Here is a 261,402-nt window from a genome sequence, read left to right on the forward strand (position 1 = left end):
AATTTTTATTGAGATTTTGATGGAAATTCAGTGCTCTACAGAATGTTACCATAAGTTTGAGCATCACTCATGTGCCCTGCAACCCTCTAGAGGTAATTGCCAGAGATTAAAAGATTTAACAGCTGTGCTGTAGTAGTAAGGGTTGTAAAATCAAATAAGAATTTTTAAAAACCCAAACACAAACCTAAAACAAACAAACACAGCAACAACAACAAAACAAAGCACAACAAAATTAAAAATAAAATTAAAAACCAACCCAAAACACAATCTCTTTTCTCTTTTTAAAAATCAATGTTCGGCAACAGGCCTGTTACACTGCCTCCAAATAAATATTTGATGAGTGACTGAATGTTAACTACTAGGCAGTGGTATCGGCTTCAGTATTGCAAAAATCTTCAATCACAATTTCCCTTCTCTCTGAACGTTCATCCAGCACTCAGTGCTTTTGCTCTTGTTGGTAGGGCTCCTCTTCCTTCTCTGTGGTGATAACTTTCTTGGGGACAGGTGATAATGTGTACTAACAACATTGCTACAAATTTTGGCTTTTAAAATCCCCCGAGAGGAACATTTACCCTTCCCACCTTCTAAATGTTCCCGTTACTGTTGCTGGCTTTGAGAAAAACATGCCTCTTCTGATCTTGCACCCACATTTCCTCCTCAGAGCTGCTGTCAGGGAGCAGCAAGAGGCTGCAGACCTCTTCTGCCCAGTGCTGGTGCTGACAGCTCGTGTGGGTGATACAGAGGGGGAGGTAAATACGTGGAAATGGAAGAGGAGGCCATCATCAATATTACACCTGCAGGGTGCCTAACTTCCAGAAACATTGCAAAGGAATTGATGAAAATTAAGTGAAGGCTCCATCCACTTCACACTTCATTTTCATTAACTTGGACTTTACTGCATTTTATACCAAAAGCATCCATTGATAGACTATATTCCTAGATCAACCTCATTCCTTTCAGGGTTTTTCTTAATGTGGTGGAATCTTGTTTGCATTCTACATGATGAGACAGGGTCCTGCTTAGGAAATGTGTTCAGCTTTTACTGTGTATGGAACAATTTTTTAAAAAGTCCACCTTGGAACCATAGTATTTCTAATAATTAAGATATTGAAAGTCAAGAGGAAAACACAAAACAGAACCCTTCTCCATTTAACAAGCTGGATTGCATGTGTTTTCTCCCTGGTTTCTTGGTTGAACTTTCCCAAAATTTCAAAATTATATTTTCCAATATCATGACAGGAGTATTTCTGTATTTCATCTTGAGTTTTCTTTCTAATCTGGTGGCATTGCAACACACTGCTGTGTGAATTGGACTTTGTTTGACCACCTTGCCTTGGGTTAGGCCTAAGATATCCTCAGTATGTCATTTTGAAAAAGGCAAAGAGATAAGCAGAGTAATTTTAAGCCTTTTAATATTTACAGGTACATTCCCAACAGTTTGGCCATCCTGTCTTTTTTTTCATGAGAGTGTGATGGCTGAAACCTCTGGAATGTGTCTGTAAGTGATCAATGCCTCAAAATGCTGGGGCTTATCTGTAAGCCTTGCTTGAAGGTGCACACTTAGTATTTGGAAGCGCCCAAAAACATCTTGGTGTCTCATTCCCTCGAAACTACATTTTAGACTGGCTGGTCCTGGATATGTATAGCCTATGTATTGCTTTCTGCCTAGGGCAGCGCTGCTGTAAGATATTCTTAATATCTGTTTATGTGTAAGGGCAATCTACATGTCCTGTTTTATAATACATTATTATTATTATTATTGTTGTTGTTGTTGTTGTTGTTATTTTCCCCCACGGTTCAGGCATATTTTTTTTATATTTCCACCCGAGTAGTCCCTACTTTCTCTCGTAGACCTTCTGTATTCTATCTGTGTTTCATAGGGATCCCTTTTCCCCTGCTAACAAATCAACCTGAACTTTGAAATTTACTGTCTCGCTTGCTATTGTGCTTAATAAATGTTCTGTGGCTTTAACTTACTCTGGTATGAGTAAGTGAAGAATCCCATCTCCTTCCTCCAAGGGATCAGCTGTGTTGAATAACAGGGCTCTCTTTTCTCCCCTTCCTTTCCCATCATGTCATTATTTGTTATTACAAGAATCAACTTTTTGCTTTTTCAGTATTGAGGAGCCACAAAAAGAAAGAAATCAGACAGGGATTATCAATGAAGCTAAAACACTTTATCCTCTCAATAATCTAGTTTTAAGAGCTGCTTTTAATTTTAAAAATTATACCTCCCCTGCAAGAGATGGAGTATCCATGTTTTCTTCTGACTGCTCTAGAGCATCAGTTGCTGAGCAGCTCAAACTTTTGTTTCACCACTACCTTTAGTCAGTACAGTGCCAGTAGCATGCATACATAAATGGAGTACTGGAAGTGCTTTCACTTGGCTGATGAGGGCTATGCGCATCCAAACTGGTGTAAGTGCTGATGTGGATGGTGGATTATATCCATATGCATATCCTTGGAAAAAACAATGCAGCCTAACTGGTCCTAAATCACTGGTGTGTTTCAGAATAAGTGGCCGTAATCAGGAGCTTGCCAGCATCATGCTTGCGTGATGGGGTGTTCCCCATGAGCACCAGGGACCCTGTCACTACCCTGTGCAGATTTCCTAGCTTGTCAATGTAGTTTAAACTTCAGTGTGGGCTGTGAAAGTTGCTCTCACACCATATTGAGGGGTTTTTTCCTAAGTCTCTCTTTTCCCCAGAGTTTAGTCCAGACACAGCTGACATAAACTCCTCTAGACTTGAAGGACCCTTCAAGAACCCATTTGATACCAAGGCAGATGTCAATGACTTTTCAAATGCATCACCTGACGGTTGCCTTTAGAAACTAAAAACTTTGTGTTCCTATAGCATCTCTAGAATAATTCACATAGGAACAATGTGGGTCATCTTCTCTAATATTTTCCAGAACAGAATGGATAAGACACAGCAGCTTGTATTTTCTCTGACCAGCAAAAGTAAAGTCCCGTCTAGTATGTTGATCCTGCTGAAATCTTTGATGGAGGGCAGAAAAAGAGGAGTTAGCACCTGTTAAATTCAGTTCATTAAGTTTCCTGAGCACTTTTTCCTCTTCCATGACATTTTATCTGAGTTGTATCTATTAAGCAAAGTGTAAAATGTAGCAAATTCAAGGTAAAATGGAAGGAGTAACATAGGAATACGAAATGGAAAGAGCCATTACAACGGTGATAGTAATCAAGAGAACAAAGTGTGCTGACTGTCAGTTTAAGGCTTTGCTTGGCTTTTCTGGCAGCTGTATCTTCTGGGGTTAAATAGAGCAGATTTGTAGAGTAAATGTGCTCACTAAAGGTGTAGTTCCTATCGAAGCTTCTGAGTAGTATAAGGTTAGAGAAAGTCCACGTTATGGTGGATACTGTTAATAAATACTGACTCATCATAAAGGAAATTTAAGTAGTAACGAGATGCATTTGAAAATACAATTATGTGATTCTCTCCACTGTTATCCAGCAAGGAGAAACTCCAGCAAGCCTCCCTGAAGGTGCTGTCCCTTATCACCACAGAATGCATCTGTAAATTGACCATGGTATTAAAGATACATTTGATCTTCCCCTCCCTGAACAGTCTTGGGAAAGAGAATGAATTAATAACTAAAGTAAGCTCTAGAGGATAGGCCATTTTTTCCTTCATATTCAAGATGTGGAGCTCATTTGCCAGAAATAATAGTAAAGACAACTTCAAGAAATGAGGCTGTGAGTGAGCTGTAAGAATCACTCAGTCTTGCTTGCTTCAGCTTCCTGATGCAGCAGCAAGATTCCTGTTTTTCTGGGCACTGACCTGGGCTGAAGCCCACCAACCTGTCTGTGCAGAGGACAGGACAGGTTCTTGAGTGGCACTCAGATGTGAATTCTCCTGTTGCCAAAGCAACTTCAGGCCCTGCTGGCCAAGGGAGCCAGAGATTTACACTGTTAATCAACTACACCGTATCCATGTAGGCAGAGCCAACGGGAGTCTGGCCAATGAGCTAGATGTGAAATAATTAAAATTTACTGAGTGGTTTAGATTTAGTCAGTTTGAATGCTTTTCTTGTCTGATTTTTGAAGGCAAGTTGTTTATCCAAGTGAAGTGCTTTAAGATACAGCAAGGAGCATTGACATCAGCAGAGATCAATGAAGGATGAAGAGGTCTATTTAATCTAGGAAATGAGTGACTTGGGTCTTTGATCCTGTTGCATTCTCGTATTCCCAGAAGGTTAAATTTAGTCCTGCATACACCAATTCTGTTTGACTAAGTTTACTTAGGTTTTAAATATTTGTGGGTTTCTTTTGTTTAGGTTCTCTTGTATAACAAGAAAAAAACCCCAACAGTTACCACATAATTAGGCTGTTGCTGTGTAAGCATGTGTAGCTCCTTTCAGACTTGAGAGCAGAATATGCAAATTCAAACCCAAATGCATTTCTTTAAACTTTCATACTGCATAAAAGAAAAGAAAACACCCTCTGACCCATTGTATACAAACCAGCCTCTGAAATGGCATGGGCAAAATGGCTCAAATTTGAATTAGCAAGAAATAAGTCTTGTTTGGCTCATGTTGCCTTTACTTCCATTTTCCAGATGTAAAGAAAACCTCGTGCAGCCTAATGCAAAGGTGTACATTGGTTCAAGATATAAAAATGTAAGGTGAGCCTTAGAGAACATGAGGATAAGGCTGAAGTTTCTACCATGCTGAAAGACAATATCAGGAAAAATTTTCATAATCCCTTGTCTGGGAATGTTAGTTGCTTTGGTGTAAAATAAACAAAAGTCAAAGCAAGAGGGTTTTTTATTATTTACATTTCTCTTAACTGCAGCAAGCCATAGCAGGTGCTAGCATGAGATGAGCTTTGGCACTTCTTGACACAGACTCGCTCCACTATGTGTCATCAACCACGAGTTTTAAAAGTGCCTGAATTGAAACATCCACTACGGCACGGAAAATAAAATCGAAAAAACAGGGAGAGGAAGGAAGTCCCATCAGGGAGGCAAAAAACCAGCCCTTGCTTCCTTGCACATCCCTGTGCCCCAAGCCGCCGCCACACTCGCTCTCCTCCGTGCGCGACGCGGGCCGAGCTCAGCCGGGCCGGAGCAGGGCGGCCCCGCACGCCTGCCATGGCTCCGGGGCCTCGCCCCAAGCCCGCACCGTCCTTGCGGCTTTTATTTTCGTAATTTTAAATTTATTTTTTCAACACCCCTGCCTCGGGCTGAACGGAGGGCGCTCCGGGGGGCGGTCCCCGCTTGCGGGAGCAGCGCTCGGCGCCGGGACAGCCCCGCAGCTGCTCCGCGGCCGCCGGGCAGGTGCCGCGGCGGCCCTCGGACCGCACCGGCGGGGAGAAACCACTTCTGAGGGAAAAAAAAAAGTTTAAAAAAATAAGAAAGTTCAATAACCAGAAAGCTAAATAACTGAAAAATAAGACAGCAGCGGAGGGGCCAGCGCCCGTGCGCGGGAGCCCGGAGCGGTGCCGGCGGGGCGGAGCGGCCCCGCTGATCCCCGGCCGGGCCGGTGCCGGGGGCGGGGAGCCGGGCGCCCCGCCGGCCCCCATTGGCGGGCGCGGCGGCGGCGGGGCCGGGCCGTGCGGGCCGGGTCCCAGGCGGAGGGGGCCGGGCCTGCCCCGCGGCCGGCGGCTGCCCAAGGTTTAAAGTGAGAACTTTCTGCGGGCGGCGCCGAGCTGCACAGCCCCGCTGCCGCGTCGCTCCTGTCCCGCCGCAGCAGCCGCCGCTACCACCGCCTCCCCGGGCGGGCCGTACAATCCTCGGCAGTGTTCTGAGACTGTACGCCCGCCTCGGGGGCGACCCGGCCGAACCGGATCCCGCTCCCCGCCCGCCGGCGCCCGCGGAGCCCCGCGTCCCGCGGGCAGGTGCTGAGCGCGCCCCGGCCCGGGAGGCGGCGCAGGAGCCGGCAGCAGCCGCCGCCGCGATGACAGCTGACAAGGAGAAGAAAAGGTGAGGGGCCGCGGGCGAGGCGCCGGGCTGCTCGGGCCGCTGCGTCCTCCTCCTGCGGCTGCCCCCTTGGGCCGCGGGACTCCCCGCCCCGGGGGCACTGCCGGCCGGACGGCGCGGCCTCGCCTCCCCCGCCACGGCTCCCGTGCGAGGGCTCGACCCGGAGCCTTTGCGGGGACCGGCTGCGGCGTGAGTGAGTGCGAGTGAGTTAGTTCGCCCAGCCCGGGCGGGGAGAGGGGCCGGGGAGCAGCGCCGCGCCCCTTCGGGGTAACCCGCGCTCCGTCGGGGCCGCCGCCGAGCCGGGGAGCGCCTGCCTGGGGAGCTGCCCCCGCCGGCGGCACCGCGGCCGGCAGCGCGCCCGGCCCCGGCCCGGTGGAGGCGGCCCCGGCCGTGCCGGCGGCGGGCAGGTGCACCTGGCAGGCAGGGCCAGCGGCCGGTGTGCGGCCGCTGCCATGTACGCCGTGGCAGGGCTTGCTATCAGCGAGGACAGGGGTAGTGGAAAACTATTTTTCAGTTGAGGACAGGGCTTTTGAAGGTAGCAGCACTCTTAGCAAAACGTGTTTTATAACTAAAGTCGCGTGGATGAAATTGTCGGGCTGTGTAAATATTTCGACACCTCCTCGATCCTGTCCGAAACGCTGGCCGCAGTGCATCTCCCGCGGTTCACGGGGCTCCTCAGCTGTCAGCGGGTTTTCCCGGCGGGCCGAGAGCTCCAGGAGTGCCCAGCGCCTCGTTTGCTGCTGCCCTTTGCGAGGGATGTAAAGGCAGGCATTCCCACACTGCCAGAGCGACCCTTCCAGAGGGAATCAAAGTAACGCACTGGTCATTTTGTAGTTCATCACAGAGTGGTTTTTTGTTGGTTCTTGAGAACAAACGTCAAAATAAAACTCAGCCGTCCATAACACAGGAGTTACAGGTGGAGATAAAGAGAAGAATTATCTACTTGTTGCTCCAAAGCTGTAAACAATTCCTATGGATGAGAGGGCACGGACATGGGGAAAACTAAAACTAAGTGAATAAAGGTCTATGAAGTCTTGTGAAAGGATATGTATTCAGTCTGTTTTATACAGCAGGCAGGATCCATCGGTTATCAGCAGAGGTTACTGTTCTGGCCATAGATTCTCTTTATAAGCGATGTGGTTTATAGACTAAGAGTTTTGTGTTGTTGTTTGTCGTGTGTACTATCCAGTTACCATGCAGTAAACTCTAAACCCTGGGTTTTTGTTTGTGTAATAGCTCCTTTTTTTATTGAGTCACCCTATGACGATGTAGTAGGGGAGGTATAGCTGTTAAATCATACCTTTTCCCTGTAGTTCTGTTCTCCTCAGTTTATCAGAAACTAACGTATTAAGGTTACACAGTTGCTTCAAGTGTATTTTGTTCTAGGTAGAGTGCAGAGTACAAAACATACATATGTTTTGTGTCTTATGTTGAAAAAGTAAAAAATTATACTACAGTACAATGTAGTTAAAAATGTGTTCGTTTATGAGGCAAGAGGATGAAATAGTGTATATACTGGAAATACACTGCATTCATTGTATCACCTCTTTTTAACGGGGCACTCGTAATCTCTTCAGTTTTAACCTCTTGCTTTCAAGCAGAGTGAGGGATTGAGCGCTGTCTAATCTTGCAGGACAGCACACTGAAGTGGTTTGGGGAAATACTCTTCAGATACTACACAGGCTTCACAAGACTGAAGTCTGAACCCTGATCCTGACTCCCTCACTGCTTTTAAATATTGTGACATTCAGTGACAATTTTTCTGTTTCTCTCAGAAGCAGGCTAATTGTTATCTGGTTCATGGGATTGTTGCGTAAATTAATGTTTGTGGAAGAACTGGGAGAGTGTCATATGAGGGATTTCAGATAGCTGGCTTGTGCCTCTCTGTCAGTGTGCTGTGGATATCCCTACTGGGGATGTACCCTATGTAGCCTGTTGAAACAAGATAGTTTTGCTCTCTTAATTTTCCAGTACTATTATAGAGTAGGTTTATTGCCTTGAGTTCGACAGTTAGTGTATTGTTTGCTTGATCTCTATCCAGATATGCAACTAGGATCTCCAACCTTACTTACTAATAGCATTTATAAATCACTTTCACAGAGAAAAGGTGGGGCAGTATTACCAGATTTCCAGGCAGCTCTGAAACTGTTGAGGAACAAATCTCTTACTGTTAAACAAATGTTCTAAGGAAGATAATCTTTGATTCTCTTAATGGTCCGTTTAAGTTGAAGAACATCCTCAGGTCCTCATTTGAAGCTCTGTTTGCCAGCAGTAAAGAGCAGTTGCTTTATTTGGAACAAATGTTATGGCACTTTCACTAGGATGATTTAAAGTTAATCCAAGATTCTGAGCTGAAATTAACATGATTATTCTTTTAACGTATTAAAAAAAAACCTACACGGTATTAGATGCTCTCTTAGAATGCCGGTAATTAGAAACTGGGAGAAGGAGGAATAAAAGGGCATAATACATTTTAGCATAGAATGAAAGCTAAGGGGAAAGTATCTGATCTGTACAGCTGTGCAGTACAACAACAAGTAGTAGGTAAGTCCCAATGTAATTCGAGCAGTCTGATACAATATCTTGATGTGGTTTTTAATGATTTGCAAGACAGTTACTTTGTTAGGAGTGGATGTTGTGTTAAATGAGCGGTTCTGGATGGACAACAGTGTCTGTTTGAGAAAAGTTTGAAGGCAGGCTCAGGACAAGTCAAGTACCACTGAGAAGGATGCATCATTTGGCTTCTCCTTTTCAGTTGTGTGGTTACTTGGGGAATTCTGTGTTTGTTTTCCAGTTGTATGAAAAATAAACCAATTTTGCAGCTCAGGGTGTTTCTGTGCTAGTGGTCCCCATGTAATTACACAATATGTTTTGTGACCATAACCATGTAATGTTACATAAATCCGTTTAACTTCTCCTGGCCCAGATAGTAAAGAAATGGGATTGCCCCCAGTTATTGTCTAGGTAATAGACTGCTTTCATTTACCCTTTTACTTTGGGCTTTATTTGATGTTGAGCCCCTCTAATGAGGTGCTTTGTGCCTCAAATTTTGCTGACCTTTTTCCTTCAGGAGAGTAGTTTTGCCAAGCTGAGGTCACTCTTGGCTGTTCCTCCTCAGGATGAGGAAACTGTCCTGATGGCACGGCTCTCCAGAGCTCAGGTAGCTGCTCGCTCGTAATGGATATAATTTGGATGTCAGGAAATGTGAGCATTTGGATGTGCCAAGGCGTTAAACTACAGATTTCAAGAAACATATAGTCTCAGTTTTGTTCTCCCCAGTACATTTTCTGTGTGTCACTATTGCCAGGTATACTCCCTATTGCCTGTTATTCTGTGATGCTGGTGACAGATCATCTTGTCCAGTCTCTTGCCAACCTGGGTTTGTCCTTATACTCTTTTAAACCTCACTTTATGTACTTTAGCTGATGGAGGTTTGAACACTTTCCTTTGCAGACTATTTCATAGATTACTCAGCTCCATAAAATTTTTTTTCAAGTTTAATTATTGCTCAACATCTCCCCATGCATAGCCCACATATTTTAGTTACTTCTGCTTGCTTCTGTGTTCACATCTGCCCTTGCAGTTTTTCTTATTTTGAGTTATGAAAAGAAATGTGATCTCCTGAATTCCTGGTGAGCAATATGTTGAAATTGGCTGTTTAGCACATGTTTATGGTGTGTTAACATTAAGCAATTCGTATTTATGTTTCAGCACTACAAATTCAGACACTTCATAGCTTGCAGGTCATCGTGAATGATCCTGGCCACTCATAGCCCTCCTACTTTGGTATTGCCCCTTCTGTTTCTGTACTCACTGCCCCCCTCTGATTTCTAGAGATGTCTGGCTTTTCTACCAGAGGGTGGCCCAAGGGGACAGGAATGAGGAGGGACAGGCTCATGCCTGCCCCCGGCTCTGCCTTTGCCTGCAGTGACATGGAGCAGAGGTTGGGCTGAGCTCTGGCTTGGTAACCTGGCCTGCTCGGAACTCCTGACTTCTGCTGCCCACCTCCTGTGGTTTCATCTCCACAGAGCCAAAGTATTTCAGCTTGATGAAGACTGAATGGCTTTTGCTGTGGGAATGGTGTGCAATGTGAGTGCCTCCCAGTGTGCACCATCCTCCCAAAGGGATCAGAGCATCTGGGAATTCGTGTTTCACAGGGATGTTCCAAGGGCTGCTCTGCTTGTGTTTAGTGCTTAGCCCTAGAGCAATTTAAAAATCTGTCAGCCCTTCATAAACACAATCTTTGTGTCATGCCCTTATCTCTGCATCTCTGTCACATTTATCTTGTGTGGGTCATTAAGAATGTCTTGCATATTAGAGATACTTTGCTAATAACTAGTTTTGCATTTATGCTGCAAATTCAAGAGATTCATCATGAGTATCAAAAATGGATCTCTCTATATCTTTCTGTAATACTTTTAACTATGATGGATTAAGTATTTTTGTTTTCAGGTTCCAAGCAGAAGCTGCTGTTAGGTGTGGTGAGAGCAGAACTCTTCAAGCATTAAACTTTTTGCTATTCTTAGGATAAACATTAGAGTAAGGAAATGAGCAATACAAAGGCAGATTGTATTTAAAAATAATTTAAATACTTGGAATGGTTTTATTCTGCTAAAGCTATTTGTGAAATGCTATTGTGTTAATTACTCCAATATTCTTAGTGACATGTATATCTTAATAGTTATAAATAGTTCTACTCCTAGTAGCTGGCACAAGGTTGACAGAGCCCTTCTCTTAAATGAAGAGAAAGTGTAAGTATGAATATTAATGTATCTGGCAGATTTTTTCTCATTTATCATTCTTGTGCTTAATTTGCTTAAAAGGCAATATAATAAAGTAGTTATTTGGTGAGGATAAAACCTTGACTGCTTATATATTAAAAAAATAACTTCTTACATTTACAGAGCTGCTTTTTATGGAGACACTTTCTGAAGTGTGTAAAATGGGAAACTTATTATGCATTTGGAAAGTAGCTTAATAAAGTACAGTAGTCCAATTAGCTGATAAATAAGTAGTGTTCCAAAGTAACTCACTTAATTATGTTCTTCTTGAGATCAAATCTAATTATGATTTTGGTTTTTTTCCTCTGTGACTTTATTTAGGTCTAGAAAATTTTGCTGAAACAAAATCTGCCATAATAAATTTTGATTAAATGGGCATATTTGGGCCTGAAAACAGTTAGACTTGTAATTTAATTTACTTGACTGTTATTACAAAGCATTTGGATTTGGATAGCATCTCTATTATGCTTCTCTGTCCATTGCTTTATGTGGCACAGCAAATATTCAGTATTTATTTTATAGAAACTCATCAAATGTTTTGCCAGACAAGCAGCAAAGTTGCTTTAGTTTAATTTTTATGTCTGATCTTCAGTCAAAGAGGTGCCCTGGTCTTGACCCTTTCCCTGTGTGCTGATATGTGGAATCAGCAGTTTTCTTTGATTTAGGGGAATGTTTAGGGTGTTGCCTCCAAGAAGTTTGAAAAATTCAGAAACTTTACACATACTTTGTGTTAGCCTATGGGTGGACGATTAATACTGGCTTATTGCAGCTTTATAAACAAATTGTGTGCATTTGGGCAGGAGGAAAAAACACTTTTTTATTTTGTTTGTGCTCTCAAGTAGGACAAAACCAGGATAACACAGCTCCTCAGTGGTTTTTATCCTAATGTAAATATGTTGAACCACCCCTCAAGTTACAAATGCTGCTTCGTTCTGCTGTGTATGTATTTATGCACTGATTTGCTTTCAAACAAACATTAGGTAGCAGTAGTTATTAAATAGTGTTTTAATCTCAAGTATTTGTGGGAAATCTGTAGAACCAAAGTGACTGTTTGGTCAAAGAGATTTCAGCAGCATACTGTGTTTCCAACAAGAAGCATCTCTCAAACTGCATCTTGCCTGTGCCTGGCTATTCCTCCAGTCCCTACTTCTTGAGCATGTCCCTAAATCCCAGCCCTGACCTGCATGAATGAAGCCTGCAGGCCAGAATTTGGACAGACTGTAAAGTAGGACTTTGATGGAGAGAACAACCGGACTTTTATGGGATTTGGCTGGGATTGTTTGCTTGTTTTTTTCATATATATGAGTGAACAGTGATGAGTGCAGGGTCCTACACTGCTCTCTGTTGCCTGCCTCATTCTTTAAATCCTCTCCCCCAAACAAACAAAACAAAAAGAAAAAACAGAGGAGGAAAAAAAAGTAACTCCTGTTTGTTTTCACCTCCTTCTCCACAGCCCTGGCAGAACAGAAGGCTAAGGCACAGAAACATCCCTTTATATTTGAATATGAAATATTGTGTGCATTGAACTACAAGTAACAATACTTTTGCAATAACATTTTGGAGCTAGAAGAGTGTGAGCAGTCTCATTTTGTTTCAGGAAATTGTGTTATCTGAGGAAAAGCTAAAATTAGAAGTGATACGGGGAGGATCGTGCATGGTGACTTTTTTTGGGGGGGTGGTGTGGTTTGGTTTTGGTTTTGTTTTTTTTTTAAACAGAGCAGCTCTCCTAATGGATGAATCATGTGGGTGTAACTTATGGCACTTGATAGCAGGCAGTCTGTCTGAAGGTATAGGTGTAATAGGATTACTGGAATAATTTAAAAATTATTTGGAACTACTGAAATGTGAACTTAATCTATTGTAAATATTCATTACTCATTATCTAATATATCAAAATATATGTGGTTAGAGTTAGGCAAATGAAGGTAAGATATAAAGTGCAAATTTTGAACAATGGTACCAAGTGCTGGAAAAACTGCAGATACAGTTGGTGAATATTTTCTGTAAAAACAAATATTTTCTTGGAAAATAATTTTCCAGAGCACAAGGGAAACAAGAGCTAGTGTTCTAGTTTGAGCTAGACTAAAATGAAGGGGTTGGGTTGAGAAATTGTCAAGACACATGATGGAGACTGCTGAAACATTTTAGATTTGGGTTCATTTTTATAAGGTTTCCTGTGTTGCACTGTGTTCTTAATTGAACACCAGAGTTCTAAATTCATTTGAATGAGACTTAAGTAATTATTAGTCGCTTGTTAATTTAACTATTTTTCTTTTTTCTTTGTCTTTCTTTTCTGGTGTTAGACTTAATTGGGTTTTTTCCCAGATCTTTACTGTACTGAAGTTATGTACACATACATGTGTCTAGTTTGGTGGCTTGACCTCAATCAGATCCCTGTCTTCCTTTCAGGAGAAATCTTCAAATTTATCTGCTAAACCAAAATATTAGGTATTCCTCTTACACTATTTACAAGGCCCTCATCACTTAAAGTCTTGAATTCAAAACAGTCCCAGTCTTTCAAAAACTGCAATTGCTTAGACAAGTTACCAGGTCTGATGAAAATACTTAGTCCTCTTTGGCTTAGGTTAGGCAGGAAGTGTGACTTGGCAATGACAAAGGTCTTCTCTAGCTTTGGTTATGTGAACAGCTTTTTAAAGACTGTAGGATAATTGAAAACATAGCAATGAAGGCTCGCCATAACCCTTCACTGGCTCCTAACACAACAGACAAGAAAGTCAAAATATGGGAGAGATGAAAACATGTTTACAGAATTTCTAACTTGTTCTCAAGGGACTGATAATTTCAGAGCCATGTTCTCAAAAACCTGCCTGCATATGCTGAGAGATAGACATGTTTGCCTTTCCCAGGAAAGCTATTGCTTTAAGTAGCAGATATAATAATATCTTGAAATATAGTCATCCCAGGTGATATCAACCTTTGGCCTAGTACACGTGTTTTCTTTACATAGTCAGCTTCTGAATCCCTTATATATATATGGTATTTAGTACACAGAAGGTGGTTTGCTGAATGGTTTCAGTTTAAGAACCCAGTTCAGTGGCCTGAATAAGTTGCATGAAATCTTAAAAATGTGCCCTATTCCTCTCTTCTTAAAGGGGAAAACTGATGATCATTTGTTGTGTCAGAGGCCTTATGAACTTTTTTTTTAATCTGCATGGGAAAATATCCATTAAGGGCTCATAATTTTGGTGCAAGTTGTCTGATCAAGTTCAAAAATTACTGTATAATATTTTTCGCTTTAGATATATTCATGCTCTAGTAAGATAAATATTTGCCTAGGTAATAAGCTGAAGCAAGTATGAAGTGGGATGGTTATTAGGCAGCTTTTATAAAGGTGGTGGAAGCATACTTTAAAGAACATTCCTTGTATTTTGTTTCACCCTTAGCATATCTAAGGTATTTACTGCCATAAAAAGGTGCTTAAACTGCTTAAACTCGTGGTATCACAGCTGTAGTCATTTGCACTTGCATTTGTATGATAAACTACAAAGCAATCCTATTCAGCCATTGTGTTTGGGACATTCTCTGGCTGCTGTTGGTCTTCAGGCTCTGTCTGTTCATTCACAATTGTATCACCCTCTCTGCCAGTAAATTCTAGGTATTATTGGGTACTTATTGTCAAAATACTTCAAAGATCTTTCAGACGTTAAGAAACCACCCCCTCTGTATTTCTACGCTTGTAAATGGGGAATGTTGCTAGGAATGTGCCCAGCTTTTAGCTGTCTGTGCAATTTGTATCCAAAAGTCGTTGCAAATAGCAAAGTATCTTCTGAGATGATAAGCATTGTTGCTCCTGGTTAGATTTTTGTGTGGCATTATGATGAAATAAACTCATTAGCTGATGGCAATGACAGTGTCTTCAGACTCTCAGGTATTTATGGCGAGTATTGACTTAAAGCTGATAGGAAGTTTGCTTAGAATAAAAATGCCTTTTGAGTGATCTGTGGAATGTCAGCGTCATACATGGATGTGTGAGAAGAAATTCAGCATTACATGGTTTTATCATGCCTTGACTCCTTAGACAGTATTTCTCTGGAATACAAATCCAGTGACCAGTTAGAGCTATACTCCACGCCAGGTTATTTTTTTTTTTAAGGTCTCAGTTGCTTCCCCTGTGTTTCATAACCTGTGAAAGAAGATTGCAAGTTGGTGAAAGTGCTTTTGGTATTTTCCTGTAGTTTTTGCCAGATGATTCTTCTGGCTTTTGTCTAATTCAGTGAAGGTGGAGAGCCTTTGGGAAGGGGTAAGCATTTTGGAATAGCCTCTGCATATTGCCTTCACCATATGGTCTTTGGAAGAACAGCGAGGCTTTGCCTACTGCTGGCTTTTCCCGTTCCTCCTCTGTCTCAAAGGAAAACCATGACAAATGTGGCTCTTGGTTTACTTCTTCCAGTTATCCCCATATTGATCTGGGAGACAGTTCCTGCTGTCCTGTAAGGTTGCCTTGCACACTGTAGAGTGCAGAGAGTTGGAGTTGGGCAGTTCTTGCACAAAGAATGGCTGAGTTTTGCTTGCAGAGCAGGAAACCAATGCCTCAAGACAGAGAATTATGCTTGGTCTTAACAAAACAGTGTTATTTACGCTTTTTAGGGAAGGTAGACATTTGGGGGTGTTGACCCCCTTCATTGCTTAATGCAGCACTTTTATGTGCGTGGTTTGGTGGAAGATGCCACATTTCACTGAGGGAACATAGCTTGGTTCAGCTGCGGGTGGGCTGTTTTTGTGCTGCAGCTGTAAGATTATCAGTTTGTGTTAATAAATCTGGTTCTTGGTTTTCTCCCCTGTGAATGATTTGAAGGATGTGTTTATTGCCATTACTAACCAGAGGGACATTTTTATAGGAACATCCTTTCTGTGCTCAAGTGTCTCAGTGCTTCTACTGGCTTTTTTACGTAACAGCAAAGCCGTATTTATGTTCCTAGTGATTCACAAAAGGCGACTATCCCGTTCTCTTAGGCATGTGCTGGCTTGAAAATAAAATAGAAGCCAGTGCAGATATCTTCAGGGAAACTTTATGCTGGTGTTTCGAAACAGCCATTATTTCCCATTTAGGAAAAACCAACCCCCCAACCCTACTTTTGTTTGTCAGCTGCATGACTGGCCCGGACAAAGCCTCTCTGGCATGGAGACCAGGGCCAAAGTGCAGTGAAGCTGAATAAAATCATGGTTTAGATTCTGTTTCTTGAGCTTGTTTGCCACTCTCAGTAGAGCTGGCTGTGAAAGTCGAGTCTGGTTGTTGACCTGGCTGCTGAACAACAGCTTTAGCAAGTGGGTCTGGCGTCTGCAGTTGCTTCTTCTGTCTCCTTTTCCCTCCACACCCTCTCTAAAAGCCCCTTGCTCAGCCCAGCTCTTTGTTTTCTGCTGGGTACTCAGGGCATTGCATTGATAATGGACACACCACACTGGACAGTGTGGTGTGGCTGCTCACTGTAGTTATCCTAGCTCCCCAGTCTGGAAAACTGGGATGGTAGTACATCCTTCCTTCCACCCTTTGTGTGTTTTATTTATTTAAATTGTAAACTTTTTAAAATGGAGTCTTTCTATTTCTATGCCTAATACAATGCTGTAGATACACTGGCAAGAAGCTTGTAGAATAAACCTAACTTGGAAATGCTTTAATAGGAGGTTGTCAGGTGGAAGCAGTTTGGTTATCTCTCACTCCTATATTACCTGGTTAATTGCTTTCTTTACTGCACCACTCCATATTATCCCTCAATATGTAGGTTACACCCACGTGCTGACGGGTGACCTACGCCTTCGCTTGCTTCACCTTTGAATTTGTCCTCCTGTCATATAAGATCCATGTGCAATTTAGACGCCCCAAGCAATTGAGAAGGTGGGGGTGTTGGTGGTGGCAGCAGGAGATTGCAACACCCTGAAAGCATCTCAGGGATGATAAACCCCTTATTCTTTCAGATTTCATCACGGAGCAGGCAGGTGAGCAACCCATGGGGCAATAAGAGTGAAAAGGAGGGTTTGACCGTCACAGCAAAACCGGTCTTTTCTGCAGATGGGGAGTTCAGCAGGGTTCCAGCAATCATTTGCTCTCCGTTTCTTTGAACTGTGAGCTGTAAGAAAGTAGAAGAGTGCTGACATACAGGGTTATTGGGACATGGGTTTAGAGGTCAGCGTACACAATCTCACTCACAGAGACTGAAACCTGTGGATCTTCATTCAGTTAAGGCTTCTCTTGCATACGGGTGCCAGGGTGGGCCTGAAGACAGAGCCCCTGCAGTGTTTAGTGTAAAGAAGAGAGAATGAGAAAAGTCTAATGTTTTAGACAGACTTGGCAGCTTTGCACACTGTATGCAGGCCCTGAAGAAGATAGTGCAAGAGACCGTGTTACCTGTGTAACACTTGTTTCCCTTTGCCTACCAGATCCTAGGACATCTCCCTGCCCCTCAAACCTGAATGTCACTGTAGACATGGTGTAACTAAATTCCAGCTTCTCAAACGGCAGATATGAAGCAATGAGCCAACCAGAGTGACCAGCTCTATTGCTTTCTGACGCTTTTAAAAATAAGTATTTTAAAGGAAGCAGATGACAGCAAATGGTGCTTATTCAAATAGGAACTTTTCAGAGCTCTTCTAACCTGGGGAATAAAATGAGCAGGGAGCAAAGGTGGCATTGCAGGTCACAGTAGGGATTTTGGGTGCAGTGATGGCTAATGTGGAGCAGAAGCCCACCTAAAGGCAGAGCTGAAAGAGGAAGAGCGCCTGCCACTTGACCTGTTAAACCCTTTTAACAAGAAACACTGCCAACCTGAAGTCATTGCAGAGCATTCCTTCAGAGGGAGTCATGTGATGAATACACTGCAACTATAAAATGATTTCATGTTGTGTTGCATTTTGAGTAGGTTACAGCCAGGGAAAGAGCCTACTGAGTCATTTGTTGAGCTGCGTGCTCCTGTTGGTTTGGTTTCCTAAGTTTCTCTTTGTACCTTAATTAACAGTTGGAGTGCTCTGGCTTTTGTACCAAAAAACCTCCATGTCCATAATGTCTATAACCTTTATCAAAATGGAGTTCAATTCCTGCCTCAGACCTCTGGGTACTTTTTTGTGAAAATGTCTTTGAGGAAAATAAAATGTCAGTTGTGTGTGATATAAACCTTCATCCCTCTTGAAAGAGGGTTTCATGATCATTTCACTTCAGGCCTTAGCTGGTGAATTAAGCAAATGAAATACCTTTGCAAGGTATGCGGAAAGTAAAACAAGCATCTGTTCTTATACTGTTACTTGTATAGGAAATCAGTTCTGATTTAAACTTGTAAGAAGGGATATTTGGTGGGCAAATGTATTTCATTGTGCTCTGTTTGCCCACATACCAGGAGATGTTTTAGTGAAGCTGTGGAATATGAAATCAATGTACTGAAGGAAAATAAAGAGAAGGCTTCAACCTGGAGATATGCTTGCTCCTGAGAGTCAAGACAATCTCCCTTTCCACCTCAGAGGAAGTAAATACCTTCTTGTGCTTGTGGTTGGAGGTATATTATAGTTTGCTGTTGCTGAATATGGATTGCATGTAGGAAGTCTGGAGAAGGATTATGGCTCAGTGAAGTACTTGGATATCAAAAGAAACTTTAATAGATGATGAGACAGTGATTAGATGAATTATTCCCTTCTAGCTTGTTTCCTTAAGGGATCAAGGTTTACACGGTTATAGTCTGTATACCTCTATTTCTGATGGAGCTGCAGAGATCTCAAGGATCTGGAAGCAGGTGTTGTAATGGCTACAGGGAAAAGTTGCAGACACAAGTCCATTTCCCTGTAGAGATGAAAGACTTTCTATGGCTGAAGAAGTCCAAGTGCCAGCCAGCTACATGCTTGCAGCTTGCTGTGCCGCAGGTTCCAGGATCCACCAGGAGTCTGCAGAATCTGGAGGAGTGTGTTTTTGCTAGAGCCCTTGTTGGCACAACAGCTTGTTGCTTTTGCAGCGTGGTTTGCTAGTTAACCCTTGTGGTGTTTTAAAAACTTACTGTGAGCTATTTGCCTTCCTATTTGGCAGAAATAGATACAGATAAAAGGCTGCTCCTTACTCTGGGCGTTTCCAAGTCTTTCAGTGTGCTTAGACCTTACTGGTTTTGGATGAAGAAACTGCTGTGCTACTGTGATTAATTCTAACACTCAATACTGTGGGCTATGTAGACTGGCCACATTAAAACCACCGATTTATACTTCACTCAGGCCTTGAGAAGTGCGGCTAGACTTGTTTCTGCTGGATGGGAATCTCTGACTTCAGCTGGAGAAACAACTGCCCTTCTCAACAGCTTTAACTCTGGATCCGGCTGTGGAGAGATCTGTTTTGGTTGGAGAGGCCCAACTGTGTGTGCGTTGGTGTTGATTGTCGGGGTTGTGATTAATTTTGGGCATTGTTATACTGGCAGTGACAATGAAGGCATTGTCACCACTAACATTTTCACTTTCCTGTGTTGTTGCAGTGCTTGTTTAATTATTTTTGCAAGAGCAGTAGGCTATGGGAACCTTTTCATGTGCAAACCGCATTGAAGGCGGGAATCTCCTGTTAAGAGTTGCATTATTTTTGTTGTTCCCATAAGCAAAGGTAATGATGAAAACTTTTAAAATTGGTTCATTGGCTTTGGCAGTCGGTATCTACTGAAGATCTTTTATGCTTCTCAGAATCACTTCCCTCAGTTGAGGCAGTACTCCTGTTTGGTTCTTGTTTGTATTATGTGTTTGCTGGAAGGAGAGTGCTATTGTGTGCTTTTGAGGGTGATTACAAACATAAAATAGATTCTCTTGAGAACGCTTTGTCTACTCTCATCACAATTGGTAATTGTTTCGTGTTGTGTAAGACTCTGCATGCTGTGCTTCTTATTTGGCACTATGTGTGTCAAACTATGTTAACTATGTGAACCTGAAACTGGACTTCCACCTCCAGCATTTTATCACTGATGTTTTAAAGGTGAATCCTGGAACAAAGCATAAAACCTCTCTGAACTCATGTATTGCTAGACGATGAATGTTTACCGAATTAAGGCCAATTTTTTCAGTCATTTGGGAAATCAAGTTTGCTACATTTTAATGGATGTCTTCTCCAACTAGGACCTGCGTGAGGTAGCTTTCAAAAACGAAAAAAACAACTAAGCCCCACTCTCAAAACAATTACTTTTGACATTGAAGCAGACTAAAATAGTATAGTTATGTGCAAGATGGGTGTCATCCTTTTGCACCAAGTGTATTTTCATAGGTCATTCCAAAATGCCAAGGGAAAAGGAATCCATAATCCTCATATATCATATTAGCAGAGAGCCTTGAGGTAGAGATGGGCAAGATGTGTGGAAAAAATGAGGCTTCTGCCAAACGTTTTCTTTGTAGGTCACTTATTGTAGTTGAAATTACAGGGAGTGTAAGAGCAAGTGATCTATTAGCAAAGCCATGAAAATAAACCATTTGCCACTTCTTACAAGGGTTGGACCAAAATATGCCTCGAATTTTAAAAATAAGTGAAAACTTGGCCAAAAGTAAGACCCGGTTTTTATCTGCATTTCATCAGGTACATGGCGTCCTGGAACGCAGCCCACTGGCAAAAGCATGGGGAGTGTTATCCTTTGCAGCGCTGGGAATGTTCTCTGCTGAATTTGGTGCCAATGACCGAGCTTTGCTTGTTAGCTGAAGTTCACACAGACTCCTTGCCAGGCCTGCCCAGAATGCTGTCTCCTCTGACTTCCTGTGGTCTTGCATAATATTTCCTTGCTTCTTGTATAACTGCGGCTCATTCTGGTCACTGCCCAGTTTATACAGTCGACTTTTTAAAAGGCCAGTCCTGCAAACGTGCGGCTGAGCCATGTTGGCGGCGGGAGGCGTCCCGGTGGTGACACCAATGGAAGCACATGGAAGCACCCTTCCACGGGGAAACCTCCGGCAGCGGGGGCGTGGGTCAGTGCCGACATGGCTGAAGGCAATAAAGGTGCCTGCTGCAGCCTCGTGACGAGATAAGCGTGAGGCACAACTTCAGATTGAGTGCACCTCTGAAATACGTGCTGCTGTGGCTCTGATTTCTGTAACAAGCACAGGCCTTTATTGAGGGTGGGGGAGGCAGCGCGCAATGAAAGCACATTTTCAGAGCGCTCTGAAATTGGTGGTATTGCTAATAGTCCCTCAGTTAAATGTCCTTACATTTGCCTTGAAAACGTGCTCCGGGTATCCAGAGTGTTAAAGACAACGATAGGAATTTCAGGAAGGAGTTTCAGAAAACAGTATGTTCATGCTGGTGGTTTTTAATGCTTCCACACAAGTTGTTTCTACAATTGTCTGTGGTTAAAATATGCATTAGTTTTGCATTGAAGCAAGTGTATTTAATAATGTTTACCATTTACTAGCCTAGATTATTTATGTGTGTTTTGAAAGTGTATTTCATAGCAGCTTCTGCCATGTCACTGCGTTTATGATTATTTTCAAGTATTTGTGTTTGCACAGGTAGCTATATGTAGTACACTGTGTGTACTTACAGAGCTTTGTCAGTAACTCATTTTCAGAAAGATGTTTGTCTAACTTGACACTTTCTACACAGTTTAAATGCAGTTTTCACACTGTTACTCATATTCTTTGGCAGACCTGTTCCTGGCATGGCTTTGGAAAGCTGAAGAGTAGAGATGACAAAATAGTCACTTTAGTATGTTTGTAAACTTACTCAGTAGACTGTACTGATTTTTTTCTGTTCTAGTTCCCAGGTCATGTATGATCTTCCAGTTAAATATCATCTGCTTTGAAGGAACAGAAGAATCGTTTTAAGGGAAAGCATTCAAATTGACTTAGTCATCACAGTTATGTGAGATTGTGTTTCAGTTGTCTCCTACTATCATCTTTTCCACGAATCCAGGTTATCCAGTTGTCGTAGAAAATGTCATGCTGCCTACACGACTTCTTGCAACACTGTCTTTTCGTCTGATTAATTTATTATGGAAAATTAACTTTTACTGGTTAATGTGTGTTATGAAAGAGCTTTTGTGGTCACTTCAAGGCTGTAGTCTGGTTTGTTACCTTGTATTCTTAGGATCAACATTTTAATGGCTACAGTCCTGCGAATGCCATACTTGGAGAATTGTCAGAGTAATAGAGTGGTGATACTACTGACATCTAGGAAACCATTTTATAATATTGGGAATATGAGCACTTCTTGGGTGTGTGTATAACATATACTGCATTTTTGACAAATGGATGCAAAGCCAGAAATCCTGGCTTGCATCCTGTTGGCTTGACCAAACAGCTCTAGCAGCATGGTTGCCAAATAAACCAGGTTAACCTCAACATGTTTTCATCAATGATGGAGAAAAGCAACAAGCTTGCTCCACAGTGTTGGAGTTTGGAGTCCTGGATAAGCCATCCAAATATGAATTGTATGGTAGAAGTAGACTGATGATGGAGCTGGCCCTGATATTAGGGAAGACACATGACAACTGCAAAAGGTGTTGGCCTGAGCACTGTTCAGCCAGCTGGAGAACACATTTCACTGTCAATAAAGATGGATTTTCTCTCCAAATGGAAGCAGTTAGAGAGATATTTTAGGACCTTACAGTCCATTTCTTTTAATAAGAAATATGTTCCTCTGATGTACATCATTTTAAGTGATTTCCAAAAAATTGTTTTGCCTTATAAAGTCAGAGCTAGAAATCTACTCTGCATATAGAATAACAAAATTTAGAAACTCTTGTTCAAAAAACATGGGGTGATCCTTAGTCCTTCTGGCAGTGTTAAAAAGGCACACATGCTCTCTGAATCCAAATGTAGCCAAGTGTTGGAGAGATCCACAGTCACATGGGCATATTCGCTTTTCCTTTTTCTTTGATGAGTTAGAAATGTGCACATGGGCACTGCAGGAGGTTTGAGGGTTTAATCCTCAGCTGCGCAGGCAGACAGAGACCTGCTGCAGTCAGTGGGAGTTTTGTCTCAGTAAACAGCTCGGGATTGTTCACTTGTGTACATGTCTAAATGTGGGTCTCAGTCAGGTAAACACGCGCGTAGCTGCGTGCATTAGTCTGCTCTCGGAGCCGGGAACACCCTGTGTCCCTCGCGTCACCAGGGACATGGCCACACCTGGAGCTTCGTGCAGCCTTGTGTTAAGGACACCCATGGCCCCTCCAACGTGTGTCCTGCTGCAGGAGAGGAGTGATAGGTATCTCTGGGGGTACAGCAGCCTCCGTCACTCGGCTTTTGGCACACGGAGATACTGCTCTCCTTTGGAGGATGTGTTAGGGCAGATACACGCTTCCAAGATGCCTGTGCTCACAGATAAAGCACAAGGGAGCAGCCGAGTGTTTTCAGCCTGCATGCCTGCTCCTCCCTGAAGCTGAAGAGCTTGCTTGGTGTTTCTCAGGCTGAACTTTTACAGAAGCATGAATAAACTTTCATCTAGGGAAGGGTCTGTGTAAAGGCAAACTGGGAGCAGCAGAAATGCAGCTATGCTCACAGTGCCAAAGAGGGTTAGAGTGCTTCGCGTGAGCTGTGTGCTGCAGCTGGCAAAGTGACAGCACCTGGCAGTGTGCAGGGCAAATGAGAGACTTCTCATACAGCTACTGCTGTGGAGAGAGAGGTGCCGATATTTATTTTAGCTTATTCTTATAATTTAGAGGTTTTTTTAACGGCACTTGCCCAGAGGTTGTAGTCTGACAGCGGGGAAAGTGAACCTTGTGACATTACAGCAGAACACACCGTGTCTCATGCAGTGTGACTTGTATGCTGTTATTGGGGACCTGTGCACACGAGGGAATGCTGTAGGTGTGTAACAACAATTTTAATGCATATTATAAAATCCAGTCTCATTAAGTACTGAGGACCTCAGGAGTTTTGGAAGAGCTTCTCCTACTGCCTGATGTAGTAATTCAGTATACTTAGAGGATAGGTCTAATAACAACAATTAGTAAATTTGTGTGTTTAAGTATGCTTAAAAAGCTTAAATGAATGTGGTTTGAAAAAGTGAAATGAAGGAACAGTAAAATTAACATTAAAATCTAGCATATGCTATGGTGAGGAAGTATAGTCTTAGCCATACTCACAAAATATAGAGATCTGAAAAGGTTCCTGGTTGACAGATCTGTCAGAACAAGCAGAAGTGATAGTAAATGTTAACTGTTGCTTGTGCTGTATTGGGTTTTTTGTTTTTCAAAACATTAGGGATGTGGTGCTGTGCAATAAGAATTATTACCTTTTCAAAATGTTAACACCAGAGTCCCAGAAAGAACTATAACATCTTACACAGTGTTCACACTTCAGTTTTTCTAAATAGAAAAAAAAAACCCAGATTTTTTTTTGTTTGCTTTAGCAAGCAAGTATGGGAAAATTTTTGAAAGATGAGCTTATTGCAAGGGGAGCTTTAAGAAAGGACAAGAGGCACTTTCCTTTTGCTGTTACTAGAGCCCCTGTAGGCTTGGTGAGGTTGTGTTTTTGGGTGGAGGTGGCAGCACCGATGCTGCCTGGGCGCTGGGGAGGAGCCGAGGGCTCTGCCCTTCCTGCGGAGGGAGCTCTGCTCAGCAGCATGGCTCTCTCCTGAGGGAACTGCTCCAGGCTGCTGCCCAAAGGGAGGGCTGCAGGACAGCACCAGGAGCTGTGAAGGCTGTGAGCAGTTCTTGTCTCTGGAGTGTCGTGCTGCCTTACCACAGCAGGGGTTCAAAGGGTTCTGCTGAGGCTTGGGTGTGTGCTGGACTTCAGTCATCAAAAGCACCCAGAGCCACTGCTGGAGGATTGACTGAACAGATTTTCTTGGGGTCTGTGCTCAGGGGAAGGCTGAGGGGCACGGAGGCTGGGAGAACATTTTGGGGAAGTGTCTCTGCTTTCTGTGTCCTTCTTGAAGTGGGCTGATGGGAAGATGCTGGGCTACATCAGCCTTTCACCTTACCCACCAGGGATATTGCTGTGTATTCCTCTGTAGGAAAGGGTACACCAAGAGGACAGAAAGGGTTGATGAAGGGGAAAACCAGATTTACTTTCATTCTATCCAAATCAACAACAAAACTCCCTCCCACTGATTTCGGTAGCCATACATGCTTTTTGACAAGCCATGTTGTATATCTAATATGTTAATATGTGTATGAACCAACTTTTAGTCTTATGTTTAATAGATAAGAGCTCTTACAAAATTTTGGTTTGCCTTCTTCCCCCCAGGAAAACAAACATTTGGTACTAGAAGCCATAATTATTGCATACCAATTATTCAGGCTTTTCACCAAATTACATGTGCTTGTTTCCACAGCAAAACACATTTTTACATACCCTTAGTACAACACTAGCCTTGGCCTAACTCTGGGGGATTACAGAGATAAGATACCAACCATGGTTAACATCATCATCTGATAAACTGGAGCATCAGTAGGGTGCAGAACTATAGCCTTGAAGGCAGAGAAAATGGTATTTAGGGCTCTTTGAAAGTCTTGGTTTAGGGATTGCATAGGAATGATAAACAGATTTTTGCAAGGTTTTATGGGGACACCATTGTTAACTTTTGCAAGTTATTGAACTGCTTTCTTGTTGCTTGAGAACTGGTACTCATTTGTTTGTCACTATTCAGTCATTGGAGTGAAGCACTTGGTAACAAATTGCAGCATGGGGAAGTACTAAGGCTGTCTATTTCAAGCAACATTTGAATACTGAAAACATAGGTAAAATGAAAGGCGAAGGTTAATGATTTAATAACAAGGTCCCCAGGACCGTGCCTTATGTCTAGAAGGCAGTAATTTGCATTTGTTTCCTGTAGGGTGACTTTACTGAGGAGCTGAAGGCACTTAGCATATGCAGATGCTGAAACTCTTCCATGCATCTATTACTATTTAAAAGGTACAAAGTCTGTGGTGGAGACTTTAGAGATGTCAAAGGAGAAGGAGTGAGGCACTGACAGACAGGAGGGTGCTGGTGTAGACAGGCAGTGACAAAGAGAGGAGATGGCTATGTGCCCTCCAAAAAGCTGGGGGACACCTGGATGGTTAATGAAGGCAACTAGGCTCTGTTTAGGGGAGGGATGTTTATGTGCTTGATAGAATTGCATATACAGCAAATCGCCTTAAATACATTTTGTGGTTACCACTACTTGTATACAAAGCAAAACCATAATTACAAAGCTGTTCTTGTTTTTGAAACATCATGTGCCAAACAAGTTGCAGATATTTGTAGGGCATGGTAATGTCAAAGATCACCTGAGTGTGAAAAAGATAGGTTTATGGGTAGCAGCTGTACACACAAACCAGCTGAAGCTAAATTCTCTTTTGTGTCACATTGTGAAAACTCAACTTTCCCCAAGTATTTGACGCTGGCTTCTGCAGAACCTGCAGCAGATGTGGCGGGCGGTGGGTGGCTGTAGACAGGGCATCTGGTGGAGCAAGAGACTGGCAGCCTCAGGCTCTTCAACACTTCTCTGATGCTGGTCAGGCTGTGCAGTACGTGCAACAGCATCATTAATGTCCCTTTGTTCTTCTCCAGTGCTGTATGAACAGCTTGGGGCAGAAAAAAAATCTCCTTGTGTTGAGCTTGATGATGATGACAATATCTTGTGAAACTCAGTAGTTTGCCTTTTTGATCATGCTGATAGCTTCTTCTGGAACCACCTCCATTATATTGACTCTTTTACTTTTTTAAAGCATTTCAAAAAGTTCAAGGAAAAGTATTTAGTTGGGCGTTTGTTTTTTTGTTTTGTTTTTTGTTTTTTTTTTAATTTTAATTTTATTTTATTGGTTGATTGGAGGCAGTATTAGAAGAGTGAGTCCTGAGCGCAGTTGGAATGGCAGGTTCCTAGACAGTTCAGCACACACATCCAGCAGCCTTCCCTCTCCTACTGATTTCCCTGATGTTGTTTGAAGATAAATTATAGGCATGAAATAGTGTACAGGTCAGATGCCTAGCACGAGAGCCAAAGGCTTCAGCTCTGGCCGAGTGGCCAAGCTCCCGCCAGGCGTCCCCCAGGTTGGCTGCAGGGTACTGAACTCGCTGCTCCAGTCCAGCTGGTAGAGCTCACAATCTCAAATTACTCAAAACTGTTCGCTGTGTCTCTGCTCAAACAAAAAAATGTGAGCACCCCCAAATCCTTTTGTAAAGCTTAATAATAGTTCACAAATAATCCTAATACATTAGGGAAAAAATACACTATTTATAGCAAAATATGTCTAATGTCTGCAGTAAGGGATTGGTTTTGTCATGCTTTCTCAGCATGTTTTAAAGAGTGTAAGAGCACCAACTGGTGCAGACATGAGTACTAGGACTAGCTGAAAACATGGCCATTTTGTGCTTTTGCCTGCCCTGTGTGTGCCCTGTTCAGTACTAATGGGACTGTATGGGATGTCACTGGCCACACCACTTTTGCTGTTATATATAAACTGAATTTAGGGAACTTTTAGTGTTTGTTGTGCGCAGTGAACCTCTGGGAAAGCTTCAACCTTTGACCTCTGTAGTGGGTTATGACAGGGAAGATTCGTAAGAGCTTGATTTAGACTCATCTCTGGAAGGCTGGTTAAAAATACTCAACTACCATGTTCTTCCTCCTCCCCCAACTCAGTAAAGGTCCTCTTAAAATACATACACTGACACTTCATTTTTGTCATTTCTTTGGGAGCCCTGTAGGGAAGGCTGCTTGTAAGGAAATGATTAAATTATATTCATGTTTGTGCTTCAAAATTGCCTTGGTGGTAGTCCAAGAAGTATTTTCTTGCTCTTCCAAATTTCCATGTGCTTTAATATTAATCTATTTTCATCAATGTGACCTGCCCCAGCAGTAATATTTGTTTGTAATTGGGCATGTAATGTTTGCTGAAGAGACAGAAAAACTAAACTAAGTTTATCTGAGACTTTAAAAAAATCTTATTCTGAGAAAAAGGAGGGATTTATTAGAAAATATAAAGACATTTGACAGTATTGGGGTAATATGTCACAAACCTGAATAGTCAATAAAGAAACTATGGTAGCAGAACTCATTCATTTTGCTTCTACAAAATAGAATATTCTTTCTTTGAAATACTTTGTTACCAGCTTTTAATTTTGTATTAAATGTTAATAAACGTTTATGCTTGTGTTATGGCAGCAATTTCAGACTGAACAACTGGTAATGGCATTATTTATTCCCTTTGAGAAAGAGCCCTTTTATGTGGGTTGTATATCACAAATTAGAACTAACCCAAATATCTAATATTAAAGAATATATATATATGTATTTAATGGTAACACAAGTAGTCTTCAGACCAAGTCAGACTATCTGGCTGTCAGTTCAGACTTTGAAATTCTGGTTTTCTAATATGGCTTTTTGTTAAGTCCAAGTGAAAGGCTATTTCATAAAAGAACAGAAATGACTGTATTATTTTATTGGAATGGTTATTACTAATGACTAATTACTTGCACTTTTAGAGCAGTCAATAATATTTTGTTGTTTTTCTTGCAAAGTTCTTTGTAATCAAAGCCATTAAACTATGGTTTAAATGGGGAGCCCGCTGTTTGCCCAGAGCAGCTGGCTCCCTACATTAGCGTCTATAAATAAATTTATTATTTTAGATGAAAGTTATAAAGCAATCTGTTTACTTCTACTGAAGTAAGTAGAATGGCTGAAAACATTGGTAAAAAAAGGATGAAGAAGAGCATTGGAAAAAAATAAAATCCTCCAAGGGTTCCTTATGCTTATTTATTATTTTAATCAAGCACAACTTCTCTGTGGCTTTGTGGTCTTAAGAAAACTGGAAGGAGGGAAAGTGCTATTTCACTCTTCAATTGACTGAAATGCAGTGTTTTCATTGTTTAAAATATTGAATCTCCCTGACTGTCCTGAGATGTTTTTGGAAGCACATAGAACTGAATGGAGAAAAAATATGAAATATGAAAAAAATACAGAAACTTGCATTAACTATGTGGAGAGAATAAAAGCATTAGCATGAAATCTGTTCTCCTCTAGAAGCACGTATTGGTTAGAAACAGAGACCTCAGTGCTACATATGCGGAAAATGTGGTCGAAGAGCTTTAATTTACCTTCATCTGTCAATGTTAATGGACAGAGCAAGTGCTGGAGCTGTTGTAAAACAAATCTGTTTTCCTTTTGTCTGCTGTGCCAGATAATGAAATAAAAGCTAAATTATCACTGATAAAAGTAATTTGCAGAAAAGCATTGATAAAAATATAACAACAGAGCTTGCCATTAGCAGTTTAACTGGATAATGTTTACTTGTAACCTACTTCTGTCCTCTGGTTTTTATTGTTTTCTCCCCCTTCCCCAGCGAGGAAGGGCCTTTTCAGCAGAGGCTTCGGGCAATAAAATTATGGGTATACTGAATCCTGGCATTGGTTTCTGAGGGATAGCTCCTATTTTTTCCTCTTCTTTTTCTGTACTAGAGTATTGCCAAGTCAAAGTTTGTGCACAGTTTGAAGTGCAATTATCAGTACAATTTTATCCATCCCACCTTGAGGAATGTGTCTGCTAATGACAAAAACTGAGAAAATTATTTCTGTCATTGCAGCACTGGTAGCTCCCACCGTGAGTTACACAAAGCAGTTACTCTGAAGGTCTTCATTCTTGATGTTCAGGTGTGAGACACATACTTTCTGTCTCTCTGTATGTCTGTGTCTTTTTTTTTTTTTTTAATTTAATATTTTAAGATGGAGAAGTTTGAAGTTGTGTCCCAGTTGCTCACAAAAAAATCAGGAATGGGAAGGCAAATACTTCTGAGCCCCTTTCTGAGTTTGTGTGTGCATGGTGATTCTGATGTGTACATATATGAATGTGCACACACATCTACAAACATTTAAATTTTACCATTTTCTTGTAAACCAAACTTACCTCTCATCTTGTTTTAAATGCTTGGACTTCTTATTACATTGGCAATGGGTAGCCAGTGTCCAGGGTAAAACATTAGCCACAGGGTATGTGAAGGATATTTAGTGTCTTGCAAAAGCTGGACATGCTCACTGGTACACTTGTAGTTTGTAAAAGTATTTATTTAAAGACATTGAGTTCTGAGTGACCAAATAGGGAACCACTGCTAAACTCTAGCTGGAGTACTTAAAGTATTTTATAGTTGCAGCCTGGACACTGCTGTACAGCGCTTGCCAGTTTGCAAATGTCAAGGACAGTTACCCTCTCACATGCCTAAATTACTTGCTCCTAACCATCCTTCAAAATACCTGCCCTTTCTCCAGCTCCTTCTCTTTCTCCAGCTATTGCTGCCAATTTCTGTTCCACTGTGACTGCAAAGACTGTAATCCTTGGGAAAGCTAGGTCTTGTTGGCCCACACAATCTGTAAAGTATATTAACTCCCCCTCCTTACCCTAAAAACTAAGACAATGGCACCTGAAAAGGTGGGGAAAGTCTTTTCCTGTGTGTAGCTGTGCAGATTATTAGCTAGAGCACATAGTCTTGCTGGTCTTGGTCAGATAATTCCTTACAGGCCCAGGCTAATACAATGTGCAAATGTACTGTTGTTTTAACATTTTATTATGCATTAATGTCTTGATATTTTCATGTGTAATGTAGGAGAAAATATCACACGTATGAACTTTCTAAAGTATTTTTATCTGACAAAAACCTTTGTGTTAATCTTGTAGGCGATGTGGGTCTGTATTGTACTGTTGTGCCTTAGCATTTATTGTGGCTGAGGCTGTTTTTAGAAATCTGTAATGTTATAATACTTTGAGCACTGCTTCTGTATTATGCTCATTCTGTGAGTAATCTTTTATTCCCCCTGCAGCTTCAAAGTATTTAGAAAAAAGGGTAGGGTGCAATTAAAAATGTGTTTATGGCAGAACAAGTAACTGAATTCTTTTTTGTCAATACTGGTCAAATACATGAAAGTTGTCTTCAAAGGTGAACTTAGTGGCATAATATTTAGATAGGAATACAATGGAGTAATAACAATGCCATACTGTAAAAAACCCTAAGTTCTAGTTGACTGATACAAATGCAAATTTAGGGCAATAACCTGAAGGTATGGTGGCAGAGGTCTGTTTGCAGTGTCGAGCAACAGGCAGGCAGGATGTGATGCACAAGGTGATTCTGTTCATGGCATGTTAAACACAACTTCATGAAGTTAAACTGTGAATAGCATCAAAGCTGTATTACCATGGCTGGATAACAAAGCAGTGCAATGTGTTGGCACTCTGCTTACACCTGAGAGAGAACAAAATGGAGCAGCAAAACTGAGGAAGTGTGAATGCCAATGTAGATACAGGGGAAACTCTGCTGTTTGTCAAATTTACTTATTTGTGATCTTATAGGTATGATTGGATGTTGAACAAAGCAGTTTCACTGCAGAAAATGGTCCTGAGTTCCCTGATGACAGAGTGAAATCGAGAGGTAGCTCCCAAAACTACTGACACCAGTAGCATGAAAGGAAATAGGAAAACAACACCTCTGGTGAAAACTCAGTGTAAAATACAGATGGAGATACAGAATTAAATCCTCAGGACAGCTAGTCTTAGGCTAAGCTCTAGTCTGAGCTTCCAATTCACCTTCAGGGAGGAGGACGCAAGGGCTCCACTCCTGCTGGTCTGTGATGTGAGTGCCAGAAGCACACTAGAAAATGAGCCCATTTAGGTTGTTTAGGTGGGCAGTTGGACCAGGGATAAAGCATGTAAGATCAGAGATATTTGGGCAGACAGCCATGAAAAGAAGTTTACTCAGGCCAAATTGGAAAAGGCTTTTCAATAAATGAAATGGACTCTGCTTCACAGGACAGGTGTTCTCACTTAGCTGTCTGAGGAGGGCGGGCAGTGGCCTTGCAAGAACAAGGGGTAGCATGGGGCTCACTGAGCAGGTAGCCACGAGACCTTGCCATACAGCAAGCTTGTGAGCAGAAACATGGGAAAAAACACTTGAGCATACAGAAAATAGGTCCTGACATAAGGCTTGTTTTAGTTTTTTGGGTTGTAGGGCTGGTTTGGTGGTTTTTTGAGGGCTGAGTTGTATCTGCACAGTTGCAGTCATGTATGTTTGTTTGAAGGTACTGCTTAATAGAAGGTACATTTTCATCTTCCCTTTAAAGTTTTTATGCAATATCTTTTCCTCTTCTTCACTGGATCCCTGTGGGAATAAGAAGTGTATCTTTCTTGATGAAGCTACTGTGCAGGCTGAGCCCTTTTGTTCTTAAAAAGTGTTATTCATGGAGTGAAACAGAATTAATCTTTGTCCTCCTGACAGTTCTCAAAGCCTGGTTAAGATGATCAGTGCTTGCATAACTAGGACTTAACAAAGTCCAGATGTTCCTGTATTTCAGGCACACCTGCACCTTTTCCCCTCTGTGAAGCAAGACACTTAAGGTGAAAAGTTCTTGACTCCTCTCTTTATCTAATTCTAGGTCTGCACTTGGAAATGTTTTCCATATTCTTGAAGTCTTTCTGCACTCATGGGATTATTTTTTTGGTTGTGTGCTTTCCCTTTCCTCTCCCTAAATCTGCTGACGGCACTCCCAAATCTTTATCCCATTTTCTGAATTGTGTTATCTGCTTCCTCCAGAGATGGCTTGATAAAAATCTGGTTTCCACTTCTCTCCATGTTTCAGGCTTCTGTGCAGAAGAGAACATAATTTAATGAACCTCTGTTTGTGGTCTTTCTTTGCTTTTTTATATGGTTTTCATTTCAAATGCTCCTCAATATTTTATTTCTTTTTCTCTACTGAAATAGATTTGTATTGAGGCATTGGAAATGCTATATCACAAACCAGTTACAGATTCATTCTCTCATGGCCTCTGGAATTATGTGAAACTCCCATTGTTTTCTATTATAGATTTATAGCAAAAGTTACTTTTTTTCCTTGCAGAGCCCTTGTTTTGTTTAAACTTTTTCCAAAACTGTTGTTTCTACCTACTTTCTCTTTTAAATTTTTATCCCTCTTTCTTGGTAGCCAAGTAACTGATGTGGATACCTAGATGTTCCTTCCCATGCTGAACAGTCACTGCCTCTTAATAGCTGATCTGGTGTAAGGAGTGTGACATGTCCCAGGAGAGTCTGAGAGAAAAGTATTTCCTCTTTATTGACATTAAAACAACACAAGAAAACATAAAACTTACTTTGAAGAGTTGTGTTCCAATCTCCCATTGGTGCAAGTCAGGATAACTCCATTTAAGTTAGTATGATGAGGCAAGAATTGATCCCAGGACAAGTGTAATGTGATTCCTTGAGAAACACTTGGGAGGAGAGACCTTGCCTTTGTAGTATCACAGGCTAGTCCTTCATCCTGAAATCTGCTGTATCCCCCGTGTCCTCTTCCTTTGTACCACAAGTATCATTGTTTGGATGGAGTTTCAGGTGTTTTTTGCTGTCACTCTTCTCTTCGGGTCCCCTGTTAGTGCACGGGGAGGAGTGTCAGTATTGGATCCCTGCTCTGAGTGGGAGTCAGATGGGTCAGACATGGGACATCTCATGTCAAGTATGTTTTTCCCAGTGGTTTTGTTGCTGTTTTGTTTTTAATGCTAAAATGAGGAAGTGAGGAGTTTAATACTTCAAGATGATAATTTAAATAGATGCAGCTCCCAAAAACGTGGGAAAGACACGTTTTGAGATTGGCTTTGCAAAGCTGTTTTAGCCAGCTGTACCTCAGAGGGTATGCTCTATGGCATTCCATCCTTCCCATGTAAACACTGGGGAGGCTTTGCAGCTGCTACCTGTAGCCATTCTTGGAGTTTTACTGTCCAGAGCAATGGGTCTGTAGAAATGTTTGTGCCTGGCCCAGCGAGCGCTATCAGTGTGTGACAGCGAGTCCAAGTGACAGCAGTGACTCTGGAAGCGCCTGAGGAGTGACTTGCTGTGTACTCTGGAAGCACCTGAGCAGTGACTTGCTGTGTAGAGCTGCTGCCTGTGGAAGGCAGAAGGGGAAACAGCGTTACCAGAGGCAAACACTGCATTTTCTGGGAACTGGGGTGGCGACTGTTTGCGTGTGTGTGGGTTTTTTTCTCCTGAAATCCCACAGCTTATCTTGCTTCTTTCTCTGTCTCTCCTCTCCCCTCTGGCCAAAATTGACTTTGTAATTCTTTGCTCTTTCCTGCTTGGCCCAATGTTTTCTCATGTTAAACGTTGGGTTTGAATTTGTACCTAGTTTCTGCACAGAACATAGGAGTGATGCAAGACCTGTTGGTTAGGAGGTTTTTCACAGTATGAACAGAGACTGAAAGTGAAGAGGTATTGGGTTGCTACACCAGTGTGCCCAAAATAACTTAAGGCCTTTAAAAATAGGCAGTAAGAAATAAATTATAACGGAGGAAAAAGAAAATCTGTACAAATATTTTGACAGTGAAGGTGACTGACCAGTAGAGCAAGTTTCTAAATGCTGCAGTGGGTTGGCTTTGATTCTCCATCCTTGAAAGCTGCTTAAGTTGGTCAGACTGTTTTTTAAAGAAATGCTCAGATTCAAATTGTATTAATTCAAGTGAATCGTGGCACCTCTGATCTACAGGTTAGACAAGTTGTTGGCATTCTTCATTTCTGGGCTGATGAGGTTTGACGCTGTCACTCATCCTTCTCCCAGAGCTGTTAGCAAGCTAGAGCTTCAGGGAAACAAATCTTCATTCAGGGTTTTAATAAAACCTGCTGTAATCACAATGAACAAAATCCCTGTGTCTGCAGAGGCACAGACCTACGCCCTACCTCACTATGAGTTGAATTGAAAGTATAGCAAATAGAGGAGAGCCTCTTTCTTCTTACATCCACTTCTTACATGGTGGATTGGTTTTGTTCACTGTGTTTTTAGAAAGGTTTTGCCAGGCTTTGTTGGTTAAAGCTGAACAACCTGTTCTCAGCTGTGGTAAACATTTATTGGTAGATAACGAAACTTTATTTAGTATCAGTCATGAAAATCACCTGTTTGATTCTTAGTGATCTGAGAGATTGGTTTCCTCTTAAGTGGAGAAACTGTGGTTAAAATATTCATCCACATGTGTTTGTCCTGGTAATGGCTGTTGTCTTACAGTCCTTGAAGATTTTCCCAACGTTTTCTTGAAAATCAACAGAAATTGAAGTCCATTATCTGTATGAGCAAATGATAATAAGAACAAGGGAGAAAAGTTTATATAGATAATTTTTATACAGTCATGAATAAAATTACTTTTAAAATTTTTAAAATGTGTAATAAAATCAGTAGTATGTTCATGAAGTGTATTTCTCCGAGGCTTGTTGCTTTATAAATGTACCATTGACTAAAAACTTTGTTAAATCAAATCATATTTGTACAACTTAGATTGTCTCCATTAGATGTTACTATACCTTGCTCTTTAATTATGACTTGTTTTCCATATGCCTCAGTCTTAAATGTATTTCACAGTAGCATAAAGCTGTTCCAGTAAAAGAGTTGAATATTTATTCATATTCTGTATTCTGTACTAAAGGACCTTTTTTTTTCCCTGTCCATGAAGGGGTAAATGCATTTTTACAACTACCTTTGGCCACAGCAGCATGTTCTGTACAAAGGTAGCTAACTGCACTGGCAGACACACACAGTTCAAAAGAATACATTAGCACAAGAAGCGCCGTTCCCTTTTGGATTCAGCTTCCATCAACATGCCTACGTGGTGCTCTCTCTGCGCCTGCCTCAGCCCTCCCCTGCCCTTCTGCTCCTGGTGGTGCAGTTGTTTCTCAGCCTACCTCTGCTTTGGCCTCTGTACCATCCCAGTTGTGTTTTCTAACAACAAAACCATGATTTTTGGCAGTGAGTGCAGCTTCTTTTCTTTTTTTTAAATAATTTTTCTCCTTCTTTTTTTTTCCATTTTCTGAGAAAGCAGTTAGGTTATGGGAAATTAAGCAGTTCAGTTGATTAGGTCACATAATTTAGGGAAAGGATGAGAAGAATATAAAATTTCATTTTCCAAATACCACTGTAAGGAGGCACAAAGTATGTTTACAAAACAGTGTTGGTAGTTACTGGGTTGAGAGCACCCTCGCTCCTGACTTGGGAGATGCCATCTGTTTTGTGTAACTCCTGTGGCCACTTCTCTGTGTACTGATTCAGTTGCATGCATTTCAGCCTGTGCATCTTGGACATTGTCATCAGAAATTTGGTTGCTGTATAGTTAGAATCAAAACAGTGAATATTGAGGTACCACACCCTGACAGATGCACAGCTCTGATAGACCTTCAGGACCTGCCTAGTTGTGGGGTGTTGTTAAGCTTACAATTGTATATGTCATCATATGAAACAAAAAAGTCTTGTTTCTTTTCTGGAAGACTTGGGTTCTTCCTCCCTATGTTTTTCATAAACAGAATTTCTTACAGCTGACTCCTGCCTCCTGCCCTCATGGGGTGATGGGACCATGGTGGAGATGAGAATCAGGCCCAGTATATCCATATGTGCCTTGTTTGCTTAAACTTAAGGAGTGCAAAAACTCCAAGAGGAATAATGCCAAAATATTGATATGTTAATTCATAGTTCTGAAGTAAAACCCAGAAAATTTGAATTGACTTTTGTATATTTACATAATTTCTTCCTAGCTTTGCTACTTCTCTTGTTCATATTTTTTTCCTTTTCCCAGAGTAACCATTTTTTAATTGTAGCTACATAGAGGTTTAGGAGTTAGTAGACAGTAGGAGCAGGGAAGCAATAAAGCAAGAAACACCAGAAGAGAAAGATTGCATCCAGTTATTTAACTTGTGTTACAATACAGACTGCCTTTATATCAGTTCCCTTTGAAAGTTAGTGTTTAGTGAGTAATTCAGGGTGATGTGTCAGAGGAGCTAGCAGCCAATTCCCAACAGAACCAAGCCTTAATTTTTAAAATACTTTAAATACTGCAGTTGAGTGTTGAGGGGCCACAACTGTTTCCTCCTCAGGTACTGGAGTTTCGATGTCTCTCCGGCTTCTGCCACAAGCATGGGTGCGGAGGGGCAGGTCAGCAGTGGAGAGGCTCCTCAGGATTTTGCCAGGAGCTGAAAGTGTGTGTTTGGGGTTACTGATTGCCCCCAGGTTACATCACTCCAGGCTCTGATTTTAGCTGTAAATTTACAGAAATTGCCTAACTTGGCTGAAGTGCCTGCTGCTTTTCTGGCCAGATAGCTGATGTGGTCTTACCCTTTGGTATCTATCCTTTTACCTTGTAGTAAGCAAAGAAGAAAATTTACCTCAGCTCAAGCTACTAAATTTCGATTTTTATTGACTTAAACTAGTGGCAGACTTTTGAATACTAATGAGAACTCAAAATCACAACACACAAAGTTATCACTGCTCCAGTTTATCCTGATGACTTAGTTAGTAGGAGAGAGACAATGAAAGAGCTACTGTATAAAATAACAGCCTTACAAAGACAAAGCAGGGGCTGAGAATGAGCTGTGTCCCAGGATGTTTGTGCAGACAAAACCCACACCCCAGAGGGCAAAAACTGTATCCTGGCCCTCAAAATCTGCACTTGATCATTGTTGCAGGAAGCAGAGGAAGCTGTGTTACAAGGAATGATCAAAATTTAGAGCGTCTGTATTGTTACTTTCAGGAATTATTATTCCCTGCTTGCCAAAGAAATGGCTGTTTGATCTGTCTTTCTGGATATCCATCATCTTACCATGGATGGCCAAGAGATAGAGAAGGAGAAATCATTAACTTCCATCATTGCTGAGTGCATGTTAACATGGTTAAAATCCAAAAAGTAAAGAAGGGTCAGCATTATTTAATACAGATTTTATTGAAAGATCTGTTTTCTTAACTTTAATATTAGAAGATTTGACACTTCAGGAGGACAAAGCATGACTTATTAACAGACAATGCTGCAAAATAATTTTAGTGAGTGTTTTGAATGTTCTCTAAAGGAGACAAAACATTTTCATTGGGAGCTGGCGTGTGCCCCTGCTGCAGTCTTTAGAGCATCCATCACAGAGACCTCATGCTTGCAACCAGGTGACACAAAGTGGGGGAATTCTGTTGTGGGTGCTCTGCTGCCTTTCTATACAGAACTTAGGATGCTGTGGTGAGCATCATCAGAGAGCAGCCCAAAGCTTCAGGAGAAGGAGCTATTTCTGTGCTCCCAAGGCTGGGTCTTCACCTGCTCAATCTTTGCTCTGTTGGAAACCTCCCTGACTGTGATGGAGACAAGCCTCTGTGAGACTGGCTTCCAGTTTGCAGCTGTCTGCTGGTTTCAGAGAGCCATTTAATTATGGATTGTTTCTTGCTTCTTTCTCTCTGGCTGCTGTTTTACCTGAAATACTTTATTAGTTCTAGCTGAAATTGGTAGGAAAAAAATCACAGCTGAAATGTAGTGGACTGTTTAGCAATTTTTTCAATTGTGTCAATATAGTTACTTTTCAATCCCTATAAATGCTTGTTATCATGTCTTTACTAGGCAATACACTTTTAAATTTCAATTTTACTGTAAAAATTAGGATGTCTATTTGAGTTAGCTTACATAGAGAGCCTGGAGATGCATAAGAGAAGAAAGGTGGTGTGGAGAAGTTTTGCTGGATGGCCTCTTACATGGCTCTTTTTGGCGAAGATTTCTACATAGTTATGGCTTGCTGATTTCTTTTCAGGGGTTGGAGAACCTACAACATATTGAAGGGTGGGCTGTTTATTTTCCCTGTGTTGTTTTTATGTACTGAAATATTGTAGTGAAAATAGCTGGGTGGGGTGTAATGAATGTTTTCAAAGACCTTCCTTTGAAAGAGGCTTTTTTTCAGCCTTTGGTGGTCACCACCCATTTTCCTCTGCTATGCAGGCCTCTCTCATTGTTTCTACCCACAAAGGCCCCTTGTGTGAACCTGTCAGCAAATGTGCCAGCACAACAAGCTAAAATGTCATGAGATAGTGGTCCAAGCCTGCTGAAGCCCCAGGGTTTGCCCCCACAAATGTTGGTGGGTATTGCCCAAGGGAGAAGACAGAGTTAGATCATAAAACTTGGGATTTGTCAACACTGCTCTGTGTGACTCTCTGAACTGTTTACAGTTGAGTGGGTTTGGTTGGGGCTGAAGCGTAGGTATGCACACCACTGATAGCAAAGTCATGCCATGGCAATGTTTGTCCCTTAGGCTTGAAATCCAGCTTAATTGCAAAATTGTCCCTGTTTACCTGCAGTTGTGCCATCTCGTTAAATAATGCCCGTTGTGGTTTGCTATGGGCTGGGGATGTGGCCAGTGCCCCATTGAAAAATGAGGCTGGTTTTGGATTTAACTATGGGGCCCACCTCCCTCACCCCCTACCCCCAGCCTGCAAATTGCACTTCATTCACCTTTAGCTTTAACCCGCTGGTGAAGAGATAAAGCGCATCCTTTCATATGTGTTTTTTAGAGTAGGTAAATAGTTGGGTTATCTGAAAACAGATCTTAGCAATACCTGCTGAGCCTTTGAGCAACAATGTGTATGGACCTCTAGATTAGCTGTCAAAATTGACTGATTACTACAAGTAATGCCCCAAGATAAGGATCTGTAATCTCTCAAACACAAATCATTGATAGCCATCTGGGGTTGTGCATTGTCATAACCTGCCTTATCCCCACCACTGCAGTGCCATTCCCGGAGAGAAAAGCAGAGTGATGCATTTATCACCCAAAAAAAAAAAAATTGGCTGATTTAAAAGGAAGTTCAATTTTGGCCAGTGTTGAAACAGTCATTTCTGTTGTTGTTTAGAGTGGTTGGTGCTGGGCCTTCTTTAGTCTTGGCTGGTGTCAGAGTTGATTGCCACAGGGAAGGAATCCATGATCTTGATGGAGCAGAACAGTGCAAAACCAGTCTTGGGAGAGAAGACCTGAGCTGAGCTGAATGACTGGCCCACTGAGATTTGACCATATGCTGTTCTCCTTGTTTCTCTCCAAATGTCTCTAGTATTTTTGAGAAGATGGTGGGTACGTTTCACTGATCTGTTTTAGATGTGGGCTGCAGCAGCTTTACAAAGGTGACCCAGAGCTTCTGTGAGCAGCATTGGTGCTTTCTGAGCATGCAGTGACTTGGAGCAGGATACTGCACTTCTGGAAAACTAAGCTGGAGTAAAGTCATCTAGCCCGAATATAGGCAAAAAGGCAGTGCCACTACCTGCTCTAATAGCTGATCAGCAGCCTGGCATCTCTCGGCACACTGTGGGCCTCAGGTGGTTCCATGGGGCTGTGCCTTGCCCTGGCCACAAAGCGTTTGGCACATCCTCTGAGGTACCAGGCCTGTGCTGGCGTGGCAGCTGCGGGACAGGCTGGCACTCTCAGCATCGTAAAATAATCCAGGAAGAGATTAATGGCTGCCGAAATCCTAATACTTATCTTTCTGGTCAAGGTACTCATAAAACCAGAGAAAAAAAGGAAGAACATAAATCCTTAGACATTGTTTTGCTTACTATGATTAAATTTATCAGACTCTGTTGACATATTTGAACCTAACTGCTTTTAAAAATGACAGTGCTCCTGCAGCCTCAGTGAGGTTGCAGCAACAAGGTTTGCAACATTGAACTTCCAAAGTGCTACATAGTTGCTGTGATAACTTTAGTATATTTACAGTGATACCTTAAATTGCACTTGCAAAGTGTTTTTCTTTTAGCGGCTGTATTAAATGCAGTTAGTAGTATAAGAAAGATGCCAGTGCTATTAACATTTTAAAACTGTATAGGTATAATGCTTTTTCTCTTAGTACCGCTTTTTTTTTTCCACAAATCAGTGCCAAGAATGTTAATGAAAATAAATAAAACACAAACCCCATACATTTTAATTATTATTACTAAAGGTACAATCAGAACTTCAGACACTAGAGAAGTTATAGTCTTATGTGTGCTTTTAATGTACAAATAAATTTATCCCCTGTAAAGAAAACCTATTCCTGGCTGTGTTACTGCCAGCTGTGAGGGTCTTGGAGTGATATGGACTTAGTGAATCATAAATATGTTGAAAGGCACCAAAACTTTGGTATTCATTTAGGCCTCATCTCTTGATACTGTAATTGTAGTAGCCAAATCCTCTGTTATAGTGCCAAACATCCTAATGAGAATGGAAATGAGTTCCTCCCTCTTAATGCAGACTCTTCCCTCCTCTCTGCCTGAGACATTCAGACTTCTCATTTTCCTATCATCTCACCTTTGGTTTTAAACTCTGGTGAAGGAATTACGTCTATTGCTGTGGCAGTGGGTGCCAAGCTTTGCTGAACTAGCGGGGATTTGTTATTTAATGAGTATGTACAGAAACACAAGAAATTCCTCAAGCAAGCCAAGGAACTCATGGTGAGTTACTGTAAGTTAGGGCAGCTTTAAAGGAAGGGTGGAAGATACTTCATTTCCTTTTTTTTGTAATAGCCCTTTCTGTTAGTAGCCTTTTTTGTTACCTTCGAACTTTCATTTCCTTTATTAACAAATTCCCCTTTTGGCGTCCTTTGAGTTTATTTTGTCTGTGTACTGGGTACTGTATCCCAGTGGGCAGCAATGCTGCTTTAGCACTTACCCTCCATGAGCACTCCATGTATTTCAAACTGGTTTTGGGGTTTTTTTTCATCCACCTGAAAATAACTCTGTGTCCTTTCCCTTCTTTTTCCTCTTCTGGTGTGCTGAACCTGAGCATGTGGTGTCTTGTCAGGCTTTAGAAAGTTGTTTTCACTGGAAAGAGGTATTAGGAGAGATCTGCATGGCACTGTGTATGGGTTTCCTTCACAGTTTTCATAGTTTGGCCTGAGTTCATGGGGAGTGGGTAAATTGCTGCTTCTAGCACTTTTTATTTACTGAGGGTCACTTTTATTACTTTAACTGAGGGAGCTTTCAAAAGCACAGCATGCCCTCCAGAATAAACTGCTTGTCAGGTAGAATGGTTACAAATACTTTTTAAAGGAATTTTAAGGAATTTTAAGGCTAAGTAAGCATGACTGCTGGCTGCTTGGTGTCTGCAAGCACATCTCTGGGGCAGTCAAGTGGTGTGCTTCTGAGATAGCCATGGAGTGCCTCACAGTCAGCTAAACTCCTTTTTTATTATTCTGGTTCAAATCAACTAGGGATTTGCCAAGCAGAAAATATAAACTCAGCAAAAAATGTATTTGCTAGTTTGAAATAAATTTTTTTTGTTATCTAAGGTAGTACTGCCTGTTAAAATACTTTTATTGAGTTTTTACAGGTTTTAGTTTGAATTTTTTTATGCTAAGCATCTGATTTTTCATTTATCTGTACTGTAAAGTATTTTCTTATCTTTGCACATACAGAATGTATTTTTCTTGTTCTGCAAGTTAGCATTTGATGCTTTAACTCTAAACCATTCAAAATGAGCATTTGCTAGAGAAATCACATGTGACAAGTTAATTAACTGTGGATTCTTGACCTTTAAAGTGCTGAAGCTAGAAACATTTAATAACCAGTCATTGGATATAAAGTAATATGCTTGTTGTTTTACTGTTGCTTGCATACATGGCAGTTTGACGCAAAGTCCAAGGGTCACCGAAATCACGAAGCAAACTCAAGCGGGTCTGTCTGAACTGCACAATTCAAAGTGCTGTCCGGATGTGTCACACAGAATGTAGGTACGAGTGAAGGCTGCTGGCTTACTTGAGAGATATTTTTCTGCAAGGTGTGCATTTCAGTTTGTCTGAAAGCTTCTGTGATCTGGAGCCTGCACAGAGGGAGCATAATTCAGTGCAGTTGCTGCACTGCTGAATCTTAAACAAGTGTGTGTGTGTGTCTGTGTCTGTGTCTGTGTGTCTGTGTGTGTGTGTGTGTATACAACCTGAGTCTCGACCCACATGGACTTGTGAAGAGCAGCGAAACCCTGAGCAGAAGATTGCTGTCCTGGCAAGTCTCCTTGCCACCAAGGCCACCAATGTCCTTGAGAGAAGGGAGGACCCCTGACGCTGACTGCCGGGCACCCTCATCAGCTGCGTGGGTACCGAGGGCTTTGAGGGGGTTGGAACAGCCTGGGGGAAGGACCAGGCAGATGGAGGGGTGGAGGTGGTGGGCAGGGATTACTGGTGGAGATGAAGTACTGCTGGGATTTAAACTGCAGAGAGTGAATACAGTCCCAGGCAGTGGAAGCAGGACTGAAACCTCAGCTCAGTCCCTGGCTGCTGAGCTGAGGAGGATTGTGTAGGCACCTAACCAAACTTTGGATCAGTGAGTGACACCCTGTGCCGAAGCTCCCAGGTGGGGGATGATCTGTGTGCCTCACTGTTTGTGGGGCTGATCCTTCCTGTCTCTGGGTCACAGGTACCTTCTGAGGATATGCTGCAGCAGGACAGTGGCAGCAGTGCAGCCTCTGGCTGAGGCTGGCTCCCTCAACAGTTTTCCTGGCTGCTGGAGCCTGGAGCTGTCACAGCAGTGGGCACTGGGAAGGCAACTCCTAAGCTGACATGGTAGTTTTGCAAGATTGTTTAAAGCAGATGGGTTATGTGGGGCTTCAGGTTTTGCCAATAAGTTGCTGTCCCTGAAGTTTCCAGTCCTGCAGTAAGAGAGGCTTCAGAAAGCCAGATTATGATCTTCACCCCGGGTGTGCAAGACCTTTGTCTGCAGGCATTCCTGTTGATTTTGGTGAAGCAGTGTTGCAAGGGCCTGCAATGAGCAAAAGAGATAGGAATCTGGCTCCTGGGATCCATGCAAGGCATTTCTACATCACCTGGGGTGTTTTAACCCAGTGACATCAAGAGATCTGTTCCTGGGCATGGGTGTACCCTTGGGACTAGTTTGGTGTTTGGATTCTAGGAAGAAGCATGGAGAACTGCTTATGAAAATTTGGAAGCTTCACCTTGGGAGCACAAACAGTTGCCAGTTGTTTGTCATCTTTTCTCACGTGCATTGGCCCATAAATTCTATTTTCAGAGTGCAAACTAAACCCACCAGGAAGGAGTGGGAAATCATGTAAACAGCTGTCCTGAGGATACAGTGCTGTACTTGTGTTCTGTGTCACAGAACTGCCTGTGCCTCCGGAACTCTTCCATTCCCAGTGGCTTGCACGCCCATAAGCAGTGCAGCACTGGCACATCATCCAGCAGCCCTGGGAGAGTCCTTGCTGGGAAGCAGCACCTCCCTGTTCCTTCTCAAGTCTCCTGACCACCCTTTATGTAGCCAAGTCCTGAATGGAGTCACCAGACCCATTCCTCAGCTTGGCTTCCCTATTTCCAAAAGAAATTTGAGCTTCTCCGTTCCTTTCTTGGTTTATTGGGACCAGTTATGCTGTGATTGCAGCTGAGAGTGCAGCTCAGTGGAATCTTATCCTGCCTGATTCTGGGACTCCTGAAGGAGCAAGTGTCCAGGAGCTCTCTGGAGGCTTACCTTGGAATACCCTGGGCTTTGGACCAGTGTAGGGTGGCTTGATTGGTGGTGGCTTTCTCAGCTCTTCCCTCTGCACTTTTAGAAATCTGTCAGAGTGAGCGAGGTTTCTGCTTGTGTTGCTTTCTCCAAGCGGTGACGCACGCGTGTGCTCTTTTTCTGCCACACAAGTGGGTGGTTTATGTGCTAGGAGGGAATGATTCATAAATTAGCTAGAGCCCAGGCCTTTTCTCTATGGCCTGGATGATGTGTAAAGGGGATTCAGCATCAGCCTTTCTTTCCGCCTGGCCTTCAGTCGTGCAGGTCGCAGTCACTTTACCGCTCTCCAGCTATGGGTGGTCCAGCCTCTCCCAGGCTGAAATGCTAATCATGTGGGGGTAACTGCAGAGAGAATTATTAATGGTCTGCAGTCTGCAAACAAAAATAATGAAAATACTGCTTTTTGCAGAATTCTGTAACTCAACTGCAGTTTTGGGAGTCTTTTGCAACCAGGACAAGTAAGTGCAGAATGACCATCTTTGACATGGACATCCCTGGGAGGCACAGCAAGCAAGCTTAGATGGAGGTCTTGAGTGGGGAAGTGGCATGAGGGTGTTTTGGGTCTTGGTGAGTTTATGCTGCCCTGGCTACAATAGCAACATGACTCAAGGGTGTACTGTGTGAGGGGAGATGGGAAGGAAAATTGAGGTGCCACAAGGGGAAAATGCTTAATAGGCAAGTTATTTGTTTATTTAAAATTATAGTGGAACATGCTTAATAGGCAAGTTATTTATTTAAAATTATAATGGATGAGCAGAAAAGTCTTTTGAAAGCAACCAGGCAGGCTGATTCCTCCCCCTGTTTTCTGATGTGAGAAAGCTCTTGTGTGGTGTGTAATGAACGGAGATGTCTCTCTGCAGAGGACCTTAGCAGGACAGTCAGAAGCAGTGTTGAGGGAAAGCATCTGTAACAGAGAGAGAGAAAATCTTTCTCTGCTTATAGTGTTAAGTATTAGAAACTGTGAGAAACCCATGGTTATTGAAACCAGCTTGTCTCATTAGCCACACTTCAAAATTATATTTACAGAGGTTAGACAACTAAATATTTTTATTTGTGGCTGCAGTGGTGTCATGAGAGACCCTGTCTTATACAACCTGTTTTTAGTGTATAAATTGTGACCTGACTTTGGCCTTCTTTCCCAAAGTTTCATAATTAAATGAGGAGGGACTGGATCTTGTTTTGCCCAAGTTGGTTGTAATATGAAAATTGTGGCCTCTAGATTTAGAACAGAGCTCAGACATTTATGGTTGAAGTTATATTTTTTCCAGCGGCAATTGGAAATGCTCACAAACACTGCTACATAGTTTTTGTTCTGTTTGGTTTTGTTTTGCTTCTACTCTTTTATTTTCTTGGTATAATTAGAAACTGAGATTTGTTCCCAGTCTAGCGACTGTATAAGCACAGAGCAGGCACATTTTGCTTTAGCAAGCAAGATGTATTTCTGAAAGTACCATCAGTATATGTATTATACCTGACTCTCCTGCAGCCAGCACCTGCCCCAGGAGAACATGGGGCATTTTTTGTTGTATCTTCTCTGATAGTTGTATGAAGGGACTTCTTTTTCACATGGATGTAGCATGACTCTTTCTTGGCAAGGAGAAAAGTATTAAGTTAGTGTCACCCTGTGAATTTCCATTAGATTCAAACTTAGATGGGTTGGTGTTTGCTTCAGCAATACCCTGGAAGTAATTATTGAAGCTGGATCCTGCCATTATGTACTGAGATGTGTGTAGGTCTCCTCCAGCACATGCCTCCTGTAACAGAGACCATGTTGCAGAACATTCACCTTGGGCAAAATAATTGTGAAGGAGGTTTGCTGCGGGCTGATCGTGGATCTTGAGAAGATACTGTAAGAATTTGAGCCCCCTTGCCCTGTTAGCACACCCACTAGTGAGCCCCTGTCTGATCCCACACGTGTGCCCAGCTTCGTGTGTTTTGCAGCACAAGGGCTTTGCTGATGTGTTGTGAGCTCCCTCCTGCTTTGAATGATGATGTTGAGTGTCCAGCCTCATTGAGCCCCAGCAAACACCTTATTGTGACTTTACTCTTGGCATTTAATGCACGTCCTGGCTGGTTTTCCTTCTTACTAATTTATGAAGCCTCCTGTGGTTTCAGTGCTAGAAGCTTTTGCAGATTTTCTAGGTCTTCAAGAAGCAGTTATCTTCTTTAGAATACTCTGCTATGGATTAATACTCCTTTTCTATTTTAGGCAGTTTAGCATGAGACCAATCATGATTGAAACAGTTTCTAGAATTAAATACTGTGATTAATACTTGTTTTCCTCATAATCTTCATGCAACAGAATATATTTATTTAAAATCCTGGTTTTGATAGAGTGGGGTTTTTTGGTTGGTCCATTTTTAGTTTACAGGCTCATTATTTTATATTGATATTGGAAAAAACAAGTTATAAGCCGCTTCATTTTTGGGAGCCTCGCTAGTGGAGAGAGGTGCTGCTGGTGATTCTAGAAATGAATATGCAGCCAAAACAGCAAGAACAGTGGAACTGTTCTACTTATCACCCTGTTCTGTGCCCAGTCAAGTGGCACTGGTGGACTGTTGCAAGAGTCAGCTTGAAAAGAAATGTATTTTGTGTTGGTGTGACTGTGATCCTCAACTGCAAAACCTCAACTCATGCAATGTAGGAAGCTGTAGTATCACCAGAGCTACCTGGGGTTGAAATAGCTCATGATTTTAAATGGATTCAGATGCTTCATGTTCTGAAATTTAATGACATTGTACTTCATTAGAGAACCTTAGAGTCATTAGAGCTCACTCTTAAAATGCCCTAGCCCAGAACCATTATAAATTTATTCCTTGCGCTTCTCACATGTTCAGTTTAGCTTTATGTCCCTTGGTGGCTTAAATTTGCATACTTACTTCATAAAATGTCTTCCCCTTTGTTATTTCCTGCCCCTGTGTTTTACATGGAGCTCTATTGGTTGTGTTATTTTACTCAAGAGGGAATCTATTTTCATAGACAGTGGAGAGATGGTGATTTAATTAGAACAGCTTCTCCAAAGAAGGGCTATCTTGCAAGCAACAGTATTTTCCATTTTGTGCCCTTCATGGTCCAAGAAAGACAGTTTTCTGGACAAGTTTTGGATTAAGAGCTGAGACAATTCTATAGACTAACGCAAGTTGATACTCTACTACTACTTTTATTTTAATGTGGAGTGCAGCTATTGAAAAACTCCACAACATCGTTGTATCTATGTCACAGCCATATTCACTGTAATTATTCTAGCTTTAAAAATGGATTGCCACCCTGTCCCAAAGTAAGTAAATTTAGATTGAACAAACAAAAAAATTATTTTTAATGTTTCCTGAATCTAGGAGTAATAACTTGCTATTTCGTTTTGAATGTTTGCCTAAGGCAGATCTCAATTCTTTGGTACTGTGTGGGGATTCAGGGCATTCAAAGGCTGACTCATGTACAGTCTGAGCCCTTTCCAGCTGTGGCAGTCCTCTCCTAATTCCCATTCAAAGGGCACAAATAGATATTAAAGCTTGGCCAATTGATTTCAAACACTTGACAGAATAGATTCATCGCTGAGAAGATATACTCTTTTAAATGCCTCACAAGTTGTGAATTGCATTTCAATAAATGCTTTTTCCTTTCTCTTTTTCCCCTATCAGGAGCAGTTCCGAACGGAGGAAGGAGAAGTCAAGAGATGCAGCAAGATGCAGAAGAAGCAAAGAGACCGAGGTTTTCTATGAGCTGGCACATGAGCTGCCCCTGCCCCACAACATCAGTTCCCACCTGGACAAGGCATCCATAATGCGCCTGGCAATCAGTTTCCTACGGACTCATAAGCTTTTGTCTTCAGGTAAGATCTGGCTAAAAGAACTTAGGTGTCTGGGCTGGCTGATGGCAGCTTGGTGAGATTATGCATGCTCTTTTCTGACTACAGGCTTACCAAAATTACAGTTAGTGCAGGTTTTTTGCCTCTCTAAGTAAAACCTCTGAGAACTCTTGAATGTGGTTTCTTAATCTCAGTTATGAGCTTTTGAGCTTTTAAGAGTTTAATCAGAATTCAAACATATGCCTTAAGCTTCCTTGCTGAAACAAATAATTTCCAGTTTGGCGTGACAAGCATGTTTGTGCCTGCACATTCAAACAGCAGCTGGGATGCTCTGAAGGTCCAGTACTGTGTTTGAAAGGAGTAATTGTGCTATCCACTGGCAAAGAGTAGTAGGTAGGTTGCTTAAAACAAGCTATACTAAGATAGCTAAAACAACTGCTAAATACTTGATGTGAGTGGATTCTGCGCAGTCAGTTTTGCTCATGTTGGACTAGTAGGAAACATGAACAAGCATAATTTTTATAGCCTGTTAAAACTGATAAAATTAGGAATATTCTATTTTGCCCCCTATACTTCAGTAAACACTTCGATGGAAATATGTGGCTTGAGTAGCCTGTAAGATCAATAAAAGCAACTGATGTTTCCAGAACTTTCACACAATGACCTATGAGTGTTCAGAATACGTTAAGAAAACAATGCTTGCATTGTTTGTGAATGGTAACCCCAGAATTTTGTCTTTTCCTTCATTAATGGCAAGACTCCCAATAAGGTCATGATTGCACTTCCTCTACTCAGAAAAGTTGAGTCATACAACAGCAATTACTTTAATAAATGTTATTAGGAAGCATCCCATTTTGTGGTCGAATTTGCTGTTGGTTTGTTGTTGGTTAGTCTGAAAGATAGGGCAAATTCAATTCTGCTTCTTTGGGCTCTGTAATTTCTTTAGCACTTTTGGCTTTTGCTGAAGCCTACTGGATAAAATGTAGGTATTTTTATCTTCGCTTATAGAATGTGGTTTTATCATGTACTCCTGTGAGAATAAAAATTTATGTGCTGAACAGTGTTAGGAAATCATCTCTGATTTTGTCATGTAACTAATACTTGAAGAAGTTGCGTAAATAGGTAAATGTTCTTAAACAAAGCCGATTTGTTAGTAACTTTCTCATAAAAACACAGCCTCAGCTTTTCAAATATTTATGTGGCATGAACTGGAGACTGACACACCATAAGAAAAGTAAACTTCTGAGAGGCCGTAACCGATAATATAAGTAATGTGCGTGCCTGTAAAAATTGACATGAAATAGTCAGATGCAGTCATCATTGGAAGAATACATTTGCTAAACTGCTAAGATTAAAGTGAACTTTTCAAATGAATTTACATTTCTCAGTAAGAAAAAAAAAATCTACTCACTAATACATTTATTTTGATGATTCTATAGCGTTAAGGCTTAGACTCATTATTTGGTAGTGATGACAATTCAGTATATGTGTATAATATTCATACATACACACAAAGATATTATATTTCTGAGACATATTTCTGTGACAGTGATTCATGTAGAAAATTTACATTTTCTTGAAGTTCCACCAGTACCCAGCGGCAGAAAAGAATCTGGAAATAAAATGTTACAGTAGCGACAGGCTGTGCTTTAATTATTCATACTTTCTCTATATTTGCTTATTTAGTTATTTGCTTAGCCTTAAATCTGATGAACTCACTTCCTCTGTCCAAATATTAACTTGGAGTAAATCCTCTCATTAAAATTTGTGTTGTTAGTCAAATGCAGATTTGTCCATGGCTGCATCTTTAGGCACCAGAGGGCTAGGTAAGGCTTTCAAAATCTTAGATGCTTCTATTCTGAGGAGTTAAACTTAAGGGACTTTAAAAGGATGGATTTTCTGGAAATTTTGGGTATTCTTTTCTGATAATGAAAATACATTATAATTAAAGAACTCAAGTCAGAAAACCTTGTCTGCTGCTCATCTCCTGTTCTGAGTATAGCTAACATATAAATTAAATTTCCTATCTTTGTAGACCTCTGAATAATGTCAGGACATTGGCTTTCACTAGAAGGCCATCCAGTTTAATTCAGAGTGGCTGGTTTTTGGTGCAGCTGGAGGCTCACAGATTAAGAGCTTTGCTGCCTATCCTGTTTTGATGAGTGTGAAGCAAGATGGAAAATGGGCTTGGGTGATGTTTGTGCTCGTTCTGTTCTTGCTTCTGCTTTGGACCCTTTCTGAGCCCCAAGCAAAGCAGCAGCGAATGTTTCATGTGCATGTTTAGCAGCCTGGAATTTGACCACAAACCTGCATTTGAGAGTCTGATTTGACTGACAGGGAGCATGAGGAACACTGTGTCATCTCTTGATGGATGAACTGGGAAATGGGGAGGTGGAAGTGCATAGAAGCAAATGCCCACCCCAGCCTGCAAACCCCTCTTTGCTTTGTGTTGTCTTTATTGAAATGGTTTGGGTTATTTGGGCTGGACACCTACTGTAAACTGGAGTTAAGTGAGTGTATTTGTTCTGTCAGTCATTTGGACATTGAAATAACATTTGCTGCGGCTTGAAAAAAAGCTTCAAAATAGGATAGAGATAAAACTACTGTTTGATTACCATTTGTCTTGTTTCTAATTTAATCTATCAAAACCTACTAGCACACCATATTTCATTTTGTGTTACTGTTTGTGGGCACGATTCTCAAACACATCTCTCTGTTTTAAGGCAATTTTGCCTGAAGCAGAGAGAACAAGGCCTTTCCCAGGACTGTACCCTCATCCCTCTGCAAACTGATGCTCCAGGTGGGATTTTGGAGATGGCCATAGGCAGCTTGCCAGTCTCACTCCGCTGGCATTGGGTGTCTCATGCCCTTTCCTATTATTCCCTGAGTTGGAATAGGGCTTTTCACTTGTGTAACTCAGGCTGGTTTATTAGCTGTGTCTGCATAATGATCATTTATCTGTTGGGAAGCCAAGACCTAGGGAAATCTATGCCCACATTCTTTCAGCAGGTGAATGGCAGAGTCCCTGAATCTGAGCCCTCATTGAGAGCTCTCCCACTACGTGCCTCGAAAAATCCCAACTTCTGGATTGCAGAGTGCACGTCTCCTGCAGGCCTTGTAGGGCCCTTGTATCCTATCATAATAGGAAATAGCTGGTTGTATATCTCAGAGTTCAAAAGGGTAAAAAATACCAGGTTTGGCTTTATAAAAGTTGCTGCTTTACTTAGTAACACGTTTCCCTTTGATTTTCACAGTAGGCAATTCTGTGTGGGAATGTTGGAGAGGAAGCCTTTAACATTTAGAAATGCAGGCTGTTCGTCTGACGGCCTGATTGAGATTAGTATCACAGGAAGCAAACTGAAACAATGGCTTTATAATACTGTTTCCATGTTGTGCACAGAACAGTACAGGGTATAATTGGAATGCTTAGCAGAAATATTTAATTATTATCATCTTAAATATTTTTCAAGATGTCTCCTAATTCTGCTGGCATAATACATTTTTACCATCGTCACATTCAAATGTTTGGGATAAATTTAGAACTGATCTTTGTTCATCTCAAGTAAAGGTTTTGATCCCATAAAGTTGCTGCTGAAAATAGGCATTCTGATGCCTATCAGTAGTGGAGCTTTTGGATTTGGGATCTTATGTCCTTCAGTGTGGTCAGGAAAACTGTTAGCAGTACTTTTCCCATATTATTTTCTAGTATAGATAGTAAGAAAGGCTAATGCTTTTTGGGGAGCTAATAGATGGCAAAAGAGAATAAATGGCTTTTGTTGAAGAACGGCTGCCTTGGTTAACAGCTAACATTGTGATTGCTAAGGCTGCCTCAGATATTCTCTTTTTGTCTGAATATGAGGAGGAGAGTCCATTTTAGGAAGACTGTATGCACACTGCCAATAATTTTTAAGTGTTTATTTGAACCATGCCGATGCTAAAGGTGTTACAGGAACCAAAACTCTTTAGTGCAGTGAATTTCTCTGTGCCAGGAAGACAGACTTTTTAATTAGGCTAATCAGGCAAACACAATTTTATTAGCTTGCCTTAATCCCATCCCAATCGTGTGATCACCCCAGTGTCTTTTCTGTGCAGAAATCCACAAAGGAAACTGGCTGGGAGTTGTTCTTGTCCAGGCAGACAGCAGCAGAAATGGGGAGGGAACAGGGATACAGACAGGAAGTTGTTTGGGAGAAGGGAGGCCACAAGGAAGCCAGTGTGAAGGTTTCAAGGGAGGGAGACAACAGAGCCGGAAAGCCAGCAGGGAGCAGAAGGGGAAAAAATAGCTTTTCTCTAGGCTTTTAAGGGAGAGGACAGACTGTAGGGAGAACTGATGTGGGCATTGTTTTTGAATGTCTGGACAAGCTGCATCTAATGTCAGACCATTGTGGCATAAAACAGTGCTTTAAAAATAGCATGTCTACTCAATTGCTTTTATTACATTGGGAAAATAGTTTTATGCCAACTATGCTGCTAGGAATGAGAGTGGGTCGGGTGCTGAGTGCTTCAGCTGCTTGAAGTGATGTCCCCTTTCAGGGAAGGTCCACCCAAAGATCCCATGGGACTCAAAGCCTGGTCTGATGGGGTGCTGTATTCCCAACATTCAGCACCGATGGCTGCAGGACTCCAAGCAAGTTCCTGGGAGCAGCATCTGAATTATCTGGCTAGATACAAACTCAGCAATCAAAACAACACTAACATAAGTGTTTTCTTTATCCAAGATTGCTTGTGCACTTGGAGATAAGAGCCCTTCAGGAAGCTTCAAGTTTAAGGGTAGCTTTTTCTTGATGTATCTAAATTGAAAGCTTTTATTGAACACATTGAAAATATCCCCTTGAACAGGATGTACTGCCCTGTCAAGACAGAAAAAAAGTGGGGGGGAAATCTCTTTCCTTTGATGGAAAACAAGAAACTAGGAAGAGACAAGTCAGTCTCAAAGCTGCTCTCTCTGATGCAGGATGAAGCTGCTGTTAGATCTTCCCTAAATTTTGCCTGCTGGTGTCAGGCAGGTTTTGCAGCCCTCCTCTGGAGTGGCCGCTGCAGCCTGGTACCAGTTATGCACCATATGTAAGCAACTTACTGGTACTTATAGGAACCAGGATGAGACAAAGCCAGGAAAATTCTGTGCAGGTGATGATGTGACCTCCAGTAGAAACACATTTTATCATTGTCTACCTCTGAACTGACCAGAAAGACCCCTTTGAGTCAGATCAAAGGTGTTGAGAGGAATTATAGGCTGTTTGCTAGGAGGTTGTTTATACCTGCACAGTTATTTCTTTTAAGGAGAAGCCTGATTTTTGAGCCTTCAGACTCGTTCCAAGAGGTTGGACTAAAGGAAATGAGCAAGCATCTACGGAAAAAGTGTTCTTAAACTTGGGAACAGTGCACATCCTGGCAGTGAGAATTAATCAAAGCTTGTTTACAAAAGTTATTTTTAGCATAAAAGGTTATCATAAACACTGCAATAAGCATTTGCCATTACAGTTCAAAGTTTCTTGTCAATGAATAAATTCTATTTGGCAGTTAGAAAATTTGTCAAAATAAATACCCAAATTTAATATAGACTGAGACGTGGACTGAAAAATACTGTATTAACATTCAAGAAGTACTGTCTTGGGGCAAAGTGAGCAGTGGATGACCCATCAAATGTTGGGACATGGGACACCGTTGCTCTGTTCGTAGTTCCCCTGTAGCTTTGACAGTCATCCCAGGAAGGCCACAGCAGCAGTTTTACAAGGCTTTTTGACATGTTTCAACACCTCCCAGTCTCCCTAGACAGGGATTCCCCTCCTGTATAGGCTTTCCAGAGTTACATGAACACAACCTTGGCTGGGCTCCATGAAGTAGCTATAATATGAACAACAATATTACAGCACTTCATTCTGCTGAATGTGCTGTTAATTTAAACTGGCATATTTGCAGCCCGGTCTCCCTGCTATACTGTCTTGGTGTCTGAACTGAGGTACTCCCCATAGTTGAGGGGAGGTAGAAAATGTTGTAGGGAAAAAACCAGAAACACATCCTTATTTCAAAATTTAGCTTGCAACTATTTTGAAATGCAATGCTAACAAAAAAAACCAATCAAACAAAAAAAACCCCACCTCCTAAAAATCATTATAAACTGAGTCCCACTGTTACCCTTCCCACAGACCTGCAAAAACATGGCAAGTCTACATGAGGTGCTGCTCTCTGGATAAAGTGACCTCAGACCTACTGGAAACCCAAGGCTGAAGTACTGCTCTCATTTTCTGCTCTCACCTCCTCATGCTAACTTCCCACTTCCCTTTGGTCCCAGCTTTCTCAAATATTTTCCAGCTGAAGTTGAATTTTCTTACACTAATGCTCCAGTTCAGCACCAAGGTAAATTAATGAAGACAATTTGAAGCAAAGTGAAAAACAGTAGGGATTTCAGGGAGGAGCTTGCAGTAGCCATGCCATTATTTGTTTTACATCTGCCAAATAGATTCTTTCTGAAACAAATCAGCTTTTTGCTGACTGAACTGCAATAACTGAACTGCTTCTGATGTATCACTCTCCTAAAGTGTGTGTATCCTCTGTGTATTAGTAGCTAGTGTTTTCCACAGCAGAAAGGGAAGGTGCTCTAATGCTGACACTGCAGCCATAGGAGGGACTTCTATTTATTATTTATATTACTATAATTATACCAAGTTACCTGATACAGGGCATACCAGGGCATCACAGTGCAGCCCAGCCTATTTCTTTGCTGCAGACTTGGGATCCTCAGGTAGCTGATCTGCTTCAGTGGGTGACCACAGATGACACCTTCTGGGGCTGTGTTTGCAAAGGACCTGGAAACAGTCTGAGACATGAGCATTGGTGTGTTCCCCAGTGCTGGAGCTGCACTGGGTAGGCTGCTGTGGGGACAGGCAAAGGATAGATGGGCAACAGCAGCAGAGTGGCTCTGGAGGTACTTGGCCCCCACCTTTCTGTGCCTGATAGCGCCTGCAGGTTCCTCACCTTTGAAACGTGAGCATGCCCTATTAAGTACTACCAGAAACCTATATCTGCCAGCTCCCCTTTCCTGCTGCAACCACACTGCTGAGGAGAAAGGAGAGGGGGTGCAGTGGGGTTTATTGAGTTACCAGGGAGGCCGGAGCGTGTCTGCAAAACACCTTGGTCCTGCTTTTGGGTCAGGTTAGATGGGGTGCACAGCAGCACAAACAATCTTCCCTCCCTCCTCTCTGTCCACATCACAGATGCCTCCAGCTGGACAAAGATAATTTCGATGAAAACAGTGTACTCTGATCCCACAAACCCCTGTAACCACATGCTTTAAAGCTGACTATATCTTTAAGTGCTGTGCTCAGCTTGGACCTCAAGGGTTTGAACCTGCAGCCCTGATGTGAGTGATCCATGTCCTCTGTGTGCGTTTGTATAAGTAATATAATTTATATACAGAGAAAAGCAAACTTAATCATCTGATAATACAAGTAAAGTGTTTGTCTTTCACTGTTGGAGGCATTTAAGAATACAAATGCTTTGAATAGCCTTCCTGCCTTTGAATGGTCATGTTTTGTTAATGCAAACTTAATGAGCTGGGAAAAAAAAATGGAAAGGAGGGTCTGGGGTTAGAGCTGAAAAGTCATTTTTTCTCTGAACCCACACTTGGCTGATTGTCTTGGGCTATAGCCATGATCCCTGCTGAATAAACCATTTGTTTGCTTCCGGAAAAGTAAAAAAAGACCCTTGACATTCTTTACGCAGCAGAAACAAGCTTGGGAGCAGATGGTCACTTACCTCTTTTTTTTTTCTTTTTCCTTTCCTAAATGTCATTTTGGTCAAAGTGCGTACTATTCAGATATATTATTGTATATTTTCTGTATTTTAAATGCTAGTCCTGATGCAATTTCCTGAAGTCATTTGCTTTGTACTGAGAAGGAACTGGCCCCTGCATGTGTAGCCTGAATTGCAGTGCAAAGACCTGAAATGAAAATCCCCAGCCTGTGCTGGCCATCCCCAGAGATTGTCCTCTCTTCCCTGCTGCCAGTCAAAGGGTGATAAACCAAGTGCTCTCCATAGCTCTGGGGCTGAGTCCATTTCTTCTCTTGTGCGCACAATGCATGGTGGGCTGCTGCCAGGTGTGGAAACCCAGGGCACCAGGAGTATTTCTCTGTCTGCTCTGGGGTGCCCTGACCCCCAAGGGAGCACTGACTTTGACCCTCATTCATGGAGAAAGTTTCCTAGACTTCAACATAGACTAGAATCCACAAAAGTGTGAAATAGATTATAGAGAGTAGTGTAGGTGTATCACTTGGTGAGAAATGTAGGTTTTGGAATTTTCAGTATGTTGTGGATGGAAGCAAGATGGAGGGCATAGGGTGTCATCCTGGGCTTCTTCCTCGTGCTTCTTCTTCCTTCTTCTTCATGGGTTTGGGTGGCATTTTGTAATTGGGCAGAAAAGTCCACGTTGAGGGGTTTTGGGGAACAGTTATTGGGTTAAAAGGGAAAATAATCTAGATGTCAGTTCTTAATTGGATAGTTTAGTCTTAAAAGACCTTGTAACAGGAGATTGTTAGCCATTTTGTGCCTTCTAATGAAAAGCTGCCCAACTCACAGTAATGATTGTTTTACTGATAAGAAATAATAAACACTTGTGTCCGAACATGAACTACTGTCTCAAGTGCATTCAGACCCAGAGAAACCCACAACTGGTACCCCCACAGCCAGGGAGGGATGTTGAGGAACAGGAGGATGCAGCAGCAGCAGTAGCCAGCGTCGTTTTTGTCACCACTTACCTGTTCCAAACAGTGCTTGCTGGGCTCTGCATTACAACTGCTCATCCCTCTTGGTTCGCTTGCAGTCCATCCTCAGGCACTACCAGCTGCAGTTCCAGGAGCTGTACAGATCAAACTTATCCTTTAATCATCACTCATTAGTGCTTCAAAGTAAAAACTGCATTTGTTTGGCTCAGCCTCTTCCCTATTCAAAAAAGCAACAAACTCAAACCATGTAACGTTTTACAAAGCAACGCCCTAGTCCTGCTTCTAGACTTCTTGCAAAATGAGTACTTCAACAAGAAACATGAAGGAATATGATCAATGTGCTGTTTCATTGAGGAAAAGAACAAAAATTACTGACTTTTCTCAAGTGCTAACGTTATGTGTACTACAGAACAAACTGTAAGCTGAAATTGCAACATTGAACCATCAAAGGAGAGCAACTTCTCCAAGGAATTAATTTGTGTCCCACTATTCTTGCAAGTAAGGCTGATGCAATTATGGTTGGTGCCTCTGGATGGCAAAATTGGTGGTGGGCTCAGCCTGGAGCACTCTTGTGCCTCCAGGAAGGAGCACAGAGAGCAGAATCACTTCAGCTTTTCTCTGATCATCCTTGCTGCCATGGGTTCTAGGGCACCTTTGATCTAGAGGGGACTTACTCATGGCCCTAATTCTTGGAGTTGGTTATTCCTTATTCTGAGACAATAAGGTGGGGTTTTTTTCTTCTTTTACTTGCTTTTTCCCTTCAAAATCAGAACCTTACGATGCCATTTGCAATGTCTGATCACAAATGTGCAGGCTAACTGACAAAACTGTAAAGATAAGCTTACCACAGCATGTCTGAGGTACACAGACCAGATACAATATCTGTAAGTGGTTTTGTAAAACATGATTCCAGAAGTTTCACATAAAACATATCAAGAAATTAATGGGCCAGCTCCTGCTCAGAAATTTTTCGATACTAGCTTGTCTGCATGTCATTCCCTGACAGCTTCTTATTCATGGCACTGAGACATGCTTAAAAGCATAGAAGGGAAAATGGGCATTTGTGACTGGCATCAGGAGGAGCAGTTCTGCCACGTGCTGCTTCCCATGGCGCTGGATGGACCGTGTGGAGCACACACGACAAGGGCATCACGGTGCCATTGATTGTCACTACACTGCAGCCAGAAAGTACCAGGAAGATGAATAACCAAAAGAAAAATAGCTGTAACAAATATTCTAGCACAGCCTTAGGTTTCAGCTGAACAGTGCCATGTCTTTCCCAGAATTTAGTAAGGTGCACGGGGTTCATGAATCTGCACAGGCAAACATCTAGGACGTAAGCAGAGTCTGAGGCTCTCCTTGCAGGACAGGGGAAGTATGGGTGGGTGATGAAGCTTGTCAGACTTTGGTGGAGTGAGGCATAGGAAGTCCTGAGGTCTGCAGATGAAAAAGCAGGTATCAGTGAGATGGATCTGTGGTTTTCCAAGGAATACTGAGATTTATGGGATGGCAAAGAGCTATTTATGGGATGACAAAGAGATTCACCCAGAATGACTTCAAGGGAACAGTTTTCTACTTTTTGTATCCAAAGTAGTGTTAACAGATGTGTCTGTACTGAGTGAAGAGGTATATTTAGGCATGCTTTATAGGAGCTGTATTCCAACTTTTTAGAAAGCCTGACCTGATGGAAGAGTCCTGTTAGGTGTTTGTTAGGGATGCACAGATTTATGTACCTTCTGTAGGGCTTGCCCTCTACCTTGTACCTGTTAGGGGGTACAAATGTTGCAAGTGGCAACAAAGAAGATGCACTTCAGCCATCTGCATCTGCAGGTGTTAGTGACTGAAAACACATCTTGCAGAAACATGCTAAAGGTGAAGAGAGGGTCTTACATTTGCCAAAACATTTAGAAAAGTATCTCCTGCCTTTCTAGTGATAAGGGCATCCTTTTCATACGCTGTTCTGAAGGCCCCATCAGAAGAGATTTGTTGAAAGGAAATTTTAACAGCAGAAAAACATTTTGTTGCCTTGTAACCTGATGTACTTGCATTGAAAAACACTGGCTGGGGTGCTGAAGGCTTTAAATGCTTTTTTTTTTCTTTTTTTTTCTCAGTATGTGCTGACAATGAGAATGAACTAGAGGCAGACCAGCAGATGGACAACTTGTACCTGAAAGCTTTGGAGGGATTTATTGCCGTGGTGACACAGGATGGAGATATGATCTTTTTGTCTGAGAATGTCAACAAATATATGGGTCTTACCCAGGTAACTTGTTCCCTTACACTTTCCTCTCTTTCTAATACAGTTCATAGAAAGAACTCTTATGTCTAAATGCAGCAAACCTAGCTGTGTACTGCTGCAAGAAAGACTGGAAATAAAATGTCTTATTTCTCAGGCAGGTACCCTGCACAGCAGACTACACGGGTTGCACGTTCCCTCTCCCTTCAATCTAGTTGTAGTGTCTTTGGTGACTGCAAAGTTGCCTTCCTACATCTTACTAGGGAGATGAGAAGGCATTTATTTTACTTGTGCCTTAGACTATGGGACAAAGGGGATAGAGCTGCTCTTTTGGGTCCCCCCTTTTCTGCTTTGTGGATTGGGAGTTTTGTCCTGTGTTGAAAATAACAAGAGGTATTGACTGTTAACTGCATTCTGCAAATTCATAGATAAGAGAATCATTCTGGGGAGAAAATGAGGAGTTATGCAGAGGATAAACAAAGGGAGGGTCATGGGATTTGTGTCTGTGAGCATCCTGTCGATGCACTTAGTTCTAGTGACCAATTTCATTTCAACTGTATTTAAAAACAGATAAATACTTTCAGTTGCTTTGATTTGCTATTTAGCTCTTACTTGCACACAGGTGGAACTCACTGGACACAGCATTTTTGACTTCACTCATCCATGTGACCATGAGGAAATTCGAGAGAATCTGAGTCTGAAAAATGGTAATAATGAAAATACAAAAGTCCTTGTTTGTTTTTGAAATAAGCAAATGAAGTAAATGGCTAGCAAAAGAGATCTGTTCATCATGGTAAAAGGAATTTTCATTCCTATAGTAATCATTAACTGCTGTTCAGAGCTTTACAGATTCATTGTGTTTTGCCAAATACTGCTTAAATATGATAGTACCAAGAAACTGTTTAGTATTTTCCTTTCATCAAGTTTAGACAGGTATCATGTTTTCAGTTGTAATGCTGTGGAAAAATTCACATGCAGCAAGCTAAAACATAGGTTTAAAATGCACAAAGTTCTATTTCAGTTCCACTTAAAGTTTTAGGTCTGAGCTCTACAAATTGCTCTGCAATGGTCCAAGCATGTTTGATGGTCTCTGCAGATAAATGATCTGAGAATAAGTCTGTTATTTCTGTTGAATCCTTCATGCTTATAAGTAGAAGAAATCAAGAAGGAAAATGAGAAAATTAATTTGCCTTTTCCTTATACAGGGCCAGGCTTTGGAAAGAAAAGCAAAGAGATGTCAACTGAGCGTGACTTCTTCATGAGGATGAAATGCACTGTTACCAACAGAGGCAGAACTGTTAACCTCAAGTCTGCCACATGGAAGGTACAATGTTTGAGACAAATGAAGTGGACTTGATTTTATTAGACATTTTGATGTGGAGAGAAAATACATCCTAAATTTGTTTCGTGTTATTTCAGGTTTTGCACTGCACTGGACAAGTTAAAGTGTATAACACTTGCCCTCCTCACACTCTGTGTGGGTATAAGGAGCCTCTTCTCACCTGCCTTATAATAATGTGTGAGCCTATTCAGCACCCTTCAAACATCGATATCCCCCTGGACAGCAAGACCTTCCTGAGTCGCCACAGCATGGACATGAAATTCACCTACTGTGATGACAGGTATGCTCCACTGGCTTTTCCTTTCCAGAGGTGTTTTTATCTTCTTGAACAAAACAAGCAGTTCTTCCAAATGTCTTGTGGGGATCTGGTAGGCAAGGACCAAAAGAAAATTCAGCCTGTTACCAAAACAGCTATTTAGTGGCTCACTTAATCCACCTCAAAAATTTCAGTTTGGGTGAAACTGTATTCCTGCTGTATTTTCTCATCCTGCCAAGTGAGGAATTCAGTTTTACTGGCAGAAGATGAGGCAACTTGGAGCCACAAATGTCAGCTTCTTGGGGTTTAACAAACTGAAGGGTATGCAGGAGTCCTGTTCCGGTGTTTTAGAGCGCATGTCCCAGGGCACGCCGTATGGACCTTAGTCAAGGACTGTTTCACGGTTGGTTTGGCTCAGGATGCTGCTATAAGTTAGCTGGCAAGTGCTTTGTGCTCTACAATAACCAAAAACTGCCAAGGCATCCAGAGTACCTGCTGCTCTGAAATGGAGTTGCAGCCTCTTGCTTAATTAAAAGCAAACAGCCTTTATTGGTTATCTCCCTGCGCCTTTTAGTGACGAAATGAAGGGGAGGGGAGGACCTTGGATCAGGCAAGAGGCTTGTCCTCTGTTCCCCAAACTTCACTCTTGAGGGGAAAAAAATGGAGACTAGATCCCTCTAGTCTCCACCTGCCTGATTTGTCCTGGGAGCTCCATGGCACTTCATGCCATCTCCCTGCCTGTGTACTGTGATGACCATCTTCTGTGCATGCGAGTGAGCCAGATATCCCTTCCCATGAAGTGTCTTCCTGTCCCCCATCTGCCCAGAAAGTCCTGTCTTTACTGCTGTGGATTTGGGTTTTGTTTGGGGGTTTTTTTAGGTTTATGAGGTAATTCCTGAATTTAAGATAAACTTTTCTGCCTAAAGAAATTGGTCTCCTGAAATTCAGAGATGCTAGGAACCTCTGAGGACTGGAGGGTTATCAGTGAGATTGTACACATGCTTGCAACTTACACAGAAACTCACAGGACCAACATCTTCGTTGATTTCTTCAACCTTCAAAGGTTTTTTTAAACTTTGCTAAGTAAGATTATTTTTTTAAACAATGTGATGAAGCAGCCATATAAACTTGCAGCGTTAGCAGCTGGGGATGAAAGCAAGATTGCAAGAGTGAAACTTGTGACTGACCTTCTGAACTCTCTGAGAACTGCGCAGCAAGTAACTAGAAACAGTCTCTGATGTAATCACAATGAGACTTTTTCCTTTGTTAATATTTTCAGCATCAAAATATTGAGATATCAATAGGATTTTGCTGTTGGAGGGAGTGACTCAATATGATAGTGACTCATTAAAAGCAATGTGCTCAGAATTTCTGGGGCCATTCAGTGGCAGGCTGCAGGAGCGTAGCAGAGGATTTTACTTTATTGCAGCATTCACATGTCTCTGCAAGACTTAATGCATAAGCCATTATAAATGAGAATTAGAGGGACTGATGCTATCCAATTAAAGATACACACGCTTATTTTAAAAATAATGATATATTAGGCCTTGTCCTAAATAGTGTGCATTTCATTTACAGGGTAGGTGTTTCACATGGCAGTGAAATACAACAGCTTCCTCTGGAGGATTGAACTTGTAGGGATTTAAAATATTTTTTCTCCAAAACCAGACCATAAAGTAGCACATCTTTTACTATGTAGTTTTGGTTGGATGTTTCATTTTGGTAAAGCTGCAAAAAGATAGGCAGGGCAGAGAAGGAGGAGACTTCCCAAACCTTTCAGGTTCTTCACAGCAGATCCCCCAGGCCCCGCTTCCCTCCCGGAGGGATGCGGATTTCTCTCCAGCAGGCAGCACATCTCTAGACACATAAAAATGCAAAACACTCAGCTGTTCTTATCAAATTCAGTGCTGCTACACAGATTGCATTGAAGGAGCAGCTTATGCCAAGAATGTAAATCCAGGCTGGGGAGTGGAGGAGGAAAGGCAGCGTGCCAGTCAGGTGCCTGAACTCTTTCCTACATACTCTGTCCTTCCTGCAGCGACACAGCAGGGCTGACACAGCTTATTGCTCCATAGGGACAGTGTGCTTCCAGTTTAGGGCTGCTGTCATGGAGGGCAGTGTGCCTCCTCTACCAGGCTTCTGCAGTGCTTCTGGTATCCTCCTTGCAGTTCATCTGGTGTGGACAGGTCTGCTTCCAGGGAGCATTAAGTTTTTATTTTCAAAGCACTCAGTCAAAGAAACTCTCAGATTTCTGAGTATAATCTCCTTAGGAAAGTTCATTGTCTGTCTGTCACAAAGCAACATACAAAATATAGGCTGGCTACCCTACAGCATTTTGTGACAAAAACTAGTTGCCTTTTCCTTAGGAGGGTATAGGTTAAATGTAATATGAAGCAGGCAAGACTGGCCATCATTTAAAACATGTGAGACAGTAGCCCATATAATTTGCCTTCCAAAAATAAATTATGTATGTGGGCCTATGACTTGCCAGTGGTTAGGTGGCATATGTTTGTATTCTTAAAACAGTTTTTGCAAGGTGATGAGCCTGTAGAGAAAGGTTTGTGGATATGAATAATAAATAAGTGTTGTTCTCTTAAATGCTTGCTTCAGCCATTCCTGGACAGTGATTTAAAACTGTTCCCTTGCTCCATTTATCTTGGCTAAGTGCCTTAGAGGAAGGATTATTTTAGCTGTAATACAGAAATGCTGATCAGTGGTACAATTTAATAATCCAAGTGAGGGTTTAGTTCGGCTGCACAATGTTTTTGTGTCAGGAAGGATTGCCAGTGAGGGTGTTTTAGTCAGAAGAAAAGGCATGTCTTTGTACAAAGCCAATTTTGTTACCTTGGTGGCACTGGCACTTACTTTGAAGGCACGGCTTGCTGTGGGACATCGTATGTCCCTGATTACTAGAAACCTAATTATTATATAACCTTTTCTTCTTTTTCTTGACTGGGACATTTTAATGGTAGAGTTGAAGAAAAGGAGCGACGGAGGATATGTGGTGATTCAGAATAGGATGGTGCAGGAAGATAATGCCATAGCATTGCCATCCTATATCAGTATTCATGTGGGATCCAGGCTGTGCCCAACCAAGAGGAAACAGTTTTACTGTGTTTCCAGTTATGTCCCAGTAAATAAGAAATATGCAGGCGTGGGACTTGGATGAGTATTTAAGTTAATTTGCCATTTGACCTATACTAGGGGAATATTTTTAAGTCAAATGGTAATGCAGGGAAGCATTTGAATGGACCTCCTGTCCTTTCATTCCTGCTCAGGGGAAAATGCAGTATGGAGACGAGTGAAGTGGTGATACATGAATCCAAAGATCCACATTTGACACAACTGACTTCTGGTATATGCCATATTTAAGTGTAAAATGTGACTTACTTCTTTTGTTAATAACAAAACCTTGATTGAGGTAGACAAAATGAGTGGGTGTGACAGTCCTGGTGAAGATTTTCATGTACACATGTAGGTTTTTTTGCCTCACAGGGCAGATACACCTGGCCAGGCCATCCATCCTGCTCAGTAGTGGCCAGGGGTCCCAGAATTTTGCATTTTGGGGTTTTTTTTCCATTGGCTAGGGTTAGAGTAGAAGCAGCCATGAATATTTTTGAGAGGAAATGTGGTTAGTTGGCAAGACTGCCCCACTGCCTGCTCTAGCAGGCTGACAGAGTGCTTTACCCCAGCACAGTGTCTGTGTTGGGCTTTATTATTTTTTCTCTCTTTTTTTAAACTCATTCTGCTTTAAGTATAACTTTGCTTTGTTTGTTCCTCTCAAGACCAATTTAACTTCAATAACTTGGTAACAGTTTGAATACAGAAAGACTTTGTTAAGAGATCCACACCCTCACACACACACTCTGCACAGGGCCCAATGAATATACACCCAGCTATTTTTTATAAGCAGTAAACATTAGAGCAGTCTTTCACGGAGCCTGACTTCTCAGGCCTGATGGTTCTTACCATACTATTTTAACTCAAGAAATGGTATACAATAAAAAGCTCTGTGCTCCTATAAAGGGACAGAAAAGCACAATTTTAGGAAAAACAAAAATACTTGAACTAGCTTATCTTGTAAGAAATGCACCCTTGAAGCAGTGGGTTTTGATTGCTTTGCCATGTTTCAAAGAGATAAAATTGGGCAAAGTTGTACAAACCTAGAAATAGAAGTCAGATCACTAATTGTGTACCCTAAGCTCAAAATTTGCCCTTAATCCATGTCCCAAAAATTCAATATTACGATACTTCTATATATTGTATATTTAAGGGAAACTGAAATAGTGCTCAAAACACACTTGAGTAGTGGCAGCTGGGACAGATGTCCTACTGCAGATGGCTATTGCCCACCTCTTCACTGTGTTTTCTGAGATCTTGACCTCTGTACATCCTGATGATAAGTTTAGCTCAGAAAACTGAAGTGCCAGTCTGGCAAAAATTAAGATTCCCCAAAAGGTATTTGTGTTCTCAGAAACAAGCTGGTAACAGGAAAATAAACAGCCTCACAGCCCACCTGTCATCTTCAACAAAAAATTATTATTATCTTACTAATAAGCATTCTACAGATGCAATGGAAACACAAAGCCTTCCATGACAGGAATGCCATCCAAAACCACCATACAGTTTGTTTTCTAATTTTGTCATTCCACAGCTTGCACAAAGAGCAATTTTCTGTCCAGTGTCTAAACAAAAGTAGAAGTCTTGTGCCTGAACTCTGTTGTGTAAATGATCCTTTGGTATTATGGGACGTAGACATTTTCCCTATTTTCTTAGCTGTGTACTCCTCCTTCCCATAGCTCTGTGGGATGCCTTTTCCTTTGCATTTAGTCCTCTGTGTGTTCACTTGGCATTTTGTGTTGCTAAGAGGCTCCTGTGGAGAGTACACAAAGTTTAGAGGGTGCACCTCCCTGGCAAACCTCAAAGTAATGCTCAGGTGAGGTTTACAAGGATCTGCGCCAAAGCACTCACTGCCTCCTGGCCCAGGGGCTGCTCAGGCTCTTGGCTTTGCCCAGTCTTGGGAGAGCCACAGGATGGGTGTGATGGATAAAGGGATAGCTGCCCACTTCAACCCTGGTTCATAATGTGGCATGAAATACACTCACCTGATTTCCAGCCCTGCACAGCCTGCAGCTTACAAGATTTTTTTAAGCTTTTCAGGGTCAGCAGCAATGTGGGAGCAATAAAGGAGGGTGTGAACTGCCAATTTATGCACCCAGAACTACTAGAGATAACAACTATTGGAGAGAGAGTGGTTTTTTGTAAAATAGTGGTATTTAAAATGTATTTAGGAAACACTGCCAGCCAGTTTTATGGGGGTTTTGTGAGTGGGAAAATGGAACATTCTACAATTTCTTTTTTTTTTTTAAATCATGTCAATTGGAGGAGTCTTCAGAGAGAAGTGGAATGAATCTGGATAATGTTAACAGATGAACAGAGCAGTCAATGAGAGTATAGGGGCTGTTTAGCCACTTATTATTATTTTTTAAAGTAATTATTTTAAAGCAATTACTCTTCATTAGTATTTCACTGTTACCTGGTGTGGGTTTAGAACTTATGTGGGGTTGTGGGTAATTTTTTGATATCTTATTTTTATCTTTTCATGTAATATGAAGTTGCTTGTAGTAAAAAGATACTACCATCACTTGCTAACTTCCATCCAAGATTACATTAGATCTAATTAGATTTGACATTGTCACAGCAGGATTGCATCATAAGTAATTCTGTGCCATGGAATGACAAGAAGAGTAATTTTATAGTGAGGGTGCTCATTATGGACAGCAAGGAGCAGTTTGAGAAGGGGAATTACAAGACTGGAATGCATGAATTTTGCATAGAGTTTACCATTCCCATATGAGAAGAGTCCCTCAGCCTGCTGTAATGTGTATTTTTTGTTTGCTATATCAGTTCCACTGCTGACTTCCATGAAGGCTGTAATGTGGGTTTGGATTTGCACTGGTGCTGCTGGGTACATGGTGCTTCTGTTTTTCCCCCATTATCTTCATTTTGTTTTCCTTCTCCCTGCTCAACCCCCACTTGGCTCTCAGCTCCCAGTGACTGGATTAAGAGTAAATACTCAACTTCTTGAATTTTAAAATCCTTCCACTTGCAGTGAGCTCCAAACTAACTGGGATGGCTTTATGGTATTGAGCCATTATACAGCCAAAGGCCAGAGTTTCTGATATTAAAGACCCTGTATTTACACTGGTCCTGCTGGCAAAAGCCTCTGGTCACTTACACCAGTGTGTCCCAGCTGGTTGTGTAAAGGCAAGCAGCAACTGTATTTTGTGAGCCTTAATTTTATTAGGGCTCTTTCAGTATTTGCTGTTTTCTCATGATGATTCAGCTTTGATGGCCAATTCACTGTGAGAAGTACTTTTCAATAAGAAAGAAAAAACAATTGTGGTTTCAGAAAAAAGGTTAGATTTGAGTGGGATGCAATTTAAAAGAAGCTTGTCAGTGAAGAGAGTAACAAAAAGTCTTTGAAACCTGGATGCAAACCTTTCCCCTTTGTTGGTCTAATTTTAAATGTAAATAAAACTGGAAACACAAACAGAAGAGTAAGTTTTTGAGGGGAACCTAATACAAGCTACAGCTTTTGCTCATCTGAAGTATTATAAGCCCAGGTTCATTCCGTGGAAATCAGGACAGAGAATAGTTTTCAGAGTGACAAAACCAAGGTGTCCTGGGGCTATGAGCTGTAGAGTTCTGTGGAGGTGGAGGCAGGGAAAAGCTGACTCAATACCTTGGCATTCAAGCCATACACAAAATAGTCCCATCTTATGTGCCTTCCTTGCTGGAGGGGGATCCAGGAGATGAATGCCATGCTCTTGCTCTGTTTGTTTTACAGTATTTACATGTCTGTCTTGTAAAGACATGCTTGTGTCTAGAGGACTGGGCCAAAGCTGTCCTTCCAGGGAGTACACAAATCTGAGGATGTCTCTTAAAAGTAGCAACAGCACAAATCAAATGTGGTTGCACATAAAGACATTCTGAGAGAGTGGCATAAAACCTGGGCTCTGCCACTAACAGCTGTGAGGTGCTGCAAGATGTGACCATTCCTTGCAAACCTCCCAGATTTTAAAGATTTATGAAAGTGTTACAATTAGTTTGTGTGCTGCTGTTCTCTGTATTACAGGTTATTATAAGAATCTCGGAGGTAGGAAGATGCAGCCAAGAGTGTCACTGTCTTGTAAACCAGAAGATAATCTTTGCTTTTGAAACAATTTTTCTGTACTTCTTTTTTTAACTTACCATGTTTCCTGTAAAGCTGTGTGTAATGGTATTTCCAATTCAAATAAAGCATTTTTCTTCCACCCCCTCATTAGAGAAAATCATCTGCACAATTTGATGACCTATTTTCATTGATTCAGGAACCTGTGAAAAATCCAGCCTTGCCTCAAAAAGACTCTGGAAAAAAGGTCTAGTTTTTGAGATCATAGCTTTCTTTGCGTAAAATCCTACTTAGTTTGTGGTTACTTAGTCACCCAAGTAACCTAATCCATATGCCAGAGTTTTCAAATGATTGAGAAAAGACTAAGTAGATGAGCATTTTTTTTTTCCTTTTAACTGCCCATAATTTCTCACCTGGCATTTTCATTTATTAAAAGCAGTTCCCAAACCTTTTTGTGTATTTTTTTAAATGTACACATACTTTTAAACCTGGTGGCACCAACCACTACCCCCTCACATGTCTTTGATTTTCAATGGTGGTTGTTGGGTGTTTCTGCATGTAGTGGGCAGCTTGAAAACTTTGTCAGTAACAAAAGCTGATACCTTCTATTACAGATAGCATGCAATAGGCATAGGAGAGTTTGCAGTGCACACACTGACATCCTTAGGAGTTTTTGTTTGAGTAGTAGGACAAGGCAGTTTATCCTGAACATGGGGATATTTCAGAATGTGATCAGAAGTCCTCTATAGCTCCTCAAGTGTTTGGAAGCTTAGAATTTCTCGTTTTGCTTTTTTAATTCCGTTGGTTTGAAGACTTGAGCTGATACTGCCCTGCACATGTGAGCGTAAGACTACAGTGACCTGAATTTTAAATACTTGCTTTTTTTTCTTGAACAAGAATAACAGAGTTGATTGGATATCATCCAGAGGAGCTGTTGGGTCGTTCAGCATATGAGTTCTACCATGCCTTGGACTCGGAGAGTATGACCAAGAGCCATCAGAACTGTAAGTCACTTTCTTATTTTTCTTTGTCGTTTGCACGTCAAGCATAAATTGTGGGTCCCTCAATACATAGTTGAAAATACAAGTGCAGCCTGTGTGCAGATACTCTCCAAGAGCAGTATTTACACCAGGTAACTGTGCTTGTCTAGCTGAAATCTGCTGCTGGTCCTTCCAGAGAGTCTGGGTTTTGCTATAATTAAAACTAAACTTGGGTGTTAGAGGGAAGAATCACTGTCTCTCTAAGGTACAGTGCAAGGTTCAGCTGAAAATTTGAAAAGCTGAGTTAGGCAGTTCTAGCCTGATGAGAAGAACATTTCCTGGTAGCCAAGAAAACTGGTATTGTTCAAAAAGAAAAGGTATTGGTTGGGGTCACCTAAATGTGGCCTTCCAGTACCTGAAGGGAGCCTACAGGAAGACTGGAGAGGGACTGTTTTACAAGAGCATGTAGTGACAGGACAAGGTGGAATGGCTTCAAACCAACAGAGGGTAGATTTACATGAGATATTAGGAATAAAGTCTTTAGTATCAAGGTGGTGAGGCACTGGAACAGGTTGCCCAGAGAGGCTATGGCTGCCCCATCCCTGGAAGAGCTCCATGCCAGGTTGGACAGGGCTCAGAGCAACCTGCTCTAGTGGAGGGTGTCCCTGCCTATGGCAGGGGCTGGAACTAGGTGATCACTAAGGTTCGTTAAAGATCCCAAGCCATTCTATGATTGTCTTTCTCATGTGCTGTTGGACTCAGCAGACAGAGCTAAAGGGAAATAGGAAGAGCGTATTGCAGTGTTTTTTTGAATGTCTCTCTTTTGCTACCAAACAACAGCTATCTTCTCCATCCAGAGCAGATGTGCAAGGAGATTTCTTAAAGAGATATTAATTATACAAATAATACCTACTGCCAGGAACAGCTGCTTCTTGTTATGCCTATGGGAACTGCCAGTTTTAGCTATTCTTCAAGTAAAGTATCTGAATTATTCTGGCAGCAGAGATCAGATCCAAGATCCCTCTCTTCAGCAGGCCACACAATTTCCATCTCTTTCACATCAGGTGTCTTAAGATAATTGGATTTAAATCTTCAGTCTCTGTCCTTAAGAGTTAGTGCTTTGGCTGGAGACAAGGTAGTGCATTAATGTACAAATGACATTTCCCACCCTTGGCTGTTATGGCCCCCAAACCAGTTTATTGGAGAGCTCTAAGCAGCACATCACTAAAACCTCTGCAGATGCTCTTTTAATAGAAACAAAGCAAAGCAGCTAGACTGGAACCTACAAGATCGAATAACAAATTCCACACACCTTGGAGTTGCTGTGATGAAGGCCTCTGTCCTCAGGAAACAGCCCATGACTTAGGTCACATCTATAGGGAATTGGCCACCAAGTAGATTTACAGAAAGTATTTCTGTACTTCCCAGAAAAAATTTGCAGCAAAGAATAGTTGTCTGACCTTAAGGGGTTAGCTCCAATGGCAAAGATTCAGGACAGTTTTAAGCTGAAATGTTTCTTGAAAAACTGTTTGGCAGTGATGAAAGTTGTGTGCTGTAAACCAGTGTTGATATGAATCATCCTGTTTCCAAAGCTGCTTAAAAGAAAAAAATAGATCAGCCCATACTCAGTGAGAGGTATATCTGGGCATGTAATTTTAAAAATTGTTTCTTAGGTAATATGTTAGTGTTTTTACAAATAAAAATATTAATAAGTGATATTTATAGATAGGATGTTAATATATACTGTGCTGGGCTATTGAAAGTCATCCTGTGAAATCGGGGGTGTGCTACACTGGTGCTTTTGAATCATTGAGCTGGATTTCTAAGAATGGGACACTACTGGGAAGGAATAAAATGGGAGCTGGCAATCCATTTGGTAACGGGAAAGAGAGGGTGAGCAAACCCATCTAGTCAATGAAATGGGAGCACTGAGTTACTTGTCCATGTAGAGATTTCTGGAGAGTTTCTAGTACGCGCTGTGACCAGGCATTAACAGATGTTGCTTCTCATTCCAGCAATTCAGTTACCCTCACATAGTGCAGTGTGTGTGTCCAGATGCCATTTGTGCCCACTGAAAATGGCCATGTCCTACAAACCTGCTGCAGAGTACGAGGTCTGATCAAGAAACAGAATGAGGGCAAGAGGAAGTCTTAGAGGGGTGGTGTTACACCAGCAGAAATCCTCAAGGCACTGCACAGGTTATAAGTGTTCAGGATCAAACTGTTCTATAGGATTTATGATAACACAGGATCAGCATGGATTATCTTTTTACTGTTGGAAGCACAGGACCAAAGCCTATTGCTGTGATAAATGTGATTTCCCGCAACAGAACCATGAGTTTAAATCACCAGCAAATTTGACCCCTTTAGTTTTTTTAAGATAAACAGTTCCTACATCTTCTGGGACCATCAAGTCAGAGAACAACCCCAAAGCAAAAGTGACAGCAAGGTGTGACTTGACAAAACACACATAAACCCTTCAAATAGGAAATGCCTGGGTTCCATTATGTGTGCCATTGAGATGCTGTGTAATGCAGGGTAACCAAGAGCAGGTACAGAGCTTATGCAGACCTTGTTCTTCCAAGCATGTGGCTATATAGAACTTACTCATTTTCCCTGGCCACATCCCTTTGTACCTGGAAATAGCCACCTCAAAATTCATGCTCAGCAGACTTGCATGTATTAAACGATAATTTTTATTAGAAGTATGCTATGTATAGAGTATATCTCCTTGCAATTATGCAGTCATCAATTCTGACAGTGCCCATCAGTTAGCAGAAGTTCAGCAAGCCTTCCAAGGGAATCATGGTTTTGTGTTCTATTAAATTTGTCCTTGCCTTCCCCCACTCTCTCCGCACAAAAATAAGGAATATAATTGGAGACTATTTCATTGACATCTAACTAGTTCTGTACAGATACAGGTAATGTATACTTTTTAAAAAGTGACAAAAATAAAGAGAGAAGTGATAAGTTCATTCTGAAGGCAGAACCTTAAATGTAGCATTGATAACAAAGTCAGCAGTTACAAGTGTATTAGTAATTTATGAGATTACCCCCTGGAGGGATTCTGCTGTACTTTATTATATCAGAACATGACATGCTTTGAATAATAATAATAAAAAAGATTAAAGCAGTAAAAAGCTTCTTTGTAATGTAACAGGCGCCTACACTGTGACTCTTATTGATGAGCTGATGATTAGGAAACAGTGTAATTATGTTTCACAAGCAGAGCAGAACAGTCCAGTCACTAAAACACTTTGAAATGAAAGCCTTTTGATTTTGTTCCACCAGAAGTATTTAATCAATAAAAGTAATGTTCTACTTTGTCTAAATAAATTAAATGAAGGATGATTAAATACTCCTAGGAAGAAAACAAACAAACTTCAGAAATAGAAGGATAAACACAGCAACAAATATCTGCAAAACAGTTGTTGTATTTCACAGGCCTGGAGTTGTAGATTTGTATGGTGGCGATGTAGGAGAGGCTGACAATAGCTAGCTTCTTTTAATGGCCACACTCACAAGGAATTTTTCTGTAAAAAGACCACGGTATCAATTTTCCAGTCCTCCTGAGTCAAATTGCATTATTTCTCGGGCAATAGTTTGATGGCATATTTCTCTTGGATGTAAAAGATGTTTAAAAGGAAAGGTTGCCAATGTATGGTCAAAGGGTTTCGTTTGGCCAGTTCCCACTTCTGCTGCTATTCAGTGTGACTATGTCTGCTTACAAGTACAAGCTCTTGTTAGTGCAAGTACTGCTTGTCTACTCTAGCCCGGATTTTTTTGCCATTGATTGACGTTATTTTTCCTACAGTGACAGCTTTGAATTACAACAGACAGGACATCATAAAACCTTACATCTCAGAAGTCCAAAGCTCCACACTGAAAACTCGTTCTCTGCAAATATTGCAAAATATTGGGGGATAGCAGAGTGACAGATTTCACCCTTCAAACATTTAGAAGCTTTAAACCCAAGTTGTACCATTGTCAGTTTATAGTTTGAGAAACACAGGATAGTTCAAAAAAACAGCGTTAAATGAACATTACTTGATTTGGATCTTGGTTTCTTCTAGGCTGCTAATTCCAAGTTTTTGCTTGGAACATCACAGTTCAACCAGAGGGAGAAATACAGTAGTTCAGTTTTTTTTTTTTTTCTCTAGACAAAGCAGTTCTATTTACCATTCTTACTTATTCTTATTCTTTTGATACCTTTTTAAGAGTGATAGTGCTACCATAAGAGCTTAATGTAAAAAAAAAATCTTAGCAAATATAGCTTTTAAATCACGTGATTTTTTGTATTTATTGATTACCTAAATAAGGAAACTATAGTTTCCTCAACAAATTCACTTTTCTACAGATCAATTACCAAGACACTGCTACAATGAGGACTCAAGAAACATGCAGTCAGCAGGCATTATTTTGGGAGTTGAGATATTATATTAAATTTTTTTAATTCCATATTCTGATCTGAAGATTCAGACCATCTCAAAACTCAAATGCCAGAATTCAAATTTTCAATCTTGGGTAGAACCCTCAAATTAACAACCCCTTTCATGTTTCAAATGGATGAATTTTCCCAAAGTTAAGCACATGCCTTGTCCACAAATGCTTCAATGCACATCTGCGTAATGAAAGCTCAGAAGTGGGTGTATTTAAAACAAGTGTTATACGTTGTGTATTCCTGTCCTGATGCATTATTTATATCTCTGCCACCTTTTCTCAGTGTGTACAAAAGGTCAAGTAGTGACGGGCCAGTACCGTATGCTGGCCAAGCACGGGGGATACGTATGGCTGGAGACCCAGGGAACGGTGATTTACAATACCCGAAACCTGCAGCCCCAGTGCATCGTCTGCGTCAACTATGTGCTCAGGTGGGTTCAGGGCACACACGTGTGCATTCACGTGCTGCAGAAACACAATATTTGGAGGAACTTTTCAAGGGTCTATTTATTCAACGTTGTTGTTCCAAAATCAGTTTAGTCATGTTTGTTCAGTCTTGTTTACTGATGTTAGACATCGATGAAAAATGTGGCGTGCCTGTTCCCATATGCGCTGTTGAAATACATCACAGCCTTTCTGCTTTGCAGAGCAGCTGCTGTGCTCATACAGCAGAGTGTATGGTCTGCACTGAAGATTTTATTGTGCAACACAGCTGCTAATGTGTTTTGTTTTTCTAATGCTGTGACCAAGAGATAAAACTAAGTAGTAACTCTGTCGTATGTTGCTAGGAGAAGCTGGTTACAGCCTTAAAAATCAGGACCAATCAGAAGTTTTGCCTTCATTTGGCAAACTCAAGTGTTTTGGTTCCTAGTTGGGGCCAAAATAGGAAATACTTATTTGAGTGATAGTCTGGGTCATTACAGCCTCAACTACATCCCTTTGAAAAGCAGAGCAACAAAGCCCTGAGTATTCCCACAGAAGTCCTGACCACACTCTCTGCGTCATCCGAAATGGTGGTGCTCAGCAACGCTGGAACTGTGCCTTGCCTGTCAAGAGCCTGGCACGCAACCGAGGCCAAAGTGCTCCTACAGCCCCAGCTTGTGCTGCCTACTTTATCCACATCTTTCATCTTTATGGTACAAAATGCCTAAAACCTGTTCTCTCCTTAGTGAAATTGAGAAGAACGATGTTGTGTTCTCCATGGACCAAACAGAATCACTCTTCAAGCCTCACCTGCTGACAATGAACAATGCCTATGACAGCAGCATCCCTGTGACAGAGAAGAGTGACTTCTTGTTTACTAAGCTAAAGGAAGAACCAGAGGAACTTGCTCAGCTGGCACCAACACCTGGTGATGCCATTATTTCCCTGGATTTTGGTTAGTATTTCTATAAATTATTTTTGTGCAACAAAGAACCACATGTGAGCCTACATTTAGAAACTTAATAGACGAAGTCTGTGTGTTGTGTGTACAAATTGTGAGTAATGGCTAAAAGAGCCCACATGCTCACACCAGTGGAAAATTTCTGTGAATGGGAGCAGGATCAGGCTTTCTTGCTGACTAAATAATGTGCATTAAGTCTATGCCAACTTATTGTCATGGCAACTAGGAGCAGTGTTTACTTTTAATGAATAGCTGCAGTTATATCATAACACTGCGCCAGCTAGAAGTATTCATTAATATTGTTCAAACCCCATCCAGGAACACAGAAGTTTGAGGAAGCCACTGCCTTCACCAATGCTGTTTTGACACCAAACAAAGCATGGCCAGTGGAAGTGAAAAGCCACCCTGCTCAAGGTGAAACACTGACAATACCATCCTTTACAATGCCTCAGATTGCACCTGGCAGCAGTACTCCAAGTGCAAGCAGCAACAGTAGCTGTTCCACGGTAAGAGGAGCTTAAAAAAACATTAAAAGCTTGTTGTGTTTTGTATCCAAATCCCATCAATATATATAGACAACATTTTTGGGTGGCAGTCCTGTCTCACTTCTTATTAGCAAGGCCCAGAGTATCTCTCTTCTTCCTATACTGCATCATGCCTTAAGAATTAATAGGAAAGCTATGAAATGGGAACAATATCCTGGCTTCACACTGCAGTCCTCATTTTCGCCCAGCTGTCCCTCTAGTAATTACTGTAACATATTAAAAAACTAGTAGGAGAACATGCTACCACCTTTCATGGAGCTAGCCTTATATAAAAAGCCAATATATAATTGTGTGGCCACTGGGATCATTGCCCCAGAGCCATCCTCCTTCTGTTAAGTAGAAGCTGTAGCTTTTAGGAAGCTTAGCCAAGTCAGGCTTTTGAGAGCAGCTCCTTGGAGTTTCCCACTGAAGAAATGAATCTGCTTCCGTGGCACTGCCCCAGGAGCTGGAGCCACTCTTAGCAGAGGGCAGCCAGTCTTAAGAAAAGCACAGAGGTATTGCTAAGCATCTTCTTTCTTGACAAAAGTATTTAATGGTGTACATTTCTTGTTCGTGGTCTAAGCTGCCAAAAAACATTTAAAATAGGATGACAACTAGGTTCCTGTAATGGGTGCCTATGTTTTGCACTGATGATCTTGTGTAAGAAAAGCTTCTGATAGAAGTGGACAGTTTTGGATTCTGAGCAAACTAAATACACCATCTGGCCATTCACTTTTCATAGGAAAGATCTGTCACTGAATAACAGCATGGTATAAATGACATGATGCTAAGCCAGTACTGTGGTTGTCTTCCTGCTTAGAACAAATTGTTATTTCCATGCAGCCCAGCAGCCCAGGAGATTATTTTTGCTCTGTGGATGAAGATCTTAAGATCGAGGTGATTGAAAAACTTTTTGCCATGGACACAGAATCAAAAAGTCAGTGCACCTCCCAGGTAATGAACTCTCTGTTCTAAAAGCCACCAAGATCAGTCTCCTGCTAGTAGTAGACAGTACAGCTGCATGTTGTGTGTGCAGATATTGGGATACAGCATTTAAACTGCATTTGCACATGCACACCAAATCTTTGATGCACATTAACAAAACAGTGCACTTCCAAAAGCTGCCTTGTCAATCTCTGTCCCTAACTCTCTGAAGCACAAGGTTTGGCATGTCATTGTGGTGGCACTGCTAATCACCAGAGATTGCAAAATGTGGAGGCTTCCGTAGATAGGATAAGGAATATAAGCAGCAGCAATTTGTTTTTAAATGCAGCCAAGTGACTAATGAGTAAACATCCTTTCTAGAACAAAATATAAATAAACTAATTCTTGCAAAATGCCTAAAGGAGAGAGGGGTCCCCTCATAGCACACATCGCCTTTAACTACAAAAATGAAAACTCATTTTAGATATATGCTTCCTCTTTTGCCTCTTGGAGATTTTCAGAGAGACCTGAAAATTACGTACACATAAAGTAACACACAGTCTCCATCTCCTGCATTCTAATAATGATGTAAGTGTAGAAATTTCCCCTATAAATAAATAAACCCACTATTACAACATTACAGCAAGTGAGCTAGTGAATAAAAGGTGTGGGCCTGATTCAGCTTGCTTAACTTTAAATACTTCATTGAAATGCTTTGTGAAGAGCTTATACTTAGAGTCGAAAGAAAGGAACAGGCACTGCTGATTGGTAGCACAGACCTCACACTCATCTCTATTAATCCTACAGAAAGTTTGGGATGCTGTTGCCCAAATTAGGTACTTCAATTTGCTAACACAATTTGCAGGCTTAGGTAGGCTGTAATCCATGTTCTGAAGAAAGTTTGTCTAAGTCTGGACATAGAAATGAAAGCAAGAGAAAGAGCGGACAGATAGGAGAGAAGCATGGAGCAGGATGAAACTCACTGCAAGACTTCACATGTGCAAACTTCATATTGTCAAATTCAGCACCTGCTTGCTCAGGTGTGTCCCACCACATCAGCTGCTTTTGGTGGGAAAAACAAGTATTATAAAAGTGCTGCAGAGGTGTTATGAGCTGACTGGAGAGCCAACATTGATTATCCTCTCTGTTCAGCTCTGGTCAAATGCCAAGAGAAGTGAATGTGGGTGTGACTAGTCCTCCTAGGGAAAAAGGAACACAGATTTAAGTGTGATAGTATCCTTCTGGCTAAATTTTTTCAACCCCTGCATTTTTAGACACCTTTTTTAGTGTAGTTGGATTATGAGAAAGCTGTGTTTTCTATTTTAACATGAAAAAGCCTGAGGTTGAACTACATGCCACATGTTGTAGAGTCTTGGCAGACAAGTTATTCAAAGCTTAGTGAAACAGCATCTACTTCAGATCACAGTGATGCTGGAGGCTGCTTTAACAAATATTGCTCATCTGGGAGGTTTTTTCCTTCAGTTTGTTGTCTTAATTTTGCTGCTGATGATAATAAAATGAACATGTATGCTAGCATAGAAATAAGACATCTTTGAAGAGGAGTTGGCCAGTTTCATTAGGTAAATTTGGCATACAGTGATTTTTCAGCTTTGCATCTGTTAGTATTCCATATCACACTAACTGCCACAACTATTACTAATTTATAGTTTCTTTATGAACTTCATCTTTGCACAGACTGACTTTAATGAACTGGACCTTGAAACCTTGGCTCCTTACATTCCTATGGATGGAGAAGATTTCCAGCTCAGCCCCATCTGCCAAGAAGAAAGTCCTCTCTGTGAAAGTGCACAAAATACCCAGCAGCATCTAAGTAGCATGAGTACCATCTTCCAACCCCTCGCTCCTACTTCACAGAATCAGTTCCTCCCAGAGAAATATTGCCCACAGCTATCAAATGAAAAAATTAACTCTGGTCATGGGTCCCTGTCGTCGGTGTTCTTCAACAATATGAATAGGTCAGCACTGCCACCATACCATGACCAAACCAGCACTCCCCTGTCTTCAATGGGAGGAAGATCAAACACCCAGTGGCCACCTGATCCCCCATTAGAATATGTTCCTGCAAAATGGAGGCTCATGGATAAATACTCAGGATCCCTATCAAGATCCCCCTCGGGCCCACCAATAACTTCTCAGAGAGTGCCCATATACAAAAAAAGGTATGTTTTTCTGTGGTATAACTATGTATATTTACCAAATATATATTATGGGAAATGAGAAGGGTCATAATCTTGAAAATGAATTTTTTCTCAATTCAGCTGAAACAATTTGTTGTGATAGGCATCAGACTGCAGCTCTGGGGAAACTAATGTGGTGTTGTCCCAGTAGCAGTGAGTGTGGAGGAAGCAGAAGTGGGCTAATTTTTCATTGCCTGTAAGGATAGGCAAATGAATTTCCTGCTGGTCCAGTTAAAATTACACCAGTAATTTTGCAAAGCATGCTTGACTTTATTTAAGAGCAGCACCAAAAAGACTTAACTGGTCCAGCATAGCAGGGACAGACACACACATACTTTCTTACCTTGTATATATTTTCTGCACAACAGAAAAGGGGGAAGAGAGAAGAATGAAAGTACATTGTTGCTGGCATATGTAAATACTACAGCCAAGACTTAAATTGCAGGCTCTATTTCTACAACCATTTTTTGTGCTTTCTTACACGTGTGAACAGTATGTGATGAGATGTAGATCAGAGGGTGCAGTCCTAGAAGTTGCCTCATAGCTAGAAGTTTCTCTGTAGCTCTTGATTTTTCAATGTTGCTCACATTGGCATGTTCAGGAAGTACGTGAAGTAGCAATGGTCATTTTTAAACATGAAGCTGTGCAGTTTGCTTTTTGGGATTTCTTGTTGGCAGAAATACCAGTGTCTAATATGCATCTGTAAAGAAAGGGTTTGTCTCTAGTCAACAACTTGTGTGTTCATAGTATGTAAAGCAAGGGAACATGCATGGCTCTCAAATCCAACTCTTAAGAATTACATTACTTTCTTTTCCACAGCATTTTTTTGTCTGCCTGGAGATCCCTACAGGCTGTTTATGCTAAACTTTCATAAGTCTTTGATCCCAAACGTCAAAAGTTTCTAAAGATGGTAGGATGACTAATAACAGGAAATAAAATCATTTGATGTTTGAGATCTGTCCACTGGCAAGTCTCAGACACTTTAAATGTCTTTAAATGAAAAAAGAATCTGTATGAATGAACCAGATTATTTCGATGTGCACTCACAAAGCTCTCCTCTCCACAGGCCCCTGGATGCTTTTGGACAACGAGGCATAGATATAAACCCAGCAAGACTTGCTCTGTCTAACAGTTTGAAACTGAAGCGACAACTGGATTATGAAGAACAAGCCTTGCAACAACTGAGTGGGGTAATCATAAGAAATGCATCCCCTTCACAACTTTGGACTCACCATGGTCATCAGTCTAATTGTTTGTTTTGCTTCCCTTCTCATTCTAGGGAGATCCATCTGTCATTAACCCATCTCACTTAATGTGGAAGAGAATGAAATTTCTCAAGGGGGAAGACTGTTCCTTGGTTACAGAAAAGAAGTCTCTCAGCACAAGTGTTCTTACTGGTAAGACAAAAGAAAGTGGTTTTGCAATATTACATATTGAAACACCATTTTAAGACAGGCTGAATAGGGAAAAAAGCTTTTTCAAAAGGAAATGTAAATAAGCTCTGTAAATATTACACTAAGCTAAAATTAAAGACCAAGTTGTATCGCTAAGAGCTGAACAATTTAAAGGTACATTTGATAAATACCATTTAGTTGGTTTCACGGATGTTCACACACTTGCTTGGGAGGGAACAGAAAACAGCTTGATGGAGCTGTGTTTACCTCCTGCTGATCCAAGGTGTGAATATCTCACACCTCATCTGAGATGTGAATATCTCACATCTCAGAGATAGAACAGATACTGTTTCTCTACAACACTGTGTTTCCTTACACAAGCATATCTTGACTGCAATACTACTACTAGAGCTGGGGCTATTTCTAGATTTCCTTTGTGATAAGATGCAGATTTGCCTATGCTGTAACACCATCACACTGATGTTCACTTTGCTTTGGATCAGTATTACCTACTATAATTATTGCACTGGCTTCATTTAGCTTTTTTTTCCCCTACTATTTAAATGACAGATGAATTTTTCTGTAACTCGAGAGGTCTGAGCCAACCAATGAATCAACTGCAGCAACAGCAGCAGCAGCATCAACCCACCTGTGACAGTCCGGGTGAGAATTTGAAAGCAGGAGCGTTTCCCCCTCTGTTTTACAGTTCCCATTGTCAGGACTACAGTGTCCAGCCAGCTCATAAAGCATCAGGTAAGAGCTGTCAAACATAGAGATTGGAAAATGTTGGTATTTTGTTCCAATACTGATTCCATGAAAAAAAAACCACCAAAAAATATGGAAGAGAAGGATGATAAAAATCAAAATACAGCACAAAAAATCAGTTTTGTGGTTTAGTGTGAAACTGTAATGTTTACATTTGTAATACATGAGAACAATATTTTTACCCTCCATTTCAGTTAAAGTTAACACCTTTTCACCTTGGAGGACCCATCATCCTCCATCCATACTCTTGTCTTGTGATAGAATTGATTATTACATCGTACTAAACAACTTTGCTACAGTGTTAATATGGAAGTTTGTAGGTTAGACTCTTAACATGTGCCTTCTAAATGTTAAAATAAGTAATTAAAGGGGACGTGTGTCTGTTCCTTTTAATACATGGGAGGAGTGACGTCAATTTAGAAACCATGTCTTTTACTACAGCTTTTCTCATCTGCAGCAATAGTTTTTCTCAGAACAATCTCAGTTTGAGGGTGGAGGTGAAAAATTGCACTTGTTTGTGTGACACCCTTGCAGCAGTTCAAGGAGGGGCAGAGCACAGGTTTGCTCTGACACCTGGAACTGCCGGTGGTTTGAGGCATATTGACATAAAAACAGAATGAAACTGCTGTAAACAGAAGAGGTGGGAGGAAATGAAGTGGCCTTTCTAGTCTCAGCACCTTCACTGCTGTGTTCCAGGTCTGACCAGTCGCCTGCTGGGGCCCTCCTTTGAGCCCTACCTGCTGCCTGAGCTGACGAGATATGACTGTGAGGTGAACGTGCCTGTGCTGGGCAGCTCCACGCTGCTGCAGGGCAGCGAGCTGCTGCGGGCGCTGGACCAGGCCACCTGAGCGAGCCTGCCGTCGCCCACGGCCCGCACTGCTCTAAACAGCTTCTGGTTTGAAATATATTTTTGCAGGTAGACAATTTCTAATACCAGTACACTTTTACAGGATTTTACTTAGATATTGAACCTGTCCACATTACCAAATAGTGGCCTTTTGAAGTTACTCACTTTATTATTCATATTAAAGAAATACATCTACTGTATTTTCTCTATTGCAATTAAAGTGGTGTTTAGAGAGTTTGATTACCCTCCCCTTATCTCGTTACCTGTAATTTATAGTCTGAATTTTTTTTTTAATTTCATGCTAATAAAAAGCTGTGGTATAAATGCCTCATCATGTGATACTTTGGCTGCAGTACTGCAAAGGTATGTTTTTATTGCCAAAGATGAATGAAACAAATTTGATCTCCAACCACAGTTTTTTGTTGATCTGCCAAATTAAAATCCTTCAAGTCTTTCTGTTTTCCAGCATTTATTTTATTGTAACTTTAATAACTTTTGGAAAAGCATACTAAGGAAAAATCCCAGCCTTCTGCCTCCCATGCCTTTCCTTCATTTTTATACACTTTGTTGAAAGAAATGTGAATGGTGAAATGCAATGTTTGTGGATATCTGTAAAAGTTGCACGTTTTAAGTTTTTTTCCTCAGAAGCAAGCCACATTCTCAGCTGCCTTAACCTGGCTTAGCTCTACAGCCAAGGGAGTCCTACAGATTTGCCCCAGTGGAGGATTTAGGCCTGTGTTTTCATTTGTGTTGAGGTTTCTTGTTTTGTTCTTTGTTGTTGCCTTTATTTTTTACACAAAACAGATTTTTTTTTTAATTATTATCTCTCTCTGGGTCAGTTGTTAATCATCTCTTGGTACTTTTGCTATATCTATGACACAACTACTTTAAGAGCTGTTTCTGCTAGGAACTTGTAGTATTTGTTATGCTGTTGCTGATATTTCAGGAATCAGAGCAGTGGCCAGAACTAACACTTCATTTTATATGCCAGCTAGCAATATAATTGCAATACTGAATAAAAAAAAATCTCAAAATAGTATTTTCCAGAGTATTAGGCTGGCTCAGTTGTAATTAGACAAAAAGAATTAGGGATTGCATAGTGAGATGAATATCCAGCACGGAGGTCCCTCATTTTTACTTGCCTTACATTTATTAGTAGCTAGAAAGTCATTAAAAGGCACATTTCCAAGCTCCTTTTCAACTATCATTAATTGTCACGCACATATTTGAAAAATAGGGCTTTGAATGCTTTCAAAGGGTTTTGAAAGTTTAAATTACAGAATCTCTTAAACAGCAAAAAATAATACAATAAAAGGCGGGTGAGCAGTTCTGACTTAAAAATGCATAAAAACTTAGATCTGTGTTGGGATCTATCTTGTTTCCTCCACTGGTATAAATCACTGTAGATTCACTGAAGAAAATGAAACAGTGGCAAAGTACAAAAGGTAAAAATCTGGCCCAGAAACTTAGAACAAAAATATATTTTTGAGACTTCTGAGTCTGCTGAAGCCTGGTGTATAAAATTGCTTTATTTCATGCACTGACACTTGCATAGAGAGAGCCTTGGGTTCTTAGAGCACTTCAGAGTTCACTGTGCTAAGCAAGTCTTAACCACACATACTTAGAAAAGCTGAAGACCTTTTGTTATGGGTACATGATGTAAAAAAATATACTTCCTATTTTAGGCAATCTTTCAAGAGTTTATTACCAAAAAAAATCTACTCATAAAGTGAAGTTATTACTGTGTGAAAAAATTTATTGTAAGCATCAACATCTGATGAAAATTGGCCATCCACATTTGACAAATTTGCAGTGGCACAGACTTAAGGCTTCAAGGATTAAAGACACTTGAATACTGCTCCTCTGTTCCTTATTTGTGTAGTTTCAGCATTAAAAATGTTATACCCTAACAGTTTACTAAAACACTCTGAAAAAATATTCTATGTCTTAATATTAATCATACTTTTAATCATAATTATTTCATGATCTATATTGCTGAATTCTTATTGACAATATTATAGCTGTATGGGAACTTTAACTTGATAAGGAAATGTATTTTGACACTGATACCTTATTAAAGTATACTGATCCTAAATTCTTTGTGACTCATTTGCTATGAATTTGTTATTTGTTGTATCATTGTAAAATAAAAGTATTTATTAAATTATTTATAGAAAATAAAGGTTTGCATTGATCTTTGAAGACTGAAAGAACAATCAAATGTTACCCATGTTTGAGAGCTGGGAAGGAGCCTGCCAAAGGTCCATACTATCAACTGCTTTGTAGGGCTTATCTGGCTTCCCTCAAATGAAGAATTAATTGCAGACCTGCAGACCACTGCCCTTCTGGAACTTGTCCTGTGGCTCAGACTGCTGCTTCTATTTCAAAACTGAGGAGCTGAGGGTGCCTTTTGTAATGCTACCCTTACAAAAAAAAAAAAAGAGAGGGAAAATTAAGTCCACCAAATCAGTTTAGAGGCTGAATTGCCACAGTTCCAACCTGAGTTTTGGTGAAGAAACAGAAGCCATCATATTCCAGCAGTCTTGGCAAGCCCCTGACTAATGGGCTTTCCCCATCAAATCCTTCCAAGCCTCTGCTTCACCCTGACAGTAGTCATTAATCCCAGTGCTGCTGTTAAACAGGTCAATCCTTTTCCATACAGAAAATGCCAGTTGCGCCTGTGCAATTACACCAATCACACAGTAGGAGGACAGACACATTAAAAAATTAATTTCCAAACATGCACCTAAACTTCAGTGCTGTGTGGGAGCTGTTAATGCTTGGCCCGTCTGATAACTGCCTTTGAAACATGCAGTGCCCACACAGACACCAGTGGGCTGCTCAAGCAGCAGCAATTCTTGTGAAGAGCATGCAAAAGTGGGCTATCATTACCGCCTTTCTTAGACTGGACACTCAGTAGGAGTAGAAACCAAACCCTTACTTCTAAATCTGTTGTAATTAACATTAACTGTACAAAACTCTCCCTTTTAAACTATCCACTTTGTCTAAGTGTCCCCAGGACTAACTCAGCATAGCAGATCCTAATCCAACTGAGTATTGAAAAAAGTAATTGGAAAATTAATTTAAAAAACCAAAAACCATTCTCTGAAATAGAGATTAACCTGTTAAGATCAACTTCTATCTTTTCTTGAAGAGTGCAATAGCTAACTGTTAATATAAATTAGTGCAGTCAGACATTATTTTTTGGGGTGTCCAAACAGCTGATTGCTCACACACTCATACTTAAGAGGGTCCTGCATTCACCATTCCCACATTCAAATTGCTGAAGGAACATATTTGTAGTACCTTGAGCTGCCTATTTTCTTTCCCCCTCTAAACACTTCCCCCAGCTAAACACTTCTCATGTAGTGAGTTTTAGTGGGTTTTCCTTACATATATGAACATTCTGGGTAGCTAAACTCTGACAGTACAATTTACATACCCCAAAGACCCAAACCCTGGTCAGAAACACGATGCAACCTGTGAATTAATAGCTGAGTTTTCTTCTGCTAAACAGGGATTTATGGCAGCTTTTTAATTTTCTTTGCTCCCTAGCAGGCCAGCAGAAGTGCTTAAAATTCAGTGTACATCATCTTTCACTGCCTAAAGCACTGTTTCTTGGCATCAGACTTTGTATCTCTAACAGCACAGCACTGATCCCAATTATGTTGTTCAACACTCATTACATTCTACTGAAAAATTGGCCTATTTTGCCAAGCTCTCATGACTTGGGCTGGTCTCAGCCTCTGGCTGATTATCAAGTCTATCATCTTTTTAAAATGATCAAGCAACCATTTTTGCTAGAACACAGAATTCACTCAGGTAAGATTCATGATGTTTATCAAGGAAATACTTATAACAAATACAATATAGGAAATTCTCAACATGTGATTACTAATAAAAATACAAGAAAGCCCAGAAAACTTGGATAACAAAGTCCAATTGTCTTTTCACTGGAGACACAGGCTCCTAAGCCATACTGAGATCTGCAGACACTTCGTGATTCATCACACTCACTTGGAGCAGCAGGCAGAGCACACAGAAAACTAACACACAGATGCTCTAGTTCTAGGTGGTAAATGTTTCATCTGTTCTACCTGAGGAGCTTTATAAAGTTATTCACAGACATGCCACATACCTGTGTGTGTGTATATATATACTTTAATTTTTTTAAAGAGCTACAGTGGAGAACGGGAAATATTCTTCTACATCTAAATAACCAGCCTATTTTTAATTTCCCCTCCAACTCCTAATTATAGGCTTCCCAAGGGAGGAAGAAATAATTTCTAAGAAAAAATCAAGTCCTTAACAATATTTTATTAGGACAATGTCTGTGTCCTGCTCCCTTAGGACAAACCAACACACAGCACAAAGGCTGCCTTTTGGTTTCCAGGGGCTGTGTCTGAGCCCACTGTTGCCCGCAGGGGAGGCAGGGTGGATTCTTGCTGCTCCAGGCTCAGTTCATTGATGTTTCCTTAGTTAACTGATACAACAAAAGCACCATCCAAAGGCTCCAGTAATTGGGACATAGCCCAGTTTTGGGTGTTTGCATTAAAAATGTATTTGAATATACATTTTTTAAAAAAAGTGAGAAACACCTTAGCTACATTTTGTTGTTATTTAACTGAAAGCCAGCCTGAAGTTTTGGAAGCTTGTGATATGGAACATATCACAAGCTTCCAAACAGGTCTCACATGGAACATTTTCCTTGAAGAAGTCCTAAATTCCTGTAATCAAGGAGTTACTTAATTCTCTTCAGTCATGCCTCCCAGTTAGGAATGTGGTTAGGATGTCTCATTAGGGAACAGCAGCGAATTCCTGAGCCTGGTTTACAAGGACTACCTGCAAGCCAGCCAACACCAGCCCTTGACATGCTGCAGGCAGCAGCAGCTGTGTCACACCTTGGGTACTATCTGATGTGGAAATTCCTGCATCTTAACTTCACTTGTGCTGCATCTCAAAAAACCCAACTCCCCCAAACTCCTCACTTGAAAAGTCTGTGTTTAGGCCTTGGAATTACAGACAAAACCAGCAAGCTAGATCTTCAAAGGCACCAGCACCAGAAACCAGAGTGACTTTGTTGCACCAGGCATATTTTAATATTTGGGATCTGGCTGTTGATCTTTGAAGGACTGACACTAGCTCTAGGGACTGAAGCTGTCTCCCCACAGCACTGGCAAAGGCAAACCAGAAGAAAATACCTCAAGCATTGCTTCCTCCAGGCTTATTGGTGTCCCCCTCCAGTGCATAGTTCCAGGACCAAAGCTCCTTGGTAAAACACAGCATCACAGCACCACCACCTTGATGGCTTGTTCATCCATCAAACATCAAATATCCTCTAGTCTCTCAACAGCTGAATGTGTTTCTCAGCTGCAGCAAGCACCTGCAGACAATTGCTTAGACTTGACTCCTGTCCTTTCCTCTAACCCCGATGTGTTCCTTCCACCAGCCCCCAGTCCATGCACAGGTCTATGGTTTCAGCATTCTGGTTTCTGCTTCACGCTGCCTTCCCCTTGCCCAGCTCACCTTCCCCTCCTGACAAACCTGCTCCAATCTGTCCCATCTCTACACAGCTCTCATCGCAGGCAGCAGTTTTCAGCAAGGATTTTGGGACTTGCAGTGTGGGTTCTTTCTCATCATGCTCTTGCCTTGGCTGCCTGTTTGATGCAATGGTCAGCCAGACTCAGCCATTTTCACCCAAACCTCAGCCTCTCTGGCTTTTGGGTTGAGCTCATGTTAAAATGCCCAAACCCTATTCCCACTCTAACCACTGGGCATAACAGATCACAATCCTTTCCCTGACATGAACGCAGATTTTATGCTCCAATTTACAAAAAGTTAGTGGCATCCTCCCAGGAGCTGCAATACTACCCCTGAGTCATTTCAGACATTCTTCCCAGCCTGTTTCCATTTGCTATTCAAGCAAGCAGTGGTAGGATATGAATGAAAAATGTTCTGCTGGCTCACAGAAAATATACTGTCTCTTTTATCAGCCCCTTGACACAGTGCTTCAAGAAAAATCCCAACAAATTTCAGATGCACATATAATTTAAATTTTCAAAATGAGAGCGGAGTTGAGCAAGTTCCCCAGATGGCTGAACTCTGATCTGTAAAGCCAGAACAATTTCCCAGGCACAAGAGGAGCAGGATGGGTTTACTCTTTTAGTCCTATCAGCACCACAGAACTAACACTAGTGGGAAGAGAATCCATATTTGTGGCTCCCCAAACCTTCTTCCCATACAAATACTTGCTTGTTCAGGACAAGAATTAACCCTGAGACAGAGAGAAGTGCACACACTCGTTAGACTGCTGCCAAATGCTGCTATGCACTTCACAGACACCAACAAGCTCACAAAGGGTTTGATTTCAAGGTCCAACTTATCCATCCGTATTTTCAGCCCTGAGAAATCCTTATACACTCACTCCAGAATTTGGCTGCCCAGAATTTGGAGAACCCTGAGATGCCCCAGAGGACAGTGATCCATGGGGATCTCTCTCTGTCTAGTCATAACCCATAAGTCGGAAAAATCAAAGGTTAAGACTCACGTAAGCAAACTAAAACCCACTTTATGTCCACTGGAGAGAATGACAGGAAAGTGATTACAATGCAAATTCAGCAGAATTTTCCAGAACAAAGCTCTTTTTAAAGACATTGGCAGGAATGTATTTTCCCAGTTACAACTGTTTATGCAACTGAATTATATTTTATGTTCTCTAGTGGGAAAAGAACATCAAACAAACCCAGCACCCTGAAAGTCTTGCTCTCCTTTTCTCAAGATGTTGGTAAACACCAAATTTGAGATAGAAGAGGAAAGCACAAATACAAAAACCCCACAACTGTCAAACCCCCAGACCAAAGCACACAGCTCTCGGACATTATTTTGTAGCAGAAGTTGTGTGAACTTCTAAGTGGCAAACCACAGAAGCTGTCTCATAGAATGAGCCTTATGATCAATAGAAATACATATTATTTTAGTTCACCCCTCCTCCACGCAGCAGCCCACAACAGTATTACACTGGATCAAACGAAGCATAAAATGGGTGTTGTCACCATCCATTTTTAGATCCGTCGCATGACGTCCATTGGCTTTTTTCCTGGAAGAGCAGGCAATACTAATTGTGTCTATCACTTTACTGCTAACACAGATAGTGCTGTCCTTAACTGCAGCCCCCAGAACACACTGGAGTTCACAGAAATCAAACCAGTGGAAGTTTACTGGGAAAACAGGTTGCTCTTCTTTTTATTTTATCTTCAGCTGCAAACATCATGAGTTTTCCTGTGCCTTGCTTAACTACAGAGATGCTATTTTTTAACATACTGACACCTTCTAACACAGGTTATTGTCCACAACTTCCATTTTAATCTTTAGTCAGTTTTTGGAGTGCACAGCATGGTCTATTTCAGAGCCATTCTGATCACCACAGAAATCTCAAAGATAAAAGTGACACTAACACTGAATAATTCTTGGTAAACTTCCCTCTATTCTCTTAAAACGTCTCTTCTGCAGAAGAGATTGTTTAATGACCTTGAACAATTACGTGGTGGGTTTGCTTTTATCCAGCACCCCTTTTTCTTCCCCAGATCCACAGCAAACAGCCACTCAAGCATTCTGAAAAGTAGACATAAACCTGGCTATTTTAACCATCAATTGTATCTTAATATACTTAATAAACATTTTAACTTCTACTTTCATTTTTAGAGGGACTTCTTCAAACTCCCCCTAAACATTCTCCTCCTTCATTCAAAACAAAGAAAAAAATCATCTTAAAGTCACCAAAATATTTGTCTGGTTAACCAGCAGAGGAACCAGGAATCCATGAAATATCTGGAACTCAGTGGAAAGACAGGAAACAGGGAATATTCAAGTCAACAGTAGTCTCATTCTTCTTTCTGCAACAGTTCCTGCTGGGCAGGGTTTGTTTGCACTGAGGTTTGTATTAGAAACACACAGACTTAGCTAAATTACACAAATTCCACAAACCTATGCTAAAAATAATAAACTGAGCGAACAGTGCCTGTGCCCAGCACTTAAGAGCCACAACAGGTGCCTCTGGATGGCAGACTGCCATGATGGCCATACTCAAAACACTTGTCCCAAAACCTGCTCAAAGAAGTGATCCTCCTTCCCCCCTTCCCTCTTTCCCATATAGTTCCCCCTTCCCATGGTAACATCTCAAAGTGTGTTTTGATTCTTATAGGCAAAATCACATCCTGACTCATGCCTAGGAAATAAATTCCATGTGCCTACAAAATCTCTATGGTACAAAGTGGTCGCTAAGGTGCCACCATCCACAAGACCCTGAAAAATGGGTCTTCTGCAGCCTATGGCAGGAGCTCATGCTCTCCACAGGCACTCCTGGCCCTGGCATGGGAGCACCTAGAGTGCTGCATGATACACAGTGGTTGTGCCCAGCAGACACTGCTGCTCCTCGAGTCACGGGCCAGAAGCACAGTAGCCAAAGAAGCTGCACATTTCACGTGCTGTCTCCAACACAGGTCACCTCTACAAGACCCATCTACTTGGGTTTAAAGTAGGTAGTGCACAGCTCACTTGTATATGGAACAAGGGGGTAAATAAGCCTGGCAATGCATTACTTCCACGGTTCATGGAAATGCTTTGTGGCTGTGCATCACAGAACAACATCATTCATGGCAAAAGTTGCCTAACAGGAAATTGCCCCAGGAAGATTTCCAAACCCCATGCATTCTAATTTCACACTAAACCCCCAAGCTTCACTGCCCAAAGAGCAACAACTTAACACACCTCCTACACCAATATCCTACCCTGTTCTTCCCAATGAGCCAAACCAGAATGGCAGCAACTTGCTAGGGCTGAAAGCAGCATGAGAGGGTCCCCCCCAGGCACACCTGTGTTCAGCCCCTTACTCATAATATTTCACAGTGATCACATGTCTCTCCAATTTGCAGGAACCCCCCAGCCATACCCTTCCTTTCCTCACTACCAAGTCACCAAAATTTTCTCCTGAAAGAACACCTCCAGGTCACTCTTCCACAATGTCCAATAACATTCAGAAATCCATTTTTTAGGATGCTCTTACTGGAAATGCAGACCCCATAATTACAAAGGAGTTCTGGGATCTTAACTGTACTAGTGTGACTAATCTTTGAAAGCAGTATTTTGAAATACTTCTTCGAAATACACGAAACATTCAAATTACTTCTTTTTTTTGTTGGGTTGGTTTTTTTTTAACTGAGCTACAGAAGAAAAAGGACATGGACAGTCACACAGTCCTGTGCAGCTCTAACACTGCAGCTGGACAGACCTAGTTTTGACAGTAAGAGACGCATGCAGAAATAAATCAGTTCATACCCAAAGAGGAAGGGGCTTGTGGGACTAATCTCTGTTAAGAAAACTAGGCATTCAAACTCCAACTTTCAAGATAATATGTTCTAGCTGTACAGCAACACCAGAAAGAGGAGACTGCTGTACCTGTATCACACAGCGTCAGTAACTGAACTAATGCTGAAAGAGTAAAATCGCTCCCTTTCAGGATCTTCCATCAAGATCCAAACAAACAGGTATTTTTACAATAACCAAGGCAACAGGACAGAGTGTATTTGAAGGCAGAACTCAGCAGGATTCAAAGAGGCCTTTCTGAAAATAATGCTGAGTATTCTCTCAGATTTTTAAATGGAAACAACTAGTAGCCCATCAATTTCCATGTAGTTATAACATATTCCTGCCCAACATATCTTTCTATTGATAACTTATTACATCTTCATGTTTCTCTGCTCTATTAAAAAAACCACAACCAACCAACCAAAAAAAATCACCTGACAGGCTCGTTTGGATTTTTTAGCTTCTTAGTGTCTCCTGTTAAGTGCTACAGAAATGTAATTTACATGCTCTAAAAAAATGAGTTACTTTGAAAACTTAACTTTTTAAGCAGCTCAGAGAAGATGTCTGTCATCCTTTCATTTCCAAGCAGCAGTGTGTGTAGATTTTAGTACAATCAATTCATGTCCATGTCATGTTTCATTTTCATGCTTCATTTTACAAGCCCACTAATCAGACTAATGAGGTTGAATGCGAAGAAATCCCTTTGTTTCAAACTGAACAGCTTCTGAAACCACAGTTAGAATGGTCTTTCTTTGCTTATTCATTTCCTGTTTGCAATAGCAAAAAAAAAAAAAAAAGGCGTTACAAAATTTTTCTGCTAAACCCTAAAGGCAGAAAGCCATCTCAGTACATCATCCCCTGTAATTTACAGGAGCTCAGGCTCTATGTTCCTGTAAAGGAGTCACAATGCTTTCCACTTTGTGAGCATGCTTAAATGAAAGTAAAATCTTATTAACTGCTTTGGTAGGGTCACAAATATGCTCTATATGTTCCAAAGCGGGGGCTTAAGACGCTCCAGTGAGCAAATGCCTGTCTGCAGGCAGCAGGGAATTTGTGCTGTGCTGGGCACACTCCCACATGGAGTCATCAATTGCCCCACACCTGAGTACAACATGTCTAGGACCTGCCTGGAGCTTCCTGGCTCCTTGGCCCACCTAAACCATCAACCACACATATACAGATAACCAGCGCATGAGACAGAAGCCAGAGGTGAGGAATGGAAATTCCTGCTTGGAGATTCATCCCAGGCTGCAATACAAACCCACCAGTGCTTCTCAGAGCTTTTTGCCATGTGTCAGTGGGAACACAGAGAGACGCACCAAGAGACTTAGAAGGGAATACACTCAATTATGGGACAATACTACAAAAGGCAGCACTGTCTATCCTCCAACAACACTGATAAGTTTGAAATCACAATCTAAACTATCTTGGCTTTAATTTGTTCATTCTGAAGTTGGGCTATTTTTTTTCTTTAACATCACATACAAGCAAGTCTTGTTTCTGATCCTCTAAATGCCTGAGGAGCTGCCCAGACCACATGCTGAACAAGTGACAAGTACATTGCAGAGTTAGAGGATCAGGGAGCATTCCACCAAGCTTACTGTGAGTGCCACTAGACCTGCTCAGAATGAATATATAAGGTTCAACTCTAGTTCAGAGTTCTCTGAAAGAATCTGGATACACCTGTAAAGGGGCATGGAAACAGAGAGGGGGCAAGTTCCTCTTTTTAGCCTGTAGCTTGATGACAGCACAAGCAGCACAGTGCCATGGTTTACATCTGACTAGGGTCCCACTCAAAGCACAAAGTATCTCTAGACAAAATCCAGGCAATCCATTTCCTCCTAAACCTGTAAGTCGAACATAGAAACACACTCCTGTTACAATACATCCCAGGCTATAACAGAAGCTGTAAGTCCTTCACAGATCATCCAGAACATCAGTGTGGCTTTAGGGAATTAAGAGGTACCAATCAGTAACCCTCCAGTCCCAGAGAAGGGATGAAGGTGTCAGAAGACAGATTTAGGATTGCACAGCAGGAGCCAACACTACTCCATGTGGTCTCTGCCTAGTTAACCTCCAGCACATTCCTTGGGGAAAGGAGGAACACCACTGGTGAGAAGACAAAAAAGGCTTTTCACCTCCTGCTCCTTCTCATGCCTGGAACAAAAACATCTATGAAGTAGCAGCATCCTCCATATCAGCTGGAGCTTGGCTGCAGAAACAAATGTGGAAGGACTGGGGCAGAGTCCATGGTGGGTTACAGCACCAGTCTGATGGCTGCTACCACCACAGCGTGTGTGTGTGACCATTAATCTAGAACCACCCAGAGCTACCAGATATTTGAAAGTGTTTTTGTTTTCCACCTTCATAGGAAACAAACCTGAGCCCTCATTAGCAGTACCTTGGCAGGAAAATAACTGAGAGCTGACAGATCTGAAGAATTCTGCGCAGAAAAATAATTTTAGCTTTCAACTATCTCAAATGATCCTCTGATGTTTAATTAGGAATAATTAAAGAGCAAACAAAAAGCCTGAATCCTTTCATGAATACTTCATAGGTATATGCTAGTTATTTCAAAGAGGAGCTCAGTTCTAGGGTGGCAGACTCCCTTTGCACAGGAGCTGAAGAAAAGCAAACTAATCTGTTAAAGAAATAGAGCAAAAAGGCGTCAGATTTCTTCCAAAACAGTGGTATTTTTTGTCTACAAACTGGTTAGGAAGCTTGAACAAGATATCTGACTAATGACAGTGATCCCCCACAACCAGCCTCAAGACACAGGTGTCATTAAAAATCAACATGAAGATTTACTGAAGTCTTTAAACACTGTACTGCCCCCCAGACATGGGAAAAGAATAAAACTGCCTGAGCAGCTTGGGTTTGGCATAGAAAAAGAGCGTTAATTAAGGAGTTGGGTTATTCCCAAATAGTGCTGCTTAAGAAGCCCCATTATACCTGCTGCACAATAGATGGGATCCATTTTCTTTCAGCAGTGCTGATGTCAGACGTTAATTGAAGACCATGTAAGAAATACTCCCCTAAGACAAACTACCTTCTGCTGAAAAGATACCAGTCATGCTGCTGGGAGCACTGCAAGGGAAGCTCACTGAGTATGTGCCTGAAGAGCAGGAGAAATGGCAACGCATGCTCAAGCAACTTTAAATGTGGAGGATGTAATATCGTGTAGAGCCATCACGGACACAGGAAGAGCAATGGGAAAGGATGTTGGCACTCCTTAAGGCAAGGGAGTGCCTCTACGATCCTACTACACCTCCTGACTTCTCTCTGGGTTTTGGCACGATCTGTGTTTTACCAACCTGAAGAATGTCCCTTCTGTGCTGCTGGCTGCTGCCCCCACACTGAGCAGAGCAGGAGACAGTCACCACCTCGTGAGCATCCCCAGGCACGCTCACCCTCCCACGGGGGCACGGGGGGAGAACAGGACACAGCCCCTGGCCTGGGCACAGCTGTAAGGGCAGCGAGCCACACGCCACGGGTGAAGCGGCAGACACGTTGCCTCTCCAGCAGATGTGGAACCAGCCTGTGGAGACCTCCCTGTGTGAGGGTGCAGCTGGCACGGGGCTGCCCCCACATCCTGCCCCCACCACTCCAGCTGCACGGCCCAGCTGGGCACTGCTCCGGCCAGGGGGGAGCGGCACGCGCTGGCACGAGAGGGACGGCGGGCACCGCAGGGAGTGCCAAAAAACAGCACAGAGAGATGGAGAAGTGAACAACAGCACCCCCACCACAGCACTGCCCCCCTTCTCAGAAAGCCTGTGCCCCAGAATGACTCAGAGGCTCACCTTCCCTCTCCATGGCCACAAGAGCCTCCTGGGTGCACCAAAAGTCACCATGGCAAGTGGCAGGAGCATCAGTTGTAGCAGCGGGACTGAGATATGGTGACCAGGCCAAATAACCTCCAACAGCAGCTTTTGCTTTATTTTAGCACCTGGTCTGCAACTGCAGACCTTCTGAGGGTGCTGAGGAAGATCCTGAAGGTTCGTCTGGAGGAGGCTACACACAGAAATTGAGCGCGTGTGCTGCATGGGGAAGAGCAGGTTCCTGGCTGCTGCCTGTGGGAAGGAAGGAGGCTCTGCAGCCACACTGGGAGGCACCCAAGGTGTGGAAGGATGATAGGGCTGGGGACCCTCTCTTCCTTGCTTCACTGGTCCCTTCAGATGGGAAGATCTCTGGTGCAGGGATTTTTCTTTCCGTGCTGGTTCCTCCAAGAATTGTGCCTTGAAGGCATTTGTGGCTCTACAGATTTCCATTGATATATATTTTACTGAGCAAGAACGAGGCATTTTAGTCACAGGATGACAATGTAAAGGAGATATTTAAATCAGCCTCCCCCTCTAAGCACTTACCACTCACCGGTAATGCTTTCACCATACTGGTGTGCACTTCTTTTTGGCTCAGCAATGCATTACATCAACATTACATATGAATCCCACAGGCAATTTCTGGTTAGCTCTTCATGCCCAGCCCATCTTCCCTTGCATCTACAAAACCAGCATTTCCCAGAAGTTTGCCGACTAGAGCACTTCCTAACTGGAGGGAAAGCATCACAGCTCCACCCTCCTCCCCCTGCATCTCCAAGGGCAGAACACTCTTCCTGTTTGACGGACAGCCTTTCTGTCTACAGCACTTGTCTCACTGTAGCTAAGCAATTACTCACAGCTAAGCTCCCAAATCCTAGTCATAAAGAGTGGCAAGGCTAAGTGCCTGAGCATCAGTTTGAAATAGAGGTTTTGGGATAATTTAAACCACACAAACTACAGCCTGGTGCACTGACCACCCTGGACACAACGAGGAGATCCAAGGCAGCCGGCAGACACCCTGCCCATTGCCCCAGGCAAGTTAAAATTCTGAATTTCATCTAGAATCCCAGTCTTGTAGATGTTCCTTCACCATCTCCCACCCCAGCTGCTGGTCTTGCAGTTTTTTAAATACTCTGGAGGAACCATGGTATCTTTCTAAAGGAATTTCAGCTGCACAAAGTGAGCAAAACTAAGTAACAGTGCCTCAATTCCATTTCAAAACAAACAACCCTACAGAGCTTGGACAAGCAAAATCATTTGCAGAACAAATTATAGTCAACAACTCACCAGCAGCAAAGGTCACATTGTTATGGTTATTTTTCACACTTAACCCTTCCAATCTCATTTGTTTTCCCCTTCCATTTCCTCAGATACTGTAGTCTGACCTCAACACAGACACTGCAGAATTTAATCAAAAGACATGAAAGACTGAAAAACTGTTTCACTGATTTAAACATAAAACATCGACCTTAAAACCATCCTGAATTGTTATCCACCTCAGAAAAGCAAGAAACAAGAGATACTGTACTACAATAGGGTTTTCAGCTACAGCTGTTAAATAAATTTTAAATTTTATTTCACTTTTTTTTCCCAATATTTTCTGCAGAGAAATTGTCAAGACATGCTACAGAATATCATGAAGGGTACACACTTGGAAACAAAAGAAAAATAAACACTGAAACTCCCAGATTATAATCTCCTCCCTCAATTGCTTTAGATCTAAAACAACATGCTTAAAGGCAGAACACTTGTGAAGTGGGAAATATACGGAGTAATATGCTTTAGTGATTATAACTGGAAGGGGGGAGGGAAGACAGGTTGCCCCTTTCCTCCCATATATTTCAGGTGAGATTTTGGACCTGAAAAAGTTTACACAGGCCAAAGTTAGCTACTTTTTGGGGAAGAGAACAACACAAATACACTATGAAACAGACTGGTAACAAGTGCTGTTTAACACCAACATTAACAGAACATCACAATGTCATCTCATTTATTCCTGGAGATTTTGTTACATGTTCTCACCCATCCACTCTTCATACTTCTGCCAGGGAAACACACAGCAACAACTTGTGTATATTTTCATTTACAATCTTTGATCAATATAAAAACACTTTTTGCTACTAAAGTGTTCTTACTCATTCCTCCAGGAAACATTGACATCAGCAGATCTGATCAGGGACAAAGTCTCCCCAGTGGTTACACAGTGTTTATACTTTCAGTAAAAAAAAAAAATCAAGAGACTAAGCCCACTGGGATGAGTAAGCAGAAAAGCACATCTAGACCAGTGCAGCTACGCCATATGTTTCTTCATTAAAACAACTGTGCAACACTGAGTCAAAAACACAAACTCTATGCCTCTCCAGTAAGCAGTGGGGAAAATGATCTTATTTTTCTACAACACTTGCCCTTTAGCAATTGTCGTCTGAAGGACAGCAAACCACAGGCAAACGAACTCAATCATCCCCCAAGGATCCCTGAAATAGTTTAGCCCTGATAAAAAGTTCTTAAGGGGCTCTTCCCAGAAGCACGCATATTTTTTCATAAGCATTTACCTAAGAAAAGTGAAGCAATGAAGCACACAAATGCCGGTTTATGTAAGCCCATTCATGTGCAAACATGCACATAAATACCAAAGGCTGAAACGTGGGATCTCATTCGAAGGTACTTAGAGTGCAAACAAGATCTTAACACCTGAGGTTCTGGGGACTGAAACTCCCACGGTGAGAAATCGCTCTTGATCATGATGACATACGGCTGTAGTCAATATTTGTCTTCTGAAGGCATCGAATGTTTTGCATATATAAATGATGACAATTTAATTAAGTAAATCTTAAACGTGCATAAAGCAAAATTATATTGAATTCAGTTACAGATACATCGCACAATATGTAAAGCTTGTCCACTTTCAGTTTTATATATTTAAAACATTTTAGAACCATTATTCCTTTTTTTCCCCCCTTTGGTCTGTGCTTCTCGATTTTCCTAGACCCCACAGGAAAGATGCATTTCACTGACAGAGTGAATTGTTTACCCTTCTCAGCAATGACCAAACACAAATGGACTCTGCTCTGGAGACTGAATTATCTGTGCAAATGTAGATTAAGACAATATGGCCTTTTGAGCTAACTTACAGATGCAAAACCATCCCATTCAGAACACTTTCAGTCATAGTATGAAATGCAAAAAAACAAAACTTCATTACATTTTGCTATCCATAAAAACAAGTTTTTAAAACTCAATTCTGAATCCATTGGAGAGAACAGAGCACTAAAGTCCCTTCAAAACATTTCCCTGCATGGCTTACTTATCTACTGGAAACTAACAAAATCCTCATTGTGATAACAGCTGATCATCACTGCAACTGCTCCCACAATCACCAGAGAAGATGCCTTCTCTGGGCTGTTTTTGAAGGAGAATCACAAATTACGGAAGTGCATGAGGTTTCAAGAAATGTTAAACCCAAGCTTATTGTACCTTTCCACTCCACTGTACCTTCAGTGAAGTACCTGTGACCTTCCATTGTAACCTTTTATTTCATTTCCTCGACAACTTGCTTGCTAGCAAAGAAATCTCAGGTCCCTGAATTTCAAGTACCTGTGATGAAAGAAAAGCCTCTAGGTCACATTCCCACAATCCAGACCTAGACTATTTGAAGCAGATCCATATGCCACTCCTGAAAGTGATTTGGATGAGCAGAAATCACTGACTAATGATGCCCAGGAGGTGTTTTTCCACCCTCTGCAAAGCCATTAGCATCATTTTCAAGATTCATTACCCACGACTGATAGACCTTTCTATCACCATAGCATATTGTTGCAACTTACATTCAGTCTCATTTCCCCTCGATTTTATGCCCTTGCTCCCTAGAAGGATGCCAAAAATCACTGCACCATACCATGAAGAAACTAACCTTGCCAAGAGGTCGACAGCAGCTGCTTCTGAACATCTGGCTTAACCTGTTGCAAGAAGCATAATTATCACCCATAATGCTTAACTTCCTGAGATGTTGGCAAGAATCACAATTTCTGGTGTGTTTTCTTACCCATACAATGGACAGCAATTATCAGACATGAAAAGACACCAGAAAAATTCCTCCCTTATAAACCTAGGTGGCAAAAGCTGTCATCTCAAGATATGACTTAATATGTATTTTGGGCACAGTATATTAAAAAACCCAAACAAACAGACATTATTCTTTGAATAACCATCTTTCTCCTGGTTCATTCTGCTGGCAGTGACAAGAGACAGAAGACAGATTATTACACAGGGCTACTCAAAGCCACCACTGAAATGTCCTGAGAAAGGGCCTGTCTTTAACTGGTAGTATGTACAAGGGCCTGATAAAACACAAAGTCACAATGAAAAAAAGATCAAAGATCCTTGGACTAGCTAATTTATTGCTAGTTTTTCCTATTTGGTTTCACACTGTCATCCTTTGCATATCAGACCAAAACCGCTCTGCTATCTCAAAATTTTCACACTCCACATGGGTTGGCTTTGATAGTGCCATGGGTTTTGAGGGCATACTAGTACCAGTATTCCTCCTGAAATCAAAATCAGGGTTTGTCCTGTCTGGAATATGTTCCCAGTGTAACATTTGGCATAGTTTAGATAATTTCTTCATCTGAAAGCAAATTTATGACAGAGAAAGAAGCTAAGAAGGGAAAGGAGGTAATGAACCTCTATTACTGCTAAGAAGCTGCCAGACAGGCAATAACTTAATGTTACATTTTTTAACACTTATTGGCAGATAAAGAAGGTAGAAATTATTCCACTCTGTCACGTGGATTTCTATCCAGTAGGCAGGTTTCCGTCTAAGTTCTTCCTATCTTTTCTGAACGGGAGCCCTTCTTTATCAAAAGTGATCCTTCACCAGGCTCAGACATTACTCACAGTTCGTGGCCAAAGGCTTGCCTGTCTTGAATTCATAGGTACAGTGGTGTCTCCATAAACCATCATTGTTTTTATTCATGAGGTCATCTATATAACTTGTTACTGGGGGACAAAAGGATGTTAAATTATTGCCAGAGCAATTTTTTACCTCTTTCCCACTTCAAATCAACTCTCTCCTATGTATTCTGTGAAATATGCAGAGCTGAGACGTACTAGCCAGATTTTAAAAGTGTATTCTTTCTTATTAAGTATGACCATTAGCTTCTCTCTTGAGTTCAGCATTTTTTGCGAAGTTGAAGTGTTCACCTCCTGTGTTTCAGTTAGGTTCCAGACTTTTTAAGCTTGAATTCACAGACTTTAATAATGGTTTGCTAGGAATGGGAAGCGAGCATGCCCAAGAATAACCTCCTTCACCCCTTTGCCCATTGGGGATTCTAATACCTTACAAGGTGTTTCAACACTATAAACCACTTAAATTAGTCTAGCCATTCTTCTTTTGCTTACTGATCCTAGAATGTCTTCATATGCAATGACTTTTGTAAATGTTGCCAAACAATTGTGGAGACTTCATTAGTAATCCTATCTGCTTTGTCATAAATGGAAAAATTGAACAAAGGGTTATTCAGTTCCGACCAAAATAGCATTCAAGCAATTTTTAATTTTATTTAATCCACAACTGAAATATAAGCTGAAACATAAAATGTATTAATGCAGACTTCTGCTTCTGAGAATGAAATTTATCTCTTACACCAACATGTAGCTCCAAAGTAGCCTCAGAGAGGAAATTACATAGCCTGTCTTTGCTTAGCTTTTCAGGGAGTAAAGTGAAAATAACCATTGGTTGTTTTTGAATAAGAAAGTATTTAGAGACAAAAGTGCTCTATGTAATAATTCTCATTACAAAGTGTACAACTGCTGTCCTACCTTTGATATTCACAGCAAGCATTTAAAGGCCATGAACTTGAAGAGCACACTGTTAAAGTCTTCTCCCACACGCAGTGTGGAATAAAATTAATACTTATCAAGCTGTTTTGATTGTGCATATCTACAGGACACAGGTGAATACCCATGTGACTTACTATTGATTTAAACACAAAATAAGTGTGAATGTGAGAAGCACACCCAGATTCCAGTTTACAGTCAACCTGTGTAACTTCTTTCTAAGTCAGGTATTTCAGAGTGTTCTGTCTCTTTGCCTATCTAGTTATTTCCAAACACAGAGCCCATCTCAAGGAAGTTCAGTATTTTACACAAGAAATAACTCTTTTTTCCCCCAGAAGATAAATATTTTACTGGGCAATGCCAATAAAATAGCAGCTCAACAGGACTAAGAACATCAGATACTGATCTTGTAAACCTATGGCTTTCAATTCTGCCTCTAATTACAGAATAGCATAGATTCAGTAGAGCACAAAGGCATTTCTTGTGTCAACAGGACCATAGCAATGTTCAAATACTTCTTGCGCTTTGGTTTAGTATCTTACCATATATCTGTTGCTTTTTGTATTCACGTCTCAATCCTGATTCACCTTCAATGAACCGGGTGAACTTGATTCATGCCTATGCAGACAGCCACATTCAGGCTCATTGGCACATCTCACACACCTAAAAGATCACCTATCCCCCGCCTCTTGGCTCACGTATGTTGCTTAACCAAGCTGTATTGTGCACTACGTAACAAAATATCTTCCCTTTCCAGGGGGCCAAATACATTATCTGCCCTTCACTGTTCATATTGACTTTTCTGTATTAGCACAGTGTCTCTGTCAGCAAGGAACAGCAGGGACCTCAGCACTGTGTTCAGGCAGGCAAGAGCACAACAGGGGTTCTGGTTTTTAACCTCTGCTCTGCCTCCACAGTGCTGCAGTCATGGCAGGCAAAGAGCCATGGCAGGCAGAGAGCCACAAATCTCCAAACACACGGTGTTTGCCGTGCAGCAGGCTGAACCACAGCTGCATTTGTCCCTTCCCCAACTCTCCAAGGGCTTCCTTTTCTCAAGAAGAAAGACTAATACCACTGGTGGGAAGATCCAAGCTGGGAAGAAAAGAAGTACAAAAGCTATATATTCAGAAATGCTGTTCACCAAGGTGCTCAGTTTCTTGGTGAGAAGATCAGGAATGACAAACTGAGACAGGGGGGGAGAGAGCGATAAAGGGAACACAGCAGGTGAAAAGGAGGGCTGAGATCTGCTAAATCACTGGGTGTGCTCCAATCCCACATGGAAAGTGCAATCTCTTTTTCATCTAAGTTGAATCCTGGATTTCTATTACACTTACTGGCAACCTGCATGCAAACCCCAGAGGTTCATACCAAGCACTGCATCTGATGGATGTCTGTACTGGAGTGACGGGAATAGACACTCAAAGACATCAACAGGCTATTCAAGAGCTTCCAGGAAAACACAGCACAGACTTTGACTCAACAATAACAGCTCTGCACAGACTTCCTGTGAATCCTCACACATGGACAAATATTTAGAAACAAAAGGCTCTAGTTCAGCCCGCTGCAAGTGATATACACATGCTCTGTAATTTCCATATCTTGTATCAACAGGTCTTTTGATAAAGCTGGCTTGAAAGGTGCAGTATGATTGCCACAGATTAGTGGGTTTTGGTATAGTCAGCCTCAAAGCCTCCCTCAAGCTATCAACAAAAACTTTGTATCTCTGGGATGTAAGGTTTCCTCGCTCAGGCACAGAATAGATGAGGCTATGCAAGATGAGCAACAGTAGGATGCTGTTTTAAAGCTGATATAGGAGCAAAATCAATGTTGAAATGCAAACAAAATTAAGTCTTTTTGCTCCTTTCAAGACTTGTCACTAACTGAAAAAAGGTGGCTTCCTCCTTTCTGGGGAGGAACAGATTTGATGTTCCTGCATCTGTTGTGGTTTTATTCAACACTGTTCTGAGCAGGAGAGAACTGTGCACCTTTTGCAATGCAAATTTTCTTCACCTCTCAGTTGCCTGGATCAGCCCCATTTCCAGCTCATGATATAATATTCCAATAACTCTGTTTCCACCTTTGCTTTCTGCTAACAAAAAAACAACAAAAAAACTCAAAACAAACAAAAAACATAACAAACAAACAAAAACCCAAAGCAGAACAAAAAACCCCCACCATCACTGATGTAATCTTTAGCTCAAAATTCTGTTTATTGTAGTCTTTTCTAAAATGCAGAGCCTTTCAGAATACTTTCTCCAGTCATGTATGGTAATGGTAATGAGACCACAGCGGAATAAGCTGCAATAGTATTAAGCCACCCTTCTGCCCACTTCTCTCTACAGTTTCTTCTAAAGCTACACAATTAGAATGTGTGTAACCAGGAGTGGGTGGTGCTTTGCAGCTTCAAGCAGACACACAAAGTATGGAGGATCCAGAGAAGCAAACAGGCTGCTCTAATCTCCAAGGAACATTCAGAAGACACAAATGGTTAGAGCGTGGTGCTAATAGCACCAGGTTGTGCATTTGATCCCCTTACAGGTCATTCACTTCAAACGGACTCAATGATCCTTGTGGCTCCCTTCCACTCAGAATATCCTGTGACAGTCTCCCTTAGACATGTTTTTCATCTTAGATAATAAACACAAGTATCACATTGAAAAAATGGTTAAATACACTGAAATCTTAAAAAAATCAAGTAAGCAAATCAAGCTCATGCAAATGTGAAGATTTGCAATTATTCCTTCCTTATATTGCACATAGGCAATATAAGGAAGGAATAATTAGGTGAATAAGAGCAACTGCTTACTAAAACAGTAATAAAAATTTTAATTTTGTGGAAGCAGTTGTATGATATAGGGTTGGGTTATCCAAGACACAGATGAGTTCCTGAGATATCAGTGGGTGACAAATCAGGTAGGAAGAACCAGAGACTACTTGACTACAAGGCAGGAGTTTCTCATATCATCCTTATCTTTTAAGATATCTTGCTAGTCAAGGAGGATGTGCTCTAAAGCCAAACAGTCTAATGTGTTGAAGCCTGAGAAGAAATTTGTAGGAGAACAAGCTGAACTCAACCCCTTAATCATTGGGTCATCACTGCTTACCAACACCTACTATATAAAGATTTTATGTGGCAGTTTAAAGAGGAAGCCCAGCTAGTGGATCAACAGAGGTTAGTTGCATACTGAAGCATTACTTTGCATGGGATTTTATACCAAGGGAAATGGTCTATAATGAAAGATCCCAAGATTTTTCTTGCATTAGAGAAGTGGGGTTCACATACTCCCACCTTGCAAGTAAAAAGCCTCAAGCAGAAGCATGAAAATTTACACATTTGCCACTTAAGTCTAGATTACATATTTTCTTGCTAATTTCACCTCATCATCAATTTTCCACCATAATACTGAAAGAAATGGGACAATTACAATCTTAAGGGAAACTCCCAGCAACTTCTATCTGCTGTACAGCTTCAAAGTGTGGACAGCAGCACAAGCTGACTAATGAAGCAAGGCATTTGGACTGCAACTGCAGATTTCAGTCCCAAGATCAAGGGTACACTGGCAGAGGCCAGACAGGGATGAATTCACCTACTATGTCAGAAGGCATCTTGGAAAATAAAAATCCTACTCTTCACATCATCTTGCTCTGCTGGGGATGAGGGAAGATGAGCACAGTAAGAAGCCTTCTAACCTTCTAATTTGTTTATTTTTTTCCTTTTGTAGGACAGAATCCCCTGTATCACCTTGTTTGTTGCTGGAAGACTATCCCTGCCACACAGGTTTGGTTGACCCATCCTCTGAGAGCACTGCCTTTCCTATAGACAGGCAGATGTTCTTCCTGTTCTAGAAAGAATAGGTACTGGAGAATGCTGCTGGGATTTCTCCCTAAACATCCTTAGGAAGTAGACCTCAAACAGAAATGTTGCAACTCTAAGTACCATATGTAGCTACGTGCTGCACAAACACGTTTTAATGATTCCAAATTAGGATGCCACCAACCAATTTTGGGGAAATTTACATCATCTTAAAAGTAATGAATGGGGGAGGAAAAGTAAAAGTAAAATGATAACCTGCACTTTGAACATTCAAGCAGCAAGAACAACAATATCAAACATGTGAAATGCTTTGGAACTTTGTGAATGCTAAGGATGAATCTCCAGGTTTCCTCTGCCTACAGAAATCTGTGATGCAGAAAGCTAACAAATTTTACTCAGTTGATACCAAGCTTTGACATGGGCTGTATGTACTTACATGTCCAGACTGCAGACCTGATAGACCAGGTTGTATAGAAGAGGGCCTCTTTGTATTAATACTGGAATCCACCCCAAGGATATTTTTGTCTGTGTGCTCTCTCCTTACAATGAGAAAGAAAATTCCTAGCCCTGGAAACCAAACCCAAAGGGTGTCTTACATAAGACCTCGAGCTTCATATTTTTCACAATATATTTTCAAGAGCTTTATTTTTGCAATACGTAGAAAGTACTTGAAAAGCTGTGACCTGAAAGAGCACAGAAGTTCACTGTGATGCTGACATCTGCTTAACCTCACACCTCTATTTCTGTTCCTACTACAGCTATGACTGTCTCTGATTTTAATCAGTGTCGCAACCTTTCATATTAGCTCTAGAGCATAGAAACATAGAACAGAGAGAGGAGGAAGAAAAAATATGGCAAAAAAATTACCTTCTCTATTTAATTATCAGCATGACCCGTCTTTAACCCAAACACTATGGTTAATAGGTTTCCTGTAGCCATCATGTGATTTGCAGCTCTTGCACCTGTTGGCATATTTAGGTATATATTTTAGAGTTAACAGCCAGTGTCTCCTTCTAAATAAGCCACGACTACATTTTAAATTGCTTAAGTCAACTTCCTCAAGCAACCACAAAGCAAGACGTTCTCGTGGGAAAAAAAAAGAAAAGAAAAAAGTGCTAGACATCAGTTTTCAGCTCAGCAAACCTCAACTAAACCCACCAATTATTTTATCAGAAGAATGGAAAAGCAAATAGAAGCAACCTGGTCAAGATAGAGAATAAGAAATATAGAGTGGGATAATAGGGTCACAGGTGGAAAAATATCTTTATCTGTATCTTTATCTTCACTTTGAAGTGCTTTTGCTTTACCCTGATTATCATAGATAACAAGTTCTCTAAGGGCAAACATTGTAGTATTCTTCTAAAAACACTCAGAACAATATAACTAATTCCCATTCAGGAAGAGAAGAGAAGGCTTCTGGCACAGGGCACCTCAGAGCTGCTTTAACAACTGTCCTACATGTTTGCACTTGGAAAATAATATCACACAAAAAATACAAGTTGGGGGGTTTTGGTTCATTGGGTTTTTTTACGAAACAACAGAGTAATTTACCTGATTCCTCCTTTCCCTTGTGCCTCAAAGCATTGTTATTAAAATACCTTTTGTCTTCCCGGTTATGTTTCAGGATCAAATTTTGTGATTGTAGTTTATGTGACTCCCCAAGTAACACCTTTTGATCTCATCCTCATCTCCACTCATTCCTTTCTCAGACCTCCTTGATGGGGCGGAGCTGGATTTCCACTCCCTGCCCAAGCAGCACGCCCAGCTCCTTTCCCACCGAAGGGGCAGGGGAATGACTGTGTCGGGGGGGGGGTTTCACTCAAAGGCTTTGTAGGTACCTTGTAAGTAGTGTCACCACACAGGGTGGTTACAGGCAGACACCTAGACTGCGTGACTGCATTTGTTTGAGGCCATTGCCACAAGAACATGTACCAAGCTTCATTTGTGTGTCTTCCACTAGTATTCATTCATGGTTTCATATACAGCAATGAATGGGAAAGATACCCTAATACCAAATACCATGACACTGGCACTACCAGTTCAACTGTATTTGTGGGTTGTGTAAAATACAATCCTTTGGAACAGTTAAGGCAGTGTAATTTTTTTTTTTTTTGCATGGACAAGACCCAAGATACTGACTGTCATTATCAGATTCTGGCTTGCTGGCTTGCAGTCAACTGATCCTTTTGTATGTCCACACCAAGCTTTTTGCACAAGCTCTGACCAGGCACAGCCCTTAGCTCAGGCTGCTCAAATTGAAGCAAGCACATCTTCATAAAAAGCTGCTCTGTACTAAACACACAACCACTGCCCAGCATCACATGGAAGAGAAAGAAACAAATTGTGAGTCTTTCCTCCAGCTCAGTTTTTTATTTGGAAAAGAAGCCATCTCTGCAAAAGCTGAGGGCTAAAAAGCAAACTTGTTATCAGGTCTGACTTTTGCCCAGGCCAACAAGGAGGTTGGTAGCTTGTAGAAGAATTTGGTAACTAGATGATACAGAAGTGAAAGAGGGAATCTACAGCTTTCACCTTGCTACAGAAAACAGCCTGACAAATAACTAGCAGGATATGCAACCTAACTCACCACAAGGACAAACCTGGGAGTTTGCCATCAACATCAGATAAAGCTTTTCAATTTTTGTGCAGAAATTGGGTTAACTTCATAAATGCGTCCTATCTCATCTCCACATGAAGCCATACACTTCCGTGTATCATTACTGCCTCTATAACATGCTAGTGACAACCAAAGATGTGGTTATGTTGCCCCAGGGTTTATTGCTTGATTTCTGTTTTTGAAGTTGCTGTATCTGCTCTGAGTACTAATTATGGTTTTGTACTTATGGTTTCAAGAATGATGTTAAAAAAAAAAAAGCGAGCAAGAGCGGAATTGCTAATACAGAAAAGTAGTTATGCTGGTTTGCCATGGGTTCCACTATACAGTTTTGACAAGGCTGATACGTGTGTTTCTCAGGCACTAGGCACACTGGGTAGCCATGAATTAAACAGCTACAGATTTGGGGTTTTCTTGCTTACTCACATTTTTTCATGTAGTTGTTTAAGAAGTTGAAAAGAAAACCTCAGGAGTGTTGGGTTATGTGATAAAAAATCCTTTGCACACACCCAAATGAGCATAGAGACATGGTGGCAGGAGAGGAAGCCCAAATAATACCCAGCCCTGGCTAGTCACAGGAGCCATGAGCTCACCACAGCCTGATCTTCACAATCCTAGAGGAACACAGAGGCGCTAGGGCAGGAACCCAAATTAAGAAGAAGAGATTCTACCTAGACCCCTCCTGGGGGTGTCCCAGCAGGACTTCAGGCCCAGTGTCCAGGCATGAAACCCACCAGGCTGGATCAACACTAGAATGCCTTTTGGATGGAGGGGAGTTGCTGCCCAGGGGTATGGGACACATTGTGAAATATGGGAGCAGAACAATTTGGGATTGCAGGCAATTTCCTAGAGGATGTTAGGGAAGGCATCAGAGGTGGAGAAAGGAGTGGATTTGGGTGATTTGGGATGAACAGATGGGGGAAAATAGAGACACAAAGGAATATAAAAGATTGGTCATATGTAACCAGTTTGCAGGAGCAGTGTGCAGCCTTTACTAACACCTAGGAATACATTGTTAGCCTCGCTGCAGGCTGGGCCTGGAAAGGCAGCTGCCTCAGGCTGCTGGTGATGTATCTTCCCCTAACACAGTACTCTTTCCTGGATTATTATGACTTGCACATAAATTGTTGTTACTACTCTATACCATAGGTATGTTTCATAAAATACTCTAATAATCAAGAGGGACCTATATGCAACAAATGATTGTTTCAGCATCTTGCCTTCTCAAGTTCACTCTGACTTTAAAAAAAAATATGCAATGGCTACTATATTAATAATCCTCTGAAACTTAGATTGAGGCAATTCAACTGGGGAAAAGAAGAGTCATGAGAGAGTGAACCATCTATTATTCACAGGAAAGAGTAAATGTGTTCATTGTTCACAGGCAAATCTCTGACTAGGATCATGAAGGACCTCCATATCTCTTAATTTATCCATTATCACATATTAAGGGCCATAGCCCTTAATAGACATAGCCATAGCCATAGCCCTCCTTCAGAGATGAGGAAAAGTAGACTTTCAATACTGAAAGCAGTTGGAGAAGACTCTGCCTGAAGGGTGTGCAGGCTATATAAACAGGAAAGGAAACACAGGCAGGGAGAGGCTGAGTGTCTTTCCCCAGGTCATGTACCAGAGCCTTGAGGGAGCCAGAAATAGCACTCAGGCTTCCTGAGCCCCTCCATCCCACGGCACACCTGGTCTCCCACACAGTTAGCCTGCAGACATCAGTCTCGGCTAGAGACACCCTTTCAGGCATCAGTGCTTCTGGAGAACAGAGCAGCAGCAGCCTCACAGGAGCAACATCTTTACCCTTTTTAGGAAGTGAAGTTTTAGGAGAAAGTATTAGGACAGGACATATTACACAACAGTGATGATATTTTAATATTCTTCACTCCAAATCAGTTGTCTGTCCTTTCCTAGATAGCATTTAAAGGATTTGTTCTTCATTGTAAACTCAAAGTTTCTTCCTCCCACATACAAGGCTATTTTTTATCACTGGACAACATCACCACAAAGTCTAGTTATATGTCTGCTAAAAAAAGCTCCCATTTTAAGCACTAATAAACCAAAAATCACAGCACAAAAAGAAATCACTCTGCTAGACAAGTACCAAACACAATACACAGCGTTATTGTTTGCCCTTCCGTGTGAACAGTGGAGACATGTCACCCTGGAAGTCATTCTTAGTTTTAAGCAACTGAAGTACAGAAATACTCATTCTCCTCATATTCCATGTGATAACGACTGCATTGTCTGAAATGAGTGCTTGGGGTCCCAGGCCTGTTTACTCACAAGCAAAATTCATCAGGTGAGAATGAGATGTGTATTCACTCTTCTTGGCCCTTTTCTATCAGATGCAGGGCAGTGCTTGGGTTCCTTAAGCAGCTCAGAAAATTAAGAGTGGAGGCTGTGGTGTCTCACTCAAGAGCAGTGTCTGCATCACACCCACCCAGCAGCAGTGTATGCACTCGGTGCTCTATTTCATACCCCCAGGACTGTCTGGCTGTGTTAATGCAATAAGTAGGTGTTTCAGTTTCCTTGTTTCTACTATGGCAGGATTTGGGGGAGGGTTTGAATTTTAACCTAGGGAAATTGTATATAAAATTTGTTCTTGAGCCTCTGGGCTGCTTTCTCTTCCAGAGGGAGCATACCTCAGCTAAACAGAATGCCTCCTCCCTCTCTTCCAGGTTTGAACTAATTACACATCCATATTATTCAGTATTCACAGGCTGCTACCTTTCTTTGCAGTAACAGTCATATAAGAACCAAAAAATGTAACCTTTGTGAATGCACCCTGCCTCGGTGCATGCAGCCATGCAGCACCACAACCACACCAGTGCTACTGAGAACACGTCCTGCCATCTCATGCTCTTCTGCTTCTGCCTCCACCCTGTACATTCCCACCCTATGGCTGAAGCTAATTCGCTTGTAAAGCCTCCAAGCCCTGTGAGCAGGCCGCTGTCACCTGCTTCCTGTGGCCTTTCAGCTCCTTTGTCCTCGAGGTTTAATTGTCAAAGCTGAGCTCTCCTAGGCATGTAGCAGAAGTGGCACAGCCTAGGTTACCACCTCCCCAGGAGAGTGGGGCTGGGGGAGAGGACAGCAAAGCACAGCTCTGTGCCCAGCTCCAGCCTTGCACCAGGCAAGGGAGAAGGGCACCAGGTGAGGGAGAAGGGATCCAGGCAAGGGAGAAGGGCACCAGGAATGCCAGACAGGCTGCAGCCTGGGGAGAAGCAGGGGAAAGGCTCTTCTCATCCCATTTCTGTTTTGAGATGTGTTACTCTTATTTGGCAAAATCTTGCCATTCTCCGTGAACACCAGGCTCCTCTGGGGCTGAAGAAAGAAGGGCCAAACGTTTTGATGATGCACATAGGGCCTGGAGTAAACCAAAGTGAATTAGTAACGCTACACCTGGGCACTGAGTGCACACGCCGCCTATTACTCGGGGGCTGCGAGCCAAATGCCATTAACCTCCGAGGCAGATCATTATTAGACCATAACACCCAACCTGTCATGTATCATTGTTTCATTAACACAGTTCTGGAAAGCCTCTAATAAAGTCAGGGAAACTGTTGCCTCAAAATTAGCAGAGATTACAAGATCTTCCATGTGGATACCAAAGAGAAGAAAAGGAAGTTTATGATAATAATTTTAAGGGCATTAGAGATAACTGTGATAATTTTGCTTCTGATCTAAAGCCCACTGAAGGCAGTAAACAGGCTCCTATTCTTTTCTTCTGAAACAGTGATTTTATTATTATAAATATGATTCTCCCCCACTCATTTCTTAAATTAAATTAGAGGTTGCCCAGCCCAGAAGAAACCTGTAATGCATATGCCAAAATATTTGCATGGCTGACAAGCTCTGTCTTTGAATCTTCATGAAAGGCATATAATTGTGTTTAATGCAATTTATTTGTCATTAAAGAAATAAGCTTTGATCCAAACATCTTTGCAACAGAGATCCAAAGAAGCTAAGACTCCAGGTCTATTTTAAAGCAATGTGTATTTAACATTCATTCCTTTCCTTATCTGATTAAGAAATTTATTCCCTAGTAGATTATAAATATATAACAACAACAACAAAAGGTTATACTTACGTAAGTTTATTAATGTCTTATAACATCTTATGCCTGGGCTAGTTTGCTGTTGGCTTATTTATTGTTTTAAGAAGGGCCATTTTCATCCAACTTGATCTTCAAAAAAATCTTCAGAACAAAAATTATTGATTACTCCACCCCCCAGCAAGTTTTAGATAGCATCTAACCAAGTAAGTTTCCAGTGTTTCAATGGGTCTCCCAATGGCACCTGACAGAAACACCCAGAAATTTAACTGAGGAAAGAAGGACAATGAGAGTTTTGAAAAACTTTAACTGAAACACTTCTATGAATTATTTTAATGACAGTGGCAGCCTGTCTGCATTTAAGCATCTATGCAACATGTGCAGGGCCAATGTGGTCGTGTTACTTCTGTCCACAGAGGAACAAGCTACTGTTTGGAGATTTTCTCTGTAGATTTCTTTTTTCCTTGTTTTTGGTGTAATCCAGATATGACCAAAGCAAATGCTCCGGAATGTGATCAGTTAAAAAAAAAGAAAAAAAAAAAAGAGAGTAAGGAAAAAAACCTCACAACAACCTCCCCTCCAAAAACCAAAAAAACCCCAAACAAACAACAAAAAAACCCACCAAAAACAAACCACCAAAAAAGGCAAAAAAATCAAAAAACAAACAAATGAAGAACTAGCAAAAAAGATTAAAAAATAACAAACCCATCTCTAACAGAAAAAAAAAAAAAAGAGTTTTTTTTCCTCTGCCAAATGCCTCCAGGAAACTTTCTGTGGAAGTTAGAAAATTCATCTCCCAGCATCTGGCCCCTAGTGAGAAACTGCAGTGTGCCAAGCCAAAAGGGGAAAGAGTAAAAAATATGGAAGGAAATTCTACATCAATTGTGAAATAAGCCAGGTCATCCAATTTCTTTGTACATCTGTGAAATATTTCTTTGAAAGGAGAAAAGTTACTTAGAAGTCATGATTGCCTAAATACAAAGAGAATCTTTAAAGATTTGACTTTCAAACTGATTCTTATCCACATGAAATTTAGTTATTGAAGCACTTAAAGATCAATGACACACACAGTAGATGGGCCCATCTTTTGGCCACATCACTCTCTGCAGCCTGGGTTAATCTGACACTGGCAAGCACCAGATGATGGGGGGAAAAAGCAAGACTAGTGCAAGCATGTGGTGACTCTTCACTCTGCCAGGAGCAGCACAATTCACAGGTCTCCTGTGAGACTCCTTAATCCCACACTCCTGAACCCATGTGAAGCTCTCGTACCTCTACCCTCTGCACAACTGCTTAGATGACATTACAAACCACATCCCCTTGCTTTAAATCCCAAACCCACTAAAATTTTTCACATTCCCTGGATCTATAATTATAAGCAGCAGCAAGAAAATCCCTTTTCATCTTCTCCTTCCTTGTGGCATCAAAAGACTGTTGTCCATCCTTTCTCAGCAGCTTCTTCACCAAGAAGGGAAGTACCCAGCCTATTTGCTGTACAGAGGATGGTAGGCACCTTTGACAATTACTGTTTCTGTCATCTGAATCTTCTCTGGCTCTGATCTACCATCCCTGATGTGGATCAGATGCCCTTAGACATTTTCTGTGCTGATGGCTTTTGACTACTTATCCCATTTTGTGAAGCCTTAACGCAGGCAACAATGAAACCAAAAGCCCTCCCAAAGATCAGTAGTGAGGCAAGCTGGGTTTTACACTCATCACTTCCACAGGGTCTGGCAAACAAATAAATGCATTCTTAAAAACACACTAGTACCACATTCCCAAATTCTCTCTGCACCAAAAAAATTCCAGGAATTCTGGGTTTTCATTCCAAGTCATATAATTTTTTAGTGAGCAATTTCTTTTATAAAGAAGCGATGACAATCCGAGAGCAGGCCCAATGACATAAACAGATGTGTTTAATCCAATTTCTAATGGTACCATGCTAGTTTGAATTATTATTATTACTATTATTATGAAGATGCTTTTAGTCCAATCAAAGTGGCATAAAAATTGTCATGCTGTAAAGACAAAGAGTGCCTGCACAGTAGAAAGCTCAGTCCCAGTGAAACTGTCTCTAGAATACACTTGTTAGTTTAACCCTACATTACAAAGGGCCTAAAATAAAATGTCAGGCCGCTAAGTGCAAAAGATCCATTCTGGAAAGTCTGTTTTTTCATATGTTTTTAAGGAATAACCAGCACATGCCTTCGAGTGTCCCAAGAGGTAAACTTGGGTTTCTGTCCCCAAATGGAAGGACAGAATTATCTGCTTCTGCAGACATTTTCCATTCTATTCCCTAGGTTCACTGAGCTCTTCAATCATGTGTGCAAGGAAGTGGAAACATCAGAGTATGAAACGATTCCCCCTTGTCCCATAATGACCACTGGCTGGACCTTGCAGGAAGATCCAAAGGCTTGTTGCTGCTGTCAGACCCAGCAGTGGTTCAGGAACAACTGTGCTTGTGGAGAAGCAGACCCCAGGCTGGCAAGTAAATACAGCTCCACTAGAGCTGTAGAAAAACATCAGGAAGCAGAGTCCCAGCTCCACAGGGTCTGAGTTACAGCACAGGGACAGCTTCAAGTCCTTGAGGTCTCAGCCGAAGTTCAGTGAACACTGCATAAACCAGGAAGATTTCCTTGTAACTGAAGAGTACAGGTCCAGGCCTTTGGCATGTTTTTTAGGGAATGGTTGTAGCTGTGATGACATTTTTAAAAGCTGCGGAAGCCCAGTCACAGATGCAGAGATGAAGCATTCATAGCATGCATTCTAATAATTTTTGTTTACACAGCTTAGGGAAAAAAACCCTAACCATAACTAATTCCTTTTCGTGTGGGAATCTGCTCTGGTTTAACTCAAAGGTCATTTTTAAGTCTGTGTGCATTTACAGTGCTAGACAAATATTTGTCAAATATACAGGCTGCTGGTCTCGTTTGAAAGATAAAGGTTATGGAGGGAGGAGGGGAAGGGAAAAAACCCAACCAATGCAGAACATTGAACTGAATGAACCTTAAGGAAAAGCATCCATCTGCCAGTGAGAGACACATTCCCGCTAGCAGAGACTGCCACCTTTTGGGGAACAGCCTCAGAGGCCGAGCAAAGAGGCTGCTTCACCTTTACCATAAATTTCCAAGCTTGGTTCTGCATTTGCATGTATGTCAGAGTCAAATGGCTTTAATTTCTCAACTTTCGGTAAAACTAAAAAAAGAACATTCACAAGAGGATGTCTGAGCTCTGCTAGTTTTCTCCTTTGTTCCTAAAAAAGCATGGTATATTTTGTTCAGTCTGCTCATCTCTGCTGCTAGTATTTTCAAATCTCAAAATTACTAATGATACCATTTGAGCCAGCAGATCTCAATCAAATTTCACAGAAGGGAAAAGGCCTCCAATCCCAAAATCCCAACTCACTTCCTGAGAATTAGCAGTTCAGAAAATGAGGTGCATTCAGATTCATGCTTCATTTGGGGACAGCAAAGGAGGAACTTAGCTAGGACTCTTTTTGGCTGGAAGCAGCCAGTCAGCCTGGATGTGGCTCTCCAATAGCCACTGCAAATACTCTTTTATCCCAGTGCTGACCCCAGACACACAAACACTGGGGTCATTACAGTAGGTAAGCAAGAAGCAAATTAGATCACAGATCAATTGGATTAAAATGTCATTGACTCTGCTACTCTTTTGTTCATGCGCAGGGACAGAGCCCACAGCAAGAAAACTAAATACTTTCCACTCTTCACATGTGTCTTTATAGGTATTTTTGAAGCATGGGTGAAACATCATTGTAAAGACACTGCCTTAGGATTTTTGGATATGTTTTATCTACAGTCTAGCATCAAAAGATGTCACTGGGTTTTAAAAAAAAAAGAAAAAAAAGCTGTTTTTAAGAAAAAGAATCCTACTACATCTTTGAAGTAGAAGCAGATTATTCCATAATTTCTGCTGCCCTTCTTGCCTCACTTAACAGAGAGGGCTTGGGTTTTGTTTTCCCTTTTAAAATAAATATCTGCCCAGTTCCAATCGCAATTTGACAGAGACCTCAGGGATTTTAGGCTCTTATAAGAGTCCTGACAATATACAGGAAAAGGAAAGAGCCTGAACACCTCATAGAGGGACATAGAGGGACTGCAGCCAGAGCTAAGCCAGACCATTAGATACCAGGGGCTGTGCAGGAAACGATGTGTCACATTTTATCTCACAGCACAATCTGTAGCTTTGCCCCACTCAAATCCCTCTCCTGACCTGCCTTTTTCTGGTTTAAAAAAACAGTCTTTGCACTGACACTGCCTCTCCCTCACTTGTTCTGTCATACAGGGAACCCTGTAGTCTCAAATCACAGCAGAAATCTTCTGTACAGCCCCTGGGGGCAGTGATGCCAAGGAGTACATTTCACAGGAGTCTGCCCTCCAACTAAACTACCTTCCAACCCTGTAAAACCCTGTCTTCTATCACCATTCTCCACTCAGGAGAATGAAAGGGCATTGTCTTTCAGAAGGTCAAAAGCACCTATGTGCTGTCCTCGTACTACCAAAGGGAATAAGGCACAATACTGTGCCTTCATCTGCTGTATCTCCCAGAGCAACCTTTCCCAGCTGCTGCCCCTTCTATGCTGCTGCCTTCCTGTCCTCTCCATTCTGCACCTGGTCCCCAAGCTGAAGAGGGCATTGGAGGAAAAAGAACTTGGATGCAACTGTACCAGCCCCAGCACATCAGTGGAGCGGGAGCTGAAAGACACTCTGGTCTCCCTGTGTTGATGATTTTGCTTTCCAGCAAGAAAGGGAGACAAGAGAAAAAGTTTAAATACTCGTCTCACATGAAACATACTGAAAGCTCACTGGTTAGAAGCCACAAGCCCCAGATCTGGAAACATCAGAAGAACACAAGATATCTCTATATAAACCATTACAAGCTCTCCTAGTCTTCAAAATGCAGTGAGATGCGTTAAATGCTACCAAAAACTGGCTGACTACTTATTTCCATTTTCTGTGCTGAAATACCATGGTGGCTACAAGCAACTGAAGCCCACATAAATTCAAAGCTCAAGACAATTTTCCCAGCAGCTATTCTAGATTGCATCCAACTAGAACAGCACTTGCTCCAATTTTGGTGTTAGCCAGGGTTCAGGAGACCAACTGAACTTAAAGGATTTGTTCCACCATTGCTGAAAGTTTAAAGCATCTTAGGGAAGTATGCTCTTAAAACTCCTGCTATTAGAGTGGCTACTTATTCAGCACCTCCGAATTAAGGTTTGAGGCCAAAATAATCTTCCACCCCCTACAGGTTCTGGATAGAACTTGCTCCCACCGCCATTGCAATGTTCTCAGACTTCCACTTGTGGGGGTAAAAGAAAAAAAATCGGGCATTTTCTTGTCTTAATAGACAGAGAAATTATTAATTCCACAGGAAGAAGACAGAAGATAATTTATTTCATCCTTGAGAAGTTAGTCTTCACAGAGACAGACATTCAGAATACTCTTTCTAAAGCTGGATAGCTTTGAAGGTTGCTGTGATCTTGGTGAGGCAACAAGTATTAATCAATTAATTTCCTTTTTCTCTTGCGAAAAGATAAAGCGTTTTCTACATTGTAATTGCTGTAGCAAAACCAACAACACACACAAATCCAGAGAGCTGAAGAACAGTGTTGGGAATATGTGACAGCTAAAGGCTTGAGTGAACCTTTGTTCAGCAAAGACACCAGATGTGGGGTAATCCCAAGGTTCCAGGATTTTATTATGAAGTGCCAAATAATGTGACTGCAGACAAATCAAAAAACTAATTTGGCCCCTTGAAGTCTTCAACCTGAAAGCAGATAGGCTCACTCTGAGAAGATGCCCTTGAAAACAAGTGAAGTAAAAACAATTGGAGCTGTTGTGGCCTCCTTGAGCTGCCTTCAGCCCTGTCTGGACTGCATCCCTCCTACAAGTCTGACCATCTTCTGCCCGTTGGTTTACTCTCAATGTCAAGGACATGTTGGTTTGCTCAGGAATATGGATCAGAACATCAAGAATCTCTCCTCTGATCTCAGGATATCCCATGAAATTAGGTAAAAATTAGGAAAATTTTAGGCTTCAGGGGAGTACTATAGTAAAGTAAAATAGATTTGCTCCTAGGCCAGCAAAAACATTCAAATTTTCCTTCTTCCTAAAACAAAAATAAGCTATTCACCAAAATTTGTCAAGTCAGGCTCTAACAGCAGGATAACAGAGTGTTCACAGCCACAACAAGTTTGTGTCATGTTAAATCACTTGGGAAAATTATTTTTTTAAAACCTTGATAGAGGAATAATTTTTTTTTTGTTTAGACACCAGAATGAGGCTGGATAAACAGGTCTGAACTGATTTGTCAACCTAGATAAATTTAAACAAATATTTCAGCATTATTGTAGCTAAAGAAAATTCTTAGTCCTTATACCTTCTTGTTGCCTGGTCATCTTACTAAAAAGATGTTACTTGAAACATTTAAGCAGAAGGCAATTCAAAATCCTCATACATGATCAGCTAGAAGATTTAGGACACTGCATACTAACACAGAGCAAGATTTCCTATGGCATTGACATCCTATGACATCGAAATCCCTCCCAAAGTTCAACAAGATTTGGTCATCTACATCCCTTTGGCTCCTTGGAACTCTACCCTTGCTAGATTCAAAACAAATGCTTCAAAATGTTGATTTATTTCTAATCTTCCATCACTATCCCTTGTTTCTAAAGGAAGAGAAAAAAATTAAAGAAAAAACCCCAACAGCTTGAAGGCAAATGCTTACCCTGGGGTGAATATAGCAGCAAATATCTTGAATTATTTTGAAAGTTTCTAGTGATTTCTCCAGAAGGAAAACCAAGCCCTCAGTCCAGGGAAGGAAAGAAGGGGAAAAAAAAAAAAGAAAGCAACTGATGGCCTCCAAGAGAGGGCAGTGTCAGACTAGGGATGATTCACAGAAAGCATTACAGTTCCACCTGTTTTCTGCCACATTTTACTGTATGTATCTAAGAAGTTTGATGGTTAAATACCACCATCCATCAAAAAATTTGGGTAAAAGTCTTGCAACTTACAAGCTGGCCTGCTGCAAGTTTCAAAGGAAGGAAAATATTTCCATTTTACAGATGCTGTAACATAAGGAACAGTGCTCCATACATGGATTTTGTCCAACAAATATGTCTCATAAATACTGCTCACCTTTAAACACACCATCAACTTTATAGAAGCCAACTCACTTTGCTTCCAAGTTCACCATCAGCAAGTTCATAGTGAGATACAATCACACAGATTCTGCAATATCAAATACCAGCACAGCAAAAATTATTTTAAAATTTGTAATTTATGTACCATATCTCCTCAAAGACAAAGGTTCTCTGAGTCTCTTTTTTTTGGTTGCTTTTAAGCCACTAGGAGCTAGCTAGTGGCTATGCCAGCCCTACTGTCCATTTGTCCTTCTGAGCAGAGGCGTGACTACCTAAACAACCAGAGAGAGAAAACTACACCAGACCAGAGCCTTTTCTACTTTTCATCAAAGCCATGGTGTCAGCCCCAAATACAGACCAGTATCTTCTTTCTTGCCAGTGAAGAGACTGGCTTCTAGAAAGATGCAAACCTTTGCAATAATTCCCACCACTTCACACACCTCCAAAGTTTTATTCCCATCCTTTTAATACTGATACTTCAGCCAAAGCACCAACTGACTCTCCAGGCCCTGTGGAGATACCACATGCTGGGGGATTACACTCAGAAGACAAAAATATTAATTCCTAGCTGGAAATGACCCAAGCTGTAAAAGCCATTTACCTCTAGTCACAGCAAGGTTGAAGGCAGAGCCAGCTGCTGGCATGCAGGAAGCAGCACCCAGAGCTCTGGGCACCAGAGGCAGTGCTGCTTGTGTTGGAGCCATGCAGAGCGGCAGTGCACTGGGGACAGACACAGGCTATTCCTCAGGAGCACTGCAGAAGCACTTATCACACTAGGGATGGAGGAACAGCTGTGAGCATGGCACTACTTCAAATTATTTAAGTAACAAGACCCTGATTCATGTCCATGAACCTCCTGGTAAGACCCTTAGTCTGGCTGCACACCATCACATAACACCTGAGAGATTCATCTGCTCCTGCCCTGCAAGTGGCAAAGCCCACAGACAGATTCACCAGTCAGAGAAACTGGAGTCCAGTCAATTTTGTCCCTTCAACCAGAATCACCCTTATCTCAGAGATGCACCTCATACTTTTCCTATACCTCTCTCCCTAAAGCATTCACATCTTTGTTCATGTTAGTGACCAATTTCAATGAAGTTCAATTTCATTAATTTCACTAAGATGGTGAAAAAAGTCACACACCCATGTTTTTTCTCTAGTGAGGTTGACCCATGTGGATATAAGGAGTTTCAGACAGCAGTGAAACTTTCAGGGCCAGAATACAAAAAAATGAATGCAGGGGGGTGATATCTTAATGAGAATTCAATTTCTTTAATGTGATTTCAAGGTTGCATAAGAAAACACATAAGGACCTATTTTCTTGCTTCCCTCACTGAGGGACTAAAAATCCTTAAGCTGCAACAAACTCCACCTTTGCTGCAAGAGAATACCACCATGGGAAACCCCAAACAACTTTAATCTAAGGTGGTACGCAGTGTGCAGACCCAAAAGGTTTTGTGTCTGAAATGAGACTTTTACAGCAACAATATGCCATTGGTCTCTACAGTGATAATCTTCTTGAGTGCTTTTACAAGCCAGAAGAGCTAAGCCAGCTACCACTGAGGTTAACAGAATGATTTTCACTGGTTTCAGTGAAAGTTAGCCTCAGTGCTACATGGTAAGGTCGTTGGACAAAAGCATCAAGGGAGGATTTTAAAATTCTCTGTGCAGTAATAAACAACACATCTCAGGATATCATGGCTTTTAAGAAGCCAAATTCCCATTTGAAAACCACACATCCAAAGTCTGATATTTCAAGTCAACTGAAAGGGTCTGAGTCCATGAAGAGCTAAGCAATTTGAGTTTCTAAGCTTCAAACAAGTAGGGAATCCCAGAAGTGCAGTTAATTACCCTAACCACATCACCACAAACACTTTATTTTTAAGAGAAAAGCCAAGAACACAGGTGTTCATGCAGACAGGTGCATTTTTGCAGAAGGGTAGCATCTTGCTTTTAAACATGCAACACCTGTCGAAGCCAGCAGTTATTCAACCAAGCATAGACAAAAGGATAATTGAAAAACCTTACTGTAATTTAGGTTAAATGGATCTTGGCAAAGAAAATGGAAGATGACAGAGAGCACTAGGATTTAAGGTGTGAGGCTCTTTGGAGGAGCCTCAGTCCAGACCTGGCTATGATCAGTGGCATCCCAGGTTCAAACACTTGCCCAGTCAGGCCTCAGTTCCCATCACTGAGAAAAAGCGACTTGCATACACAAACCCACACTTTTTACACCTTAGTATTGTATTTTGGAGAATCATCCTCAGAACTGTAATGCAAGTGGGGACCTACTTCATTCTGTGAGACCTACAAAGAAGTTTATAAAGCTGAAGGCAGCAGGCAGGATCCAAAATATTTATTGCTGCAAAATATAGCAGGAGCCTATGTCTCAGAGGACGTGAAAGCCTCTTCTCCCCACTCCCCCAAACACAGAGTACCTACATTAAACCTAGAAGCTTGACTACTCATGACTGCTAACAAGTGTTGTACTTTAAGCCAGTCCCAAATGGAGCAAAAGCATCCAACTGAGACCAGCAGGAGCTCTATTAGCAGAACAGCGCCAAACTCTGCCACAGACAAACTGCTCCCTAAAACCAGTGGGGCAGGAGTCCTAGCAGCTGCCTTTACTGACAGCCTCTTTCCTCACCTGTTCCTACCATGCTCAGGGTGACAAGGGGCACACCTGAGCACCCAGTCCCTGCTGAGCACCTGGGACACTGCTGCAGCTGGCCAGAAACAATTTCTTCTCTTCCTGTCTCACCTCACCCCTCAGAATGGCAAACTGAAAATCATTCTTAGCAAGTTAGTACAGGTTTTCTATCTGAGCAACACTTCTGGGATTGCATTGGTGAAAATAAGTAAAATTAACATTACACTCTTCAGAACACGAAAACGCACCCACAGCATCCTCCTCCCTATTACAGAAGAGTTGAAATCACTCACCCTTTCTCGGCACCGAAGGTCTCCAAAGTTGCTGTGTGCCTCGCTGCCAGGGCCAGCCGGCGCTTTCCCCCTGACGGTCACGGCGATGTCTCAGCCCGCCCCCGGAGGCACAGCCGGCCCGGCCCTGCCCGGCCCTGCTCTGCCCTGCCCTGCCCCGCTGCGCTCTGCCGGGCCGGGCCGGGGCGGGGCTCCCGCCGCGCCCGTCCCGCGGCACTCCCGGAGCACCGGGGCTCGCTGGCCGAGCTCGGGAGCTGCCGGCTCGGCGGGGTCCCTGTGCTGTCCCGCCTTCCCGGAGCGCCAGCAGGCGCCGGCTGCCCGTGGTTGCGCTTGGGGGCACGGCGGGAGCCAAAGCTCCGCTGCAGCCCCGGCCGGCCGAGCGCTGCCGCCTGGGACTGAACGCCGTGGGCCATCTCCTGGAGCCATCCTCCCTTCTGTGCGCTGCCCCTGTCCTCGTCCCCTTTCCTTAGCCTTCCACGGCAGAATTAAAAACAACCAGGAAGGTTTTGATCAGTTTTGTTAAGCCTGTGTAGAGGCAGGAGCTCACCTTGGGCTCCGAAGGTCCATCCAAGCTCTGCAGTCACCAATTCACTAAGAGTCGTCTGTGCCAACTTTTGGCAACAAGCCCTACAGCCTCCCAAAGCCCCCTCCAGCTTTGAGTTTAGAGAAATTTCTGGCTAGAGGGCCCCAGAACGAAGTTGCTAGATTCGAAAAAAGTTTCAATTAACTAGTGAGTCAGTGCCTTCCTTCTGCTTCCAGATTTGCCCTTTGATTAGTTGCAGCCTGTGGGAGAAAGCCAAATAAAATATGTGAAATGTAGCCTTGACTGAATTAACAAACTTTTTGTTTTGCCAAGGTCAGTAATTCCCAAATTGGGTACTAATAAATCACAAATTAGCTGCCAAAAATGTGGAAATTATTATTGTCAGTCATGAATCTGGGGCTCTTCATGTGGCTTACGATATTTTAACTTAAGGTACAGCCCTGAAAGTTAAAAAGCTTTTTTTACCTGCTGTGGTCTCTTGAAATCAAGCCAGCTGTAAAATACTGCCCACTTTCAGACTTAAAATAGCTAAAACCACCATTTCCTGTGGTTTCACACGAAACCATAGACTTGGTGATGAGTGTGCCTACTGTTGTAAAATAAGGGCACATGGCATGGCCAGGCAACTCAAAAGGGGTATTTGTCAGCCCAGAGAAGGGCAAGAACTGATCACAGCTCAGAAGGGCCTGAAGCAGTGAGGGAGGATATTGGATTTTTATGTCCTTTGCTGTATTGCTACTTCTCATTACTTTATCAACGATTATTTTCAACAGCTTTTTGAGCTGCAGGTCCCAGAAGCTAGGCAGCTACACAGAAATTGCCATCTAAAAAAAAAATCTTGCTTTCATCATTATGGGAATAACTTTGGAAGTATAGCATGGATACCCACAGTGGCTCAGGAAGAACCTATCAGGGGAAGGCTAACCTATTTTGCTCCTTGATTTTATGACTTGGGGATATATTTAAGACTATTTAGTGTTACCTCTTGTGTGCAGTAACTAAAATGCAAGAGATTTGTTCTTCCCCTCCCCCAAAGTTAGCATTGAATGAGTGTTAAAATCATACTTTTGTGCAAACTCTCTATTCTGAAATTTTCAGGGGTCTTAACATCCATGCCTGTAAATTTGAATTAATATTAGATACAAATGGATATCATCTCTGCTGATTATGAAAACCCAGGGGTTACCAACAATGAAAATAAGTATTCAGAGTTGATCATGGTATTATAAATCATATTTCTATACAGGTTATGTACAGAAAATATTGTCAGATTCAGCAGAAAACAAGAACAGCTTTGCCACCCAGTTGTCTGGGTGACGTTCTTATTATTTCAGTGAGAGAAGAACAGAGATTTGAAAGCAGCTTATTTACAGGTCTTACTCTTGAGTAATTTTAAAAAATAAAGTCAAATCACTGCCTCCCAGAGAAATACAAAAGCAGTGAGGGGGCTTAAAGTGATTTTCCTGTTTAAAACACTGTGCAAAGAGAATGCAGACTGAGACAATGCTTATTTAAATAAAAGACAGTAAGGGATGTACATGAGGATATATGGATGAATTATGCTCTAATCCCAACAACCCTGAAAGGTTGGTAGGACTGTATTACTTTAACCTGACATACCATATGGTAAATGACTCTCTACCTTTTCTCAGCTGGAAATATCCTCTACTGAATGACTAAAGTTGTATGGGAAGGGTCCAGTCATATTCTCACTAGACAAAACACCTTTTATTTGGGCTGTATTTGATATCTTCCCTTATCAGTATGGAAACTTCAGAAGTCACAATACTTCAGCTACAAAGAAGGTATGCAGTCCCCAGCACTTGCTGCTCTATTGATGACAGACACAGCCTGTGACTGCAGAGGGTGGCACAGCACAGAGGACAATGCTTCTGTCCCAGGGGCACAGACAGCCCTGAGGCAATGCAAGGTGCCTGCCCAGCAAGGGAGTGAACACACAGCAGAAAATTAAATTCTCCTGAGCACTTCCTTTCAGGCTAAGAAACTCAGCTCTGAAATCTCTCTGTGATAATTTTTTTAAAAGGTGAGCCCAAGTCATGAAGGAGATAAAATAGAACACATTCCAAAATGATTTCTTATTGGGCATGACTTTATTTGGATAGATGAATGCCCTCATTTGCATGATGCCAAACATATTGGTGATATGATGTCAAATCAGTCACAGTTTTCTTGAGGAAAACAGTTCATTTGCCATAACTGGGCTCCTGTGTGTATAGCAGCTGAAATTCTCTATGTATGATTGGTGTAGTGAGGAAAAAAATAACTAAAAATCAGAAAAATAAGGGCAAAGAGAGTATAATAAGCTGCATTTTTAAAGAACATTTTTTCTTGTTTTTGTAATAATGCTAAAGCACCTTCAGGAATGCTCTGGAACAGAATGGGGATATCTATGTGCTGACAAAGATGTAGATTAAGGAAAGGAGTGACTGAAGATAATGTAGGCACAGACTTACAAGGCAGACTGGAGCCTATAGGAAAGTGGCTAGGAGCTTAACTCTCATTTATGGTTATCATGTTCCTTGCCAAGATATGAATTTAAAAATTGATACTGAATACAGGCCTGTAGGTAAATCTTCCAAAACTCTCACCTGTAGGCTTTTGAAGAGAGAATTAGTCAGCAATCCCTCGTACAGCACTCCCTGTGGAGTTGGCTGGGGGCCACCAGGAAGTAAGAACAGTGTATCACACATCTTTAAAATATAACATAACCAATATCCTTTTGTAGCTCAGACAAGGAAATTTTTCATGGAAATCTACCTTAGACAGGGGGGTTCGTACTGTCTCCAGTACAGTCAGAGCACAAATTTTAGGGTACTGTCTAGTCATTAGCTAGAAACGAGTCCCATCCTTTTAACTGACTAGAACTAGGCTGACATTTCAGCATGTGAACTGAAAGTCAAACCTCTTGTTATAGCACTTGCTGCAATTTATAGAAGTGCTGCAATTCATAGAAGACATAGATTTCATATCTTAGAAAATATTTGGGTTTATACTAAGTCAATCAAATTGTTCATTATTGAGTTTGAGGAAGAGGAGCAGAAGAGGAAGAAAATAAAGCCAGTTATTATGGTGGCTAACTAATATCCAAGGACAGGGTAGGCAGGAGGTAACAGACTCTTCTTCCCAGGTTTTCCATACAGAAAATGTGAAACCAGCTGTCCCAGTTCAAGGGCCAGGACACAACCACCACAGAGACTCTGCCCTTGGCTGACTTCATGACTGGTGCGTTGCCACAACAAACTGATGCTTATTGTTGGCAAGGTCACGTTCTGTCACATTTCTGTTTTGACTTCTGAGGCAGTATCCAGGCTCCTTGAGAGGACAGAGCTTACCACTTCCATCACAGACTGTCCTACTCAAGCACTGTTTTCTCCCTTATAAATATATCTGTATGTTGCAGTGAAGCTTTCTGCCAGAATTTGTGTGCTCTCAGGCTGTTCTTGTGCACAAGCAAATGAGCTTTTTTTCTCGGAGCCAGGTTTATTGGATCAGAAAAAGCAACATAAAAATGCCTAACCCATTTCAGTGTTCCTGAAGAGTTTCTCATCAAGGTGTTGCACTGAATCCCATAGATAGAATTAACCCAGGAATCTCTGCACTGTTCTCTATTCCCTACTGTAGATATGCCAGCATTTCCATTTCCCAGCTGTAAACTGGAATTTCTTGCAGGAACTGGTCACAAGTTCACAGTGACTTTGTGATACAGCAAAAGATGTCTGTAGTAAGGTAATGTGAGGCCTTTAACAATCTTAGAAAAGACTTTCTTCTTTGTTATTCAGGCATAGGGAGACAAAGTTCTTCTACTGTTATTAGTCTATATAAACTTTCAGAAAAGTATCTATCAATTACAGTTTATAACATATAAATAAACACAGCACCTCAGCTGCTTTTTGCCCTATTCCATCTAGCATACACACTAGTGCAAAGCGAGTATATTTGCTCAGTAGGTGATGTGTGGAGAGCTGGATGACAGATACAATGAAGATAAGAAAGACTAATGGAGTTACTGAGGCCACTTCCTGTTGAATCATTTATCAAGTGTTCTGTCAGTTTACAGTTTTTTCAAATCCCAAAGCACACTGAAGACAGAATGATACACAGTTCTCCAGAATTCCGTTCATTAGTTCTAGCTGAATATATTAGTTTTTAATTGCTTTTGGTGCCAGTGATCCAATTACCTAGTTAAACTATTATTCTAGTTACTGAATAAGCAGTAAAAGAGCAAGCTGGGATAGAGGGTACATGTGTATTTGCATATTTACCTTATGCTTCCCATATGTGTATTTTCTAAGAAGACACTGAAATAGAGCTATGGCAGTCTCTTTGCCTTAATTAGTTAGCTGCCCTGAATTCCTTATGGAGAATGTAGATATCATAATGCCTTAAATGCTTTCTAATTATGTATTTGTTCAGCAAGTCTCAAGACATCCTCATGAATTTCTTTCCTCATAAATCTTCAAGAACTGCAAAAAGGATTTTCATCTCTGTCCAGGGATCAAACCTTGCAGTGCAGTCAGGAAATCAATTTGGTTTTGCTGAATGACTTAATTGGCAAATAGGAGGCATAGGATACTGTTTGGCAGACATTACAGTAAACCTCCTACAGTAAATAGGTACTTACAATATCCCTCATTATCCACGTACCCAAGACCTTTCAATTTTAAAAATGCTCTTGTCCTTGATTTACTGTTTTAAAATATGTCTTCATATTCAAACCAGAGAAGAAGCTAATATCATTTCTTCTTTCACCCAAAGATGAGGCTGCTACTTCCACTTACAAATTATTGTCTCTTTTGCTCTGTTTCACTTTTCTTTTCTCTCTCCAAACTTGCTGTGGCTTTGCCAGTAGAGCTGAAGCTAACACATAGCAGGACAGTATATTGTTTTCATCACTGCAGTTATTGCCAATTTTTACTTTCATTTCCTTTTTTCTATAAATTTTCCATAGTTGCAAGGGCACAGTAGGGTACACAACAGCTGGGACGACTGCATGTGTCCAGAGAGTTAGAGATGTTCATGCCTGAGTAGCAATTGTCTCTTCACTATGTATTTCAGTATCTGAAGATAATTTCTCTGTAAAGCCCGATGCATCTCGTATGAGCATCTATGCTGAAGGTCAAATTTAGAGTAGGATGTCAGTAATAAGGGATTGTGAGTAGGTGCAAAGAATTCCAAAGGAATTCCAGAAGTTGAATTTTTGGTAGTCAGCCACTGAAAAATTCCTGCAAAATATTTAATAAATGGGCAAATCAGCAAATGGTGTTGCATGTAGATACCTGCTGTTTCAGAGCACTCAGGTTAGACAACCTTCCCATACACTGGATCAAAGCACTGTTATTTGGAAAAAATGGGATAGGGCTGGCAAAATATTTCCTTACACTGCAGCTTTTAGGCTGTTAAAGTAGCCAGGTTGTCTTCCTCAGATGCCTCTTAGGAAATAAAACATTAGCTGCTCTGCAGGACACACACTATTGCTGTAGATTGTTTTGCAGTTGGGTTAATTTGTGGTTAAAAAATTAATCAATAACATTATTAATGGTATGGTAAGAGGAGTTATCTCCTCTTTACATATGGGGAATTGAGCCACTGGCTAAAACAAATGATATATCCAAGCCTAATCTTTAATTTTACACCCTGCATGTGCAACCATCCTTCTTTGCTCATATTTTCTCCTTCCAACTGCAGCAATAGATAAAATAAAATTCCTCTTAGAAAGGAAGCAAGTATCAAAATTCTCATATGTGCATTGCTTTTAAAAGCAGACAAAGGCTAAGGTGCCTTCTCTATTTAGTTTTTGATCAATCCCCATGAACTTTTAAAAATTATTCTAGCCAACTGTGCTTCACTGTCCCTTTTAGTGAATTTTGATGACCACTCAGAATATACATTTGAATTTCCTGAAGATAAGCACAAATGTATGTACATACACCCTGGCTGTACATAGATAACAAAGACAATACTACTTAAAGTGTACTGAGAGAAAGTAATCTAATTTTACCATGAAACACATTATTTTGTTTTTTCCACAGCTTATCTGATAAACTCAGGATCTGTTCCTTTGCCAGCACAGGGATACTTCACATTCATGAGCTGATTTATTACCGTTTCTTTTCTTTGTGCACCAAGAAAAGAGCTTTTCAATTTTGTACAAATAGTGAAAAACTATTTACCTGTAAAATCTGATTACCACATACAAACCTACTTACATATCTACATATATGACTATTTTAAGATGTTTGTTTGTCATGAAGGATAGAACAGGAAATACATATAGTCCTGTGACCCATTAGGGCACATTAATTTTCTGAGTGATGGTTTGGTTGAATGATATTGGTGTTTTAGTAATTTGTGAAAATATTAAAACCCTCCAGGGATCAGATTACCATCTAGACTAGTTTAACAAACCTCATTTTCTTCCATGACATTCCACTGTTTTTCATCATCCGAGAATTTCACCTAGAATATTTCACAAAAATTCTGAGGCACTATAGATAAAGCAGTGTTCTTTTGCCCAAAAAACAATGACATACCCAAATCTAAGTAACTTCTTATATCACTTGTTTATGGAATGACGAATTGTTTCATTACACCTATATTTTGGAGCTTCCTTAATTTCACACTTTAAAACTCATTAAAATTCTAACTACACTTCAGAAAAGCTAATTTCTTGAAGCCTGGGACCAACCCTACTCACTTTGGTGAAAAGGTGCAGTGTGGCTTCTCCCATGACAGGTATTGAAACAATGCTGTCAAGCTATCTAAGCTTGAAAGAGACTTGAAAGATGAGAGTAAAAGACTGTGCATGTCATGTCTGACTCCTCTGAGTAAGCAAAGAAAACCAACATGTGTCAACAGCCAGCTCAAAAGCCTCACCAGTTTGTTTTTCCTGAAATTTTATATTAACTTCTGCAGTTTTCCCAGGTAATATTAGAAATTACCTCTGAAAAAACCATAAAAATATTTGCAAAACCTGAGATACATTTGCTGCATGTTTCAGTGCAGTCAGTGTATCAATCACTGAAGCATTACAGAAATTTTTGCTTCCAAGTGTATTGCCTCATGTTCTAAGCCCCAGGTTTTGTTCAGGTTCTGGATCATTGATAGAGTATGAGCCAAGAAAAGGCCAATCACACCCTTTCTTCTGTTGGCTGTGGACCAGTGCTATGGAAATTATTTCTCCTATTGCTTACCTACATGAGTTTCACAAGTGCCTGCAGCTCTGTTGGAATACAGGATTCCTTCAGAGACTGGTAACTGACAAAATGTCATTTTTTCCTGCGTAAATGTTGGTTGGGTGTTTCACATTTGAGATACTTTCTACTTTTCTCTCTAGAACCAAATCTTACTGCATTTGTTATAGGCATAGAAGCTGACAAATCTCTTTTTTTTTTTGAATATTCAGGATATGTGTGTTCAGATGAAACAATTCACTAAAATTAGAGGTTTTAGAAAACGTAGCATCTACAATGTAGCTACTTGAGAAGCCATTTCCAGCATTCTGAGAACAGAGAAGTGCCACACATGCTGTTGGCAACTGGACCCTTGCTCAAACCTGAGATACCACCACAGAGCTGACACCAGGACTTATTTGGATACCTGCTCTTATTATCCTCCTACTCTGGGAACTGGCTCACGATGACAGCTGTACTTAGAAGAACCCCCACACTAATACTACTCACATTAAATGTCAGCCTAGTTACTCAGCCTGCTCCAGCTCATACTACGTGGTCAGAACTGCCTCAGAATGACATTAACATTTGAGATGTGTTTCTGAGTTATCAGGAATCCTTCTCCCAAAAAAGAGTCGTTACTTTAAAGGAAAAAAATCACTTCTCAAGCCATCAAAACTACAACATCCCTTTATATTTGAATATGAAATACTGTGAACATTCTCCATTTCTTCTCTTTTTTCTAATATATATTTACATACACATCTGTCATTTCTATAAGCTTTTGGGGTGGTGCTTTCCTCTTTATGACTAACTTTACTGAACACTAATATATCTGCCTTGATACACATATGTCCCTTCTCCCAGAACATTACCATATAAACCAAGGTCAGATGATTCCGTTAAAAGCCAGATTGTTCCTGGCACAGCTCTACTTCTGTAAACGGAGCACATTACGTATTTATCTAGCTTTTATTTCTTTTTAAACAAAGCAGAATTCCAATAAGAGCAATGGAAGCACAAAGTATTTCTCAGTCCGCTGGTTGGAAGTTGATAATTCAGGACACACATACAAATAGCAATCTGGGAGATGATGCTTGGCATTTTAGAGAAGCAAGGCAAAAAAAGAAGGCATGAAAATCCATGTAGGACAAAGATACAAAAGAAGAAACAAGTCCAATACTTGGACTGAATAAAGAAAGCAAACTAACAAATAGCTTTAAATGGCACTTGCCCCCAAAAAACAAAGCAAATTAATATCACCAAGACTCAACTCCCTCATGGAGAAGCTCCAGAAACAAAGAACAATGGATGACTCAGAGAGAAGCAAAAGAGCAATGAAATATTAACTGAACATAGACACTCTTGATGTGAAAGGCAGTCTCTGTCTTCAGTCTGCATTTGTGTGTATTGCACGGAGAGGAAGCCAGCCCTGCACCACCCCAGGGCACGCATCCCCTTGGCAGACTGTAACCCTGCTAACATCATGTCTCACAGCTCCCTTTACATTCTCCTAGCAAGTTAGGCAGGTCCTAGAGAGCATCTGCCTTTTGGGGATTTTCATTTACTGAAAAATTTAATAAGCAACACAAGATTACCCACCCAGCCTTGCCAGCTGGCTTGAGATCTTCCTTCTTAGTCCTGAGTATATTCCTACCAGCACAACTCATCTTTGTCATTGAGGCTATCAGCCTCCTGTTTCCTTACGTATTTTCTGTCAGCTAAAATCTCTAGAGAAACTTCCTAAGCATCTCCCTTTTTCAAGAAGCAGATCACAGTTTGCCCTTTAATACTTCTCTGAGACAACTAACAGATGTTCTTTTAATGTTAACTGGGACATCTCCACCTGGTAAGCACATGGCCCCATTCCTCAGCTTCTGTCCCAAGCAGCCATCTCTTTAAATAGCAATTGTGGGATAGTGCAGAGAGGAAGGCTGTAACACAACCTGCACAGCATAAATCAAGGAATGGTGCTGGCCATCCAACACAGTCAAGCTTCCTTTACACCCGGTTTAAAAGACAATACTTATAAGCAATGACAGCCTTATATAATGAAGAAGCAGAGTGCTGTATGACCCTAAAGTGACCTGCTGCAGTTGTCATTCCCACTGCCAGATAAACTACTGTGGCAACATAATAACAGCAAAGAAAATGCATCAGTCTGTAAGGCTTGGCAAACCATTCTGGAGTGAGTCCAGGAATGACAAATGGGTTTGCAGAGCCAGATGTAGCAGCATGAAGTGACTGGGCTGTATAGTCAAAGACAGAACAAACTTCAAGGAAGTGTCCATCACCAATACAGTTATACATAATTGTCATGTTGGGAGATGGAGCACACATGCTGAATACTGTCATGACCTGTGTCCCCAGTTAAATAGCAACTAGGCAGCTTTGGAGTAGATATGGATATGTAACTGGACAGGAACAGCCTATAGGAGACTTTCCTCCATTACTGAGCTTGCTGCAAAAACACTCTACATTGAAAAGTTCTGGTGCTCTGTGAGTGTGAATTTTATGCCTAATTATTGCCTATATTGACTAGATGGCCACATAACATATGATCAGTATCCAGAAACAAGCAACAGCATCACTAACTTACTCTTGGACACAATTTATCCTTAACCACCAGTGGAGAAGCTAAAAGAGCAGTATCTCATCTAGATAATGAAAAGGAAACCAAGAAATAAACAGCTGTGGTGAGAGCGCAGAGAATACCTGCTGCAGCCCTGCATTGCACAGCCACACATTCTTGCTGCAATTTGTGTTTGCAGAGAAGCTGAACATGAGTCAGCAATATGCCTTAATGGGGGAGGAGGGTCAATGGTGCGCTAGGCTGCACTAGTGAAAGTGTAGACAGCAGGTCAAGGGAAGTGCTTATTCTCTCTGTTCAGGACTTTTGAGATGACATCCAGAGTACTGTACCCAGTCTGAACTGCCCAGGGCACAAAAGGACACTGTGAAACTGAAGGAAGTCCAGTGGAGGTATCCTAAGATGACTCAAGAACTGCAATACATGAATTAGAGATGTGTGTTTGTTCAGCCTACAGAAGAAACGTCTGATTTGGTGGTGCAAGTTCACATATTGCACTGAGAAGACAATTTAGAGGAGTGAAGAGTACAGCAAGTTATAAAAGAGGGCTTTCTTTTTCTGTGGATATGTCTTTTCTCTCATGGAAGGAGAAAAACATACCCGGAAACTCAGTGTTTCATGAGTCAGATATTAAAATATGATTTTTTTTCAATTTCTCTTTTTTTTCATGGAGAAAGAGGAAGAAGAAAGTACATTTATGTTATAGTGAAAATCAGAAAACCTAAACACTATTTTGAAAATATTATAAAAATATCTTTTTCAATAGTATTGTGGACATCAACAATACATGCTTTCTTTTATGTAAACCACAGCATTCTCCAGAAATCAACTAACTGGGAATGAAAATAAATCTTTTGCACCCATAAGAACTCTTGATTTTAGCACCATTTTGGTGATAAATGCCTGTTTAGATCATAGACATATGATGTGTTAATATTATGCTTGAGCCTTCAGAAAGCAGAGACGAGGTTAAAAGTTTCAAGTCAATACATACCAACACAATGATATATAATAGCTATGCTGTATGACCATCAGGTTCTCTGCTAGCAGTGGTAAGAGGAAACAAAAAAATGAAAATAGAATAAAGAGATTTTGAAGCAGAGTTATGGCTGTTTGACACTCAATATCTGAAGGAAGATGAAAAAGAAAAGAAATTATGCTCAAAAGAAAATATCTATAAGAGAGAAAGTAACCTGTGTCAGATCTTAAGAATGGATGATGTATTTACCATTAGCTCAAATAAGCTCATTGCTATGAACAGTGTCCAAGCCTTTCAGTCATTATCTCTGTAGTCTGATATTTTCCAAAAATGGGAAAAGCAGTGTGAATAGGTCACTGGATTGACCTGTAGGTATCCCATTAGGATAATATACGGAAAAATATGTCTAAATGAGCATTTGTCAAAGCTGATTAAAGAGCTTTTTCTGCCAAACAATCTGAAAGACTTAGAACATCTTTGAAGCATGAAGTTTACAGAATATTATGGAGGATGTGATGGGATTCAGAAACAAAAAACCCAAAACCCCTAAACATGAAAGGTGTTTGAGGAGGAAATGGAGAAGTCATGTTGAGAGTCAGCCCCCAAATCTGTAAGCAAGGATGGGAAAAGGAAGGCTGGGCAGGACACAGAAGGAATTATCATCTCCAGCTCAGTTGTGAAATGCTTCTGCATTTTGCTAACATCTCCTTCCTTCAGAAATTACTCTTCAGAATCCTCTTAGCCTGTTTAAATTAGATCAGGAAATATGCCAATAGTGCAAACATATTCACAGACAAAGCCAAAGCACTCCTTGGAAAGCTCAAGTAGATGAGGTAGATTATTAAAGTATGATGAAAATATGATGAGTTCTGCCCTGAAGAATGAAGGTGAAAAGTTCAGAAGAAAAAAAGATTAAACCAGAAAAATATATTCAGACTGCTGAGAATAATTGACTTGATAGATGACTTCAGTTTTTTACCTATTGCCTAAGGAAAGTTATCCCAGCAAAGTGACCACCTGTCAGGGATTGTTCAGGGCCTTATGCCATTACATCCTCAGGTCCTCATCCCCCCTTGCTTCATAGGGCATCAAAAATCTAATTCCTGTGGACATGGGCCTATTATGTGTTTTGTCTACTTTGCTCAAAATAGGACCATAAAAGCTTCCATTTTGACAATCCTAACATCTACAGACACAGTGATTTGACTGGTCACTTGGAGAGATGTGGACATCCAAATTCATATCTCCACTTCAAACCAGATGAAGGATTAAAAAAAATCCAAATTCTACATTTCAGTTTTTCAAAGAATGTCACAGCCTGAAACCCACAGTTTCAGCAAACTGAATCCTATGAGGAGAGCAAAAAGCTGCCTATGAAGAAAAAAAAAGTCTATTCCTCTACTTAGCATCTTCAGATGGTTATCTTGAAGGTCAGAATACTGATCAGTAACTTCTGAATTCCATTGAGCTATGGTTGAATGCTATAGTTCCTATGTTTCTTCATGGTGAGTCTGACTGCTGGTTATATTCACATTTCTATTTTATGCACATTGTGATGGTGCTACATGAGTACTTTCATCTGCTCTTTGAAATAGCTTTGACATTAATTTTGTTCTTCTTTTTAATGTTTCATTTCTTTTGGAGATCCATGAAGTTATCCAACAATGAGTACATCTGTCAAAGCCCAAGCTTTTATAGTTTTCCCTGTGGAAAACAGGCTTTAAGTAGTTTGAGCACCCTCATCTGTTCTTTCTATCATTTCTGTGTACTTAGCAGTGTAGATTCATGCTCTTCCAGGATTTCTTTTTGCCCAATGTCTATTACAATAGAAAATTGTCTGCCTGTCAGATTTTTTCCTGTCTCAGTTCCTTTGAAGAACAGTTCTTATGATTATTCGTTTTTGTTCAGTTCTTAAAGTCTGTTTCACTTCATATTCTACAAAAGAAGCACAGATCATCTTTTCTTCTTCTGATGTTCTCAGTCATCTTCATTAAAACTGTTCATAAGAAATGGAGAATCTAGGATGGGGCAGAATAACCAGATATTTTGAAAGTACATTTGTGCTTAGCTGTTCAGTTCACAGGGAGGAGAGAAATGGCATGAGGAAATCAATACCTTAGAAACACATTGTGAAACTCACTTTAAAACACAGATTAATGGTGAATGTCTATCTAATGGTGACAACACTTCAGGGTTTGCTGCAGGCCTGTTATTATAGTCTGACTAAGATTCAGGCTTCTTCCCATTTTTCCATCTCCTCCTCTCATCAGGGATGACAGCATCATCTTCCTACTCACTAAGCATAAGCAAGGCACCATCCTTCCTCATCCCATCTCCCATATTTCCTTATATCTTGCCTCTGTTTAAATGTTACTACTCCTTTCGCCACAGCTTTGCAAAGACCACCATGTTTTGCCTGAGAAGCTGCCAAAGTGTTTGTCCATGGGCCTATAACCATTTGGTTGACTATGCTCACCTCCACTTTTCCAGCTCTGTTGCCTCCAGTCTTTTCACTCCTTTGTCTATGCTGGACATTTTTACTAGTTTTTACTTTACCCTTTGCCTTTGTAACCAGCTCCACCTTGCTTTCTTTTTACTACTTTAAACATAAGCTTTCTTAGGGCTTTAAAGACTGCTACAAGGTAACATTATAGATCTCCTTTGATACAAAAATGACAATGCTAGCCCACATTATTTTTCTAACACATCTGTAAATAACTTTCCTGATCTGTCATGATTGATATGTGACATTATATGAAAATCTCTTTCAGAACCCAGGAAAGCTTCACCAGCACATTCTTCACTTTCCTTCTTAAGTCTTTTCTTCTCCAGGTCTTTCAGTCAATCATAAATATTTTGGAGGGTGAACTAAGACCACTCTATAGCATGCAGAATCACAGAGATAAAAAGGCATCTCCCACCACAGAAAACAGGTGTCACCATAGGACACGAAAGAACACAAGCACATACCGCTGCTCTCAAGGTGAAGAAATAAGGGAAGTTTATTTTCTGACTCCAACATTTATTGTTTTCCAAAAGTGACAGTGGATTGGAGGGTGACAGTGCCACCTCTCCAATGACACAGGACAAACCAACAGTCCATCAAATTTCTCCTCCTCCATAAAAGAATGCAAAACAATGAGTTATTTACAGAAAGTGTGTGAGAAAGTTCATTTCAAGAATGTCAACATCAGAAGGCTTAGAGAATCTTAAAAAATCAGGGTGACATCCAGGAGATAGGCAGGAGACAAAATAGGAAAGGTGGGTTAGAAATGACAGCTGTAAATCAGGTCTCAGGTAAACTGCATACTGACCTGGCTCTACTCCAGGCTGCATATATATGAGGAAAGTCAACATCATCCAGTTTTCCAAGGCAGAGAGACAAAGGGCTCTGCAACCCCACAGGGAGAATCCTGCTGCAGTGGGTGGGCAGCAAGGGCAGCACAATGGCCAGTGAGGTCAGCACAGCCATGCCATACACCAGGCACTGAGCTTAGACATGCTGAGCTGGCCTCAGACTGGCTTCCTGGAGTCCTCTGCAGGGAGAATGAGAGGCTTGAGAGATTGAGGTGATCATATATGAGCCCAGCATTAGTTTCTCTCATTTTGTATCTAACTGCTCAAAGGTAATAGAAATGCTGTCTAGTTTCATGTTTACTCACTCTTTTTTATGTGGACTTTGAAATGCGGCAGAATTTAACACCTGTAACAGGAAGAGTTTGCTTTTTCTGTTTGATCTTTTCTTATAGAAGTTTTTGTCCAGGTTTCCTGCACCTCCTAAATAAAGAGATGTTCAGACAACATCCACTGGCTTACTTCAACTGATGCCATTTTGAAAGGGCACAGAATTATGCAAGCTTACATGTGATGATGACAGTACCCTCAAGTCCTTTCTTTAAAACTTTATATGCAGCTCTAACTAGAAACCTCCAGTCCTGAAAACAGCAAGAAAGACTTTAAAGGTTTAGTCATGATGATACAGAGCCCAGAAGACAGAAGTGGATGCAAAGCAAAAGAGTCCATGTGATATAACAGGACTCAGAAGTGAGGTAAGCTTCAAAGCATGAGCTGAGACAGTAAACAGTCTAGTTTTCTCTAGCTTTTTTTTTTTCTGCTTGTAAGTACAAGTGACCTTTGCTTTGAGAAAAGAAAAGCAAGCATGCCACAGTCACCCTGACAGATGTTTGTACCATCACTTAGAGCTCAGTCTACATTGCTGGTCTGGCATTTGGCACAGATGACAGGGGAAGACATTTCAAGCAAGGGAAGGGACACGAGCCTTTTAAATTGATAAATGAGTTCGTGAAAATGACAGTCAATAAACTAGTAAACATTGACAAGCTTTAGAGATGCTAAAATATAAAAAAACCAAAAAACATTTCTATCTTATTCTCAGTTTCCTTTACTGTGTCCCCTCTGTCTTTTTTCATTCTGATGTCAGAGATCTGGCTCTTCAGTCTCTGCTTGTCAGGAGGAAGCCATGCTGAGGGTTAAGAGACCCCCTTTTTCCTCTAGCCCATCAGAACTGGAGGAAGCTTCCTGTAACTCACCCCTATCCTCAGCTGTGCTATCTGACTAAAGGAAGCAAATCCATTTTTACCTTCCTTGCCCCAAACTGTCACTCTTCACAGATGCCTGCTGTCTCATCAGTGTCCTCCAACAGGCAATTTCTTCTGTAATTCCCTTTTCAGCCAGCTTGCTGTGTGGTACCTTGAATATACTGTTATACCCTCTGCAAGGAGGAGAGGCCCACAGTCCATTCTCTCCTGCACTCCCTCTGGAGCAATTTCATACAGCCACTTATCTTTCCAGAATTCCTTGCTGTAACTGCCTGCCTGGAGTGTACAGCCCGAAATCTCTTTGGTTAGAGGGGTATATAAGCAAGGCATGGCAGAGGTTGGAACCTACATTACAGAGGTCACATTTTTTTCTGAGGCAAGGGAATACTCATTCAGTCAGCTCAAAAATACTCTGTGACTGAATAAATTCTGAAGGAACTGAAGAGGAGATTAGAGGACCAAATCCCAGGCAAGGAAAAACAAGCAGTTGTGATGGTTAATAGACACAAGGACAGCTCATAGGAAAAGAATAATGAGACATGGAGCATGATGTAACAGAAACAGGCCAGATGGCAGTACAGCTGTGGGGAAACTCAGCTAGCTCTGAAATGAGTCTTCAGTTATTCAGGCTGCTGACTGCAGACCCGAGCCACTGACTGCAAAACAAGCTCTGCTTGTCTCAAGCAAGTGGCAGTTTGTTAACAATTACCCAATTGAAAGTAAAGTGGAGCAGGTGATAGTAAGAAATCTGCTATGGCGCATCTGATGAAGAGACATTCAAGAATGTCCACGGCCTCTCTTTCTTTCTGTGACACAGATTTTGAGATACTTTAGAAAGTAGAAATAAAACTTAACTTGTAAATAAATCAACAGCTAATAACTTCACTTGGTACTGGATTATCCAGTTGACATCAGTTCCAGGAAATCTCTTGAAATCATGCAATACCTGCATGGATGACTCAGTGTGAAAACAGGAAAATGAATCCATAAAATAGTTTGAAAAAAATAGTATTTTTGGAATTTCTGTGATATCTGTGAATGCTTGTAGTCTACCAGTGATAAAAGCCGCAAAGGCAAAAACTTAACACTAGTCTAGGTCAATTCTCATGTGAATCAGAATAATTCTTCAGAAACACCAGTGCTCTTAAATTACTAACTTTCATGCTAGAATTTAGCAGCTACCAGTTACCCAATATGCAGCATGGTGCTGTTCCTACAGTGACAAGAATTAAATGGAGCAGTGTTTCAGTTTTAGAACAGTGTGCTGAATGTATGTCCCAGAAGTCTCTTCTGGGGAAACGGACTATGGAACCAAATGCCAGTCTCCAAAGGAGTGAAAAATGAGAAGTAGCAATGATTTTAAGTGACTTTGCATACAAGTTCCTAGAAACTGTGCAAACTCTGCAATTGCCTGAAAGGAGGTTGTCATGAGGTGGGCGTCAGTCTCCTGAGTAACAAGTGATAGGACAAGAAAAAATGGCTTTGAGATGTGCCAGGGGAGGTTTAGATTGGATATTAGGAAAACATTCTTCACCAAAAAGGTTGTCAAGGTTTTGAACAGGCTGCCCAGAGAAGTGGTTAAGTCCCCATCACCAGAGGTGTTTAAAAGACATGTGGATGAGACACTTGGGGACATGGTTTAGTGGTGAGCTTGGCAGTGCTGGGTTAATGGTTGGACTCAGTAATCGTAGAGATCTTTTCCAACCTAAATGATTCTGTGATCCTATGATTCTATTATTAAGCAATCCTCTGGGATTTAAATAAAAAATCTGCAGCTGATATAAAAATATATAGAATTTTGCTGTTTCTGCCTCTGGTACTGAAGAAGAACTTCATGCACAAGAAAGGCAGAGTTCAGTGCCAGAATATGCAGAGACATTTAATATTCATCAACAAACACCAGCTGAATGGCTTCCCTAAGTAATGCCATTTGTCTGCAATTCACTGACATTCTCCCATGCAGTTCAAATGGTTTTCAGTGGATCATGACAAGTGTCACTGACAAGTGCTTGCCCTTGAAATATTCATGGCTGAATGTCATTTGGATGGGAGGTCAGCTGTCCACCACTGTATGAGCAGTGCTGAGGAATGCAGAAAGAAGGCACTGGTTTTCCCCACCTGATTAAATCCTCCCACATGTATCATCAATTTTTGCTCATTTTGCCTTGCAGCCTATTGAAACATCACAGGACATTTATGTGTCCTAAAAGCAGAGTGCTTTGTGATTTGCACTGCTTCATCATCACGCTCCTTATCCACACAGAAAATGAACTGCTGTTCTTTTTCATTGAGAAGCATTAGCTGTTTGTTATTGTATTGACTCTGTTATACATAATTTTAAAATCTCTGGAATTATTTACTTGCTATTAGATCTTCCCCTCCAATATCATCCTTCACCAAAATTTCTGATTGCAATCCACACTGTTCAAATGTAAGGATGAAGGACACCTTATAAGATGGATTAGCCATGTGATAGGAGCTGTATGTGTCTTTTTTCTGGCATTTCACTTCTGAAGAATTCATTCCATCCTTCAGATGGCCTATAAGCCCTGTAAAATATTTCATCGATAATAAACCTATTTTTTACCACAAAACACCAAAAAAATTAACTGGCTGAGTATGGAATAAGAATGGATGACGTGAATAATGACCACAGCATTCTGTCAGCTTCTTGGGAGCTAACAAACTGTCTTCTCTGATGCTATGTGCAATACCATCTTAAATACCCCAAGCAAGAGCAATCTGACTACCGTGAGAGGTTATTCTAGAGTATAAGAGCTACTGCCAGGAGCATCTGACATGGTGCATTTCTGTCTCCATCATTCCATGTTTTCTCTTCCAGCTATTACTCTTAAAGGAAGCCACCACCAAGGAAACAGGGAACTCATACTTTTTAAAAGTAATGACACGTTCTTATGTTGTGCTCCCTTGAAACAACACTGACCAGTTATATCAGTTACGTTAAACAGATTTCTGTCTGACTGCTCAGCAAGGAGTTAAAAATAACAAAAGATTAGGGGAGCAAAGAGCAAATTTGGGAAGAAAATACTAGGAAATATTTAAAGGAAGACTGAAGTTCTCAGGTAAAGCCTTAACATTCTGCAGGATCACCAGAGCATGGCATGGTTATTCAGAGAGCTGAATCAGTTCACTGAGGCACTCTGCATTATTTTTACACTGATTAGGGCCAACTGAAGGGTATAAAAGGGATTGCAAGGCATGGCTGCATGCAATATCTGAGAACAAAACTGAGGAAGTCAGTTCTAGTCTTGTCTTTGTAATTCAGCCTGAATTAGACAAAATCCCTACTGTGAGCCTAGAAACAATTTAGAAAGAGAATATTCATGTCTCTGTCTAGTCATAAATCATAGTGCTCATTTTTAAAAGTTCTCTGTGAGCCTCAGCTTGGCATGACTATAAACTATTTAGATTATGCAAGCTTAGACTTTGCCTCAAAATGAACGAGCAAAAAGAAGAAATGTATATCAAAACCTCATTCCCACTTCTGAACTCAATTTGGTAAATAGAACCAGCCATAAATCCTGCAAATGTTCTTGACTGGCTCTTTTTCATTAAACTTTATCACCCATGCAAGTCTGGGTTATCAGCTGACACACACACATACTAATAAAGAGGAAGAACTTGTACAGGCCACTGGAATGTGAATTAGGAATGTTATGTTTGATTTAGAGTTTGATGCAGAAGAAACAGATTTTACATCTGCATTACTGGCTCAAGGCTGTTGCTTTGCAGCTAGGTTGGCATTTTTCACTTCAGGAAGAAAAAAGTTACTGCCATACTGCAGTTTCAGTCCACTAATTTTCTATTGCAAGGGGAGACTTAGACACCCTCTGTTCAATAGCATCACCCCCTTTCACCATAAATCATCTCTCTCACTCTCCTTGTGGGAGTCTTTGCGGCTTACATCTCTACAATCTTTTTCTCTAACACCTCCATGAATTTCTGTTCTATCCAACTGTTCACTGTTTACAAAAACCCCTCTCCCGAGGATAAAGACAAATATTTCATCATCTGCAGCTCTCTTAGAAACCTAGAAGAGAGGGGAATACTAGGCATGGTTTCCTGGACAGACTGATCTCCACACACACATTGTCTTCTGAAAAAATAAATAAAATCAAGCCCAAACAAATTATTTACTTTATTGAGAAAATAACATCAGTTTTGATATAAGGCCCTAAAGAAAATTACTGATTGTGTTGAAGATCTAGGTCCTTCAGGATCTGAAATCCTGAACTTCTTCACAGGTGTAGGAAGTAACTCTAGCTGATCTACAGGACCATGGAGGGCAGTGAGGAATTCTACTTTTAGTTAAAGAGTGAAGATATATACTGCCAGTTTTAGCTATGGCCTGCAGTCTCATCTCCATCTTGGTCCCTTTTATGAATCTATTGTCACACAGACTTCTCATGAAATAATTCCACTGAGGAGGGTTTGTTTTATAATACCACTGAAAAAATTGTGTTTTTACAGAGAAACTGTCATCAGAGCTATCCCCTGGAAAGCTTCATACCTGCATGTGTTTCTCAGTGTGCACAATAACCACACTATTATATACAATTATTAAAAAAAGATATACCAGTCCTATGACTTCTCAATTACAGCTGAAACACAATTTGTGGTGGAATAAAGGATAGGCATCTTGCACTGAGCAGCAAGCAGTAGCAAGAATTCTTAGCTATTTTCAAGATCAGAAAATTCTGAGGACATGATAAAGAACACTGACAAAAGCTTTAACATTTTGCTGCAACAGAAAGCCAGAACTGTCTCTGGGCAAACGCCTGCCTGTTATCAAACACCTTAGCTATTAGATTAATTTCTTGTATGGTGAGATGCATGGAGAATACTTCCTTTCTCTGTGCAGCCTTAAACCAACAGATTTCTGTAAGCATCTCGGCAAGACAGAGAAAAATGTCAACTCTTTGGAAATAAAAGTTAGAACATGTGATATGATTGCCCCTGCAGAAAATCAGAAACTAACCAATTTAATCTCTCCAAGCAGGTCTTCCTGGAGTGCATTTTTAACATACCCTAAATTATTGATAAACTGTGACAGTTTTATAATTCTTTCCCAAACACAAAACATTGTCCAGCCATTCAGACTGCGCTCTGAGATGACCATTTGCAAAATATCCATCCATTAAAGTCTAAATTTAGACTCCACAATATACAGCAGGAACAGGACCAGGCTTAGGCACAGGCCTTCCTATTTTCTTCAGATCTGGGGCAGAAAGGATCCGGTCTGGTCTCTGGCATGATTCAAAGCGACTTTCTGTCTTCTTACAATTAGAGCCTGCTTCACTGAGCCAGTGGCCTTTGTGGAATTGTCTCTTGTCCTACTTCCTTACTCTAAGGGATGTCACCTTTGTGGGTGAATAAGGTTGATTATTTTCCCTCAATAGAGAACTATTTTTAAATTTTTTTTTAGGGAACCCTGTTAGTTATCCATGCAGACTGATGGCAACTGAAGCAGACCCGAGAGTCAGGTCCTACACACATTATTAAGGATTCTTTTCACAACAGGAAACCGGCTTGTTACTCTTCCTTTGTTAATTCACTTTCCTGGGTGATGAAATGAGCTAAATCGCAGGTGCTGGCATGTGTAGTGGAAGTATGTGTAGGAACAGGAAAAGTGGATGAAAACTGCTACAATAAAGAAGAAATTAAAAGAAGCAGCAGTGCTATGAGGACAGGGAAGAAGTAAGCAGCAGATTTAGGGTGACAGGCATGATGATGCTATAAGAAAAGACGAAACAACATGTAGTTCAGCGTACATAAGTTATGCATAACCATAAAATGATAATTTAAACAGCCATCATTAGAATACCTAAGAGGTGAAGCATTTCCTATGGGATATAAGGGTAACAAAGCAAGAAGAATAAGTGGCAACCATTTTTAAATACTTTTCACCATTTCAAGTGAAATGAAATTTTTGTATTTTCCAGATGCCACTTTTTTTGAGAGCTTACTTGGTATATGGGGAGACAGATTATCTGTATATGAAGTCCATGTAACAGCAACTTACTTAATGTGTCTGATACAAAATCCATTTTGGAACCTCTTTTATATATTGAGAAACACTAGTCTTTATTCTGCTCAAAATACCTCCTGGAGCTCAGTGGAATACGGAGCCTTCTGGGTGAACAAACAGCTGCTCTGATGTGAAAATTCTGTGCGTTTCCTAAGAATTTTGGGAACAGTAAGGATAGGCTTTCTAGCCACGACTCTCTTTCCCGGTGAAACGTGACCAGTTTTTCCGCTCCCGGGCCGGGGGAGGGAGGCAGGTGTCGGACGGAGCTGGGGGCAGGACGGGGGGGCTCCTCACACGTGCACGGAGACAGCCGCGGAGGGCGGAAGGTGCCGGCGGCGGGAGCCAAGGAGAGGACAGTCGGCGGCACACAGAGCCCGATTTAATCGCCCCGAGGCGCCGTCGGCCCGGCCCCGCCGACGTGACCGGCGCGGCGCGGTGGCGGCCCCGCTACGTGCGGCCCCGATCGCCGCTTCCCGGGCCTCCCCCGGCTACGTGAGCGCCGGCAGCGCCCGCGGCGGGGGAGCCGGAGCCGGAGCCGACCCGCCCGGCCCCTCCGAGCACAGTCCGGCCCCGCCGGCGGAACCGGGACAGCGCCGGGAGCCGCGGTCCGTGCGCCAGGAGGTGCGCATCCCGCGGGGAGCAATGCTGGCCTGAGGAAGCTGAGGTCACAGAACTGGGATGAGCCCCCAGTCTGTACATTTCAAGGATGAAGAATCGCAGTTTATGTTAGAGATTGAGGATGCATCAATTTGGAAGTGACTAGGAAGGAGGGATGCGGAACATGAGCTGCCCTGCTTGCAGCTGTGAGAAAAAGCATACTGTGTCCAGTTCTGGACTGCTCAGGATGAGAGAGAGTGGAGCTCCCAGAGAGGGTCCACTGGAGGGCCACAAAGATGATGAGGAGTCTCGAGCATCTCTCTTATGAGGAGAGACTGGAAGCTGGGCCCGTTTAGTCTAGAGAAGACTAAGATGGGATCTTTTAAGTGCATATAAATATCTCAAAGGCAGGTACCAAAAGGATGGGGCCAGACTCTTTTTGGTGGTGCCCAGCAACAGGATGAGGAGAAGTGGCCATAAACTAAAACACGGGAAGTTCCACCTCAACACAAGGGAGAATTTCTTTACATTGAGGGTGTCAGAGCACTGGAACAGGCTGCCCTGGGAGATGGTGGAGTCTTCCTCTCTGGGACATTCAAAATCCACCTAGACACATTCCTATGTAACCTGCTCTAGGTGACCCTGCCTTGGTAGGGTCATTGGACTAAGATATCTCCAGAGATCACTTCAAACCCCAACAGTTCTCTGATTCAGTGAAATGTGATCCTAGGTGCTCCCAGTGTGAAATGCCAGAGCACAAATGTGAATATTCAGTAGGCCACAGCTGAGATGTTACCTGCAACTCTGGTTCAGTCATCTGATTCTGGTCACTCACACTCAAATACAGGTGAACTGGGATGATGTGCATACCTGCTGAGAAGACTTAAAAGCAAGATAAGGAGGATGGAATCTTTTGCAAAACAAAAGGAGAGGGAAGAGTACTGAATACTTATCTAGCTGGAGCTCTATCAGTGCATGACAAGTTTTTTATATATGTATGTTTGCAGTGGCAGGAAAACTGGACTTGAGCAGGGTGTCATTTCCAATCTTCTGTAGATGGACCAGGAGTGTCGAGATACCTCAGTGATAAATCATGCAAATAAGTAAATACAAAAACAGTAATGACATTCCTAATGTACTTATGCAGGGGCCTCCAACAGCTGTGTAAATGTGAATGCCAGTCACATATCTATCACTCAGCACAAAGCTAAGCAGGAATTACTGGCTTCGTGTAGGGAAACTGAGTATCTGGTATGAGTCTATTCCACAGGTTTTCTTGTCAGTAACCACAAAGCTCCATTGGGCTGAGCTAGCAACACACAGATCTGGAGTGCAAATACCCTGCCTGCTGTAAGAACCATCCACTGCTTAAGATGGGATGAGGGCCCTGTCAGTTTCTGGGGAGTGGCCTATGTTGTACTCTAATGCTGTATTCTTGATAGCCTGGGGATAATAAAACAGAATCAGAAGCTTCTCTGTCAATTAAAGCAACCTTGAAGTGGCTCTATATTTTGCTTGGGCACATCACAACAATGGAACAGTGTTCCCCCTAAGTGAAAGAACCATGTAACTGAAAAAAAACCCTAAAACTGAGTAATAGACAGAACTGAAAGAAACCACAGTAACCCTTAATTCTCTTTTACCACAGTAAATGCAAGTCTTCATTTACATTCAACCAGCAACAAAAATTGCTTTGCATCAGCCATCCTTCACTGGCCCATACTTCCCGCTCTCAGCATAAACCTGTAACTCCAGGCAATCTAGTGAAAAAGCAAACATTTTCCTTTGCTAAACTTGGCCCATAAAGAAAACACAAAACAAAACCAACCAGCTAGAAAAACTCAGTGACAGGCTTTTAAGAATTCATCAAAGAAAAAGTTTGGCCTACCTGTGTAGGCACTGGCCTCACAACAAGGGCCAGCTCTCAAAACACACATCAGCAGCAGGAAAAAGTGAAGTCTCTCCCTGGTCTCACTCAGTCCTTCATGTCCCACACCCCAACCCAGTGGTCTTAAGCAAAGCTAAAACACAAATCTTTTCATCTAGAAACCATCATTCTCCCATTGTGCCTGAATTCTGGGCTGAAAAAAAATGTAGAGAGTAAATAATGCATCAGTCTAAAATAGGTTCTCTGCTTTTTTCACTTTTCCCACACAGGTTATATTTCTGTTTCTTGAATACCCAGCTTCTTCCCTGAAGCATTAGAGGACCCCAGCAGAGCCCCAGCACTTTAACTTTCTAGCACTTCTGATGGCCACAGCACTCCACTTAGTGGGAAGCTGAACCTGACCTTTCTCCATGATGTTGGGTAAACCTTGGAAGTCTCTCCCAGCTCTTTCATTGGTTTGCTAAAGGGTTTGTACAAGTGAATTCCTTTCTGTCAGGAAAATAATGGTTCATTTTAGTCTCATGATGTTTGAATGTCTTCTGAGTCATGAAAGGTTGAAAGTCAACCAGAGAGAAGACATTCCCCATGGAATGGCATCTGTTTACATAAGTGTTATTGCATAAGTTTTATTGCAGTTGAGTTATTAGGCAGCTTCAGCTCATAATTTTTAATCCTATCTAGTTATGTTCCTGCAAACAAATCTCCACATTTCATTTGCCTGGGAAATGAAATAAGTTTTTGGGTTTTTTTAATGGCATTAAGCAACCGGTTTCCCACAGCAGACATAATTTTTCCTTTCTGTGAGGTATTCATCATGATGCAGTACATATAGGAGAAAAAAATTCTGGGCTGGACTCTGTAGCATTGCTGTTGAGCCACTTACACCATTGCTAGCAGCCACCAAGTGAAATGGTTGTGGAAACCTTTTCCTGGACCTGTATAAATGATGTCAAACACAAAGCACTGGAGCATTGTATATTGTGTTCTTTCTCACATATTCTAGGCTTCACATTTTGGCACAAACATATAATTTCCCCACATTTTTAGGCAGTAGTCATATTCAGTAGTCATATTTGTATTTAGGCCTGCATCAAACAATTCTATAAACTCATGCGAGACCAAAGCTTGTCCTAAATAACTAAGAATGACAGGTAGGAAAAACTCTTTATTTCAAATTTATGAATGCTGGATAAAGCTATAAAATTGCTGTACTGTGGAAAGGTTAATACTGTATTGAATCAGCAATTTTCTATCACAGCTGGTGTCATATAACTCCCTGAAAAGGGAAAAATGCCTATGTGAGTCACTGCCATTAATAGCCTTCCATTTAAAAAGGACTGAAGAACTGTCTTAGAAGAAATGTACGACTGCTCTTGCACCCAGTGGTCTGTAAGGGCTGGAGATGTGTCATGGAAAAATCCCAGAAAAAAAAGAAGGAACAAAAAGCAGGAAGTGGCTTTTGAAAACAAGGATGTTAAGAGTTCAGGGAACTTAAAGGAGCACACTTTGACCAAGGGAAGCCTTTTGACCATTGTACTATGAGAAGGAAAAGGTACCAAGTTGTGAGGGAAGGAGATGGGGTTTGGAGTATACAGTGGCAGCAAGTGGCAGCCTACCTCTTGGGAAGAGGCAGGAGAGAAAAACATGAAGCTGAGCAGATTCTTCATGTCACAAAAGAAGTACATGTGTGAAAAAGATGAGGCATGGGAATATGGCACTTATGGTGAGATGCAAGAACTCAGAACATCTGCAGTGAAATCTTTCCACAGAAACTAAAAGGCATGTTGTCTCCCTCATTGGTGGAATTGGGTTTTTTACCCAAGAAATCTGAAAAGCTATGGTTCTTTGGTTTGCTATTGTATCAATTTCAAGAGTTTGCTTTCTTCTGTCTTCCAGTTTCCTGCATATTCAATCTCACTGTATTAGGATGACTGTACTAAATTACCTGGTCTTGGCCAATGGTCTCACTTCCAAAATACTCTCCAGGCAGAGTAGCATTAGAGCAAGGTACAGTCATCACAATTTGTGCGTTCATAACCACCTACTGCAGCTGCATCTCCCGACAGAAAGCAGAAAAGCTTCCAGGCTGTGATAGGAACCTAGAAAACAAGGTAAAATGATCATAGGGAAAGGAGCATCTTCATGTTAACCTTTGAGACGATGATTTCCAGTTGTGAGTTTGCACTGAAGCAGAAGAGAGCACAATTTATGAATCTGTTTCTTCAGTATTGACATGGGCTGAAAGGACCATAGCTACACCCTTTAGCAGCAGAAACTTCTATTTTCTCTTCCCCTTGTGAGGAAAACTGAGCAAGCAAAGGGGGGAAGTGGCCCTGCTTTGGCTCACCTGTGCAACCTTCGAGCCCCACTGAAGACTTGCCAAGCAGCATCTCAGGTTTTCAGTGCTGATACACTGAGGACTGGTAGGCAGTTCAGTGCCCTGTTCTCTAAGTAGTGGCAATGGGAAGGAAGAAGAGGCACTACTGCTTAGTTAATTGCTTTGTATGGACTGGCAGGGCTGTACCCTTTTTTAGTGGTCACAGGGATAAGAGCATCTCAAAGTTTTAGGGGAAAGATGGTATCAGAGACTTACAAGTGGGGAACAACAGAGCAACAAAGAGTGGTGCAGCTGCCCTCGGTTTTTCATTATCTCCACACTGGCATTAGATGCAAAAAGAAACCATGAGAACTGAGCCATCAAATAAAAATGCTCATTGATGTAAATTACAGCACAATTAATCACAGGTGAAAATTATGCTTTTTAACTGCTATTGCTAGAGACTACTGCTATTGATGCCTAAGCACTTCTTGTGTAAGAGCAATAATGTCCCAATGCATTTGATTAAAGAAGGAATGTTTGCCAATAACAATAGACACAAAAACTGAAGCCAAAAGTTTTAAATGGTCACACAATATTTTCAGTTATGAGGGCCATGTTAAACTGTGACTTAAAATTTGCAACAGCTGTTTCTTAAGGACCCTGTCTCTTGGTGACATTACTCATTAACTCAGTCTTTTGCTGTTGACTCATTCAGACTCTGTCTAAGCAGGGAGAAGCTTACATACTTCTCTTTTCAGCTATGAAATGTAAACATTTTTATGGAAGCGGAAATTGTGGTTAACATGCTACATGCTTGAAAATACATGAGAAGTCTCATGACTTAGCTGAAAGTAGCTGACAGGAAGCAGAAGAAAATGAGAGCTCCCTTAAGGCATTAAATATCTATCTCTATACCAAAGGTATGCTTCTCTAATACAAGTTATTTAGGCATGAGATCTCAGAAGAAAAAGCCAAGTGATGCCTCTTCACAGCTCAGCAGAAAGCCTCAAATAAGTAGTAATTCAGTAACAAGGATCTCACCTGAGATATGAGGAAACAGTGTAATTTAGAGAAAGACAAGTTGTGTCTTCCATCTCTTAGGTGAGTGTCCTAATCCACATGATGATTCTAGGATTGGAGTTTCTCCTTCTGTAGCAACTTCTGCTGTGAATCAGATAGTAAATATGGAATTGAGAAAGGCAGATGGAGTCAGGCCTTAGAGCTAGATGACAAGAGTGGTCTTCTAGGAAGTCTGAGACTGATGACACTCTGGCCTTCTGGACTCTGGATGCAATCTTGCACAAAGCTCTCTTGTAAGCAGGTGAGTACTTTGGCTACCATGCCTAGACTTACCAGATCCACCTTGAACATACTTATCCTGTCCCATTAATATTGCAATATTGCAACAGGGGATTTGGTTCATCTGCACCTACATCCTAATGGTCTGTTTTCTGTCTGACCTAGTTACTAGACCTAAAACTTTGATTGTCTAGGTCAAGCTCAGATGAAATTGGAAAATCTAAGCATGCTATTAAAAAAAACCAAAACTCCTTGGTTTCTGGAAAGTTCATGGTTTCTTTTGATACAAAATGCAGAAATTCCAAGACTTTAGAAATGTTAATGGCCTTTTAATGGCAAATTATTTCCTTACAGTTATAGTGCTGTTGTGGATAACTGTAACAGAAATGCTAAGACTGATATAAAGGTGAATTGAGTGTGGAAATTCTGAAAGGGACCCAGCCACCACACTCCCAGCCACCATCTTCCTAGGACAAATCAGGAGCACCCCAGGACCTCTGTGCCATTATTGCAGTGAATTAAGCCTGCTAGTCCTAGGACTCTGATCCAAGCATGTCTGCATGCACCCATATTTCAGTCATCTTGGGTATATTAATCTCCTCCTTTGCCTTAGGAAAACATTCTGACCTACTTTGGCCAGAAAATTTGTGCATCCATTTTCTATGCTGTCCCTCAGAATTCCAAAAGCAAAAGTTTAGGTGCTTGACTGAAGTGAATCTAAAAGAACACAACTCTGATAATCCAATGGATGACTAAGAACTGTCTTAATGCAATAAATGCATAATGGCTTCAGTCCTAACTTTTTGTCATGCACAACAACCAGTAGATGGAGCTTATTTACTAGCACTGGAAGAACCAAAGAGCCTCAATTCCAGAATTTTTTGGATGGTAAATAGCAGCAAGTCACACCGATGACAAATTTATTGTACTGTGCCTTACAGTGCACATCTTAATGTACAGCACTGGCCTTGGTTGTGTCATTTTGTCGGTCCTTGAGTTTAAGAGACAACCCCTTGTGTCATGGATCTCAAGGTCCCCAATACAACTGGAAAAAGAATTACTAGATTAATGTACCTTAAAATGTCCTTATTTACACACTCAACAAAAAAAATCTGTAAAAGATGAAATGTGTATATGGACTAAGAGATCTAAGCACTTGGGTGGAAAATTTTAAAAAATGTGTTTTTTAAATGAAGTGGTTTTTCCCTCTTACCATAGTTTTCTGGCTTTCAAGAACCCTTTTCTTTCTAAATTTTCTAATTCCATTTCAAAAAGGGACTTGTATAAGAAAATATATTTTAAAAGGAAAATGCAAAATAATTAGCACATTTCAACCATCTCATCTAAGAATGCTGCAGATTTTACTTGGGCATTTCCTGCCTTGAAATCTGTTTTGGCATTATCACACAGAGGTGAGCAATCTGCTGACAGCACTTCCTGCTCCAAGGGTCCCTCTGGGCTATGAAGAACTGGTTTAGGACTGACATGTTGGCTTTTCTTCCAGCTCCAGCTCCCAGGGAAGATCAGAAGCCCAGCCAGGCTTGGGGTAGTCTCTGCTTCACAGCACCTTAAGAGGGGCAACACAAATGACCCCAGCCCTTGGGAGGCTCCAGCTCACACTAAGAATTGTTGTGGCCCCTGCAGGACTCCAGAGCGTGGCCACAAAGGGAATCGGACAATTTTGCTCCCGTGCCTGCAATCATTCACCTCTTGCCTGCAGTGCACAAACTGAGTAACAGGGTAAAATTCTTTAGGTTCCTCTTCAGCATTAGGCCATAGAAGCCAAATTTCTTCTTTTTTTTCCCCCTGTGAAAACTGGATATACAAATCAAAACCAGTACTGCTGGCTCTTACAGATTCTATTGTAAGTCACAGCCACCAGTCAAGCAATTACACAGTAAACACTCTAAAGCTTCCAGCTCTCGTAGTGATGAAAACTCCAGAACAAGAAGCCCAGAAGTCAGATGACAATTTAAAATGCTCTAAGGCTCTTAAAAAGAAAAAAAAAATCTAATGAGTTTTAAGCCAATCATGATGCTAGAATCTGAGTCATGATTTTTAGAATATTTAGCACAGGTGGGGAAATCACTGGTTTTGTAGCACTAAAAAATGGTAGGTGCAGTCCTGAATAAGAGTGGAGCACAAGCAGCCTCGTAGGAGCAGCCAGGACAGTGAAGGACAGCACAGACAGCAGAGGTTCCAACATCTTGTAGATTTTGCAGCCCCTATGACAGGTTAGGCACTTACTTATAGAGGGTTTTGAGAGTGGCAACATCACGTCCACCTCATAGCAACAGCACATCCGTGGAGAACTTCATCTTTGCTCCCTTAAAATTCCTTGGCTGGCTCATTGGTATCCAAGCAAAGTTTTCTTGATGTATCAAAAAGTATACTGCTTGCTTGACTGATGTATCAATTACAAGCTATTTTAATGACTTTCAAACATGGTGCTTCATTTTCTAAAATAAAACAGTTTCCAAAGTTTTGGTTAGAGACAGTTTAAAAGTTTTAACTTAGGAATATTGAACCAGAAATTCCTGAGGACTAGGAGGATAGTCTCAGAGATCAGTCACTTTCTGCCTTACATATAGGTACTCACTGGACATATCATCAGCTAGAATATCCCAAAGTACACTCTTGAAATTGACACAGTAACAGATTGTCTTTGATCTTCACAGGTTTGTTGTCTGGGGTTATTTAACCACTGGCACATAGCTTTGAAATGGAAAGTTACCTGTTACCTTCTACAACCAAGGAAAGAAATTTGGTTACTTGGAGGGTCTCAATAGCTGCCAGTCACTAAAGAAAGAATGAGATGAGAACAAACATCAGAAAAACCCTCTCCTTTCTCAAAAGAATGGATTTTTCTCTAAACATGTTGTGTTTTGAATCCTTTTAAGTTTTCCATTATTTCAAAACCAAAAAATCCTTGAATTGCAAACAAAACAAATGAAAATTGTCAAAAGAACCTTTGGAAGAAATGTGCATCTCTCTTTTCATGTCATTATGTGAGTGCTCATTGTCAAGGACCAGGAGTTCCTCAGCCAGGCAGTGCTCAAAGTAACCAGATCCTTTTAGGCATCTCAGTAGGCATTAGCAGTACAATTGTTTAGTCACTGGAAAAGAAATATTAACTGTGTGGGAGATGGTGTTGTATGGTAAATCACACAGCGAAAGGCCAGTGTCCACAAAGGAGACAGAGAAGCCCTGCAAGAATCTTTATTCAAATAAAGGGAGAGAGGCCACTAGGCCATACCCCCATGGGGCCTCTCCCAAGTCTTTGGAGGATGCAGCCTCCTTTTATCCTACATTCCCAACTGCACATTGCCCTCCTCCTTTCCCCACCGGCTGAGGTTCTAGGAAGATAGAGCCACCTGCTACATATTCCTCCTTTATTATGTATCTCTCCCATCATGTGTTCTATGACCATTAAAATTTGTTCTAAGCCGACCCTAGGCAGAGAAGTTAATATTCATGAGTCTCTTACGTCTATGCATTTTCCCCCCAAAGTTCAGAAGTTCAGCCTGTGCTCAGTTCTGCAACAAACTTGTGCAGCTTTTCATACAGACACCGACACCCATTCTTCCAGAACCTCACAGGTTCTTTCAGATCAAGTCACTTGTGAAGATATGAACACCCATTTCTCCTGTCAGTGTCCTAATGACTCCCTACTCCATGCTTTGTCACAAGAGGAAGGAGATGATCCTGGCATTTCAAAAGCTGTTGCAATTTTTCTTTGATTGAGGCATAGATACTTTCTTGGAAAAGTAGTATCTCTGGAAAATAGTCCCAAAAGGAGCTGGCACTCTCTTCCTTCTTTATTAATGGCCATACATAAATTACAGATTGTGTTTCTGGAGCTTGCCTTCAAAGACACTTTTCACTGTGGTTGACCATAGTTGCTGTAGTTTAGATAGGAAAAAAGATAGTGGCATTGATGTGATTTTGGCTTGATGTGGTATTGTCATGGTTTGACACTGGCACAATGCCAGTGCACCATGAAAATATACTTCCCTGGTGTTTGCTGTGAGATGTGACCAGGAAATAAGCAAAGCAGGCCTCTACCTTAGGGAAAAAAAAAAGTTTATTAACTAAACTACAAAAGAAAAAAACCACACACACACACACACACACACACCTGGAAAATGAAAACTCTACAAAAAGCATTTCCTCCTCCCCCCCACCACATTTCCAATACATCTTCCAAATTTCAAATCTCCATCCATCACCCTGTAAATACTCAATTCCAGTCCATCAAGAGGAGAGGAGTCCTTCTTGGGGCCATGGTGACCTCTTCCTTGCATGCCCAGCGCTCTCACCACTGGACAAGGAACAGAGCTGCTTCAAGGGTGATCCTTTTAAGGGTGCTTTGACCAGTTCCACAAAAAAGCACAGTTTTCTCTCATCTCAGGACCTCTTGTCCCCCCATACTTGTCTACCCCCTGGGGCCGGGGGGTCTCCAAAACTGAACCCTCTCAGTTCTGAGCCATCGCCTCCCCCCTGCATGCAGCCTCTGTATCGCGAGGAAGCACGGTTCTGTCCATGGCTGTACCAAAAAGAGTCCAGCAACCAGCTACTCCATCATCTCTTTCCGGCCTCTTCTTTACTCTCCCAGCCTCACTCACTGCTCCGACTGTCATTCTCTTGCCCATTTCCTCTTTATCATTCACTCCATCTCCCCTCCTGGAAAGGTCCAAATGCTCTGTGAGGTCTTCATTGTCCAGAAAGGGGTTAACAAACTTCTGCACGCGGCCAGGCTCCTTCCCTGCTGCACTCCCCCCCTTCCCCCTCCTTCTTCGCAGGCCGATATCACTTCAAGGCCACAGGCCCGTACCAGCTTTTCTCTCTCTCATCTTCTAGCTGGGGGGGGGGGGTGCTGCCCAAATCTTCTCGGGGCCTCTCTCCCTCTGTCTCTCCTGGAGGGGGGGGGGGCTGCCCAATGCCTCCTGGTGCCCCCCACCACCCTTCCATCCTGAGGGGTCAGGCCTACCTCTGCCGGGCCGCAGGTTTCCCTCTCCCGCCCAGCTCGAAGCCGGGCAGGGGAGGCCTGGCCTCTTTGCTGGCCGGAAATCAAAGAGGGAGCCCAAGGGAGTGCTCTGCTTCTAACCCCTGTGTTCTCAGAGGCGCATCCACCCTCAGTGGCCAAGCCTGGTGTCAATTTAAAATCTGAACACCTATTGGCCTCTGGCCACTCCATTCCCAGAAAACCTGCTTCCTGTAAACCCACGACAGGTATCTCTAGATCAGGTTTTAAAATCTGTGCCTGAAGTTCTTCAGTAACCTGAAGAGGATGAGAGATTTCAGAAATGGATGCTTTGTCCTCTTGGTTAGCATGAGTTAGTGAGAAGCCTAATTGCAGAGAGTGCTTTGAAGCTGGAATCATTACACTGTGCATGAAAATCTGTTGAGAACTTTCCTCTGCCAGCAGAGGTCATGACAATATTTCCTTGCATGTGGAAATTTTCTTTGCTGTTCATTTGCGAATTCTGTAGTGTCTGAACATATGTAGTGCTGGTATCCATCTCCAGAAAGTGTTAATTTCCTGGGATTCTCCACTGTCAGCTGCCTCCTGCTAAGGATTTTTACATTTACTTAGAGGACAGATTTCATACCTACCATGTGAGGTGAACTCTGCTTGCCTCTGCCAGCCCATATTTGTGAAGTTGCTGATGCTCAGTAGTTGCTCTTTTTAGTGTCTAAAGATGCCTGAGAAATCAAGGCCACTTCCTCACAGTAAGGTAGTCCTTGTCCCAAAGACCTTATGAAGCAGAAACTTTAGAGAGACAAGAAAGAAGTTTTTTCCCCTGTTCTTGCTGACTGACAGAGTTTGGCTGACATGATACCCTGCTGTGATACAGGCAGAAGGGAGCAAGAAGCATAAAGCACAAACATGACTCTAGCACATGTAACTTTATTGTGGGCAACCCCAAGAGTGACCCTGCCTTTCAGCACTGAGTGTGGCAGGACATTCACTGTTAACCACCTATGTGCCTATCAACAGATGGGAGTGAGAAACAGAAGATGGAAAGGAAGGCATGGATACAAAGACAAGGTAAAGAACAAAGTGAACTGCTGCAGAGCAGCAGCATCTTATGAAGTACTCCTGCACTTTCAGGGACACAAGCAGATAGAAGTTGGTGGCCTATTTGTGTTATATAATGTGCACAGTACATCTAGGAAGTGACATTGTTGAAGTTACCACTACAGGAGCACTGTAGTTACCAGTACTTTACTATCACATATATACTCATAAAACCCAGAAATATGGATGCCTTATAATTTACCAATATTTCTATTTGGTCAAGTTTGACAACTGTATTAGGATGAGGGCTAGGAATCCTGATGTTTCTGTCGGAAAGAAAATCTGCTCACATACAAGTGAAGCCACCTGCTTTTTGTGAAATTCCAGTGCAAACTCCAGTTTGTAAATTGTATAGTTCAATTTACACAAGATGCCAACACAACCTTGATATACTGCTCTGTGACATTTACCTTGCTCAATATATTTTTTCAAATCACTGTGGTGAACACTGAGAACACTGCAGCAAAAGGGAATAATGTCAGGAAAACTGCCTGAGTTTTGAAGGAACCCAGTACAGTATTAGGGAAACACTGGGAATATAATGACTTTTCTGTCCTTTAGTGTGATTAAGCACATAAATGCCCTGGGTTTAAAGGCACATTGGTAACTCGAATGTTCTGGTATTTGAAGCTGTAGTATATATGTCAGTTTAAATCCAGATAGCCAGGGATTAATATCAAGGCTTATTTTAATACAGAAGCCACACAGGATTAAAAGAACTACTTGCTTTTCTTCTCATACAGAGAGGGTGAAAATAACTCCTGAAGAGCTCAAGATTTATGCATCATTTAAGTCCTGTTCTGATGCTGCTAAGTAGAGCATTGTGATGTATGTCTGCATAAAGGTGACCTTAGCACAGCAGGAGTACCCCAAGGTGTTTATCTGGCCCCTGCCAGGACATGTGAGAGAACTAAAACTCTTCTTAAAGGCAGATTTATAGCACCAGTGAGAACCTGATTAAACCAACAATTCTCCAAGGGTTTTCTGGCAAAACCTTCAACGTAAGTGTTTTATTTAAATATTTATTGAATTCTGTACTGTGTCTCACAAAAGGTATTTGTCTTATTTAAATGTCTTCTACATGACTACTTTTAAATCCTGCTTCTAATCTAACCCCTTTAATCAAGTTTTCTTTATTTTAAATTAAACCACTACATTGGGATTGTACAGTTTATTGCTGATCTATAGCCTAAACCATTGGCTTGCTACAGTTTTCCAAAATAAGACCCAGGCTGCCAGAGACTGGTATGATGGAGTTCCTGCTGGAGCCTGCCTGCCAGCAGATGTATAGCAGTCTTCCATGGACACGTGAGATTAAACTCCCTTTAAGGTCAATGGCACTGTTCCCCTGTGCCATTGAAACAAAATCTCAGTTTCAAAGAATTTAAATTCATATGTATCAATTATGAAGCTCTAGTCTGATTTCTTTCAGACAACTGACCAAAGTAATCCAGGATTTCTTATGTAAACTCCAGAGCTCTCCTCTGAAAAGTAGTCAAGCTTCTAGGAAGAGATCCTTTTTTGTCACAGAAACTATGAACAACAGGGAATTCAGTAAACCCAACTATCCTTCACTGTTAAAAACATGCAGATACATGCACAAATTGTAGCAAGAGTTTCAGATATTCATAACACACTAGATCACTCAATTCTAGCTTTTTTGAGTCTTCCTTCCCACATTCCCATGGGGTTTATTGCCAATCTTTGCATACACAAAAGCAAGCTCCTCTGATTTTTTTTTTTTTTTTACTCATGGAAATTGTATTTTGACCAGCAATCGTGACACTGAATAAAAGCACAGAATATAGACACTCTGAGTTCTGTGACTCTGTGGGAGCAGAAAAAGGATACTTGTGGCTATGAATGACAATGTGGGGCATTCAAGCTACCCTTCCAGTCGCTGCTGCCTTCAATTTCTATGGGTCCAGAGAACCTAGAGTCCATGGGGAAGTAAGCAGGAAGGAAAACACCACACATGTTAAATCCCCAGCCTTTTCTATCAGCATAGAAAATAGTCACAGACTAGCTCCTGACACCAGAATGCAGGATCAGTGCATTGCTGTCAGTCTGAGGGATGGATAAATGCCACACTTAAATATTCACAGAAGAGCTGTAATGATTTAGCTAAAAAATATTGCAGCACATTTCTTTAGGTTAACGAGTGCAGCAGTGTGTGTATCTCCATACTCTGCACCAGGATCAGGATCAGGAAGGTTTAAAGGGAACAGAGAGTTAAACTGGTGCAATATCATCCCTCTAATGAAACTGATCCATTTCCTCTGTGTAATGAACAGGTTTTCAGACTCCACTGCCTTGTCTGCACCACCACTTATGCTGACAAGAAAAGGGTACCTTACCAAATCAGCGGGGGGGGGGATATTTCTTATCAGATCAAAAATTATCAAGGCAAAACCAAGGCAAATCTAATAATGACTTAATGCCTTTCCTGTTTGGTTTTTTTATTTATAAATGAATCCAGGAAATGGCAGGGACTATAGGTCAGTATGATTGATCTCCGTAAGTCTATGAGTATGGGGTAATTGCTTATTTGACATGTGTGTGTGTCCAACAGGTTTCTTTGCTAAGCAAATTCCTCTGTAAATAATCTTGTCACATGACACAGGGACAAATTCTGTCCAGCCTGTACTTTATATACAAGCTGCTAGCAATTCTATGACTCTGTATCTGTAGATCCCAGTGAAATGAAATCTTCTCCAAGAGTTCACATGACTACTACCTTGCTGCATCCTCCTGTCTAACAGTGCTGGAGCAGCTCTGGGATGCTGCAGCACCTGGATGTCCTGCTTGCTGGAACAGCTGACTCCTCCTCAGCTCAGTAAGCTACAGTCCTGAAAGGCTGCTAGCCTGAAGAGGCAGAGAGCTCTCAGAGGATGCAGTATTTCACAGACTCAGCTCTGGAACACACGGCAGGGATCAATTATGTGTGTGACACACACATGTAGTGTACCACCTCTGCAATTGCTCTGTGGTTCACCGTTAGGGAAGGTGTTAAGCTGGGGAAAACAAAAGGCAGGAGGAGGTGAAAATTGGTTGAAGGTCTCTTTTATTTCTTTTATACAATGCCTGAAAGGTCTAGTTCCTGGCCTTTGCTCCTTCGAGACCTCCCATCTGAGACATGGGCTGCTTGGAGGAGTACATGCCCCACAGATAGCCAGCTAGCCGTGAATAAGCAGAGATCTTATTTGTCTAAGAACTCCCCTTCCTAAGCAGCACCAGTGTCCTGTGGACAATGGAGTGCAAATTCTTGCCCTGCAGTGTCTCTTTAGCCCCAGGAACCGGGAGTCTGATGCATCTGCAAGATTTGAGGTAATCAGAGGCCACAATGCCATGCACAGACTCATGAGAGGAGCTGGGATCTGTCACAGTCCATTTGGTTGTCAGTTCTATTCTGATACATACAAGAAATATTATCCCTTGCTTTGTAAGAATAAGCTTATTTGCTCAGGATTTGTATTTGAGGCATGATTCTAACGCTGTCTGCCTTAGTTATTCAGCAGGAAATCTGCAGTCTCTCACTGAAATTATAGCAAGTCCCATATTTGCTCTGTATATGTTATGTAAGAGTTACTATTCTGGGCTATGCTAAATTTAAAAGAGAAATCAATCAGGGACTCCCACCAGCAACTTGGGCATTGAAATGTTCAGGAGAATCTCCTTCTTCGATTAGGCAGATTGTGAGCAGAAAAGCAGAGTTTCAAGCTTAATTTACATCCCAGTTCAAGTCAAAAGAGAAAATTGTAAAGCCCTAGACAAATTGTCAATGATGCTGTAATTTAATTTACCCCCAGAATAAAATTTCAGTTACAGCGACACACAGCATTTATAAGGGGGCATATCCTGAGGCCCCTCACCAACAGATTAAATTCCTTTTCTAGGCTGGTTTGGGAGGGTCTGGTGTACAAGTGATACAAACCATGGACAGCCTATAGTCAAGCCATGTAGGCTTACTAGAACCTTGTGAAAATAAGCTCTCTTCACCGCTGAATGCTCATGGCTTAGGTGGGGCTCACACACAGACTTTGTACTGCTTTACCTCCTAGAAGTGATTTTTAACTATTTTTAAGTAGTTAAAAAGTCAATTGAATGCCATAGAATTTGTGATAGATTGCTTGTTGCTTTCACCCTACCCACATTTTACAAAATAGCAACAATAACTGGATAACGTCTTAATTTACCAGAGCTAAGAAAATTAAGGGGGGAAAAAAAGTGACAAACATTAAGAGCTACATGTTCAAATGCTTACTGGCACCTAAATGTACAGCATAAACCTGTAGAAACCTAGATGTTTTGATCAATGTTTGTAACATAATGACTATTCACTGTCTCTGAAAACTTTTCATTTAATGACATAGGAGAGTAGATTGTAAAAAGGCTTGAATAACTCTTTTTGGAAAGCTTTAGCAAGAAGGCAGATAAAGTGAGACTCCCCAAAGGATGATGTTTAATGTGACAAACAGGTCAATACCTAAAACTGTGACTGATCCCACTCTGCTCTCTATCCTACTCCAGGCGATCTTATTCAGTTCAAATCCAGCTCCAAAGGCTAGGTAAGGCCTCAAAAGGTGCAGGAGCTTTCTGCCCAGCGTTTCTTGAGGTGCTCTGTGCATGCCAGAGGGGGAAGCCTGTTCCAACCCGGGCTAAGTCAGTTTGCTCCATCCACATCAGGGTGACACTCCCGACTGCCGCCTGCATTTGAGGAATGATGGAGCTGCTGAGCAGGTTATTTTCCCCAAATATTCACTTCCAATTCCACGTTTTACCATTAAACACCTTATCACGAGCCAGGTTGGGTGAAAGAAAGCCCCTGAGGTTTTTAAATCTCGGTGAAACGCTGAGAGCTGTGTTTTCAGCTCTCATTTAGGAGTTGAGTGCAGGCTCACCGTGAACAAGAGTGGTGCATATTTATCTCCGTGGTTTTTCACATGTTTGGCAACTGGTGTGTTGCAGTGTGAGCAGCAGTTCCTTGCCGCTGATGGGTCTCCACCGGGAAGGTGCCTTCCCACACGCTGGGGAGGAGCTGGGGCTCATTGAGACACCCGAAAATCCCAATCACCACCCAGCACAGGGAGGCATCACCGGTGGACTACTGAAACTGCTGCTTGCTGTGCCGAGAATCAGGCGGCCCCAGAACACTTTAAAACGCTTCAATTTCTCCCCATAACAAGAAGGACAACGTCCCCCTCAGCCGGCGCCGCTCCCGGGCCGGCGGTGCCGCGTCCCGCCCGCCCGGCTCCCGCCGCCGGCCCTCAGGGGCCACAAGATGGCGCCGCGCGGCTCCCAACATGGCGGGCGGCGGCCGCGGGGCCGGAGGCGTTGCGCTGACGGGCACTGCTCGTTTTGCTGAGGGGAAAGGCGGGGCCTCGGGTGTGACATCCTTGGCCTCAAGTGCTACGGAGGGGAAAACGCGGGGCCTCGGGTGTGACAGCCCTGCCCTTGGCCTCAAGTGCTACGGAGGGGTAAACGCGGGGCCTCGGGTGTGACAGCCCTGCCCTTGGCCTCAAGCGCTACAGAGGACGCACACTGCGCTTGCTGGGGGTGAAGGCTCAACCACCCCAGCACACTCCAAAGGACTACAAGATCCTTGCTTATGGTCAAGTAGTAATGCTTGACACATGTGTGGCACACATGCACGCTTCTTCCTGTCTGCAGATTTTCAGGTTTTTCCTGAAAATTTTCCTTCATGTGAAAAACGCCAATCACTTGTTTTTAAAATTTTAAAAATGTAATAGTAATAAAATTGTTATAAAAATAGTAATACAATTAGAGTAATAATAAATCGGACAATTTGAATTAGGACAATATGAGACAATAGAAATAAAAAGTTATGGACGTCTGGGGGCCTTTTTTGGGGCAGCACAAGCCCAAAAAAGGACACACGTTAACAGAGGATTAAGCCTTAAAAACAATAACCTATTGCATATTCATACATCTCATACATGATGCATAAATTCCATTCGAACACAGGATTCTGTCTGGTCATCGTCAACTCCTTCCCCCTAATCCTAATGGTGTCTCCTGAGCGAGGTGGGAAGAAGTTCGTTTCTCCTGAGAATGGGCCAATAAATTCTCTTTCTCTGAAAGATTTCAGTGTCCTGTGACTGCTATCTCAGTGTGAGTCCTTTTTTAAAAAAGTATCCTACATAGCATAGTTTCTATTTTAACATTTTGTTATAACCTAAAACTATATTTAACACACTACTTAAGAGAATTAATACAGCACTACTTTCTAACACAACACATATAATATTCATTTTAATATTTGGAAATGCCAAACATAAAATACGCATTTTTCACACTTTGTTTAAGAAACTAAGTAATTACACGAAGATTTCAGGAAAGTCTTGTAACAGGTCAGGGACAAAGCAGGGCATGAGCAGCAGGGCATGAGCAGCAGGGCACTCAGTTGCTGGTCCTTATGGGAATGCTCATGCTTCAGCTGGGATACTCCAAATAACCACTGCTCTATGCAGCCAGAGCTTTTCAAGCAAAGACCTGCATGGGGCTGAAAGCCAAACTGAAACCCTCTGTGTATCAAAAGCGGAGAAATCCCAGCCAGTTCTGGTGTGCTGTCAACATTAACGAGGCTAAGTGGGCTGTTACAGCTCCAAAGATTTACCTCTGCTCTTATAGGTGAGAATAATTGTACCACATTTCAATCTAGCACCAAGCTAAAGAAAAGAAGGCTTAGAGGCAAGTAGTTGTAAGAAAATTCTTACTTTTTATCTCTTGGTGAAGCTATATGGAAAATTTCAGGCGTGTAGTCCATGAATAGCTGCAAAATGCAACCACATTAGTGAGAAAACTCTAAAAACTCTAAAAATCTCTGCACTTTTAGAGCACTTCCCATTGGTGTAACTTGTAATGATCAGTGCCAACTCTGGGATTTTAATTCAGGATTTTTACTTCTCAGCCAGTCTGGTTCCTGTGTAACAGTGCTGTGATAGAAAATTATCCCCATGGAGCCAATTGCACCTTCGGAAATTTGGAAAAGGTGAGCTTCCCCTTCCTGCTGAAGTGGTGTTCAGCTGTTGAGAGAGTATCATACTGTGTTTTCCTCCCAGGACCCTTCTGGGAATTGCATAATTCAGAATCTATGCCAGAAGGAGTGGATAGACTCAGGAGCTCACTCAGTACCCCTGGAAAATCTTCATAAAGTTATATATTCTTCCTGGATGTTCAATCCTCCTGTGAAATCACCCTGCCAGAGCATCCAGAGTGGCTTCTGGGACAGCATCAAGGCAGAGATGGCCTCCTCATGGCTGCAGCATCTCTCCCAGATCCCTAGAGGACATCAGAGCTTGCAGCAGCTCCACTGTCTGCAGGGTAAACCTGTGAGCAATCTTGGAGGCATTTCTTCCCTCTGCTGTGCCTCCTGCAGATTTTTCCTTGGGAAGGGATGATCTAAGCCCACGTGATTTGGGATTCAATGTTTTTACCCTAACAACAACCGTAGTGCACTTCCCAAGCAGAGCTAAAGAGTTTTGCTTCTCTGCCACTGTTGAGCAGCTGTTAATAGTCTGTGCAAAAGTGTATCTCTGTGCCAAAATTCAGGCTTCTCCTTTAAGTAACTTACAAACTAGCCTTCTGGAAATGCCTTCTGCTTATTTAAGTGCCAGCACTGCCCTCATCACTGGGGGAGGATGGGAGAGAGCCGAAATATGAGGTCATGCTCTAGTCATGTGACTGCTGCAGCATCTGTCAACTGTGATACAAATACTAAGCCATAACTGTGCATTTATGACATTCAAACCTGCTCAGCAAAGCCTCTCCTCCTGTCTGGTGCCTTTGTCCTTTCTCTACTTAGGGATCCTCTTAAAAGTTGCCTAAGCAAACTTGCACCACAAATCACAAAGCATACATTTTGGTGGTCCTGTTGTACTGAATATTGCATTGTACCACAAAAATCACATTCTAATTAAATCCTTTCCCTGCAAAAAGCTTCAGGGCAGTCTCTTGGGTGGGACTGTTTGGAGTGGCAAATTTAACCACTGTGTTTCAGGAGAGCTCTGAGCCTGTTAGGCTGACAGGAGTGAATGCAGTCCCCTGCCTGGAGAAAATGGGGTTTGTGACCTTTTTCCAAAGTATCTGCAAGATTCTCACCTCAGCTCTCAGCTGCAGTGTGGTTGTGGAGGTTATGCAATGACTGGATAAAGTAGTTCGGGATTTGGGTTTTTTTTTTCATTGACTGTATTATGACTACAGGAATAGCCAGATTCATTGTGGGTTACGTCAGGAGGTGCAGCAGCACACCACTGTTTTCTCTCTCTCTCTCTTTCTCTGCAGCCTGCCTTCTGTATTGCAGACTTAGAAGCACTGCCAGCACAGCGTGGACATATTCCCATTGTTTACAAGTTTCCGTTTTCATTTGATGAGCCATGGCAGAGAAGAATGAATACAGATTGTGTACTGGGTAACCCCTGAATTATTAGAACCACAGGATTTAATTTAATTTAATTTAATTTAATGCATTTAATTGCATAGGATCCAGCAATATCCAGCAGTTTTTGTTGTGAGTAGTAAATTCATCAGAACTGTACAAGATCCTATAGATTAGCCCCTGTATGACACAGATTACTCCCTATGTTAGCCAAATGTAGATTTTTTAGGAAAAATATAAGAATATTATGCCAAACCAGAATTCAGCTATCTCAGCAACTTAACATCAACAGAGGCCAAGGTCGATGCTTAGGGAATATTTATCTCAGAAGAGTGTTTTTTCTCCCAGAACATTGTAGCTCTTTTTGGCAAAGTTGAACAGTTTCCTGAGTCAGAGGTGGCATTTAGATCATCATATTTAATAGCCAAGGGCGGAATCATCCTTCACAAATATTTCCAATCTTTTTAAAGCACACTTACCGATTTCTGCGGCTACAACTGGTGGTTATGAGTCACAGCAGCAGTAAGCACCATGTTAAAGCAATTGTTTTCTGATTGTTTAAAACCTGCTGTCTGGTAATTTCCTTACTTTTCAGTTCACATTTATCTCATCTGTTAAGCACCATAAAACCACTGGTCACATGTGATGAGTTATAAGCTGATTCATGATTCTCTCCACACTCAGTAGAGAATCAGAGAGAAAAGCAAGCAAGCTATTGAAGTGGTGGGAAGAAGGACTATGATCCTTGCTGGCAGCATTTGGGCTGTCTCTGACAGCTAGAGGTGATGTGGGAGAAGAGCTGTACTCTGTAGCTACCCTACAAAAGCCATCGCATACCCTGGAAGAAATCTGGTAGAAGGGGAATGCAGAACCTCTAAGGCTCATGTAGGTTGGAAAAGGTGAACAAAGGAGAAAAAAAGTTCATAACAATTCCCTTCAAAGCTTTGAGTCCCTTCTGCTGCTGCAGAAACAAACCAGACACTCAGCTCTATACTCCTGCCCATATTCCCTCAGTTGAAGAGGATGCTTACCCAGATGACAGTGAGTGTGAGGCTAAGGCAGCCTTAAGACTGTGGGAATTTATAAAATTAGAGGGTTTTAGGAAGGTGGGAATAAGACAGGCTTTAGACACAGCAAGAATTGTGAACAGTGTTGAAGTATCAGAAAAAATACGTAAGTTGTAGAGAAGATATGAAGGTTAAGCTCATGAATAAGGTTTTATACGTTGTCTCTTATAAATGGGCATTGTATTCGAAAATAAGCAAGCATTGTTTTAACCAAAGCTACGTGTGCTTATGTTGATTAGATAGAATCACTGTCAATATGCTTTTACTCTGTGTAATTAGCTAAAACAGGTATTTAGTATGTTGTAACATTAAGTTTCTTTAGCTTGCTGCCAAGATAGCGAGCTGCTCGCATCTGTACATGAACCAAATCATGTAATGAGACTGATGCTGAGAATAAAACAGCTCTAGATGCTTTCCTAGCAGCCCCACGTCCCGTTTGTGTCTGTATATAAATTGCCAGTGTACAATGACCACAAGTAGATGAATTCTAAAGATGGATTTAGATGGATTCTAAAGCATCCTGAGGATGTGTTGGCCAATAATGCTTCAAATTGAAAATCGCAATCTTTGGGAAATTCGTGATCCATGAATAATTTTTGCAGAGCTTACAAAAATTGGCAGAGGCTAATGCTGGCAATGGAGAAGTTACGTGGACCTTGAATGCAATTTGCTAGCAGAATCCTTAGTGACTAACCCAGCTCTGACACAAGTATCAATAACAGCAAGAGTGACGCCATCCTTTAGACATACCCAAATTTAAATTGGCCTCATCCCATGCTTTAGTGTTATAATTAACAGCTGTGCTATGAGTGTGATGTTTGTAACCAAGTAGGGATAAGACTTACATCACATCCCTTGACAGAAAATGGAATTGTATGTCTGACATTGACATATGAGAAAATTCAAGGGAAGAGACCAGTAGAAGATAAGGGCAGGCTTCACTTTGACTCCTAGGTATTTAATGAGTTAGGAAGCGCTGTCAGGCCCAGCTTCTCACTTTGGAAGGTGCAGCACAGGCTGAAGGCTGTGAGTTCTGGCTGTCAGCTGTAGCAGCTCATGTGCACTCTGCCCTCTGCTTGTCTGCTGGTAGCTTCTGACTCTTGCATTTGGCAGCGTTGCAGGATTTAGGCTTTTCTCAGACTGAAATCTCCTTGAAGACAGCAATATCTTACTGTAGGCCACAGTATGACAGAGCCTGTAACTGCAGCAGGAATTGTGTTACTATGAGTGTCTTTGTTTGTGTATGTCATATTTTGCATTTGATAAATAAGCTCTGCAATGGGAGAGATTTCCAGATGCAAGAAATTCTCTGAGAGCTTCCTTAATAGAAAAAGCATTTGATGCTTGAAAGAGCATAGTAACAAGTTGGCACTGCATCTAAGCCTTTTATAACAGTTTAATTCACACCCTCTCTCCAAATGTAAATTAATCCAGATTGGGAAATGTTGAAAATCTGAAGCAATGTATGTAATTTGGTACTAGCATAGGGGTGGGGAAGGAAGAACAAGAGAAAACATCCTGCTCAAATCCTTGTATGAACATTAAGCCAATGTTTTTAAGCTGCCTGGTCATGAGACTAATAGCACTGCTGACTCCAACAATCAGAAACTGAGCATCAGCCCCAAACTTCCCTCCCTGGACCTGTTGAATAATTGTCTAGTATTTGAAACTTTACAGTTCAGCTTTCAGTGGAAAGGATTTTCATCCTTTTCAAAATCAAGAGGGCAAAATCTTTAATGAAACCAAACTAAGTTTGGAAATTATTACTCCAGAGCATGGATTTTGAGGAAAAAAAGCTTCCAATAAAAACAATATGGCAGAAAAATATTATTCTTGCAAAAGCAGTGCTTGCTGTGCGTGTGTAGGAAAAACACATAGATACAGACTGAATCATGTTTGGAAAAAGTGTCACTTTTGTTCAGTTGCATGGCTATTGTGTAACATGGCTCCATTTTTCAAACAAATTTTTCCCCTCTAATTATTGATTTTTAAAAAACAGGCCAGTTCCCATTAAAATGTTGCCAGGCATACCCTAGCAGAGGAAAGGCTGGCATCCTGCAGTCAGTCAGACAGGTGGCAGGGCACTTGCATTAAAGCTGCCATTAGCATAAGCACTCCCTGGCTGCTTCTGCTTTTAGCACTTAGCCCTTCTCTGTGCTCTTTGGAAAGGATGGGTGTATCAAGCCCCGAAGCTGGGAACCCTCTGGGGGGGTGAGTCTGTGTTTGTGGAGGTGATGCAAAGGAGATGGAAGGTGTTTTGGTTACTGTAGAGTACCGTGTGAGAGAGGCATGACCTCAGGAACAGGACATACTTGCTGAAAGAGAAGTAAATTCATGGAGATAGCAGTCTTTGTGTAATTAATGGAGATGGCAGCAGCACTTTGCATGCAAACACACAGAGCTGACTTCCACATAACTGTGCTACATCCAGCTCTACTGCCAGAAAGGACCTGAGGTGGTGATGTTATCTGTGATTTCAGAGTACAGGTTGTTCAAAATTAAGGGTGTTCATAAACACAGCAGTGTTACTATCTTAGGGGGAAGGTGGTGGCCTGTATAACTTTCCTCTGAGGACTTTATAATGTGCAGTTATTTCTGCAAATGCTTATGTCCCTATGTCTGTCTCTTTGCATTTCTTGTGGTCACTAAGACAGATTCTAGAGATCCCCACCTAGGAAGTGGCAGCATCTTTATCTTTTCCAGCCAGAGGATAGCTCAAAGAGTGCAGTTCCATGTCTGAAAACATGAAGGAGAATTTTCTACTGGCTTTTAGGATAACATGAAGCTGGATGGTGAGTAAGGGAACTGGGATTTGTCTGGTGCCAACAGACAATTCTAGAACAACTCAACCAGCTTGAAATTAAAAATATTTACAACCATTACTCCCAGGATTTTGGCAGCCATTCTAGTGAACAGATGATCATATTACTTATTTCTGGGAAAGGAAGGGGACACACGTTGTAACATGTGAGGAGGTGGCCAGTTTCCTTTAGGAATTTGTGAATTCAAAAGCAAGCCTTTTTTGACCTGGGAAGAAACAGCTCTCTGAAAATATTTTGCATGGCTTCGATCACACTTCATCACAGAAAACTTCCTCAGGGAGAGTGTTGGAGTTGTCTGTGCTTGAATACCGTTTTTTCCTCTTCTGCTCAACTGCACAAAGATATGTAAAATTTATTTCTAAAGCAAGATTTGCTTTGTTTGGATTCATTCAGTGACCAAACTCAGATATCACAGGAGCTGATGCAACTGGGCTGACTCATGCCACTGCAGAATTCTTTTCAAAATCTATTACTATAAGCTGAAGTCTACATCAGCTTTTATCAACTTGAGCTCTTGATATTGCCCAGCATAAACCACCACTTTTTGATTATGGTTTCATGCCTGGAAGGAGCAGTGAGTTTGATGGCAGGTGTGCTCCTGCACATTCCTGAATATTCATGAACGTCTCCTGAGGAATTTTACCATTCTTAAGTTGGCATGATAATGCCAGTTTTCCCATGGAAAACATTTCTTCATGTTATTCTTTGAAAATTTCAAATGCTTGAATTGACTATGAAAGATTTTTTTCTTTGCCCTTTCCACCACAGTGTTTTCCAGCCATCCTGGAAGAAGAGTTTTTAGGTTGTGGAAATGACAGGTCAAGAAGGTTTCAGTTACCCTTGAGAGACAGCTGTGGTATACAAGTTTACATCAGAGGACAGAAGGGGTCAGAGGTGTGCATCCCCTGTTTCTACTGACACCGCTGGTCCTTCCTCTCCACTCTTGTGTCTGCATGACTCTTTTGCCACAGCATTTCCATCCTTTCACAGAGCTCTGGAACTGAAAAATTCAGTAATGAGTTTGTGGCTGAGTTTTGACAGAACTTGAACTGAAGGATTAGATTATCTGGAGTCCTAGGTCAAGACTTAACCTTCACTCTACCTATACACACCTTGGATCTGTTCATGTACCTCACAAAGAGCTCACTTACATACTTATAAAACCCAACTGTAAAATGTACCAGAGAGATCCACCAAGTATTTTGTGATAAGTATCCTTTTTCTTTTTTTTTTTTTCCCTGAAGAGATAGAAGCTGAGCTCAGTTGAAAACTGGTGCAGTGTTTTAGGCTTCAGACAGTTATACATGCATTTGTAAAAGCTGGTTTCTCTGTATATACCTGCAAAAGGAGGCAGCTCACCCTTAGCTCAGTGCTTCTGACTCATTAAAAACAGATCCCAGGAGATCAGTAAATAAAATAGCAAAATGGTGGTGAACTCCATTCACCTGGTATAAGAGTCACTCAGCAGAAAAGTGTTCAAACCAAACTACCATCCCCCACACAGAAAAAAAACCCAACCCAGTCAACCAATGCTTCTAGTCCTTACTAGAAACTTTAGGACTCTTCAGAATTTTTTTCTCATCCTGAATCACAGACTGACACATTGCAAAGATGCTCTCTAAATATATTTTAATAATCAAGGAAATAGTGAATATCAGATCTTTAAAGCATCTTTCCTTTTTACTGACTGACAAAATCCCTTAATTAATGCCAAGTTAGGATTTCCTGGCAGTAGTTGGAGCTCTTATAAAATATCGGCTTCAGCAAAATTCAGATTTTTTGAAGCCAGAAAATACAGAGTTTAGGTCAACATTCAAGCAACCTTTATTTTTCCCTCCTGGGAGCTGGCAATGGGAACAGGGAACTGGCAGTATTTGCTGAGCTGATTAATGCTGTGTGAAATGGTAGAAAACTTAGTAAACTATGATAGCAGGGGAAATGGGAGTCCATGCCTTCAGATGGGGCCTCAGCTCCACAGTGCTCATCACTCCTGTGGGTGGGATCAAAAGTGCAAAGTAAAGTAGGAAAAATATTCTGTGGGCTTAATAATACATGTGTGACTAAATGATGAGTCGGGGGAAAAGATAAAATTTAATTGTCATGGAATTTCTATCTAGGAAATTGGGTCAGAGCATGCATGGAAAAGAAGTGTCACTTTGAATACAGTCCACTTTTCCAAAGACAAGAGATGCCCGAGCTACAGTAGTTATACACTATGTTCTCTGAAAATCACTCACTGATTCACTGAAAAGATGAATTATTTTCATTACAGGTATATGAATGTTGAATTGAATATTGCTTTATTATCCTCTGTATTTTCTGGTTTCTCAGAAGTTCAAATTATGCTGATATTGACTTCATGGAAGCAACTGAGAAGCTTTAACCATATGTCAGCAAAGTTTTCCAGCAAAGTAATGTTTTTAATAAGGACTTTTTTTTAGATCTTGGAAGTTCTTTAGGTGCTTGTAGTTAATATTGCAGCAACAGCACTAATGAAATTAAATAAACATGTGACTCTGAAGCCCTGTTCTCTCTGTTGTTATATGGAAGGAGGTTGTCACCACTCACTGAAATCTTTGGTATGTGAAGTTATCAACACCATAATGAGAGAATCCTCAGAAATTATGGTTCCTCTTTTATTCCAATACATACCTAAGAAGAAAATTATGGGTCTCTTCTCCCTCCCCTCCATTTCCCATCAGGATATATAAAACTCTGCCTGAGAAAATTTCCAGCATGTTCTTTTCTTCCAGCCCTATTAAACCATTAGCTTTCTAGAAGCTATTAGCACCTAAGGTGTTTCTAATGCTTCACAGTGAGCTGCTTACAGCCCAAGCTCCCCTGCATATGCTAGATTCCCCAAGCCTGGATTTCTGTTCTCAGGTCTGTTTTTAATGCCCTCCAGCTTTCTCCACATGCCAGATTACATGACAGGTTGTTGAAGAGGACAGACAAAGAAGGAGCTATCTTTCCCTACCAGTGCGAGGTGTGTTTGGGTCATAAAGCAGGAGTGGGGGTACTGTGGGGTTGCCTGCCTGTCCACTCCCTTCTCTTGTTTTCCACCCCCATTTCCCAGTATCCCATCTACTCCCATACCAAAGATGTTTGTATCACCATTTGGCTTTACAATTGAACCTTACTGGTACAGAAGATTAACTCATTTAGGGACTTGCTTCTGTCTGTCAAGCAGATCTAAAATAAATTCAGAGAACGTGTTGAAAGAAGTCCAAAATTTCATGAAAATTCAAACTTGAATCCAGACTTTAAAAAAGGTTGGGGAAAATCCAGATGTCACTTTTAGGGTCAGATTTATTTATAACAAGTGGAATTTAAAAGGTATTTTTTCATGCATATGTATCTATAGCTGGAAGATTTGTTGGTTGTTGGTTAGTTGGTGTTTTTTGCACAAAGGGGAATATTACCAGATTTACCAGAATTAATAAATAATAATTACTGGTAAGAATCAAGGGAAATAATTTGCTTTGGATTAGTGCAGATCAATAAAAATGAAATTTGGAACACACAGGCCTTGCAATGCCTTGAAATGCTGACATTTATCACAGCAAATTAAACAAAGTCAGAGTATATTATCAAATGTTAAGGCTCAGTTTCCAGGACTGTGACATCCCTAGAACATTCTTCGGGGTAGTTTTGAGTGGAGCAACAGCATGATTCTCCCAGGGAACTCACCAATACCATGCAGGAATCAATTTTAACTTTCCAGATCCAGATATTCTGGGGATTGGTTTTGTTTCAAAACACAGGAAGGAGTCAATATTCCTTTCTCAAATCCTGTCCCTTTCATGTAATAATACCTCTTTGGTCTCTGCCAGTGAACCAAGGTTTAAGATTTTATTTAATTCTCCTTTTGGTAACCAGGGTACATAACAGCCATGCCAGACTATACAGTCTTGGGTGCTGCGATGAGTCAGGGATGAATCAGAGGTGGGTATTTCGTAGCACCTGTGAAAGGGATGCTCTGATGCTGTGGGGGCATATGGAGCCACAGAGGTGGCATCAGCTGAGGAGGTTAAGTGCTTAGTGCTCTCTTCTGTGCCTGGGAATGGTGGTGACTTGTACAAAGAGCCCCATCATGATGCAGATTTTATTTCCAACAAAATGTCTGGTGAACTGCAAGGCATTGTTATCAGGTTGGCCTGAGGAAAAGAATTGCTGCTTCTTGACACTTAGCCCAGTGCTAAGTAGCTGAGTAGAAATTTAATTCTGCTCAGGTTCCTTCACTGAATATGAAATAGCACCAAGAGAATTCTGGCATAATTTATTTTTTATTTTAATACTCTATCTTGCAATGCAAGATTTGTCAAGAGGCCTGTGGGAGGCAGGTGCCCTAATCTCACCAAGTTTCCAACAGATTTATTCTCTCTGGTGCTTTAAATCCTTGTGTAGAAAACTGAATTTTATGTTCGCCTGAATAAAACACAAGATTAACTTAAGGCATGGGCCTGGATCTGTGGACTTCTCATATTTGAAATTTAGTACCCTCTCAGAAGCTATCTGAACCAGACACTTTTGTTTCTTTTTTTGGTTGGCTGTTTCTTTTTTCTTTTTCTTAATATCTCTTTTAACCCTGCCAGGAGTATGAGGAGAACATAAGCTGTTCAGAGGATTAAAGTTCACTTTTATGAATATTTTTGAGATTTGTCTTTGATCTAATTAGGAATGCAATCTGAAAATTTTGCAGTCTTTAAAAAAAAAAACCCCAAAACTTCTGCAAGAAAAAGATGCTGATGGAAATGTTTAATGATGGCACCTTTTCATTTATGTTATACCATATGCTAACACTATTCTAACTTAAATAGAAACATAGTGATTTAGAAATGAAAATGTTTTACACTGAAAAAACAAAAATCGAATGCTTTGAAGCTGTCAGAACATTTGTATGGCTTTCTTAAAACATTTTCATGGAATTGACATGACTTCAAAAGGTATTCTTCTCAAAGGATCTGATTTTTCAGAGAAGATATTTCCACTGATGTATTTTCTTTGACCACTTTTAAAGCTCCTGTACTAGAGTTATTAAGAAAAAAGCAGAGAGTAGTGATTTTGACACTTAGCAGTGGGAAGTGCAAATTTATTTTTGAAATATTGTATCTCATTCTCAGCGATGCATTCTAGTTTTGGTCTTGGTGCTACTATTTCACGTTTGCTATTTTGCTAATATGTTGCTTTTGTGAGAACTTCCATCTCAGTTACATCCATGCAAAAAAAAAAAAAGGAAAGGTTAATACAGAATTACCAGCTGCAACAGCATAAGAGAATGAGACCAGACCTGTGCTTGAGCTTTCCAGGTAGGGGAGCACGCTAGGTTGCTCCCTGAAGACAACAACCTTCACCCCCATTGGGAGAAGGGGGCCACTACAGGTACAGTAAAGAGCCAGTGTGCTCTAGCAGATGACCTAAGATGTGCCATCCTGTCATTCTGATTTCACATAGTGCTTGCCCTTGCTTGGAGATATCACCATGTTCTTGAAAAACATGAGGAAGGCAAACTCGCAGCTGTGACCCTTTAAATTGAGAGGAAATTAGAGTGGAAAGTGACATTCAGAAGGAATTAGATCTGCAACTATCAAATTGCCTATCCTTTTTTGGCACATTAGAAATATGTGATTTGTTTCCTCTGTATTAGCTGAGATACAGACACATTCTCGGCATTACCTAATCTTGGGCAGAAAAGCAAAACTGTAATGATTCATAAACTGTAAAAGTGGTGTTCTCACCACTTATGAAAACAGTAAATGATTCTGACTAAAAACCAGGCTTGTGTTATATTCACTCAGGTGTAACCTTCTGCTTAGGGACATCTCTGGTTGAGGATGAGAGATTGATTGGTCTGAAAGACAATATGGTGCAAACAGGGTGTTCCGATGGCATTGCCCTTTCCACTGACTTTCCTAAGGACTTAACATTCCTTGTAAGTCTAGAAGGTTTTTTAGAGAACTAGCGAACCATGGCTCCTCTCTTCCACAGACAGGGACGCCTAGAAAGAAATGAATCCTCTGATGGACTTCGTGGGAGTAGTTTGGGTGGTTTTCATACATGGCTTTGAGCTTTGATTGGGACTTGGCATTTTTAGGGGTCTTTCCTCAAATATTGGCTGTTTCCATGAAGTCATTTCACCCAGCATGGAAAGATGTCCACCTCTGTGGTGAGATGCATGGCCACATGCTAGTGATGCACAACACCCCCGTGACAAAGCGAGGCACTGCAGTTTATCTGGCAGCTGAACAGGGGAATTGGGACAGAGACTTGCTGGAGTGTACTCATAACACAAGAGTGCACAGAGTGGCAGCACAGTTAATGAAAGTAACATACTGTGTCAATTTCTAGGTTAAATTCATAGACATGTTAATAATGGACATGGACACATCCATATTTTCAAAATGTCTTTGATTACATGATTAATACCACTTATTCCCTGGTTCCATAGGCCAAACAGGTCTTTTGCTTCCTGTACTAAGACCTGGCTCCATTCCTTTCTCTTCTATGATCTGTGCTGCTGGTAACACAGATGAAGGATTTTTTGATCCTGCTTCGTTGTCCTGTGCCATGTTCTCTCTTGAAAAGTCTGTGTACCCCAGAAATTTCTTCCAAGAAATGTTCAGCTGCATAAATCATTACGGAGTTTCACTAGACTTGTGTCCTCATAGGCTTCCCATCATTTATTAGACCTTCTCCTCTACACACTTTCCCCCATTACTGACCTGAATTATTTGGAACAGGACCTCTTTCTAAGGGTAATCTAGTTAAATTTCGTCCTCCCAATGAGTGCTCAGCCTCATATGCATATAGAAATCTTACAGAAATCCTACAAAGCAAAATTTTAATTCCTTAAATGAAAAAATGGGCTGTTTAGTAGTCATATGTGATACTAAAGTAACCATTCAGTGCATAGTGTTGAACTAGTCAGAACGTGTCCCTTTTGGGAAAAATTAGATGGAACTGTTTTCTTATTTCCTATCAACTTTATAGCAAACAGTGAGGAATAAAAATACATTTTAATTATCACTAAGATGATAAGAATTTCTTTTTAACATTTCATACCAGTTTATTTTATGACCTTATGAAAGAAGTTAGGGAAAAATAGAGCTAGATTGAGTGTCCTTAATAAAGGTATTTACAATAATATTTGTTATAGGCAATTATTTTAATGATGTATTTGTTCTGCTGAAAAATGAAAGCATATTACCCAGAACAGATTGTTAATCTATGTGAAAGAAGGATGTGATAAGGTATCTGTTGTGCCAATGCAGCTGAATTGAAAACCTCCACTGAGGCAGTTGGTTGACACTGAGCAGATTCTAACACATTCTTGAGGAGCTGCTGAAAGCCAGAGAAGTTTAAGACAATAAACAAAATCTCAGGAACTTTTGAAGTGTGTATTCTCCTTAGAGCTGCACCTTCCTTATCCCACTGCTGTGGGTGCTGGCTGGAAAATGACATCTGCAAAGGGTGAAAAACAAACCAAGTAATTATGCTGTGCATGAAACCAACAGTTGTACACCTCTATGGGTAATTCCATAGAGCCATATCACTCTTGTTAGGGCTCTTGTTAGGTTTTTTGAGGTCCAAGTCCTTCAGCTATGTGATTCCCTGGCTGTACAACCAGCCAAACTACTGAGGAGAGAGCCAAGGTGAGTGTTTCATTTTGCCAGTTCTGTATCTTCATCTTCTCTAAATATTTAGTGCAGACTAATTGGCTATGCATTGTCTGAGCAAGATGGAGGACTGGATGAGAATCATTTGGCTGAGATTGTGCAAATTCAAAATGATGATTGCAGGATTTGGGAAGCAACACTAGCAATTAAGCAAGCAGCAGAGTGGAGGAAGTATACTTCCCACTGATTGTGCAGACTGCAGCCTGGGTTGCTCTTGCTCAAGAATGTAAGTGTGGGGTACTCCTGAATGTATACATTGGTAAGCAAAGGGGAAGTGGATGTCACCCGGGCCACTGAGTATCTGCATGATTTCAAGTCCCTCATGGACACCTGGAAACCTCTAAAGCAGTTTTCCTGGATGTGGTGCCATAACCCACCCTGAAACAGCTGCTCCTGCAGGACATATCTTCTCACTAGGAAAAGTTGTTGTCTGGGAGATCTGTGTGGTGAGTACTGTGTTGGCTGCCAGTTGACTGACTTCTTGGTAAACTTCTCCGGCTTTCTTTTATAGCTGGCATTTTCCAAGGGCTGAGGAAATACCTCCTGGGGCAGCTTCTGTCTCTTCATGGGTTTGATGCTCTCTGGATGAATTGTGATGAGATTGCACTGGAGCAAGCAGTCTTGGATGTCCTGCTCACACCCTCTGAGGTCTGAAGGCATGAAAGCTTGATTGACTAAGCTGAAAAACTTGCAAAGTAATAACTGTTCTATTTTGTCCTGGATTGGAAATGTGTTTCATTGAATATTCAGATAAGCTTTGTGCAATGTGGGATTTGCATTTATTTTCTCCCTGAAGCATGTCAGATCAAATAGAAACACAAACTACACAACACAGAGGTCTCCTCGTGTCTTGCACTGTTGTGTGCCGTTTTTGTTGTTATTGGATAGGGCTTATAGCATAAATCTGGAAAAACTGTAAACTAAAAAAGGCAATTGTTTCTGTCTGACTGTAGACGTATTTCACATCATTTGAAAATGTGAAGTTGGAAACAGCCTAGTGCCACTGAACAGCGGGACTTTTGCCACTGACACTAGTGGGAGCATGATTTCACTCATTTTTCATGCAGCATCTCTTTCTAGGTCTTGTCCTCTGGTCCTTTAGCCTTGACACCGAGTACTCAAGCCTGTTCAAATGACACACGTTGGTGTTCTTAAATCTGTTCCCACTACTGAATTTAGACCCAAAGCCAACAAACTCAGCACAGAACAAAATCCTTTCGCATCCCGTTGATTACTTTCACGCTTACGGGCACAGTTAGGGGCTGATGCCAGAGGATGCTACCGGAGTTTCTTTTGTATGCACAGGGCGATGGTGGGGGACCACCACAGAACCAACGCGGCCCCGCTGCTTGCGCGGGGCACGGGGTGCCCGCAGCGCCCAAGTAACTTGCGGGGCGGGGAAGCGCCGGCTGCTGCCGTGCATGCGTGTGCGGGCAGCGGGGCCGGGGCAGGGCCGCTCTCGCACAGCGGCCCCGGCCCTGCAGCCCCGCCGCCCGCCCGCCCCCTCCCGGCTCCCGGCCCCGCTGCCGGGCGGGCGCTCCCTGCGCGGCGCGGCGCGGCCGGGGGAAGGCGGCTCCCGCCGGGCCCAGCGCGGCGGCGGATGGCGGGGGGCCGCGCCCGGCGGGGGCCGGCGGGGGCGCCCGCTGAGCGGCGGCGGCGGCGGCGGCGATGCCGAGGGGCCCGGCTCGGCGGGGCGCGCCCGCGGGGCCATGAGGGCGGGCTCCGGCCATGGCCCATGGCAGCGCGGCGGTCATGCTGAAGTGCGTGGTGGTGGGGGACGGCGCCGTGGGCAAGACGTGCCTGCTGATGAGCTACGCCAACGACGCCTTCCCCGAGGAGTACGTGCCCACCGTCTTCGACCACTACGCAGGTGAGCGGGCGGGAGGTCCCGCTACCGCCGGGGGCGGCAGCCGCTCTCTGCCCTCCCTCCATCCCCTGGCCTTGCCCTGCCGGGGGGGCCGGCAGAGGGGTCGGCCGGGCTTGCCCCCCCTCACCCGCTGTGTTTCTCCTCCCTCGCAGTCAGCGTTACCGTCGGGGGCAAGCAGTACCTGCTGGGGCTGTACGACACCGCCGGCCAGGTGAGTGCCGAGCGCTGCCCGCGGATCCCGGCCCCGTCCCCCCGCCCGCCGGCGATCCCGGCGCTGAAGTTATTCGCAGGGCTGTGGTCCGGGCTGGGCGGTTCAGGGGAATATTGGCGGGGGTGAGGGGCGATTGATAAAATCCGGCTTTAAAAGAAAACCATCGATCCAACCTCGATTCCCGAGGGCGGGCAGGAGGAGACGGGCTTTATTTTTAGCGGTGCTGGGGCCGAGGCGCCACGGCATCGCCCGGCGCTGGGCTGGGGGGATGCCCGGCGCCTGCGGGGCAGCGCTCCGGGCCGGGCATGGCTACCGGCCAGACCCCCTTGCTCGGGGTGCCGAGCCTCCCGCCGGGTTTCAGGGGGGAAATGTGCCCCGTTCGGCACAGAGGGCACACACTGCCTCAGCCACCTCGGGTCGGATGGAGAGCTAGGCTGCCGCAGCTTGCCTTGGTTGTGGTTTACAGCACTCAAATAGCTACCAAGAGTTGTTCGAACTAAAGGTGGAAAATAACAACATGTAATTCTCAGCCACTGCCTTTGAGATAACCTGGGTTTCTTTTGCTGTCCCATACAACTCAAGTGATTATTTTGGTTAAGATCATTACAGCCAATTGTGAAAGATGCTGTGATGTCAGCATGGCTCTTAAGTAACTTTAATGATGGATAAAATTCTGGATGTTTGGAGAGGTCACTGGTCTAGTGGTTTCTAAAGGGCTCCATGATTCAAATCATCTCTTCCTTCACTTAACTTGCATGGCATCAGCCACGAGCCAAGTTTGGTCTCCAGGGTTAGAGTACTATCTGGGGATCGCTTATTTGAAACCGCTTGTGAAGAGCCTGACCCCAGGAGGTGCAGGGCATATACAGAAAGGCAGCATGGGTTTCGGTAAAGTTGTGTATTCCTTATATTAAACTTCTTCTTGCAGTGTGAGCATGTGCTTTGGTCTCACATGACCTCAGACATGCTTCCTTGTTGTAAAGAGCAACTCGTAAGACAATCTCGCTGAAGTCGCATAGACTGAAGCTGTAATTTTTAACCATGTTGTTCCTATACTTAATTGAACAACTGCTGCCTGAATTAGTGTGCCTTTTTAGATCTGTATATAGCCTTGAGTTAGGGAATCAACATTTAACCAGTTCTATATCTTTGTTAGGCCTGAAATCAGTAAAAAAATTAATTCCATAAGAATTGTAGGAAACAGCACCATTTCCAGAAAGCTGATACCCTGAAGGATGAGACTCTTCCCACAAAGACTGACTTCATGCTTGTCATCTCCCTGATATAAACACAAGCTAGTCAAATTTATGCCAGCTAAGTGCATTTCTTACTACTATCATAGTCCTGGTTTTGAATAGTAATTCGTTCAGAACACAGCTTTAAAATGTTGCTAAAGTAGGTTGCAAAGTGAGGATCTAGTGCTCAGACAAAGCATTTGGTTAGTGTGCAACTATTTTTTTTTTATAATGAGCATCGGAAAGTGTGAAAGTGAGCCTAGCACTTCTGTACATATGCACGGTTAATTTGGGGATGCTTGTTCTGGGTTTGTTGCTGTTAATGTGAGTATGTGTTAGCTCTGTGCAACCTTAACTAAGGTGGCTTTGTGGTACCCACTCTGCCTGAATGTGCTGACTGCAAACACAGGTGACCTTTGGCCTCCTCAAAAGTCAGTAGGGTAAACTGGCCAGTTTACTACAAACAACAAATTAAGGTGTTCCTGTTACACTAAGAAAAACTTTTCACTGTGAAGCTGTATATAGAGAAAGTTGAGGTAAGCTTTTTTTTCCCCATTTTTGAAAAGCTGAAATCTTAATTTTCAATTCCAGGGCAGTTTTTGAGGCACCTAGAAATAGAACTTGTGGCCTGATTCAGAGGACCCTCAGTTCACATAAGGTGTTTTAATGAGGCTACCTTTACAGATATATCTGGTCTTGGCAAAACTCCCCTTTTAATCAGATCTGTGGAACTGATAAAATCTTTACCACTATCCCCATCCAACTTCAGCACGTTTGGGGAACTGGTGGATGTCAGAGACTGCCCACAGAAGCCCCATCCCAACGTCCAGTACAACTAAAGAAGGGAGTCTGTATCAAGATGCCAGTCCAGCAACTTCATTCAGTTAAAAGCTGCTTTGTCAGAGCAGCTGACAAGCCTGTCTTCCCAAAGCTACACAATAATAGAAAGCTTACATTAAAACTTAAATATATAAAAAACAGAAAAGACATGAGTTGATGATGTTTTCTCTGTGTTGGGGAAACAGCATGCTGTACCTGCTACATGCCTGCTGCTTCCACAGACTTCTGTATGGATTGGATACATTGCTGCCCAAAGCTGGGATTTCTATGCCAGCATGCATCTGTGCTTTTGTCTCTGTCACCCCCAAATAATTTTACTGTAAAATATTGGCCTGATAGTATAGTTTTATAAGACTTGGCTGTATGTGATCACTGTGGTACCTAAGTAGTTCCCAATCATCAGCAGGTTTATACTTCCAGCCCTAGAATAAGTAAATAGGTCCAATCTACAGATCTCAATTCAGGGGGAAGAGGAGTGAAAGGGGTTAATGAAAGTTCAGATAGTGACTTACTCCAAATCCATGCAGAAAGCCCTTAGCAGAAGAAAGATTAAAGACAAGATTTTGATTCATTGCTGGTGCACAGCAGGCTCATCACCCTGAAATACTGGCTTATCAGTGTGTGGGTCTCTTTAACTTGCGTAGTTATGTATTTAGCAACTTGTGACAGACTTTGCTTTGGCAGAGGAGTTGCAAGCTTTTGAGTTCATCCAGTACTCACTTCTAGCTCGCTTCCTCACAACACACACAGGATCACATGGAGTAACTATAATGATGACATAAGGCCTCATATCTTCGTGAGTTTAAAGTAGGTTGAAAACAAACATATTAAAATCCCATTTTTTCCCTGGTAATATATATATAGCAAGGAAAAATGCCACTAGTGGTTCACAAAGTTCAGTTTACACACAGGCCTTTGAGTGTTTGTGAGTTCAAGAAGGGTTTTCTCTGAAAATACTGAGGCCCTGGTTCAGCAGAAAATAGCCAGTACAGCTGCTGGGCTGTGGAGGCTCAGAGAGCCCATTTGGGTTTGCAGCTGTGGAGGCAGCCTTCCCATATCAGGGAGGTGGGTAGGAATTCAGTGTCATTCCTCCAGCAATTCCTCCCAGAGGTGGAGCTAGCAGCTCCTTTTAGCCTTGCTGCATGCAAGGGTTTAGAGCAGGTCTTGGTTTCCCCAAATGAGAACTGTGGCACCTATCTACACTGAAGACACATCAATGCACTGAAGTTTAAACATGAGGTGCTTGTGATGCTGATGTTTGGAGGCCCCTGGCTTTGCAGCAGCCTCTTCTGAGAGACTGTGTGTCAGTGCTGCTCTTCATTGAACAGGGGTGCATGGCAAAATCAGCTTGGGAAGAGAACCATGGCTTCATCAGGGGTCTGTTAACATCACCATGTTGGAGAGGTTTTGAACTGCTGGCAAGTGATTATCATTTTGCTATTCCAAGATATCAGAAGTAATACTGCCAGCTCTCAAGCAATTGACATTTTTAGAGGAATGTCCACAAGCACTAACAAAGGGGTACCACATGTCCCTTTGCCATGTCCCAAGTGGTTGGAATAAGTGGTAGGACACACAGGAGTTGCCTTTTGGGGGTTTTGCTCTATATTCAAGGCTGTTGTTTAAAATGACAGTTGGAGTCTATCCTTCTGCCGGTTCCTTTTACTGTAGGATTTTAATTCATGGTGTCCCTTTCTTCCAGTGTGTGCTGACCACATACAGGGGGAAGCCTTGCTCTGCTCCTGTATCTTTGCTGTAAAGGATGCTTGGGATCTAGAGGAAGGATGGGGGAGGCTGCAGTAGCAGAGCCTGTACTGCTTGTGTTGCTCTGGGAAGAGAGATGCTGAGGCATGGCATGACTGTTTTGTGCAGATTTGGCATCAAGCCAGCATCTGGGCAGAGCAGGGTATGGTGAATCTTACTATGGTGCAGTGCCTCATAATAACATTTATATCCCTCAGCATCACTTACTGTTGATACTAGAGGGGCCTGGTCAGACAAAGCTGAGGTGAACTGTATTCCTTGGCTCTCTGCCTTTATATCTCTGCCTTAAACACCCTAATACAGGGTCTGATAAATGAAGCTCTTGGTGCTTTCCCACCTGTCCCCAGAACAGTACCACAACACATGGTATTCACAAGCACAGAACAAGCCACTTCTTTGCACATCTCAGCCCAGATGGTCACACTGGTTGCAGCCACAGCCATCTTAATTCAGATAAACTGATTTTTTAGTTGTAACAGAAGCCCTGATGCTAAAGCAATTTTATATTTAAGTTGGTCAGGCTGCTGAAGTGTATAAAGCTAACTCAGTTATTAGGGAGATGAGTGTCTACATTAAGGAGAGGTGTAAAAACAAGTGGTTATAAATGTGAAGGTGTCTGTGTGTGAGGTGTGGTTAATAAAATGGATAGTTCCCAAACCTGTGATGGTTGCTATAAATAAATAGCAGTAATCTTTATACTTCTTGCTGGCTCTTTGTCTTGGCTTTGGTAAGTAGCCCTGGTCTAGCCCTAGGTACCACTCCAGTATCTTACTGAGAAGAGAGGCAGCTGCTGCTCTGTTGCGAAATAGAAATGTGCCTCCTCAGAGCACACTGCTCCTTCTGAGTTGCCCCTACCAGGCAGCTGTAGCTGCAAATGTCAGCCTGGAGTGAAGCAGTCTCACACAATGCAAAGCCTGCCACCCTTTACTGCAGAGGTGTAAACACTGAGCCCTCCAACATGATTTTGGCAGATCTAAACGTGAAATGTCAGCAGCTAACATCCTGTCCCCTTTCTGCCCCCCCTATGCCTCCCTCCTCCCACATGCATTTTGCCTCACTCCCTTTCCATGTCCCAGCCGAGCTGGCAGCTGGCACTGGGGAGGCTGGGAGCTCATGAGCTCACTCCCAGCCCAGCGTGCTGGCCTATGAATAGCTCAGCCTCCGCTGAAGCTGCTCTGTGCCTCAGGATGTTGCCAGCCGCGTAGATTTAACAACTGGATGTATGCAGATAAAATAAAAACATGCCTAGATTCTCCCTTTGGAATTTAAGTTTTTCAGTGTAAGAGGAGGTGAAGTGCCTGAGCTAACAATCTCTGTGTTTAGAGCTCTCTAGATAAGGGTTTAAGCAAAGAAAGGCTTTCTCTTTAAAAGGAAAAGGACTTATACCTTCAGATTGGTTATTAAAAATGGCCTTGCAACAATAATACTCTCAGTGCAAAGCCTGCATCTAAACGCCTCTTCGTGAGCTGTGACTCATGCTTTGATAGCACAGCAGCTTTCCTAGAAGGATAGGTAAGCACTGTTATCACCAGATGGGGAGGTGCAGAATGGGAGATGGTGTTCTGAGTTCCCAGAAGCATCCACTAGATAGATGTTGGAAACTCAAGACAGTTACATTTCATTTTCAGAGTGCCAAAAGCCCCATGGTACTTCTGAATAGTGACACTGAGTTATGTTAAAACCAAATCTAAGGGATGTATTTGAAAATGTAGATCCAGAATATCTTTGTCACTTTAACATCAAGTTAATGGCAGACCAAAATAAAGAACACAAAGCAAACCAAATTTGACAGGTTCTCTGAAACTTCAACTTTTGATATATTAAAAGCATATTTTTATGAAGACTACTGACCTAGGATGGACCCTTGCTAAGCATTGATTACATGGCTAAGTAAAAAGCCCTTTTTTCCTGGGTTAAGATAGCCTTTAGTTTGTGACAGACAGCTGTCTGAATTTTACCAATATTTAATTTCTTTGAGGCACAGTGGCATCTTACAATGCTATCTAAACATGACCAGCTAAAAATACAAACAGTTACTGCTCTTCCAGCGCAATGTTATTGCGTATCCTCTTACTTCCCAAGTTCATTTTAAGATGGTGTGTGCACCTGCACTCAGCTGAGTATCATATATATAATCTACAGCTGTGCTGCAGGAGGCAGTAGTGATGGAATGGGACAACTGGCTAAGGTAGCATGACTTGTGGAGTTTTTCTCATAGAGAACATACGAGACCCTGGGAATTTTTGTCAGGTCCTTACTCAGACTTCTCAATTGAAATCTGTTTTCTTTACAAAGAACTCTACATATTTTGGTAAATAGGAGAAGTATAAAAAATGCAGTTTTCATTTATAGCCTAATTCCTGATTCAGCCTCCAAACTACATCTTAAAAAAAGTAAACAGAATTAGATGAGAGCGCTGTCTCCATAGCACAGACCTGCAATGTGTTAGGGTGTGTTAGGGTCTAATCCAAAGCTCTGTGTTAGCTGGCACCCTACTGCTGATTTCAGTAAATTTTGTTCCAGTTCCCTTATTAAGAACACATGGACAAATTGGATGTAAAACCTACTTCAGCAAGGTCTTGTTGGTCCTGGGTATTCAAAAATGAACCAGCTCTTCCTACCCACATACCCCACTACCCCAAAAATCTAGGAAATTAAAACGGTTTTGCCCTTTGCTGCATGTGGGTTTTCTTTAAATCTTTGGCCTTCATCTATCTTCATGTATCAACCTTTCTCTGTATCTGTGGGGTACTAGAAATTAATCTTTCATTTAAAGGTGAAAAAGATGTGCTTTTTCTTTATAGAGATTCCAGGAACCTGGTAATTAAGAAATAATACAAAGCACACTGGTTCAAAATCCTGCAGTTCTATTGTGAATAATAAACTTCAGCATCTCAAAAATGGATGCTTTGGGGCAGAACTTCAGGACTTTTTTTTAAGCTTCCAAATTAGCACTTGCATTTCTAACAAAATTGCTCCTCCCCTAATGAGAAAAAATGCAAAATAAGGACACAGAGGAGAAGAACTGTGTCTTTTTACTGCTCTGTTCTGGAGTTTTATAAGCAGTCTATTTGTTTGAATTGGTGATTGGGTGAGTTGTGTTAAGAAAAATGTCTGAGTGCTACGTGACACTTCCAGCAGCTCTGAAGAGGTTGTGTCATTTGACACTTTACAGTTACTGTCCCCAGTCTGTTTTAATCCTGCCCCATGCTGCATCTGTGCTGTGGCACGTGTGCAATAATTCTTTGCTATGCCAGGCACTCGCTGGTGTGCACATAAAAATGCAGGTGGCAGCATTATTCTCCAGAGCAAAGCAACATCTGTCAGCATCTTAGGTGAGTCTATTGCTCCACATGAATAAAACACAGATTCAGAGTACCTCAGGCAGCTTGTGGTCTAAATTAGATGTAGTCACGAATGCTTTAAGATCATCATTAGGACTTAGTGCAATTTCCTTGATGGTCCTATTTCCAGTTGGGATTCAGTGTTGGAGTCAACAAGGGATGGATGCCAGGTGTGACCTGGGATGTGTCTTTAGTTATGACCAACAGATAGGCCAGCCACAGGCAGTGAGATGGCTTAAAAACTCCTCACATAAGAAAAACTGCCTATGGTTTTCCTTTCAATTGCCTTAACATCTGCTGAGTGTTTTATCACATTCTTCCGTGGGAGCTGTTAGCCCTAGCAAATGGGACTTGATATAAAACAAGGTGCAGAAGACTCTTAGGAACTCCTTTCATTCCAGAAACTCTTTCACTGTGATGTGTTCATTCACATGTGCACATGACAGCCCTGGCACTCTCCTGAGAAGTTGTGTGATGGGAGCTAATCTTGAGGAGGCAGTAAAGCTGTAATCTGCTGTGTTCCTCAACACTGGACTGAAGAATGAGCTTTTGGGGTTCATTTGTAAAAGGTGAAAGGGAATGGGACACCTAACTGATCAGTCTTGTTTGTCTGATCAGTCTTTATACAAGTAACAAATTAAAAGACATATCTGATATTATATGGATAACTGTATTAAACCAACTCTGTAGGCTGTTTTGCCTGTGACAACAGGTCATATTCTTCTGTGAAAATAAAGTCAGAGAACCTATCTTTCCAAAGAGCAGGTTCTGCAGAGGATCTATCCAGATCTCCTATGCCAGGGTGCATTGTATTTTTTAACTTTATTTTCTGTATCTGAAAGAATGGAAAATCCTGATCGTTCATGGCTGCAGACACAACTGGGGTGAATTCCTTTCCTGGGGAAAATGGAAATCCGATGAGGAAAAAATGCTGTTCATAAAGTCACTGACAGTGAGAAAGTTATGCAGAGCAGGACTGAGATTTCTTATGGGCAAGGAGTGAAAGGGTTTGTCCATGCCAGCTACTCTGCCATTTCTTAGGAGCTCCATAGTGGCTAGACAACAGGTTTAAGTGAAGGTGTTCAAGGGAACCTGTGCCTGCAGTCAGCTGAATACATGTTCTGTTGATACAGATGCTAAAATAATAAGCCCTATAGGGCAAATTAAGGGACTTTCACTTTTAGAAAACCAACCAGCAAGCTGAAGTTCTCACGGTGATGGAGAGAAGGGAATTGAGACCATCTAGGAAAGTAGTTTAGCATCACCACATGGCAAGATGTAGCATTTGGACAGTACCGAATTCCATATTAAGGCTAAGATCAAATCTGATCACTTAAAGGCAATTTTGTATATAATAAAAGAAATATGCCATTCTTCCTGTCTCTCATGATCTAAAATCCATCTTAACTAGGCTCCATCTTCCAGCTAGTTATTTCTGTCTATCCAGAAAAGCTTTTCAGAGATGTAAGCAGCTGCACAGTTCTCAAATATGCCAGGAGGAAAGTTTTGTTATTAAAAAAAAAAGGTAATTCACAAACCCCGGGCTTTTTCAATGTATAATTCATATGTCCTTTGAACAGTCCTCCTCACAGGAATTCAGAAATGGATTTAGATCAGTTTACTTCCTTTTTAGAATACAATGGAAGAGCACTTACTCTGCATACTTGCAGCCTTTTCGATAAATTAAAAATAGATGCTGGGCCCAAACCAACAGCTTTTTGCACTCTCTGGGAAACCTGTGCTAACAAACCACAACAGGACAATTCTGCTTTCTTTAGCAATGCAAGCTGTATCCTCAGAAGCCTGTGAAGAGACAGAGGGTCTGTAGTGCACTTTTCCCCTGCAGCCAGGGAATAATCACTGCATCTTTCTTGTTTTGCATATTCAAAAGCTAGGGGCTACAGATGTAGACAACTGAAAAATCAAATGCAGTCATCAGCATAGCAGAGCTTGGGTCATAGAATTGGCTAAGCAGACAATGCACTGTCAGTCCAAACTGCAGCTTTATGCCAAATGGTCCTGCATTAGTGGTGCCTTGTGAGCGGCAGTGCCAGGAAAGCAGCATCCTGGGGGACGCTCTACCCTCCTGCCTTGCAAAGGGTTACAGTGTTACACAGCCCAGACTGAAAAATTTGAAGAGTGTTTTTTAGCCAGAGAAGCAATTTATGCTTGGCATGGGGCAGTACAGGCCACTTCCCTCTCTCTCCTCCCCCACCAAGTGTCTTGCAGAATCAGAAACCACAGGGTGATTCAGTGCAGTGAAGTCTGGTTCCTGGTGTGCTTTTGCAGTAAGCAGTTGCTTTAGACAGAGGCTTTGCCTGGTGCTTATAGCAAAGTTGCAGATCAGCCTTTAATTCCAAATAATTTGGGGGACATGGCAAGATGTGTCCAGAGGTAGCTGTGAGTTGTTACTAAGTCCACACTTATGTACATCAGAAATTATGGTTCACTTGTTATGTTTTCCAAAATATTACAGGGGGCCTTCTGAAACAGAAACTTATTTTCAGGGAGGAAAAGTGAAAAATGCAGTCTTGAATGACAGCTTTGAAATGTATTTAAAAAACTGAAATATGGCAAGTCATAATGAGAGGACTTCTGCCTCTTGTTACTATGAAGTGGTTAAAACAGACTTTTACCAGGGATTTTACTCTGCAAAACTCTGCCTCACTGCACTCCTCTGAGCAGTAGTGATTACCCTTTGCTGCATGAAGGTTGGATTCCTCTAGCAACTCTGCCTGATGTCTATTTTTGGCTTCCTCTCTAAAAACAGATGGTTGGGAGTGAGAACCTCTCCTTACGATTGCTGTTGTAAGCTGTGAAAGCAACAGATGGTTGCTAACACAGAGATCACAAACGCAGAGGTTTTGAGCTCCGGTTTTTCTTCCAGTGGTGCAAGCTTTATTTTGTTTCCACCCATCCACTTTATACCTCTTGGAATAGAAATAGGTTTATCAAGAATATGTCAGTATAACAACTGAAGATGCATTGTTAAAATTTCATTCCTAAACTGCAAAACGCATAAAGTAATTTATTACTTTGGTTCTGTCAGAACAAGACACTGAGTGTGAATTAAAACATGACAAATCTTGGGCCCTTGCATCAGTGTTAATGATATACCATAATTTGGTTTCTCCTATTTTCTTAAAAACACTAGCAAAGAAATAAAACCCAACCAGACAGATACAGGTTAACACTGTCTTCATGACTTGCAATGGCAGATCTGAGAGGCCTGGACTTCCTCAAAGGTCTTGGTCAAGGTGTGGGAAGGTATTGGCTGCAAAGAACTAACTGCCTTTCATCTCTCTGAAGCAGCCAGAGAGACCCTAATACCATTCCAGATGAGCAGGAGGCCTGTGGTCTCACACTGCTAACAGAGGGGTAAGGACCTCTTCTGTGTGTCCATCACTTCAACTGGAGCTGGGAGGAGTGTGATTCCATAAATCAGGGGAAGCCACAAGGTCTCTACACACAGAACCTCTGTATGTCTGTGCCTCGCACCTCAGTGCTCTAATAAACATAAAGAAATAGGAAATAGTGCTTTCTGTGGGTCAAGAAGGCTGTCCAGAAATTATTATACTCCACTTTGTCTGAGTTTATTTTTTAAAAAAAATATCTCACTGCACATAAGCTGTGTACATCAAAGGCTTTTGGAGTGCGTTGCAAAGACTAATGCATTATTAAGCTAGCAAACCCCTACAGATGGGAGGATGCAAACAGAGAGAGGATAATGATTTGCTCAGGACTACATACTGTGTCAGTGGCAGAATTTGGAATACAGTTTCCTTCTCTTTAGCTGTGTCTCAGCTGATATCCAGAGAACTGGGCAAAAGTATCAGTTCAAAATCAAATGCGTGACTTGAAATGGGACACTGTGTTCTGCTTCTGGTCTGAGCAAACCCATGAAATGAAGAATATTATAATGCTGCAATACCATTCTTCAGTCTGCATACAAAAAGTTTCTCAAGACCTCTGTTTCTGGACAGGTAAATGTTGGAAATAGTCAGATTTTGACGTGTTAGAGCAAATCCTCTTCACCATCCAAAATACAGTATCCAAATACAAGGCAGCCGAAAATCTCAGGCAGATTAGGTACTGTAACATGGAAAAGGAGACCTAAAGGATAGATTTTAAGAAACCAAGATAAAGGCAATGCTAGACAAACCTTCATCCTAACATAAGAAGACATGGTAATTTTAAAGCCTGAATTTCCATTCTCCACTTTATAAACAAAACCCCCTGTTTGTAGTTGAGAAGCCAAATCCTTATGTCCTTCATCTCATCTCCTTCTTTATGTCTGTTGTGTACTGGCAGCTGTCCTGGCTTTCCACAGGGATACTAGGGAAATTATGAACAGCCCTGCTGCAGTGTCATGTCTTTTAGAGGGATCACAGCTCCACAGAACATTAATTAAGTCAACATTCTTGTGGCCAGTTTTGCTTGAAGTTACTATAGCCCTCATATTTTCTGTATTCACCTGCTTCAGCAAACAATTTTTTTAAACTCTAGAGTATGTTGGAGAATGAGCTGTTTCACTATTATAGCCTTGAGTTTTTGAGACTTATACTGATTATTTCAATCCTTAGGGGCTTTCTTGCCCATCTTATTCACATTCTTAAAATATTCCTGCTAATATCCTTAAATATTTTTAAAGTCTAAATATATATGCAGTGCCTCCTCCAATCAGATTGTCTAATTAGTCTAATTGCTGTATAGTGTGGTATGTACATGCACTCAAATTGGAATTTATGCTGACTGGCTAGTATAATCAATTTTGCTGTTGCATTTCATTTTAGAATAAACCACATTTATTTCCCTTACACTAGATTCAGGAAATAAATTACAGTTGAAGCAATAAAATTTTTCCAGGCTTCTCTAACATTCAGTCTAAATTAATTTGGTATTTCAGAATCTTCTACCAGTTGTAGCAGTTATGCTGGCCCAATACATCACAGAAAGTTTACAGGTTTTATTGCTGTTTCTGAGGGGCTGTTGGGAGGCAGAAGGAGTCTTTAAGCCCAGCCAGCCTACTAGATGCTGACGAAATTTAAGAGGGGTTTCTCCCAGGAGGACTCAGGACCAGTTCAATCATGTGGTGGAAGGCTTTGTTAGAACTACTGCCACTATTAGTGTCAATGCACACCTGATGTTCAGAGCACAGACAAGGTTCAAAGGACAGCCTGAGAGCACTGTCATGTTTCAAGCAGCAGGGCTGGTGGGTATAGCCAAATTCTCTGATAATTTAAGGAAGCTTCAATGCAGTGAAGCCACTACAGCAAACAGCACACACATCTTTGGCTGTGGTATATGGTGTATCCAATCACATTGTACTTGCCTTCTGTTTAACTCTTAATTACTTACACATGCCCACAGCTGGCCCAGTGCAAGTGGAACAGGGTATAAATCAAAAATCACATAAACAAGTGCAGGAAAGGAGCTCAGACCTGAGACTGGCTTTAAAAAAATGATTAATATTTGCTATGAATAAAAGGTCCATCTGTAATTTGAAATGGATTAACTAAAGAGCTATTTTAAGGTTAATGGACTAACAGTAATTTCTGGTGACAGTGAAATGCTTTCTCCATTCCAGCATTTAGTGCAGACAGTATTCTAGTTATCCTAATCCAGATAGGAGATTTTTAGACAATGCAGAGTATAGGGATGGCAACTCTTTGGCGGTAGGAACAAATTACAGCTTTTAACTAGATTTTTTAAAAATACAACTTATTCACTAATACCCCACATATGATTTAGAGCTGATTTTCAGAGCAGCTGAGGGGTCCACTGTGTGTTCTTTCATGTAGATTTTGTACTCCAGGGAACAAAGTAACTGGTAGTTGAGAAGTTTCTTTTAGGATTTTAGTCTCCATCCCAGAAAATAGAGTGCAACCCTGAGCAGGATCTAGCTATATTCAGTATAGAAGTGAAACATAAAATACATGTCTAAAAAAACTAACTGAATGCTAAAAGAGTTTCAACTTCCTGTGTTGGTGTTCTGAAGTTATTTCTGCTTTCTATGATGAATGTCCACAGATTTGGAAGAGACATAGTTACTGTTTCTTTCTTCTGAATCAGGGCAAGAGCCTGACACTGGCAGGGAAAAGGCCTGTCAAATGTTGTAGCTTCAAAGTGGTCTCAGTTACTGTGGTTGTGAAATTGGGAACCCCACTCAACAATTAAGCATGCACTAGCTAACTGACGAGCCTGTTTACAAAACTAGAGTGGATACTCAAAATGGCACAAGAGTATGACAAGGAATGATCACCTCCTTGCTACTGCAGGATTTCTGCCTGCGCTTGTCTTTCCTCCAGTTCATGAGAATAACAGCTCTCTTCCCACAGCTGTTGACTTCCAAATGGAAAAATGAGCAAAGCAGAAACTGTTCTGCGGATGTTCTCACAGTTTTTCTGAAATTCTAGTGACCATGTTTAAAACCTAACAAATCAATGAAGGTCGTTTCTGAGGGTGTGACTATAGGTTAATAATCTGGTAATGTGGCTGTTCCCAAGGAAACAAAAATTTAATTTTCTGTCTCATTTCAAACATGGACTTGAATTACATTTCTGTCTCTATGTTTAATGAATGAATCATTGCAATATTTGTGAGATTTAATTAAGATGGGGAGTTTACATGGGAAAAAGGGAAACTGCTGCAGCAGCCCTAATAAATTGGTGTTTACTGTGGAAGGTATAAATCCAGCATTTGTTAGTGTCTCTGCAATGCCTGGCCTCAGTCTTAGCTATCTATGTTGCAAAAACCACCAAAATTCTATAGTAGGAATGGTAAGGCAGTGGTTCACTGCCAAAGACCAAAGCCTTGCATAGAGAAGCTGGGGCATGTTCCCTCTGGCTGTTAGCTAAAACAAGGGGCAAAAATCCACTTTCTCCCTTGCTAGAGAGAACTCTGATTTACAAGAGGGGCAATGCTCCTAGGTACTTGTCTTGCCACAGTATGGTATACCCTGGCAGTAGGACTGCTGACTTTAAATGCTGGGACTCTAAATGTCTAAATAATCTTTTCACACTAACTCCTCCCCCACACTCCCAACAAACAAATAAACAAAGACATTAATATTCCATAGCGTTCTTGATTCTGAATTTCTGTTCCATCTAATCTTTTGCTGGGCTTGCTAGTAGAAAGCACAGTCTAGACAAAAAAGGTCCCTTCTGATCTTTCCTACTGCCCTGAACACTAGGAACAGGACTGTAAGGTTTCTGAGAAACAAAGGAATTCTAAGGAGGGCTTTAAATATCATCTCTGTGTATGATCCAAAATAGAACATTTAAGTGCACCGAACAGCCTTAATCTAGTCTAGCTTTGTATAACCTGGATGACTCTACAGCAGTCACACCTGCTCATTTCTCTACAAATACTCGTCTTTGATCTGCAAGTATGTTTGAAACATAAGCCTTTTGTTTTTTTCCTGAAGTGAAAACTTTTTGAATGTTAATCATCTATATATTCTCATAGAGAAGCAAGTTTCTATCAGTATTAACACATTTTTCAAAATATTTACATGCATATATAGTGATCTTCACATGGAAATTTTGCTCTAACAGTGATACTAAGTAACTTAGAATAGTTTTAAACATTCAGAAAGTTTGCCTCAACAACCTTCATGAAATACAAATACAGTTTCTGAATATAACTGTTAAAATACAGGCAACAATTTAATATTGCAGATAACAGAATTTTTCTTCCTTAGGAAGACTATGATCGTCTGAGACCTTTATCTTACCCTATGACCGATGTCTTCCTTATCTGCTTCTCAGTGGTAAACCCTGCTTCATTTCAAAATGTGAAGGAAGAGTGGGTACCGGAGTTGAAGGAATATGCACCTAATGTTCCCTTTTTACTAGTAGGAACACAGGTATTTTTGGTTCTGTTCTACTTTTATTTAAATAATTAGGATCACTGTATGGTGCCTTTTCTCTGGGCTGGAAGTTGAGGCCCAACAGCACCTGTGCAGCACCTCCTTCTGCCTTTGGAGGAACAACCCTTACAGGTGGCAGAAAAACACAGATACATGCTGTTCTCCAATGAGCTATCCCCATTTTGTTAAAAAAAACTTATGTCCATTGTAAACACGGTGGCAAGATGGGCTGCATGTCTCTCATGTGACTTTCTAAAAAGTCACGGGACTTATTGAATAAAATTGTCTGCTCATGCCCATGTTACTGGAATTTCTTGGGTTTACAACTATTAGTCACATGCAATATTTGCTGAAGCAAAGGAAAAGGGGAGAAATCAGACAATTTCCTCTTGCTTCTTGTGGGTAGTGGACTGGGCTTCATTTATGAAGTGACCCACATGTTGGTGTTACCTATGGGTTAATCTTTCCGCCACTGCATTTGGTATTCTAAGATGATCACATCTAATTGAAGTGCTGAATTACAGAATAAATGTTTCTTCCTTCTAAAGGTTCCAACTTAAATTGAGGCCTCTTGAATCAGGAAGGGTCCACGATCTGAATCATGACATTACTCCATTTTCATAGAGATAATATTCCATTGAATGATTCTCCTTTAAAAAGAGGGTATCATATTGCCTGCTGACTTTTGTTTAGAGAAAGTATTCCAGCATGACTTCAATCTTTCTTGCTAGATTGATCTCCGTGATGACCCAAAAACTCTGGCAAGACTGAATGATATGAAAGAGAAGCCCGTATCTGTGGAGCAAGGACAGAAGTTAGCAAAAGAGGTAAACTGGATACTCCGAAATGAAACCAACTAACAAAAACAACAACAACTAAACACCCCTATTTCTACTTGACTTTGTCTTCCTTTACCACTTTTTGCATATTTTTAGCTGTCCACATATGAAATCTTGTGACTACTTACCAGTTAACAACACCTACATTAATGAGTAGACCTATGTAATTACACTTTCTTGCCAGTAATAGTTCAAATTTTCAGTGTAGACACTTGTAAAAGCTATACAAGCTATATAAATATTACTCAAAGATAATTAAAATCCACAGACTGGTTGAGGTTGGAAGGGACCTCTCCTGCTCAAGCAAAATGTTGGAAGCATCTTTTAGATATTATTTGAGAATGTTATACTGCCACTGTAACTACTATGTGGGTAATGCTTACCAGGACACTTACAGAGCATTTATTTTTGAAACACAAATAAGTAATGTAATTATATTTTGCTCTTTAATTATCAACCATATCTTAGGCCTCCACTGCCAATCTAAAGAACTTACTTCTTTCCCACAGAAACCAACGTAAATACCTTCCAGATCTTTGGACAAAGGACAGAAATTATTTTCTCCTACAAGGGGGGGGTGCACATTTAGATAACTTTTTTTAGATTGCAGCCAAACATTGTAATGTTGCTATGGGGGGAGAAAAAAAAAGCAGAAATGCCCAGATGGAATTGAACAGCTGAGACATACTGCTATTGAATTAACTTATTTTCTTGACAGATAGGAGCCTACTGTTACGTGGAGTGTTCAGCTTTAACACAGAAAGGACTGAAGACTGTTTTTGATGAAGCTATTATAGCCATTCTAACTCCAAAGAAACACACAGTGAAGAAGAGAATAGGCTCAAGATGCATAAACTGCTGTTTGATCACGTGAGAGACATTTAACAATGGCCAGGCTTACTGTGAAATTCTACTGATTTTAAATACAATACATTAAGTACATAGTGAATTTGTTCCAGGTTTGAAAGTTAAACCTACGTTTCTGCCTTCTACAACCAGTGAAATCCAGAGGAATAAAATCAAACTCAACGAACTTGTAATAAGAAGCCACCACATCTGTTACAAATATTTTATTCAGACTGGAAGGTACAATCTCTCAGGGTTACACAGTCTAGAGGAAGCAAAAACTGCACCATGCTGAAATGGCATCTATGTGATTTTACTGAGTGGAGATGCTTGGCCTGAAATACTCTAACTGAATTTGGACAGTCTTCTGCTTTGACTCTATATATATATATATATATATATATCTCTTTAAAACCCCCAACTTTTGCACAGTCTGTATGGAATCTGCACAAAGAAATACCTTGTCTCTTTTTGTTCCGGTTATCTGCTTTTGTATGTAAGCTGCTTCCGGTTCCAGTGTATCCACAGAGGTGCAATAATCAGACCAGCCATATAGCCAAAGGTAGCTCCGAGGGAACAGGAAATGGGCCATACCTGAGGGGAGAACACCAGGCAGAAGCAGACAATGAGGAAAATGTCTGTGGTTTTTTGTACTTCATGAGCACAAAGTCTAGGTACTGAAAGACAGTAGTCTTATTCTACTTTAAAGCTTGATGTGCTTTCCTAAAAATGCCAAAAGCATAACAATCGTCTTCATGAATACTAAATGCTGTTGTACAGTTTTTAATTAATATGCATTAAAATGTAAGCAGGCTTCTGGCTATTGCAGACTTTAGCTTGATAGTCCAAAAACTATGTGGAAAATAACACCTCTTAGAAGTGTCTGTATCTCGGAAGCATTCAGCTGACCTGACTTCCTACTCTGCTGTACACATTTGGATACCTACAGATTTTTCAGCAACTTCTCCTTTCAATCTCTCATGGTGTTTTGAAGCTTTCAGGTGTGTATAGAGGAATTAGTATTCAAATAAGGCCAGAGACTGAGATAGAGGTTTGTTGGCTTTTTTTCTTGAAAAGTATGTGAAAGGATAAATTTCCCTCTGGCTAGCAGTAGGGAGGGAACACAAATTTGGAAGCTGACTGAACATCTTGCACCCAGATCATCAAACTTGTAGTAAGCCAGTAATGTCAAAGAGAGCTTTAATTGTATGCTCTATTTTCAACTATAAGAAAAGGAAGCCAACTCAATAGATCTGACTTAACTTTAACAAACCATCTTGTACTGACCCAGAGTAGTAATAGAATTCTTCCCTGCTCTTTTTTTTTTTTTTTTAAATTATAATTGGTATTGATTTGCAGGGAGGAATGGCCAAACCAAGACTTAACCAGTTTGTCATCAGATGTAGCTTATAGTACCAGTCCACTACATACTGCATTTGATGAAAGTCTCAACTAAGGCGGTAATTAATTAATTAATTAATTTTAGAATAAACAGAATTCCCAGGCCTCTTTAAAATTTTCCTTTGCTTTTTTTTTTTTTTTTTTGCAAGGACAGGTTTGCAGTTCCTGCTCTACAGTGCATATTCCTAAAGCAAGTATGGACTGGACTCTCCTTTTGTTTTTTAAATTAAGGGGGTATTTCCCCCCTCCCCATAGTGCTTGAGACTGAGAAATGCACTAGACAATAGAGGAAGTATCCCAATCTCCAGCCTTCTTTTCTACTTCACTTTGACTTGCAATTCATGAATATCAAGTGAACTTGCTCTTAATGGTACTGGTTCTTCCTTTCATTCATTTTCCTAGCTCTGATTCTTCTCTTTACTTCATTATCACTTAAAAGAATATATTTATTCACATCCTTTGATCATGGGAATTTTAACTACAAAAAAGAGTAATGTATTTTGTCCTCTGCTCTTTCATCTTCAATCTCTTCAGTTGTTTCATCTTCACATTCCTTAGCATTTACAGCTTTTATATGTTATTTGGAGGTCTTAAGGAGTGTAGCAAAGATGATTACTAAACAAGGTGCCTTAGGTACTCTTTATTGACCTTGTTTCATTCTTTCACTTTCATACATTCTGTCTCTGCTGCTTTTGTTGCTGAGTATTTCCGCAGTTGCCTCTCAAGCCAAAGATTTGCTTGTTTTCATTCATTTACTGTGTACAGTAGATCATCTATAAAAAGCCTTGAGAGGCTTTGGCATGGTAAGTACTACATGCATTTGAAACTCACATAAGTTTGTGGCCTTGGCTAAACTTACACTTCAGGTGGATCTTTTCAACTTTTAAACAAAATGTAATTATTTCTAGCATTTTGCATATTACACTTGTCTAAAGGACAAAACAATAAAAAAAGTCCTTGAAACCCTTCTGCTCACTCAGTAATGTTCAGATGGAACACAAGTCATACTTTTTTATCCACTGATGAAGTCAAATACCACTCCAATATCCACAAAACTATGGACAAAGGCTTCTTAACTCGGTGGTGCTTTTACATCAGATTTGCTGAGTGATCAATGATCAATCCTTCATTAAATTTTTACCTACATTAGGTGAATTTGTAGTTGCCTATTTGCTTTCCAGAACTACAGGTAGATGATGGACTCTGAATTGATCATATTCCCCTAACTAGAGAGCGAATATCCCTGATGACCCAATGACCCTGTATATTGTGCTATTTTGTGTATAGTGGGTGACTATTGGTATGATTAAAAAGATATCTGATGATTGTTGTAGCCTCTTTCACCTGACTGAACTGCAACTTGGGACATGTTTTTTCAATAGCTGTGTAACTTTTAATACCAATTATGCCTCTGTCTGTCTTCTAAAACATTCAATTTTTGCTTTGGTTTTTAAAAGTCAGTGTTACCTTACATAAGTTTCAGGCTCTCTCTCTTTACAGTTGAATCTCTGACCTCTGAACACTCACAAATGGCAGGTGGAAAAGATAGGGAACAAAGGGAAGAAAACATGCTATCTCCCCATCTATGAATAAGACAGAAAAAGACAGAACCTCATCCCTTCTAGTGGCATGAAACAGAGGGGCACTAGGCCAGGCACTTGTTCTTACTGTGCTGCTTGGACAGCCCAAAGTAGTTCTGAGGGCAGTTCGATTGGCCTTTTGAAAATTCCCGAAGCACAGCAGTTAAAAGCCTGGATTTAAGAGTGTTGTTGTCCTGCCATTTTCTCTAACCCTCAAGACCTGGCAAAACCCCCTAACAAACAGGTAATAATACCAGTTTTGAACCTTTTGTTCTTGACTGATGGCTTCTAGGCTACATATAGCCCAAGGCACCCATGGGTATATCTAAAGCAGCAAGTTATCAAAGACAGATTAAGATACAGTTCCTAAGCACTCAGCTGCACTAAAATAACACCACTTTCACATGCTTTTGGCTGTCTACGAAAATGGGTTGCCTCTTTCTGTGGAAGTGGGTTGCTTTATTTTGTATTAGCTGCTGCCCTCATTTTTCTGAGGCCCAATCACTTTCTTCTGGACCTTTTTAAATGACTTTGACTTTCTCAATTGGCCTGCTTTTGCCCCCTCTTTCATATTATCTCAAACTTGGTTTAAAGTCCTTGACTTGGTATGAAATGCCTGTAAGTGATAAAAATCTAAGCAGCAAATATCTGTCTGCCTGTTTCAAGAGATTCCATTCTGCTTGCTTAAAATATGAGACTTGTAATACACCCCTCTCATCCCCTGAGAACTTTCCAGCTCAGTTCCTCCTACATCATGCTCCCTTCTGCCTTGAGGAAGCTGACATATCCTGCCCCAGTACTGATGTCATGTCTGGGCTGGGTCAGCAGCAAGGGAATAAGATGTTAGGCTGCATGGTCTAGCTGCACTTTTGCTGAGGGGAAAAAAGGCTGATAAGGAAAGAAAAGTGTGGGGAGCGCAGGAGATAGAACAGAACATTTTTCATGAAACTGTCAAGAAATGCCTTATCTGTCTCAGCAGCTGGGAAGCACCAACTACCATTCTCACAGCCTAAGACAAGAAGAATCAGTTTTTTACATATCAAATGCATGGTGAAAAGGGCAATTTTAACAACCTGTAGATGATTACTAGGAACCTGAACAGCAGCTTGGCAAAAACAAATCTTACCAAGAACAAAAAAACGCATTTTAATGGACAGAGCATGAGGCAGTGTTTAATGAAAAGCAATTCTGACTTCTGCTATTCGTTTAAATTTTCTTTTTGCCTTTTCATCTGGCAGCAGTGTTAGGACTTCACAGGAATTTCTTTAGGCTAGCTAAATAGACACTGCAGAACTGCAAGGTTTTTAGTATATATTAGAACTCATTTTAAGAATAATGACTCAAAATAGGAATTGCCAACCTTTCAGGACACAAATGAGCTAGTTTTCCTCAGTGCTCTTTAGAACAGCTAAGATTCTATGATGTGAGAATGCTTAGCAAATTGCATGGAAAGCAGAGCATGTTGCAGGATTCCAGCAAGGTATCTAGCTCTGCTGGACTGTGCATGTAGCTGGCTAAACCAGAATTCTGACTGCATGACAGTTTTGTCATCTATTACGAGTCTTGCATCCCATGCAAGGGAATTACATAGACATTGATAAGGACATAAGGGCCAGATGCTTATAGACCAGAGGAGCAACACAAAGTTTTTAAAGATATTATGAAGTAAGCAGCTGCCTGCTGGAACTTTCATTATACAAATGCAAATACAGTGAGGCAATCTACTGTACTTACTTTTCAGTAAACTTAAGAGTGTTTTTCTCATATTCCTAAACACGATTTTTTGTATGCTTACTGTTCCAAATAACTAATTTGACTGTCAATTAGAAGGCTATGTAATAATTTTTGTTTCATCTTAAAACTGAATAAATGAGCACAATTATTTTCCCTCCCTGTTTCTAACATGCCTTAAATTCCTGTTTAGTCTGTACTGTCTCAAAAACTTCAGTACATGCCTTTAATCTATTTTGGTTGCATGCACATGTTAACTACAAGTGTCTTATCACATTGTACAGAATGTGTGTGTTGACAAGCACACACCAAGAAGAAAGTGTGAGACTTTTTTCAGGCTGGCATTTGTAACTAGAAGTTGATTTCATGGATTTGTGTTCTAAAGTTATAGCAAGCATAACAGCCTTTGATCTCACCATTAAGGTTTACAGTGAACAGTAAACACATTATTAAATAAACAATGATAACCACACTAAAGTGGAACAAGCTTCTACCTCTGTTTAAAACAACTCCAACTGCATATTATCCCTTCTTCTTGTATTAAGCAACTTCTCTAATACCAAAACTTTCACAGTAGGTAGTAGATCCAAAAAGGAATACAAGAAGGAAACTCTCTGAGCTGTGTTAAGAAGAACCAAAGCAGAGTGAAAGTTTATAGTCCCAGCTTACTTGAGTAAGCACCAAGAACTGTACCCAAGATTCTCTGGATTATTTTTCAGGCTACAAATGTCTGAGAGGTATCTAAGGCTAATATTTACAGTCATATTGGCTAAATTACATGGCAGTCAGTCAACTCAAGTGAGCTTTATCAGCACTACCTATTATGCTTGCAGTATCCACTATGAAGTAGGAATACAGCAATTTTACTTCTACCAAATGATAAAACTGTAAGCAGAATATTGTTTCAAAGTCACTTTTTACCACTAGCAACAGGTACTACAAATCAAAATTATGCTACCAAAAAATCCTGGAGGTATGGGAGGGCATGCACACACCAAACACAGAGACATGATTTAAAAGTCTGTTATCAAAACATGCAATAAACTGAGGAATTCCCCAGTGAACTAAATCCAGTTGTTGTCAGTGGCAAATGCTGTGTCTGGAATAATAGTTCCACCACATATAAAGTATGCTGATAAAGTTGTGGTCTTTTAACTCTATACCATGTTGTTCTGCAACTGGTTTCCTCAAGCTGAGTAGAGAAAAGAAAGGATGTACCTAGTAACTCCTACATCATCCCCCTCCTGTTTCAGTGGTGCTATGTTTTTAGTTTCCACTTCTCAGTGACACATGAAGCCAGGATCCTGATCACACGTGGTTATTAAAAGCACACCATCAACTTGAAACAGGCAATCTGGAAAAACTAATTAACTGTAAGAAAGGAAGTTACTTTCTATTTCTTTGTAGAACTGTCCTAGCTAACTGTAACCCTTACATACCCATTGTGCTTCAGTGGCCTAGAGGCATCTGAGATGGATGTACAACTCTAAATTGTCTAGAACATCCTTATTTAAATCATCACAATTAAGTATTGCAAACTGCTTTAAAAATTGCTGAAAAATAGGATAACAATCTCAAAACACTGGCAAAATTAATCTACCAGTCTAACTGAAACATGCCTGGCAGAACGAGTCCTGGAAAGTTTGTTTTTTCGGGTTTTTTTTGTTTTTAATACAGAAATGTAACTACTGTGGCACCTAACCTGCATTCCTGTAAGGCAATTATCTTTACCTTTGTCTGAGATAGGCTGAATTCTAGATCTACAACCAGGAATAACAACAGACTGGGCCTCCCTGACCAACTGTTTTGCATAGTTACAAAATTTTTCTTAAAGCTAGCAGAGGGGTAACATACATGGCACACTTAAAAGTTGCTTTAAAAAAAGTAACAGGATAATGAAAAAAAACCCAAATCATAGGACACAAACTGATTTTCAACAATATATTTTATACTTCTAACAGAAATGCTTTATATATTTTTCATCTCCATTCTCAAACATTATTCAGACAATTAATGTTAGTTTATTTCTGAAACAATATTCTGTTCCTGTTAAGTAATATTTACTTAGCATAGAAGTTGTTGTATGCTCTAAAAAATGCAATTAACATTATTTTTAAGGGTAGAGAGGCACACAAATCTGAATATCCCCTGTATGCAATATTTTTCAAACATAAACATGGAAAATAAAGTGAAGATTTTCTGAGACATCTGTATTTATCTCAGTTTTGTTGCACGCCACAAGATTTATGTATAAAGAAGCAACATGTTTCCTTTGCTTTGTAAATAAGTAAGGATGAAGAAGCATTTGGGCTTTAGTGATTAGCACATAAGTTGGAATTCTTGTTATGAAATTCACCATCAGGCTTACTCCACAGAACCCTGAAGTACTTTGAAGTAAAAACAAATTCTAGTGAAAGACACAAAGGATGCTGACATCTGATTTTCTAACCAGGTAAGATGCAGGTAATAGTACAAAAGACTTCTCAACTTCTACTGATACATCTCAACCACAACGTAAAGCAATGACTACCAGGTAATTTTTCAGTTCTTCTATCAGGTTTGCAGGAAAATATGATAAACTCAAAACAGACTGCCAAGGGAAGGGAAACAGTAGCAAAAAAATGAAACCAATGTTGCTTTTTTTTGAAGGACACAAAGCAGAACTGTGGTAGGTACGAGCATGGCAATTCAGCCAAGTATCTTACAGAATAGTGCAGACAGCTTCATTTAATACTCTGCTGGGATTCCAGCATTCTCAGTACTCCCTCCAACCTCGTTTGCTTTAGGTGAGTGACTACAGACCATTTCCATTTGAGGACCTTTCTATCAACAAACCAGACTTCCCAGAGGCAGCTTTACATTCCCCCATTTGTGAATGATTTTTCAATTTAAAAGTTGACTGTAGACACTCCTAAACTATCTACAGTTTGAAGTGTAGACACCAGATTTGATTAAGTGCTAAATTCCAATTAAGTGGAAAAATATGCCAATTCAAGACACAGTGACTTTTTCTGTGTAGCTTGTTTCATATTATACTGCTCTAACAAAGCTAAATCAATAGCATTTTTCATCCCAAACTCACAGCACATTTCTGTACCAGCTGGATATTTTGTGGTTTTGACAACTTTTGACATTCCAGGGCTACCAACAGAGCCCAAGGGCAGCAGCAAAACCCCTTTGGTTTGCTTTATCACATGATATTTCTCAATTATTGCTGATCCATCCAGTTCTTGTAGTACCAATTTCACCTTTTCTGTGACAATCTGCCAATAATGAATTGTCTGAAATTACAGGTAGCAATGCAGCTGCGTTTCTATTGCATGTTGTTACACCACAAATACTAACTATAATCAATACAAACATCAGAACCAGATTTTGCAATAAACAGGCTTAAATGCCTTAACACTGCTCTCTAAAATAATAATACCACTTTAGTCTTCCCCAAGTAATAAGATTTAAACCACATTTTCTGCTTTAAAGCAGAACCACTTCCACTACAGATAAAAAAAATTGTTTACAGCACAAAGACTAAAATTAAAAAAGGAAAACAATCACTAATGAGACCTCTTTTTATCTCAGAAGCTGGTCTTGAGTTCAAAGACTAAGCTGTTCCATTTGAGTCCATTTTTGGATAGGAAACTGGGTAAATCCAAAACTGTAATCCTCAAGCTCTCTGTTTTTAGGCTAATACGAGAAACAGCTGATGTCAGAAGCACGACAGCTTAATACTTTACTCATGCAGATGTCTAGAAGTAATTTGGTTTTGACTGGGTTCTGATTACTTTTAAGTCACATTAAGATCTACATGGTTTCTTTGACACCTTCCATGGGACTTAATCTGTAGGTGTTCCCCTAAACATACCAGGTGAAGTTCTGTGGAGTTCTATGCAAAACACTAGTAGTCCTTGTATTTGGGGGAGGTTAAAAATTATAATTATTATTAATCCTGCAGCTGTATTATGTGCAGGTATCTTTATGTTCAGTAAGTGGTTAGGTCACTCAGGGGCAATCAGCACTAAAGATCTTCTTCACAAAGTAAACAGATCTGCAACAACAGCAGACTTTTCTGAGGATCATTCTTCTTTCCCCTGTCTGAGGTTGAAGACAACAGAGAAAGCACTTCTCTTTTATTGTTACAGTGAAAGAATTTACGATGAGTTTCTGTAATCACCTGACATCAGGTAGCAAAAGGAATACTCCTGCAAAAAGGGGCTTTGCGCCAGTGCCCAGTGAACTTCTGAAGAACAGAAATGTCTCCTGGTTCTGAAGATTTCTGAGACAGCCATGCAGCTACTACATGCAATACCTGGGTTGCTGAATCCATACTGTTCAGTAGGAAGAGAAAGGCAAAAGACATCAGCTGTGGCATGAAGTTGTTTTTCCCCAGAACCTGATTCACAATATATCTCAATATATCTCTTGCCTGAGCTGGGCAAGCTGGGAAGCAGTGTTTCCTGGGCAAATACTGAAAATGCCTGGCCAGGACACTGCCCCCACTTCTATGGTTTAGTGACCAATATTTAAGAGATCACCTTCACAAAAATATTAGATTATTAATAGGTGATTGAAAACTTCTGAGAGTTGTGAGCAGGATCCTTGACAAGCCATTTTAAAGAGGTTGATTTCTGCCTTGAAGACCTGTTACAATTTTGGTACTTCACTGTGTTGCTCTGCTGAAACAACTGGAATTGTAACAACTACATTGCATTTTAACAAGAACTTTTTAATCTCCCCTAATACAGCAGATCTTAAAAAAATAGCCTTTAAAACTGCAGTTTTCAAAGACCGTTGGAGTGGTAGCCTGCAGGACTGATAAGCAAACTCTCTATGGCTGCTCTTGAACTGCCCACATCATTAAAGATCAAGCAGGTGAGACTCACAGTGGAACAAAAAATTTCTTTCCCCATCCCACTATTTAAAACTCTATAATGTGTAAGATGGAGAAGTGAAGATGGGAAAAATGAGGGGAAGGGAAAGAACAACAGCAAATGCTCTAGGATCTAGGCAAAAGATCTTTGATGTAGAAATTGAGTCATAAACTCTCCCCTGCTAACTTTGGAACCAGGAGTATGTCAGAAATGAAGGTGGAGATGGTGAAGGAAAAGGGAAATTGCAGACACACAGGGAGCACTGGGGAGCATTCACACCCAGAAACAGCCAGTGACAAGTTTGGGTATCTGAAATTTCTGCAGATGCTTTACTGTTCTGAGGAGTCATATAGTATTGTTTTAGATGTTTAAGTGTAGCTTGTAGAGCTAAATTTTCCATCATGTTTGGCTTTTATTAGCTTGGAAGAGTTTTCAAACAGCAAAAATTTTCATGTCATTATCGAACTTGTGTCTCCCACTATTGGAACACGTGGGAATGGACCAAAAGCTAAAAACTAACTCTACCTAAAGTATCTGTCTTCAGCTATTAGTGTCTTTGTTTTGTTACTCAGAGCCCCCTAACCTAAGTTTTCCTCATATCATTGGTGCATAAAAGGTGAAGATTTCATACACGGCATGTTAGCAAAGTCTGAGATTTTGGGAATAAAACAAAACCTGCCAGATGAGACATGCTACTTTAAAATCCCAGCTGAGCAAGGAAAAAGTGCTTGCCTCTCATCAGGACAGAGAAGTGAGAAAGGCTTGCAAAGGAGATAGGAGATTGTATTTCAGTGAATCCCTTGATTTTTGGGTTACATTCATGTCTGTCAACAATTAATTAGTGTCAACACATACCTATGCCAGAATGATGGTAAAATATCTAGCAAGAATAAACCAAGTGTTTCAGGGAAGAAAATGTTTTGCTTTAAATATTAACCCACTCTTCCATTATTTTTGAAATACAAATTCTAACGTCTAATTACACTACTGCTATGAAAGACTAATGGCATAAAGGCTGTGAGCTATTTAAAGAAGACAAATTTTAAGTGCAGCTGTAAGGCACAGCATCTTCACAATATCAGAGAGGAAAGTGTGCTGCCTGTTACACTGATTTCTGGAAGAAACCTCTTAAACCATCTGCTTAAGAACAGGCCTGGTAGACACTACTCAGCCAAGAGTATGAGTTTGGTAACCAGACGAAGTTACGAAACACTGAGCACATGTAGGAAGAAGCTGTTACTAGTGCCATCATTTTAAGGCAATTGCAGACTTCAGTTATGTTTAATTGAATCACTTCTCCATGCCAAAAAACATAGTAAGAAATTAGCATAAACATTGGAATTCATAAAGATAGGATTTGCAATGCCAGCTTCACATTTCTTCTTGTTCAACTAAAAAGCTAATGTTTGCCTTCCTTTGAAATCACAAGTGTTTAGTACAGTGCTTTGGCTATACCATTTCCACAAACTGATCTAAATCCATTTAAAATACCTTATGTTAAGTGCTTTTGTGGAAGACAGAGGGGAGTTAAAACACCAGGAAAGCATTTCTTTCTCTACCTGTGAACAATAAAAGCTAGTAGACTGAAGGCAAACTTGAAGCCATCTTCAGCATTTCCCATTTCTCCTCCAGCTTGTCCAGCTTCTTCTTATCCAAATCATTAGAGCTCTATTCCATTATAAAATTTGCATGCAACAGATGCTCACAAGCATGTAATAAAGAACCTATTTAAACTGGAAGTAAAAATAATGCATTTTACTTCCTTCCACTCTAAGCACAGATGTTTCCAAAGAGTTGTTGAAAGTCTGGCATAACTCTGTAGGAGCAGCTTATGACCAAGTACAATACACCTGAAGAGCTTCAGAGCAATTTTTGTGTAGTGTGCATCTCCAGAAAATTAGTATTTTGTACCTTTATGGTAAGGGTGTAGATACTAACCTGCCAAGGCCGATCCCAGTCAAGAGGAATAGGAAACGCTCCAAACCAAGCTCCAAGTATACTGCACACAGAAGTTATCTGTAGACTGCTTTCCCATATGGACATAGCTCTGTAAAAAGTGTGTTAGAAGTTATCAACAACAGCAGAAGTTACCACAGCAGAGAGTTAGATCAGATTTCTCCCCAAATTTTTGAGGCTACAAACAGACATAAAAATTCACACATTTGATAAATAGCATGCAGGTTTCTCCTAAAACATACAAACTGGAAGCAAAATCTAAGCTGCATAATTTAGCTATAATTACAATCTTTTTATACCACACTTTAAAGATTTTTTTTTCCTTGAGATATTTACTGCAAAAGCTAATTCATGTTACCTTGAAACACTGCTAGACTGAACAAATAAATCTATCTTGCTAGCTATGTGCATTGCAGGGAGAGGCAGACATAGAAGTGTACTGTGGGACTGTACAGAAAAGCACAAGCACAGTCACAAAGGACTCTGTGGTGCAGACATATTTGATGACTACAACAATTCAAAATTTAATATAGAAGTCCACTATGAGAATATTTCAAAACAAGTTTCCATCAACTGAAAAGAAACACTGCAAGTAAAAGCAGCTGCACGTTGGAGCCCTTTGGCAGCAGTGCATCCAAGTTCAAGTACACTGGCTGCAGGATAAATTTTTTGCACACTAAAGAACTCTTACACTACCAGTCATGGCACACATTGTAAGAGATGTTAAATTACTTCAGTCCTCCGTTTATAGCCTTCTGCCACTATTGATTTTAGAAGTTTTTGAAAAGCTGGATTTCTGTTTAACAGATGAAGACTTACTACCATCAATGTACCAAGTGATTGCTCTGCTTTGCTCAGGCCATGAACATTTGGGTACTTGGTACCAATTAAGAAAAGAGCAACAGAAGTTCAGAAGGCAGTAGGGCACAGCTTCAAGACAGGAGAGCCAGGCTAGAATCACTGCTCCAAATCAGTACAGTAGAAGATCTGAGTTTAAAGTTTGCTACATCTCAGATTATAAATGTACACCAAGCTTCAGCTAACAGAGGGAAAAAAATAAGCATTTTTATGGCTCGAAGACTAGATGCACAGTAAACTCTGAACTTTGCATGTGCTGTTTAGGTTGCATGACATGAACACTTGGTTTTGAAGAGAATAAAATTTCTTTACTTCCGAGTCCACACTGCTGCACTCGCTATTGACCAAACAGCTCACAAATTTAAAGCAAACATTTTTCAATATTTGCAGAAAAAAAGGTCTTGCAGACTACAGTACTGACAGCGCAAGGTTGACATTTTGAGCAGAACTGTTTCTTCTACAATAACATGACCTCTTTAACTTAAAATACTCCAGTTCACAATCCTACCAGTTTGAGATTCGTTTTATTGAAAAGTCCTGATGTAACAGGAAAACTGTTTAGGAGTCTGCACACAGAAAATTCTTTTGAATTATTTTCAGAAGCTGAATAACTGAGCAGAGAGCTGTCAGGCAGAACAAGGAAGAGAACATTCACAACAACCTTAAAGCAGCAAAAGAGACAACAGAATACACCAAGGACTGACTGAGGTACAGTTATACCTCACAAGACATCTTGTGTGTGTGGCAGATTCACCAGAGACTGCTGTACCATATGGAGAGATCAGACTGAGTCCAAATGCAAAACAACAGAATTAGCAAGGCACGGTGCCCAAGTGAAAAACAGCCATTGGCAGTTTGGCAACTATTTCAGCTGCTAATTGAACCCCTCTGCAGCAGGGACTGGCTACCCAAAGACAACTGACTTGTCCTCCAGCATCATCCTGAAGGAGCAACTACTTACTTTAAGTAAGTCATTACTTAAGTACTCACTTTTCTTCTTGGAATGACTGACACTTATTGGGATTTTTGAAGGTATTCTTTAAACCACCATATACTCCTCATTTGCATAAGACTAACAACTGCAGCAATGTTTATAAACTTTGCATTATCCACATTTCTTTCATTTAAACTAAGATAATCCAGCAGACAAAAGTAGCAATGATTAAGATAATAAATGAACACTAGTGGCAGAAAGGTTTTTAAAAGCCTAAAGTAATTATTTAAGCCATTTAAATAGCACAATACATTCAGTTCCACTCTGAATAATGTTGAATTAAGAGGTTAGCTGACAAAATAATCTATTGAGACAGCTCCTTCACAGACAAGATTTGGAATTCTTGGCTGCAGCAGGACTAAATACTAAGCAGCCCCTGGTGTGTGATGATGCCTACATTTACAAGAGACATTTCATGTCTGTAAGAGTATGCAGTTCATAAACAAAGTGATAAAATAGGCATAATGAAAACAGAAAGGAGCCCTAATGTCGTGGGTTTTTTCACTATTTTTTGGCAACATCCAAATAAAATCTCTTTTCTACCCTGATAACACCTTATAATTGTTATTACACAAGAAATTTCAACACAATTTCTCAGAACAGTGATTTCACATGAAGTCTCCAAAAGAAGAGGGAAAAAAAGGCAATAGAAAACTGAAAAAAATGGAAGACTTTTATGCAAGAGGCTATTTCAGCTAAGTTACTGAAACACTATTTAAATAGCAGCCACATGCTGCCATGAATGCTGATAACCCTTTCTGCAGCTCTTACTTCTCTCTGACCGCTCACAGCAGCACATGACAGCGTATGATCAGTGCCATGACACTGACATCAGTCACAGCTCTCAATGTCACAGTAAGGAGCCCAGAGATGCTGGCGTGGGCCCACCCCTTCCCAAATGCAGAATTAGTGAAAAGGGCCGTATTTATAGCTAACTAAGAATGGAAGGGCTTGTCATGCAGAATACACAGACTTACTTTTCCTCACACATTCTATGTGCACATAGGCTTAAGGTTACTTAAGTCTAAATTGCACTCAGGTACTTAAAAACAAATTTTCTTTTCATACTAAGCTATACACTTAATCAGACTTTCAAGCTAACTGATCCAGTGCAATTCAATTCCCTAAACTCTACTTTCAAGGAAAGCAGCTCTGTTGATTTTACCTAACCATCCTTTTCTTCCATTTAACCAGTCTCACCTCATTCCACATGGTTAAGTTGAAGACAACCTTTTAATGTATCATGTCTACACTCATCTCATGCCCAGACCTAAGAAGTTCCAATTTCATGAGCTCAAATGAAAAAACAGAGGATTATTTTTAAATTAGCAGCTTGCTACAATCCATAAAGAAAGCTGCTAAAATATTTCTTTGTAGTCTATATTCACTCAAAGTGTAAACAAACATCATTAATAATAAACATTTTTCTCACATAATGTCACATGGCTCACTAGTAAGAAGTACTAACAAGTCCTCACAGCAAAAGTGTCAAAACAAGACAACTGCTTCCTATGCAATGATTGTGCTGAAATCACATGATCTACACTAGGAAAGAAAGAAATCAATAGGTATTCAAAATCTACCTGGCACAAAGACAGACTGATATTGTCAAACATCTGTTACTTCACTTCAGCTGTTATTTCCAGATGCAAAACCTCCAAAGATGACCAAGTGAATCAGTAAAGATTTATTTTGTCTGAGTAACTCCTTGCTTTTATTACAGAGCAACTCCTTGTTTTTATTACAGTATAGTTATACTTCCACTGAAAAAAAACCAAGTGTAAATGACTTGAGTAAGGATTCAAGGTATTTCTCAGTAAGATGAGAACTGAGATAAACCAAAATTTAATACCTGGAAGTAGTATTAAAGTCTCCTCCTCTAAAGGAGTGCAAACCAAAAATAATTCCATATGTCAGCAGCATAATGTAACCTTTCAGTGTCTTCTGAGATGAGACTTCACCATTATGAACTATTAAAAGGGAATGAATACTAAAATCTCATTAAATCTCAAGCATATGTGAAGCCTCTTTATGTTTCAGTGTCCTATTCTTTCAACCTGCTATTATTTATGGAATGACAAAAGGCAGAAGAAATGGAAATCTTCTGAAAAATACATTATCCTTGATACATGCTGATGCTATGGCTGCCACTGCAGGTGAAAATGCAACTAGAAGGCTTGTTTTACTTTAAACATACTCCTGAAAAAATTAATGCTTGAAAACTCTGACACTCAAAACAGCTTTCTTTGAAATTGAGAAAAGAGTATGGGTTAATATCACATAATTAAGAACACAGTAAGTCATGTGTAATTTTCAACACTATATTCAGGTTTCAAACAGTGCTTCTTTTGACTTACTATTCCTACTTTAAAAGTTGTATTTATGAAGGCACTACTGGATCACATGCAAGATTCCCTATGCACAGCTCAGTGTCAGGTCTCCCCTTTATTTGACAACCATCATATAGAACTGCACAATGTTTTATTTCAGTAGAATACGTGCTGGAAACTTTACTTCCTTCAAACACATACAGAGTGAGATTTAGCATCTGAGCATCAAAAATGAAAAGCTGTTTTTCTGAATCAGTGTCTTCAAATAAATCTTTCTTTGTCAGAAAAAATCCCATAGGTCTGTAATCACAAATACAAAAACCACCCATCATCCAGGAAGTTTTCTTTTCTTTACAAAAATTCCATTATATATTTTTACACCAATTCTGTCTGTTTCTATTCAGAGAAATATCAGAAACTTTAGATTAGGACTTACCCATTTTTACTAAATACCTGTATCCACGCCTGTATGTTTGGTCCCAGCAAACACAAGCATTGTAAAGTAGTAAATGTAGACAGAAGAACTGAAAACAAAAATGTCTCAGTCACTAACCTACAAAAAGAAAAAGAGTATTACAAAATTAAGTGAGGTGGTTGCTAATGTTCTAAAAGTTCCAAGATTCAGGAAGAAAAAAGCCCCTCTAGCTCAACTTGTGAAAGCATGTGTGCTTTCTTAAACCTCATATAAAAGAATAAAATATTTTCTTCTTACTCTGTAGAACAGTAAAGGAAGCTGGAAAGAGTTCTGCTGTTATCTCAAACATGAGATGTAGTAATTTTTTTAAATGCCTGAGACCTGTAACATTTTTTAAAAAACACAGGTGTACTTCATATAGATCATTAGTTCTAAATTGAAGTATGCTTGGATACTTATTTCATTAATCTATTTATTTTTCAGTTGTGACAGCAACCATGAAACCAAACTACACGAAACTATTGTTAGCCAGCTACTTAGTGTATCTCTCAAAACCCAGGCAGCTTCACACTTTTCTTTAGACTTTCATTAAAGTTAAAACACTAATATCAAAAGGATGAAAAATAGGCAAGATGCGTGGTTTAGAATCTTATTCGGGAAAATGACTAAATGAAGCTCCAAAAAATGTTTATGCCCATATGCTTAACATAAAAATTAAAGTAAATGGAGTTGTTTGTAACTGTCTTACGATTTTTATTTACAGAAGTCTCGTTTAGGAGCTGGCTTTCAAAAAAACCAACTGAACAAGCAAGCAAACAAACAAAAAAAACCAACCCAAAACCAAGAGGAAGCTGAAACAGCCACCGTTATTCCCCCAGCTAGGAGCTGATCCCTTAACTTCCAGTGTACCAGAAAATACACAAGTACTTATACCAACATCTGCAGGGAGAGATACCCCTTCGAATATTTAGAGAAAGAGAGAGTCTTCTGACTTACTCTATGAGAGGTGCTCCATAAAGAACAATAATCGCATGAAACAGTATGCAAGACATGAAAAAGTATATACAGCATTTTAGAAATCTGGATATCTAAAAAAGAGCAATGAAATATCAGAATAATGCTTCAAAACAGAACATAAGTAACACACACAGTCTATATCTTATCAGGAGCATTGTACTCTGATTATGTCTTTAATTTCAGCTGCAGCACAATATAATAGCATGGCATATTTCAAAACAGTTTTCCATATATTAATACTTTACATAATTAATTAAAAAACATCACACTCCACCTACAATTTTTTTTGTGCATCGCATTAAACAGGGCAAACATACAAAGAAAATAACCAGAAATTACAAGATAACCACAAGTAATTTTATTGGACATTTTTACTCTTCTGTTTAACATCTGACTGTCATATCCATTCATTAAAAGGCAACTCTCACAAAAGGTGAAAAAAAACAAAACAAAACAAGAAAACATACAATATAAAGAAGTCTGCTACATAAAGGATCAAAATTACATTAACTAAAACTACATTTTGAACTTGGCATCTTAAATTCTGAGTATATTTGAGAAACATCCATAACTTTCTGTAAGTCTGCAAAACACATAATTTTCTATGAACTTAAACAACAGTTTCTGGGTACTCACTATATCATGTAGAAGCAAAAACACTTGATAAACAGTTCTGGTAAGGTCTGTTCTGATCAGGTCACCAATGCAAAATCTGTAACTTTCCTTGAACCCTTATTTTTCTATATTTATTCCTTTCTATATTTATTTCCTGGGATGAAATCTCACCTAGAACATGAAGTGTGCTTCATTTTCAAATCACGGATGGTTAAAATACTTCCTTCCCATCACGGTTTTGTGCATTTCACATCCTCCTCAGTCAGCAAAACTAGACAGGAGCTTTGCACACAAAGATATGCTCGCAGGGATGATTACTTAAATGCTTAAAAACCACCTCAGAGCATTACATCTTGCCTGGCTCAGCAAGTCAGAAGTAGAAGACTATTGTCCCGACTTCAAAACTCTGGGGTATTCCCTCCCTGCTGGGTAAGTCGTGTGCTGCTCCACAATCACTCTGTTGCAAAGTATTTCATTGGGATTCATATCTTTAATGCTCCCCATAGCAAACTGTAACTACAAAAAGTTTCTCCCAACTTCAGATTCTTCTGTATGCAAATTTCATAATTTCATCATACAAGGAAATGCACACATTTTAATACTTTTCCATATGATTTTTTTAGTTGTTGAAACGTAGCATACCATCTCTTTTATGTGTCAGATTCTGAAAAAATACTTTTTTTCCTTTTAAAATTATGACAAACTTACAATTACATATGAGAAACGTGTGATAATATCTTTTCCTGGTATATCCACTTATCAAGAAAATAAACCAGGCCTGGACTACAAAATGAGTTTAAAGCCGTTTAATTTTGCCAGGTTTTGCCACCACGCAAATTCTTGGGACTACAAACAACATTGCTCAGACAAAAAACAGGAAAGCATAGAATCACTCACCTGAACAGGTTATTTACAGGTAGAGAAAGTTTAACATCATGAAAATACTGAAAAATTGTTTCAAAAGGTGCTACACTCCACTCACTTATGGGAAATGGGAATAATTGTCTTCTTTCTCATTTGATTATTTAAGAGAATTTACTTCTCCTCTGTATTGCCTGGTAAGAACTTAAGAATTAAAAAAAAAATAAAAATCTTACCTTGTGACCAAAGGAACGTCTCTTAGGAGACTGATTTGGTTTAAGGACTAAGTGCAAAATTATATTAAGGGTAGCAACACAAACAGAACAAACACACAGCCACGTGAGGTGCGTTCCCAGCACACTGAATCCGTCCAGGAAGAAAGCGGGGCCCAGTGTGGCCAGGACGATGGCCAGGGCGCAGAGCAGGTTGGCAGCCAGCAGCCTCCTGACCTCCGCCTCCCTCATGGCGTCCGGGCAGCGGCACCTGCAACACACCGAGCCCCGCCCCGTCACCGGCACGCCGGGACAGCATCTTCCCCGGCCGTGACGCGCAGGGCAGAGCTCTGGGCCGAGCTGGGGGCCAAGGGGAGGATTTGGGGCAGGAAACAGCGTTTGTTCAAAAAAACCAAACCCCGCGCGGCCGCAGGAGCCGCTCCCGCCTCTTACCGCGGAGCGCGCGGCGCCGCCCGGCAGCGGAAAGCGGCGGGGCCCGGCCGGCGGCGCTTCCGGGGCGGTGCCGGAAGCGGCGGCGGCGGCGGCGGCGGCTGTGGAGGGGCCGCCATGGTGTGCGACAAGTGTGAGTACGGGGGCGCGGGGGGCTGTGCCCGACTCGCCGGGCCCTGCCCTGCCCGCGGGGATCCAGGGCTTCCCCGAGCGGAGCAGCAGCCGCGGGTCCCGGGCTGCTCAGGGCAGGCCTCGGGTGGCGGTTCCCGGTAGGGCCCTGTGTGAGCTGTCGTTCCCCGCTGTGCGAGCTGTCATTCTCCGCCTGTGGAGCGTATTAATGTGCATAGTTTAAATGATTCTGTCCTGTATCAGCAATAGCGTGAGCGGCAGGACCGGGGAAGGGATTGCCCCGCTGTACTCGGCCCTGGTGAGGCCGCATCTCAAGTGCTGTGTGCAGTTCTGGGTCCCTCACTATAAAAAGGACACTGAGGTGGTGGAGCGGGCCCATAGAAGGGCAGCAGTGCTGGTGAAGGGTCTGGAGCACAAAGTTTGATGAGGAGAGGCTGAGGGTGTTGGAGTTGTTTAGTCTGGCAGGGATGGCCTCATTGCCCTCTTCAACTCCCTGAAAGGAGGTCGTAGCCAGGTGGGAATTGGCCTCTTCTGCCGGGCAGCAAGCCACAGCACAAGAGGACATTGTCTTAAACTGGGCCAGGGGATGTTTAGATTGGACATTCAGAAGAATTTCTTCCTAGTCACGGAGATGAGACATGGGAATGGCCTGCCCAGGAAGGTGGTGGTGTCACCATTCCTGAAGGTTCTTCAGGAAAGACTGGACATGGCACTCAGTGCCAAGGTCCAATTATATGGTGATGATTGGTCACAGGTTGGACTCGATGAATTCAGAGGGCTTTTCCCACCTAATTGACTCTGTGCTTCTGAGTTTTGCTCCTTTGTAATGTTTCCTTATGTAGGTGAGAAGAAGCTTGGAACAGTGATCACTCCTGATACATGGAAAGATGGTGCAAGAAACACTACAGGTAACCTCAGCAAGGTTTAGCAGCTTGCTTTTGAGGTTTTAGAAAGCCACCTGGGCACCCGAGCTATGTTACCATCTTAAGTCCAAAACTTTATATTACTAATCAGGTTAAATATTAAGTCATGTACTTTCCCTCCCACGCTGATTTAATGCACTGGGAATTTATTTGTCCAGAACTCTTCGGTATTGAATTTATCTGGTTTTGTTTTCTGGGTTTTTTCCCTTCTTGCACGGGTGGACATTACATAGAGTATTTAAATGGAGCATAAAGTGTTCTGTTACCCTGTTCCCTAATGCTGTGCTGAATATTTTATCTCTCTTTGTGACTTTATTTGCATATGTGTAAAAGTTGTAAATGAAGATTTTTAAAGTGTTCTTGGAAGGGGATAATTGATTTTGTTGGGTTTTTTTTGTAGAAAGCGGTGGTCGTAAATTAAATGAAAACAAGGCATTGACCTCAAAGAAGGCAAGGTAGGTTAGTACTTAACACTGATTTTGGCTAAGAACATCAGTTAGCAAACTAACTGAGGCCTGTTTCCTGCATAGCTGGGCAACCAATCAAACTTGTCCAAAATACATTTCATAAGTTAAAATTGTGGGGATTATGGTATTTGATTTGTGGGTGAAAATATGGCCATACATATTTCATGGGTGCTTTCTGCTCAATCATAGAATATTTTGCTGCAGTTCTCACTGGAATTGCTAGGATTTGATGATTTTGTAGGAGGGAAGCTAAGAATACTTATTTTCTGTGCTAAGATTGCCAGGATAATCTCTTGAGTATGTCTGCAGGACTTTTTGTTTGCAAGGGACCAAGGAAGGTATTTAAGTTCAAAGTCATGTAGTGTCTTAATAAAAATAAACATTTTTAGTTCTGCTTTCATGAAGTTGTTGGAAGAAATGTCTCTTAATGGGGAAAGTGGCAGCTTTTCTGCATACTTTTTGTAGCCTATTAGAAATAATTACTGTATGTCCCTTTTCTAAATTACAGTTTCTGCTGGAGTTTCTGACTGCACCCTCTGGCTTAGACTGTTTAGGATGAGGCAGAAAAAAGACTTCATTTCAAAGAGTATAAATAAAATATTTTTCCTTTTTCCCAGGTTTGATCCATATGGAAAGAACAAATTTGCAATATGTCGGATTTGTAAGAGTTCTGTCCACCAGCCAGGGTCCCACTATTGTCAAGGATGTGCCTATAAAAAAGGTGAGTTTCACTGAGTGCCAAAATAGCACAGTTTGGCTTGGGACAAGAGAGGAGGTACAACACTTAAATTTGTATTTATGAAGAGAAGGTTAAGATGGGATTTAATTGCTATCTTCAGCTACTGATAGGCAGGCACAGGGAACATGGAGTCAGACTTTTAGGTACACAGTAAAAGAAATAAAGTACACAGGTTAGATTCTGGAAAGTTCCAATTACATACAAAGAAAGCAATTTTTCAGTCTGGGATTGATCAAATACTCTGGTAGCAGGTACCATCAGAGGTTGTGGAATTTTTACAGCAGGTATTCAGAGAATGGCTTGAACAGTCCTGAGCCAGCCTTATCCAAGTTGGCTGTTTTGAGTGGGGCAGGACTAGTGACCGAAGGAGATTCTTTTAAACCACTGTCATTCTGTAATTCTGCTTCTTTTAGAATGTTTCTGGTGTCTGAAGCAGTATATTTGGAAACTTAATATTGGCAATTGCATAGAGAACTGTCATCTAACAAGTTTGATTTTCCTCAAAATTCCCAAAAAACCCAGGTCTTCTAAAACACACTTGCTTGTTGCAGTCCCTTTTCTGGTCCCTTCTCTCCTCTTCCCTTTTTGTAATGGCTAAATCTAAACTTCCTGGATGGAAAAAAGCATCATGAAGTCAGTTACATGATTTAATGCCAAAGAGTTCTTGTAGCTCATGAGGCGAACTGAATTTTGGGTGTAGAGCTACAGCTCACCAGTAGTAAGCTTTGTTTATGAAATGAATTGTTCACTACATATGTGCTGTGTCACTGAGTCAGTGGTTTAGCAGCCTGCTGTAAGAATGTTGCCTGCTAGGTCCTCCCCACACAGCTGCCTGAACCCCATTCAGTAGAGTCTTGTACTCTTTCTTAAATTTATATCTGGCTTGGGTGGGCTTCAGGATTTGATCTTTGTCTATTTGTGTATCTTTCCAGGCTGAACCTGTTATCTTCATAAAATTAAGAACTTTCTAAGGTTCTAGCTCTGACCATCTAAGATGTCATTAGGGCATACTTCTCGAAACAAACGCAGTCATACAGCTCAGTGCTTCAGCTTTTGCTTATCTCTGAAATTGAGAGGCACTCTCAAGTTAATTAATCCTCAATTTAGACCTGAAGTCAGTATTTAGTGGGCTGAATTTTGGTCTCCAGAGTAAATCATGTGCCATGTTCCCTGCTGTTCACTTCCCTAATGGACTGCTGGACACGTGTCCAGTTATGATATCAGTATATGAAAGCACACAATTTGGAGAAAGCAGCAGTAGATGCCATATTTTGTCTGCAGGTAAATGTTAGTGTAAATTGAGGTGTGGTCTACCAGATAAAAGACTTAGCACCTTTCTGCTTTGAAAGGAGAGGGAAAGATTGAGACAACCCACCCCTCTGCCAAACTTGTGTACGTTTTGGTACTCTGGTCTTTTGACTTGACATTCTTACAGTTTAGGACAAAGTCTTTTGGGACATCAGTGTTCATCACTTCAACTCTCAAGTATTCTTGGTGTTCATTGTTTTTCACTCCTGCTCTATAAATACTTTAATTATATGAAAACATGTTCTAAACTTTCTCAGTTCTCTGAAGCACCCCACATGTGAGTGCCCCATTTAGCAGTCAGTTTGTTGGTGGCTGTATTTTCTTAGTCCTGCTACTGTCTGCCCATCTCAGGCCTCGTTTGTGTACAGAACTTAAAATGATTAACAGTACACCATTTTTACCTTTTTGTCAGATGTGAGCCTTTCCTGGCTCTCTTCAGGCATTCCAGCAAATTACAGAGGCTTCCAGTAGTATTGTGAATGATAATGCTCTCAAAATAGAGTTTATTTTCTTCAGTGAAAGGATTACACACACACTGTGCATATTAATTTGTACTAGAAGTTACAATGTTACTTCTAAGTTTGTAGTATCTATTGAGAACAGATAGATTGCTAATAAGAGCTCATTTGAACAATTTCTTGAGAAAGATGCTTACAAAAGCATAGTAACTGTGTTTTTGAGAAAATATTTTAATAATTTTAAAATAATTTACACACTTTTTGTGTGCTTATAGGCATCTGCTCAATGTGTGGCAAGAAGGTCTTGGATACGAAGAACTACAAGCAAACCTCTGTCTAATTGTACTGAGTAGTCTTTTTATGAACTTTACCTTCTGTGTCTTTGTACAGTAACTTTTCGCTAAAATGATTTGTGAATATTACATTCTGGAAGATAGTACTTTGAATGAGAGTAAAGACAGCCTGCTTGCCTAAAATGTACATAATATTTAATTATTGTTGTTTTAGCACTAATATTAACTGGTATTTAAAGGTAATGGCTTTCAGCAACTGTTAGAGTTCAAAGGGAAGGAGAAGATCCAAGTGGATGGGTTGAAACTAGATTACCATCAGAACAGAGATCTTTGAGATGAATACTTTTTTTTCCCTATCACAAGTCTTCTGCTTGTCTCATGGTAATGTTTTGTAGATGTATAAAATACGAACTTCCATCAACTCATTATTAAAGTATCTTCATTTAGTTGTATGCCTATAAGTATTTATAAGTATTCTCATCCCAAACTATTATCACCTTCTTCTTCAGATTTTAATGCAATTGTCCTGTTGTATTTTGTTTCTGCCTACAGTATGGTTGGTTAAATCACAAATTGTTAAGCTAGTGAAATCTGGTGTGTTGCCCTGCCAGTTCTTTCTTGGCATTGTTGTGGTTTAGCCCCAGCCAGCAACCAAGCCCCACTGCTGCTCCCTCACTCCCCCACCATCAGGACTGGGGAGAGAATTAGAAGGATAAAAGCCTGAAAAGATCGGATAAAGACAGTTGAATAGGGAAAACAAAACAGAATTAGTTCACTACTTCCCGTGGGCAGGCAGGTGTTCAGCCATCTTCAGGAGAGCAGGGCCCCATCACCCGTTATGGTTTCTTGGGAAGACAAACTGATCACTTAGAATGTTCCCCCTTTCTCCTGTTCCTCCCACTTTATCCACTGAGCATGATGTCATATGGTCTGGAATGTCCCTTTGGTCAGTTGTGGTCACCTGTCCTGGCTGTGTCTCTTCCCAGCCTCCCAGACAGCCCCAGCTTCCTTCCCATTGTGGCAGTACAAAAGGCAGAAAGGCCTTGGCTCTGTGTAAGCCTGCTCAGCAATAACAAAAACATCTCTGTAGTGTCATCTCTGTGTTCAGCACAAATCCAGAACACAGCCCCAGTAACCCACTAACAGTGAAGAAAACGAACTCCACCCCATCCAAAACCAGCACAGGCTTTAAGACTGATCAGCTATTCCCTTGTTAGTCTCCAAGGAGACTTTACATATGGTATCAGGTGGCCCAAGGCAAGAAAATAATGAGCATCAAATTTTAAATATCTCAGTCTCATAATATTCTAAAGTAGTCTGTCTTTTAAATACTGGGTTTGAGTTCTGTGATGTAATTGCTTATATACTTGCCAAATTTAAAAGATCAAAGCAGGCTGCCTGCTTTCCAGCTCTGGTTTGATACAAGGAGTCAGTCTCTGAACATAAGAGGCTGACTGTGGCTCTGCAAATCTTTTGTCTTTTGCTTAGTTTCTACATATTAAAGCAATTCCTGTTATGGAGCATAATAATTACTCCTTTGCATGTATTTTAAGAAAAATAATTATTAATTCTTAATTCATGGTTAATTTTTAGTTCATTCTTAATTTAGGGCAAAGAATTATTAATTCTTAATGCATGGTGAAGTTTTTACTAGACCTATTTAAGTGTTTACTCCCCTGCATCCTCCTCTTGGCAATTTCATGCTTCTGCAACTGTCTTTCAACTGTAACAGAAAAACTATCAATGGGAATTTCCCTATGAACAGATTCTGTTTTGGGTTCCTTTTTGTTCTCATATTATGACAGAGGAAACTACATGACTAATGGAAACTGAAAAAATTGCTGTTCCTTCTGTAGGGCAAAATGAAGAACACTGGGCTTACAGTTATCCTCTTTGTTGTTGCCTTCCTGCCATGCAGTTGCTGAAGAGGTAATTATTTTTGGTATTTTATGTTTGCTGAGAAGCTTTGTCAGGATAGTGGAATGAGCTGAGCCTCCCCAAAGAGAGGAATGCTGCTGCTTTTTATTGCAAAAGCTTCTCCTACAACTGCATGGAGGTACATGGATTAGCTGGTGATAGCTTGGTGTTGGCCACTTGTTTCCAAACACATCAAGGAATTCCCATATTAGTGTATATCTCTATGACACATTCTTTATATGGGTGAGAAGAAAATGTCTGTAATTGGCTTCAGGTTTCGCAGCAAATCTTGTCAGCAGCGTGTGTGTGACAATTTCAGGTGGCAGGTTCTCCGATAATCCCTGAACTCTTCACCCTTTATGGATATGTGCTAAAGGATTGATTGATTTTTGTTATTCTGTGAATAAAGCTTCTCTTCCTAAAACTGGCCATTATCTCTATTTCAAAAACATGACATCATAATTCATGAATAAATTGGCATGAATTGAATGTTTATTGCACTCTATAAATACTGGCATTGAATTAATTCCTCCTTTTGAAGAATGTATTGAAGAAATGAAGAACAACAGGAATTTAAATAATGTGATGCTTGGTTCATATTTTTTTTGTGAATTGAGCTTTTTTACATTTGTCCTATTTTTTACATTTGTCTTATTACTGGACAGCTGCTTTTGCATGTTAGAATCTGTTTTTGTTGTAAAAGGATGGGTTTTGATTTGGTGGGGTTTTTTTAATGGTGGATACAAACTCTTCTGTTTTTATGGTGGTTTTTACACACTCAGGATCTTTCATCTGTTGCTCTCAAAGCTCCTCAGCTTCATGAGAGTATCGGTTCCAGAGATCTGTAAATTTTGCGGATATAACACACAACTTTCAGAAAAGCTCATTTTCCAAGCATTATTTTGAAGTCTCACTGCTTTAAATGTAGATCACAAGCCATCTATCTCCTGAACCTCAGAGATGTACCGCAGTTCAAGGCAGCCTTGGCAGAGAAGCACTTAAGGGTAGCTATTAAACTTATATACACCCTCTGTATAATTGAATTGTCATATATAAAAGCATATTATTGATGCTAAAAATGTTTTGTAAGCATGGGATGTCTTTCCTGAGACATTATGCAGTGAAAAAAAATTTGTAATGAAAAATTGCCAATTTTGTTTAATGTACTGAGAAGAACATGGTAATATTCCCAGATGATCAGCCTGTCCTCTAAATCACAGGTTACATAAGAGATTTGTGCTGCCAAATTTAGTAGGATTAGAATTTTCCTCAGTACTGCTGAATTCTTAGTATATACTGTCCTTGCTCTTCCTTTGTGTGTTCATTGGCCAGAGCTATTACTGAGCTAAGTGTAAGCAACATTTTGGTGCAGAGTATGAAGAGAACAGATTAGCTGCATAATGTCACTGTGCCTGGAGAAGCCAATCAGCTGAAAATTAAACAGGAGCTGTTGAAGGGTCTGTGTTGTGTCAGGGTATTCTCCCATTCATTCCCCTGTTGTTTTATTTTTTTAACCCTGCTCTTCCTGCTGCAGAAGCTGGAGAAAGGACCATCCAAGAATTACCATTTGGCAATACTGTTCCAAAGCATTAAGACTGCTTTTAATTGTTTTCTTATAGAAATATGGTGGTGGTTTTTTCCCTCTTTGATTAATTCTGTTCCTTCATCAGCAGAATAATAACCAGAAAGTCTTTGTCTTCTGTACAAGGACGTCACTGTCCACGTTGCATTCAGCTTTTCTTGAAAATGGCCCAGATTTGCACCAAAATCTTCCTTTTTTTTTTTTGTAAAATAAGAGATGTGTAGGTTTCAAATATTAAGTTATTAAGTCTGTTGCACTTGCTTGTTCTGGCATCACTCCTATCATCAGCCCATCTCTCTGCAGTGCCTCAGATTGCACAAATCTTCCAGTTCTGCTCCACCCAAAGATACTTTGACCGTGACCCTCTGCCAGTCTCCCCACAGTCCTGGGCAAGAATGGCTGGTGCCTTTGTATTATCAGGGGTCATTAAAGCTATGTGCAAAAGTTGAAGCACAGCTGTTCAAAGTGGTGCAGTGAACTATGTTGCTTTATTTTCCTAATACAAAGCTGTAAGTTTCCTAGATACATAAGGTTCCCCAGCATGAGAGATTCATTATTCATTAGAAGATGATGGCCAAGAGACAAGCTCTTTACATCTATAATGACAAAATCAAGTTTATGAGGGCCTCTGTGCTGTGAATAAAATTCTGGAGCTACCAAAGTCTTCAGAATTCTCCTTGACAAATCATTGCTTTTCTTGGATTGGAACTGGGCTTCCTGATTTTGTGTAAGTATATATGGCCTAAAGATGTGCCTTTTTCTGTCATTTGCTTTGGCTGTTGAAGAATCCAAGAGTGGTTTTTGGCACTGACCTACCAGTTGCTTAATAGAACTGTCTATTCAATGAGCTGTGGTTCAGCAAGGGAGCATGAACATACCTCCTTGGCTTGTGAGTTTCTCACTAGATCACTGGTTTAGAAAATAAATGTGGCCAGGTGCAAAAGGGAATAATGGTGACAGGAAAACTCTCCCTGAATATCATGAGAGAATGAAAACCTTGCTACATCACAGCTGAGGTTTGCTATTGAGCTAAAGTATTTTTGCTCTCCCAGTCATCAGAACTGGTTGGACAGTATGAGAAAGCCTGATGGCAGCCCTTACAAGTAACGGACCCAAGTGTTTCTTCTTGTGGGGTTTATAGCTGTGCCTCATATGAAGACCAGTTGGTTTTGTACTGCTTGTCTTCCTCCCAGATGTGTGCTTTTATGGACGAAGTTGTTATCTGAAATTCATCAGGAACTGTTTTTTTGTCAGCTTTTATGGGAGGGGCCATAGTTGACTTTGCAGAACATGTGTTCATCGTGTCTGGCTAATGCAGAAAATGCAAGTGCTCTGTTGGCTCTGTTGCACTTAAGGGCAACAGAAAAAGCTGTGTTCGAGGAACCTGGAAGAATCTGATGTCTTGCCAAGTAAGTGAAGAAAGATGCATGAAATACTAGCAATACCCATCTTCATGCATGGGTATTGCTAGTAAAAGGTTACTTTATTATGTGGTTCAGGAAGGCACTACTGACATTTGATTTTTTGCCTTGATGCCATTTGTGATAAACAGTAAGTAGATTTTTCAGGCAGTGGTGACTCAATGACCAAATAGCTATCTAATTAGGCAGCCATTTTCAGACTGGCTTTTTAGTAGAAAACTTCTCAAAACTACTCCTTCCTTTCTGTCTCTCTCTTTGCACTAAGAGTGACTCATTAGGCATCAGCACTTCCAGCAAATGCACTTGCTGTGTGCTCATCTGCCAAGTGCCATTGGGAAAACAAATGCTGAGGAGGAGAGGAGGATTCGTTTTCTGTGTCATCACGGTGCTGATGATTCAATATCAGTATTTTTAACTGTTTCAGGTCACATGCAAACACATAGAACTCCCATTTGCCATTTTCTACTGGCTAATGGGTCACATGCGTCTTAAATATATCATAACCAGCCCAGTCTTCAGGAAATCATTACTTGCTGTTGATTTTTGGTTGCTCCTTTTACTGCCATAGAAGGTAAAGATTTTAAGATGATAAAGCTCCCAAATTATGTCATGGATGTTTACTGTTCTAGTATGTTTACTACTGTTCAGTAACAGAGCGATGCAAATAAGACTATGTGTGATGAAAGGTGTGGCTCTCAGGGAGTTGGCTTCTAGCCCAGTCTAATTGTCATATTTTATTGATTAAAATATTTAAATGCTAATTGGATTAAGCAAAGACTTTACTCTGACATCTTACATTGTCTGTCTTTCTGTGGGAGGCTTTTGAAAAAGTGATGACATGACATTTCAGTGTTGAATAGCCTTCATTTTATGGCTTTCAAAAGCATTGTTTCCTAAAGGATGGGAAGTAAAAAAGAAACTGATATAAGGGAACAGTTATTCTGATTTTTAGATTGGTTTAGTTTGGTTTGTTTGTTATTAGAATTGCAAAGAAATCTTTGAAAGATCAGGCGTATTTTGTTTATGCAGTGGTGTCAGCCTGAGCCTGATGCTGTGACTGAGTTGCTCTGCTTTGAAATAGATCCTTGTTTGAATGGTGAGGTATTAGCAACAGTAATTGCTGCCTTATCATCAGAATTTGTGAAATATAAATTCAGACACTTACCAAACTGGCACATTTCCCAGCCTAGCTTAGAAATAGTGGCCAGGTAAATAGATCAGTATGGATTTACATAAATTTGGTAGGGCTGCCCTGGAGATGAAGAAGGGGGCACCATGTACACAGTTATGTGTCATCCTGCAGTGCTGTTGTGGAGGCACTGGGCAGAGAAACTCCTGGCAGTAGCTAAAGAAAAATGTGTCTGCTAGTGAGGGCAGCAGAACACAGGTTCTAGAAGTCAAAGTACTCAAATTTAATTTCTGTGACAAATTCTAAAACATTACAAACAGTGAACTGTGTGACTGAATCTTTGAAGCTTCTAGGAAAACTTCATAGAGAGCAGCAAATGCAATTTATTCTTCAAGTTGCTGCTAATATTCACAATCCTCTCCCCCTCTTCTTTTTTTTTTTTTTTTGATCCAGATTTCCAGGGTAACACACAAGCATTTGTTACTGGTGAATTTTGAGTAAGTACAGTACTGATAGTTGCACTGAGGAAAATATAGATGACCAGGTATTATGACGAATGAATTGAAAAAAAAAACATTTTTAAAGACTGTCACATTCATTATAAAAGTGAAAACTTTTGACATTATTTATCTTAGCTGAATTAAAAACAAATGGTCATGCAAATATTAAGGTTATAAACCATCTTGCAATCTCCATGCTTTTTTATTCTATGAAATATTTCTGAAGATTGTGTTGTGTTTGTTTTTTTTTTTTCAGAAACAGCTGGGGGCCAGGGCATTATTTTTAAAGTTCAAGCTTACTTAAGCAAATAATTTAAAGTTTCAAATCCTTTCCAGTATAAAACTGTATATGGCAAGGTCATGAAGATTCATTAGAGGTGAATATATAGATTAGCCAGGTTTTGACAAGTGTGCTTGTCACATGCCAGCTGTGAAATGCAATTCTATCAACACTGTTCAACCATGAAGTGCCATATGCTCTGGCTTTATTCCTACCTTTATATTCATAATGAAAATGTCACCATTTGGACTGAGGGACAGAATGGTAGGAGTAGGACCAGTAAAAGTGTGTGGAACACAAGTGCACGTCTGTCACTGAGCACTCAGTAAGCATTCATTTTCCCTTACAATCCCACACCAGGCGGATAAATAAGAACCACTCAGCTGATTTGTCCAAGGCTGATGAGGAATTTGATGTCAGGCTGGGGTTGGAAATCACTGAAAAGAGCTGTGGCATATGTAGATTGCTGGGAGGTGCCTTGTCTCTCTGTGCCCTTTCCATGTGCAATCTTTTGGTACTTGTACAACCAGAGCACACTAAGACAGGAGCTTGACACAAGAAGTGTTTTAGTGAAGGAATTAATTACTTTGAGAAACAAGTACAGCAGAGTTTTCATATGGGATTTTTTTCCCCTCAAGGTCCATTCAAACAGTTTTCCATAACATTTTATGTGTGTGTGTAAGTTTCGTACCAGTACTTAATACTCTGGGCTATGCAGCTGTTTTGTTTGTGTAAACATTTCCTCTGTATAATTGGTCAGCTTTCAGCATTGATTAAACTTAGATAGGAATTTTGACATTTGTTGAACATTTCAAACATAAAACTATCTGTTCAAATTGTTCTTTCTTGAACACGTATGGGCTATGGTATATTATCCCAGTTCTGCCAAAGATAAAGGCATATCCACCTTATTGTAGGGCATTTGTCAAGAAGATGGGTCAATAGGATTACAGTGCTTTGAAGAACAACTATATCTGAAAGTACATTTGCATTTGAAAAATGCTGTATTTATAAAACTGGTAAAACTAGGAATACTGAATAAATCAATAATCTGATAGGAAAAAAAACCCCCCAAAATCTGTAGAAGATAAAATTTTTATTTAAATTCAAATTAACAGTCAGATTTTGACACACTTCTTGATGCATTATAGTCTCTTTCTCCCAGGTATTGCTCCTCATTTGGTTTAGAGCTGAAAATATCTAAGGGTAGTTAGGGACTTAATTCCCATTAAATTTATTTTATTGAAGTGGGTGCTCAATAAAATTTATTTTATTTCAATGGGTGCTCGCATCAAGCTGTGTAATAAGGTACTACACAGTGTAAGGTACAAAATGTGGCATATCAGAACAAGTGGTATTTTTTATATACCATTGCCATCTGATTTGCTGTTACTGCAGCTTTCTTTCCAGAAAAATTTTAATAAAAATTAAGTTTGCCATTAGTAGGTATATAGTGGTACAATAGAAGCTGATTTTTTGTCTTACCTTGTTGGTTCTGTATTCCCTTCAAAAAATGGGAAACTGCTTCTGAGCTGCAATTTCTAGCTAGTGGTAAATAAATTGCCTTCATTGGAGGAATGAGGCAGCCTGTTAACTCTTGACTGAACATTTTTGATACATCAAAATAGGCTGAACTTGCAGTACTTGCATACATTGCATGGTACTTCATTGCATGATACAGTGTATCATTCAACCCTTCTCCAAGTTGTTCTAGAAAATTGCTTTATGTTAAGGAAAAGGATTAAAAGTGTTTTTCAAGGGCTAAACAAATACAGGTTTGTCTTCTTCTTTGGATTCTGCAGAAGGCCCCATAACATTTCTATGTATAAGAGAGTCTTAATTTCAGGATATAGAAACATTTCTGTGGAGGAAAGGGGCAGTTCTGGAGGAGAATGGCTCTCCACAACCACATATCTATATTTCATTGTAGTCCACTTAACCAAATTCCAGCTAGTGACTTTTAGATATGGGCACATGATTGCCTTGCTGTTTTTCTGGTGGGCCATGAATTCCAAAGGGCAGCTTAACAGGCAGCTGTTTCTGAAGCATTGTGGCATTTTTGTCTAACCATGTCAGGTGGGAATTTTAGCTTGCACCCTAATTCTGCCAGCCAGATAGGATAGAAGACAGTGGAGAAGCAGATTACATCAATTCTGTATTTTCTGGCTGTTCCTAAGCAGGATGCTGTCTGGGAACAGCATAAACACCTTTCCTAATCAAGGCATCTTTTAGAAAACAACCCATAGAGCCCTTTGGAGTGGGGCTGAATCCTCAAGAGCAGGGCTTAGTGTTCTGAGTCCTCAAAGATGTTTGGTCAGCCAGTTCTCCATGACATCTGGTTAATGCCTGTGTGTCTTTGGAAATATGCAGTTAAGTTTTTCTTCTGTACACTTTGTTAGTATGTGGGATGAGTTGGTTTGGTTTTGATTTCTTGTGTGGGAATGAGTAGGTGGTTTTAGATTCTGACAGTAAAATGTTACAGTGGCATTATGCTGTGAACAGTGAGAGAATACCTCATCTGTTTTTTGTTGGGTAGCTATGAATAAAATACTTTTATTCTCTAGCAGGAATTTTAGGAGACTGCAGGGTGCAAACAGAACGTGAGAACAAAGCTGTGAAGTAGCTGCTTCTCTGATAGAGTTTCTCCAAACATAACACAAACACCACATATGGTAGCTCTAGTGTCTGGCAATTGTTTTTACTGTTGGTGGTGTCAAACTGTTGGAGTCTGTTTCCATTTAATTCTTGATCAGCATGAGAAATTTCTTCCTTGGATTTGGAATCTCCTTGCAAGAACACAAAATAATCATAGAACAATTAGGGGTGGAAAAGTCCTCAAGGTCTTCAAGCCCAAACTTTGACCAAATACCACCATGCCCACTAAACCATGTAACAAAGTACTAGGTCTGCTTGTTTTTTGAACATTTCCAGGGAGTGTGACTCCACAACTTCCCTGGGCAGGCTGTTCCAATGCTTAAAAATGCTTTCAGTGAAGACAGTTTTCTTCATATCCAGCCTCAACCTCCCTTGGCACAACTTCAGGCCATTTGCCTTTGATAATGCTGGTGGCTGTCCTGCTGTTTGTCAGCACTGAGCAATATAATGCATATGCACCCGTACAGTGGTTTGTTAAATCTTCAGTCTGAGTTTAATACTCTAGAATATTATGTCTGGACAAATGTTCAGAGCAGTATCATTCTTAACTTTTGAGAACAGCTCTGAATGCACTTTTGTGCAGGTAAGCAGCAGTGCCCATCTCAAGGCTGAATATCCCATTGCATGTGAATTAGCCTAAAATGAAGCACTGGAGCACCTCCATCTCCTCAGTGGAGCTAGCTGCAGGTGACTTCACCAAGGTCATGGGATCTGGGTCCAAAATCAGCTTTGGCAGCTTGTACTTGTGAAGTAGCATGGAGATGTTCCTGCTGTGCTCCAGGCACATGCCATCACATTGAGCACCAAGTAATGAAGTGAGCTGTTGTGCTAAAAGCATTTGTTTAATGCTTTGAAAAGCCAGTAAGTGTAGTACTAATGAGGAGTACTGGGCTGGGAATACAAATGATTGTACACCACCATATGTGAACTGACAAAAAAGGCATTTGGGCCTATTCATAATGTCCTATATACTAGTTGTCATTGCCATATTCTTTGTAGAATTATCTCTCAAAATATTTTTGTTTGAAAAATACTCAGCTGCTGTTACAGTTTGGATTATATGACTGCTGTGGCAGTTCTGGGGTGCATTCAAAGAAGGCATTAGGGACTCCCAGTCCCATTTGTGTAAGCCAGTAAAATACATGGCTCACTTTCTGCAGCTCAGCTATGGTTGAAACCATTTGCTACTCCTCTCTGGCCAAGTCTATGAGGCCAGAGTTAAACCAGCACCCACTTATTTTAATTCATATTTTAAACATTAATAAATTTTGCAATCTTGTAAGGTCAACATATGAAAACCTTACTTTTTTCTGTAAGGTATCTGTCAGCCACAACAAAGAGATCTTATTTTACCTGTGTAATCTATTTCCAATGCATCATCAGCCTTGCTGTCCCAGTCATAAAGCAACCTCCAGTATCACAGTCCATCCATTGCAGTTACAGTAGGAATGCAGGAGGGTCTCTGGCAAGTGCTGGTTTTGGGTCTGGGGTACATGGACCATTTTTCAAGTGCAGGGAGTATGTTTGTTGTTTGATAGCATCAGCCTCTTCAATAGAAAGGAGAGCTCCTCTATTGTGAGAAATCATTTTTTCTACCCAGAAAGAGGCACCAGTCTGGAGGTTACAGGTGTCCTTGGTTTGTTTGCCAAAGTCATCTGGCAAAGCTAGCAGATGACCAGCAGGGCCATCAGCAGCTGCCAGTAAAATATGTACATATGGTGGTTAGATCTTAACTAAGCAGACCACAGAACCGTCCCTTCATACAGGCCTCAGCTTCCTGCCAAGTCCCTGCCCACTGAGAGGTCTGGGCAATAGGAAAATATTTGCAGCATGCTCTTGAAGCTATTTCAGTTCAGGGTGAGGTGCCAACTCCTCAATTAAGCACCTCTCACATAGAACACCCTCCTGCCAATCTTTCTGTTTGTAGATGATGGCAAGTGTTTTGTGTGCAAGCTTTCAAGAAGTCTGATTGAGAAATGCTGTCACAAAAGATAGCATTTCTGTGGCATGAAACAGCCCTGCCAGTAAAAAGCTGCAATTAACCATATAAATTATAATAAAATCTTATTATGTAAACTGTAATTTCCTACAAAAAATTCTGAGATAATCTTTGTTACTGGTCTAAACAAAACACAGTCTATCATTGGCACTGTTTCTGTTGTCTGTGAAAGAGCCTTGTCTGCTATAAGAAGGGGAAATTATTCTCAGAACTTGAGGTGGAGATGGAGTTTCACCTGTGTACCTTGCAGCTGCTCCCTGAAGGTCATCTTTCTTTGTCAGGTTGGGAGACACTGCAGAGCTTTTTACCTGCCAGTTTTGTCATAACTCAAAGGAGGCACCTGCAAAAAGAAAGGGTCTGAGTGCTGAATAACTGCTAGGAGTGATCCTAGGAGGAAAGGTGATGTTTAAACAAAGTAATGAGCAGACAGGATTTCTGTGCCAACTAAATCTGTGGGGTGGCTTCTGACAACAGCAGTGTAGGTGTAAATCAGAAACTGCAAACGCTGAGCTCCTAAACTGTGGTCTTGAAGCTGGCATGTCTTCCCAGCAATACCAATAGGAGATTCACTCCTGCATCTGAAACATAGCCTAGAAGCTGTAAACAGGGCACATGTAGAGGTATTTTACAGCTGAGATGCTAGGGAACTGAAAAACTTAATTCCCTCCATTTTCAGAATAACATTACCTTCATAACATTGTGAAGGATGGATTGCCCAGGAACAATCATCCAGCTCATGAAGACAAGGTGACATTTTAAATGGGAGTTTTATTTTTAAAAGCTTTTTTATTCCTATAGCTGCGTATTCAAGCTGATTCTATTCAGCTAGTAAAGCACTACTTTAATTTTCTGAATGTTTTTAATATATTTGAATTCCAATTAGCATGTAAGTGTAGCTTAACATTAATCGGGAAGCAAAAATAAATTGACTCTTAATAGCAGCTACTTTTTTCTAATATAAAATATAGGCATTAGAAATATGAATAAATACATGCCATGTGAAATGATTGTGGATGAAAAGAAGATGTCTTACTGATTAGCAAAATGAAGGCCCAATGTAGTATAAAGGCTATGTTCTGCTGCAAATGAGCACTATATTACTAATCAATGAGAATCCAACTCTTTCTGTGAGGTAAAAAACCATGGAAATTGAAAACAATAAATGATCCAAGTCAGGAATTTCCATTTGCTATATTAAGTCATAATCAAAACAGTGATTCAAATTATTAACCAATTTATTTTGAGGCACAGTTTATGTGAGTCTGGATTAGAAGCAGGACTTTTGCTAAGGCAGGTAGGTATATTTTTTGTGTATTCCAAGTCATTCAAGCTGCCAAAGATTCATATGGAATAAATACTGGAGCCATGCTGCAGCTTGGCCTAGTAAAAGTATATGGCTGAAAGTGAGAAAAAAGGAAGTTCTACTGGTTAGGAAAAAAAAATAAATTAGTTTAAATGGCATTCTAGCAAATAAATGTAGAAGAAGTGTTTCAGTTGTGGAAGGATCTGAGGATCAAGCCAGTGAATGTAAAATTTGGATCAAGCTTTTCTGACTTCAGGTAGAGACCCTTGGTGTAGTTTGCATAGTGTTTGCATGGGCAATACTTGCCCTGTTGTCATTAATTTCAGTGGGGCTTATGAAAACCTGAAGGAGAGCAGCGGCTTTACCCCTTCCTAGGCCATCAGCTTTCAGCTATTTATCTACAGAAGTAAATGTAACTCTTTCTTGAAGGATATCTACACTGACCAGCCCTGGACTGCTTCACGGCACAGATACAACAACTTTCACATTTCACAGTCCCCAAACTATCTTTTTAAGAAGCTACAATTTAACATATGCCTTTAAGGATAAGTGTTTTCTTTTCTGGTTTACCTCCCTGGGCAGTAAGAACACGCAGCAATTTTTCCTCCTTTATTATCTTCACTATTATTTCCCTCTTTATTTCCTTTTATTCAACACAGCCCCCAAGACTCTGAAAAACAGATTTTTCCATAAAGAGCTGGACAGTAAATAATGAAGGGTAGTGAGTGGTACTTACATAGGGACAGCCTGTCAGTATCCTTAATGGTCATCATCTCATTGAGACCTTTATCAAGACAGCATCACTAAGTGTACGTGAAAGCACAGATGAGCTTTTACAGGAAAGGAAATACCTGACTTCAGAGCAGGAAACTTTGCTCTAAGGGGGTTTACGGTTGTAATGTGACAAATGACCCACAGAGCCCAAATGGGAAATACAGGTGTCCATCCAGGCTCTGAAAACAGCTTTAGTGAAAAAACCTGCAGTTAACTTGTGCAGTTACTCTGAGCACAGTTGTGCTAAGAGGAGCTGGGGGTTTGCATCCAGACCCGCTCTTTCCTTTTTCCCTTCATTCAAGAAAGTGAGAATTCTTCTCTGGGTGCAAATCTGTGACTCAGGTACATTTACAGTCTTCAGCTTTTCACCTGGATCTGAATGTTGCTGAGAGTTCACAAAATTTGAGTTCTGGCTGATTTCTGTCCCAGTCACAATTTCTAGGGTTAAACTTTATTTGTTTAACAGTTTTACTGAATGCAAATCAAGGCAGAGTGAGAGGCCCTTCTAAGTGTGAGGTCTTAGAATATTTTCAAAACACTGAAAAAACGACATGGATTTATTATACAGAAAAAAAAATAAACTCTGAAAAATCAAACTAGAACCCCAAGTTTACAAGTGGTGATTGTGCTGAGGGGATGAGAAAATAGGTCTCCCATGCACTGCAGCAGTAGAGGAACCTCTTCACAAACATTTGAATTACAATGAGAGCAAAATGAAGTTGACACATAGAAGCTGTGATCCCCAAATGAAATATGAGTCACAGCAAATCACTGGATAAATAATTCTTTCCTTTCACAAATAAAAGGGTTCAGCTCAGAAAGCAGTGATAAAAAGAAGGTAATTTTCCAGTATTAGAGAAAGTGAGCAGGAGATGCAATTTATTGAAGGAGATTTTTTTGAGTAAAGCATTTTTCACACTTTCCATAAAGTACCCTTCTTTTGTGCACACTTCTTCCATTTTCTTCATTCAGGTCCTCAAGTCATTGCTGCAGTAATCCCTAAAAATGCTTTTACCAATTATTAACAAAGCTACAGTATTATCATAGCCTCAAACTAGCCAAAGAAATGAGCAGCTTGCCAGGGCAAAAATAGAGATGAATCCCAGAAGGCCTTAGCAAAAGGAAGGGAAAGCACAGTCAGACTAAGTAAGAAGGATGAGCTTTGTAAATCTCTCTTCTCATCATGCTCTAAATGTTCATTTCTTTCAAACTGCTCCCTGATGTTTCTTTGGTCTTAAGCTCACTGTCTGTGAGTTTATTCTGACCTGCTGTATGACCTGGTTTGGTGAACACCTCAGGACCAGCATCACTTTAATCATCTTAACCCAGGCAAATTCCATGTGAACAGAGGTAATACCTACATGTGAACACTTTCAAGATCTGGCCTTTGCTTATGGTATCAAATTGTTATGCAATTGAAAAGGAGGCATCTTAAAAGGTGGCTCTGGAACAGATTCTCAGATGATAAACAAAATTGGGTACGTTGTTGTTTGTTCTTATTTTCATTGCACTCATGACCAATGTGTTTGTAACTATTTGCTGATTTTTCTCTTTGCATGGGGATAGTTTTTGTAATTGGTCTTTAAATACTGACTCATAAAGGTCCCTACTAAAAGGCTTATCGTTGACACACTTTCAACAAAAGAAATAATAGGATACTTTTCTAACCAACTGTTATGTGAATATCCAGAATTAAAAATACTCAGCCGAGGCAGTGATAGAAGTAATGTGTGCAGTGGGTTTCCAAAGAAAAATTAAGATTTTAAAGCTTACAAATGTAATCTTTGGGATTAAAGTTTAGATTATTTATCATCCATGTTATTAAAAAATGGAGAAAAGAAAATAAAAGCTTGGGGATTCATAAAATTATAAAACCCCTTTGGCTTTTGAAAGCAGGGCCTTTTAAAAAATAATTAATTTTTTCCATTAAAATATTCTTTATAAGTCTGATATGGCAGACTCATGAGGTTTAATAGGCCATTTTAGCAAGAGGATACCTCATTAAGTAAAAATGTTTTCTCAGGAAGTGGTAATATGGTGCTTTAAGAAAAGAGGAAAGCAGCCAGGCACTGGCTGTATCCTTCGTATTAGGAATGTCTGATTTTCCCAGCCTTAGGAGGTGCATGTTAAAATCTTACAGCTCAGGTCTGCAGGGTGTATTTCATGTACTGCAGGAGACAATGAGGGGAGAAGGTCCTGAAGATGCTCACAGCTGAGAAAACAGCAAGCATTTTCCTTATGAACAGCAGAGTAGCATCACAAGGTGTGCAGCGCTGGTAAAGTGCTCAGATATTTTATGAGCAGTGTGTGATATAGCTGCTCTCTCAATAGTTTCTGTGTTGAAGAAGTCTGGGTACAGCAGATGAGCAGCAGATCACATCTAGAGTTAGGGTTGTCAGTAATCATTCTTGTATCAGTCATAGAGCCTTGGAATTCCAAGCAGCATCTGTTTGCCAATGATATATGGTATCCTGTATATGACACAGGCTTCCCTGCAGAAAAAAACATGATCTGGTGCATTCTTACAAAGTTTTGAGGAAGGTCTTCTAATCTCTCTTGCACTTTGATTTTATACAAGGAGCAAGGCAGACTATAATGTTGTAGCTTTAACACCATATTTAATACATTTGCATATGAGTTCATGATAAAACTAATTTTGATTACATGCTTGCATGACTTTTACCTTTTGAAATCTGACTTTTTGGACAGCCTCTAGTATTATTGGAGTGCTGATTCTGTTGAGAAAAATGTCATGGCCCAGAGAGTAATTATCCAACATAGTGACACAGAGGCATTAATGACACTAAGCCTTTCAAAGTGAATCAGTCCTCCAAACTATGAAGCTGATTTAAAAATCATTACATTTTACCACATATCATTCTGTGAGGACGGACTTGGCCTTCTTATTTCTGAGCTCTTAGGATTTATGGTTTTCCACCTTTCTCTGTAGTTCTAAAAACAGTTAGTTTACTCTTTTCCTTTTGTTCTTTTTTTTTTTTTTTTTTAAAGATGAAAGTGGAGAGTTTCACAGAACACTGGAAATTTAAATCTGCGGACTTAATTTAATTTAATTCATTCAATTGTGGCCAGCACTGGGATCCTACCTTCTCTCCAACTCAATAAAGACCCAGAAAGGGCAAAACCATCTGGTTTTTATATTAGGTTTTCACTTTCTGGAATAAATCCTGGAATAAATGTCATTCTGATCTTCAGCTCTAGCTCAGCTTCCCCTGCAGAAAATGAGGCAGCTCCTGCTGATTTCAGTGAGAGCTGGGGCAGGCTCTCACAAGCTGTGCTCTTTAGTCATTTCTCTGCATTCAAAAAACAGTTCAGTACTTTGTGACAGTTCCAAACCCATTTTAAATATGGGGAGCATATTTAAAGAAGAACTTTAATGTCAAATCAAACCAGCCACACAACAGTGCCTCAAACAACTTCCTTTTAGGTCAATAAGAACTTTCCAGTGACTTCACTGGGCATTGAATCAAGACAGAAAAATCAAAGCCATACATTTAAAATCTGAATATAATTAAATAAAAAATGATAGCCTTAAAAAGAAGTTCTAGGCAATAAGTTTCATACAAACCAAAATTCAGAGGCCACATGCACAGTAATACAAAAAAATAGGCAGAGTGCATCGAAGTGTGTGTGTGAGTTGCTTTTATGCTGATAGCATAAGTGAGTACATTCAACTATAGCAGCAAATCAAATTATCCAATGTATTTTTTAGCTATATAATGTGTAAAACATACTAGATGCATCTTTTGTCCAGGTTATTGCTGCAAGCAATATTTTTCCAAAAGTCCTCTGGAAATAGCTTTGGATGCAGTCTGCATCAGCACATTCAATCAAAAATTCCTCAAAGCAGGACTTGTGTGATGTCAGTAATAAATGTGTCAAATCAGGTCCTGCAAAAACCCTACACAAATGACATTTATTAAGACTGGATTTTGTTAATGACAGTGCATAGGACTACATTTGGCAAGCAGTTCAGGTAAAATGTAGTCATTGTGCGCTGGAAGTTTGTCTGCTTTTTCCTACTGTCACTAAGGTATGCCCAGAGCTTTCCCCATCTCATCCATGACATGCTTTTGTGTTTCTGGTGTTCTTCCTTTGAACAGTCACTGCTGACAATAACAGCAATACCCTGTGGTACCAGAGAAGGTTCAGTGACCCCAGTCCACAAAAAAAAGAGAAAACAGAAACTGCTGCCACTGTAATCTGAGACTTCTGATTGTGGTTATAGGTGCCAGCCTTGCTATCATTTTGCCAAAGGACTTATCTAAGTACCAATAAAATGTCTACATGTGGCCAGAGAAGATGAATATGCCATCAGTAATTCTGGGGGATTCTTTATAGAAGCAATGAATAATGTTTCAGTTTTGAGTCTCTGGCTTTTCTCACATTTCACTTTCTTCAAAACTTTGTGTTGGACCAGACTGTGTCTGCTAAACCTTTGTTGTTCTGTGGGAGATCTGTGAGTTTCAGTTAGTATTGCAGATGTTTATTTGGGTCTGAAACTGTTAATGGAAGTTTTGCAATGACTCAAGAAAGCTCTGGCTGTGATTCATCAAACCTGTACTGAAAATCCTTTCCAGAGGCAGGTGTCCCAGACTGAGAATGCATTGTGCCGTGCTCTCCTGTGCTGTATTGACAGGCTTTGAGATGTGATTAATTCTCTCAGCAGAATTCTGGAGGCTTTTAACTTGAATGACTTTCAAAGTGATGAGATGCAGCTGAGCTTTTAATCTTACAGTAGTTATTCATGCATTAATATACACCTCGGTGTATTCTTAGTTATTTCTTCCTGAAATTTATCCTCCAGATTACTATTCCTCCTTCCTTCTTGCCTAGCCATGTCTTACACTCAGAATATAATGTTTTTCATGACTCATATTCCAGGCAAAATGCCATTCATCCCAATAGAGTGAAACAGAGTCTATTTCCCTCCTATTAATTGTTCAGATAATTTTCTGTACTTTCAAATAAATCTTACTGTTCTTCCAGCTATGTTCTAGCTGAGGACCTCATCACACTTTGGAGTTTCATGGATTAGACCTTGTGGCTTCACTGTGAAGCATGGAAACACTAAGATTTGGGTTTTTCAGTTGAAAAATTCAGATATGGATAACATACAAATTTTTTTAATGGCTATAAACTGGTAAATGGACAGTGATCTGGTTAAGTATTTCTTTATTCCTTAGCTCCTTAGCCTGAGCTTAACTCTTACTTACTTGATGCATAAACAGGGTTTCTTAGATGAACATATGTGTAAAACTCACGCTTGTGGAAGTGAAAACTCTGGCATGGTATCACATAACCAGTTTAAGTTGGGAAGCAAAGTTAGGAAAGACAGTTCTGACACCCAGGGCCATTCCAATGATCTATAATGGTACTGTATTGTGGGCTGGGAACACTGATGTGGTCTGTATCACACACTGACTTTATTTCTGTAAGCTGCTTGCCAACTCTAGACAATGAACATTCTTTTCACAGTGTGCTCATAGATGTACTCACCAGTTCATCCCTCTTCAGCCTGAACATCAATCTGAGAGCAGTAGCTGTTTATCTCAGTCATTCCTGATAGCTTTTGAAGAATTATGATGACTCTATTTCTAATCTCATACTGGGAGTGATGTAGTTGACCTGTGAATTATGTACCATTCAGGTATATCTAGTGGATCTGTTGCTATTTTTTCTCTTCTCTCCTCTCACCTGCTATTAAAAAGGAGAAATAAACCCCATTTATTTGATGTTTTGCTTGCTACTGGGAAAGTTTTGCTTATTGAGCATTGCAGCTCATTATCTGCAGTATCATTTAGTTTGAAGACTTCTGGCTTTGGGCTTGAGTTGTTGCTGTGTAGGTGGATTTGCAAGGACACCTAGAAATTGAAGTTAGCCTTTTGAAGCTACTGACAGATGATCTGCAGTGCCAATGGCAGGAAACAAGTCTCTGGCTGTGAAGGAGGGCTTGAGGAGAGGACTGCTCGACATTTGCTTGACATTTGGGCAACAAGGCTGCATTTGGCTCACAAATGCATTGGTATGTTCTAGCTTGTGCTCATCCCCCAGTTAGGAATTGTAGTCCTGTGTCAGTGGGGCTCACCTGTGTACTCAGGACTTCCCTGGATTTTGGGAGATGGTGTTGCAGCAATCAGTTGCACAGACAGGCATGAGGTGAAACTTGTGGTAGCTGGTTCTCGGACTGGGACTTCTAAAAAGAACAGACTTCTAAAAAGAGCAGACTTCTAAAAAGTCCTTATTTTTACATGAGATCGCTAATGGATGGGTAACAGATTCATCTCCTGTCACTGGGCCTCTCTTTTAAAGAAAATATTTTACCTACCTTTGCAAAATGAGTCAAAATGAGACTGAAATGACCTCACCCTAACTAGCTGACCTACACACACACACACATGCATTATAAATGACACAGTGCACCCAGTGGTCATGTGAAGTGAACTAATCTGCAGAGAAACTGCACAGGGAGTCATAGACTTACATAAGTTTCATAAGCAAAGCAAACCAAATTCCTGAAATATTTCACTGCAAACTGTTTTCCAATTTTTAATGGCAACTATGAGTCTACTCTAAACCTTCTTAGTGTCTCCACACTGAAATTAGTGGAGATCAATCACCCAAATGTCAAATAGCCCCCTTCACTTTTGATTTATGAGTACATTTATGGATTGCATTAGTGCTTTTGGCTGCAGAATCAGAGCACAGGCTGAATGTTCAGCAGTCAATCCACCTTACTCATTGCCAAATCCTTTCCAATGTCACATTTTCACGAGAGCTCACCTGGCCTTCACCAGTTGTCTGAATATGAGGGTTATGCTTTCATCCTTGATGTAAAACTTTAGTTTTATTATGTCTTCTGTGTCCAGTTGACCATGCCACCCAGATCATTCTGTATTACTGATCTGTCCTCATTCTTCACAACTCCTTCGACTTTGTTGTAGCTCCAGACATCATCATCCATTAGGCAGAGATACATTGTTGTTTCCCCTTTGGAATGTTTGTCCCCACCACAGCTTCTGTACACAAGTTTGTTGAGGCAGTGCAGCTCTGGTAAATGCTGGATGTACAAACAACAGAGACAAGGTGCCTTCTGTTTGCTCAGCCTGCTCTGTGCTGGGCTGCAGCACATTGTTCCTGTGTCCTGGGGTCAGCCGCTGGAGATGCACCTGTGGGCCGGTCATCCAGGAGGAACTTCCTTTCTTCGTGTACATGGTGCTGCCACAGGACACACAGAGACTGCACTATGGAGGCATTCCAGCCTGGTTTCCAGGGAGGAATTTTTCATCAAGTGTGGAGCCAAGGATCCTTCCTAAAGACTTAGATCAGAAGGCTTTAAGAAACAGTACTTTTCTCCACTGAGAGGATGGACTCTCTGTCCAGTTATATTGATATCTATGAGAGGTTCCTTAGGAGAATCCTTCTGAATGCAGGATCGGGATCTAACACCTGTGCTGACAGATAGCTGCATGAACTGGGCACTTTCCCCAAGACTCAGATAGTTCCATGCTTCTTGCATATCCTTGGCAGACAGACATTCCAGAGCTCTGACTGAGTACAAACAGGAAAATCTGGACTGGGAAAATTGAACAGTGTCAATAGCTTGAAACAATAGAGTATTAGGATAGAAATGCTAATGAGGTATCAAATATTCCTTTTTTTTTTTTTTTTTGCCTTTCTTGTTGTTAATTTAATAACAGTTTTCCTGCAAACTATCGGTATCGTAGTCTCACAGATAACAGTTTCATACAAACTGCCTCAAGAAGTATGATACTGGCTTGAAAAATGGCTACAGATTTCTCCCTAAATATTGCTGTAAAGCAGTATGCAGAGGATATTATGCATTTCTGATTTAAAGTTGGGGTAATTAGTTTCTCGTTCCCGAGAATTTGGTTGTATAGTGAGACCAGTAAGCATATAGAATGAGCAAATATAAAATTTTCTATCCAAGAAAACACTAGGTCCGTTCTAATAACATCCCTGTATTGAAACTTCATGCCTGAGTTGCTGTTCTCTCTGGGTACTCCAACAATAATTTAGCTGTGACTTGGGTTACTTGGGTTAGTATCCTCTTGTACAGATTTTTTTCCCTGTCACTTCCTTGGTAGTGAGACATTCTAAGAATAGATTTTGAACTAATTCAGAAATACAGAATGACCAAACTACACCATTATTGCCAGTAAATTTAGTATTTTCATTGCTTTTCTTTATATGTGAACCCTTGGCACCATCTAGTGTTTGAAAATGCAGACCAGTTCTCAACCACTGAGTACAGAACATCACTACAAAGAGCTTTCAACCAAAATAAAAGCTAACAGTGCTCTGAACCATCACCTAATTAATTTCACACAACTGTGTTTTTCCAGTTACCAAATAAAAATATAGCAGACCAGGATACAGAAAAGACTTTCTGTGCTTGTGATTTCTCTTGTCTCTCCCGTGACATTACAGTGGAACTAGTAGATCACGTCATGTCAGAAAAGGACCTCTGCATGCCCACTAGTGGCAAATGCGCTGTACTCTTCATGGAGGTATGATGTTAGATAAATCTTCAAGCACAGCCTGGATGGAGAAAATTACCTTCTGCTTCTGCTCTAGATTAGAGCTGTTCTGCAGCTTCTGACCCAACCATAACAGCAGCCCTTTGCATTCCACATTTAGCTGCTAATTATTCCTCTTTCTAGGGATTGATGTTTACCTTCTGGTTCTTGTGTGAAGTTTGGCAGAACCAAAGATACATATAAATTTATGTATTAGTACACATGCCACTCTGCAAAAATCTGCCAGCAAAACATTTCTGTCAACAGTTTGCATTTCACGAGTTTGCTACCAAAGTATTTGTTTTAGTAAGATGAGTAAAGCGTGTATTGTTTTAGCATAGCATTCTATGGCTGCTAACAAAGCTGAGACACCACAGTCTCTGATTTCTGGTACCTCAGGGCCATTACTTGCAGCAGCTGAGTGAAAAGATCTGTGTGAAATGTACAGTGTGGCTAGCCAAGTGTGAAAGGGAAAAATTGCTGTGACAGCAAATTGCACTTCCTTCTACATGCTGTGAGAAATGTGGGCAGGCAAAACAAAAATTGACATCCCTTTGTCAGTTTATGCCAGGCCAATGAAAGCTGGGGAGAGGAGATACAATTTTTAACTGATAGCTTTGTCTTGTTCTTGTGACTCAAGCTGCTGGTTATTGAGGTATTGCCAGAAATGGCTGGGAAAAGACAATCTGCTATAGATAACTAGAGCTAGAGGCAGAAAATGTGTGGAAGACAGAAAACAGAGAGGATATTCAGCATTTAAACTAAATTTTATGGATTCTCATACATATAGTGAATTTTGTTATGCATGGAACAGATTATGAGTGCTTTTCTGGAAAAGTAATCAGCTTGACTAGAGAGTCTGGCCCATCATTAAGGAAATAATTGTGATTGCCTTTACATGGCTGTCAGATAATTTGACAGCTGGCCTAAGGCTGACCTAGTCACTCCTCACTGATCAGTGGAGAGAGGCAGCACATTCAGGAGATGATTCATATCTCATCTCTAAGACATTTGTTTTGTCATGGGGTGAATCCAGGCTTGAAAGGTAGTTCTTTTTTTCCCCATACTACAGAAGAAACCAGAAGGGGCTTACACATGACACCAGTTGAGATGTCAGGTGGGATGAACCCTCTGCTAATCTGGAGGTGGAAGCAAGGTGAGAAGAAGCTCCCTGAAGAAAAGCACACCATTAGAGATGTGAATTCCCTCCTCTGGGCTTTCTTCAGCACACAGAGGGTGAAAGGAATAGGCACGACAGTCTTGAAACCCATGACCTCTAAGTATGTCAACTGACCTGCATGTGCTTGACGTCTCTGTTCCCCACTGCCCTCTACCCACAGACTCCATTTACTTTTGTTTCAGTCCGTTTTTATTGTATTAAATGATCTGATGAATGTTAGGATTTACTCCTAAAACCAGGAGCAGGAACAAGCCTTTCTCAGGGACTCATGGTGCCTAGGTCTCTGTGCAAACCATCTGACAGCCTTATCCTTGAACTGCCTAGTTGGGTTGTGGCTGGTGGATACAGGCCCTGAGGCCCTCTTCCCTCACAGCTGTCACAACATGATGGGATCTACCCCATGATCCACCCTCATGTGTCCCTCAGAGTCAGCTCAGACCCTTAAGCAGGGCTCGCCACAGCCCTCTCTGCAGTGAAGCACCCTGGGTTACGTGGGTCACAAGCTGAACACGAGTCACTGACGTGGCAGGATTGCAAAACCAGCAATGTTCTGAGAAGTTTTAATAACAGGACCACACATAAGCTAAAGAAGATAATTTCTGGGGTCTGTTTGGCACTGTGATTTTCCTTCCACATCTGGAATAGGGAGCCACATTTTGAGCACTGTGTTTTTAAAAGAATGGAAAACTAGAGAGAGCTGAGAGAAAAGTTGACAGGCAGTTCAGAAACCCTGAGCTGTGAGAAAGGATAGAAGGAATTTAGGCTGAAAAAAAAGAGGAAACTGAGACAAGGGAAATTATAGGAATCTGCTGAGTATGTTTTCAGTTTCTATGAAACTGATTCAGCTGGCTTTGTACTTTGCAGGATTTGCAGGTACAAAGTTAAGAAATAATTACCTTAGTTTGTAACCAGATTTGGATTAGCAATTAGAAAAAATGTCAGGTTAGAAGGGCAATGAAGTAGCATGAGGGAATGCTGCTTGTGATTACTGCAAAATCACCTTAACTAGCAGTTGTTAATAAATAAGTATCTGTCAGGAATAGCATGATTGACATTATTCTGTGCTGATGCTGGAGCATGGAGTAAATGATACCAGCTTCCAGCTATAGATCTCTAGTCTTGTTAATGCTGTTAAACTTCAGGAAAACCTGTGTTTACTTTGCTCAGATGGAGTGACAGCTATACATGACCTTTCCCATCAATTTAACAATCTGCCTACCCTTTTTCCCCCCCCTAGAGCTGGCATGCCTTGGCTGCCTCTGGATGTGCAAATTGCAGTGGTGGCAGGAGGCCCCTTGTGCCTAACTATGAACCTGTCTTGGACAATGACCGTGCTGCCTTTGTCCATCCATTTCTCACTTCTGTCCCAGATCACTGCACTCATTCTCATCAGAACAAAGGTAATCTGAGCTAATTCAGAAGTGTGCACTCATACTCTGTTTTGTGTCATACACAGATCATGGCATGGGGTTTAGCCACTGTATTGCTTTGTCTCAGTAAAGAGACAGTAAGAACCAAATGCAGTTAACCTATTTAAATGTTTGTATCACAAGTATTTTTAAAGTACAAAGCAATATAGAATGTAAGGTCCTGTGAAGAATACATTCCTCACTGAGGTATGTGTGCCATGTAGGAAGCACAGGGGCAGGAGTATATACTTTATTGTAAAGTGATTAGGAACTTCACTAGCTGCCCAGAAATCTGAAAGACAAAAATTAGCTTTTTTTATCTGATGCAGAAACAGAAGAGAGGGGCAGGGGGGAAGGTTACTAATGTTGAGTGTACATTAACAAGATGCAATGGAGCCTTAAGAATGGAACATTTCATATGTTCCAATTTATTTGCTTAACACAGCTCTTTTCTAGAGAGACCATGCCTCCAACACAGAATGTATATATCAGAATTCAGTATTAAAAAGGATCTCATACCTCACCTCCTGAGGTGTTTATAATTGTCAGTCATCCTGTAGATTTTACTGCTGATAGGAAAAAGAGAACAGTTTATTGTCTTACTGTTTCTTGAAGGTTTTATGTGCCTGGACTCATTAAACAATGACCTTGTCAGATTGTCAGATAAGAGCTGAACAAAGGAGGATAACATAGCAGTTCTAGCAGTTTCGTTGTATGGTATTTTAAACAGTAAGCTGTAATATTTAATAAACCAAATACACAGACTTCCAAGTGGCAGGAGAGATAAGTAATGGAATAGCTAAAAGTACATCTGGTAGGATAGTTTCTTCCCTTTCTGTCATCTCTAAGGAATGTTCCCAAGACAATAAACTTGGGATTCAACTGGAAAAATGGTAATTGTTTTCCACTCCTGTCATCATGAAACTGAAGACAGAGCAAAGCATTTAACTCCTTTTATCACAACCACAGATGTCTGTAGTGTTCCCCACACCCCTCATCCCCCCAGATTGTTTGCTTAGTGTTTGTATTCAGGAAATTTAACACTCTAGCATAGGTATATGCAGTGTACAGGCAACCTGAATGTTCATGAGTGTAAAAAAAATTACAGAATTATTACCTAGGGTCGACTGTAGCTGCATGTTACATTCCATGCCCTTTATTTCAAGTTGACCACTCAACAAGATTACAGCTGGCAAAAAATTAGGACCGGGAGGGATGTATTCAAAGTTCAGGAAAAACTTTGCAGCTATAATAGTTCAGATTCTGGCAAATTCCATCAAATATTTCAAGGAAAGAGAAACTCCTTCCTGAAGTACACACTGTGGAAACACTGAGGTTCAATTGCCTAATCAGAAGTATCTGTTGTCTTCTTAAACACTAAGCAGACTCCAGCTGCTGCTGCAAAAGGGCTTAGAACACCTGTAAGTCATTCCAGAATTTTCTTTTTTTTCAATTTCATTTCATTTCATTTCACTTTGTTCCTTGATTTCTTGTTTGATAAAGAATTTTCATTTCATGAAAGGAAATGAAATCTTAAGATTTCTATGAGTATACTTTCACTAACTTTCAGTTTATCCCATTCCATTCCATTCCATTCCATTCCATTCCATTCCATTCCATTCCATTCCATTCCATTCCATTCCATTCCATTCCTATAACTTTTCCTAAGAGTTATCTTCTTTTTTAGTTTCATTTATTTAATTCAATTTCCTTTCCTGCCTTTTCATTACACTTCGTTCCTTGATTTCTCCTTTTATTTCCTTTCATTAAATTAAAATTCTTCATTTCATTTTCTTTCATGAAATGAAATCTCAAGATTTTAGTGAGTATCATTTCATTAAGGTTAGGGTCATTACACTGCACTTCATTCCATTTCATTAAAAAAAACTTCTAAGAATTTTCCTTTTTTTCCTATTTTCATTCCATTCATTCCATTTCCTCTCCTGTCTTTTCATTTCAATTCATTCCTTCTTTTCTCATCTCATTTCCTTTCATGAAATGAAGAATTTTTATGAAAAAAACCATGAAATTTTGAGATTTTCATAATTTCATAAAAGTTTGGGTCATTTCACTGGACTAGCATCCATTCCATTGTGTTTAATTGTTTTCATTTCAGAATTTTCCTTTTTTCCAGTTTCATTTAATTACATTTTATTTCCTTTCCTCTCTTTTTCTTTCATTTATTAATTTCTCATTTAATTTCCCTTTATGAAAATTCTTTATTTGTATGAAAGCAAATGATATCTCAATATTTCCATGAGTACAGTTTCATTACATTTCTGTTCATTTCACTGCACTTCAGTTAATTCCTTCTATTTAATTGTTTTCACTTCATTCCAGAACTTTCTTTTTTTCACACTAACCTTTAAACAAGTCTGGGGCTGCAGCTGAGATGCCCAGCCCCATGCATGGCCCTGAAAAGTGTGGAGGCAGCATTATTATTTAAAAAAGGCAAATCTGTAAGGAGAGACAAGGTAAATAATTGTCTTAACAATGAGCTTTATTTTGAAAAAATACAGTGGTCTGAGAAACAATTTCATATGATGTCATTCTAAATCCTAAAATCACATTACAGCACTGTAAAGCTGACTGGCATTTAACTGTAATGGATCTGTAACACTAAGATGAATTTATTTGAAGAAATATTAGAAATGCCAGGACAATTAATGTAGTTACAATGGTCTCTACTCTCTTGCTAAGCCCCAAAGTCCTCCCTGCTGACTTTGTCTCCAAAATAAATGTTAGCAATAATGGAGGCTAATACCACCTTACAAAGCTGTAAGATCATATATCATCAGAAAGGGGAATTCTTTTCCAATGAAAATAGAAAAAGATTTTCACATTCTCAAATGTCTTAGCTTTTGGCATGTGGAGTAAAACCAACTCTTTTTGAAAAATAAAGCATTATTTTATGGAAAACTTATGTTCCTTCAGAGCCTAGGAGCTATAATAAGATACTTTCTTTAAATCAATGCAACTCTTAAAACAATAATGCAACTCATATGTTTTCTAAGCCAAATTTAATTAGTTTTCATAAATATCTCAACAAAAGCAGTAAGTCTTTCTAGGAAGCAAACATATGATAGGAGAACCCACAACTTTTTTCAGTCTTTCCACTGTAGATGAGAGCAGTCAATAAAAATTGAAAAGCATTCCAGAGGTAGAAAAATGTGTTGTGACAGAATGAGTGGCACATGGGAATCCTGCAGCCAGTGTCAGTGCTGTTACAGTGTTGTGCCAGTACTGCTCTGTCAGGAGCAGAAAGGAATTACTACATAAAAATAATAAAAGTTGTCAGATGTGTTCAAATTATAGATGAATTATATGGAAAACCTTTACCTTAAAAAATAGAAAGCAAAGTTTGAAGATCTTGGGAGATAATTTGAAGGTCCTTTAAGCCTCTCTAACCCTGCTTTTTGTGCACATGAACATATTTACTGTTCCTCCTGTGCAGGAGGACTCCTCAAGAACATGGCCTTTTTCTGTATGTCCCTTAATAACTTCATTTATTCATAAGCCCTGCAGCCAGAAAGACTCATTGCAGATCAGCTTGTCTTATTCTGGCATGGTAGGGGCAGCTGGATTTCACTAATCAAGCCCAGCACTTCCAGTAGAAACACACCCAGCCTGGCTTTTGAAATGGCAAATGCCAAGGGATCCACAGGCCAGCCTTCTCCAGTTTCCCTGAAACCCTCAAGGTAAACCCAAGGGCTCTGGCCCCAAAAAAGAAGGGAGTTTACCTGTGTGGAGTTGGTGGGAAGTATTCTCTCAGTGTCCCTCTTAGTGAAGGGAAGGTCCATTTATTGGGACAGGATTTTTTTAACTTACCTGCAGAAGCCTAGAATGAAATCTACAGAGCTGGATAAGAGTAGACTGTTAAAAATTCAAAAAGAATGAAAACTCCTTTTCAAACTTTTCAATTTTGACAATATTTACTTCAGATCACAGAAGTCATGTCAGCAAACCAAGTATTTTTTTCTGTCAGAGAATCTCAAATCACACAGCAGTGCTAAATGAACAGAAAATAAGAAGAATAATTTCTGTGTCCTTTTCTTGGCTCAGTTAATTGTAAAACACATTTCAGCCATATTACAGAAAGGCCTCTGAACAGATTATGAATCTGCCAAATTTTAGGCCCAAGGAAGGGGAAAATGTTTAAGACATCTACAGCTAATCCCTCATATTAGAGAGAGTTTGATTGCTGCACCAGTAGCTATCAACTTGTTCCAATAGCATCCTCATTCTATACTGTGGGAAAGGATGGCCAAGGCAGTCAAAGAGATTTCCAATTCATTCAAATTTGAAGGGAAAATTTTAAAAAAATCAATTGTCTTTATTTTACAGTGTAATGGATTTCTGCAGTCCTTTGTGAAACACCTGAATTTATCAATGTAAATTCAGACCACACTTGTAAAAGATCTGATAACTTTGTCACCATTCTGAAAGCAAAGTTTAAACACTAATAGGAATTAACATCCTCCTGACAATATGAGCACCGTGCTGCTGGCTGCACATTAAAGCAAAAATTTTGTTCTTACGTGAACTAAGGCACCACAACTCCAGACCAGTCAGCAGGGATCTCTGGATCTACTGTGAAAAAGAGGACAGAGCCTACTCCTGAATCAGTTCATTGCTTTCTGCTCTGCATGTGCAGAAATCATAAAGAGGAGCCTTTAGATGATTTTAATAGAACACTTGGTAAAGAGTTAAGTCTGTTCTAAGACACCGCTTACATTTGTAAGGGAAAAGAATAATAGAAAGGAAATTATCTTATGGAAAGACAAGTGAAGCTATATAGAAATCCACATTATCACTATTAAATAAAAATAATATTTTAACTTATTGAGACATGAAGCTGTATAAATACTGGAGCAGGGTGAAAGGCATTCCACTATTGTGAAGGAGTTACAGAGACTTCAGAAAACAAATGCACGGTTGTGAAAGTTCGTATCTGAACTTGCTATCTCGATACTGTCCATCACAAATATACAGCAAGTATTGGGAGGACAAAAAAGAAATCCATGACAAGAATTATTCCTGTTTTTTGAAAAAATTATGTCTGCTGTGACATAATCTGTTAACTTTTAGTGTTTAGTACCTTTAAATCAGAATGAGAAGCTAATGCAATCCACCAAGAAACTCAGCTAACAGCCTTCCAGCAACTCACTACCAAAACTGGAAAAAAAAAAAAAGAAGGCAGAGTTAAACTGAAACACTGACAAAACTGAGTTCCCAGTAATATGAAAAAAGAGAGCCAAAGTGATATTCCAGATGGAGATTATTTGGATTTACAGCAGTGAACTGTGTAAAACTAAAGAAATGGTAATAAAGAATGAAAATCAATCTGACTGTTAAACAGAAGGGATAAGAAACAGTGCCACTGAGAGTGTGTTAGTCAGCAATGTGAAATGGGATATCTTTGCAAGAGATTGGCTCCAGAGCTGACAATCCTGCAACATGTCAATTCTTTTGAAAGTAAAACCAGCAACTCCTATTAAATACCAGCTAATCTGTAGTGAGTTATGGAAACGACTTGCCCATGCACTGTTACTTTACAACAGGGAACAGAGAAGGGGTGAAATAACTCTCTCCATCCCTCCTTTGCTCCAGAGGCTGGCTTTGCAGTACTGGCTCTGGAAGTCTCCTGCTCTAGCAGCAGAGGCTGATGGAGGACCCCATGCCTCAGGGAGATGGATGCTGCAGCAGCATTGCACCTGAGCCCTGAGCCCTGAAGCTCAGTGACAGGATCCAGTGTGCATTCACTAATTTCCTCTTCACTCTTGAAGGTGCTGAAGTAAGGAATAAAGAAGATATTTGGGGTGAGACAGTTTGAAATGGACTCCCTGCTGCCTTCACAACTACAAGTCAGGGTCTCAGTGCAGTTCAGACAGCCTCCCTCCCACTGGGAGAGCAGCACAGCTGGGAAGAGGATCCCAGGAACTGACCTGCCATACTCAAGGGCATCAAGGTATCTGAATCTTTCTTAATGCTGGAAGAGTAAATTATAAATGTATTTTATTTCAGTGTGATGTTAGGCTACAGATGACATTGACATTTACAGGCTTCTTCACAGCTCAGTTTCCAGTTGGCTCTCACGTTTATCTGGTATCTTTATCAGAGACCACCTCCACCCCACCCAGCTCCAGCTGAATTCTGCACTGCACTCACAGACAGCCCTTGGCCATATTAAATTTTTAACCTGGGGTGTGGCAGAACCTTTTCCCTGCTAAGGACTGAAAGCCTTCTGATCACATTTGACAGGGCACAACTTGACACACATTTTTATATTATCCAATAGTAACCAGAAGAATAAATCAAACATGTTGGCAAGCAGCCTGAAATAAAATCACAAGTCACATTGAGGCCTGACTCCTATCACACCTTCCCTTCTTGTTTCTTTCGGTCTCACTCAGCATTTTAAAACCTTATTCTTTCTCAAAGCATCCATCTTAGGCTGAGATCAGGGAGTAAAAGCCATAGGGCTGAAATGCTTTCTTTTCTCCCATTGCCTAGAGATGCAAAGCAACAGCTGGAAGGGGCCTTGTTCTTCTGGACACAACCCACAATCCTGAACTCCAAAATCTGGCTTCTATTATGTCCACATCAGCCTCCATTTGCCAGCCTATTGCTGTTGTTTGCTGCTTCTCTTTTAGTTCATTCACCCACTTTTCACTCTTCCTGTGCATCCTGGTTTTTACTCACATCCTCCCCAGCTCTCTTCCTACACTGTTGCTCCTTCATTTCTTCACTTTTGTAAATTCCAAGGCTGAATCAGCTATTAACACCCAACAGAACAGCTATATCTTCTAGAACAGGGTTTTGACCTCTCTGTTCATGCTCATATACACACATCCTTTATGTGACTCTTATTTATGAAATACATGCTTAATATAGCAGTAGATGGTTTGTTATCTTCCTGCACCAGGTTGAGTGATCATTTATTCACACAGGTTTCTGGAAAGGACTAGTATTGGAGCAGTGGTTGGTTCCCTACTCTGTTGTTGCTTGGTACCATGTTCAGGATCATCCATGAAAGAAAGGACAAATTAGACCAGTTCAGTCCCACAGGTAAAAGCAGCAAAGGGTAATAAAAAAACTCTAAAAACAAAAACAAACCCAAAGCCAAAACAAAACAAAAGAACCACCAACCAACCCACCAACAAAACAAACCATGCAAAAGAAAGCAGACAAGAAAAAGTCCTTCAGATAGAAATTAAGGTTAAAGGTTTAGCAGTCAGAACAGTATCAGAGAGGAGAACTTCATATGACAAATATCACATGATATGCAGGAAAAAGGTGAAGCCAGATGTCACTGAATCTTCAAAAGTTCCATGTGTTGGCTCCCCTGTATAACTCCTAGGGGGAGGAAGTACTTGTATTCAAAGCCTTCTCTTTCTATATTGTTTCCTAAGTTATACTTACTGCTTGTGGAGTAAGTGGAAAAATGATCTCCACCTGTTATATCTAAATCTCTTACCCTGTTTGAAGTATACCAGAGCAGAACATCTATCTGACATTTTAAATTAATGAGACACTTGTGTACTGTCTTAAGCTGTGCCACTGTCAATCAGCTCAATTTTGTTTAATACACTGTGCTCACAAAATGTGTGAAATGTTTTCTAGATAGAATGGGAGTGTAATCCTGACCTTTACAAAAGAGTAGAATTTAGATAGCTCATTCTCACTCTTGGCATATTTTACTGCTAAGACATATTTAGCACAGTCTTAAAATTGAAACTCTTATCAGAGCTAACATAGAATGGAAAGTAAAAGTCAGTAAGAATGTCCCTAAATTAAACTGTATCAGTCTTTCCCACAGTTCCTGTCATATGTTCCAAATGGATGGCAGTCAGATGGTAATTATAAATCACTACTTTCAGTTTTCTAACTTGAGCATGGTCCAAGATAGACAGTGAACACCTCTGAAATAGCTTATACTGTCACCTCAAAGACTTCAGGAAGATGTTAGGTTTGCTGTCATTCTGTAGGACTTACAAGGCAAAATCTGAAAAGTGTCTTCTCACATAAGGTTTTTGTACCCCTTTGCAGTTTGAGAAGGTGTTGGGCAGCAGAGACTCTGGAATAATCTTCTGTGAACTCAGGAAGATGGTACTATACCATGTCATTCTTAAGTCACATTTGAATTCTTTTTCAGGAACAGCACTAGAAACTTTTTTTTTTTTAATGAAAGTTATTGGCATTCATGGTGGGGAGCAGGAGGCATCCTGCTGAGTGGATTTTAGACAATTTTTTGGATCAAATTCTATCTGTCACTAACTCACAGAAATATATTAATAGTGCTCAGAGGATCATGAATTGCTGTCTTGATCTGTGAAAAATACAGACTGGGTAAGTTTCCTACTTGCAGTTTCCTCTTCCACAGCTCGCAGGATCTTGTGAAATGTTCCAGCAGATTTGGGCTGGAGTAATACTAGAACAGCTATAGAAAGTGCTGGATACACAAAAATGGAGCAATGGACAGTAGAGGCTCTTCCAAAAGGAAGCTTGAGAACATATAAATATATTTCAAACAAAAGTTCTGAACCTGGTGAAATTTGTGCAGAGGCTTAACATTTTACTTAGTGACTAACTCTATTTAAATCAATGAGGCTCTTCACAGCATGTAAAACTTGACACATACACAAGGCTTTACAGGATGAGGGCCAAATATTTTTTTAAAGAGTGTGACTTGCTTGGAGACATTCCAGAAGAAAAAGAACCATGTGGAGCTCTCTATAAAATTGTTGGCACCATTCTGCTTATTAAATAGACATGAATTCACTCAAACAAAATAAGGTCTAGACATTTATATCATGTATGTGGAAGTTTGTGCCTATTCCTAAGTTTAAAAAAAAGTGATAATGCTTCTAGATTTGTAGGTTGGGTTAAATTCTTGTAAATATTCATTTAAAATTTTATAGGCTTCCCTCTCTTACCTATTTTAGTATCTTACCTATAGTTCCTCTCTCAGGCTAAGTTTGCTCTGTGAGCCAGTAAATTGCTGTAAGTTTCAAGCTGACATGGAAAATAACTTCTATTATTTATTTTATTATCTTAGATGTGGCAAAACATAAAACTTCCTATCACACCTCAAGTTAATTCCATGCTGAGACAAGAATTTGTTGTTCAATTTGCAGCTTGTATATTGAAGAGCAATATATTCATTTCAGGAACAGAGTCTAATTTTAGCTCCATATTGAAGATGTGATGAAAAGGCAAATGCTGGGAGTGTCAGTAGGACTTTTCAAGAGCAAGCCCAATATAGTTCTTGAACTCTAGAATGATTGTGAGATGAAAGAAATCACAGAATAGAGTTTACTGATCTAGGTGGAACCTGTTACATACCTGAAATTATTTACCCCCCCAGCTGTTATCATGGGCATGGCCTCAAACTACTTCAGATAAATGTGTCAACATTAGAGCTCTCCAAGAAAACAGAAATAGTCATTTGGCCCACTGGGTGCTGGGCTGCTGGTGGGTAGCTGCTGCCAGCACTTTAAATAAGAGGGGACACAGGTGGAACATCTGGCAACAGCAGCTACTTTTTTTAATCACGCAGGCCACAGGTCACATTGTACCACAGCTCACAAAATCAGTAACTTTTAGCAAAGGTTTACTTCACCTCAAGGTGTCTTGAGATCAGATTCAAAAACTTCTGCAGACAGGAACCCAGCAGGATCTTCACAAGCCCCCAGGTGCTTGCTTTCAATTGGTTTCTCACTGGGACTGTCTTTGTAGGAATATTTTAAAAACAGTTCAAAAATATGGCATTAGGTGTCTTAAGGCACACTACTTCAGGCTGCCAGATGCTGCCTTTTGGGTAATTGGTTTTCAACTACAGTTAGGGCAGCTGTCCCATAACCATAGCAAAATCCTCTATTCCTCCCAGTCTGGGAATGTAGGAGACCTGGATGGGTTAATAGGGAGACTTGCTACATGAACCAGGTACATTTTAGTGAACAGAATTGCACAGAATGTCTTGGAAGTCTTCTTCTTCTGTGACAATCCCTGTGAGTTTTTCAACAGATATAGCACCCCACATATACAGGGAAAAGAATAGCTTCTTCACCAGCTGGGTTGGGTTTGATGCTTCAAAATCACCCTGAAACAAGGGTTCCTTCCCTTCTATAGGCATACTTTTCAGAGCAATTTCTGCATTCCTATTTTTAAAAGTTGCACATTTTGAAGATATGGGAACACATGCTCTTTGCAAGATAATCTCCAGCTCCTTCCCCACTCCATACTGTCACACTGCTCAAAACCAATTTTAATGCATTGCTGCAAAGTCTGTTATAGAAATGTATATAATCTATATGATGACTTGCCTGAGAAAAAATGGGGAATATTGCCAAGAAAGGTAACTGCATTTTCAAGGTTTCAGAGTGTTTAGAGGTGGAAGTATTGAATCCAGAGCAATGTCCTTGGAAACTATACAGCAAACACAAGGATCAGCAGAGTAGCACTAGATGGCACTACAGTAATTTTCACTCAAAAAGCAGAGGCCAAGCCCAGGGAATAATGGACTCGGGTCCAGCTCTGAATGGGAAGCTCAGATTTACCATCCACATTTTACTTGTATGGCCTAGGGAGATTCTGAGGAATATGAGGTGTAGCAGTCTTTCCAAGGATTAAAATATAGAGCCTTTAGTTGGTTGATAAGTGATGTAATACAGATGATGAAGACTGGAAAGCTACCTGAATGTTTTGATTTCACAAAGTGAGACCACAAGGTACCTGAAAATCTGTTGTGTTCTACTGAATCCAAGGTAAGAATATCTAGATTCAGAATATCAAAAAGCATCTCACTCAAAGGTATACCAAAAGTGTTAGTTGTTGTTTGGGCAATCAGACAGTTCATTGTCTGTCTGCAGGTACAAACTGCCTGTTTGTAATTGCAGTGGTTTGTACTTAAAAGTGAAAATTTGACTTCCTTGACCAAATTCAGCTGGATTTTGGGACTAACCTCATAGCTTACATTTCCTGTCACACAAAGTTAAATGCTGGCTGTTGCCAATTTCTGGTAATGTTTCCCACGGGTGATAGCTAACAGCAAAGCTCAATACATATCTTGTTCTTATAACAGTCAATATAGCTCATTATCTCTAGCACATTGATTTGAGAGCTTTTGGAATTTTGCAGAGGTACAGTCTTTACACAGGCAGAACTGAGTGATTCTGTAGCTTACATTATCAAATACATATAGGAGAAAATAGAGCCTGTCAAGAAAGTCATACTCATTCTTGTAGGCTGAACCACTTTAAACTAAATTCATATGTTTGTGGCATTGAAAAAAACCCGTGGTCTACCTCAGTTTTCAATTCTAAAACACTGTAGAACCAGATTTATAAATCTTGAAATTCCTTTAAAAGAAATATCCAAGTGCAGATTATTCACTGCAACAGCACTACAAGTTATTTTTACAATATAATTATTTTTCTATTATTTCTATAAGTTATATTTTGCCTTCCGTTATGCTCCAGGTTCAAATCCTCAAGGGTAATTATTATCTATTTCACTTGAATCAGTGGGAGTTAGATATTTCAAAGATAGGAAACTCTGACATTTAAATTTTAAGGCAAGTTCAATATGAATGTTTGAGTTTCTTCAAGTAAATCTTGTTCTAGTCATACAGCTGCATATACTTTAGGGATATTGCCAGCTAAAAGTCCACTTACTTGTCAGTCAAAAACAACCAAAAAAACCCTACTAGTACATTCCTTTACAAGAATGGTCTTTATCAATGGAAGTAGCCTGACTGGAGACAATACAGTCACTTAGGTAAATAAGCACTGGAACCAGTAGTATTTGACCATAAGCTCTGCTCTCACCCAGCCACTGTGTGGAGGTTAACTCAATGGGCTTTCATCCCAAAAATGCTGAAGAGGGTTAAGAGCATAAAAATCTAGCATTGCACCCTTGCTTCAAACTGCCAACACTTAAATAGCATCATTTAGTAATAAATGAGATGCCCCTTGTGCTGGAATTGGACTGTTTGCCCATGCAAGGCTAAAGCTGTGGTAAAGATGAGAAACATATGATCTCCAAAAACACTTTAAACTGTCTCTTTCGGTCATGAGCCACTGCTCTTTGAAACGATTCCTGTGTGGCTCTGAGCACATCCTGAGAAAATGTTCTGGTTGTCCTACTTCTTCTAATGTGTTCTCTAATAAGGGCTCCTTTTAATCTGTGCTTTAAATCTCCTTTAATCTGGTCATGGTTTCACACTTTGAGATGTTTCACTGAGGCCTCCTCTCACCTCAGAAGAGGCTTGAAAACAACCATAACTTGCTGCTTGCTTTCTCAGACATGTCTGTGACTCTGTTTCTGGTGTCCACGTTGGTGCTGATAGGCACTGCAGGCTCCATCCTAGATGCAGGAATGGTCTGTGTAGCTGGCAATGAAGCGTGGCACTCTTGGAATTACTTGGTGAAGGTCTGATGAGACATGCAGTTTGTTGTTCCCATTTTGCAACCTGGGTGACTTAACCAAAGTCAATCCCAAGAAACCATTTGAAGTCCCAAATGGCATCTGGAAAAGATCCCCAACAATGTGGTATGCAGGTGGGAAACAACAACAATGCCCCAAAGCTCACTGTTTTCTTTGTCACTGCACCAGAACAGAGTGACAACGGAGGTGGAACAGCAAGGCCAGCTCCAGTGGAGGTGTATCAGTGCCCAGCTGTGCAGGCTTGGAAAGAGCACTCTGCTTGACAGATGTGCTCAGTGCATTGCTAGTGACATTGGCAAACCACTCTGGGTCTGTGTGGGTGTGGGTGTGTGAGGCAGGAGAGCCAGGAGTTGTCTTACCTGGCTCTATCACCAGGTAACTCGCCTAAACTAAACCTATGCTCTCTTAGTGCCAATGGCAAGGTAGGTAGGCTAATAAATATATTTTGTTCCAACCTAGGAGACAAAGATTAAAAAACTACTTTAGAAGGTTATTAGCTACTATTTAGTTAGCTGAACATGTGATAAAAGTTTCCCCTCACTAAAAAAATAAGTCAATCGTGAAATATTTTCAAAATATAGCACATTTAAGACAATCTAATTCCCTTCTAGGTTAAATATTCACATCTAAAACTTTCCCCACTTCTTCAATTTTTCTGTTGTCCTGAATTTTATCCCTCTTCATTTCCAACCTAGCCTGTTTCACTCCTCCTCAGACAGCCTGGGCTACCTGGGGATCACCATAGTGCTGCTGGCCTTATTGAGGTGCTTGAGGCTGTTTAGCTGCCTTCAGAAATCACATTAGTAGCCACTAACACCAACCATTACTGATTATCATCAGATTTCTATGAAAGTAAAATATCTAAATCCTAAATCCTATATTGCTGATCTTCAGGGCTTTGAAAACACAGAACAAGTTCAAAACTTCTTTGCTGCAAGTGCGGAAATCTCCAAGTGGAGTGAAACCACCAATCAGAATGTCTCCCAAACTACCTTGTGGTAGGCACTGCCTCAGAAGAATACAGCCTGCACAGATATTCTTGGGGACTGTCCAGCTGCTTTGATTTTTTACACTCAAATTATGCTGACAACCAAGTGACCTGGAGAACAAAGAGATTTTTTAGAGCTATTTTGTAGGTTGTTCGGTAAAAAACCTTTGTCAGTGTAACGCAGCCCTGTTGATGCTGGTGTCAGGCATCACACACAATTTTGCTTCACCTCTCTCCAAGTAACGGTGATTTCTGCAGATTAAAATTGCTCTTATAAGTGCTGAAAACCAGTCTTCCATGTTGAATCATGGAAGGCATGGTCTGCCAATCCTGCAGTACAGTGGACAGTCAGAGGGACAAAGCACTGAAAATACAATCCTGGCATGCATCTGGGTGGTGTTAATTAGGCTTCAACCCAACCTCCTCCTACTGTTGCTGGAGCCTGAAAAATTGTGCAAATGCATTGCTGCTGAAGAAAGGAAGGAAAATGAAACAAGTGCAGAGAACAGAACGACCAGCTCACATTAGTATTCTGCCCCTGTGAAATAAACCAGATCCTTCAGACTAAACAGGCACAAACCAAGGTCTCCTCGGGAATACATCTGCTTGAATAGGACTGTCTCTAATCTCAGCAGTACCTCAAATTCCCTTTGAGAAAAGCATTTTGGGAGTCTTTAAATTTTTAATTGTTCCTCGTTTTCCGTGAAACAGCACTGTGCCTCAAGCACTCTAATAACATTCCTGGCTTGCTCTGCTGTAACAATCTGTAAAAACTCATCCAGTCAGATGATTTGGAGTTTAATATCAAATTGCTTTGGAGAACATTCATGGTTGGAAGTGCATAATAATATGTTTTATTATTGCTGTAAAAAAAAAAAAAAAGCTAGAAGAGAAGTGGTTTGCTTTCATCCACTGGGGAGCTCTGCTTTGTTATTGCATTCTGTGCAATGATAATTAATGATTCCACAACCAGCACTAAAAAAAAAAAATGTTCCCTGGCTAAAATTTTCAAAAGTAACTAATGGTTTGAGGTTTCTTTGCTTTTATGTATTCAGTTTGAAATACCTTGAAGATGGACCTGGTTTTCAGAAAATGCTAAGCACTGATTTTCTGCAAATGGTTGAGCTCCCTCTCAAAACCTTCAGACCCTGTCATTTTAAGACCTTGGTAGATACTGTTTACTGGTGACAAAAGTATGCCAACTCATGAATTAGTAACAGAGCACCAGATTAGATCACAAATAAATCCATTTCAAAGGAAAATATATTAAATTATACCTTCCTTGCACCTGCCAGAACAGACTTCTCAACTCTTAGGATGATTGGAAGTTACTTAATGAACAAGCAAACAAGCAAAAGAGGGTAGGCTAGGGACCGGTTCTAGCAGTTGCTTTGTATTACTCAGTAAAAGAAAGATGAAGAATTCATACTACAGTCTTGGGTGGTGCTTGGACATGTCAGAGTACTTTTGAGTGTCACTGCATGTGTTGTGCCTGCCTGAAGCTGTCCTGGAGCCTGGCTGTCCTTTTTCTGGCAGGAGGAGTCACTATTAACACCTATGCAAAGTGGGGAACCTGCAACCAAATCAGAAAGTTGATGTTTCAGCCTTGATGTCGATGCTTATTCAAAGTACAGAACAATGGAGAAAGGAGCATCATAGGTGTTCTTATTTCATCCACCCAAATGACTCAGCTTCCAAAAAAATCAGAAAGGCTTCTAGGTCTTTTCCCCAGCTGAGCTGCAGTGGAGGAGGCAGAGGAAAGCAAAGGACTGGAAAGCAAGTAACCAGCTCTTCCTCCACCACAGTGATTACATTGGGCTATCCTTATTTCATGCCCCTCTATTTCTAGTCATGTTCAGTTAGCCCAGATTAAAAATACTTGGATTTATATCATCCAGTTTGGTCCAGTCACTTTACCAGCCTTGCATTTTCTTTGAAGGGCAGTCCCTGGCAAGGGCAGGTGTACTGGATGTTCAGGTCAACATTTCAAAAAAATAGGTTTCTTCTGATACTTGAGGTTCTTGCATTCTTAAGTGCAACCTTGCCTTCTCTTTATTTAGGCAAGATAGAACTTCTGGTCCTGTAAAATTAATGTCAGTCTGCTTGTGAACAAACAGATCACCAAGCTGTGACTGATTTTATGTGTAAGCAAAGCTGCCAGAGATCAGTGAGGGCAAAGCAGGGCAGCACTTGGTGGGTGAAGGTGCCCAGCAGGAGCTGGCTGGCCTGCTGATGAGGGTTCCTCCATTCTTAATCCTGAAGCTGTGCCATGTTGGGATTATTTTTGTTAGACACCAGAGAAGACCCTGCATTTGCTCTACCTTTCCCAGGATTGTCCACTTTTGCTTTGCAGAGGTCTCTGTCCCTATTGCAAGTCCCTCTTGCCAGATCTTGTGGTTTATCTAGTACATGCTCATCAGCCTTTTGCTTCAAGGTATCCTTTGCTGACGGGATTTATCCACAGACACCAAGATTTCCTCAGAAGGATAATGAAAGTACTTATTGTTTTACTCCTCCTCTCTTTCCTTGCTATTATATTAGGTCTTCCATCACTAATTATTCTTCTCTGCCTGGCTGAAGTAGAGAGTAATGCTCATCTCACTCTGAATGGAAAAAGACTGGAAGTAAGGAGGCAGCATGGAGTACTCACACTACTGATGACTGCCCTGATTCCCATGGGCAATCCTCTGGCTTGGTGTGTCACCATGGCCTAGAAAAAGCACCCTAGCACAGGAAATTCCTGCCACTGTAGCTGCACCTCAGTTCCACAGACACACAGATTTCTGGGCACAGATGATGGGTCTGCAGAGAAGGCTGCTTGCCACATCAGCCAGAATTTAAAAGTGTTCTTTTGCCTTGCTGAACTCCAATTCAGTTTTACAACCCCTGACAATGACGTTTCATACGTGGCTGATGCTGTTAGGAGTGAGGGGAGCACATGTACATTGACTAACTTCATCAAACTTAGTAAGTTCCATCTGGAATGAAAATGTTTTATTTAAGATCATCATAAGATCTATGCCTGCATTTGCTTTCTCAGAATTGCTCTAGGCTGAAGAGAGGATAAACTCTGGACAAGGAAGTGGGAGAGAGTGCTTGGGGCCAGAGCTGCAGAGGTTGCCAGGGTCAGACAATTTGCAACACAGAAGCAGGATCAGGCAGGGATGCACGGAGCAGCAACAATCCAGCAGATTTGGGTTAAGGAAACGTGGTTAATGTGGCAGCTCGGGGCTGGTGAAGCAAGCAAGCATGGTGGCCCATAGCACAGCAAGTGGGCAGTGTCACCCAGGAGTGGCAGACTGAGGGCACTGTGCACAGCATGCCCCGCAGCGCTGCATTGTTGGCAGCACACACCCCGGGCTGGCGGCGTGCCTGGGAAATAAACACTGAAAGATGAAAGCAAGCCAATGTGGGAGGTAGCAGCCAGCTCAGTTTCCAGCCTCTGATCACCTTCTTCCAAGTGGTGTTTCCTCACAGCATCCCCTTGTCCTCCTACAATGCACAGATCATTGCCCTCCATCAGGAAAATTAGTTGCCGTATGAAAGAGGGGGTTGCCCAGAAATTTCCCCAGGGAATTGCTTTTCATTCGAGGGTGTGTGCACACCCTGAGAAAGGAGGTGATCTGATTTCTTCCAATAGGCTCATTGCAGCCTCATAGTTTGGAGCACCCACCACAGTCCATGGCTTTCTCATATCCTTCCCAGTGTTACTGGCAGAGCTCGTCAGATGCCCCACACATTAGTAGAGAACAGCCGCAGCAAGTTCCATCCTGCTTTGAGGGCTCAGAGCTGGTCCCTTACATCAACGCTTCCTCACAAAATCAAAGTATATCCTACAGCTGTGTGGGTCAGGTTGGTGGAGCCTGGGCATGATAACCACCAGCTGCACAGCCTCCATCCTGCTGAGCTCTGCCCACAGCCTAGCTCTGCTGGTATTAGGAACGGTATTAAGAATTTTTCTTCTTCTTTATAGCATGTAGCAGCCTATTTCATTTCTTTTCCTCCATCCTATCATCAGATCTTTAAAATGAAACAGTCTTTAAAACAGTTGATTATTTCCCTCCAGCCAGTTGTAAGTTCTTTGCCCTAGTAGCAGGCCAGCATGGCAGGTGTTTTCATTAGATGAAAACTGTTGGCTGAACCTTAATCCTGACAAAAATGGTAACATCAAGGGGACCCGCTCTACAAATATAAGATGTAGCAAATCTGAGGGTTTATATTACTAAAACTTTATACTTCTGAAAAGTTTTAAGTATCTAGCATAAAAATTTTACCGCATACTGGAAATGAAAGTGCTACCATTTGCTACAGAATTAATTAAGAAGTGAAACAGCCAGTAAGTTGAAGTTAAAATTGACTTATGGAACTTTTATACAAGTGGAGTCAGTGTTGGATAACTGCAGAAAAGACTGTTGTGGTTTAACCCCTGCCTTCATCCTCTTTATGTCTTCCCTTCAGGTATTTATACACATCAGTAAGATCCTCTTCTAAGCCTTCTCTCATCCAGCCAGAACAGCCCCATCTTCTCCAGCCCCTGTTCACAGCAGAGGTACTCCAATCCCCTAATACCTTAGCAACCCTCTATTGAACTCCCTCCAGCAGCTTTGTATCTCCCTTGTACTGGGGAGCTTTGCAGGTTCAGCCTCACCAGTGCTGAGGACAGGAGCAGAATCAACTCCCTCAACCTGCTGGCACCATGCAGCCCTGGATACTGTTATCCTTCTCTCCATCAAGGGCATGTTGCTGGCTCCTGTTCAACTTGGTACCTACCAGGACCTTCAGGACCTTCCCACAAAGCTGCTGGGACAGCCCCCTGCATGTACAGGCATCTGGGGCTGCTGCTCCCCAGGTGCAGGACTTTGCACTTCCCCATGTTGAACTGTTAACCAGATCCTGGCTATGCTGGCTCTATATTTATTTTGCCTGTTGTTGCTACGTGTTAGCACATTCTTGCACTGTTTATGTAGGGCTGCCAAGTGGCAATTCAGCTGCATTTGTGCGGGGTGCACATGAATCCTTCATGAGTGCTACCCTGCTCTAGAAATGTAAATTCACACATTGGCCTCATCAGAATCATTTTGAATGCAACTAACATCAATTATGTATGTTTCATTATATTTTTCATCCTCTTCCAAGGTGCAGAATTGCTTATACAGTGTATTATTTCATCTTTGGGGTTTTTTGCTGGTAATGTATATGCTAGGCTGTGTTCTGTATGCTGAAGTATTTTAAGCTGTCTCTTCTTCAAGCTAATCCAGGGTGGTTATCTCAGATTCTGCTCACAGGGCAAGTGCTGCCCCTTCCCCTGGGCTCTTCCTTGGTGGCTTCCACTGAACTTGTTTTAGTTTGTTGAGATTTTCCTTGCATTTTGCGACCCCAAACTGGATGCACTATTCCACAAGTAGCTGAGCAGATAAATAATCACTTTCTTTGGCCTACTGGCTATGCTTCCAGCGGCATGACCTGAGATGCTCTTGGCCTGACACTGCTGGCTCATGGCACATGTGCTGTCCAACCAGACCCCACATCCTTTCCTGCAAAGCTGCCCCACAGCCCATCAGTCCCCACCCTCTACTGTTGCAGAGGCCTGTTCCTTCCCAAGTGCAGGACCTGTCAAATTTCCTTGTGTTCATCCTTGCTGAGTTTCACAGGCTTCCTGTCAGGTCATTCCCCACCCAGTCTAGATCCATTGAAATGGCAGCTCTGTCCTTCAGCCCTCACCGTTCCTGCTTTAGCACCACCTGCAAGCTTGTTGAGCACACACTGTGTCCTCCTCAAAAACCTCTGAGAAAGATGCCGAGAGAACCGGCTCCTGCCATTCTCCACTTGCTGCTGCCGCCCAGTAGAGTAAACCCTGGACCCTTCCCTGTGAGCCTGACATCCCTGCTTCCTTTCTCATCTGAGTGCACTGTAGTGTCCCAGTGTGTCTGCCAGACACAGGAAAATGGGATATGTTCTGTTACTTGGAATAACAGCCATCTTTTTGCCCTGGTGCAGCAGAGAGCAATTCCTTTGCCGGCGTGATCGGATCTTCCTTCACCTGCATTTAGGCCAAACCATGGATGTGCTCTCCATTACACGGAGGGAGATGAAACTGCTTCGAGTGGGGTATTACTCCCAACAATACTGTAAAAACGCCAATCACTTGGGTTTTTTTAAATTTTAAAAGTTTAATAGTAATAAAATAGTTATAAAAATAGTAATACAATTTGAGTAATAATAATTTGGACAATTTGAATTAGGACAATATGAGACAATAGAACCAAAGAGTTACAGATGTCCAGATACCTTTTTCTGGGCAGCACGAGCCCGAAAAAGGA

The 261,402-nt window shown here is 40.9% G+C and overlaps 4 protein-coding genes and 1 long non-coding RNA gene across 9 annotated transcripts; 3 read left to right on the forward strand and 2 right to left on the reverse strand.

The window, feature by feature from the left end:
- The first annotated feature begins 5,588 nt into the window (after window positions 1-5,588).
- Window positions 5,589-83,028, forward strand: EPAS1 (endothelial PAS domain protein 1). Of its 3 annotated transcripts, none has more exons than XM_030944506.1 (16): window positions 5,589-5,942; window positions 47,501-47,691; window positions 58,499-58,650; window positions 59,246-59,330; window positions 59,829-59,947; window positions 60,043-60,245; window positions 68,293-68,399; window positions 73,098-73,245; window positions 73,984-74,192; window positions 74,517-74,704; window positions 75,566-75,676; window positions 77,342-77,826; window positions 78,911-79,034; window positions 79,124-79,241; window positions 79,809-79,991; window positions 80,700-83,028. In XM_030944506.1, exons 1-16 carry the CDS (start codon window positions 5,917-5,919, stop codon window positions 80,849-80,851), a joined length of 2,601 nt encoding a protein of 866 aa, XP_030800366.1. In that variant the 5' UTR covers window positions 5,589-5,916; the 3' UTR covers window positions 80,852-83,028. The 3 variants fall into 3 exon arrangements, with proteins under 3 accessions (XP_030800366.1, XP_030800367.1, XP_030800365.1); XM_030944507.1 differs by lacking the exon at window positions 5,589-5,942 and adding an exon at window positions 42,051-42,085; XM_030944505.1 differs by lacking the exon at window positions 5,589-5,942 and adding an exon at window positions 42,352-42,440.
- Window positions 78,926-120,590, reverse strand: LOC115901667. The gene is made up of 3 exons (XR_004060572.1): window positions 120,463-120,590; window positions 79,888-79,998; window positions 78,926-79,238 (listed from the first exon to the last, which is right to left on the reverse strand). It is a non-coding gene; the product is annotated as an uncharacterized LOC115901667 (long non-coding RNA).
- Window positions 120,591-176,073: 55,483 nt separating this feature from the next.
- On the forward strand, window positions 176,074-196,059 carry RHOQ (ras homolog family member Q). 2 transcript variants are annotated; one of them, XM_030946693.1, is made up of 5 exons: window positions 176,074-176,389; window positions 176,539-176,597; window positions 191,483-191,647; window positions 192,382-192,477; window positions 193,208-196,059. In XM_030946693.1, exons 1-5 carry the CDS (start codon window positions 176,248-176,250, stop codon window positions 193,361-193,363), a joined length of 618 nt encoding a protein of 205 aa, XP_030802553.1. In that variant the 5' UTR covers window positions 176,074-176,247; the 3' UTR covers window positions 193,364-196,059. The 2 variants fall into 2 exon arrangements, with proteins under 2 accessions (XP_030802553.1, XP_030802555.1); XM_030946695.1 differs by having other exon boundaries at window positions 176,229-176,389; window positions 191,550-191,647.
- PIGF (phosphatidylinositol glycan anchor biosynthesis class F) lies at window positions 187,352-212,667 on the reverse strand. Of its 2 annotated transcripts, XR_004060642.1 has the most exons (8): window positions 212,627-212,667; window positions 212,198-212,444; window positions 210,465-210,556; window positions 209,490-209,606; window positions 204,854-204,962; window positions 193,796-193,929; window positions 191,516-192,445; window positions 187,352-187,893 (listed from the first exon to the last, which is right to left on the reverse strand). XR_004060642.1 is itself a non-coding variant. In XM_030946692.1 (7 exons), the coding sequence occupies exons 2-6, from the start codon at window positions 212,423-212,425 to the stop codon at window positions 193,816-193,818; spliced, it is 660 nt and encodes a 219-aa protein (XP_030802552.1). In that variant the 5' UTR covers window positions 212,426-212,444; window positions 212,627-212,667; the 3' UTR covers window positions 187,352-192,445; window positions 193,796-193,815. The 2 variants fall into 2 exon arrangements, 1 of the variants encoding a protein (XP_030802552.1); XM_030946692.1 differs by having other exon boundaries at window positions 187,352-192,445.
- A 17-nt stretch (window positions 212,668-212,684) lies between these two features.
- Window positions 212,685-217,392, forward strand: CRIPT (CXXC repeat containing interactor of PDZ3 domain). Its single transcript, XM_030946696.1, has 5 exons — window positions 212,685-212,756; window positions 213,595-213,660; window positions 214,076-214,130; window positions 214,760-214,863; window positions 216,923-217,392. The coding sequence occupies exons 1-5, from the start codon at window positions 212,741-212,743 to the stop codon at window positions 216,985-216,987; spliced, it is 306 nt and encodes a 101-aa protein (XP_030802556.1). The 5' UTR covers window positions 212,685-212,740; the 3' UTR covers window positions 216,988-217,392.
- Window positions 217,393-261,402: the final 44,010 nt, after the last annotated feature.

This window comes from Camarhynchus parvulus, chromosome 3 (genome assembly GCF_901933205.1).
Source record: "Camarhynchus parvulus chromosome 3, STF_HiC, whole genome shotgun sequence".
NCBI classification, from domain to species: Eukaryota; Metazoa; Chordata; class Aves; order Passeriformes; family Thraupidae; genus Camarhynchus; species Camarhynchus parvulus.

Bases quoted from the DNA above. Each gene is read 5' to 3' on its own strand.
- EPAS1 (XM_030944505.1), top strand. From the start codon at position 42,382: ATGTCCTTGAGAGAAGGGAGGACCCCTGACGCTGACTGCCGGGCACCC. The intron at 42,441-47,500 runs GTGGGTACCGAG...TTCCCCTATCAG, and splicing joins CGGGCACCCTCATCAGCTGC to GAGCAGTTCCGAACGGAGGA. The intron at 59,948-60,042 runs GTACAATGTTTG...GTGTTATTTCAG, and splicing joins TCAAGTCTGCCACATGGAAG to GTTTTGCACTGCACTGGACA.
- RHOQ (XM_030946693.1), top strand. From the start codon at position 176,248: ATGGCCCATGGCAGCGCGGCGGTCATGCTGAAGTGCGTGGTGGTGGGG. The intron at 176,390-176,538 runs GTGAGCGGGCGG...CCTCCCTCGCAG, and splicing joins CGTCTTCGACCACTACGCAG to TCAGCGTTACCGTCGGGGGC. The intron at 191,648-192,381 runs GTATTTTTGGTT...CTTTCTTGCTAG, and splicing joins TTTTACTAGTAGGAACACAG to ATTGATCTCCGTGATGACCC.
- PIGF (XM_030946692.1), bottom strand. From the start codon at position 212,425: ATGAGGGAGGCGGAGGTCAGGAGGCTGCTGGCTGCCAACCTGCTCTGC. The intron at 210,557-212,197 runs GTAAGATTTTTA...GCTCTTTTTTAG, and splicing joins GACGTTCCTTTGGTCACAAG to ATATCCAGATTTCTAAAATG. The intron at 193,930-204,853 runs GTTAGTATCTAC...TTCTCCCCTCAG, and splicing joins ACTGGGATCGGCCTTGGCAG to GTATGGCCCATTTCCTGTTC.
- CRIPT (XM_030946696.1), top strand. The intron at 214,131-214,759 runs GTAGGTTAGTAC...CCTTTTTCCCAG, and splicing joins TTGACCTCAAAGAAGGCAAG to GTTTGATCCATATGGAAAGA. The intron at 214,864-216,922 runs GTGAGTTTCACT...GTGTGCTTATAG, and splicing joins AGGATGTGCCTATAAAAAAG to GCATCTGCTCAATGTGTGGC.